The sequence below is a fragment of the Misgurnus anguillicaudatus genome, chromosome 14 (assembly GCF_027580225.2).
Source record: "Misgurnus anguillicaudatus chromosome 14, ASM2758022v2, whole genome shotgun sequence".
NCBI lineage: Eukaryota > Metazoa > Chordata > Actinopteri > Cypriniformes > Cobitidae > Misgurnus > Misgurnus anguillicaudatus.
In genome coordinates, this window is record NC_073350.2 from 17,064,630 (window position 1) to 17,292,775 (window position 228,146).

The following is a 228,146-nucleotide window of genomic DNA, read 5'->3' on the forward strand; positions in this document are numbered from 1 at the left end:
TACTCTCAGGTTCCTGCCTAAAGGCTCATTATGCAGCTCATTATGCGAGTCTTTTGTTGCTCAGCTGTCAATCAATCCTTCTCGCATACGGCCCCTCTAAACAAAAACTGTCTTACAATTTCTAAATCAATATATTGTTTTATGTGAATGAGTAACCAGAATGATTTTCACTTCATTTTAAAGAAAAAAACTCTAGACTACTAGATTCTGTTTAGAAAAGTCTTGTTAAAACATGTTTAGTATGGGTTTTGTGGACTTATATTAGTGACTTAAAAATGTTGCTTTTTTTAAAAACCATGCATAAACATTATTCTCTCAAAAATACAAACATGTACATACATGTAGCTCATAAAATATTGTAGCCCAGTTTGTGCTGAACGCAGTGTTATGAGACACTTGCCATTATTATCTTTTAAAGCAACTGAAAAAAGACCAAATGTAAGAGCATGTCACAACCTCTGACAGTGTCCCAAAATGGTCGGACCCCAGAGGGTTAAAATTCTTAAATAAAGTGCCATTTTTATTTGCAGAAGAACAATGTTATATTAATCACTGTATTATGTATAAATATATTTACATTTAGGCATTTAGGAGATGCTTTTATCTAAAGCGTCTAACAAAAGCGAGTAAAACAGCAAATATATAAATTAATGTAAAAAAAAATATAAATATAAATATTATAGGATATACAAATAAATATTACCCATATGAAATCTATAAATAATAACTTACAAAATCAGTCTTTTTTAAAACCCATCTGATACCCTTCTGGCTTTATGACCAATTGAATTTAATAGTTCTGTGTGCATTGTTTAGTGAGATATGCTTATTGCTTATGACTAAGGGTGTAATGATTTCGGGTTGGCTTAAAATGCTTTTCAAAGTTTCCTGTTTACCTTCAGGTCAGATACAATGAAGCTGAATATGAGCATGTGACTGACCTTGACTCAGCTCTTTATTACCTATTGCTTTAAAAGTGTTTACACATGTTTCAAATAATCTACCTATGAATTGCTTATACGTTGTCTGCAGCATGTCTGCAAAAAATGACACATATCACCTTTGAAAGTCTGTAAGAGGCAAGATGATAGAAACTTCATTAAGACAAATATGTGTGCCCTTGACCTCTCTGATCTGTGAAGACATTTTGAAAGGGAAAATGAATTTCTATCAGACAAGGAAAAAGCCTTTTATAAAGGTCACAATGAGGGCGTACTGAAGATATAGAAAAGAGGATGGTAGTGATTTGCATTAGAAATTAGTTGCATTCTTTTCCGAAGCTTTTACAAACACCTTCATGCCAATATTATTTACCACAAATGAGCCCGGTGTTTTTCGCTGTAAAATGCAAATGGCCTGCTTGATCAAACATATTTTCCGAGAAGATGTTTGTTTTGCTGTAGTTTATCTTTTCTATAAAGGTTAATGCATTTCAGGGGATTTAGCCTGCAGCAGACACACACACCTTCCCTTCTGCTAGACCTTATATTCTTATCTGCATTATCCTGATAAACTTTAAACTATTTTTTGATTATTTTGTTGTTATTTATAAAATGTTTTGAAATGTCATTGGGCTGGCTCATCAACAAGGCAATGCTGGTTTGAATTGTTTAAAGGATTAGTCCATTTTCTTAAAAAAATTCAGAAAATTTACTTACAACCATGTCATCCAAAATGTTGATGTCTTTCTTTGTTCAGTCGAGAAGAAAATATGTTTTTTGAGGAAAACATTCTAGGATTTTTCTCATTTTAATGGAGCCCAACAAATAACAGTTTTAATGCTATTTAATATTGCAGTTTCAACGGACTCTAAACATTCCCAAACGAGCCATAAGGGTCTTAACTAGCGAAACAAATGCCATTTTTGACAAGAAAAATAAAAAATACACAACTTCTTGTCTTTTTCTGGTCCTGTGACGCGCCAGCGCGACCACGTACTACGTCATCATGTCAAGAGGTCACGGATGATGTATGCAAAACTACGCCCCAGTGTTTACAAGTGTGGAGAAAGAGGACCGTTCCGACGTTGTTGTAAGTGGAATGATACTAATTAATGTCTTTGTGTCAGTTTATTGTTTAAAATGATCCGCAAATGTGAGTTTCATATATGTAACACGTGACCTTTCCAAGGCATTACGCAATTATGTGAGGTCGCGCTGGCACGTCACAGGACCGGAGGAAGACAAGAAGTTGTGGTTTAAAAGTGCATATTTTTATTTTTCTGCCAAAAATGACAATCGTTTCGCTAGATAAGACCCTTATGCCTTGTTTGGGATCATTTAGAGTCCTTCGAAACTGCAGTTTTAAACTGCATTAAAACTGTTACGTGTTGAGGTCCATAAAAGTCCATTAAAATGAGAAAAATGTTTTCCTAAAAAAACATAATTTCTTCTCGACTGAACAAAGAAAGACATCAACATTTTGGATGACATGGTGGTGAGTAAATCTGGATTTTTTTAAAGAAAATTGACTAATCATCTAATACTGGTGTACTACTGTTTTTGCCAGAATAGCCATGTGAAACTGAAACAGTGGTTAACCCGAAAGTTTGTTCTTGGTGGAGCTGGTTAAGCATGTCTTATTGCTCGTCAAGTTGTTCTTCTGAATACAAATGAAGATGTTTTAAAAAATGTTAATAACCAAACAGATCTGGGGCACCATTCACTGACATATTATTTTTTCTACTATGGTGCTCCCGATCTGCTTGGTTACAAACATTCTTCAAAATATCTTCTTTTGTAGTCAGAAGAACAGAGAAATTTATATAAGTTTGGAAGTTGGAACAACTTGACATTTTCTGTGAACTATACCTTTAAGAGACACTAGCATCTTATGCTGTGAGTATATCTTATGCTGTAAATCCACAGTTTGCTGCTTTCAACAAATGACCTTCATTTTCTTGTGTTGCCTCTGGACCCTCAAGCATGTAAAGCAACTCTGCTGTAAACCTGCATCCGTAAAGGGTCATCAGGGATCAGGGAGGGGTCAGGGCTTTCTTCTTCTATTTCTGCAAATGGAAAAAGCTAAAATCAATTGATGGGATCTTACCGAAACAGCTGAATCAGCTCAGAGGCATGTCTGTTTGTTTTATACGCAGGACATATTAAAGTCCAATAATCACTTTTCCAATAATTTCATGCATGACTATCATATTAGCAAAGGTCACGCAATAGCCTTGCTTTATTGTATAGACTCTTTGGTTATAGTTTAAAGGACCGATGACAGAAGTTAAGCAGAATCACATCAATAAACCTTCCTGAAAAGCTGATGTTTTTCACAGGTGAAGCCATAATCTAAACGCAAAGAGTCACAAGGGTCACACATAAGCTTTTGGAGTGAGTGAATATCTTTTTTTCAGGGCTGTTAAATATTGAGGAGGAAGGGTTGAGGGCGCTTTGATCAGTGACGTCGTGGTGCATGGCAATTAGGAATGATGAATAGGTGAATCTCTAGACATGAATCTCACATCTTGAATAATTGATTTAAAGAAACATCAGATGTAAGAATCCAGAACTCGGGCCATCAGTGTCATCCTGTGATGTATGGAGACTACGCTAAGAGTCCATTTCCTTCAGGTCCGCTGGGAGGCTGTGAGATGAACAGCTTGGAGAAAAATAAGCAAGGAGTGGACATTGTCTCAGGTTGCCATGTACATTTCTGCTTGGGTATCACTTTAGGGCGAATGGTTTAAAATATAATATTTGTTGTTTCAGTTACAGAACAGAAAATTCTCATGCACTGCACTAATCTTTACAGGTTACACTGGCACAAAAGGAGTTTTTTATTTTATTTTATTTTATTTTAAAGGGATACATTCTTCATCATCATTTATTCAGACTTAATTTTATTCCATGCGCCTTTAATTTTCTTCTTCTATAAAATATACATGCCCTGCGTCCATATACTGTGACAGTAGGGACTGAATTAGATGACTGTTTAAACAGTATAATATAAATATGGATAGTTTAAGTGAATTCGGACGTACTACATATGCCATGTTGATATCATGTGACATATGTCAGCATAAAAACAAGTTAGTTTTTAAGTTAGAATGACGTCAAACAAGTGCAATTTAGCACAAGAGCCTAATCCTTTGGATAATAAAGTGTCCATCAAATGAACACTTTGGGATCTTGGAGGAAGTACACTCTCAGAAATAAAGGTACAAAGATGACACTGGGTAAGTACCCTTTCAAAAAGTTACACCTTTGTACCCAAAGAGTGCATATTAGTAGTTCAAAGGTACACTTTGGTAGTTCAAAGATACGTATTGGTACCTAAAAGACACATATTTGTACCTAAATGGTACATATTACAACCTTTTTAAAGGGTACTGCCGTAGTGACAGCCTTTGTATCTTTATTTTTGACAGTGTAGAGGTCAACACGGAAGACCCAAGATCCCCGTACGGGTCTATATTTTTAATGATTGTCTGGGTCGGGTCCTAATCTATTACTTCGGGTCCCGGGTTTGTTTAACATTGTGTGTAATAGCCTACCCGAGTCTATTGGACTCGTAGAACACACAGCCATTATCAGCCTCATAGTCAGTCAGCACTGTGCGTGTGTTGTTTGAAAAAATTAAATACATAAAAAAAAGAATTTTTGGACCTTTACATCCAGCTACCTTTTTAGTTTCAGTTTCAGACACAGTGATGGAGTTACACATGATGTTTATGATACAGTATGTGCTCCATATAATAAAAATAAAGTGTGACTGGAAACTATCAAAGTCAAAAAATCCTTAAAAAATAATAACAATAGTCCATATAATTTGCCCAACTCTTTCAAAGCCATTTTGTAAGGAACAGACAAGCAATTTCATTACAATTTGTATGTATTTTATGAGTTGGCTAATTTGTATTATTTCATATGACCACATTCATATGCTTTTGTACACCGGGTTCCCATGGGTCCTTGAAAGTTTTTGATTCTGGGAAAAAAATTCAAGTCCCTGGGATGTTTTTGAAAATATACATACATAGATACAGGTCATTGAAAGTGGTTGAATCTATTTTATGCAAGAAGTTTTCTGGAAAAAAATCCATATTATTCCCTGTGTAGTGTAGGATAATCTCATAAAAATTCTAGACTTTTAAGCACACCTGCTAAACTGTTCGCTTTAAATGCTTATATCTTCTGTAGCCGAATGTTGATTTATACCAAAATGCTTTTTTGCACAGTTGTGTTTGACACATGAAAACGTCTCTGGTTACGTATGTAACTGTTGTTCCCTGAGAAGGGAACGAGGCGCTGCCTCTCCCTTGCCATGCTTCCTGTGTCCCTGTAACGCCGTCTTTGGCAATATTTCAGATAGCGATATACTTCCTGGCTCCCGCGTCACCCTGTCTTTGTCGTTAAGCCTCACCATTGGTTGAATTTGATGCACATTCAGACGCACTTACCCCTGGAGGCGTCCCCAAAGTGTCACTGCAGCGCGAGTTCCCTCAAAAGGGAACTGTAAAAATTTATCTTAAAAGGTAACACGATGTAACCTTGCTCTCACTTGAAATGTGTCCCCACATTTAGTCCTTGAGTTTGAGGGAATTGGACCTGGAATGTCCTTGAAAGGTCCTTGAATTTGAAGTTAACTAAGGTGTGGGAACCCTGTGTACAATTTGCTGTCGCCCTTGTGATGTTGGCATCAGGGACAGTTTCATTATTATTTTTTATGATAATCATAGGTTTTTGTACGATTCACTTTCAGGCCGAAGCAGACCAAAATTTCTCTCATCACTGAGAAAGAGTGGCATCAATTTTTCCTTTTGTGTTCAATGAAGGATAAGGGGGTGAGTAAATGATGGCAGAATAAAATTTTTGGGGTGAACTATTTTTAAAACAGTACCTCAGAAATGTATGATTTTAAAGGATTCAGTTTTAATGTAATCTATAATTTCGTTAAATCTGTTATCTGTCGAGTAATGTTATAAGAACTGACATACAAAATGCAGAATACATTGGGAAACATAAAAGAAATTCATTAGGGGTGATGAAAAATTATACTCTGTTCTTTTTACTTTTTGCTGTGTTTTCTTGGCTGCACATAGATAAAAATCACAAGGTCTTTTTACTATCTCAGCTGTTTCTCTACAACAAAGTCTCAGTAACTGCTCAGATTAACCACGATTAATTTTGAACTCTTTGAATTCAATATTTATTACATTCACTATATGCATTTGGCTGATGTGACTTACAGTCCATTCAATCTATACATTCTTTACATTCATCTACTTTCTATATGTGTGACCTCACTTTTATACAAAGCGACTTACAGTGCATTCAGTTTATACTTATATATATTTTTTATTAGTAGGTTTTCCCTGGGATCAAACCCATTTTTAACACAAAGCCCTAACAAGTGAACTATATTTCTCATTAAATCCAAAATCAAATTATCCAACCATGGTATTTTTTAAACAATTGTCACATTTGTATTTTTTTATTCTATTCATGCTTAATTTAAATATAACTAGAACCCAGTTAACCTGAGAGCTTTGCTTTTCTCTACAGTAGCTACAGTATGCCTCTGTATTAACCTGTTCCTAGAAACATCACAGAATATGGGACAAACCTGTTACATAACGGCCAAATAATAGAGGGAAAGAAACTACGCCTGTACTTACAATGTATTCTGTTTTAGCTGACCTTCGTCCTGACACCCAAGCTATAACAGGAGCGCTACTTACACAATGCTTTATCAAAGGAAAGTGGTACAGTATATCACCATTTAGGCTATAATGCATTGTTCCTTCTCAACAAAAGCACAAAATTGTAGTTCTCGTTCACCCTTTACACTCTCTGTTGCTTTCTGATTGACAGGCATCATCAAGTGCCATTTTGTATTATGGCTGCAAAGCCAGAGGTCAGATCCGTTCGTAATCACTTTATGAAACACTAGAGCTGAAATGATGGTCCACTGCGGAAGGTCAGCTATACGGCACAAACAGTACCATCACAACAATCTAAAGCCCATTCATGAGTTACCTTGAAAACAAAATAGTATTGCGGTGGAGTTGGTCAGACAAAAGGATGTAATGAAAAGAGCAACTTGTGCTTACAATGAGGGATATTTTAAATGGGACCTTCTTTTCTCTTTATCCATCAATTAAAAGGCCTTGCACATTTCAGTATTATGAAATCCCACTATTATTATTATATTAGCGTTTGTGCATTTTCACTTTAAACCTAGCTGGATCTAATTTTTAACATTTCCAGATCTAAGTTGCCAACCCATGTCTTCTCTCCATTGACAAAAAGCACCAAGGATTTTAAAAAATAGACACACTGCACTTTACTTTGTCCACCGCATTGTGAAAATGCTTACAGACTGCCGAAACCCTGGGTTTTCTCTTTGAAGCTTTGATCTCAGGGAACTCTTTCTTGCCATGTTATTCTTTATATCTCACAGTGGGTTTTAGACATTTTTTTTATTGGCACACTGACCTCCATATAGATATTGCACAGGTATTGTTGATCGTTTGCAGATATTTTTGCAGATATCACAACTTAAAGGATTAGTAAATTTTCTTTAAAAAAAAAAATCCTGATAATTTACTTACCACCATCATGTCATCCAAAATGTTGATGTCTTTCTTTGTTCAGTCGAGAAGAAATTATGTTTTTTGAGGAAAACATTCAGGATTTTTTTCATTTTAATGGACTTTAATGGACATCAACACGTAACAGTTTTAATGCAGTTTAAAATTGCAGTTTCAACAGAGTTTCAAAGGACTCTAAACGATCCCAAACGAGGCATAAGGGTCTTATCTAGTAAAACAATTGTCATTTTTGACAAGAAAAAATAAAATATGCACTTTAAAACCACAACTTCACGTCTATCTCCGGTCCTGTGACACGTCAGCGCGACCTCACGTAATTGCGTAATGACGTGGAAAGGTCACATGTTACATGAAACGCACATTTGGGGACCATTTTAAACAATAAACTGACACAAAGACATTAATTAGTATCATTTGACATACAACAAAGTTGGAATGGTCCTCTTTCTCAACACTTGTAAACACTGGGGCGTAGTTTCGCATACATTATCCGTGACCTCTTGACGTGATGGCGTATTGCGTGAGGTCACGCTGGCGCGTCACAGGACCGGAGAAATTGTGGTTTTAAGGAACACGCCCAGATTTTGGGAATTTAGCGTATTCACCGTATCCCCCAGAGTTAGATAAGTCCATACATACCTTTCTCATGTCCGTGCGTGCTGTAACTCTGTCTGACGCAGCCCGCGCTAGCTTAGCTTTGCACAAAGTCTGGAAGTGAATGGCTCCAGCTAGCAAACTGCTCCCAATAAGTGACAAAATAACATTTTCCTATTTATGTGCTGTGAATTTTGTATATTCACACCGTGTACAAATAACAAGGTGATATGAGACAAACGATCTTTTAACAGTATACATACTGGGAACTATATTCTCTGAAGACAAAGCACTGGTACTTGGGCGGAGTGATTTGCTCGCAGCACCCTAGAAGCCCCTGGTGTGGAGCAGAGAGTTCGGTCAGAGTTGTGCAAATCACTCCGCCCATGTGTACGAATCACAACATATAAATAGGAAAATGTTTGCGTTATTTTGTCACTTAATGGGAGCAGTTTGCTAGCTGGAGCTATTCACTTCCAGACTTTGTGCTAAGCTAAGCTAGCGGGGGCTGCGTCAGACAGAGTTACAGCACGCACGGAGATGAGAAAGGTATGTAAGGAATTATCTAACTCTGGGGGATACGGTGAATAAGCTAAATTCCCCAAATCTGGACGTGTTCCTTTAAAAGTGCATATTTTTTATTTTTATTTTCAAAAATGACAATCGTTTGCTAGATGGGACCCTTATGCCTCGTTTGGGGTCGTTTGGAGTCATTTGAAACTCCGCTGAAACTGCAACTTTAAACTGCATTAAAACTGTTAAGTGTTGGGGTCCATTAAAGTCCATCAAAATGAGAAAAATCCTGGAATGTTTCCCTCAAAAAACACAATTTCCTCTCGACCGAACAAAGAAAGACACCAACATTTTGGATGACATGGTGGTGAGCAAATTATCTGGAGTTTTTTAAGAAAATGGACTAATCCTTTAATTTACATTTTGTTCAAGTGTTTATACACCTATTAACAGTTGTGGAGAGCGGGGCACAAAGTTACGCTTTTTGACTCATTCAAAAAATATTTAAGTTGGATTAATAATTTTTTTACACAATCAACACACATATCTCTGCTACAAATTAACACTTAAAGTAATTACAGTACATTCAAAGTGACAGGAGTGCAAACGTTACAACTTACCCCATAGGCGGGGTTAATTGTAACAAACAGAGGGTTTGTAATAACACCTGCTAGAAATTTTTGTTTAAACAAATAATTCAATAAAATTCTGTCTATGTACCAGGGAAGGTGGATTTTGTTTATGTATCTGCCTAAATAGATATCCACACATTCATCCATCTATGGTCCTTCATCTAACCATCAATGCATATAAATAGATTTTTTTGAAAGGGCTGCACAATAAAGATAAAAAACAGTACTTGTTAGATTTTTTCCTTAATATTGTATTAACAGTGATGAATTGTGATGAATAGTATTTCCATTGTTTTCATTTCATTATCATTGTATAAAGGACACTTAGTTGTAACACTGTGTTACAACTAACCCTGCTGTGTAAAAATTTTTCAATCCCAGCTATCAGTTACTAGGAGTTGTTGACATGTTTCGAAATGATGTTTTGCTTTAGGTAACAAGACAGTGATTAAAAGAATATTAATAAATTAATAAGGTTGGATTTGTTGACTTGCACACCCAACTGAGAAATCAGAAAAAAAACCAAAAGATCAAGAAATGTACTTCCATATCTCCAAAACACTCTTCGTTCAATATCTTGACTAAAACACATCAAACTTTTTCACAAATTCACATGAGATCATCTTCTGACAGTAAGAGAAAAGGTCCCAAAGCACAGGTTGCTCTGCCCTGTATAAGTATGTAAAGTAGCCATGTTACAATTAACCCTGCATTAGTTTGTGCCCCGCTCACCCCTACTATACAATCTTTATATACTGACTGGCTTTTCCTGTCCAAACGGTTCATCAAAAGTGGTTCTTTGCTCGTAATCATAGAAGAACCGTTTTTAGTGCCATATAGCACCGGTGAAGCACCAGTGAAGCACCTGTGTAGAACCATATAGTGCTATGTAGAACCATATTTGGTGCTATAGTGGTTCTATATGGCACCTATATGGTTCTACACAGGTGCTTCACCGATGCTATATGGCACTAAAATAGGTTCTTCTATGATTACGATCCAAAGCAACAGTTTTGGTTCTATATAGCACCGTTTGTTTTTTTAGAGTGTGCTTTAAATTGCCAAACCAAAATCTGGCTACATGAGACTCTCCTGTGTGACTCTACATTATTTGCCTGTACCGTACAGTGGCGTCTCTCGTGCCATAAATGTTTTCTGTCTGACAGAGCTGAATATGAAGAGCCCTTTATGACCTAGGCAGGCCGGATCTCATTGACAACCTTGTAATTTGGTTGCGTATTGTGTTCTTCCATCGCACCTGCAGAATCTAATAACTCTCCTGTCACATGACAAGTCCTCTACCAATGGCTGGTGACAAAAATACAAGTCATTTACCATATGCTGCTGTCCTTAAGCCGTAGTTCATTTGAGTCACACACTTGTGGGCTTTCTTGAAAGCCAAACACGACCAGCCCTTTCTGATCTTAACAAACACATAACAGGGAGTGAGTCACAAGGGTCTTGGAAAGCATGCCCGTGTACCAGACACTTGTCTGCTCTCATTCAATCACCCCAGCTTCCATCACTGCCATAGGTTGGCTGTTGAGTGATATGTCCTTCCTCAGAATACATCAGACAGTGACTTTGACCCCAATATCCCAATTTAAACATGCAGGCTTCTATTTGAATCAGGTATGGTTTTTAAAAGAGTAGCTTTTGCATACAAGGGTTACCTGTACATATTGTAAGAATTCTAAGATGTTTAAAGATCACCTATTTCATAAATAACAACGTTATTTTGTATATTTGGTATAATACACTGTGGTTTATAGTTAAAAAACACATTATTTTCCACATACCGTACATTTTTGTAGCTCCAGATTTCACCTAAAATGCACAGATTTGAAAAGTGTCCCTGATTGGCCAGCTAATCTCACACAATACGCTGTTGTGATTGGCCTGAATACCTCTGACGTCACCCGGAAACGTGATGCTCCTTACCATGTTTAAAAGATTCGCTCACAATGCAATGCTAACAGGAGTCAACTTACAGGCTGTGAGTCCGAAGCGTGAAGAATTATGATAATGTCAGTCTTGTCTACATCACCAATCCCAGGAAGTAAACTGTTGCCTACAATCTGTGTGTTTGTTGTAGTCCAAGAAAAGAGTTTACGTTGGAGATGATAACTCACATCATCGATTACTTTGGTGTATTTATCTTTTGCATATCATTAACATGTACTAATAAACTGTATTGTTTTTATTTTATAGACGTTTTTATCTACACACACCGTGGGTCTTCTTGAAAGTTGCCGCCATGTTTCTACAATAGCCCAACAGACAAACTGTTTTATAGATCGCGTTTTGTCCCTACATTGTCTCAGACTATGACATGTTTGTCCAGTGGCAGCTACTGTAGCATCTCATTACGTTTCGAAATTGAGGTTGGTTGCAATTCACAATACCGCCACTAGATGCCACAAAAAACACATTACACCTTTAAATTAAGCTATTATATATACATCGATCAGCTTTAACATTATGAACACTGACAGATGAAGTGAATAACACTGATAATCTCGTTATCATGGCACCTGTCAGTGGGTGGGATATATTAGACAGCAAGTAAACATTTTGTCTTCAAAGAACCTGAGCGACTTTGACAAGGGCCAAGTTGTGATGGCTAGATGACTGGGTCAGAGCATCTCCAAAATGGCCTCACTTGTGGGGTTTTCCCAGTCTGCAGTAGTCAGTACCTATCAAAAGTGGTCCAAGGAAGGAAAAGCGGTGGCAACAGGGTCATGAGCGGCCGAGGATCATTATTGCACTTGGGGAGTGTAGGCTGGCCTGTGTGGTCCGATCCAACAGACGAGTTACTGAAGCTCAAACTGTTGAAAAAGTGAATGCTGGTTCTGATAGAAAGGTGTCAGAACATACGGTGCATCAAAGTTTGTTGAGTATTGGGCTACGTAGCTGCAGTCCATTGGCATGTGAACATCAGAACTGGACCACGGTGCAATAGAAGAAGGTGGCCTGGTCTGATGAATCACGTTTTCTTTTACATCATGTGTATGGCCAAGTGTGTGTGCGTTATTTACCTGGAGAACACATGGCACCAGGTTGCACTATGGGAAAAAGGCAAGCCAGCAAAGGCAGTGTGATGCTTTGAGCAATGTTCTGCTGGGAAACCTTGGTTCCTGCCAATCATGTGGATGTTGTTTTGATGCTGCTACCTAAGCATTGTTGCAGACCATGTACACCCTTTCATAGAAACAGTATTCCCTGATGGCATTGACCTCTTTCAACAGGAAAACGCATGCTGCCACAAAGCAAAAATGGTTCAGAAATGGTTTGAGGAACACAACGAGTTCAAGGTGTTGACTTGGCCTCCAAATTCCCCAGATCTCAATCCAATCAAGCATCTGTGGGTTAAAGATTATTGCATTGATGCATGAAAACATAATAATCTATTATTATAAAAGCATTGCTCGCGCACGTCTCTCACTCATGCACGCATCTCTCTTTATCTCTCGCTCGGTCGTGAATCTCTTTTGCGCGTTTCTCTCACTCCCGTCTCTCTTGCACATCTCTCTCCCTTGCTCACGTGTGCCTCTCTCTCTCTCTCTATGAGGTGAGGTATATGAGGTATATTTTTGAACTTGGACCGCTGTTTAAAGTTCGTTAGTATTTAAAGCGTTCAATCGACACGTTAAAGATGCCACATTGCTTCTCAAAGTGTTACAGGCCATATTAATGAAACGCGCATCTCTGGAGCAGAGTTTTAATGCAGGCCTTTGACAATAAAGACGACAAAGAGCCGCAACAGTAAAAGTGCGAGGGAGACAGACTTACCTGTGTAGTAATGTTAAAAATTGAGAACGCAAGCATCCTGATGCATAGCAAATCACCGGATTTCGTATCAAACCATATTGTTGACATAGTAATCATAATCGAATCGAATCGTAAGACTTTTTGCATGTTTGTCACACTTTAAAGTTACAGATGACGAAACAAATTTAAATATTTATAAAAGATAGCATAAGGAAACACAATATGCAGTTTTTAAATGAAAGTTTTTATCAAGGGAAAACAAAATCCAAACACACATGGCCCTGTGTGAAAAAGTGCTTGACCACCACAACCCCCCCTCCCTTTTTTTTACTGACAATGGAACCATGAATACCGCTATCTACAAAAAAATCCTAAAGGACAATGTCCGGCCTGTTCGTGACCTCAAGCTGAAGCGAACTTGTTTTCTGCACCAGGACAATGATCCAAAACACACCAGCAAGTCCACTTCTGAATGGCTGAAGAAAAACAAAATGAAGACTTTGCATTGGCTCGGTCAAAGTCCTTACCGCGATCCTACTGAGATGTTGTGACATGACCTTAAAAAGGCAGTTCATGCTCGAAAACGCTCCAATGTGGCTGAATTACAACAATTCTGCAAAGATGAGTGAGCCAAAATTCCTCCACAGTGCAAGTTATCGCAAATGCTTGATTGTAGTTGTTGCTGCTAAAGGGCTCGTTATAGTCATGCGTAGGTCCTTTGGCGTAGCCACGACGGCGTAGGTTCCGCATCGGTTTTCATTTATACTTTTGCGTCGTCGTCCGCGTCGACGTGCAAACACGCGCGCAGGCCGCTGGTAGGCAGTAACCACGCGTGTAACCACAGTAGCAGCACGAACGCCAAAGAAGAAGAAGCTTTGCAAGTTAAGCCACAAACGAAGAAGAAACAGCAACTTCTTGTGTACAATGTAAATAAACATCCATAAAAGTTAAATCACTCCTCAACTTGGCCATTCTTTGTTTTCCCGTCGCAAACGGAAATACCTATGATGCAGTTTTTTTTACCTGACGGGAGGGGTTCTGGTGGACCAATGACAGCGCTTGCGGTCCGCGTTGAACTGACACGCTGTTAAAAATTTTGCAAGGTGCGCGTCAGGCTACGCAAAGCTACGCACCTGTACGGATAGCCTATGCCGTAGCTACGGCGTAGAACCTACGCACGACTATAAATTGCCCTTAAGGGTGGCCCAACAAGTTATTAGGTTTAGGGGCAAGCACGTTTTTACACAGGGCCATGTGTGTTTGGATTTTGTTTTCCACTCCTAATAAAAACCTTTATTTAAAAACTGCATGTTGTGTTTACTTGTGTTTATCTGAAACATTAAAGTGTGACAAATATGCAAAAAAATCAGGAAGGGGGCCAACACTTTTTCACACCACTGTCACATGATAAAACTGATGACTGCATTTAAAAAAAGAGTTCAGAATTAGTTTTGAGAAGAAGAGTATTAATAATACTTTAAAATATCTGTCCACATATGCAATGGACATCGGTTATGCTTATCTTTGTATGGCTTTTTTTAAAGGCATCTTGAGTTCTTTATTTTATAAAGCAGGTTCAAAAGACCTAAACAAGACATGTGTTCTTTTTTGCAATATGTAGAAGTTTGTTGCGCAAAGCCCCTATTATTTTGTCTCGTGGGGTATGGTAAAGTATAATATGTACATAATTGTTGATAACATACTTGACCTAATTCAAACATAGTGTGAAATGGTAGCAAGAAAACATACAAAGCAAACACACAGGCTACTCTCACTATCGTCTCTAACCGGTAATAGATGGGTTATTCCACAGGGATTGCGAGAAGCCACCAATCTGCTCTGTTTCTTTCACACACAAACACCTCTGAGACAAATAAGTCGTCTCTGTCTCTCTTATCCCACGGATTTCTTCAAACCAGCCTCTTTGAAAAATGCACAAACACCCTGTTTTATATCAGTTTCTGTGCCACGGCACCTGAGGGAGATTTCACACAGTGTCAATTAGAGTACACAGGCTTGCGTGTTGCTTCTGCTTTACCATTAGGGAATAATTAAGACGAGCCTTCAACACATTCAGTCCTTCAATACGCAACGTTCCACATCATTCTACGTCCTCAAGCTATCATAAATATTGACTTGTATTGCAGAAGAACAGCAACATTTCTTTCTCACAAAATGCTGGAGGAGAATGTAGCGACAAGCTTATTTGTGTATTTCTTTAATTTCTTAAACAGTAATTGAGATCTAATGAGCAAACACTGAGATATGCTGTAATTTCGATTTGTGAGGTGATGACTGATTACGCTGTAGGCTCATATGTAACGTGTTTAACTCATGGACACTATATACACAGTTCCTGCATTGAAATTCAAATGAGGAGCCATTTGCAGAGTTTATTTAATCAGGTCAGTACAATGGAAAAACAAATATTGCTAGCAGACAAATACATTTCTCTGGTAAATTGTATCTACTTTTTAAAGGGATCACGTTTTACATAATTTAAAGAGCACCTATTGTCCGATTCACGTTTTTAAATCTCTTTTCTTGGACTACAACAAACACATGGATTGTAGGCAACAGTTTACGTCCTGGGATTGGTGATGCAGACAAGACCGACATTATTATAATTCCTCCCGCTTCGGACTTAACTCCTGTTAGCAACCAAATCTTTCAAACTTGGTAAGGAGCGTCACGTTTCCTGCTGACGTCAGAGGTATTCAAGCCAATCACAACATACAGATTAGCTGGCCAATCAGGGACACAGAGCTTTTCAAATCTGTGCGTTTCAGGAAGAGAGTGAAATCTGGAGCTAAAAAATGTACGATATGTGGAAAATAATGTGTTTTTTAACCATAAATCACATTGTATTATACAAAATACACAAAACAATGTTGTTTTGAGCAATGAAATAGCTGCTCTTTAATTGTTTCCACATACAATTTGTTAGTTAGAACATAATCGAGTTTATCATGACCTTTCCCCCTTCTGACCCTAACCAGATGCTACTTGGTGATACAAAAAGCTTCATGTAAATGTATTATTATTTTTTTTAATCAGGAATCACTGAAAAAATATTAATTCAATTTACTGAATTTTTTAAGGTAAGTGGTTGCAATCAATTTATTTTAAACTAAATTTAAACAAAAGTTGTAATTTTTATTTATTTTTTCAATTTTTTACATTTTTTGTTTAAATGTAGCTTAAATGAATAGTCTACCCTTTTGCCATATTAAACTCTGTTATTACCTCAACCTAGATGAATTAATACATACCTATCTTTTTTCAATGTGTGCACCGTACAGCGCGTTGTGAATGTGTTAGCATTTAGCCTAGCCCCATTCATTCCTATGGTACCAAAAAAAGTTTTATTTTTGGCACCATACTTACTGGTATAAATCCTCATGTAACAATCTTTAAATAGGGAAAACACGGAAGTGTTTGGTGGCTTCCCTGTTTGGTACCAGGAATGAATGGGTCTACGCTAAATGCTAACACATTCACAACGCGCTGTACAGTGCACACATTGAAAAAAGATAGATATGTATTAATTTGTCTAAGTTGAGGTAATAACATAGTTTAATATGGCAAAAGGGTAGACTATTCCTTTAAATAAATTGATTGCAACCACTTACCTTAAAAAATTAATCATTTTTTCAGTGATAGCTGTAACAGTCAACGTATGACATGATGTTTTGTTGGTTGCTTGCTTTTTGTTATGCTACTGTATTTCTGTTAGGGTTTACAGCAGATATGGTCCAAAATCTCAACTAGTGTGGATGATGAGCGTTTTTCACCAAGTTTTCAAATGTATCCAGATTAGTGTAGATGTTGCCTTACCTTGGGTTCACACCAGCCGCGTTTTAGGCGTCAAAATCGCCGTGTACGGCGCCTAGTTTGCCGCTTGAACAGTTTTAGTTTACTCGCTTCATTCACGCGTGAAATTCTAGTCATCAAGACATTCACGCGGAAATTCGCGTCATGGGAAGGGTTTCTGCGACTCCACCCACTTTCTGTAATTACTTCACTATGATAGCAAGTACCTTGTTGGTTAACGCGGCACGTTTTTGGTGTGAACACAGCATTAGACTTTGACATATCCTGCCTTGAGGGTAGAAGTTTCAAATCTGATTTTACATTATCACATTTTTTTTTTTTTCAGGTGAAACCTCTTTTCCTCATCTGATGCTTAATAACTTGTTTACTTGGATTTCAAATAAATGCTGTAATGGAAATTTATTCTTTATGCATTTATATTATTTTTGTATTCTTCATTGTATGATTTATGTCAGTCATGACATTTTAATCTGCGTGGGGTGAAGTCTAGGACAGGAAGTCTAGCTCGATAGAGCTCGGGATAGGAAGTATGGCAAGGTGCAAGTGTGGTTTTTGTTTGTATGATGATGTGCTTAAAGAACATATGTATCGTCTGCCTGGATACAAGTAGAGTAAATATAACCACCCAGAAGTGTCTAAACTACACCTAATAAGGAGTTGTTTTGATCGAATAGCATGTGGGGGGGTGGTACAAACTCAATGTCAGTATATAATGAAGGAAGGATTTGAGATTCTTCACTTCTTCACATATCGTTTCACTGTCGTTATGTGTTGAGTCCTTGTACAAGTAAATAAATCATCTCTGACGGACAGATCCTATGTATTAGTATTATTTTTCCACGACAATTTGGCGACGAGGATGGCATCCCAATAACCCGAGGAAAGGGTCAACGGTTTGATCAACTCACCATAGATAGGAGAGGTGACCCAAACCCCCAGCTGAAGGGACGTGGGCGTTGACTCTGATCCAAAGGTGACGGGATCCAGACGAACCAGTGGAGATAATACGGTAAATAATAATAAAATAAAAAATATGTTATCTAGAAAGGGGTCTGAGTGATATTGTAATCACTGGAAAGCTGGACTTTCCTGAACTTACTGGAGGAATTGTACCCGCCTGTAGATAACGAAAAAAAAAAAAAAGAATTATCTAGAAAGGGGTCTGGGTGAAATTGTAATCACTGGAAAGTGTGTTTTTCCTAAACTTACTGAGGAATTGTACCCGCCTGTAGAGGATACGTAACTCTAGAAAGGGGTCTGTGTGATAGTAATCACTGGAAAACACTTTCCTAAACTTACTGAGAGGAATTGTACCCGCCTGTAGATAATGGAAAACACGGGAAGTAGCGCTCCCCGTCCTAAATGGAACACGGAAAGTGGATTGTCTGTCAGAGATGAAACCGGTTTAATAAGAACTTATGGGAGAGGATGGATAGAAATCATACCTCTGATACAAAAATATGGGGAAATAAGTTTCAGTGTAACTAAAAATAAAGAGCTCAGAGCCAAAATAATACAGAAAGATCATTCTAAGAATAAAGGTAGATTGTTAACAGTAATGGATATGTTCATTAGAGAATCTGAAGAAAGATTGAATAAGCAGTATTTTAAAATAATGCCTTATAGTGATTCTTCTTCTTCTTCCTCCTGTGATGTATGTGACCTGAGTGGACCTGGCAATGTGGGTCGCACTTCCAGTCTCCTGTACACCCAAACCCTCTCCGAAAACAATCAATTACCTCCGAAGCCGGCATCACCCCCATACGATGAACAGCAAAATGGAGCAGTCGGAGGAGCCCCGTGCTACCAACTACACCGATACCCCCTGCCGATCTCTATGTCAACGCTGTGGCTGCACGGGACTCCTACGTGAAAACAACAAGATGGAGAGACCGTGAGTAATTTCCTGGCAAGATTAGAAAAAGACTTTGAGAGACATTCTGGCATAACTGCAAAAATGCCCAATAATGAACCCCACCCGGCGTACAGTATGCACTTACCAATGTACTTCATGAGAAATCTAGATATTGAACTGTCTGAACCTATCAAAGCTACCCTGGACGGGGGGAAAACGGCCACATTGGAGGAAGTGGTGAGACATGCGGAACACCACGAGAAGAGACTTAAACAAGAACGCCTCATAAAGAACAGGAGGCACAAGATATGAATTTCACCATGATGCAATGTACCCTTAACGATCCACAACAACAGGATCGTAACTCCGGTTTTCCAACACTTAACCCGCAGGGGAGAGGTGGCCACAGAGGAAGGGGCAGGGGTAAAGGTAGAGGACGGGGACGAGGGAACGGCCGGTGGAATTAACGCGGATGTTTCAACTGTGATTCAATGGATCGTTGGAAAGATCAATGCCCCGAACTAAAAGTTCAAAAACCTCATGCAGACTGAAATGTGCTAAATAGCGGGGAGGGGGCCGGTGGAGAGGAGACTGAAGTAGGTTCTTTTATGCTCTGTCGCAATGAAGAATGCTTGGCCGGGGTAAGAAGTATTTTTCCTACTTTACTCTGTGATACTAAATAATCTTTTGCAAGAAAACCATTTGAAAGGTTACAATATGTTTTATTGTCTATCTCAGGCAAAAAGATTCTTTTTATTGTAGATTCAGGGGCCCCCACTTCAATATTGCTGATTATATGCCCAAATCTGTACAGATGATAAAAAAAAAAAAAAAATGAAAAATGTTCCCTCAGTGCCACAGGGCATGTTGTTAAAGAAACTTTTTCTTAACCTTTACAATGTATATATGAACATAATCAAACTTCTTTTTTTACCTCTTTTCTAATTAGCAGAACTTGCCCATATAACTTGCTCGGTAGAGACATCATGTGTAAACTGCACATGACGGTATGGTGTGATGAAGTGACTGGGTTGAATGTGACTCTGTGTAAGGAAGTGTGCCTCAGTGTGTTTGTGGGGGAGAGGCCTGAGAGTGATGCTGGTTTGAAAACACACTAATGTACACGCCCATCCTCAGATTTTATGTCACCAGAAGATTTGCACTGCACAGCTCATGTCACCTGGGAAATCGAAGCAGATTACCAAGCGGCGTGGGCACAGCAGTCTGGTGATCAGTTGACCACAAATTGGTTGTACTGGAATGGGGCCTGGGCTGCATTGAGTGTGATGCTTCCTAAATGTGCTTCTAGGTTGTATGATGTTGCAAATGCTGGTCCTTACATATCACTGGCCAAAGCTACTGATATGAAAGGGAGTATGTGGGCCCTATAGTAAGTGCATGCACAAATGCCACAAATTGGCATATGTAAAATGATGACATGTCTTATTTTCCATCCTTAGGTGTGCGGAGAACCGCACACCAGAGCTATTCTCTGCGAAAGCGCAGGGAATAGCAGCGCAGCGACAGTTGGCAGCACACATGGGGTGGATCGGTCCACGATGCCACTCCATCTGTGGGCCACAGATAAGTATAATGTGGGTCTCATTAAATCATGTGCGTCCGTAAAGATCACACCAAAGAGTGATTTTCGCCAGTGAAAACCATAAGATCCTCTCAAAAGAAAAAAAAAAAGAAGCAGAGGACTGTATCAAACCTGTTTTTGATTCGTTGTTCGCAAAAGGAATTATTATTCCATGCTCGTAGTAACCAGAAAATACACCAATATTTCCGGTAAAGAAAATTAGAGGAAAAGTTGAGCCCACTGAGTGGAGATTTGTACAGGATCTACAGGCAGTAAATGCGGCTGTAGAAGCAAGGGCTCCGAACGTGCCCAACCCTTATACCATCCTGTTACAAATACCACTGAACACCGCATTTTACATGACCGTGGACATTTCCAATGTGTTTTATTCAGTGCCAGTACATCTGGACAGCCAGTTTTGGGTTGCGTTTATGTTCGCCAGCCGCAGATTCATGTTCACTCACCTTTGCCGGGGCTATCGTGAGTACTATAATATACCACTAAGCCCTGGCAAAAAGCCCGTCCACCCTAATCCTCCCAGATGGGTTGACTTTGCTACAATATGTTGGTAAAGGTAAAGCTCAGAACACAATCTGTAAAATCAAAAAGTATACCTTACTATGAAAATGCTGTTTACTTATTTTTAATTAAAATGTTGAGTTTGCTTAAAATAGCTACTTGTTGTTTATAAGTTAAAACGTAAAGTTCACACAACTGAACCAATTTAAGTAAAATGACACAAAATATCCAAAATGTTCTATTGAGCATGCGCATTCGAGGGTAATTCCCTTCCTGTTTCTAATTTTTTGATTTCGATGAGCTTTTTCCTGGAGGGCGTGGTACTGTTACAATATGTAGATCATCCTTTCAATTCCATGTTAAAAAAGTGGTTTGGTAAATGGAGTGGGTAGATTTCATCTGTGTTGTTCTTAATAGGTGTAATGATTGCTATTTTGAAGTGGTGTGGATGTTGTTGCATACCATTTATTAAGAGGTCTCATCGAGAAAACAATTGATAAAGGTATGACTAAAATGATGTACCAACGGGTCGAACAGGAGGAAATTGAGAATAAAATTGAGGAGCAAAATGAGGATGATAGTTGTGGGAGGGCTCTGCAAATGAGGAGGTGCTAGTGGAACCTCGCCCCTCACACGACCCTCTACGGCTAAAGCGGGCAGCCTGGGCTGAAGAGGATCTGCATACCTACACAATTTTACACATACACATATACCTGTAGGAATGTACTGTAAGTAACTATGTTTAGCTTACTAGTGAGTTGCATAACCTCGTCACAGTGAGATTTCACAAATGCTGATTCATGATACAGAAATGTTTATACTGGTCAGCCGGTAAGCTTTGGTGTTTCGAGGTTTCATTTTATCTTTAAGGATGTTCTTTAGGAAATCTGTGTTTTTGGATGGGAGGTTTGTCACTTGTATTATTGCATTAATAATGTGTTGAAAACCTAAGGCAAGCTTACAAGGGATGAGTAAATTGCTACATTAAAAATGATGTTTTAAAGTGCATTAACAATCTAATAACAACCAAGGTGATCGCTTTTCATGGTAATTATGACTATAAATTAGAGGAAGAGGATCAAATGGGGAAGGATAATTTTGAACTGGTTGAGTTCCTTAAAGTATTACAATCAATGTTTAAACGAAGGGCTTCTGAGAGCAGCGTAAAAGCCTGCAGGGAAGTCTGGATAAAAATGTCATTTGGACATTGGGGTGGAATTGTAATGGAAATTTATTCTTTATGCATTTATATTATTTTTGTATTCTTCATTGTATGATTTATGTCAGTCATGACATTTTAATCTGCGTGGGGTGAAGTCTAGGACAGGAAGTCTAGCTCGATAGAGCTCGGGATAGGAAGTATGGCAAGGTGCAAGTGTGGTTTTTGTTTGTGTGATGATGTGCTTAAAAAACATATGTATCGTCTGCCTGGATACAAGTAGAGTAAATATAACCACCCAGAAGTGTCTAAACTACACCTAATAAGGAGTTGTTTTGATCGAATAGCATGTGGGGGGGTGGTACAAACTCAATGTCAGTATATAATGAAGGAAGGATTTGAGATTCTTCACTTCTTCACATATCGTTTCACTGTCGTTATGTGTTGAGTCCTTGTACAAGTAAATAAATCATCTCTGACGGACAGATCCTATGTATTAGTATTATTTTTCCACGACAATGCCTATAAAGGACAGCCATTTTCTCTTGTTAGAGACCCAGGGAACTGCATAGATAGACTACTTGCTTTTCTGTTGATCAAACAAAAACTTCTTCAGCTTTTGTAATTCATTTCCAGGCTCTTTTGGCCTTGAGGCACCTCCAAGCAAAGCCAGATTGTTTTATACATGCTTCAGAGTTCAGACACTTACTTCACTAAGTTGATGAATCATTGAGAGAATTCCCCCGCTTGCTTTGGAGACTCGTTCTGAAGACGTCTTGTAAATGACTTACTCCACAAAGCACACCTTAGCAAGACTCACCGCCATCCATGTCTGCATTATCAAGCAGTTGTTCGATTCTGGTCTGGCTGTGATAACCTTGGTCAATGACTTGGGAGATCGAAAAAGTAAGAGAGAGTGTATTGGTGCAGAAGAAAGTATATAGGGGTTTTAGACAGGCCTGTGCTATTGCAACATTTTACAGTTGTGCAAAGAGGCAACATCTGACTGGCTATATTTACCAGTGGTGCTTGGGTGCAAACAACTAGCAATTGAATTGCTCTGGATCTGCTTGGCGTGGACTTTGGTGACAGATGCTTGGAAATATTTGGAGCCCAAGAGATGATGCTTAGAAAGAATAGAGTGAAAGCTACACTGGTTATAAAGTTACTGTTAAATCATCACGTTGTCCCAAAACACAAGCCTTACAATGTGCTAAATAGTTATAAATAGGGAAAGCTGAACCCCAGATGGCAAAACAATGAGATGGAGAACGGCGGTGTCGCCGTAAACATGCATAATCTCCATGAGAAACAGCTAATTGGATGATTTTTCTTTTAAGTCGTCCTTAGAGGCACATAAAGATGTTTCCATAAAGTCTTTGTTTTAAGTTTTCGTGAAGCGCGACATTGACGGAGAACAAATGTGATTTCTGAGCTCCCAAAATAAACATGAGCCATATTCAAAAGCCATACATTTTCATAAGGTCGGCCAGCACAAAAGGACTTTAAAAAACACAGCTAGTCAAATGCTAATGCACTTATTTAAGCTATTTTTACAATCTTTTTTTGCAGTAGCGCCTTAATTCCACCTTCTCCCCTTTTATTGTGCTTTTGTGGCAGTGCATTAGTTACTAATTATCCCCATTTTGTCACATGCGTGCATGCTATTAAGTCATTCTTCTTTGGCTCCTGTATCTTGCTGAGTCACGACCATTACATTATGGCACGAGGACTCTGATGAAAGCAGTGGTCAACATGACGGCTATAATAAAATTCAAGGTCTATACTCAAAGTTCACAGGGACTCATAAACTATTAGTCTCATATTACTCTTGGCTTCCTTTTTTACTCACACTGGCCACAATGCATCAAAACTAAATCACTCCTATTATAATCAATAAATAAAGATGTCCATACTGAAAACACCCACTGCGACATGGCGTGATATATACTTTCATTTGATAGACACCCCTATTTTTTTAATATTTTACTTTAGCCTTATGTATTATGAATATCTTTTTATATAAAAAATTTGATAGGTTAAAGAAATAGTTCACCAAAAATGAAAATATTGACTCACAAATGTATGTTTCACGTCACAAGATATACATTAACCTGTATATTAACCGAATGGATTCATTTTGAGCCCCATATAAGAAGTTAACATTATGGCATTTTATTATAAATTATTTGATTGTGTTCATCTGGGATGGCATGAGGTCAAGAAATGAATGAGAGAATTTCCTTTAAATTCACCTTCCAATGTCATTTTCCCTATAAGTAGAATAATTTGCCAAAATATGTCACTGGGGCAGTACCCTTTCAAAAAAAGTGGGGTTTAATATGTATACATACACTCACCTAAAGGATTCTTAGGAACACCATACTAATACTGTGTTTGACCCCCTTTTGCCTTCAGAACTGCCTAAATTCTATGTAGCATTGATTCAACAAGGTGCTGAAAGCATTCTTTAGATATGTTGGCTCATATTATTATAGGATAGCATCTTGCAGTTAATGGAGATTTGTGAGATGCACATCCAGGGCACGAAGCTCCCATTTTTCCAGTTTTCAACTGTCCAATTTTGGTGAGTTCGTGCACATTGTAGCCTCTTTTTCCTATTTGTAGTGGAGATGAGTGGTACCCGGTGAGGTCTTCTGCTGTTGTAGCCCATCCGCCTCAAGGTTGTGCGTGTTGTGGCTTCACAAATGCTTTGCTGCATACCTCGGTTGTAACGAGTGGTTATTTCAGTCAAAGTTGCTCTTCTATCAGCTTGAATCAGTCGGTCCATTCTCCTCTGACCTCTAGCATCAACAAGGCATTTTCGCCCACAAGACACTGCCGCATACTGGATTTTTTCCCATTTTCACCCCCTTCTTTGTAAACCCTAGAAATGGTTTGCGTGAAAATCCCAGTAACTGAGCAGATTGTGAAATATTCAAACCGGCCTGTCTTGCACCAACAATCATGCCACGCTCAAAATTGCTTAAATCACCTTTCTTTCCCACTCTGACATTCAGTTTGGAGTTCAGGAGTCTTGGCCAGGATCACACCCCTAAATGAATTGAAGCAACTTCCATGTGATTGGTTGATTAGATAATTGCATTAATGAGAAATTGAACAGGCGTTCCTACTAATCTTTTAGGTGAGTGTATGTATAAATTTGGTACCTGTAGTTTGTACCATTGAGATACTTATATGAACTCTTTAGGTACAAAGCTACTTTTAAAATAGTACACTTAACACATGTTTTAAAAACAACACATAGAGTGTATAGCTCCATTAGGGTACATTTACATACAAATAATCCATTTGTAATCGTATTGATGGCTCAATCAGATTGAAAAGCCTTCATGTAAACACCTTACTCGATACAACTGAGGCCGATCGGATGCAAATTTCAATTGTATTGAAAGGGGTGGTGTAGTCTGATCTGTGATCCGATCAGCAGGAGAAAAGTATGCATGTAAATGTGTGAATGTATTAATTTCTCAATCGGATGCAAAAATACACATGCGCAGAAGAATTTAAGTTCATGTATGTCTTATATTTACCTCTTATTTATGTATCACATGATTCTCATCACAGAAACATGCAATAAGAATGCAATGGCAACACGCCTTATTATTAAGGTAATGGGGTCACACGCTGTACATTCTGCAGCGTTCATGTGTACTTTTATAACATTTAGCTACATAAAACAATTCGAAAATTGTGTTTACTTTGCCTATATCAGAAAACTTCTTGAGAACATCTTTCTCCAACTCAACTTTGACTTTGTACATTTATCCAGAGATAACTTGTGAAGTCAATGAGAGATGCTGTGCGCAGCGTTGCCAAGTCCTCTGCTTTTGGGCGGAGTTCAGATTTGGGCTACTTTAAAACGAGTTTCTGCGAGTTAATTTTTTTCTGCGGGTTACAGATGAAAAGATTTCGTTAATTAGTTATTGGTATTTGAGCTGTGAATAATCATTGGGATGCTTTTGGGTGAGTTTTAAATGTCCATTGCTGGTTTTGTTACACAAATCTGGCAACCCTGGCTGTGCACTTGTGCAGACGTTTGGATCAGATTACATAGAATGTAACATGCAAACTGTATTGTATTAACCTGCAATCGGATTAAATGCAGTCAGATTGACACAATTTTGTACATGTAAACATAGTAATTACAGCTGGGGTATTTTGACATTAACAATAGTCCCTTTCACACATGCAGTCTTTACTGGTAATTTACTGGTAAATTGCAGTTAACAGATCATGTGTGAACAGAACCTTTCCGGTAAATCAGTGCTCCCAATTTACCAGTAAGACAGGTTGTAAGATTACCAGTAATTTACCGGTAAGCGCTATGTGTGAAATGAAAAATATAGGATTACCGGCATTTAGAACGGACGACGTCAGATCGCACTGACAGCTTCAGACCAATCATAATGTTTTAATACAGATGACGCGTTTACCCCCACACTGTTTTAAGGACATTTCCACACACACGCTGCTTGAAAGTCGAGCACACCTGAAGTTTACGTCCACATTTCTTCACCAAAGTTGTTTAAAACAGCTTACCACCTACTTGCCGAATTGCCGGCGTCCTTAGCACGCTCTCTGTGAAGCCTAAAGTGCAAACAGTACTGTTGTTTAAAACGCATTTTCGGTTTGACGTCACCTCATGCAATGTTGTTGGGTCATGAGCAACTTCGCGACTGTCAGAGTTTACCACAGACGTAAAAACAACAAAATACGGACCGTGGATATGAACGACGTGGATTGTTTACAAATACAACACTGAGCTCAACGGGCGCCACAGGTACTTCCGCTTTCTCAACGAATTTACCGGTATTTTGATACTGATGTGTGAATGATGTCTTACTGGTAAAAAGACGGAATGTCACTGCATGTGTGAACAGCACATATTTGTATTTACTGGTAAATTCATTCTGGTAAATTAATGGTAATTTCCCAGAATTACTGTGTGAAAGAGGCTAATGTGTATTATTATAGTATTATGTAGCAATACTATAATATAATTGAACATGAGCACTCTTCTAAAATAGCCCATGCCAAGTAAATTTTTATACTGGTGGATTTACCTAAATTCTTTCAAGCAACAGTAAAATGAAAGCGAAATCTGTTACAAATAAAATTATTTATTTGTATTTTATTGTTGCTGACGTCCAGCCTTGAGCGCACAGCTGCTTGCTTCACTTTAGTAAAAATTGAGATGATATACAGCTTTGACGCCTCCAGAGTAAACCATTCTGGTGTGACGTGGCGTGTGCATCACCGGTTGGTCACTTCTAGCGTACACACAGTTGCAGGAAATCATCTTGTTAACAGCTACCCTTACACAGGTTCCAATTACCTCAGCAGGTAACCAGTCACTTGGTCTCTTAACAGCACCCTACTGGGGGAGTAATAAATATTTGCCTCTTTGTTACAATGTATTTTCCCCCTGTACCACAGTTCCCTCCACTCCAGTCAGTCATTCCAGTCTTGGCTGCCTCCGTTACTGCCTGGCGCATGGATACCCCCACAACAATAAGGGGACGAAAAACACCCTTTGGCAAGGCTCACTGTCTGCGCTCAAGTAGAACCGAGCTCCAACCTTCAGAAATAAATCTCAGATTTAAGCGTCAGTTGGGGAAAGTGAAGAGCTTTATCTCTGGTCCTGATCTGCTCATCAACTCTCATACTCGAGCACATCCATTTCCAGTCCTTAGATATTCAGGTGACTGCGGCGCGCAGGTTCTCCGCTCCAGCTGCTTTGAGCAGCATTTGTCAGCTTTACCGCCACTAAAATGTCACAACGTAGTCGGCTGTGTCAAGAAAGGAAGAATTCATCTTGATGCCGCTGACTGTAAAATTCCAAGAGGTTTGTCTACATTTTTATATCCAGGTTGCCCTCCGGTTTCGGCTGTTATAGTAAAATGCGGTTGGGGACAGAAAGATCTATCAATTGTATCTTCAAACTAGCTAACCTACAAAAAATGTCAATTTATAATAAGCCCTGAATTCTACAACGGCATCGAGCGTGCATAAATGGGACAACTGTTTCTCTGTGCCAGCCGTGCCAGCTGCAACTTTATTCTGGCAACACTCAACAACCAGCAAGAGCCGGGCACAACACAAAGAGCCATTTAGATTGTACAAACAGGCAAAGAAACACAGCAGCAATCTTAGGATAATGAGATGATTACAAACGCAGCTGCGGACACACTTATATTAAATGCTCACTGCTCTGAGCATATTTCACTCTCTCTATTTAGACCTTCAATATTATGTAGAATCGAAGAAGCATATTGCAAAACGAACTCCCGTCTTACTTCATTCCAGCCTGCAGACACACACGCACAAAGCACAAGGTTATATCAGCTGTATAGATGCTGTTCTGTCCAGCTACAGTGGGCTGTCTTGCTTTAAGACATGTGATGCCTCTCTTTTTTCTCTCCCACTTGCAAGGCGTACTGTCACACACGCAAACACGCCTGCACTCACATTTGCGCGTGCACACCCGTCAGTGGGAAGAGGAGAGGCTCGTACTGAGGGGCTTCTCAATGGGAGAAAAGAGAGGAGAGAGCACGAGAGAGAGAGAAAGCGTGCCACACTGAAGTGCCGTCGCATGTGTAGGACCAAAAAGTGAAGCTTGTTTTCTTTTAGGAGACGCTTTACCTTCAAGGAGAGAGTGGGAGGCTGAGAATTAGGAAGAATATATTGCTGATTTAAAGCTGTCATGTCAAGCTATTCGTCTCTCAAATCTCAGCTAGTTTCTGACAACGTATCGCAGCTGTGAATAGAGAGAATTTGGTGTGGGAACTTGACTGTTCAGAGGATTGCTGGAAGACTTGCAACGAGAGGGGCTCAGGGCGGGAAAAGGGCTCCTCATCTTCTCAGCGTGACCCGCGGAGCCGAACAGGAACTTTGCTGGGGGAGCTCTGTCCCGAGAGCATGGATGGATATGTGACAATGTTCGTGTGAGGATTTTTATAGGAACGTTTAAAGCAGATTCATTTGGCATTCTCCTGTCAGCATCTCACAGGTAAGACTGATGCGAGCCTTTTATCACATCAGAATGTCAGAAAGTCAGTTTGACTAGAAACTCAGCACATGTGTGCACATTTTGGAGATGGCAAACTTGACTAATTCAATAGGAGATGATACAAAAATTCAGTATACTTTCTTATGTTTAGTACAGACATACAAAGATTTTGTATGTATCTGTTGTATTTTTGTCCTGCTTGCTAATCAATGATGGTGAGACTTCTCAGCAGGTTCAATAAAAAGAGATTAGATATAGATCTAAAAAAAGGATGTTCTGCTATATACTTTCCATATCGTTACATCACGGGTGAACATAAAACATTCAGTATTTTACTCTCAATACGTTGTACTGTATAAAATAACCTGCTACAAAGATGTTGAAACACGGCGCAAATATGTATCAACTACACGTTTTAACTGAGACTGAAACGTGTGAACCCACACAATTGCCTACGTGTTATCATAACTAATATTAGTAGTGTTTATGCGCGTGTCGTGTAACGCATACGTTATCATCGGCGTGAAGAGCTCGCGTGCTGTTCTGCGTTGAGCGCGCGCAGGTGTGTCCGCGCCAGCATTTGGAGAGAGCGCGCGTGCAGCGCGACGGGACGCTGAGGAGGACGCGGAGCAATAAAGTAAATCTATGTGTTATTTATCAAATCAATGCGGATGATTTATTATGTCAGTGTGTTTAATAGATGACATAGCGGAGAGATAGCGCCATTTAACAGCTGCTCTCAATAAACTCAAGCCATTGACAACATCATTTCATCGTGACAAAATATTAACTGCACATAAATAGATGTTTACAGACAGGTGAATAAAATAACGGATTTATAAAGGTCCCCTTAAATTACTGTATACATAGCATATATATTTAAAATATACAGTATGCAGCAGCAACCGCTAAATGTTTATTATTTTATTTTCAAACGAAATGTTTGTAAACATTGTTAAGAAGATTATAATTTTCTTTGCTTTGTTGAGCATGGTAATAAACTTGATTGATTGTAAAATCTCCCGCTGTGTTCAAAACAGATGAAGTTTGCGAAGCAGTTTGTACTCACTGACAGCAGTAGTCAGTACTCCTATGGGAACAGTTCACATTTCCACAAAACTGCAGATTAAGACGGCTTTAGTGGAGGAAAGGAGATTACAGCGTGCTGTTAATAATTATATGCTTAATTTTGAGGTTGATGAATATTCATTGGAAATTTCAATGTCATCCGAGGGTACACTGAGTGATTCTCCTGTCAGCTTGAAGGGTGCGAGAGAACTCCAATGTGTCATCCATTAATTAAACACTGTTTGCCATTTAAAATGATTGGGATGTTAAGACCTTTGCCTATTTTTTAAAATGCTGCTGCTGTGGAGTTATTTAAAAGTGTTAAAGGGATAGTTCACCCAAAAATTTAAATTCTGTCATCATTTACTTCTGTACATTTCTTTGTTCTGATAAACACGAAGGAAGATATTTTGGTGAATGTTTGTAACCAAACCAATCATAAGCCCCATTCACTTTTTATAGTAGGAATGAAGAATACCATGAAAGTGAATGGGGCTCATTGAAGGTTTGGTTACAAACATTCCTCAAAATATCTTTCTTCGTGTTCATCAGAACAAAGACATTTATACAGGTTTGTAACAAAATGAGAGTACTTTATTTTTATGTAAACCCTTTAATGCACATTTTCAGTGCTTTGCTTGCAATATTTAATAGGAAGTTAGGAATAACTTTTCTTTTAACTTAAAGGATTAGTCAATTTAAAAAAAAAAATCCAGATAATTTACTCCCATGTCATCCAAAATGTTGATGTCTTTTTTTGTTCAGTCGAGAAGAAATTATGTTTTTTGAGGAAAACATTCCAAGATTTTTCTCATTTTAATGGACACCAACACGTAACAGTTTTAATGCAGTTTAAAATTGCAGTTTCAAAGGACTCCCAAACGAGGCATAGGGGTCTTTTCTGGCGAGACGGTTGTCATTTTTGACAAGAAAAAAAAATATGCACTTTAAAACCACAACTTTTTGTCTATCTTCGGTCCTGTGACGCACCAGTACGACCATGTAATTGCGCAATGCCATGGAAAGGTTGCGTGTTACATATATGAAACGCACATTTTAAACGATAAACTGAGAAATGAAAGACATTAATTAGTATCATTCCACATACGGTCCTCTTTCTCCACACTTGTAAACACTGGGGCGTAGTTTCGCATACGTCCTCCATGACCTCTTGACACGATGACGTAGTGCGTGAGGTCGCGCTGGCGCCTCACATGACCGGAGATAGACCAGAAGTTGTGGTTTAACAGTGCATATTTTTTATTTTCCCTTTCAAAAATGACAATCGTTTCACTAGATAAGACCCTTATGCCTCGTTTGGGACCATTTAGAATCCTTTGAAACTCTGTTGAAACTGCAATTTTAAACTGCATTAAAACTGTTTCGTGTTGGGGTCCAATAAAGTCCATTAAAATGAGAAAAATCCTGGAATGTTTTCCTCAAAAAACAGAATTTCTTCTCGACTGAACAAAGAAAGACAGCAACATTTTGGATGACATGGTAATAACTAAATTATCTGGATTTTTTTTTTTTTAAGAAAATTGGCTAATCCTTTAACTGTAAGTGGAACCACGCTATTGTTTTGTCAATTGTTGTTAATTGTTTTGCCCATGGATTATTAAAGACATCCTTTAGCCATTGCACTGTAGATCTGTCTTTGTAAATAAATGCATTCATAAGGGAACTCATTTGATTTGTGTTGCTGACTGCAGATGCCTAAAGCGATGTATAATAGCTGCAAATCGATCCAAGGTTATGCACTAGTTATGAGTGAACTAATCATTAACTATTGCAAGTAGTGGTGATTCCTTGGAGATTAATTAGTGTGTTTTAGTAAGTGCTGCTAGTAAGTAACCATTGAACTTCTAGGCAATATAAAATTGTGTTGTATCTCACCTGTTGATTCATTAATGCATTGCCATATTAAAGGGGACATTTCACAAGACTTGTTTAAGATGTCAAATAAATCTTTGGTGTCCCCAGAGTACATATGTGAAGTTCAGGCTCAAAATACCATAAAGATAATTTATAATAACATGTTAAAATTGCCACTTTGTAAGTATGAGCAAAATGTGCTGTTTGGGGTGTGTCCTTTAAAATGCAAATCTCTGCACTAAATGGTAGTGTCATGGTTGGATAGTGCAGATTAAGGGGCGGTATTATTCCCTTCTGACATCACAAGGGGAGCCAAATTTCAATGACCTGTTTTTTCACATGCTTGCAGAAAATGGTTTACCAAGTTACTGAGTTGTTCTTTATCGCATTTTCTATATTGATACAAGCACTGTGGACACAATTATAACACTTAAACATGAAAAAAGTCAGATTTTCATGATATGTCCCCTTTAAAATGAATAAATAAAAGTCATTACATTCAATAATTCTTGTTTGTGAGGGGTGAACTGAGATGTAGGTGTTATGGGTGCCAAATAGAATAAACATTTACTTTCATCTTCTGTCTTTAACTTTTTTTCTAGCTAGTCCTCCTGCCATGTCCTGGTTTCTTGGTCTGTGGATAAGTGTTAGCTGCCTACTGCTCTGCCACGCCACTTTGTACGAGACCATCCAACAGCATCATGTGACCCGTCCGGGACGCAACGCCATACAGATACTGGGTCAGTTTCATGTTTTATGTACTTTCCTGATTTGCTTCTTTATTTGTCTCTTGGTTGGTGTGCTTAATGCAAGTCCTGCTCTGTCTGGGCTTTGTAGATGATGTTGTTTAAGCTCCTTTATGAAAGCCTTTATTTATGTAGACATCTGAGGTGTGATTGTTTCATTTCTGCCAATACTCAAAATTTCACAGAGCTGAATAATACTTATTTGAAATGCTTGCAAACTTTGTGCTACTGTGTACGGCTTCATAATGCGTTTTATCCTCTTTCTCATTGAGCCACATGCAGCTCACTATGGATGAATGTGTACAGTGTAGTTACGAACCCCACCTCAGTCATGTTTTTGAAAGGAGATTTGTGTAAAATTCCCCTTTTTACCAACCCAGAATGCTTTGTTCTTGCTTTTCCACGAGTGACTTTGGGATCATGAGAATCCTTATCCAGACTGCAGTAGTTGAAATGTGCGGTGTCTGTGTGCGTGTATGCGAGACAGGCTTGAGGCTAAATTTCTCCTATCAGTATGCTGTGAATACTAGCAGCTTTGATCACACAAGCTCTGGTGGAAATGACAATTTATGTCTATTGCGCGCTCTATGGAAGTATTCAGCAATTAAGTAGTGTTTCGCTGCGGGGGGCAGAGGGAGGAGAGACAGCAAGGTGGGTCTTCCTTCCACACTAAGTATGCAAATGACAGCGTTGTAGCATACTTTCAACAGTGATACTGAAGCTGAGGAGCTCTAAAGCAATTTAATGTTTGTTTTGGTGCAGAAAAATGTCTGATATATGCGTCTGGGTCCTTAAATAACGCCAAAGGGAAAACAATGTGGAGTATAGTCTATAGCTTTAGCTGATTAGTGGCTGAATTATAGTCAACTTGTACTCATTTATTTCGTTTTTATCGTCTAAAGGATGCACTATGCAAGTCTGAGAGAGAGAGACGAAGAGAGGCTTCGTACCTCACAAAGCACTTCAAACTCATTAATCCAATACAAGCATAGAAAAGTGTGAAGAACACCAGAAAACCCAGATGAATTTTTAACGTCGTCCCTCCAAGTTTTATCCAGCCCAGCAGAGCATGGTGCCAAAAGATATACAAGAAAGAGCTTGCCCCATAGTAAGTGTTTCCTGAATAATTTAAGTGGTTTGCTAAACAACCAAAAGAAGTCAACCTCCACTCAACAGCATATGGAAAGTTAGACATGTTGTGTGAGAGATATCACATCTGCGGTGTTAGGAAAGGTCGGGAAAGGTTTGGTAATGGCTTTTAAACACGCTCTTAAGCACACATGCATGCGTACATACATATTTCAGCTGTCAAGGTCCTTTTCATTTCTTTAGCTGAAGTGCAGACAAACACTTACATGTAAGCCTAGGGTATAGTTTGTTATTTTACGTTTACAGTACGCGAACGCATGTGTGCAATTGAATGCACAGCCTTGAAAGGCATAGTTTATTTGACACGTACATGTACACAGAAGTTCAACGCGTGCACATTGCGACAAAGTGCAGCGCCTTTCCTGGGCTACATACTAAATTTTTCTGTACATGTACTGTGTTGCGTGATCATGCATGCGTACAAAGTATGAGTGTACAGTGCAAGTACTACTTTGATGACGAAATTTGCGTAATGCGCACTGTACACGGACCCTCACGTATGCGTAAAAACATAATTATCTCTTATTTTTTTGGATACTTCTAGAGTATAGCTTTTTTACGTAAACGTATGCGCACGTTCGAATGCATAGCCTTGCAAAGCATAGTTTATTTGACACAGACGTTCAATGCGTGCACATTGTGACAAATTGCAATTGTTCTACAAACTATACTACATTCTCCTGTACGCGTATGTGCAACCGTATACGCGTACAGTGCACGTGTACTATTCTGATGACGAAATTTGCGTAATGCGCACTGTACATGTACCCTGGCTCATGAACTATATTTCCGGCTTTTTGGTGAAAAACTTTAATACGTGCTAATCATTAAATCATAAAGAGTGTCTTTGTAAGCTGTTGTTTTATTTCTCATTGCACTCGATCATAGTTCAACGGGATAGTTCACCCAAAAGTCATCATTCGTTTTTTATTTACTCAAATGAAAAATTTCATTCAAAATATGATGAATGGTATTCACAGCTGAAGACAAAATATTTTCATCTCAGTCTGCCTCTCACACAAAGCTTTCATATGGCATCTGGAGACTTGAAAGATCTGATCACTATCCACTTTCATTGTTTGGAAGAATGCAGCTTGTTTATAAACTGCCTCTTTGTACGGCTATAATGCTGTGGTATAATGCTACACCTATTAGACGAAGCAGACTTTTAATAGAGCCTTTAATACTTATTCCTTCATAATGGCATAGGTGCTAAGGAGTAGAACAAGATAATTGGATGTCACCAAGCTCATTTAGCCTTCCCACAATGCCTCAGTTTTGTTGCTAACTAAGTCAACAAACTTATAAAGCTCTCTGTATTGGCATCATTGTTAATTGGGTTTCTGATCTGGAGACAGCAATGGCCGCCTTTCAGTAATATCTTGTAGTTTCAATTGCAACGTCCATCGCAAGCAACTATGAACTATAAACTATCCTTTTTGCTTTTAAAAACCGTACCTTAAGATATCTTGTTGACACTGATATCACAAAGAGCTTTCATTGCAATAATCACTGGGATGCAAACAATTTTTTGGAAATAAAAAACTGCTAAATACTGAATTAAAATTGATTTTGTAATTTTGAAAGCATCCCTTGTTAGTTTCAGAAGAGCTTTTAATATAAATAGATATTCATTGCCTGGAGAGAAAGCTAACATTTGATTTTTTTCCTTGCCCCCCTTTTTCATGCTGCTATTATCCGGCAATCAAAGCCTATTAAAACAAGTATCCAAGATTAAAAATGAGTCTGGGTTAAGGAAGGCAGACCATGATTCATTTTGAAAAGCTGTCATCATTTATTTAACTGTGAAACACCCCCACCAATGATATTTGACAACAAACACTTTCTATCAATGCCAAAAAACCTTCAAAACACAGATATGAGAAAACAGCACATATTACTTTGTGGTTTCGACGGGATGGTTTCACCGTAACCTGGAGCAATTGTATTTCCATAATCAAGGTGAAGTTTAAGTGTCTGTGCCAAAATCTTTTGTAAAAGGGGAGATGTGAATTGATGTTTTGGCACTAAAAAGATGTTAGAGAAAGACATTTATCTCGCTTCATTCTCTGTAAGTTGTCTGTTATTATTCGAGACAAACTCGAGATTGTAGACAGAAATGTAATTCTTTAGATATTATGCTGATTGTTTTAAATTTTTGCTTTTTATTTTACTTAGAGAGGAAAGGGATGAATAACTTTCTCATTGTTTAATAATAATAATAATAATAATAATGTTTAATTTCTATAGCGCCTTTCTCATCCTCAAAGATGCTTTTTATAATAGAGCAAATAATGACAGTTATAATAGAGCAAATAAGACTTGGTTATAATTTGATGATTTTCACGAAATCTTGGTTTTAATGTGTCAAAACATGATTTTTTTTAAATACATTCATCAAAAATTAAAATTGTAATGATTAAAAACAAGGTCTCATATGTTTATTAAAGGCATTCATTTTAAACCTTTTACTGACTATTCAACACAATTTAGAATTTTAAGTAAGAAAAAGTCCTTACCATAAATCTCATTACCATAACCATTTGAAACGGTCAATACCATAGCAAGTCAAAAAAGACATTATTCCTAAGCAAGTTTTAATTAATTATACATAATTAGACATTAATGAAGTATATTTTAATAGAAAATTGTAAATGTACAAAAATTTAAATGGGAAAGATTCTTGTATCGTAATGAAATTCATGTAATCTGTTAACCTGTTAGCTATTTGAAAGAAACTAACAGATGTATTTTTGGCATTTTTGGCACTATATATGTATATAGAACATCCATTTTTTTCATAATATTTTAAGTTTACGCTGTTTAAAATATAACATATAATGCACTATAATGCAGACATAGCAGGTAGCATTACGGTAATGATATTTTTTCAGCAGAAAAATCAATAAAGTACAAAAAAAATTCTTTCCTATGTTAAAATTATTATTTGTACAAACACAATTATGTTTGTTATAATATTTTTTTGTGTTTCTGAATTATATGTTTTATAATTTAATCTTTACTGTCATATTGTATCAGCGGTTTCATGAGAATGACCCAATTTGTAAAGAAATAATGTTGTTTGCCAAAGCTTCGGCATTGTAGTTTTATGCATTTTCTCCTAAAACGTTAAGGTTGTGGTTCATGTTGTCAGCGATGCACGTTCGAGTCCGAGATGAGATCTTATTCTCTCCTTCCTAAAAAGTAGCAAAAAAGACCAAAACTTGAATAAAGAAGTTTTTTCGTCCACACCATTTGCAGTCAGCTTTAGTTAGCAGTATCATTATATGTCTGTGGATGCTGCATACAGTAATTGTCAGGTCAGAGGTGTTCACTGTACAAGTGTAATCCTCCATGCATTTCAGGCATTTCACAATACAGCTGAAATCGGCTTACCTCCTATAACAGGCCTTGAATACTAAACTGGATTTGGTTGCTTTAAATTCTTTCCCCCACCTCCCATTTTTTGAGAAACGACCAAAAAACCCTTCCTCCGTCACAGCTGAGGCTTATATTGAGTAACGAGTTGAGTCGCTCCACTGCTCCATCACCTGTTCAGGCGCAGTCTCCAAGCCGTCCGCATCCCAGGAGTCCACACGGGATGGGCCCTCGCCCGCGCTCCACTCTCAGCCGAGATTGATGACGGTCCGATTCCGGGCAGCCATTTCTGGTCTCTCAAGAAATTATCCACTACATTGACAGATGAGCAGAATGTGACATGACACTATCCCAGGCTGCTATGCTTCTCCTCCACCTGATTCCTCGCTGAATGAAGGCCTGGACCGATCTGGTCTTGGCCAGGTATGCTGGCTGTCGGCTCTTTTTCCTTGTCTGCCAGAGCTGTAGCCCGGCAACAGAGAGAAACTTGCCGTATCTCTTATTTTTTCATTTATTTGCTTTGCCTTCAGAAAGCTCCCGAGAATGTAATTACCAATGTAATCGAAACACGTTGGGTCGTAGTTTGGTTAACCTTATTCACAGCTGTCTTCTGGTGCAACAAATACCACAATGGATTATAAGTCAGAAATGCTCATGTTTTCCTTGGATCACATTGGCTGGGGTTGAACTAGTGATAATAAATAAAAAACATCTGTTAATAGCCCAAATCAAATCCAACCAGATGTGTGCGCATACATTATGCACACCTACTGTACAGCTCAGTAACTTTTCTCTTCTTACAAATGATGCAGTGCTGTTCATGGTAATAGCGACAAATAATATTCAGATATTATGAATGGTGCTTTAAAAATGTGAGTGAGAATCCCTCAGAAATGCTGAAGGTGGTGACTTCTCAGCCTTGAGAGTGATAAACTTAAATAAATAAATGTTTGCCGTGTTTGAGCATGATTGAAAAAGAAACGGCAAGTGAGCAGATGTTATGAAATGCTAAATACAATTATAAAATATTTTAATTATTGAAATTTAGAGTTAGGGGAGAGTGGGGCACAACCTAATGCTTTTTGGTTTTGGCTCAACCATTCAAAAAATATTTGAGTTTGATCAATTATATTTTTACACAAGCAACACACATATCTCTGCTACAAATGAACATTTGAAGTTTGTTTCTAGTACTTATCATTCTTGGACAATTACACCCAACGTGACAGAAGTGCAAACGTTACAACTTACCCCATAGGTGGGGTTAATTGTAGCAGGCAGGGGGTTAGTTGTAACACTTGCTAAAAATTAAGTTTGCAGGCAAATATTTCAATGCTATTTTGTCTATATACTATTGTTTATATATCTATCTATAATAGACAGGTACCCACACTGTATTAATTCATCCAGCCCTTTTCTAACAATAGTTCAATTATAAATTAATACAAATGTCTAAATATGTGAGAAAAAGCAGCAAAATTATGATTTTTTTTTTATATGTGACCCAGTCTGTAATAACCATACTACAGTTTCAAAATCAAATTCTGAGATAATAAGCATCAAAGTCTGATTTTAGCCATTCATTTCATGATTTTAATCTTTGATGTGACCTTATTCAATCAATATTAAAGATATGAACAAAAATGAATTTGACACACGATTTTTGATAAAACAGCCGCATTTATTTTGTTGGCAGCCATCAATCATTCGTGTGTAGCCTATTTAAAACAACGGCAAGAATTACGCTAACGTTAGCGGTTTTTATATCATTAGTGCTGAGGGGTTAGTTGTAACACAACGTTACAATTAACCCCGCTGGGTCAAAATATTTTCAAGCCCACCAAAAAAGTTGCTAAGAGCTGCAGACACATTTCAAAACGGAGCTATGTTTTAGTCAACAAGACACTGATTAGTATGACATAGCATTGGATTTGGTATCGAACACACCCAACTCAGAAACCGAAAAAAACATCTGATGAAAACATTTACTTACATGCCACCAAAACACTCGTTCATCAATAACTCTCTGGAAAAACATTATACATTTCCAATAATTTACAGGAGATCATCTTTTGGCAGTGTTAAAAAAATATGGAAAAAAACGAATCGCTCAGCCTTGTGCAACAAAGTAAACAGTCCGTGTTACAACTAACCCTGCATTCGTTTTTGCTCCGCGCACCCCTACTATTTGCATGATGGGACACAGTAAGCAAAGTAACCCTTGAGATATGTAAGGTGAAAATTCTACTGAGTGTGGAGAAAAAGGTCATGTTGTTTAAAATAGTTGAAGTTACCATGGGCAAAACATTGCATTCTTTGTCAGAAAACATCATGATATATGTCACATATCTTTGGAAAGCTGAGGTTCTCGTGATTTAAATGATGCAAACCCTTTTAAGATAACCAACCAAGCAACCAACCAACACAGCAGGTACAATTAGTGTCCTAACAGATATACTAAGGGGTTAAAATTTTTAAAACATGCAAAACAACTAAACATTTACTGTATGTAAAATGATTGAACAACATTTATGATTCTGCACTCTTAGGTTATTCTTTAACACGCATATTTGTGATGATATCACATTTTGCTTCACAAGATGCTCAGCATGCTGGAATAACATGAATCATCAGGTTTTGCACAACATAAAACTTTCACCCTTGCTTAAGTGCACCATGTTTTTATTTAGCATTTTCATTAAAGAAAAAAAATATATATAAAAATGCATTTTCTCTGGTCTCTGACTTAAAACCTCATTATTTTTTGTAGCCACAATAATAATGACCGATTGAACAAAGGCTAGCTTTAGAAAATAACCGTGTTGAAGTGTTTGTGCAGCTGTTTTATTGTGAATTAATCTGATTAATTTCACACCCATTTTTAATTGTGGCAACCTAATTAGAAGGGGGAATTGATGACATAAAGGCAAATTCAATTAAATGCGGCTCACTGAAATGCCGTAGTAATCTGATTGCTTAGCAAATTGGATGAAGAAGAGGTTTGATTGGGCCAGCTTGAATGATTTACACATAAACTGTCAAATGTCATCGTATGAATAACACATTCACTCATCATCATACAGTAGCAAAACCCTCTCACGTCAGACTGGTTTGTAGTGTTTCTGTTTACTGCACACAGGTTTGGAGCTGTTAAGCTGTTTGAGTGTTAAAATTGCTAAAAAGATTGTGTGTTCATCTATTTAGCCCCTGAAAAAAATAAAAGCAGTGTTTTTAATAACTATGTTTTGATCAGACCAACAGAAGCAACTTTAATACATTTCTCCTTTCTATATTCTTTCTTTCTTGCTGACGTCTTTCTCTCGTTTTCCCCAATGCCCTCCCTCCTCTTTCTCTGCCTCCTTTTTTCTCTCAATTTCCTCATCTCTATCTGGCCTTCAGACGATTTGTCATGGATCAGATGAGACAATTTGTCATGGATTAGTGCTCTTAACTGTGTGTGTGATAGTGAAGGCAGTCACTGGAAAAGCTGAAGAATCCTATTACAGTTCTTTTTATGGTAGTGTGTACACGTGTGTGCACTTGTACGTGCGTACGTGTGCGTTTGAGCGAGCGGAAGCAGAATTGGCATTATATACGCAACTATTTCTTACTACTGTATACTGCTGCTGAATCATGCAGAACTATATGTGCAGGGATGTTTTATCACTGTATCAGATGTGAGAAACCATTGTTTGGTTGGTGTACATTTTGCACAGAATATGCCACCGTATCAAGGTTTCGCAGATTTCATGAGCAGCTTAACTTTACCCTTGCAAACCATTCTGAAGGTAGATACTGTATGACACAATGCCTGAATGCGTTGTACGGATCTCTGCTTTTTAATAATGGAAATATTCGCAAATATAAAAACTAGTGTGAAGAGATATTCGTAATCTTATTTTCGGGAGCACATGCCGCTCAGCATTGGCGAGATACAGAGATTATTTATATTTACAAAGCAAAACTGTCATTCAGACGATGTAGAGCGGCGCGTGCATTAAAGGATTTTCTTTACCAAGTGCAATGAGACAGAACAGGATTAGAGACCTGTTCTCTTATCTCATCCTCCGTCTGTAAATAAGGTGGGCATTGAAGCTCACACCGTCAACGCGGGCCTTATTTAAACCATTTCGGTATGACTTTGCACATCGCAAGAATGCCCAGCTCTTTCTTTAAAATATGCAAGCTTGTACACATTCTAAGAGATTCTTAATTCATGCCAGAGACTTGATAGCATTTGCATTTTAGCAGTTAGATCTAATTACACGCGCTAATTACGGCTGAATCTGACTCAGATCTTTGTTTGGCCCTGCGGTTTAATTCTCAGAAGTGCTTTCTGATACCCAGTCAATTTTGGAATAAGGACAATTTGGGGGGAAAAGCCAATATTTAAGAAACCAGAGTACGGCCTAACCAGCGGTCAACCTTCAAATTCCTAAATTCAGGCAGGCTAAATTACAGGCAGACAAATTCCAACCCACAAATCATAGCCGCTCTTTTGTGCCCCTCACTCGAGGCATTATGAATTTTTATTCAAGTCTACCACAATCTAAATTCAGTTATTTATGCTGAAGTGTTAGAATCACAAGTACATCTGCTTTGTTGGGTTCTGCCTTGTAAGGCATAGTTGAAATGCATGTGATCTGTGTCTCCATATTGGAGTTTTACATTAGCATATTGCCAACCACATGACATTTTAATAAGCATGCGGTATGCAAACATAGCATACACAAATATTGGATACAATAATCATTGCTAATTACATTTACATTCATATTTATGCATTTAGCAGAAACATTTATGCAGAGCGACTTGCAGTACATTCAAGCTATACATTTTATCAGTATGTGTGTTCGCTGGGATCAAACCCACAACCTTTTGCACTGCTTATTTTTTTATTGATACCAAATATTTTCACAATCGGCTCATCACAATACATTCTGGGATTGTATAACTTAGATGACAACCTTTTGGCTTCATAACTGCACCTATGATGTCTTCAAATGCCGCCTCTATAGACAATGTCAGCAGCAACAACATAAATAGCTTGTATGGACTAAACAAAACATCCGGTAGACTTCCACATAGAATCAATAACCACATTTTACAATAGTTTATTTTTGATAACAGGGGAAATAAATGACAAGTCAATTATTTTTTCAGATATAATACAGGGTTCCCACGGGTCCATGAAATCCTTGAAAGTTTGTGAATCTGGGGAGTAATTCAAGGGAAATTTTTGTAAATATACATACATAGATACAGGTCATTGAAAGTGCTTAAGTATGCAAGAAGTTTTCTGGAAAACGTCTCGGGTTTCGTATAACTGTTGTACCCTGAGAAGGGAACGAGACACTGCGTCTCCCTTGCCATACTCCTGAGTCCCTGTAAAGCAATACTTACTTTGGCAATATTTCGGATAGCAATATACTTTCTGGCTTTCGTGTCACCCTGTCTTTTTGTTAAGCCTCACCATTGGTTGAATTTGATATACACATTCAGACACACCCCTGGAGGCATCCCCAATGTGTCACCGCAGTGACGCAGCGCGAGTTCCCTTGAACGGAAACTGTAACAATGTAAAAAGGTAACATGATGTAACCTTGCTTTCACTTAAAATGTGTCCCCACATTTAGTCCTTGAATTTGAGGGTATTGCACCTGGAAAGTCCTTGAAAGATGCTTGAATTTGATAAATGATAAATAAATACGGACCGGAAGTTTATTACGGTTCAGGCGTGTAATCGCGACAATGCGCGTGTGTCAGATAAAACCATCTATAGGTTTTGGAACAAAACATTCGTGTTTCTCTTACTTGTCTTGGCTCGTACGGATGGCTTGGATCAGTTGCGCCTGAATAACTAATTTGTTCAGTATCTGTCAGAATTGATTATTTTAAATCTGACATTTATGCTGTACAATCTTCGCATCCTCACTGTCACAAGAGATGCGCTCCTCACGTGTAAGTATTGTACAACATTTACACAATAATTGTTAGTGATCGAACCCAAGGTGGAAGAGCAATGTTCGGGGTTATTCTGCACATTTTCTTTCTTTTTATTTATTTCCTTATATTTTTTTGCTCTACTCTACTGTGAACTCCAGCCTTCAGGGCCGTAAGTTTTACTAGAGATACATTTATTGACTTGGTAGTTCAAAGTGGGATTCAGGTCCAGATCAATCCCCACCGTGTTGCCATAGGTCATGTTTTTTCTCTGAAGCAAATATTTTTCTTCATTTCAGCTGTTTTGTTTTCCTTTCTTAAAGAAAACCATAAGCCTGTCTGATTCTCTGAATCATTACTCATGTTCCAGCATACCGCTAGGTTTAATATATATAACCACATTTTGCCAATATATATGCCTGCACTGGAGCAGAACACTCGACGAAAACCATGCACTTCTGTATGCTTGCGTTCAAAACTGCAATTGTTAAAGGGACAGTCATGCATTATTGTGTCACGTCTGTATCAAACTGTCACATGATTCATTTCTGCACATTATTATATTGTATTATTTTAACTGTCAATGAGCACACAAAGTCACCTGTACATGACTGATTTCTAAATTAACCATCATATTTGTGAAACTTACAATACAGAGTTTCCTTGGCGTTATTCCTATTGTTTTAAACCCATGACTTACATGTATTACTGTCTTGTTTTTTGCTCATAAAAACACAGCTTTGAGATTTCAGTGTGTTCATGGTCAATTTAGCAAAGCTCACTGTGGGTATTTAAAAGAAGCATTATTTATTAGAACTCAATGCAGACGGACACAGAGAGGCTTCTGTTGCTTCTCTTTTCTTTTATTTATCACTCTCAATACAGTAGTGACCTTCTCTGTGAATCAGCACGACATCCTTCATTTGAAGTGTGCTTTAAGAATGTGCAATTTTACAATACCCCAACCCAACCAATGCTAAAAACGTATAATAGCTGTTTGTAAGCACAACTAATTGTTGCTTGCTAAGGCAAACATCACTATTACTTTATAGCTTATATTTACTTTATATTTATAAAAGTATATTTATATTTACATATTTTGTGTTATGCATTTTGGCTTGTTGTTCAGAGTGACTTTAAAGTAAATTTAAAGTTAAAGTCAAGGATAGAAAGCTGCAGACATTATGTATTTTTTAAAACCTGTTAGCATAGTTACAGTTGTTAGCATTTTAGCACTTCTTTGGTAGGGTTTTGATTAACTTGATTAAAAGTAGATGTAGATTGGGTTAATACAAGCTCTAGATATTTTCACTTTTTAACATATAACACACCAGTAATAACCCCACCAAGGTTATCTAGCAATAAAACACTCAAAATAAACTTTCCGAAACTTGTATGAGCCCTGAGGAAGTGTAGCCTATTCGGCACAAAAATCCTCCATTATGCGTCCAACAAGTTTTTTTATTTATTTTTTGCACATTTTAGCATCAGAATCCAACTCTTTAATAGTGTACATAAGTCAGAATGTATGAAATAGTAAAAAGTTTTAACATTTTTTAAGGGCATTGGTGACTGAACCAAAATGACTGCTACTGTACCTGTACATGGGACTACATACATTGTTGGGTACTTTAAACGTCATCACTTATACATTTTTTTAAAAACAATGCAAAATGCGCATAATTTCCAAAGATTCATCCTTATCAGGAAACATGTTTGAAAGCATTGGAGTCAAGAAAATGCGGTGTAGTTCGCTTTTTATTTCTAGTAAAATCATTTAGATTTTAAAAATCACGAGTTGTCTTTATTATAATTATCTAAATGCTAAGTCTCTTTGACCTTTTGCCGAGAGAAGCCATGTGAAGCTAACTTTTAGGTTGGCCTACAAAGATATGTCATCCCTGGAGCTCTCGATTATTTAAAGCTGCAATTCGTAACTTTTGCCTCTTTATCGGCATCTCTGTTTAAAACATAAAATTGCAGGTAACTTTCTATGCTTATATTAACGTGCATCAAAACAATAAACATTTCCTGTTAAATTTGCTTCAACATTTTAACTTAATAGGGGACAGGGGCGGATCTAGAAAATTATTTATGGGGTGGCAAGGGGGTGGCATGAGAACTACGAGGGGTGGCAATGAAGTAAGCATCCTTGCATGGTTGTCGTGGATACAAAAAATTATATACTGTATATACTATATGCGGTGTATACACTGGACCTCAAATTTTTATAACATAAAAACAGGCAACAACAAATGTTCCTATAAGTACCCAAGCAGCTACCTTTAGCATCTCTACTGTAGCACCCTTTGTCTTAATACACACATCTTACCAATATCTAAAAACACTGACTGTAACCATGATGAGCAGCAAGGTTGAACATAACGGTATAAAGACTGTTATATAAATAAAATAGGTTTGCCTAGTTTATATTAATGTAAAACATATTTAAAAGGCACACATCTCTTTCTCTCATAACCCTCTTCTTTAATCCTTTCACTCACTTCATGATGGATTTCTGTCTTTTCACTTCTTTTAGCTATTTGCCATCCATATGTTTCATTATTTCATGACTTCATCTACTCCTTTCCCCACAACATATTTTTGTGTTTTATTTGTACCTTCCACTCCCATAGTATTAGATTTTTCTATTATTTTTGGTTAAAAAAATGGATATCAGCCTTCTTTTCATATTATCATTAAGTTTTGTCTTTCAAGCTTTCTAAACATACACAACACTGAATAGTTTTGTCTCCTTAATGAAGACTATATCATAACGAGTGATTTAATATATGCACGTATGGAATATTTTGATTGCTGCAGTAGCTAACAAGACATGACGGGCTAACTAGAAAGAACTGCTTAAAAGATATTTACTGCTTACACAAACCTGCAGTTCAGTTGTTTTTATATATTAATATTAAACAATCAACAGTTTAACTTTTGTATTTTTATCCTGATGCAACATTTATCTGTAAAATATGACCGTATTCAGTACTCTGATTTGCTGATGTGATGCTCAACTTAATCACTTAAAGACACTAAAGAGAAACCACTAATGTTTTGCCAGCATGTGATGATGTGAGGTGCTTTATTAGATCAGAATTACTTGCTAGCTACAGACGTGAAGAGACTCTCTCTTCATGGGCATAAGTTGCACATTCATAAACATTCTTGCCTTTCACTTCAACGATGGAAAAGTAACGTTTGTGCTTTTTATACTTTGTGCTTGCGTCCGCTACCTTTGTTTTGAGCTCGTTGTAATTTCCATCGCTCTGTTGTCGCGGGTTTGTGCGACTCGGATCACGGATGGACTGCAGCGCGAGAACCGGGCTGCATGTGAGTGCCTTGGATGGGGTGATGCATGCTTTCACGGCAGTTTCCAAAAGTTTCCAACCACGCCAGAAAAGATTGCTAGATTAGTCCTAGTCGTTTTTTAATAAAGTCGCTAAAGGGGTCTAAAAAGTTTCTTAATATAGCGACCAAGTTGACAAGACTGCACGGACTTTTTTTACACTGTAAAAGACTTTCTGCTCTGACTGACTGTTCGTGCTTGTATATGAACTCTGCTGCCTCTGGTTGGCTAACGATGGAAATTAAGCCAATCATCTTCAGCTATGTGGTTGTCCCACCCCCTCTAAGACACACACACCAATCATCGTCAGATATGTGTCTCCCACCCCTAAACACACGCAGAGAAAAACTACATTGCCTTTCTGGTTAAAAGAGCCTACTCGGGTATATATTATATATATTACCAGCGCTGGGTGGCATATGGGGTGGCAATGCTTTTATTTAGGGTGGCAACTGCCACCCCGTGCCACCCCGGTATATCCGCCCCTGATAGGGGAGATGGGGCAAAAGTAACGTGGGACGAAAGTAACAAAGCGATTTTCTCCGAGCCCTGATAACATTTACATCCCAGACTATGGCAGCATATTTAGCACACAAACCCTTGACAGACCTGACAAATATTGCGTTTTTTACTTAACCATTTTCCACATATAGATCCAGAAAGGTGTTTTCAACCTTGAAAGTACATTCCTAAAGCGGTCATTTTTTTCTTGTTGTGTTTCATGTGTTACAATTAGTGTTGTAGTCAAGACCACCTAAACCGAGACCAAGTCATGACCAATACCAAGACAGGCCGAGACCAAGACAACGGTTGAGACCAAGACAGGCCGAGACCAAGTCAAGACCAAGACCAGTGCAAGTCACTGCATTAAAACACTTATGATAAAATGTAGAATATGCATATGATTAGGCACTTCTTGTCTGTGTGTGTGCGTGTGTGTGTGTCATCAGAGAAGTTGATAAAATAATCAAAGGCATTGCAGATATGTGGGAATTTATCTTTGTCTATAAGCAAATAAAAGTGAACAAACACTAAAGAGCTGAAATCAACTTAACCCTTTATTCTGAACCGTCTTTCCATGGCTTGCCATTCACTTAACACAATGCAGGTGTTTTTAGTGATTAAATTAGATACTTAGAAACTTAATCAATGCTTAAACAATGCCAATATCATATGCCAAACCTGAATAAACTGCATAAAATTTATGATAAAAAATAAATTTGTGATGTGCCATCAGTTGTCTTAACCCGTCTTGAAATAAAATTCCGAGTCCTCTTTGTCTGAGATCGAGACGAGACTGAGTAAAAATATTTTATTTTCAACAATTTAAGTTTGTACTGTTAGTTGCTTTTGAAACAATTGATAAAAATAAAATTTAAAATGAAAATGTAATTTCATTATTTTTTACAAAGATAAATTACAAAATATATTTGCAGTAACATATTAATGAGGTCATAGTCATGTATATTTAATAAAAACAACTGTAACACAAAAATCTATATTGTTTTGTTGTGTTACTTTTGACTCACCTCTGTGTTACTTTCGTCCCTGCAGTCAGGGTCAAAAGTAACAATGAACTACTTATGTTTAAAGTGAAATTATACTGAAGTCATTTTACATTTTTACAAAATGTCACCTTGTATTTATAGACCACACTTGTGAGTTATTGACCACAGCAAAAATACATCTCTGTCTATAACATAATCCTTTAAAATTACGTTTTTCTGAAAAATTGTACTTTCGCCCCCGCTCTCCCCTAATCATAATTATAAACTTACCATTGTGAATTGTGGTAAGTTAAGGTTACAGTTTTAAACACTGGTTGTTTATTTACTTTGTTAATAACATATTTTTGTTTATTTGTAAACAAATAAAGTTACAGATTGCAGTTTAAAGAGCACCTATTACATTGCTAAAAACACAATATTATGTTGTGTATTTGGTATAATTCAATGTGTTTGCATTCAAAAATGATTAAAAAAACACAATATTTCCACATCCTGTACATTATTGTTGCTCCTCTATGCCCTGCCTCCCTAAAACGCATTGTTTTTGTTTAAGCTCATCGTTCCGAAAAGCGCAGTGCCCTCCGATTGGCCAGCTAACCTGTACATTGTAATTGGCCTGAATACCTCTGACGTCAGCCGGAAATGTGACGCTCCTTACCGTATTTGGAAGATTACTCCCAATGCAATGCTGACATGAGTTAATATCGTCTTTACTACCTTATCAATAGGAGACAAATCTGATCCAGATATAGAGCTATATCACACGACTCCGAGAGCGATATTGCTTTTATACAACAGTTCAACAGCACACGTTTGAAAAAAGAAAACTAGAAAACAACAACGGAGTTATTTTAAAAGCCTCTTTGTTTGAAAAACTACTTCTTCCGCCCCAGATTTGAGGGCAGCCAGAATGACAGGTAACACTTTCGGCTGCTTTGAACCTCATAATAACTCAATGGACGAATAGCCGTTTCTTTATATTACCGTTCCTTGGTTACAAAGTGTAGTTTTAAGATTAGTTCAGTCGAGAATGTATATGTATTATATTTAAATCTACAGTCGATTAGTAAAGATAGCGCCTGTTTGAACGTTTGCTTAATGAGATTCGGTACGTATGAGAACCAAAGCATGAGCGGACGTCAGTGTTCACTCGCCCCGCTGACCACCGCCCTCTCTGGGCTACATCTCTGACAGGGATTCTCTGGCTCTCATGTCAGCCTTGTTTGTTTTTGATGGTCAAAAATTAGATCAAATCAGCAGTATTTGGTGTCATGATCAAACTATTGCTTGTTTTTTATTCATATTTAGTGTCTTTTGTGTTGTTATTGTTTTGGCGCGAGGTAAAAGTTAATAAAACTACTTGTATAACGTTACTATTGCTTTCCCATTTACTCTTAACGCGATACGAGCACTCGATTATTATTAAACTTTGTTCTTGTCAGTACTATATAAAACGTTTTTTTATAAGTGCCAGAGAGATGTTTTTGCATGCTGCTTATGAATATATCAGTGGCGATATCTCATAACATGTTTTAATAGTCACGTCACGATAAAGTAAATGATCAATGTCCACATTTAACAGCTGTGGTGCTTACCTGCAGTTCCACGGTGTTTTCGAGTTCTGATAAGAGATATTGCTCCAGAAAAAAATAGTTTACATTCCTCTTTCCAAGTGTTAATCGTCCACACGATGTGACAAGACATTACTCCCATTAAGATTAACGTAGCATCCAAGAGCGCTGATCTTTGAGGGAATATTAACTTCCGATTGGGATTCACACACTGATTCACGAGCTAGTGAACTAATGAGACACACGGAGAGTGATTCAAAACAGCGCGTTTGTGTGTGTCCGTGTGTGTGGGCAGTCTTTCCATTCAGAGATGAGCCTGTTTAGAGGACCTCCATTCACTAGGTGGCGGAATGATCCGAAAGGTGAAGCGGTTACTGTGCCGTTATCAGTAGAATATTGCACGCCTCTTAGCCAATCAGATTCGAGAACCAGAAAGAACTGTTGTATAATAAAACATAAAACCATGTCTGCATTTGTGATCATAGTTACTACAAACAACAAGCTCTACTCTGCACTGCTCAAAACTTGCGTTTGAATCATGGTTTAGTCAGTAATAAATTATTTAAATATGAAAACATAGACTACTTACATGCTGTGAGTCAGAATTATGATGATGACCATCGTTGCCACGTGAACCGACCAAGGAAGGAAACTGTTGCATACAATTCTTGTGTTCATTCCAAGAAAGAGATAACTTGCGTCATCGTTTACTTTGGGATTTGTACTTTCTGCATATCGTTAACATGTACTAATACACACTTAGATAATCGGTGCTCTTTAACTTTTCAGATAATGCAATGATTGGACCGTCTCAACTTCTACAAAATGCCGACCGCCCTCCTCACAGCGTGTAATATCTCCTCTGCAGATAGAAAGAACGACCCTGCAAAGCATTGATTACAACACCAGGAAAAATACAGACCCTGAACTCTCAGGGCGAAAACTCTCAAATGCGTGTATTGTTGGTATATGGTATATATCATCCCGTTCACCACCTGTCATTTCCGCCGCATTGTTCGTCCATTGTGGAGAAGCGGGGATGAAGCAATTACAGTTTTTACTCTTCACTGGAGAGGGCAAAACAAGATGGCAGTTTGCGATCTCTCCAACTTTTCTCCCCCGCCGTTGAATACATTTGAATTGTCACACCGCATCTAAAACCCACGAAGGCTGGAGAGGGTTCGGGTCTGGCCGTGACAGTCTGTTGTGATGTGTTTATGTGTATGTGTGTGGGTTGTGGAGGAGGCGGGGAGGAGTTCTCATTAAGGTGGTGTGTGTTTGTGTTGCGTGACAGCTCTTTGCCTCTGCCTGACACTGTGACACTTCTAGTGACATGGAGGAAAAAAAGAGAGGAAAAAAGGAGGAGGAAAAAGAGAAATAAAGAAATGGATAGAGAGAGAGAAGGTAGCAGCTGGATGTTAGTAATATGCCTTGGGGTGACGTTCTCAGAATTTTCTGTTACGCACAAAGGTGCCATTTTGACATCAAGCAACATGCTTGAAGATGGATCTGTATGACTCTGCAGCTGTGATTTAAAGACACCTGCAAGTTTTCACACTGTGTGCTGTGACTGCACCTTTTGTTACTTTCCTATTCTTGAATCCTCATACAGTACTGTGCAAAATTCATAGGGCACCATGCTACCATTAGATTTGTTGTTTTTGATATTGTATAGTGATCATATATAATTATTTCTCAGTCTCTTTATTAGAATACAACCAGAAAATACAGAAAATGTGTATGTAGTATTAAAAAACAGTATAAAAGTATAAGCCGAAGTGTCAAGTATTTAGGGTAAACCCCCTTCCACTTGAGCAATAGCAGGCAGCTGCAGGATCTCTTAAACCTAAATAAAATTAAATCCTAATTTCTAATTCTAATCGAATGACTTCAGGACTTCAGTCTTCTCAAAAAAGCTCAAGATGTGTTTCGTGCCAAGAGAGGTCACACTAAAGAATAAATAAATGTTCTGTTTGTATCTTAAAAAAGAGTGAAAAATAAATATGTATGGACATTAAAACTTTGCTAAAACAACAAAGCTGGTGATGGTGGCCTAAGACTTTTGCACAGTACTGTATATTGTGAACTTATTTATCTATGTCACAGCACAGTCAATGTCAATAACTGTATAGTTCAGGGTTTTTAAACTTTCTCAGCACCCATTTACATTTTTATACATGATTATCAGTCATGTGACCTCATATGTCATTCCAGTTGCCTGCCGCCATCTTGAGTACCTACCGAGTAAAGTCTATAGCTAGCTTGTTATAATTTATAGCATATTTTCCGCCACATATCTTATTGTTTTTAGTTTGTATATACTATGCATTAGATTCATATAGCCATAAACATGATGCATTTACATATCATGTCATAGAAAAACGAGCCCATGTGTCTCGTGTCTTAGTCATCTCCACGGTTATTTTTATAATCAAAAACAGCTAACATGAAAAAAAACTGTAAATACATAATGAACATAACAATACAAACTCACGCAGCTCCACAGTCCGGTGCAACTCTGCGATGCGATTTCATTTATACAGTCTGGTATTTTTGCACCTTGATCGTAATAACCTTTTCCAAAACACTTTTAACACAAAAAAGTCATCTGCAGTTGACGATCCACAATAAAGATCATATCTAATGATTATATCTAACTTCTGAGTTTGAAGAGGTTTCTCAGCGGCTGTAAGAGGCTAGCGGGCCTGCTATGCAAAACAAAACTTTTGGGTGCGCAGATTGTGCACGCATATATCTGCATGTGTAAGCGCAGATTTGCGCAAAAGTACATTTTATTGACGTAAGTTAAATCCTTGTAATCGTTTCATGATTGGTTACGACCCCCATCAATCAACTTTAACTTTGCTGGATAGGCAATAGCTGGCTTCATTTAGGCTTCATCTAGTCAAAAGCTAAGGTAGGCAAAATGACACCTCGCTTACCCAATGTGCTCTTGCAGGACATTTGAAGTTCTCAAACCTTATCTGATTGGACAACACAGAAAAATAATGCTGAGTAGTTATCGGAACAGTGTAAACGAAGCAAAAAGACATGCATTTTCAGTGATTGTGCATGATCGTAAGTGCGCATGTAAAAAATGTAGAATCTTGCGGGATTTTTCGCTATTTTCAGTTGTTATGTCAGAAATGATCAGAACCATATGGCAAGATATGTGAGTATCGACATTTATATTAATATGCGGTCCATCTGCACTTCTTAATCCTTTTCACGCCAGTGTATTGATGGCAAAAACAAGCTCAGAACATAAATCTTGAGTTTTTTAGTTTTCAAATAATGCAAAGTTTATGATTGATAATTGAATATTTGATGTTAGATGGGTATTTTGGACATGCTATAACAAATGTTCTGTGGGGAAACCTCAAAGACACATTCTAGGCACACCTGACACTTATATTACATCTTGTATTAAATCAAGCGTTTCCAGACTATAGTATGTATGAACCCTGTATATGGTCTTTCTGTGTCTCTGTCTGTTTTAATTATAGTCACCCAGCCATCTTTGAGACGTTCTCCATTAGACTAAGAAATTCTCAGTCTTGATGCGTTTAATAGGCATGTGATGTCTCTTAGATTCAGATCTTTGCTCTCCACTGCACCCGTGCATAGGTGTGAATTACAGCTCTGCTGGAATTAGCCTGAGCACCACTTCAAGTCCGAATCAATGAACGAGATTTAAATTACACTTAACAGATGAAAGCCCCTTCACCTCTGATAGACACTCAACCCAATGACTGCGTAATGGAAAACGCGCTAAGAAGAGCCACGCCGGTCATGTAAGAGCCAGTTCCTCGGGTAATGTTCACAGATTTTTCCCCTTGCCACTAAACACACTCCCCAACCAATAGCACAGTTAATTTGCATTGCACTGCCTGCATCTTTTTAACACCAGATTTAGTAAAATGATGCAATCTTGTGATTCAGTTTTGGGTCCTAAAGTGAAGAGGTTGCAGCAAATAACCAGGTTTGGATAAATAATACTTTACTAGGATCATGATTGACTCTTTAAAATGGCAAAGGGTGCTTTACGACACTGTGCATCCACATATAAACCAAGTTTAAATGTACTTTCACTCATTTTTTATAAATAACTGGCAGCATAATAACATAAAATGTCTCTTTTAAATGAGATTCAGCTTTCCACCTGCTTTTCGTTAGACAGAAGCGTGACTGTAGTTGCACCAGACAAATAGTAGAGCATTTTGGGAATATGGTACAATGTATAATGAGCCTAATTTACATTGAATGGGGGTGTTTTTGAGCTGAAAGAATGACAGTGACTTCATTTCAGATACTCAAGGCGAGGCGCATATAGCACCTGGTTAAGCAAGATACGGGTGGTTACACAGTAGGATCGTGCAGCTGTTGAATGATTTTCCCCTTATGTCTACATAGAGACATACAGTAAATTGACCACAAATACCCAAAATACTGAGTTTTTGAATCTTATTATTGCAGAAATAGAAGTCATTATTAAAGGATTAGTCAATTTTCTTTAAAAAATCCAGATAATTTACTCACCACCATGTCATCCAAAATGTTGATGTCTTTTTATGTTCGGTTGAGAAGAAATGATGTTTTTTTGAGGAAAACATTCCAGGATTTTTCTCATTTTAATGGACTTTAATGGACCCCAACACTTAACTCAACACTTAACATTTTTTTTTAAATATGCACTTTTAAACTACAACTTCTCGTCTATCTCCGGTCATGTGACGCAACAATGCGACCTCACGCAATACGTCATCACGTCAAGAGGCCACGGATGACGAATGCGAAACTACGCCCAGTGTGGAGAAAGAGGACCATTTCGACATTGTTGTATGTGGAAGATACTAATTAATGTCTTTGTGTCAGTTTATTGTTTAAAATGGTCCGCAACTGTGCGTTTCATATATGTAACACGTGACCTTTCGACGTCATTACGCGATCAGAGGCGATTCTAGGGTCTATGGGTGTTGATTATTTTTCTGTAAACCGCACACCTATCTTTTCAAATGTCTTAAAAATAGACACCAGAGCAATGTTTGTGGTAACCGCTTCGCGTCGTGCCGCATTACCACCTTGGTGTGCATTATTTTCTTATAATTCAATGGCCCGTCGTCAATTATTCCTTACGTAATACGTGACCTTTCGACGTCATTACGCGATTAAGTGAGGTTGCACTGGTTCCTCACACATCCGGAGGAAGAAGAGAAGTTGTGGTTTGAAAGTGCATATTTTTTATTTTTCTTGCCAAAAATGACAATCGTTTCGCAGATAAGACCCTTATGCCTCCCTTGGGATCGTTTTTAGAGTCCTTTGAAAAAACTGTTAAGTGTTGGGTTCCATTAAAGTCCATTAAAATTAGAAAAATCGTGGAATGTTTTCCTCAAAAAACATAATTTCTTCTCGACTGAACAAAGAAAGACATCAACATTTTGGATGACATGGTGGTGAGTAAATTATCTGTTTTTTTCATAAGAAAATGGGCTAGAAAGGAAATTCTGTGTAAAACGGGTCATGAGATGTAAAGCGATACCAAAGAGACAGACTCAGATTAATTGGTTTAAAGGCTGCTATGACGCCCGCATCGTTTAATCCCAAAATGGCCCTGATAAAACAATCCCCTCATCTGTCTAGAATTACATTTAGTGTTCAATTTAGTTGTAGAGGAAACATAAGCTAGCATGAGTTGCAGTTTCGAGGTGAAACGCTAGCCGATATTTATTATTCAGCATTGGGCGCGACAGCCGCGAGTCCTAAGAGAAGAACGCGCAGAGGTTGCAGACGACACCGACCAAGAGATGCACAAGATCAATCCCTGAGAAATGACCAGCATCTATCATTATTTGCAGATGCTGCTTCTGGGAGACGCGGGGTCTCATCATGGAGGGCCGTGCTGTTCAGGCATTTACATCTGTGTGTGTTGGTGTGTAGACAGATGGTCTCTATTTGATCAGGGAGGGTAGTAATGGCAGAGGAGATCTAAACGAGTACCTGTCACCAGGACTCATGAGTTGGCCATCATCTCAGCATCCCCACCATAAATATGTTAACATTGTTAAATGGGCCACAGTCTGCAGCTGCCCAGCTTAGGGTGGCACTGCCAGGCTTATTGGGCACTGCGCCATCAGTTTATTTTAGAGCGGGTGCATGCGCATCGTGATCGTGACACCTGAGAGTTTGTTTAAAAATGATTACTTATGCAAATGATACATCATATAGTTTGTTTGTCAAAGGTAGATGATGGATAATCTTAAACCATTAAATGAGACAAGTCCATCAGTACTTAATTTTCCAAGTAATAGCGCCTGTTATCTGAAGCCAGATGTTCAATGCAGCTTAACTAGGCTGACTTTTAGCTGGTTTTACCTGGTTTATGCTTAAATAGCAAACCACCTCAGGGTTATAAAACAGCATGGGAGCCAAAAATTATTCTGATAATGTGTAAACAAATAGCAATGTCACAAATGTCACTTGTATTATTGCACATTCAGGCATTTCGTGCCTTATCTTGTCACACCGGCAAATCCATTTTTGAAGGTTAGATTTTAAAGGCTAGAACATTTTAGTCTTATCGCCCTTTTCTTGGTCTTATTAGATGTTAGATTACATATTTTACCCTGAGCGATAGACAGAAACTAATCTTTAGCGCTTGTAAGAAACGTGGCCATAAAGGCGTCGTCTCTGACGATCTAAATCATTATATAAGTTCCTTAATGGACAGATATAAAGCGGCATATCAGAGAGCTGCTTCCCAGACCCAGCAACAGGCGGACAGGAACGGGAATGCTTTGGGATCATCATGAGGCACCTCACCCATGCATGACACATTGAAGAAGACCTGTCAGTTTTAGAGCCCTCTGCCATTTTTATCACCGAAGATGAGTCTCGTCTTTGCCTCATAACTGAGACAGTTTCAGGTTAAATAGAGGCTTATTCGTGAACTGCATATTTATCAATACTGTGAAGACAAATGGGCAAGCGGAATTGCTGTCCATGCAGTTATGAAACGGTTCTTCATTAATCTTATAGACTAAGGTTATCTTTTATTCCGGTTTGTGTGTTTCTACATGTGTGTGTGTGTGTGTGTGTGTGTGTGTGTGTGTGTGTGTGTGTGTGTGTGTGTGTGTGTGTGTGTGTGTGTGTGTCACAGAAACCTTTTGTCTTTTGAGCAGCATGAAGAGCAGCACCATTATACTCTATAAATAACTATGCAATTAGCATTTGAATGTACAAAAATGCATTCATTTTCAATGCTTTTGAATTGCACACTGACAAATTAGCAATCATTATATGTCACTGAATCCTAATTGACTGAATACATAACAGTGGTGGGATATTTAAAGGTCCTGTCTCGAAATTCTCTCAGCTTAGAGTGGTTCCCGAATCATGAATTGTATGTTCGGTCTGGTCTAAGACGTGAAGCTTTGTCTTGCCTATATGTAGAGTTCAGATGCAAAAGCCGCTATACACCACCTCTGTCAAAAATAAGATAATGATATTGTCCGAATGCTCTCGGCACGTAATATACACTCACCTAAAGGATTATTAGGAACACCATACTAATACTGTGTTTGAAACCGTTTCACCTTCAGAACTGCCTTAATTCTACATGCCATTGATTCAACAAGGTGCTGAAAGCATTCTTTAGAAATGTTGGCCCATATTGATAGGATAGCATCTTGCAGTTGATGGAGATTTGTGGGATGCACATCCAGGGCACGAAGTTCCCATTCCACCACATCCCAAAGATACTTTATTGGGTTGAGATCTGGTTACTGTGGGGGCCATTTTAGTACAGTGAACATTGTCATGTTCAAGCAACCAATTTGAAATGATTCGAGCTTTGTGACATGGTGCATTATCCTTCTTGAAGTAGCCATCAGAGGATGGGTACATGGTGGTCATAAAGGGATGGACATGGTCGGAAACAATGCTCAGATAGGCCGTGGCATTTAAACAACGCCCAATTAGGCACTAAGGGGCCTAAAGTGTGCCAAGAAAACAACCCCCACACCATTACACCACCATCCTGCACAGTGGTAACAATGGATCCATGTTCTAATTCTGTTTACGCCAAATTCTGACTCTACCATCTGAATGTCTCAGAAATCGAGACTCATCAGACCAGGCAACATTTTTCTAGTTTTAAACTGTCCAATTTCGGTGAGCTTGTGCAAATTGTAGCCTCTTTTTCCTATTTGAAGTGGAGATGAGTGGTACCTGGTGGGGTCTTGTGCTGTTGTAGCCCATCCGCCTCAAGGTTGTGCATGTTGTGGCTTCACAAATGCTTTGCTGCATACCTCGGTTCTAAAGAGTGGTTATTTCAGTAAAAGTTGCTCTTTTATCAGCTTGAATCAGTCGGGCCATTCTCCTCTGACCTCTAGCATCAACAAGGCATTTTCGCCCACAGGACTGCCGCATACTGGATGTTTTTCACTTTTCACACCATTCTTTGTAAACCCCAGAAATGGTTTTGCGTGAAAATCCCAGTAACTGAGCAGATTGTGAAATACTCAGACCGGTCCGTCTGGCAACAACAATCATGCCACGCTCAAAATTGCTTAAATCACCTTTCTTTCCCATTCTGACATTCAGTTTGGAGTTCAGGAGATTGTCTTGACCAGGACCACACCCCTAAATGCATTAAAGCAACTGCCATGCGATTGGTTGATTAGATAATAGCATTAATGAGAAATTTAACAGGTGTTCCTAATAATCCTTTAGGTGAGGGTACATTCATCAAATACTTTCACTTAAAATATGGTTAATCAGGCCATTTAGAAATACCTTTTCGTTTTTTGCAGAATACGTTGCAATTGCTTTTTCAGCAAAGTGCATGGAGAAGAACTGGATAATTGGGCTTTTATGTTTATTATAGTAGCCATATTTGAAGCTCAAACCCTTATCCATAAAAAAAAATTTGGAACACAACACTTTGGAAAAAGATAAGATCAAGCATCAATTCTAGATTAAATCACACTGGATGAAAACGTTTTCATTGTGCATTATCATGAAAAGAAATTGTGTTTGGTCAATTGATTTCCTTTCTTACTTCCTTTTTGACTCACTATCCTGCCATTGCATTGAGTTCTCACTTTACACACAAAACCTCATTCAGTGACAAGGCAGACAGATGCATAATCCACCACCAAACAAAATAAGATCGTATATGCTCCAAACAATGGCTAATTGAGACTCGCTGTCAAACGAGTGATTACTAAACACATTCATGCTGTGTTTATCATTATTCTTTGCTTAAACTATTCAGTTTATTTCTGCTCTTGGCTTGGGTCTGATAAACAAACTCTAAACGCTGTCCAAAACTCAAGAAGGGTTTTCTACACATGCAGTTTTTCTCCCAAAAAGTACAAATCCAGACCCTGTTTCTGTTTATAGGCCTGAGAGATGCTCTGTGTGATAATTGTCTTGCTGTTCGTGCAGCCAGTGTGATGGTTCCTCAGCCAAGAGAACGTGTCAAGCATTGTATTTAGTCGCTCATTCGCGCCGGTCCTCTGGTATAAATCCAATTTATCAGCCGTAATGGACTACAGAAATTGTCTCTTTAAACAGCCGTCTGAAATGCGGTCGGGCTGAAGCATGTATGGTGCTGAATTGTACGGTTCTTATAGAGTAGATGAGAAAGGCTGGGATGCTGGAATCAGGTTAGTCATCTCGTACACAGGTTGTCAGAAAGAGCATCAAGAGTTTTGAGTCTGAAGTGAGCAAGGAGACGATGTGATTTTTACAAGCATCAGTGTCCTTGGATCCGACAACAATACCATCATCTGCTACTTTCCCTGTCCATAAATATAATAGAAATGTTGTTCTGGAAATTACAATGTAAGAACACTATTTGAAAAAATAGGAACAACAGATGCTCAGGAACATTTCCTACTTTTATAAACCATGTTAAAACAAAGCTATAGAGAGAGGGTGAGAAAAGAAAGAAAATCTAAAAATGAGATTGTGAGTTATGAACTCTTTAGACATGTGTTGAGAATGTGTAAGACAGAAAGTCCTCAGATTCAGTGCTCCCTAAAAGGTGTCTGTTTTATGACTCTTTTTATGATGAATAAATTAGAAATGCTTTCTTTGTTTTTGTGAGGTAGACTTTGGTCTTTGGAGGCAAAGAATCACCCGGTGCATGGTAAAACTTCTTCCCTCTAAGAGAAAATGTCAACTTGAAAAAGTGGCACAGTAGTGTAAACCCCAAAAACAGACAACCGAGAAGAAAATACCTGAAAACATATGTAGACAAATTGTCGGAGAGTTAGTGTGTCATACAGAATGCTTTTTTGCAAATCCAGGTACTTATTGGGGCGGTTTTCTCAGACAGGGTTTAGATGAATCCAGGACTAGGCCTTAGTTATTTTAGGACATTTAAAAGGTTTTTACAAACAAACTTTACAATAAACTATACTGGTGTGCATCTTGAGACAAAACAATGGCACTGATATATGTTAATGGGGTGGTTTCCCAGACAGGGATTACCTTAAGCCAGGACTAAGCCTTAGTTTAATTAGGAAATATAACTAGTTTTAATAAACATGCCTTACTAAAAACATTACTTGTGTGCATTTTGAGGCAAAACAAAGGGTACTAATGTATTTAAAGATATGTTAGTGTAAGTTGTTTTCAGTTTGGACAGCTCTTACATTTATTTTAGTCTAAGACTAGTCTAATCAGGAAACTGCCCCAAAATATGTCAGTACAAGGTACATTTTAGTCTGTAAATTCCTGTAAAAGTATAAAGATGTCTCTTATAGCGATGATGATTGTCCTCCATTGCTGTTTTGTTTTTCTGCTTCCTATAATCACATCTGCCAAAGTTTAGAGTTTTTAAACACGCACGGATCACACGTTAATGCTCAATTTGCGCGGAACGCACCATCCGCGCCGCACCATTCGTACTTACCGCACCGCAAGATGCCTATTTGTGTCTTTGCATTTACTTAACATGTAAATCACTCGCGTTTCTTCTGCGTCTGGTGTGAATGCACCATTACAATGAGCCGTTTTTATCTACCTGACCACGTGTCGCCTTACATGAAAGTCGCCGCCATGTTTCTACAGTAGCTCTAAACTGACAAACTGTTCTACAGAGCACGTTTCGTCCCTACGTTGTCTCAGACAATGACATGTTTGTCCTGTCGCAGTTATCGTAGCTTTGCTATGCGTTTCGAAATTAAGGTTGTTCGCAATTCGCAATCTTACCGCTAGACTTCGCCAAAAAACCCACACTGGACCTTTAAATGTCCTAATTTATCTATTTATCTTTACCCTGTGTTAATCTACTCCTGCCCTGTCTGTCAACCAGACCATTGTGTAATAGTCTGGTACTTCATAAACACCACCTTCCTACCATCACCACTCAGAATCGTTGAAAATAGAGACACATTGCAGCTTTTTTTTAGAAAACTCTTGCATACAATATGCTTCAGACGTTCTGTGGAAATCATGCCTGAAGCTGAGAATAGTGGCTTAGTGACCGTGAGGATTCAGGCACAGTTTAACTGAGCAGCGTGCAGGAAAAAAGTCGATCGTTCCTCTTCACACCGCAAGATTTCGCTTTCCTCTGCCAGTATAACCAGAGCTGTTAAGCAGTCTGTGTGAATTTTGTTTGCATAACAGAGATGGTTATTGTCACATACTGAGGATACCTGCAGTCACAGAGGGCAAAGCTGTTCCCGTGTGTGTGCGTGTGTGTGTGTGTGTGTGTCAGATGGAGGGCTGCAGCTGTCAGTTGTCAGAATCTGTTGTGATGAAAAGGGAATGAAAGAGAAGCAGTCTGTCTTTCTCCTCACAGTGTTCAGGTCCAAATGACTTTTTAAGGTTGACTTGCTGGCTTGGATGACTTTTAATCTTTTCATTGTTGTTGTACTAAAGTCGAAAATCTCAAATGGAAAGAAAGAGAGTCTTGCCTTTAAACTTCACTGAAAACATTTTGATTAAGAACTGCCTTTACTTGCTGCAATTATTTATGCTTCAGTTTCTTATAAGACCTTGATGTATTTTTGGCCTTAGAGTGTCCTTTATGTATTAGACTGTGTTGGGCATTAGTTAAAATGAATCTATTGCCCATCTCTGGGATAACGATGGCAGTTTGAACCCTGTGAAGTCAATAGAGATCTGCATAAGAGAGCTGCGTAACTGCAGTCAATGCTAGAATGATGAAACATCTCTGTTCACATGTGAGTGCATATAAATGCTATTCATTGAAATACTGTAGGTGATGTTTGTATTGTGAGTAGAGCCTGTGTGTGTTTGAATTAAATTTTGGTAAATAATCAATATACAGGATATTTATATACACTGTTAGGTTTTAATGTACATTTATGCATTATATTTACATTTATGCATTTGCCAGATGCTTTTATCCAAACTGATAAAGATATACATTTTATCATTGTGTATTGCATGGGGTTGAACCCACAACCTTTTGTGTTGCTAACATATTGCTCTACTAGCTAAGCTACAGGAACACAATGTAGTAATGAACTTGCAAAGCCCGATATATAGTCGATTTATATGCGTAGCTCTGCGTAGCCTGACGTGGACCTTGCAAATTTTTTAACAAAGCGTCAGTTTTACGCAGACCACAAGTGCTGTGATTGGTCCACCAGAACCCCTTCCGTCAGGTAAAAAACTGCGTCATAGGTTTTTCTGTTTGCAACGGTGGGCCATGTTGAGTAGTGATTTAACTCAAACTGCAACAAAAGTCGCTGTTTATTTACTTCCAGTTGCTGTTTCTTCTTCGTTTGTGGGTTAAACTTGCCAAGCTTCTTCTTCATTGACGGTCGCACTGCTACTGTGGTTACACGCATGGATACTGGCTACCAGTGGTCTGCGTATGTGTTTGCACATTGACATGGACGACGGTGCAAAACTATAGTGCTGCCGCGAATAGTCGACATAGTCGACGTAATCGACGATGAAAATTTGTTGACGGCAATTTTTTTAGTCGAGGAGTCGCATATTTATTTTTTTCCGTCTCAAACGGCCCACTGTAATTCTGTCTCATGTCTCAAATGGCTCAATGTAATTCACCTCCACACCAGTCTGTGCGCTGTGCGTGCCCTGCTGGTTAATCTGCTACGCTATCATCTTTCTTCCCTCTCCCCCTGCCTTCACTGCTTTAATTTTGAAAAATTGGCGGTGGCAGGTGAGTCTATGGAATTATGAGTCGCAAAGCTTCCGAAGTATGAAAGTATTTTAAGCCAAGTTGTGATAAAAGAGTGGTCTGTTACACCGTGCCAAACGTCGCTGGCTTATCACGGGAGCACAACGACAATGCACGAGCATCTCAAACGAAAACACTCGGGAGTTATTGACGATACACCCACAGAGAATAGGACAACGTAAGTAACTGTTATATGATTATTAAAGAAACGGCGAGCCAGTCAGTACTGTTTTATTAACTCTTTTGAGAAGTACAATGACTCTGTCTTTGGATGTTAAAGGCTATCAGTGTTTGCTCGTGATTCCGCCACGGAATCAACACTGGACGCAACAAATAGATTTTTCATGATTCCCATTTACATTTTTATTTTACTATTTTAAACGGCTCAATTCATTGTTGCGAGTGTTCAGCGCGTCTCTCTCTCTCTCTCTCTATCACTCATGTTGCTTGCAGCGCCTCGACCGCGCGCGCCTCTCTCTTACGTGACAGTGAAAAGGTGGCAGTGTTTTTAATGTACTTTCTTTTTTTGCGTAAACGTCAACATTCACAGATGTCTCTGACAAAGACGACTGATCGAGTTAACATGACTTGAAGAAAGATTAGCAGTAGTGTGAGTCTGTGTGCGAGCTTTCTCCCTCCCTATGATGCTGTATGCCGTGTTCTGTAGTCTATGTAACAACAACAGTGTATTCTCTTATATTTCTGAATTTGCACCGAATTGTCTGCGCTATATCACTCGCATTTAAAATCAAGAAATGGCTCAAAACACAACAACAATTATGAGAAGAGCAACAGCAGTAAAGCTACAATGTAAATGTATGGTGATTTTTGCATATCTAAATCAGGATTTTAGCAGCAGTTAAAGGAACAGCTGGTTGGATAAGGGTCATGTTTAGTCACTATTTTATAGGCTACAACTGAACAGATAATATGTAAAATAGCATTCAGTTGTGTTAAAATGCAATATAAGATCAAAGAGTAGAAGTGAAACATTTCATATTTCTGTTAAGCATCTACTTTGCACTGGAAGTTTTTATTATTATTTATATTGTTTACATTGTAATTTTTTATTTGGTAACATTTAAGTTATTCATATTGTTTATGTACGGAGCCCGTAAGGGGACACTTTGGTGAATATTTTTAGACCACACTATTGCGTTCCCACGCAATACTTTTGCGTTCCCACGCAATACTTTTGCGTTCCCACGCAATACTTTTGCGTTCCCTCGCAATACTTTTTGCGTTCCCTCGCAATACTTTTGCGTTCCCTCGCAATACTTTTTGCGTTCCCTCGCAAAACTTTTGCGTTCCCCCGAGAAACCTTTTGCGTTTGCTCGCAAAAAGAGAATACTGTTTTCGCGAGAAAGCACCGCGCTTCACAGCGTCACATGAGCAATTCATTAGGCATTGGCATCATTTATGCCCACTGTTTGAAGATATGATATATAACTACTGTTATTAAAGAATTATACAGTATTTCTTTGTATTTGAGTCCAGGTTCGGGTGAACTGTGGCATGTAAGACTAGTCTTGCATATTTAATTCACTCTAAAATGGTCTAGTATTGTCACTTAACTTATGCTGCTTGACTTCTCAGCATAAAGATCATTATTGAATTGATATAAAATATTATTTCGGGTTTAGAAGTGGGCTGCCCCATGCCATCTGGTGGAGAGGTGGGTGCTCCGTGTGTGCCGTGTGCCCAGCACTGCACCGTGTGGCATCGTTGATGTCCGCTGTTGGTAGATGTATGGCTACTGTTATTAAATAATTATATTGTGTTTCTTTGTATTTAAGTCCAAGTTCAAAATAAAACTCTATAAACCTCTCCATTCTGAAATGGTTTATTCATTCATTGCCCCCTCAGATCTGGTTTGTGCATTTTTGTATTCATGGTTAAAATGTTCAACCTTTTGATTTAAATAATAATTTAACCCTATCCCCATATGGGATTTAAAATGTTCAGTGACATTACTGTCAGATTCAAACGTCTTTCGCGCTGAGCCAGACGGACGAGCTCAGCGCTATCATATAGCAACACTATGCACTGTTTTCAACCTCATAATGTTTATTTTAGATATCAGACATTTAAATACACATAAGCACTGGTAAAACAATAGCCTACATTTAGTTTGTAAAATACACACTAATGTTTGTGGAAGCAGCAATACAAATCTATTCAAATAAGATAGTAATTTGCAAATAATAAATAAATATTATTTTCAAATAATAATAATTTGCCGACGTATCAGACAAACACAGTGGAAGTATAAAGTTTGCTTTATGGTTTTAAAGGTTATGGTGATACATGTTTGAAAGACGGGGATGCGCACCTCCCTTGCGAAAAATGGGTGTGCTTAAATCTGTACTTTTATAGAGTGTACTTTTTACATAAATATAACAAACTTGAGTACACTTAAATGTGAATTAAATACAATATTTTCGGCGCACTGAGTGCACATTGAATGTAATTAATTTCAAATATATTAAGTTGAAATAAAATGTAATAAGGTACCTATAGGCCCGGCTGCAGGATGAAATGACTGAGGGGGCATTTGAAATTGTTGGGGGCTTAATTTATACCATCAATGAATAATACACATTGAGATCTCGCTTTGGAACGACATATTTTTTATATGAAGCGCTCCATAAAACACTCCATATGCAACTGCACAGGTAACCAGAAACTCACTAGCAAAATTGAAACAGCGTAATAATCCATATTGTAGACGAGAGTATTCGCGGCAATGGCAATATCCTCACAACATTATTATTGATCAAAACTTTATTTTGTTTTTATTTATATTAAAAAAAAATTCAAAGGAACTGTATTCTTACAGTTATTCAAAGATGCACACATTATTCCGCGATTTGAATAATAGACGAGAGTATTCATATAACGGCAATGAACGTCTCATATGGCAATAAATATCTACATATAACTTAACATAACAGCATGATGAAATTAATAAACGGATAAGGAAGCTTGACATGTAAATTGTATTATTATTATCTTAAACACAGCAATATTACTGAAATAAACTCGTAAATGCGCAAAACACGTTAACCGCATTAACAAGTCTAAGCAATAAAAGTGGAAAAGACATTATTATCTCTTAAAACTTTATATGACAAAAATTATATTTAAAGGAAATGTATTCTTACAATTATTTAAAGATGCACAAATAATTCCATATATTATTTCCTGTTTAAGAGCACGTTCGTCGGCCTCGCTCTGTTATGTAATAGCTGCTTGACAGCACTTGTGAAAAATTAGCGTGCTTAAGTGTATTGAAAGCGTACTTTTGTGTGCTTAAAACAATAAGAGTATACTTTTTGAGAAGTGCACTTGCTGATAATATAATATAATTAAAATTAAAGACCACTTAATGTACTTAAATGGAGTACACTTTAATGACACTATTTATTAACACACTTAAGTGCACTTTTCTTAAGTTTAACTTAAAGAAAGTACACTATCATGACAATATTTCTAAACACATTTAATAAATGATAATTAGACTGAAGTGACCTACCAAAGGATTTGTTAATTTAAAGTTCATGCAGTTCTTTTTTGTTGTCTGTTAAAATGTTAAAAAATAATAACTTTGAGTTTGTTTGTTTTTTCTAAGGGATGCAATTATTCAATATTGATACTTTTTTTTTTATTATTTTAAAATATTAAAATAAGATTTTTTTTTTTATTTTTTTTTTAATTTTTTTGTATTTGTTTGGACATATACAACTCATTATTCATTTATTAAATGTACTTTTGCAAAACAAAAAATTCGATTCATAATTATTTGACTACCAAACTGGGCCGGGTTTCCCAAAAGCATCGTAAGGCTAAGTAGATCGTAAAAACGATCGTACGAATCATCTTAGAATTACGGGCTGTTTCCCAAAAGCTTCGTAACTTAAGTTGCACTTGAAAATCATCGTAGATCTACGAGTGCTCTGGAGTAATCGTTCATTAATAAGTGCATCGTAAGACAACAGAGTTACAATGTCACCTACAGGACAACCAGCAAATTGCACTCCTGCAATGACGATAATGTAATGTTTTAAATGTTTATTTATTTATTGGGTTCTTCTTTGTTTATTTAATATTAAATATATAATATAATATATTTAAAATTCAAATGAGAAATCAAATTTAAATGACTAAACATAAATTAATAAAGAAGGAAAACGTATTTTGTACAAGTTGGTAAAAGTTTTTTGTATTTTGGTAAAAGTTGGTATACCAAATTGATAAATGGTTCATACCGATTGCTGCTATAATTCATCTAAACATTGTTTTGAAGGGAAATTGCATCTAATTAAAGAAACCAAATAAATATTTACGGTACAATGCAATAATCCATAATAATAAATAAACATAGATAATAAACAGCAAATAATATTAATAATCTAAAACGCAGAAGGCATTTCGCAGTGGGACGAGTCCTAACTAAATACGGAAAAGAATATTTAATAAATTATTAAAACATTTAAAAGTCATTGAACAATAATGAAAATATATTATTAAAAATATTAGTGCACATCGGCTGAAGATCATTAGCCTAAACAAACTTCTGCTACGAATTCGAGTCATTCTATTGGTGACATTTCAGCACTTGACAAATGGATAGCGACTCGTAAGTAGCACTTAAAACCCAGCTGCGAGCGATCGTTTCACGTGCATCTTTGGGAAACGCACGTAAATGAACAACGAATGTTTGTTAAGTAGCTCGTAGAAAGCGCTCTTAAGCTCTTAAAACCCAGCCCTGTTTTATTGTCAGTGTAAGCATTGTGGTTTTTGTTTGTTTGTAATGCATTAAACTGAAATGAATACGTAATTAACTAGATTTGTTTTTCAGTATTTTGAGAAGTACATACAAGTAGTTAAAGTACATACTGTAGAAAGATGCATTGAAATCGCTTTACTGCACTGAAATCACAGTTCAACTGATTTAATTTAATTTTATATTTTTGAATTTATTTGGCAAATTTGTATTTGAAACATTACATTTTATTAATAATTAAATGTACTGTTATATACTTTAACTTATTTTTAATTTCACATTAATTGCTTGACAGCAGATTGAATAGTGCACTTTAACTATATTTTAAAAACACTAGAAGCAATTATGAAAGTAAATATAAAGTTGTATTAAAGACCCACATAAGTTGTTGCAAAAAAGCACTCTTAATGGACAACTTATTGGTTTTATTTTCAACTTAATGTGTGATACATTTGAAATTAATTACACTTAATTTGTATTCATTTCGCTGAAAACATCGGATTTAATCCACACCTAAGTTTATTGTTAACCGACATTAAAGTGTATTTTAAGTCACATTAATTTCATGTCATTATATTGTGTAGTGCACTTTAAGTAGCCTATATTGTAAAAACTATAGAAGCAATTATGAAAGTAGATATAAAGTTGTAATAAAGTAACAATTAAGTTAACTCTTAATGGCAACTTATTACAGTTTATTTCAACTTAATATATGATATATTTGAAATTAATTACATTTAATGTGCATTCAGTGCGCCGAAAAGATTGCATTTAATTCACACTTGACTGTATTGAGGTGTGTTATATTTGTGTAATAAGTACACTTTATAAAATTGCATTTGGGCGCGCTTGTTTTTCGCGGGGGAGAGGCGCATCCCCGTCTTTTCATTATAGCCTTTGTAACAATAAAGTAAACTTTATACTTCCACTGTGTTTGTCTGATACGTCGGCAAATTATTATTATTGTTTGAGGATAATATTTATTTGTTATTTGCGGGTTGCTGTCTTGTTTGAGTGGATTTGTGTTGCTGCTTCCACAGACATCAGTGTGTATTTTACAAACTAAATGTAGGCTATTGTTTTACCAGTTCTTATGTGTATTTAAATGTCTGAAATCTAAAATAAACATTATGAGCTTGAAAACACTGCATGTTGCCATATGACAGCGCTGAGCTCGTCCGTCTGGCTCAGCGCGAAAGACGTTTGAATCTGACAGTAATGTCACTGAACATTTTAAATCCCATATGGGCATAAGGTTAAATTATTATTTAAATCAAAAGGTTGAACATTTTAACCATGAATACAAAAATGAAACAGAGGGGGTACAAATCAGATACGAGGGGCAATGCAACGCCGGGCCATATGGCATCATTGATGTACGCTGTTAGATATATAACTTTGTTATTAAATAATTATATTGTATTTTTTGTATTTATGTCCAAGTTCAAAATAAAACTCTATAAACCGCTCCATTGTAAATGTATATAAACCATTTCACAATGGAGAGGTTTATAGAGTTTTATTTTGAACTTGGACTTAAGTACAAAGAAATACAATATAATTATTTAATAACAGTAGTTATATATCTATTAACAGCGGACATCAATGATGCCATATGGTGTAGTGCTGGGTACACGGCACACACGGAGTACCCACTTCTTTATTAGATGGCATGGGGTAGCCTATTTCTAAATTTGAAATATTTAATATGAATTTAATAATGATCTTTATGCTGAGAAGTCAAGCAGCATAAGTTAAGTGACAATACTAGACCATTTTGGAGTGAACTAAATATGCAAGACTAGTCTTACATGCCACTGTTCATTTGAACTTGGACTTAAATACAAAGAAATACTGTATAATTATTTAATAACAGTAGTTATATCATATCTTCAAACAGTGGGCATCAATGATGCCATTGCCTAATGAACTGCCTCAGGTGACGCTGTGAAGCGCTGTGCTTTCTCGAGAAAACAGTATTCTCTTTTTGCGAGCGAACGCAAAAGGTTTCTCGGGGGAACGCAAAAGTATTGCGAGGGAACGCAAAAAGTATTGCGAGGGAACGCAAAAGTATTGCGAGGGAACGCAAAAAGTATTGCGAGGGAACGCAAAAGTCTTGCGTGGGAACGCAAAAGTATTGCGTGGGAACGCAAAAGTATTGCGTGGGAACGCAATAGTGTGGTCTAAAAAAATACACCAAAGTGACCCCTTACGGGCTCCGTATTTATGACACCGGTGGGTTCAAAATAAAATGGACACAATGAAATAACAAACACTTGAGTTTTTTTTAATTAGTTGTTTAGAATAGTCGACTATTCGAAAAATTAGTCGAAAGATTAGTCGTTAGAAAATTAGTCGTTAGTGGCAGCACTACAAAACTATAAATGAAAATTGACGCGGAACCTACATCGTCGCGGCTACGCCGTAGGACTTACAGACAACTATAACGAGCCCTTAAGAAGTCATAGACTTACATTTGTTTTTGTGTGAATGTATTGTAATAGAGTATGTACATGCTTTTACGCTTAAATATAGGCTTCTAAATAAGTTAAACATAATAATAATTTATTTATATGTATATTGCTTTAAGTGCAGAGCATCTTTCTGGCACGAGCTCGTCCACAAAGACACACTGTTTCTCTCTCTTTCTTTCTTTCTTTTTCTCTCTCTCCCTCTCTCTGTCTTTTGCTCCAGGGAATAATGTGCCATTATCTTTTAATCAGGTCCTGTGTCTCAGGACTCTGGCTGATATGAAATGCATTTGGTGGATCAATGTTTTCAGACCTCACATCTTGTTTTAATCAGACTATCATCTCTTCTCAGCCTCTCCAGCAGCCCAAGCCAAAGTGTTTTTCTCGGGTCTACACACACACACACACACACACACACACACACCTGACAATGGATCTTGTTCTCAACCCGTGACTTTGTTGTGAATGAGACTTTTTGGCTCCTTGATTTTGAAGCCATCAGTGGGATAACCAAGAACGTTGTGGTCTTTGTGGCAAAAGGGGCACAATATGTTGTCTGTGTAGGAAAGAAGCATGCCACAAAGGTGTTAAATTTAATAATGTTAAATTCAATACTTAACAGCAGAAATGGTTTTGTCCTTAATTGGAATTATTGCGGCCGGTGACTTTGAGGCCGCTCAATGTGAAGTTCGTTACAACATGTATGTAGCCCGTCATGTGTGTGGTTCGTAATTTCAAAATATGTGTTCTGCATGTCGAGTTAATCTATGTGCATCACGTGTTTTGTCAAAATAAGTACCTGCTGCAGACGCGTCTAAAGGGTTTATGATAAAAGAGACGCTCACGTTTGCCAGATATGTTTGTTTATGTTTGTGTATGTTTTTTGTGAACGTGAGCATCTCTTTTATCATAAACGGTTTTGACACATACAGCAGGCACTTATTTTGACAAAACATGTGATGCACATGATTCACATGACACTCCGAACACATATTTTGAATTTGCGCCACTCGGATGAGCAGTCACCTGCCGCCACTGATGTGCAGTATGTACATTTATATTTTTAATTTTATTATAAAACAATGGCAATTCATTAAAAATGTCCTAATATATATATATTTGGTACAAATGTATATTTTTAAGCTACCGATATCTAACTCTGAAGCACTAATATGAAATCTGTTTAGGTGCAAAGCTGTATGTTTTGAAAGCGTTTTCTGACAGTGTATAACATCTTTTTAATATAACAGCCAATATATCCCCTTAACCAGTGGTTTTCAAACTGGGGGGCGCGAGATGGTGCCAGGGGGGCCCCAGTTTTATGACATTTTATGGCAATTTTATGGCAATCTGTATATCCGCTATTATCCACCAGGTGATGCTTTTACTCAAACAAACCCGGAAGTATTCCCTTAGGGCAAACAATTCAAACTCTGAGTATGTTTTGATCATGAATCTCTATCAAAAGTCATTCACAAAAATGCAATTATCTCAGTTTTTTCTCAAAATTTGCTATTTTTGAAGAAAACCTACCCATATTCAAAGGTGCTCTAAGCGAATCCGCGCGTTTTAGACCATAAAATATTTTTTGTTACATACAGCAAACATATCCTCACTATCTGCTTGCTGCCTGTCCGCTGATCAAACTGTAAAGAAACGTGATCTCTGTAGACAGCCCAGGCTCCACAAACTGCAATAAAAACACAGTGAACAAACCTAGCACCACGAAACAAAACGTGTGTTCAAAAAAAAGTATTCCAGCCAATAAACTACAAGAAGGATTTGGGGGTGGGGGTTAGGCGCGTTCATGAAAGCACGGAAGGGAGGGGGAGGAGGAGGAGTTACCTACACTCAGTTTGTTTGAAAACAGTTCAAACATCAACAAAAAGTGTATCTCACAGATTCGCTTAGAGCGCCTTTAAGAGGTAATAAAAAGAGAACAAATGAAGGTAGGATGAAAGTTTTTTTTTGTTTGAAAGCAGAGGTTCTGCTCTTTCATTTGATATTTATAGATTTAAAGAAGAACATTTTCTGTAAGGCATTCAACTTTTGTGAAAATCATAAAAAATGTTGGCACTGGCTTTAAAAACACTGGTGGGGAAAGTGTTAAGTGTATTTTTTAACAAAGAGATATGGCGGAATACAAAGCACGTTGTTATAACATCCTGGCCCGTATAAGCCAATTGTATTGATCAAGCGAGTACTACTGAACATGTCCTGAGTCCAATGTACAGATGAACTATGGACAGAAAGGTCAGCCGGTCCTCTGCATTATTCACGATGAAGAGCAGGAGAACGCTGAGCCGTGTCTCAAGGGGCTTCACCTCTGCTGCTCTTTTGGCCCACAGACACCCTGCAGTAAGTCTTCTCCGAGCCGAGCGGATCCAACTTCTCTTTTAATAGCAAAGATCACTGCGGCTTGCGGGAATATTGGCAGAACCCTGGCGGACCCCACTTTGCCACATTCAGGGCTTTAACATAACTTTGATCTTAAGTACAATGCCCATGTGAGTTTCCTCTTCTCTCTTTTGATTTGGTTCCAGACTTTAAATGGATGATTTGGAGACAGAAGCCATGGAGGGTTAAAGTAACAGCAGGAACAAAAAACCTGTTAGCAAAGGTCTTATTCTGTGTTTCAATATCAGATTTATTACACAAACGGCTGATGGAGGGAGGGCGTGCGTGTGCAGGTATGTTGGATAAATATTTGTATTGTCCTGGGAACATGCCAGCAGGGGTTGGCACCTACGCCTGTCACCACGCAGGCATTTACAAGCTTTCCAGAAGATATGTGTGCATGTGCTCACATATGCTCCTGCTGACGAGTGTGCGTGAATGTGTTTATAGAATTCTCTGCAGCAATTGTTGGTGTAATAAGACTGATGAAATATTAATGTGGTCCTCGGGTTTAATGACTCATAAATTGCATTCAGATATTCAGCAATCTCGCACTCTCATAACTGGCTCATGCACTTGTGAAATCGACTAATTTAAAGCTCATAGAGGCGGTGAGATTTTGATACAGAAAGTAATACATCTTATAAAAGCTGATCGGTTGATATTTTCGGGACTCTTCTGGAGCCATTGTAGTTGTGCAAAGACAGATGTAAGGGCTGATGATATTGAATTAAATACGAACATTAACGCTTTTAGATTTTTACAAGGAAATCATTTTTAATATTCTTCATTTTGTAATGATGCAGGCTATACAGTAGATCAAAAATGAGTGTTTAAGTATGTGTGTTTAATGCATCTGCATGCAGACTGACCCATCACGACATGGCAAAGGTCTGATTTAATGTAACATTATTATAATGCAGCAGCTATAATGAATTTAATTAGCTGCTAATGTTATGTGGACAAATAATGTGTTTGCTATGTGTGTGTGTGCATGCGTTGTTTTGTGAGTGATTTGGTTAAGCCACTGTAATCTCTCTCATTAGCACTGGTGTGTTTGAGCAGCGTGCCGCTGTGTCTGTAATGGGGATTGAGGACTGCTGCCTAGTGTGAATCAATGACATTGACACACTTGCTTCTTGCAGGATTTACACACATTTTGACTAATACAATTTTTACTTTAGTCACTAGTTATTTGTAACAATGGTAGGAAGGCAGGCAGAGGCACTGGATCCAAATGAACTCAAAATAAACTAAAAAACATAATAATCCTCAAACGATGAATAGCTGAAATAAACATTGGAACCAACACTTAAATCCAACAACAACTCACAAAAGACTACTATCTATCTATCTGTCTGTCTGTCTATCTATCTATCTATCTATCTGTCTGTCTGTCTGTCTGTCCGTCTATTCAACAGGTATCTATCTGTCTATCTGTCTGTCTGTCTGTCTGTCTGTCTGTCTGTCTATCTATCTATTCTACAGGTATCTGTCTATCTATCTGTCTGTCTGTCTGTCTGTCTGTCTGTCTGTCTGTCTATCTATCTATTCTACAGGTATCTGTTTATCTATCTATCTATCTATCTATCTATCTATCTATCTATCTATCTATCTATCTATCTATCTATCTATCTATCTATCTATCTATCTATCTATCTATCTATCTATCTATTCTACAGGTATCTGTCTGTCTGTCTGTCTGTCTGTCTGTCTGTCTATCTATCTATTCTACAGGTATCTATCTACAGTATCTATCCGTCTGTCTGTCTGTCTGTCTATTCTACAGGTATCTATCTATCTATCTATCTATCTGTCTGTCTGTCTGTCTGTCTGTCTGTCTATCTATCTATCTATCTATCTATCTATCTGTCTATTCTACGGTATCTGTCTATCTGTCTGTCTGTCTGTCTGTCTGTCTGTCTGTCTGTCTATCTATTCTACAGGTATCTGTCTATCTATCTGTCTATCTATCTATCTATTCTACAGGTATCTGTCTATCTATCTATCTATCTATCTATCTATCTATCTATCTATCTATCTATCTATCTATCTATCTATCTATCTATCTATCTATCTATCTATCTATCTATCTATCTATCTATCTATCTGTCTGTCCGTCTGTCTGTCTGTCTGTCTGTCTATACTACATCTGTCTGTCTGTCTGTCTGTCTGTCTGTCTGTCTGTCTGTCTGTCTGTCTGTCTGTCTGTCTGTCTATCTATCTATTCTACAGGTATCTATCTACAGTATCTATCCGTCTGTCTGTCTGTCTGTCTATTCTACAGGTATCTATCTATCTATCTATCTATCTATCTATCTATCTATCTATCTATCTATCTATCTATCTATCTATCTATCTATCTATCTATCTATCTATCTATCTATCTATCTATCTATCTATCTATCTATCTATCTATCTATCTATCTATCTATCTATCTATCTATTCTACAGGTATCTATCTACAGTATCTATCTATCTATCTATCGATATCTGTCCATCCGTCCGTCCGTCCGTTGTTCTGTCTATCTATCTATCTATCTATCTATCTATCTATCTATCTATCTATCTATCTATCTATCTATCTATCTATCTATCTATCTATCTATCTATCTATCTATTCTACAGGTATCTATCTACAGTATCTATCTATCTATCTATCGATATCTGTCCATCCGTCCGTCCGTCCGTTGTTCTGTCTATCTCTCTATCTATCTATCTATCTATCTATCTATCTATCTATCTATCTATCTATCTATCTATCTATCTATCTATCTATCTATCTATCTATCTATCTATCTATCTATCTATCTATCTATCTATCTATCTATCTATCTATCTATCTATCGAGTGCACAAAAACAAGTATGTGCTCTCATTGTTCACATGTTTATATAGGCTAAGGGTAGTAATAAAATACACCTACACACACATTACCACACACACAAACTGAAATAGTCAGTGGGCTTTTTTCTATTCCCCACTCCACAAAATTTGTAACAATTGCTAATGGAACACGTTTATTATAAGGATACCGCCTGGTGGTGCCAAATGAGGTACGGTTTTATTGTTGATGTGGTGAAGAAATGGGCGAGATTGAATACAAGACATTCACACTCTCAGTCTGAATAGAAAAAAGTCTGAGAGTGAAATTAAATGAAGTTGAAAAAATGATTTTTTGGGGGGGCTCCTTTGCTGTACCAACACTTGTATTTGAGTAGTAATGTGCAAATACAGTACCTTTACACCCATGTGGCTATTCGTAAACAATCCTGTGGGCACCATTGATTCGGATTGTACAACCAAAAATGAAAGTTCTCACCTCATTTAGTCACCATCATGATGTGTACTGTGTACTTTTTCTGTGAAGCACACACTCTGTTGTTTGCTCTGCCTTGGGTTATATTCAACCAAGCATTGGGTTAAAAAGTGAAAAACCGGGCCGTTGGGTTAAATTAACCCTGAAAATGTTCATATTTGGCCCAACAATGGATTTAAACAACCCAGCATTTCGGGTTGAAACAACCCATAGGTTAAATTGCAACCCCTCATCCCTTTTTGACCCAGCACTGGGTTGAAAAGCAAAGTGCACAGAGAAAACAAATTACAAAAATCTACTTTCATTCTGTCCCCAAACTATACACAGAATGTAATGCAAATGAACGTTAGTATCTGAGATAGGTTGCATACCTCAATGAAAGTCAAACATTCCAGTCATTTACATGCAATAAAGTGCAAAAATACTTTCAGGGAAAAAAGCGTATTAAAGAAAGCATCATTTCTCATTCATATGTATCCTTCAAGCAGCAAACAGTTGCTAGCTTTCCATGATAATGAAGAACGTCACCCCTCATCTTCATTCAAATCTACAACTCCCAGCTTTCATTTGAACAAAAGGTTAGCTGCCTGAACGCACCGTCCCTGGCACTTTAATAGACTTACATAAGCGCCGTCTCCCTCTGGCAACTTGTTTTTTTTTTTTTTGAGACATCTCACATCCATCCCCCATGCCACCTTTATGCACATATAATCATCCAGCCCACCTACTGTCTCAATCTCTATCTGTTGCACTGGGAATGCTGGTTTATGAGGAGAGATGGCACTGCCGGGCCCCCGGGCTCCAACGCATCTGGAGTCTGCCATAAACAGTCCTGCTCCAGCAAACTGACACATCAGCCACCCAGGCCCTCTCTGTAGACAAGTATGGTGTGTTTCTCTGCGTGTTGTTTCTGTCTCACCGCAACACTAAGGTCGTGGAGTTTGTGTACTCATGAATATTTCTCCAGCTCCTAAACCATAAACTTACTTTAAACAAAATAAAGACGGGTTGGATTGAATAAATGGGCCGCCTTTGAAGAAAAACAGAACTTTAGAGTCAGAAAAAGCATAAACAAGAGTATCTTGAGATAAAGAGAGGCGGCTTGTCGAGTTCTGGCTTCTGTATGTCTGACTGGTGGATGTTTGTTTTAGTGAGTCCTAATGGTGCAGAGTGGGCAGTTTGATTGGCGACTCTGAGACACAGTGCTCCATCTCACTTATCCTTTGTTTGCTCAATTTCCACAGAGGAAGACAGCACACCTGGGGTCTCACGTCTATCTCCTTTTCTTATCAAACCAATCGCTCTGTCACATTATCATTCTCTATCTTACTGTCTGTGTGTCTGCGCCTAACGTTTTGTGTCTGCATCTGTCTGTCTATTATGACACTTTTTATGAAACATTCATATTTTATGGTTATAACATTACAGTCTTTGTTTTTTAAGATGTAGATTTTTTTGCATGGTAGGGGTGCGCAGGGCAAAAACTAACATTGGGTTAGTTGTTACACGGACTGTTTACATTGTTGCACAATGTTGAGCGTGTTGTTTTCCAGTATTTTTTCACGCTGCCAAAAGACGATCTCCCGCAAATTATTGGAAATGTATCATGTTTTTCCAGAGAGTTATTGATGAAAGAGTGTTTTGGTGGCATGTAAGTATATTTTTTCATCATGTGTTTTTTTCGGTTTCTAAGTTGGGTGTGTAAGATACCAAAATCAATGCTATGTCATATTAATCAGTGTCTTGTTGACCAAAACATAGCATCATTTTGATATGTCTGCAGCTCTTACCAACATTTTTGGTGGGCTTGAAAATATTTTGACCCAGTGGGGTTAATTGTAATGCTGTGTTACAACTAATCCCTCAGCACTTACGATATGAACGCTAACGTTAATTCTTGCCGCTGTTTTAAATCGGCAACACACGGATGATTGCTGGCTGCCAACAAAATAAATGTGCCAGTCTTATCAAAAATTTTGTTCGATTTCGTTGAAAATAAGAAAAATCGTTGAATAAGGTCATGTCAAAGATTAAAATCATAATGAAATGAATGGCTAAAATCCGACTTTGATGCTCTTTATATCAGAATTTGATTTTGAAACTGTAGTATGGTTATTACAGACTGGGTCACATATATAAAGAATGTTTTGTCATGGTTGTGCTGCTTTTTCTCACATATTTGGACATTTGTGTCCATTTATAATTGAATTGTTGTTATAAAAGGGCTGGATGAATGAATACAGTGTGGATACCTGATTATTATAGACAGATATATAAACAATATCCACTTCAAGTATATAGACAAAATGTATTGAAATATTTGCCTGCAAACTTAATTTTTAGCAACTGTTACAACTAACCCCCTGCCTGTTACAACGAACCCCACCTATGGGGTAAGTTGTAACGTTTTCACTTCTGTCACGTTTGGTGTAATTGTCCAGGAATGATAAGTACTAGAAACAAACCTCAAATGTACATTATTAGCAGAGATGTGTGTGTTGCTTGTGTAAAAATATAATTAATCAAACTCAAATATGTTTTGAATGATTGAGCCAAAACCAAAAAGCGTTAGGTTGTGCCCCGCTCTCCCCAACTAGAATGCTATTATTCGTATAAAGGTCTGCAAATGTATTTGTTACTGCAGGGCTGACATGAATGCAGGCTGAACAAATAAGCATCCACTTAACTGAATTGAGCTGGATTGATAAATTTGCTTTTGAAAGCGCTTTTACTTTCAGAAGTAGTACACCGAAAACAAGAAACAATTTAAATGAAACACACAAAGTACTTAAGCATTGTGAATACAACATATTTCTGTTTGAATGAAGCAGGTCGGCTGTCAAAAAGTATGGAAATGGCCAAAGCAATCTCATGGCAATTCATATTCATTTGTACGACCACACTCGTATGTTTTTTTTTGTGCAATTTGCTTTTGCCCATGTGACATTGGGGTTAGGGATGGGGTTTCATTATTGTTTTCTTATGATAATCGTACGTTGTTCGTACAAATTCATCCAACTTAACCAAATTGTAAAACACGTACAAATTCCTGTGAGATCAGAGTGGCTGGTAAAGGCGTAGTGCATGATCTTGGAAAGCCAATGTTGACATTTGAAATCACCTAAACAAACACGCCCCTACCCCAATAGAATCTGGACCTTCTGTTGATAGACCTGCCCCACACATACGCAACCAGGCAATGATGTTGGTTAGTAGACACGCCCCTTGCTGCTGATTGGTTACAAGTGTGTTTTGGTACTTGGCCCGACTCCTTTTCCAGTGTTTTTCAAAAATCATGCACTCCACCTTTAAAGTATGGAAAAGGTACTGTGAACACATCTATTTCTGCGCGATATTAGAGATAGTGGTGGTTACCAAGTTATACAGTAGTTGTTCTAGCAAGAATTTAAATGAGACTTTATAGACCCCTTTAAGGTTTGTAAACATTGAATGACTATCGGGTGCGTGCGCAGCATGAGGTCAAACTGTTCATACCATTTAGGCTTTCTAGTTTAATTTAACGGGGCTGAAAAATGATGACTTACCTGAAATGAAGTGAGCACTACAAACACAAGCCTCTTTGATCTTTGCATTGTACCAGTCTGCACATTTCAGTGCTTGCAGCTACAGATGTTGTATTTTTTGTTTTTGAGATTCTGCAGGAACCTTAACGGCAGACCTGGTGCGCTTTTCAAAGCCCACGAAGTAGGCATTTTTGACGATACCGAATAATACGCAACTCAATCCGCTGTAATGACTTTTCAGCCCCGACATGCGCAGTGCCTGTGACGTGAACTGTGAAGGGGTCTATTGTGTACTGGTTTAAAAATTCATAGAATCATAGCAGACCTCAGATCAGTAACACTGAATATTTTGTTGATTCGGTTTGATGTGGACAGTATCCATTTTCATCACCACCAGCAATTGTTGTGTTTCGGCAACAGAGAATTTTGGCTTAAGCGTTTGTGTTGACGTCTGCACAGTCATCTCTGCTTCATGGCAGTGGGCTATTTTGGTGTCACGACTTTGACATTGTTTTCACGCTCTCAGCCCGATCTGTGTGTGCGTTTCTGAGTAGCACGAGACTCTGTGTGTCCCCAGGGCTTGGTCTTTTTGGTCAGGCAGGAAAGGAACCAGGGGAATCATTAGGTAAACCGAACCCTTAAACTTGAGCCTAAATCAATGAACAGTGCTGCCTGAGAGGAACAAGATGCACAGACAGCCTGAGGCCGGCGTGAGACTTCCTGATCACGCCACTGCTGACACAACAGCTCGTTTTAATGCCATCAATCTTCAGTGACACAAACAAATGTTGCCTGGAAAGCTAAACATACACAGACCTGTTCTCATTATATTAACCATTTATTATACAGTGCAATGCAAATGTCTGTCTGTTTGCCTGTCTATCTGTCTCTGCCTGTTTGTTTGCCTGCCTGACTATCTATATTTTCTGTCTGTCTGTCTTGTTTCTCTATCCCCCTCTCTCTTTACCTGCCTGTTGGTCTCTCTCTTTATGTTTATCTGTCTGTCTGTCTACCTCCCTCTTTCTTTACCTTTCTGTCTGTCGGTCGGTCTGTCTTTCACTCTCTCTGTTTATCTGTCTATCTCCTTCTCTTTACCTGTCTGTCTGTCGGTCTATCGCTCTTTATGTTTATCTGTCTGTCTATCCATCTCCCTCTCTCTTTACCTGTCTGTCTGTATGTCTATCTCTTTCTATGTTTATCTGTCTGTCTATCTAGCTCCCTCTCACTTTACCTGTCTGTCTATCGGTCTATCTCTCTCTATGTTTATCTGTCTGTCTATCTTCCTCTCTCTTTACCTGTCTGTATGTCTGTCTGTCTCTCTCTATGTTTATCTGTCTGTATATCTTCCTCTCTCTTTACCTGTCTGTCTGTCTGTCTGTCTGTCTGTCTGTCTGTCTGTCTCTCTCTATGTTTATCTGTCGGTCTATCTTCCTCTCTCTTTACCTGTCTGTCTGTCTGTCTGTCTGTCTCTCTCTATGTTTATCTGTCTGTCTATCTTCCTCTCTCTTTACCTGTCTGTCTGTCGGTCTATATATCTCTCTGTTTATGTCTGTCTATCTATCTCCCTCTTTCTTTACCTGTCTGTCTTTCTGTCTGTCTGTCTGTCTCTATGTTTATCTGTCTGTCTGTCTATCTTCCTCTCTCTTTACCTGTCTGTCTGTCGGTCTATATATCTCTCTGTTTATCTGTTTGTCTATTTCCCTCTCTCTTTACCTGTCTGTCTGTCGGTCTATATATCTCTCTGTTTATATGTGGGTCTGTCTGTCTCTTTCTATGTTTATCTGTCTGTCTATCTTCCTCTCCTTTACCTGTCTGTCTGTCGGTCTATATATCTCTCTGTTTATCTGTTTGTCTATTTCCCTCTCTCTTTACCTGTCTGTCTGTCGGTCTATATATCTCTGTTTATATGTCTGTCTATCTATCTTCCTCTCTCTTTACCTGTCTGTCTGTCTGTCTGTCTGTCTGTCTCTATGTTTATCTGTCTGTCTGTCTATCTTCCTCTCTCTTTACCTGTCTGTCTGTCTGTCTCTCTCTATGTTTATCTGTCTGTCTATCTTCCTCTCTCTTTACCTGTCTGTCTGTCAGTCTATCTCTCTGTTTATCTGTTTGTCTATTTCCCTCTCTCTTTACCTGTCTGTCTTTCGGTTTATATATCTCTCTGTTTATATGTCTGTCTATCTATCTCCCTCTTTCTTTACCTGTCTGTCTGTCTGTCTTTCTCTCTCTGTTGATCTGTCTGTCTATCTAGCTCCCTCTCTCTCTTTACCTGTCTGTCTGTCTGTCTGTCTGTCTGTCTATCTCTATGTTTATCTGTCTATCTCCCTCTCTCTTTACCTGTCTGTCTGTTGGTCTTTCTTTCTCTCTGTTAAACTGTCTGTCTGTCTGTCTCTCTCTCTCTCTATGTTTATTTGTCTGTCTTTCTATCTCACTCTCTCTTTTCCTTTCTGTCTGTTTGTCTGTCTACCGGCCAATATCTCTTTCTGTTTATCTGTCTGTCTTTCAATCTCACTCTCTCTTTACCTGTCTGTCTGTCTCTCTCTCTGTTTATCTGTCTGCCTATCTCTGTTTATTTGTCTACCGGCCAATATCTCTTTCTGTTTATCTGTCTATCTGTCTCCTCTCTTTATCTGTCTGTCTATTACACTCTGTTTATATGTCTGTCTGTCTGTCTGTCTGTCTGTCTGTCTGTCTGTCTGTCTGTCTAGCTCCCTCTCTCTTTACCTGTTTGTCAGTCTATCTCTCTCTGTTTATCCATATGTCTGTCTATCTCTCTCTGTTTATCTGTCTGTCTGTCTATCTTCCTCTCTGTTTACCCATCTGTCTGTCTGTCGGTCGGTCTATCTCTCTCTGTATTATCTGTCTGTATTATCTGTCTCCTCTCTTTAGTTGTCTGTCTGTCGATCTCTCTCTCTCTCTCTCTCTCTCTCTGTTTGTCTGTCTGTCTCCTTCTCTCTTTACCTGTATATCTGTCTGTCTATTCTTCTGTCTGTCTGTCTGTCTATCCTCCTCTCGTTCTATCCTCCTCTCTGTTTATCTGTCTGTCTGTTTGTCTGTCTGTTCCCTTCTTTGTCTATCCCTCTCTGAAATTCTGTTTGTAATCCGTCTGTCTTCTTCTCTCTTTTCCTGTCCATCTGCCTGTCTATTCTTCTCTCTGTCTGTCTGTCTATCCTACTCTCTGTTTATCTGTCTGTCTGTTTGTCTGTCTATGTCCCTCCCTGTTTACCTATCTGTCTCTCTCTCATCTGTCCATCTGTCTCTTTATCTGTCTATGTTATTCCCTGTTTATTTGTGCGTCTGTCTATCTGTGTATCTATTTATCGATCTACCTGTTTGTCTCTGTCTGTGTATTTATCTGTCTATCTTCTTTTCTGTCTGCCCATCTATCCATACATCCATTAGTCTACCTGTATGTCTGTCTATTATCTGCTTATCTCATTCTCTGTCTGTCTGTCTGTATCTGTTTGTTTGTTTGTTTGTTTGTTCTTGTCAGTCCATCCATCTTTCTAACTTCTCTTACTTTTTTTCCTTCACGGTTTCTTTATTTCCTTTCCCACACACTAACCTTTTTAATACAAGCACTAATATATTTTGCGCTAATAGCTTGTACATTCTTTAGCATCTCAGCTTTTACCGTAAGTGCTACATCAATGCTAACCGAGTTCATCATCTGCAGACAGAGCATGTTTTATCCTATTATTACACACTGTTGAAAGCATCAGGATTTCCTTTTAAAAGGTGTCGTGAGCTAACTAAACCAACAGCTTCACCCGGGGCTCATATGCATATTTGAAACATAAGATCATGCATTTCAGAAATGTCTGTTGAGTCTTGTAAGATAGTGACTTGTGTGCATTGCAGAGTCTTTGGTTTGATATATCAGCCATTATTATGGATGTACTTGCCTTTGGGGTCCAATACTTCTGTCAGAGAAAAACGCTACATCCTTTTGTGACAGTTCCCCTAATGTAGCTGTGGTTTAATGATTAAGTTGAGTTATCACACCTCTATTAACAGCAGTGTGTATGTAGGCTTTGTGGATCTGCTGGTGGTATCCTTGTGCGTCTGTATATAAAGGTGTCAGTATAAATGTGTGTGTGTTTGAGATTGGTCCTATGGGAGAGATCATTACCAGTGTGAGTCTGAGGTTTGAGTAGCTCACTGAATCAGACATAAAAATCAACTTCTGGAACAGCTGTGCAGAGCATTGTTTACACAGCCCTCATTGTGAACACATTAATCACAGCAGAACATTACCCACAAAACCACCAGCTGCCGTGTGTGTGTGTGTGTGTGTGTGTGTTTGTCACCCGTGTGTGACGAAGGTGCGAGCGATGTCCGAGGAAAGTCACAGCAATGAACTCACACTTTATAAATCACTTCTGTCAGTTTGATCCTCATTATCCTCACTCTGTCTTGCTCTCTCACTCACTCTCTCTCTCTCTTTCTCACTCTCTCTCTCGCTCACTATTTTCCATCCTTCTTTTGCTTAAAGCTAGTGTCACAGACTTTATTTTGCCTTTAGGAACTTGACAAAAACTGACAATTGGCTGTGATGGCAACCTAGTGTCAGCAGACTCTTAACTTCACAGTGTAAGCAACGCAATTAGACGAAGCCTGTGTCACTTCAGGATTCAAAGATGTTTGAAATTTAGATGCTTAATAATTGTTCATTATTCGCTGCATATTTTATATCAAGGTGAGGGGGCTCACATTGCAACTCTTTGTTTCCACACATACACACATGAGACCCTGTTTTAGAAATCCAGAAATAAAGTCTCACAACTTAATATTGAGATTAGGAGCATCAAACTCCATCAAATATCCACTCACTGATTTCACATTGATTTCAATCTTTGACATGACCTTACTCAGTCAATATTAAAGATATCAAGGTTGTATATATTCACAAAATGTTCTGTATATTATGTAGGATGATACATAGTAAATCACAAAAAATTGATTTAAGATGGGTTTTCACAGGCAGGGTCCCATATATGTACAGTACTGTGCAAAATCCATCCATATTTATTTTTCAATCTATTTTATTAAGATACAAACAGAAAATATAAGAAATATGTACAAAATATATTTTACATATTTCTTATATTTTCTTTTCTTATAATTTCATATATATATAATTATACTAAATGTCTTCTTTAGGCATCGTCGATGTTTAGTGTGACCTCTCTTGGCACTAAACACATCTTGAGCAGAATGAATTTCTTAAAAATTTGAAATTAGGATTTAATGTTACCCTAAAAACTTGACACATCAGTTTACATCTTTATACAGTTTTTAATACTATATACACATTTCCTGTATTTTCTGTATGTATTCTATTAAAGAGACTGAGAAACAATTATATATGATCACTATACCATTGCAAAAACAACAAATCTAATTCTGTCATGGTCATCTAAGACTTTTGCACAGTACTGTATGAATACAGATATACTTTGTGTTTGAAAGTGAAAACAGCAGTTGTATTGCTGAAAATATACCTAGTTCAGTGTAAAAACAACAGTAGCCAATAGAAATTAAATTAAGTGAATTCCAGTCTGAGCATGTGCATGTGGCATCGTGTTTTTGACATAAAGCATTGTTTCTCTGAGGTCAAGGCCTGATGTCAGGCTCTTGCGAAATTGTGTAACACTGCATTTCATTATGTAAAGAATAATTGATGACGGGCCGCTGAATTATTTTAATAATGCACATCCAAGGTGGTAATGCGGCATGACGTGAAGCAGAAATATTTGACAGGTTAGGTGTGCTTTTATCGAAAAATAATGCATATACATGCATGGAACATTTATTTACCAATCAGAATAAAGCATTCAACAGCCCGTAATATAAGATGATGTTATGATGTGTTAATAAAGCAAATGCAAGCATTTCACAATTCATGCACTGTAGAAAAACTTTGCTGCCTTAAAAAATTTTGTTAAATCAACTAAGATTTACAAGTCATGTCAACAGAGATGAGTTGTCATAACTTATAAAATATAGTTGAGAAAAATCAACTTCATTTTATAAGTTATAACAACTCACCTGTAGTTATAACAACTAATCTCTAGTCAAGATAAATAATAGTAAGTTGAAATGACTTGTAAATCAGAGACAGAGTTGATTCAACAAAAAAATTTTAAGTCAGCAAAGTATTTTTTTCAGTTTGGGAAATCTTGTAATATATAATACTAGAAGTTGTATCAGTGATGATCTGAAACACAATGTCAGAAAAAATTGTCCCTTGCTGTCACTGGGGTGGTACCCTTTCAGAAAGTACACACCCTGTAAAAATTCTTTGCTACATTAATTTTTTTGTGTTGAATCAACTCAGATTTACAAGTCATTTCAATTTACTATTATTTATCAGGCCTAGAGATGCGTTTTTATAATTACAGATGAGTTGTTATAACTTATAAAATGAAGTTGACTTTTTCAACTAGATTTTATAAGTTGTAGCAACTCATCTCTTGTCAAGATGATAAATAGTAAGTTGACATGACTTGTAAATTTGAGTTGATTCAACAAAAAATGTAAGGCAGCAAAGATTTTTTACAGTCCATTTGCCCCTAAACAGTTCATATTAGCACCTTATTGATGGATGAATTCAAGTCCCACCCTACATTTTTTTTCTCATTTCAGAAGCCGTTTCACTTAGATATACATCACGGTGGGGGAAATAAGACAATCACTACTTATGTTTTATTGTGACTTTAATAAATTATGAGCAGAACTTTGTGAAACAGTAACATCAACATCCGTGTTTTTAACATCCTTATATAAGCCACTTAAATTTATTGCAGGTGTATCATAAATCTTACCAGGTAAGTTTTAATGCATCATAATCTCATAGCACAGTCACTTGAGCCAGAAACTGCATTAAGTCTGCTTACAAAGTTTATGCGCATACACAACACTCATCGAACTCTGCATGTGTACCTCCTATGGTGCGACTTTATTGCCACGTTGGCTCTTGATTCCCACGCGGTGACGTCCTCTCTATCTGCAATCCAGACGAAATTCATTTTCAGCACAGGGCTATATAAATCCAGCGGTGGTTGGAGGTGGTGATTTTTCTCTCAAGCTGACGTTTTAACAGGAGGGGAAAATGGTAGGAGCTCATTTGATAGCGAGGCGATGATATAGCTGGCAGGCCTCAGTGGAGCTGAATGCTGTAGTTTACTGTATAAGTGTGGATGTGGCTGTCACTGCTCGTAAACCAACTTTCCTGTGATTAGGCAGACATGGCCGTGCATTTTACCACATGGGGCGAAGATCAGCTGAAGGAGAAGAGCACAGAAAATGTACGTGTGAGGACAGTCTCAGTTATGGAGGTCACACCCACAGTTTGTACTTGGGAGTATGACAATTATTTCATTTTTATTTGTTTGCCTGGAAACAATTGGTGTTGCAAAATAGAGGTTGATATGAAAAAGGTTGGCATCAAATCCTGCCACTAAGATGGATTGAGAAAAAGCCTCAAATTTTCCTCAGGCCTATGATAAAAACTGTAGAAGTGCAAGACAGATACAGGACAAGGGGAACAAAAAGGGCAAGAGGCATTTAGGCCCATGACAGCACTGGAATTGAAATCTGTTTAGCTGTTATTTGTTAGGAAATTAGAAACAATGTATCTGAGCTGAAAATATTCATCACTTGAGTTGAAATCCTGTCTGAGATAAACAATATAAACTACTATGATATTTATTATATTTATAGCCATGGTAGGAAAATGTCACCTTTTTTCATGGATCATTTAAAGAAAACGTGCAACCTGCTGTTATTGACTTGAACAAGAATTTAAGACTTTAAGAAATTGATCAGATTAGAAGATTCATTATGGTCATTAAGATTCTGTACAGAATTTGGATGAGAAATGAATTTATCACCTTTCAGGCATTTTGCACAGTTCTTTGGGTCTTTAATGCAATAATTGAATTCCTGTTTGATGAATGCTCTTTGATGCCGTGCATTCAAATGCACACAGCTCCCTTTAGGGAAGTCATGCCACTAGGCGGCCATGTCTGCAACGCCTCTGGGCAGTTATTTGAGGCATGCAAAACTGTAAAAAACAACCTATAGAATCTACTTAATAAAATTGTTGTAAAATTTGCACTCACTTTGTTTGGGTAGATTCTATCCTATATATTTGAGTAAGGGGTAGGCTACCTAAATTTAACAACTATGATAAAGTAAAAAAAATGAGATAAGGTCTAATATTTCTCATAACTAAAAATTGAGTAACATTACTGTAACTCTGTTTGTAGTAAACAACAGTTCTACTAAATTATTATTAATAATGACTAGCCATAAGGATAAATAAATACATAAATAAAATAATCAGACACAGGATTGCATAAATTGCTTTATTTATTGACCAAATAACATATTTCGTAAACATTTAAAATGAATTAATTTAAGTTCATAATAACTTTTTACAATACATTTCAAGTAAAATACAACATATCATATTGTTACATAACAGCTTCTTGAACATATTCCCTTCAGAAACACACCAAAGTCTTCATGAGATGTCAAAATATACATTAAAATATACATTCACGTTATCATAAGAAAATCATAGGAGAAACTGATCTCATTTACTGGTATGCTAACGTTATATGGTTACAAACAAACATTTCAACTTCATTTAAAACGAATTAAGTGCAAAAAATAAAACTTCATATTACATATAACTCATAGTACATGTGCATAAAACATTAAACACAAACAAGAATGTACTTACATTAAATTTTAAGTGATTTAATTTCATATACAAGTCACCTTACATATAATATAAACCCTGAAATACTTTAAGCAGACATTAAATTAAAAACGCCCGTGGAAAGGCAAACGTGATCCGTAAGTGATAATAGTAAATTGACCCTTCTAACACAAAACTCAATAAATCAACAGATAAATACAAGAAAACTTTAACAGTAATTATCTAGCATACCACATCGACCGTTTTATGGGTTTTTGTATGCACAACGCCTTCCCGTCTGTAGGCTACATTAACGTTACTCTCTCTCTAGCTCTTTTTTCTCTCCCCCCCCCCCTCTCTCTCTCTTGTCAATTGCTCAAGTTCAACCATTTACGTGCAGGAGCTCCGCTGTTCATGAATTTCAGCCATGTAAAGAATAAAAATGGAAGTTAATATATTTCAATCATAAATATAAATTTTTATTCATATTCGCAGATGCAAGAACTGGACAATGTATTCTGCTTTCAATGCTAACCTGACTGACAAAAAAATTAACCTGTCAATCTGACAACAGCGACAGAAAAGCCATTTTACTGTTAAACAACTTAACATTTCTATTCATGATGATATCAACAAGTTAGATAAAAACTTACTCAACAAAACGCAGTTTGCCCATCGCATGGACAACATTCCGAGTCCCGCCTCAATGTTGACACATGCACACTTTGTGCTGCCAAAGCGAATATTTTGGGTTATATTTTACTGAAAATTTAAGTATTGTGGTTTTTACTGTTAAAAATAGATATTGTAGGTCGATGTACCCATTATTTTCTATTTTCATATATTTAAGTACACTATAAAAAAAAATTCAACCGAAATTTTTGTATTTAACACCCTCGAGTAATTTTTTACAGTGTACTACTTAAATGTGGCAAGACAGATATCTCTATCGTTTTAGCTGCCACACATGTGCACTGGTTGAAAAGTGCATCATGCGACTCTGTATAGAGACCCTCCTCCAGAGAATCATCAGTCTTTATCGATTGTTGATTGGTTCTTTTAACTGAAAGCTGGGATTTCTGTCGCCAGAGTGCCAAATTAGTAATTTGAGTGCTTAATCTTGTTTTATTACACAGGTCGTAGGAATGCCTAATTCGGGCCAGTTGTGACATTTGCAGGTTTGCTATTCCCATATAACAACCTCTCAAAACTAATAACCTGGATGCTGCAAATCATTTTGACAGGTACAATTTAATATGACACAAAAATTTAATATAAACATATATGACATTATATTTACAAATGTTTAAACCAAAGTATGTCTGTCTGTGACATTTGAATCTATTATCTTAAAGAGCCACACAGATTCAAAATCGAAAATGACTTTTGCATTTGTTTTTCATTGTATTGCAGTGTGTCATGTAGCCTTCCATCAATGTAAACAATGTGCAAAGTAGTTGAAACAAAAAGTGCACGATTAATAAAGTTATTCTAAAGTAGGGAGTCGACTCTGAATCGCTGAAACGAGTGGTCATATGGATTGAATCGTCTGCCTGTCTTTATTCACGTAATTCCAACACTTTGCATAATAATCTCCGCCTACAGCCTTGCCCGTGGGAGAAACGAAAACTATGACCTGCCCACAGAGACTTCAGCTAGTTAGTGTGTAAACATCATACCACGCTGTGTTTTCAGTTTGTGTTGTTTTCACTACCAAAGGATGAAGATATATGAAGAATCTGTGGTTAAAATAATTTTTTCAAGGAGAGATATACTAAACGTTTGGCTGTGAAGAATCAGAGGTAAAAATTACTTTTTCACGGAGGGATTTAGATGTTTGGCTGTGCAGAATCAGTGGTTAAAATTACTTTTTCACGGAGGGATTCAGACGTTTGGCTGTGCAGAATCAGTGGTTAAAATTACTTTTTCACGGAGGGATTTACTAAACGTTTGGCAATGAAAGATGGTTCAGTACCCACTTTATTTGGAACAACATCCTAACCACAACCTGTAAGTATGATTATAGCTACATACTTGCTTAAATGAATGTAAAAATGTTAATGTCTGTCGTCGATTTTATAACCCTGACTAATGATGAATGATATGTGTTGATGTTGTTTTTTAAACACTGCACTTACTGTTTGGCTATGACCCGGTTAGCTTACATAAATGCTTAAATGAGTGTAAAATTGGATTAATGATGAATGATGTGTATTGACGTCGATAATGTCTTCTCAGTAAATCATGTTAGCACTAGGTTAATACATGTTGCACTATTGTTGGTCTGTGCCACTGATCTGTGGTCTGTGCGGAGACTGTGTCAGTTGACCAATCAGAGCAGTGTACAGTAGGCTACTGAAAGGTGGGGTTTAGGCAGACTGAGCCATTGAACGGCTTCACACAAATCGTTTGGGGATCTCTGAGAAACGGAGTAATTTCTAATTTATATTTTGAGAAAATTACTGTTATTTTTTGACCTTGCATGCAATTAAACCTGTTGTCCGGGACTTATAAAAAGTGATAGGATGCTTAAAATTGGCAACTTACTGGCTCTTTAAAACCAAAAGTAAACGTGTTTTCCTCACGGAAGGTTTGCATTCGTTAAGAAATTAGCAAATAAAATATTTCAAATCAATATTTAATGTTTCTTACCTTACTTATGAGGTCAATAGCCTTGTAATAAGCAGGATAATGTACTATACATTATCCCTTACATATCCAGTATGTTCAGCGCTGACCTCTCGAATACTCTCAGAAAATCAGCTGTATTATTTACTTACATATTGCATTATTTATTTAAATTGAAAATGGTGTTTAAAGTAAAGAATGCTTCTCTTCTCCACCTTGACAGATGCAGTCACCAAAAGCGCACACAGTGCTAGTTCTGTCTATCAGCTCATACTTTCACACATAACTTTCAGTCGTTCCGACTTCCCCTTTGGGTCTGAAATGCACTAAAACACACAAGTCATTGTCTTCCACTTACAATTACATCATTTATTTATATCAAAAAGAAAGCCAGGGAGAGAAGTCAACTACAGAAAAGAAAACGTAAGGCTTGGGTAAAGAGGAAGGGATGACTTCTGGGTACCATGGTAACAAGTGTCAGTTACGGTCGGTTGTAGCTCACCTTGCTCTTATGCCTGGTTGGATGACGGTAACTTCATGCGACACAGCAAAGGATATTCGAGGCGGGTGAGTACACAGTCAGTCAAACTGTCATAGAGCTTCTCCTTCTCCACATATATACACAACGGCATGAATATGTCCTCTAAGTGCAGAAAGAATGGATTTTCTGTGACCTTTTGATTTCACCTGCAGCCCCCAGTGCTCACATATGCTTTTTGCACAGAGCCAACACGAGGACACGAACACACACATGTTCCCATTGGAACTGCCCAGCATGGCCTTCACTCCCGTTAAAAGCTGTTATACCCGCACATGTGCGTTTGGGCTGAAACGGGCTGCATAATAAAACTGAAATGCATGTGTTCTTTTCGGGCCTGCTGGGTGTTTATAAAGGACTTCATTCCCCCTGTCGCTGTTCTGGCTGATACTCTGAGCTCTGCCAATAGCAATTTTAGGTATAGATTCATATATGCACCACCCACACTCAATTTGATAACTTTATGATGCTTATGGTAGGAAACTGCAAAGACTTTCTTAAGTAAGCGTGTGCTTATCTGACTTGAAAAAGTCTGATGCTTTTACCAGCTTTAAATAGCCAAGAACCACCCACTTGGACAGGAAAGACAGTCTGACAGTCTTGTTAAGTGACGAGACATGTTTATCATTTAATGGCTGTTAATTTCATTTGACAATAAGTTTTGCATACTCCTTGAAATACAAGATGAGTCATTGTTCAGAAAGAAAAAACTGTGCATTTTAAATGTGTGTATTTGCCCATTAAAAAAGAAAAATCACTGATGAGATCTCTCTAATATCTCGATTATTTCTACTAGACATCAAAGATATTAAAAGGAGAGCAAATGGAGAGAAACAAGGTGCATTGTGTAACTTTTTAATCTCTTGACAGAAATGCAATATAGTATACATACCTATATTACTAGTGGTGTACAAAGACTTTACAAAATGAACTGTATTGTTTTTATTACTTTAGAATGAGCTGTTTTATCTACATATACTGCGGGTCCCCTTACACGGAAGTCGCCGCCAGGTTTCTATATAATAAAACTTCCGGTAAACTCTGCTAAGAATAAATAACAACAAAGTCCTTTTAAAGTAGTTTTTATATAACAAGCAAAATAAACAACACCAAGATTACCTAGGACACCAAAACATTTGTTATTTTCAATGAGGTATTTGTTCAAAAGTTCAGTTTAGCAACTAGTCAGACCATTAAAAAACTGAAACCAGAAGTAAAGTTCGGACCAGGCACGTAATGGTGTCACCGCACGTGTATCCGATGAAACCGTTTATAGGAAAGATGTGGCTTCGTTGAGCACAGTATAGAGAAAATGAAGGAGATGGAGAGAGAGAGAAAGAAAATGAGAGATCTTTCAGCTCAATCTTTTCTCCCCGTTGACTGATAGCGGATTCTGTTTGAGCGCTGTGTTGGGGTATTAAGTCATCTGCTTGTTGGAAAGATCAGCAGTGTCTATGATGAAAGCGTAGATAGAGCACTTACCACACACATCCGACCACCTCTACACAGCACACACACACACCAGAGACCAGCTACCACGTTTCTTGGAGGAATGTCATCTCTCGGTTTAGTGTGCAAAACTGAGTGATCATTTCAACCTGCTGCTCTCCCTGGCAGCTATGTACCAATGATTTCTCCCAAAGAATCCGATGCATCCACATCAGGCCTCCTCTGATCTGATCATTTATCATTCGAGTGAAGCTCTCTGTGCTTGAACCCACACCCTTACTAGAGAGAAACATGACACGTTAAAATCCAAAATAAGAGCCGTTTAGAGAAAGCGGGGTAATAGTCACCCATCTGAAGTAGCGAGTTGCAAAGTTAAAGCATTTACTTGGTCAGCCTCACTGTAAATCCATGCCATTGATTCAACTGATGTTGCTGTAAATAACCAAACAAATAAAGCAATGTTTTAAAAGTGCTGAAAGAGTTTACTTTTGTGAATTTCATGGGGCAACCTTCCGATCTCTCTGATGAAGCCAATACGGAAGTGATTTAAAGTGCAATTCATCGACTGGCCGCTAGATGCTGTCTCCAAAATGGAATCAATTCCCATAGACCCTCATGTTAAAATGACCAGCTTTACAGTAGAAATTAATATGTTTACAGCCTGGTGCAAAAATTGTTTTTGTTCCGTATAGCTAATTTTGCCCTTCATGACAACTGTAAGGGGGGTGAATTTTTTTGTAACTCATCCGTTTAAATTATATTAAGCCTTAAACTTCTGCATAATTAAGGGTGTGGCCACTTAAGTGACAGTTGAAGAGCCACTGCTGTCACTAGAGTCGCGTTAGGGGGGCGTGGTTTCAGCAACCATCCACCACAGCTTCACTCACATCCCGCCTTTTTACCCATTTTCGGATATCCGCGAGTCAATATCTAATAATTTACGCGAGAGACTTGTTCTCCCGACAGCATCAAGTTTCTCTCATGCTAACACATTGACCCCAGGGGATCTTATGAAAAACTTTACATTATTTTACTTAAAGTTTTTTGAGTTTTTTGAGCTGATCGCTGTAAAAAATGTTAAGCAACGACGTCAAGTACCGCAGCAATGACAGTGTTCTTAATATGACAAAGTGTGTGTGATTAACGCCATTAATGTTTATTTTTTTAATCAGTGTGTACAACTGCTCAATGAATATAAAATGGCAAAGATGAATGCACATTCATACATTGATTGAATAGATTTAAGAATTTTGAAGAATTTTGAAACGTGTCATGGATTTATTGCATTTTGTGGAAAAAATAATTAGTTTATATAATAAATCTTTGAAAATCAAGTTATGGATTTGAATTTTTAATGTTATTATAACCTAAATATGCTATGTGAAAGTTTGTAACAGAAAATAGTGGTTTTCATCTTGTCACTTTCTTGGTATAGAAAACACGTTTTTACCGAAATTTGATAAAATGGATTTATTGCGTTTTGGAACCAAACTCTCAATTTGTTAAAAAATTTACATTAACTATCAATGAGCAAAATAGTGTCTCGTCATTTATTAATCTTTGTTAAAGTTATTCAGTGCCAGTGCAGTTGTTCATGTTAGTTCAATGTGCATTAAGTAAATGTTAAAATGAACCTTAAGATTAATAAATGCTTCAGAAGTATTGTTTATTTTTAGTTCATTAAAAGGTACATACTTACTCGTTTAACTACTCTTGTAACAGTCTTTAAATAGGGAAAACATGGAAGTGTTTGGTGGCTTCTAAATTCATCCCTGTTTGGAGCAAAATGAATGAATGGGGCTAGGCTAAATGCTAACACATTCACAAGGCCCTGTACAAAGATTAAAAGTGCACAAATTGAAAGAAAGTATGTATTAATTTACCTAAGTTGATACTCATAAAGGTACAAAAATTAACATTTGAGGTTACCACCTCAGCGACAGAAAAGGTACAGTTTTGAACCTTTTTTGTACTTTTTTTCTGACAGTGTATGGTGCCATGCTGTTCATAGACATGTGACGTGGCACATCACTAATTTAAGCATTCCTATTTAAATGCAGTTCTGGTCACAGATCATCAAAATTTAATATGTTGATAATAAATTAGCTTAAAAGATATAGAAACACAAAGTTTTAGTGGGCTGTTGTTTTGGGTTTAGTTTCTAAATGCTTTGCCTGCAAGAGACATTTTGACATTCCAATGCCCTTTTTAGAAATCCCAACATGTTTTTTCCCAAGGGACAACTGTGCTTAAAGAGCCTATGACATTGAAACACAATGTGATGTGATAGCATTCTCTATGGGGGAAATACGACCCCAAACCAAGAAATATGGGGGCAATGTCTGAATGAACTAAACTCATCAGGAAAAAAGAAGGAACAAGTGAAGGATGTGGGTCAGGGGCCAAAGAGTGCCAAGGGAATGGGTTGGTGGTTACAGTAAAAGACAATGTTCTTTATCGATCCACACACTGCATTTCACACACACACATTCACAATGTCCAGAATGCGTCCGAAATTCTTACTTTTTTCTAAAATCACTCTGGATGGCACCCGCTTGACTTCAGTGAACATTTCATTGTTAATCATTTATATTTAAATAACCATGGCTAAATTTACACAATACTACAAGAACTGAATGAATACTGTACATTATAAGTATAGTATAGTATAGCCAAAAAAAACAAGACTGTGCTGATTATGATTCCAGTCTTCGCAGTTATGTGTCGTTTTAATAACTGTGAAGATTTCGGTTGAGATGTTTGTCTTTATTGTGATGTGCTTTACAGGGGTTATCATATTACTGCCAGCTTCAGAGGGGAATCGGATAACTGTTTTTACATCCTATACTGTCCACAAAATAAAAATGCTGGTCTATATTCTCGCACTATTTTGTTACAGTGCTTGCAAGACATCAGCGTATCGACTTTCCTCACACATTCTGGTCAGGGTTTGTTACTAAATATTAAACCTAGGTATTAAACTTGTGCAAATATTTCAGCTCAACTACCCAGCAAAATCAGCAGTATTAAATCAACACTGCTGGTGTTTATATGAGTAACACCAGACCTGGTGGTCCCCATATATACACCAGCAGTGTTGATTTAACACTGGTGATTTTGCTGTGCAATTATACAGAATTTTTCAACTTAAAATATTAGTCTTGGTGTGCTATTTAATGAAATGTAATATTAACAAAAATATAATAAATATAGCTGTAGACAGCGATACGGGGCCAAGCAACAATGGTCCTGCAACACGCAACGAAGCTGAAAGGACATGCAATTGAAGAATGCAATGTAGCAGATATGTATGGGAACTATCAGCACACTGGACTCAGAGATGAGAATGAACATAATGAAAAAATAAAAATTTTGAAGTATATTATTTATTTGCATGCTGAAAGAAGGACCGATTAGTCCAATGCTGACCTAGAAAACAATTGAACCACCAAAGCATCATACATGTTACACATGAGACTTAAACCAAAAGAGCACAAACAAAATAATACCTGTAAAAATAATAAAGTAAAATACAAATAATGAATTGAAGCTTTTTACTCTAAAGTAAGAGACTTCAATTTCTGCCCTAGCCAGGATTTGAACCCATGATCTCCAGGTTTCATGCCTGTCACTCATCTGGTTGAGCTACAGGGGAGACATACATAGAGACAGCTGCTTAAGCTAGATTGCTGTAGTGACAATGTGTATGTTCAAGTTTGGAGAGATTTTTCTCAAGAACAGAATATTTTTTTAAATCCCCTGTAGGTAGTCAAACCTGTTCAAACATTTGAGTCTACATGATATATCATTTGTATGAACCATTTTAATTGCTGCCCTACGCTGGATTTGAACCCGCAACCTCTGGATTTCATGCCCATCACGCATTTGGTTGAGCTACTGGGAAGGCATAGATTACCCCATCAAATATTCTCCGTAGAAGTTTAGTTGATTTAATGGTTTAAAAGTTATTCCTATTGACAAATGTATTACTTTTGAACAAAGATAAATATCAAAATTCTGTTTGGTCATTTCTATGTGGCTCGGTCCAAAGATAATCTGAGCCAAATTGTGTAACAATTCAACAAACACTGCAAAAGTAGTAGCAAAAAAACTGAATACTGTACTTTTCAAAATGGCCGCTACTGCATTTTTGAACCGGTGATGATGCTTGGCCACCAAATTGCAAGCCGCGCAGAACATGGAAAACAGACTGGTTGAGAATAAAAGGTGAGAATAAACTCAAAACAAATATTAATAGAAAAACATAACACATGCATCAGACGGGATTCGAACCCTTAACCTCTGAGTTTTGATGCATGCGATTTAATAGACTGAGCTACACAGGCAGTGTAGCTAGCCAAGGTTTTCAGAGCTGCAAGCATTCAAATGGAGGAAGGAAGGTGCAGACATGACATTGCAGAGCAGAAATAACAGAATTACAATTTATATGAGAATCAGATAGTTTAAGTGAGAAGAGTTAAAGTTTAAGTCAAGAAAAACATGTTGTATAGGAATGCACAACATGTTATAATGCAGTCATAATAATTTAATATGACGAAGAGACAATGTCACAGGGACAGTCAACTTTGGACAGGTATTTCTCGGGAATGGCAGAGAATATAAAAAATGTGTTTGGTCATTTCTGTGCGGATTGCTCCAAAGTTTATGTGAGCAGAGCCTGACATAAAGTAGACTTAATTTGCAAAAGTAGTAGCGAAAAAACTACTTCACATATGCTATGAAATAAGATATGAACAGAATGTTGAAAACTGACAAATGAGATATCGTTGCAATCGACATAAACCAGTGAATAAAAATTCACAAAGAAAATGAATATCAGACAAAGTTTTCAGAAGTTATGGGCTGTTTTATATAGTTTATGAACCCTAGGTGGCGCTGTCTTCAGATTTCCCAAGTACCTTCAGGACATCATACCGGATGCTTCCTACCGATTTTTGTGCCGATACATTATATAGAATAATAGTTATCCCAATTTAAAACAAAATTCAAAATAGTGGACAGGCGGTTTGGTCATTTCCGGCATAATATATATCGACAGATTGGTCATGAGCCAAGGAATCCAAAGACACTAAGATCATAATTTTCTATCAAACATTTCAATAGTTATGGGCAAAAATGGCCATTTTTCATATCTCATGACCCATAGGTGGCGCTGTCCTCAAATTTGGCATGGTACCCCAGTTCATGGTCCTTATGAAGGGTACCAAGTTTCATTTCAATTGATCAAAGAATGACCGAGATAATGACTCAGAACGAATTTTGGGTTGACATCGATAAATGTACGCAATTATTACTTTTGAACAAAGATAAATATCAAAATTCTGTTTGGTCATTTCTATGTGGCTCGGTCCAAAGATAATCTGAGCAAAATTGTGTAACAATTCAACAAACACTGCAAAAGTAGTAGCAAAAAAACTGATTACTGTACTTTTCAAAATGGCCGCTACTGCATTTTTGAACTGGTGATGATGCTTGGCCACCAAATTGCAAGCCGTGCAGAACATGGAAAACAGACTGGTTGAGAATAATAGGTGAGAATAAACTCAAAACAACAAATATTAATAGAAAAACATAACACATGCATCAGACGGGATTCGAACCCTTAACCTCTGAGTTTTGATGCATGCGATTTAATAGACTGAGCTACACAGGCAGTGTAGCTAGCCAAGGTTTTCAGAGCTGCAAGCATTCAAATGGAGGAAGGAAGGTGCAGACATGACATTGCAGAGCAGAAATAACAAAATTACAATTTATATGAGAATCAGATAGTTTAAGTGAGAAGAGTTAACGTTTAAGTCAAGAAAAACATGTTGTATAGGAATGCAAAACATGTTATAACGCAGTCATAATAATTTAATATGACGAAGAGACAATGTCACAGGGACAGTCAACTTTGGACAGGTTTTTCTCGGGAATGGCAGAGAATATAAAAAATGTGTTTGGTCATTTCTGTGCGGATTGCTCCAAAGTTTATGTGAGCAGAGCCTGGCATAAAATAGACTTAATTTGCAAAAGTAGTAGCGAAAAAACTACTTCACATATGCTATGAAATAAGATATGAACAGAATGTTGAAAACTGACAAATGAGATATCGTTGCAATCGACTTAAACCAGTGAATAAAAATTCACAAAGAAAATGAATATCAGACAAAGTTTTCAGAAGTTATGGGCTGTTTTATATAGTTTATGAACCCTAGGTGGCGCTGTCTTCAGATTTCCCAAGTACCTTCAGGACATCATACCGATGCTTCCTACCGATTTTTGTGCCGATACATTATATAGAATAATAGTTATCCCAATTTAAAGCAAAATTCAAAATAGTGGACAGGCGGTTTGGTCATTTCCGGCATAATATATATCGACAGATTGGTCATGAGCCAAGGAATCCATAGACACTAAGATCATAATTTTCTATCAAACATTTCAATAGTTATGGGCAAAAATATCCATTTTTCATATCTCATGACCCATAGGTGGCGCTGTCCTCAAATTTGGCATGGTACCACAGTTCATGGTCCTTATGAAGGGTACCAAGTTTCATTTCAATTGATCAAAGAATGACCGAGATAATGACTCAGAACGAATTTTGGGTCGACATCGATAAATGTACGCAATTATTACTTTTGAACAAAGATAAAAATCAAAATTCTGTTCGGTCATTTCTCTGCGGCTCGGTCCAAAGATTCTCTGTGCCAAATTGCGTAACAATGCAATGAACGCTGCAAAAGTAGTAGCGAAAAAACGAAATACTGTACTTTTCAAAATGGCCGCTACTGTAATGGGTGGAGTCTTAATGTAAGGTGGTCATTGTAATGAGCGTGAGGAGAGGAATCAGATGTAGTAGGTAGAGTTTTTGTTGATCAAATGATTCTACAGTTATAACCATTTGAATATTGAATTTTTGAAGGGTTGGTGGCGCTATAGAGTTAATGCTAGAGACCCCATAGTTGGTCACATGACTATTTAGGACCACCACTACAAGTGTGCCAAATTTGTTTCATTTTCCTATGAACGGTTCATAGGGCTGCCATAGACTCCCATTGGGGAAGAAGAAATATAATAATAATAATAATAATAAATATAGCTGCAAGCAGCAACACGGGGTCAAGCACCTTCGGCGCAATGCACACACAGCACAGCAAGCACACAAAGCACAGCAAGCTCACAAAGCACAGCAAGCACACAAAGCACAGCAAGCTCACAAAGCACAGCAAGCACACAAAGCACAGCAAGCACACAAAGCACAGCAAGCTCACAATGCACAGCAAGCACACAAAGCACAGCAATTACACAAATCACAGCAGGCACACAAAGCACAGCAAGCTCACAAAGCACAGCAAGCACACAAAGCACAGCAAGCACACAAAGCACAACAAGCACACAAAGCATAGCAAGAACACAAAGCACAGCAATTACACAAATCACAGCTGGCACACAAAGCACAGCAAGCTCACAAAGCACAGCAAGCACACAAAGCACAGCAAGCACACAAAGCACAGCAAGCACACAAAGCACAGCAAGCACAGCAATTACACAAATCACAGCAGGCACACAAAGCACAGCAAGCTCACAAAGCACACAAAGCACAGCAAGCACAAAAAGCATAGCAAGCTCACAAAGCGCAGCAAGGACACAAAGCACAGCAAGCTCACAAAGCACAGCAAGAACCACCATAATGCAGAGCAACAACAGCAAACATGGAAAAATAGAACACATGTGAACTACAGACAGGTTGAGAAGAATTGATGAGGAAGAACATAACGTCATGACTCAGGTGGGATTCGAACCCAGGAACTCAGAATCTCAATGCATGTGGTTTAACTAGATGCGCCACTCAGTTGACACAGTTTATGAGGCAGCAGACAAGAGATTAGAGAGCTGAAAGGATTGACATATGTCAATCACCAAAGATGCAGGAAAGACACAGCAGAAGCACCACAATGCAGAGCAACAACAGCACACATGGAAAAATAGAACACATGTGAACTACAGACAGGTTGAGAAGAATTGATGAGGAAGAACAAAACGTCATGACTCAGGTGGGATTCGAACCCAGGAACTCAGAATCTCAATGCATGTGGTTTAACTAGATGCGCCACTCAGTTGACACAGTTCATGAGGCAGCAGACAAGAGATTAGAGAGCTGAAAGGATTAACATGTCAATCACCAAAGATGCAGAATTGACACAGCAGAAGTAGAAATAACAGAAATACAATGTACATTAGTTCAAGTGAAATTGAAGACAAGCAGATCATTATGTATAGTGATGCTATACAATGTAATATACAGTCACATTAATTTATTACTATGACAAATAGACAACGTCACAGGCACGGTAAACTTTAGAGTGGTATTTCTAAGAAAGAGAACAGAATATCAAAAATCTGTTCGGTCACATCTGTGCGGATTGCTCCAAACATTATACGAGCAGAACCTGACATAAAATACACAAAATTTGTAAAAGGAGTAGCGAAAAAATCATTTACCATATGCCTTACAATAACACCTGAACATAATGTTGGAAAATGACAAACAAGGTATCGTTGCGATCGGCATAAAACAGTGAATACAATTTCACAAAGAAAATGTATATCAGACAATGTATTCAGAAGTTATAAGCAGTTCAATAAGAACTGTTATAGTTTATAACCCCTAGGTGGCGCTGTACTCTGACTTCCCATGTACCTTCAGGACATCATGTCGAAGCTCCTTACCATTTTTTGCGCGGATATGTCCAATAGTTCAAAAAATATAACAATTTATTTGAAATTTCAAAATGGCGGACAGGCGGTTTGGTCAAACCCGGCATAATTCACATCTACAGATGCGGCATGAGGTAAGCAATCCATAGACATCAAGATCATAATTTTCTGACAAACAGTTCAGAAGTTATGGGCAATAATAGCCTATTTTTCTATCTCATGACCCATAGGTGGCGCTGTCACCAAATTTGGCATGGACCCCAAGTTCATGGTCCACATGAAGTGTACCAAATTTCATTTCAATTGATGAAAGAATGACTGAGCTACAGCTTCAGAACCATTTTTGCGTCAACCTCGTTAAGTTTGCGCATTTATTACTTTTGAACAAAGATCAATATCAAAATTCTGTTCGGTCATTTCTATGCGGCTCACTCCAAAGATCATCTGTGCCAAATCTCATAAGAATTGAACCGCATTTGAAGGAGGAGTAGCGAAAAAACGAAATCCTGTACATTTCAAAATGGCCGCTACTGTAATGGGTGGAGTCTTACTGTAAAGTATCAAATTCAATAAGCACGATGAGAGCAATCACGTGTACTAAGTAGAATTTTCATAGATCAAATGGTTCACCAATTATAACAGTTTGAACATTGATTTTTTGGACTACTGGTGGCGCTATAGAGTTACTGCTAAAGACCCCATTTTTGGTCACATGACTATTTATGACCACCTCTACATCTGTGCCAAATTTCATCATTTTCCTATGTACGGTTCATAGGGCTGCCATAGACTCCCATTGGGGAAAAATAATAATAATAATAATAATAATAATACTAACAAAAAAACAATAGGTGTCTCAGCACCTTCGGTGCTTGACCCCTAATAATAATAAGAAAACCATCAAACGCAATAGTGGCCTGCCGCCCTGCGGGCTTGGCCCCTAATAACAAAATATAAATATATATAATTTATGTATTAAAAGATTGAAAAAATAGGTACCCACAATTATAGCCTGCAATGTACAGAGGACCTATTTGTAACAGTAGAGTACCCATACATTATGTACTTGAAGGTAAAAGGGAACAATTATCGAAGTTTGGGGAATAAAGGGGTAAGAATTTGAAAAAATATATTATTTATACTATTTGTAAATTTGCTGTAAATTCTGTTTAATTATGCAGCACATTGCGGGCTATAACATTTTCAGTTGGCTTACACAGATCAGCATTCAAAATACCTACAACCAAAAGTGATAATGAAATTTAAATATTTGCATACTGAAATGTGATCTTAGATATCTTAGAATGAGCCGTTTTATCTTCATACACACATACATGATATACATAAGCACATAAACGTAACTAACACACAGTTATGTTATGGAATCCTGTTTTCTTATTCTCAGTAGGCTGTGTAACCTTGAGCTAATGACCTGGGTGTCCATATCAACATTACCTGTAACCAGTGTTGTAATGTAACGAAGTAAAAATACTTCGTTACTGTACTTAAGTAAAAATTTCACGTATCTGTACTTTACTTCGCTATTTAAATTTATGTCAACTTTCACTTTTACTCCACTACATTTTCTAGATAAAATGTATACTTTTACTCCGATATATTTTCACTAAGCATATTCGTTACTCGTTACTACAAAATAAAATCAAGAAATGTGTGTGACCTCAAAAAATGAGGTTTTGGCGAATCAGTGCTTCTAGATTGATTTACGCACGCTCCGCACACTCTATTTCACGCACACTCTATTTTAGCTATTTTAGCGTAGTGCCAAAGGATGAGGAAGCACAACTGTAACTGCAATGAAAGCACCTACTGGAGGACCTCCCGTTATTGTAATCGACCACCCCGACGATGAACAGGGTGAGAAAGCTAACGTTATACATCCGTGGCCGTATTTGTAAGAAATGTTTTTGTACAGTGGAATTTAAGATTCCCGATTACCGAATAAAGTGCCTCTTATGCCTACCGAAAATCACTTACATTTTGTAATTTAAAAACTCCCCGTCCAACCTGAAGAATCACATCAAGGTACTTTAAAATAATAGTCATTAAGTAAAGCCACAATGTCAATGTGATTAAACATTAGTTATCATAAGCCGTATTGGATAATTATCTGTCTAATGTGATGGCCAGGTGCACGTTTAATAAACGCCAACGTTAACGTTGCACCGCTGATTTTCCCATGGATTTATTTAATTCACAGAGAACTCTCAACTGAAACACGCTTAACTGTTTATGGTAACATTATAGCATAACTGCCGGCCGAATATTCCCTCCAGTAGGCTAATGTTAGATTGAGAAATATTTTTTTTAAAACTGCTAGTTAATCAGTGGCAGGTTAGAAAGAAAGTGTTAAAGGCGGAGTCCATGATGTTTGAAAGTCAATGTTGATATTTGAAATCACCTAAACAAACACGCCCCTACCCCAATAGAATCTGGACCTTCTGTTGATAGACCCGCCCCACACATTCGCAACCCGGCATTTGATTTGATTTGATTGGCTATAAGTGTGTTTTGGTAGTCGGCCCGTCTCCTTTTCCAACGCGTTTTTCAAACATCGTGGACTCCGCCTTTAAGGACTGTATTCACATCTTCAAAAGCATCATACGTTTTGTCAAACTTGAGATTTCCTTTTATGTTAATTAACTCAAAACTCAGTGGTTATAGGATAATGTTGTGCTAATGTTATACATTGTGAATGTACGCTTGCATTGTTGATCAAAGTCACAGTGCTTTCATTGCCACACAACGAGTTGGCATTTTTTTCTTAGTACAGCAGACAACTTAAAGGGATACTCCACTTTTTTCAAAAATATGCTCATGTTTTGAAATAAATAAGTTATTATTTATTTTTCATTTTTACCTGTAGTTCATACAAAAGTGAAATTTCTGCTTTTTTATTTGATGTCAGCTCTAAAAATATGCTGTTTGCTCTTTAAACTTAAGAGAATTGTGCCTGAAAAGTCCTGGCAAAGACGGGTTTTTATTTGATGATTGAGATTAAGAAGATAATGGGAACCCTGAATATGCTTTACTATAAGAAAGCCACAATAAAGTTCACAATCAAAGTTCTAACAGCTTGCTTTAAAAAAAAAACTTTTTACTTTTACTTCAAATACTTAAGTACATTAAATATCAGAAAATTACTTTTGATACTTAAGTACAGTATATATCAGATACTTTAAGACTTTTACTTGAGTAATATTTTAAAAGACAACTTTCACTTCTACCAAAGTCTTTTTCTAGTACAATACTTGTACTTTTACTCAAGTATTGCTTTCTAGTACTTTATACAACACTGCCTGTAACTGGTGAATGCCCATGTTGTTTCTGCAGTTGCATTATAGGACTTTGAATCTGTTGCAGTGTTTATCTGCAGTGCAAACAGCAGTCGGTATGCTCAGACAGGGGGTCTGTGGTTATTTTAGCACTGGCTGGAGGTGGGTGAGCAGTAACACACGCTGTTAGTCCACACAGGGATATACCTTAGGCCAGACATGGACATCCCTTACGTCTTACTGTGAGCAACACGATGCCAACTGGAAGCCTGGGTATTAAAAATGCCCCTGGAGTATCAGTGACTCACTTGAATGTATAATATTTTTTATTAAATCACGGGCCTGTTGAATGCTGTATTCTGGTTGGCTGAGAAATGTTCCACGGGTTTTGATCATTTTTCTTTATTCCACGGGTCTGCCGAATGCTGTATTCTGATTGGCTGACAAATGTTCCATGGGTGTTGATTATTTTTCAGTAAACCGCACACCTTATTTGTCAAATGTTTTAAAAATAGGCACCAGCACAATGTTTGTGGTAACCGTGGTATATGCGGAATAATCGACTTTGAATTATTTAAAAATAATGCACACCCGCGGTGTTACTCCGGTCCTTTAATTTATTTGAAAGTAATGCACACCCGTGTAACTCCACTTCGCTCCGTGCCGCATTACCACCTTGGGTGTGCATTATTTTCTTATAATTCAACGGCCCGTCGTCAATTATTCCTTACATATTTTATCAGGGATTTGGTTTGTTTAGTGTTTAGGCAATTTTTTAGTGAGTCAACATATTACAAAATAAATCAAATCGTTCTCATTATTTCATAAGAATGAGCAATGAAACAAAAAAGTTGAGCAGTATTGTCTTAAGAGGTGTGTGTGTGTGTGTGTGTGTGTGTGTGTGTGCATGCGTGTGTGCGCATATTGTTATGAGTTTGTTTTATGTATGTTTCAAAGAGCCTCAAAATAGCAGCTGCACACTTCTGAGTTTCTTTTCATCAGCCCAGGTGTACCTGCCCAGAATAACATTTACCCATCATTCCATTTGGCACAAGGTTTGGACTTTATCATTAAAGCTTTTTTTGTCTGACTGGGAGCTCTTTGGCGAGATGAGGGAAAGAAGGATAAACGTAAAGAAAGACAGCCGTATTGAGGCAGAGAAAAAGAGAGATAGATTGAGGTCATACGAGGAACCAGTATTCATTTTAATCTCCTACGCAAGAGCCGCTGCGGATATTCAGAACAACTCGCTTCACCGAATTACCGTTAGCACGGATGGATGGAGTGACTAATATGAATTGATTATCTGATTATATTTGTACCATGTTGAGCAAATAAAAACCCACATACACAATTATCTAAATGTATAAAATACGTCATAACTATCGGAAATTCAAGACCTTTATAAGAGATAATCAGAACCTTGTTATACTGTATTTTTGTGAAAGTTATTTGCTGTGGTTTATATCATTTCTACAGCCATGAGTTTGGTTTACACTCGCTTAACACTTTTAAAATAGAGTTAAAGATAGAGCGTGATTATTATTCAGCTGTCTTACTGCACCTGGGCTGTCACTGTCATTTAAGCTAATGAGTATGCACACTTAAAGGGACTTAAAACACACTCGCCTCATTCAAAGTCAAAACACTCGTCTTTGTCTTATTTAACTGTCTACTCCAAAATGCAGACACTGGTAGATTTAGCTTCATTATCCATGTATCACCACACTAAAAATGTTTATCCATAGCTCGAAAGTGTCACCAAATTGCAAATCACGGTGGAGACTTGAATCCTGGATTTTTTGAGAGAAACATTTTAGCACTGAGAGTTGCAGCTATTGTATAGGCCTATATGTAGTCGAATGGTACAGTTGCTATAGACCAGTGGTTTTCAAACTGGGGGCCGCGAGAAGGTGCCAGGGGGGCCCCAGTTTTATGACATTTTATGAATACATTCATTTATCATGAATTCTGTGTAATTAAACCTAAAAAAAATAAGGCTACTAACCAAAAGCACTATTTTTTTGTATAATTTAATGTTTTTTTAATTAAAATGTTGAGTTTTAGAAAAAAATTTTGTCACAAATTTTCTTTGGGGGGCCGCAAAGGAATGCACCGTACACAAGGGGGGCCGCACGCTGAAAAAGTTTGGGAACCACTGCTATAGACGGTTTCATCGGATGCACACGCATTGTTATGTGCCTGAACTTCTGGTCTTCACTTCAAAATTACCTTCTTGCAGAATGACCTAAGAAAATAAATCGAGTTTTAGACAAAAATATAACATTTAAGTGAATTTGTGCTTAAAATAAAAATAAAAATCTGCCAAAGGGGCTTCTTGAATTAAGTGTTTAAAAAAGCTCACTTATTTCAAGTTTTTTTTCTCTTACCGCATTGGCAGATTTTTTTATTGTTTTCAGAAAATGCATCTTTATTTTAGATTGTTTTTTATATCTGTGCTGAAGAACAAGACAAAAATACTAAGCAAGAATCTCTGATCTCTGAAACAAATACCTTAAAAAGAAAAAGTTTTGGTTTGTTAAAGACAAAAGGTGAAGACGCGCTTTGAGAAGAGGTTTGGCCGCCAGGCAAGAATTCAAAGACTTGTAGCTAACATTTTATACATTAATTTTACACAGTAAAGTTCAGTGTGTTTATATGCGTTAGATATACGAACAATTAATTTTTTTAGATATATGAACAAGTTATGAGTAATTTACATTTCATTTATTTCTCTTGTTATCAGAAATAAACTACTGTAAAAGAACTCTTGCTGCTAAAACCGTCTTATAAGAGTTAGTTATTTTTTTCTGTAATGCATACGTGCATATTAGCTAGACCAGCGTGAAACAGCATGAGCAATTTCAAAAGTACTATTTACTGTAGTATACCACTGTTGTCAGATTATGTTTGTATATGTCTAACCTAGACCAGCTATTTTTTGAGGTGTCAGTTTTTATTTATTCAAGTCAATAGGAACTGTGTTGTAAAACGGTGAGGGAAAACGCTTTAAGAATATGGCCGACAAGTGGACTGACTTGCCTTGAAGCGAATTGGGTTTAATTTCGTCAGGTCAGAGTAGGCTAGTGATAACTCACTTTGCTGCCCAAGGCAGTAAGATGAAACCTGGAACTAATAACTGCTTCACGTCACATGATTATTTGTTGGATATGCCCTGCTGGACATTGACAATAATGCATCTGCTTGTTTAACAATTTTTAACAGTTTTCCATTCCTGTTGGTGGTTTATGTACTAATGGGAAACTTATCAGATTTTTTATGAATGGCATTGGAACTATATTGGATCTACTGTATATGAACTATAACTATTCAGCTCTAGTACTGTACTGTATTACTGATATACACATAGACAAAATCTCATCTGGAGAGTTATCAATAATGATTTATATTGTCAGGATACATTTTTGAAATGTGTACCCCAGCTGTCACTTATTTTTTTCTGACAGTGTAGGCTGCATAGAGGCTCAGCATATGTGATAATTGTAGTTTATATATATATATATATATATATATATATATATATATATATATATATATATATATATATAAAATGGGGTCCATATATATATATATATATATATATATATATATATATATATAAATTGGTTCTGTCTCATTGGAATTATGATTGAAATGAATGAACTTAATATTGCAGATAATTTACTCACCACCATGTCATCCTTTTTCATCATTTGTTCTGTCGAGAAGAAATTATGTTTTTTGAGGAAAACATTCCAGGATTTTTCTCATTTTATGAAATGGATTTTATTGGACCCCAACACTTAACAGTTTTTATGCAGTTTAAAATTATAGTTTCAAAGGACTCTAAGCGATCTCAAACAAGGCATAAGGGTCTTATCTAGTGAAACGATTGTTATTTTAAGCAAAAAAAATAAAAAATATGCACTTTTAAACCACAACTTCTCGTCTTCCTCTGGTCCTGTGACCTGCCAGCACGACCTCACGTAATACATCATCATGTCAAGAGGTCACGGTTGACGTATGCAAAACTCCGCCCCATTGTTTACAAGTGTGGAGAAAGAGGACCGTTTCGACGTTGTTGTATGAATGATACTAATTAATGTCTTTGTGTCAGTTTATTGTTTAAAATGGTCCACAAATGTGCGTTTCATATATGTAACACGTGACCTCTCTACGTCATTACGCAATTACATGAGGTCGCGCTGGCTCACACAGTCAGAGGAAGAAGAGAAGTTGTGGTTAAAAAGTGTATATTTTTTATTTTTCTTGCCAAAAATTACAATCGTTTCTGTGATAAGACTCTTATGCCTCGTTTGGGATCATTTAGAGTCCTTTGAAACTGCAACTTTAAACTGCATTAAAACTGTTAAGTGTTGGGGTCCATTAAAGTCCATTAAAATTAGAAAAATCCTGGAATGTTTTCTTCAAAAAACATAATTTCTTCTCGACTGAACAAAGAAAGACCTCAACATTTTGGATGTAAATGAGAGTAAATTATCTGGATTTTTCTTTTTTAAGAAAATTGACTAATCCTTTAAGTAGCGTTTTTCTCTCAACAATTTGATGTTAAATAATTTAAACAGAAATTACAAAGAACACAAATAGCTATCATTATCTATTCTAAATACACAATTAAATAATATTCTCACATTCTCACACTTTTGGCATAATTGAACAAAATTGCAGATTTGTATTGCATATCCAATTAAGCTGTAAATAATTTGTTTATTTCTCCTTAATAGCTTAATTGTTGACTGTAGTAGAAATTATGCAATAACTGCGGTGCACTTGTGTAATTTGTCGTTTGGGCAAAAATCTGATATTTTACTTTTAGATTATCATAGATGCGATTAATGTTTTCATGGTGGATTTCCATATTTTAATTTAAAAGTCTGGGACAAAATAAACTGCACATAAAATACATTTGTAGCAAAAGCAGCAAAAATAAATCATAAAGCAAAAGAAAAAGTTTCTGGGACAGTTTTAATGTCACTTTCAGATAACAAAAAGAAAAGTTTCAATTTGTTAGTTTGAATAAAATTCAACCCTTGGGAGATAAAAGTGCCTCCATTAGCAAGAACATTTACTCTTTCATTATGCAGATTGCTTTTTTCACAATTAAAACATTTTGCTCTCATTCAAACGCACATGAAAATTAACATAATCCATGTGGATGTTTATACGCAGCTTGCTTGCTAAAGGATATCCAACTACATAGAGCTTTCGTCTTTTCCCAAGCCTCGCATTAAATCTTTTTTCAAATTGTCATTTCAGCATATTGAAGACTGTACAACTGACAAAATGTCCATGATGTAGGTGGTTTATTTTGAACCCTGACAGGATTAAGTCATCATATCTCAATGTGTATACTCCTGCGTAGCAGCATCTGATTCCATATCACTTCCGTATCTTCTTATCTTATGTTCTGAGCTCGATAAAACACTACAGAACATTAAGTGTCAATATTGTTTATATGCCTTTGTAAGGAAGAAAAGGATGTCGAGTCAAATCTACTTTACATGTCTCAGTTCACTTTCCTATTCATCATTTATCAGCACCTTGAGTGAGTTTTTGCACTACAGCAGAAACGGTTGCTTTTAAAAGACTCGTATGTATGCTGTCCCAAAAGATAGAGTTGATGTGAATTTGTCAGTTCCTCTTAAACTAAGCAGGCCTGGTCAGTATGTGGATGGAAGACCTCCTGATTAAAGAGACTGTAAGTAGGATTTACCCCCATCTAGTGGTGAAATTGTATTTTGCATTCAAACGAACAGTGCTCTCTAGCGCCTCGCCTTTCCAAATGCGTGTTGCAACTACGACACCCGTTATGTAATCACTGATCTTCTTGTCCATTGCAGCTGGTTCACGTGTTCTGAGTAAAAACGCGTTGGTAGGCTAGTGCTTTTTGTCCCTCTTTGCTATTATAGTTTATCAATACGGCGAAACGACATGGAAACCTCCTTTGACTTACATGTTCAATGTAAGTAAAGAGGAGAAATTCTTACTTTCCTTACAAAGAAAAGTCAGATCATTGGCAGAGGTCATTTGACACAAACGAGGACATAATTATGAATAAAAACATTGATTTTGATCAATAAAACACTTAAAACCCTACTTACTGCCCCTTTAAAGCTAATTTATGGCAAATCTGGCCTCATAGTCATCCTCATATAGTATACCTGTACATACCTTGCTAATGTATATGCAGTATATCCCAATCTGATCATCATCCAGTTAGATAGTAAAAAATATCCCTTTAAAATCTCTGTAAAGCTGTATAAATGTTTATTATTATGTTATCATGTTTTTATTGTGTTTTATGTGCTACTTAGCTGTATTTATTTCGTCAGAAGGCTTAAATCAAAACAAACCAACCTGCAGTTTGATTGATATTGTCTCATTTTGGAACTATAACTCTTCATATATACATCTGAAAAGGCCTGTAGCACTCTTCAGTCTTTGTTATGTCTTTGTGGTTGCATACTTGAACAGATTCCACACAAGTGTGGATGATTACTCTACAGTCCATGCTGTAAAGCATAGACTCAGGGGAGGACCGCAAGGGCTAAGGGTTCCATCTGGGACAGGGCCCTACAAACATACACGCAGTAAGCTTTTCGTCCTGGTAGGTTTGCGTCCCTGGAGTCTAGACCTCCAGTCTAGTTCGGCCTGCAATCCATCCAACTGGGGATCAGGGGTCTACCAGAGCTCATGCATTTTCAACACTCGCGCTCGGGAGCGGAGAATCATGCTAATTAGGAATGGAACAAAGGAGCTCCCGCTCTGATCTTCCACTGAAGACTGCTGACTGTCAGCCGTTTTAATACTGTAATTACCTCCACCAATTACAGCCGCAAAAATAACTGATTCAATAATAAATTATTGAACTTCCCTCAACTTTTTTTTCGCAACGTCAGGCATTCGGAATTTGCAAAAAGTAAATTTTAACACAATCAGAGATGTAATGTTTTCTTTAGTCACTTACAGATGTGAATTTTAAGGTCTGCGCCGTGGTATAGTGTAGTACCAGAAAATTACATTTGGGACGTAGTTGTTAATGTTTCACACCTTTAATACTTACAGTATTTAATTAATCCTGGGATGGGAGGAAGGTTGCCATAGCTACAGTTCTTGCTTTATTCATAAAAATAATATTTTCTCATTTTATGACACAAAACTGAAACAGCTATTGTACCAAATGATGTACTGTACACTCTGCACTTAGGCTATATACTGTGTACTTGGCAATTCAAATGCATAATGTGATGCTGCAAGCTTTAACACAGTTAGCCACACTTTTGTTCACTATACAGGGTTTTTATAAGATAACAAGTTTGATTTAATTTCACTATGATTTTAATTTTTCACATGACCTTACTCACTATGTCACTACCAATGATATTAAGATTATATGAAGAGTTTGGTTCCAAAACGCGATAAACGCCATTTTTGGAAAAAAAATGAGTTACTGAGAAAATCAGGTCAGTAAAATAATATATACACACTTCGCTAAACAGTAAGGGGCCGTAATCTTCTAAATATTTAAAATAATAATATTTATTTAAAGGACAAGTTCGGTATTTTACACTTAAAGCCCTGTTTTCAGATTGTTTATGATGAATTAGAATGGTTCTGACTGAAATTTGGACATATGATGATGGCCCGAGAATTTTCGGGTGTTTATTGTATCACCTCTCACCTCTATAATGGGTTTATAGGTGCACAGGAACAATCCTTTCTAAAATGCATTAAACTTTCATTTACAAAGACATGAAAGTCATCGAGTGGTCAGGGGTGTTCACTGATATGCTCACATAAAAATCGCTAAAAATGGAGATTTTATAGAGATTTGAAGTTGCTCAGGATATAGTAAATTCTTCTAATGCATGCATATAAAAGTGCATTGTCCTACAGTATATGTTTTAAGGTATTTCATTTCATTCCCTTACAGTATGTGTGTTTGTGTCTGTAAGTGTTGATTGAAAGACCAGCATGATTTTGAACGATTCAATTCAGAAATGGCCTCTAATTTCACCTTAACTGCCCAATTTAACCCAACGATCAAACCATTATCTCATATTAAGCAAACTGTTCCGATTCACTGAAGTGAAAACAGCCGATTGCCTTCACAATGTTTGGAGATCTTTCAGCATTATATGAATTGGACTTCTTGTCTTAATGTCAATATAGACCAATTAGAGTCAAAGAAAACAGACAAGAACAGTCCTACCATTTTTGTTAGAGAGGCACAGAGGACAGGGCCTTAGATTGATCTCCACTTATAGAAACTGAATTGACTTTAAAAGTGCTTTGTGTGGCACAGAATAAAAAATGAAATTCTCATCCAATTGAAATTCAGTCCGAGGCCATTCAGATCTGAAAAACATCTTCAACCTAATTCTAGTTTTGCATGACTGGAAATGAAGATTAAAATGGAGGCACTGTTCATTCAGAAAGGGCACCGTACAAAACAGTAGCACACTTGATGGTATGGGTTGTGCGTCACATGCTTTAGTTGTCAGCCAAGTGTTTCAACTTGAACTCAATATAGATTTCACTTCTAAACTGCCATATTCATGCTAATTGTGAAATCTCTCTGCATTTTTAGCATCACAAGACACACAATTATTGTTTCGAAACAAGCTACATCGACTTTACATTTATTTGGTGTTTAACGTTGGTGACCCCAAGGATGTACATATATTTTACATGTATTATTTTTTCTAAATTCCACGGCAGCAGGGTGATTACATTTGGGGCATTGGTGATAGGATGAGAAGCCCTTGCTAGCACACTATTTCTAAAGCTAATCCAATTTGCCACAGCCAGACAGAAGCACAAACTTACCACAACATTATCTATGAAAACCAGAACTTCAATTATGCTCTCCCGGTCAGGAAATACATGGAATTCTTTCATCTTGCCCGCAACTGCTTTACTTTATCGAGGACATGGATTATCCCCAGATATTTTCCAAAGAGTATTATGTGGCCCAAATGCAAGTTAGGTTTAACAGCTAACTTCAGGCTCTTCCAGAGGGAGTTTTTTTATATACTGCTGTCTAGGGTGTAGAGCTAAAAGCTGTGGGGGCCGCTACTAAGAAGGATTTTCTTCAGATCTATCTGTGGAGCAAACCTATTACAATAGTAGCTTAAAAACAGCTGCAGCTTTCCAAGAGTGGACCTCTGCATCTGTTAGCTTAAGATCTAGTACACCAGGGTAAGGCCATGCAGAGGTTGCCTGCTTCTTTTCTGAGAGATGCAACTGGTTTATGCACTTCATACCTATGCACAAATGGGCATGTGGCGAAGTGTAAAGAGGCAGCTAATTTCTTAGTCCACATGTAAGCTAATAGAAGCTTGTTGAAGCAGGGAGACGCCACACCCAGTTGCATAATTATTATTTACAGAACGTACTTATTTAAATCTTTTGCAGATGCTTAATGTGTAAGCCTAATCTCACAGGAAGCCAATTATACAGAAACTTACACTGTAAAAAAATCTTGTTGCATTTGCATTTTTAAGTGGAATCAACTTAAATTTACAATTGATTTCAACTTTCTTTGCTTGCTATTATACAAATAAAGTTAAATTAGCAAAAAAAGTGCGTCCATCCTTCACAAATTAAATCCAAACGGCTCCAGGATGATAAACAAAGGTCTTCTGAGGGTAATCCGTGCGGTGTTGTTGTAGAAATATCCATATTTAAAATTGTATTAACGTAATTAACTACCTTCCGGTAGCGCCGCCATCTCAGTCTCATTCGCATTCAGGATGAGCGCTTACGCAGCGTACAGAGGTTTCTCTGCTGCTGCTCTGTCCCCCCGCCCTCCAAATTTGTCATACGTCACTAAGAAAAGTGCGTACACTACGCTAATACTCTCTCCTGAGTCTAAGATGGCGGCGCTACCGGAAGGTAGTTAATTACGTTAATAAAATTTTAAATATGGATATTTCTACAACAACACCGCACGGTCAGAAGACCTTTGTTTATCATCCTGGAGCCGTTTGGATTTAATTTGTGAAGGATGGATGCACTTTTTTTGGACTTGAAGGTCGTGGACTATGGCTTGACCCCGTAACATTACATTTATTCAACTGAAAGATCTAAAATATTTTCTAAAATATCCGAAAATGTGTTTGTCTGAAAAACGATGGACATATGCAACTTGGACAGCTTGGGGGTGAGTAAATCATGGGTTTAATATCGTTTTCGGCCGCACTATCCCTTTAAGTGTTTTGTTTTTTTCTCTCATTTATACACTCAAAAAATTTTTGTTCAGTCAACTTAATTTAATTAAGAAACACATTTTCACATAATTAGTTTAGGTACAACAAGAATAGAATAAGTTAAGTTCATTTAAAAAAATATTTTGTTACACCAACGTAAAGGGGACATTTCACAAGACTTTTTTAAGCTGTCAAATAAATCTTTGGTGTCCCCAGAGTACGTATGTGAAGTTCTAGCTCAAAATATCATATGGATAATTTATAATAGCCTGTTAAAATTGCCACTTTGTAGTTCTGAGCAAAAATGTACCATTTTGGGTGTGTCCTATTAAATGTAAATGAGCTGATCTCTGCACTGAATGACAGTGCTGTGGTTGGATACCAGATGTAGCCATCAAGCCAAATATTGAATTCACACAAAGAAATCAGAACATTTAAGTATACAAGTTGAGTCATAATAAATAAAGTGAAATGACACAGGGACCTCAAATACTTATCCAAAGTGCTTTACAATTTGCAGATGGCAGTGTCACACATGCTTGTTGGGAGCAGCTGGGGTTAGGTGTCCTGCTCAAGGACATTTCAACACTTGGTCAGGTGGAGCGGGTATTGAACCACCAACCTTTCAGTTTGTAGACAACCTACATGAACCACTGAGCCACTGCCATCACATTAACACAGTTAGTGCTCAATGAAAGAAGTAATCCACAACTTAACCACAAGCACCACCCTTCTGCATGATGTAACCAAACAATTCGAAAAAAATATAACACAAACTCTTCTAAATCAATAAGATAAACGAACATTAAACACTATGGGCCCTATCTTGCACCCAGCGCAATTGACTTTGTCAGTGACGCATGTATCAAAAAACAATTGCGCTACTAACAAAAAAAAACTAGTCTAAAGTCAGTGGCGCGTTGCGCGTAGTTCATTATGCTATTTTAAGGGCGCATGCTTGACCATAATGTATAGCGTGCACAACGCGCATTGCTTATCTAATCCACACAGATGCAACAGTTATTTTTCTAAATCATAAATTGTTACAATAAAAAATATTAACACATGAGATAAGGGAAATCATTGTGGTGAGCATTGTGGTGATAGTTTTTATGTATTGTGTGGCTGCGTTAAAAAATTCTCATGCAAATAACGATTAAAATATTGTTTGTTGAGTGGCTGTATTACGTTTATTTTATGTAAATAATAATTAAAACGTTTTCATAAGAAACCTTAATGTATATGAACTTGATTTGTAAGTTTACTTTGGGGTTGGACCTTGCTTGCGTTTCCGATTTCAAAGCCCCCAAACACTTTCAGCGGTGAGGGTGGACGCAGCGATGTCCTTTGCTGGCGTCAGGTCATGTGTAGAGGCAGATCCACCTCCCGTTACACGGCGTGTCCGATTTATGCTGGCAAGCTTGGGATTCCCCCGTCTCCTGACATCATTGTAGCGCTTGGCGCAACGATGGGGAAGCCAGCTGATGAGACAATTGTGGCTATATTTCCTCTCACGCCTGTTTAACCGACGCTGATTTGGGCGGGTTTCTCCTAACCCCATACAAAACAACTTCTCTGTCTTTGACTGCTCTTACAAGAACGTGGGTCTCCTCGGCTGTGAACTGCTCCTGGCGTGCGCCTGGTAAATCCGTCATAATAATAGCAACCCGCCATGTAACTTGCGCCCTTGCGTTTAAAGGGAATGTTGGATAGCATTCTGATTGGTTTATTTGACGTTACGCCCAAACCACACCTATGAATAATGAACCTACTTCAGACCAACCCCTTATTGATTTGCGTCAGGCGCAAGTGTTATTTCTCCCGCCGTGAAAATAGCAACAGCGCCCAAGATCCACCCACAAAGTCACTTGCGTTTTGCGCTTCGCACTTGCGTTTCAGATTGTTAAAATAGGGCCCTATAAAGTATTTCTCTTTTGCTAAAAATGCATAAAATAACACTTCATTTTAAACATTACTCTCCAAAGGCAGTTGCATGCAAAGCATGCTGGGAAATACGGATCCACGGCCCAGTTAGTAATATCAACAAAAATCATTAATGTGGTCCCAACATAAAATAATTACATTTATGTAATTTAAAAAAAAAATTGTGAATTTAACAAGATAAATTAAGTTGAGACAAAAAAACATTAAAATTGTGTAGTTTTAATTTTTTTATTTATGTAAATTGGACAAGACACAAAATTATTAAAGTGTTGGATTGGTTTGCTAGAAGAAAGAACATTGCAAGTCTGTAACACAGTTATAAAGTTAGATTGAGTCCTTTTGTCACTGCTTGATATATCAATTGCAGCCTAATACAATATTACATACACATAAGACAATAATACAATGAGGCATAATACCATCAGAAGAACATCAAGAAGAGCAATGACACAACCACTGGGCACCAACATCAAAGGAAAAATATTGCACCTTTAGTGGGTCTAAAAGTAATCTGTTTTAATGCCTAAACCTTAATGCTTGCTTGTACTACTTGAGTATGTTCTAAGTCTTACAACAGTTGTTATTTTCTAAAGAAATCGGTTTTAAGGACAATAAAGAACAACGTGTATAGACAGTCTATTATTTTCTTCCCTTAATGGACTTAAGCTTCATTATTTTGTTGCTAACGGCTGTTTCCATATGACCCTGGACCTCAACAGTCTTAATGTTAGCTCAGCTGTGAAGTCGGATTTTAGCAGCGCAGTAGAAATAATGTTACAGTTTTTCAAACCTTACAAGCTTAGATCATGAATATTAATTTGGTAATGTAATATTTGCCTAGTAGCACTAACTTGACAGGCAGCCACTATGAGCAACATGCAAAGTAGGATTAGCATTCATTTCTTCTGACTGGTCTTACATTTCACACAATAACTTCGTTTTTCTTTGTTATGCTGCCAAAAAATAAAATCTTTAAATACAACTATTAAGAGTGCATTCAGTCAAAACTGTTTCCTGGGTATCGAAAATCACAATGCCACATGAGCTACAGGATCATTTGCTTGTTGTTAGTGGTTGCCAACAGAAATCAAATCTTTATTTAGGATAAGTTTGTATTTATTGTTATTGTTTTGGGCATCTGAAGACTCCATGCTGACACACACACACAATGCCCAGTTTCAATGGATAAGCTGAGGTACAATAAACAGAGGTTAATGAGTGACAATCCGACTCTGTTAATTAGTTCGGGATGATGTCCTCAGTCTTGATAATTGGATGTATTGTATGTGTGTGTGTGTTTGCAGGGTTGTGGCAAAAGATAATGGAAGTGTATGTTATTACACAAGCAGACACATCAGCACAGACTGTTATAGCCGCTAATACCATCCCTGGTGTGCAGTTTAACACTGTGCATATTAATACTTAGCTCTGTCTCTGTGATTTTTGGTTTTCTCTAAGCAGGCAATTTCAGGATGGATTTCACCTCACGCAGAATTTCTAATAAGCCTCGTATTGTCGGACAAAATCAGCTGATTAGTAGATAGGTTTCGATAAGATCAGTCTGATACCTAAGCCTTGTGCGTTTGCACGTGTGATATCGTATTACTGCCAAGACGCCCGTCTCAAACAAACTTCCCTGAGACGGGCTTCAAAACAAACAAGCAATACCCAGGAGATGAAGCTGTGATGGTTGTGCTAATGAATGTGTTATGAGTGACAGCTAGGCGGTGTGGTGCATCTTCACCTTTCGCTTACGAACAGACAGAATTGTGATAAATTCCTCCGCAGCCAGCGGTGCATCTGCCCAGGGCTGATCCATCAACCGCAGATGGATAAACAACGCAGATCAAAGGTCAATAAGTGCGCAAAGTGCATCACAGGAAACAATGGCCTCTGAATTATTGAGCGCATCCTTTCAGAAGATTCTTATGCCTTGGCCCTAATGGAGGCCTCGCTAAAAGGCCGAATGAAAGAGATGTGAAGGCGTAAATTATTTCTGAGTTAAAGAAGGAAAGAGCCTCCTGTCAACTTTCAAAACAGATTTTGAGCTTGAATTATGTGCGGATGTTTCCCTTGAAGTCAGCACTCGTACACGGACAATAACAGAAACACACAACGAGCAAATAAAAACCCAGAAAACATGGGAACTTTATCGATAGTAAAAGCATCTCAGGGTGAGATTTCAAGAATATGCTTGCAGATTCTAGTTAAAGTATCCACCTTCTTTGAAAATTAAACTATGACATAGTTTAGATTTTTTATACAATTCCCACAGCTACAAGTTTTGATGACTTTACTGCACTCTCAGAAATAAATGTTAAAAAGCTGTCAATGGGACGGTACCCTTTAAAACAGTCCTAATATGTACCATTTATGTACAGATACAGTATGTACCTTTGTGGTACCAATATTTATCTTTGAGGTACTTAGGTACAAAGGTGAACCTTTTGAAAGGGTACCACCCATTTGACAGCTTTTGTACCTTTATTTTAGCCTGACGTTGTCATACTCAATTCTAGTCAGAATTTGAGTCTTATACCGCTCCATTGAGCTAAAATTATGAGGCGTGTCTCAACCGAAAAATGCCTCTGCACTCAATTGGATAGACATACGACCAATCAGAGCAACGGAGTGTGTGATGTTGAAATGGCGTCTTTAGCAGCCTGACCGAACTGCTAGTAATTTCGCTACAATGGTACTAACATCATTGTAATTATACTAAGTCTGAGTTAGCGAAGGTACATCAACACCTACTATGTTTACAACATTTCATTTATATCACAACATTAAGTATTTACTAAGTCATACAGTAATACTATCTCTTACCATTTGTATGTTAGGTGAACTTCATCCACGACGATAGCTACCCATTACGTTGGCTTGAAAAATATCGGAGCCTAGCATGTCCCTCCACTTATTCAGCAGTCACGATTCCAGGCTTCCGAAAAGAAGCTGGCAACGACCGCTAACGTTAATTATATCCATCTCGTCGTGCACGCTGAGTTGCATCGGCATGATACCCATTTCAGTTGCTTCTTTAACTTTGTCCTCCATAGGAAGGACGGCGAAAACATAAACAAATGCCTTGATCGCATTTCTCTGTTCCACTTTTTAAATCAATGCTCGGTCGATATCTTTTAGAACAGACTCAATGTCAGAATCCACACATCTGAATTCACCAGCGGCAGCCATTTCATTGTAAACAGATTGAACACACGCGCTCTTTGGTGACGTGGTTGATTCCTTACTGTTGATCATCTGTCTATCATTGTATAAAGCCCGCCCTCACAATTTGATTCGTCGGCCGGTTTTGGTATTCGCATAGTAGCTCCTCAACGGTGAATCCCCAGACCGATCTTCCCCGTTTTTCAAATTGTGGTGGGCGGGCCTAAGATCGGCTGGCACCCAGGCTACCTTTATTTCTGAGTGTATTATAAAAAGTGGAAAAAATCAACACACACAAAAAATGTATTTATACAACACTATTTCAAACATGTCAATTTAGTTCAAAGTGCTTTACAGGCAAGAAACAACACATTTTTATTAAGACTGGAAACAGAAATTATCAATTCACAACATACACTCACCTAAAGGATTATTAGGAACACCTGTTAAATTTCTCATTAGTGCAATTATCTAATCAACCAATCACATGGCAGTTGCTTCAATGCATTTAGGGGTGTGATCCTGGTCAAGACAATCTCCTGAACTCCAAACTGAATGTCAGAATGGGAAAGAAAGCTGATTTAAGCAATTTTGAGCGTGGCATGTTTGTTGTTGCCAGACGGACCGGTCTGAGTATTTCACAATCTGCTCAGTTACTGGGATTTTCACGCACAACCATTTCTAGGGTTTACAAAGAATGGTGTGAAAAGGGAAAAACATCCAGTCTTGTGGGTGAAATTGCCTTGTTGATGCTAGAGGTCAGAGAAGAATGGGCCGACTGATTCAAGCTGATAGAAGAGCAACTTTGACTGAAATAACCACTCGTTACAACCGAGGTATGCAGCAAAGCATTTGTGAAGCCACAACACGCACAACGTTGATACGAATGAGCTACAACAGCAGAAGACCCCACCGGGTACCACTCATCTCCACTACAAATAGGAAAAAGAGGCTACAATTTGCACGAGCTCACCAAAATTGGACAGTTGAAGACTGGAAAAATGTTGCCTGGGCCGATGAATCTCGATTTCTGTTGAGACATTCAGATGTTAGAATTTGGTGTAAACAGAATGAGAACATGGATCCATCATGCCTTGTTAGCACTGTGCAGGCTGGTGGTGGTGGTGTAATGGTGTGGGGGATGTTTTCTTGGCACACTTTAGGCCCCTCAGTGCCAATGGGGCATCGTTTAAATGCCACGGCCTACATGAGCGTTGTTTCTGACCATGTCCATCCCTTTATGACCACCATGTACCCATCCTCTGATGGCTACTTCCAGCAGGATAATGACCATGTCACACAGCTCGAATCATTTCAAATTGGTTGAACATGACAATGAGTTCACTGTACTAAAATGCCCCCCACAGTCACCAGATCTCAACCCAATAGAGCATTTTTGGGATGTGGTGGAACGGGAGCTTCGTGCCCTGGATGTGCATCCCACAAATCTCATGTCAGATATTGGCCAACATTTCTAAATAATGCTTTGAGCTCCTTGTTGAATCAATGGCACGTAGAACTAAGGAAGTTCTGAAGGCGAAAGGGGGTCAAACACAGTATTAGTATGGTGTTCCTAATAATCCTTTAGGTGAGTGTATAAAAGTGATGTTGGATTTAGATGTGGTGTTGGGGTGAAGCTGCACTCTTGTTTTTTCCACATAATTTGAATTCATATAAAATTCATAAACTTACGTTTTCCCATGAGGTCAGGTTGAATAAGTATTAATTAGCTCACATGATTGGCCAATCTAGAAGAGTTACAGTACATCAGCATGACTTGATGAATATTTATGAGGTAAGCCATCATTGTGTCAAGTCATCGCAAAGAGTCAATCATTGCCCTTCCACTTAGAGACTTGTTTCTGTATCACCGCTCTGCCCTTGACTTGCTGTTTGCATGGTGAACAAGGACTCTTACACCTTACAGTACACAAAACAGACAGGTGCGCCAATCAATCTACTCCCTGTAGTCAGCATACATTCTAGTGCGCACTCTTTCTTTCTTAGTATGTTTCTTTCAAAACCTCTGCTTAAGGCTCCGGTTGGGATTTAATAGATGTCCCACCATGTTGCCATTTATGCTGGTTTTGTGTTGCTTATGTGTTGTTTCTGCTGTGCCAGGTGGCAGTTAGTGGCCTGTCAGGGGTCCTTTAACTAACCGTAGAGCAAAGGTACGATAAACAAGACCTCCAGGAGGTAAATCAATACTCGTGTCACGTCACTCACTCCCGAAAATAAAGCTGCCTTCTCTGGAAGGATTTTTTTTCAGCCGTGAAGTAAATAAATGCAGTGGAATCCGTCACACGTTGAGCTTAAGATGTTAAAGCATGCTTACGATATTATATATTATCTTCTTGTAAAGTCACCTTGACATGGCAATGCAAACTGTTACAGGTGGGGCTTTTCCATTTTTGTAGGCCTTCGAAGATGAAAAAAGGTGATTTGGTATTCTGTGGAGGATAATAGCGAATGTCTAAGTATGTGTTTGGACAAAAATGTCAAGATGACATCAGAAAGCGTAATCCTCTAAGGCATAATATGCAGCATGGATTACAAAAGATGGAATCAGACTGCACCTGAAACTTCTCATTACTGTCAGTTTTGGGGCACAGAAGAGCATCGAGACCTCTTACCTTGCTCACTGGCCTATTTCCTGTCAGCTACACGTCTTTTACCCATAATTCCCTCTGCTTCTGTCTGTGTGGGTAAGGTTGCCATCCTCTGAATCAGAGGGTTTGAGATGCTGGTTGAAATTCAGATAGTAGTTACTGTAACAGTAGCAAAGACATATATGTACAGGATCTATATTATAAATGTTTATTACACAGCTGCTTGGAATGCTTAACTCACGACATTGCAGGATTTTTATTCCCAGATAACAACGGCTCAAAACTAATAACACACGGTAACCTGGATGCTTTAAATAATTTTGAAAGGTACAATTTAATATAACACAAAAATTAAATTTAAATATGTTTTTAATAACATAAATGACACTATATTTACAAATTAATAATAATCTTGGGCCCTATTTTAACGATCTAAGTGCAATGTCTAAAGTGCACGGTCTAAACGTACCTGTTCGAACCAACTTTTGCTAATTTAATGACGGGAAAAATGGTTTATGCGCCAAGCGCACGGTCTAAAAGGGTTGTTCCTATTTTCCTAATGAGTAATGAGTGTGCTTTGGGCGTAACGTGCAATAAATGAGAGTCTCAGCTTTTATCCCCTTTAAAAGCAAGTTGCGCCTGGCGCCATGTCTAATCCCTATTTAGAAAGTGAAATTTGTAAACTGAAAAACTAAGCGGAGGAAGAAGACCACCAGTTTAAGATTAATGTTAAAAAAAATGTTTTTTATTTGTATTGAAATTATTATTTTTTGGGGATTAAAACCTTTAAAAGCCATTCTCTTTCAGTCATGGAAGTAAAAATAGCAGGCTTTTAATTGCTGTAAATGTATTAATATCCTACATAATCATTGTAATCTCATAAAATAATTTGAAAACATGTTACAGGTGAAGCAGCTCTTCACGCCTTCTAACGTTTCGTAATCGGCCCTCATTTATGTCCAAGAGACTCAATAATAATCTTTTACATTTTAATCATTTAATTTTTCATATTTAAAAGCTTTTTTGTGCTGCTGCGCATCCTTGTGTGTGATAAGCAAGCCCGAGTTGTCCTCCCGTTTATAGACGCATATTACTAACGCGCTCATTAAATAACAAAAACACTATTGCACCATACTGCCCTCCAAAAGCTAAGTGCAGTAACTACGCAAACACTGAAACCGAGAAAAAAGCCCTTACACCAGACAGTCACTGCAGTTACTGCAATTTTGGCACACATGTTTCTCTGAAATGGGACCAAATTTAACCAGGAGACTTTGTTACAAGACACATCAGATCTCACAAAGCCCATTTCAACTCAATTTTGACCAAATGCGTTGTTACCGCGCTTTGGCTTTGTAGGGCAGCATAGACTTTAGACCAGGTTTTTGTTGGTCAATGGTGTAGTCTATTTTAGTTGCCTCAAAATAGCAACGCACCAACAGTGCGCCTGAACACACCTCGTTTTCAGACCAGAACACCCATGGGCGCAACATTGGGCGCAAATGCATTTCCTATTTAAACAATGTGGCGCTAAACTTGAAAATGATAATTGCGCCGGGTTGAAACTAGCAAAAGACACTTCCGTCGCGCATTAAGCCGCATTGCGCCAGGTGTATGATAGGGTCCCTTGTCTTAAAACTGAAAGTAAATGGGTTTTCCTCGCGGAAGGTCTGCATTCATTAAAATGAGCAAATAAAATATTTCAAATAAATATTCAACGTTCTTTACCTTACTTATGAGGTAAATAGACGTTTAATAAGCAGGATAATGTACAGGCAGGCAGAAAGTTGTTATCGTCATAAATAAGCCCCTCCGCTTCGTGGTTGTTTCTGTGATAAAATGGATGGTAAAGTAGAAGAGGTGCACAACTCTGCTAAACTATGTCTAAACAAAAAATAAAAAACTATGTCAAGTTAACAACAAATTGAAGCTTCTAAGTTAAAAAGAAAAAAACTTTAAAGACTCCATTAATAAGACAATGGGCAAGGAAATAAATAGAGATCATCATTACCTAAAAGTAAAACCACATACAGAATTGGTGTTACAGTATATACTGTATAGCTTTCCAGATCAAATCTATATTCATCTGCTCCAATACCTTAACGCCTCTTCTCTGAGCTCCTCATCCTGAATCTTGAACTTTAAAGCATAATACCAGAATACCAAATTCAGATGTGCAAAGTCTACCAAAGTCAGACCATACTAATGCCAATACAGGTACATACATATTTGATGTCTTGATCTCCAAGTATGGAAAACACTGGAAATCTCATAGAAATGATTAAGTAAGCCATTTCACTTAACTAATATGGCTTAATTACCTTACATTTGTTTAATTGACAGGTTGGTTTCACATAAATGACTCCATCTGTGATTTAATGTCATTGCATTATATGCTCAACAGTGAATGAAACTGTACCAGACTGCACCGGTTTACAGTACTGTACAAACAAACAGTGCTAAATACCACTAAAAGTGGTTCACTGACTCGTAATCATAGGGGAACCATTTTAAGTGCACCTAGTACCTGTGTATAACCATATCTGGTGCTATAGTGGTGCTATTTCACCCCCAAATGGTTCTTCATATGTGCTTTAGAGGTGCTATATAGCACTAAAAATGGTTCCCCTATGATTACGAGCTTTTAGTGCTATTTAGCATCATCAGAGTGTACAGCAAAGAGTTTTTAATGTCGTGTTTTCCGCTAGTTAAGGGAAACCACGAGAAAGAGCAAAAGAAGTCTGCAGAAACTAACGGATGCATTATTTACACATCACCAAACTGTGAAATTGTGTTTCTTTTAAACATAGCTCCGTAACATTAGTGAGGAATTACACCGCCTGTTGAGTCTGCCAGTATTTCGGTTCCCATTAGCTGGGCTGTGATCCACTGAAGCCCAAATAATTAAGCCACCCATGTGGATAGGCGTCACATTAAATGTTGCGCTGGAAGAAGTTTTTGGGATTATTGCAAAAGTAAGTCGTCTGCATCTTTACAAAACTTCCAACACGTATTATTTGCCCTGTGGAATAATTATGACCTGACAAACGGTCTAAAACAACAGACATTTATCCGAGGGCTGAGCATTTACAAATTCACACATGCACAGCGACACCATATAGTCACAACTCTCATACAGTTTTCTGCACATTTGTGGAACCGACAATGTGTTAAGCATCAACACTTTGTCACATTCTATATTTGGTGACTCTATACTTGCTGTTTCACCCTAAAAATAAGAGAGAGCACAGCTCAAAGTGTAAATCATGCATGTATGCAAAAAGCAAAATCATATCTATCAACGTGTGTATCTCTTTGTGTATAGACAAATTGCTTGTTACTGGAAACTGACTAGCACACGGATTTGAAGTGGAGTGGAGTGCTTTCTTATAGCTACAGGGGTGGCACAGTGGCTCAGTTGCCTCATAGAAAAAGGTCCCCAGCTTAAGCTTTGGCTGTTTTGGGTCTTTCTGAATGAGGTTTGCTTGTTCTTCGAGTTTCAGTGTTGGTTTACTCTGGATATTCTGGTTTCCTCAGTCCAAAAACATGCAGGTTCGGTAAAGTGTACATGTCAAATTGCCTTAAAGCTTCCCTTAAAAAAACATAACCCACACTGTTTTTGCTTATCTCATGTTAATCTTGAGTGCCTATAGAGTAGTATTACATCCTTTATATATCTAAAGAGTTTTTAGTTTTATCAGATTTATAAAAGACTGATCAGCTGTACAGATTATTTCCAAATAAACCCGACCCCCTCGAGGCAAGCAACACACACAAAACATCCCACTATCTCTAGATCACTTATAATTCACTACATGTTTGTGTCGTTTACATTATATGCACTTACACGGCGATTGCCAATAAAACACAGACATTTGATGCAGTTTTACTTACCGTCTGCAACTCATGACCCATTTGGGACCGCCCCATTTCAACGAAATTCAGCATTAAACGAACACATGCACAACTCCACTGCAAAAAACACACTTCTTTGATAATGTTGATTTCGTGTATGCTCTTGGTTGGTGTGTGCATTCACTACTCCGGTTAAAGTGCCCATATAAGGACTTCCACTGTACTTCCTGCACTAAAATTCCCCATAAATAAATAAAGCAAGTTTGTCTTGTATGAATCTATCATGTTAAAAGAAAAAAAATCACGAACCCTGGCGCATTTGGCGTACATTTGGCACAGAAATACTCTGATTACACGTCCAACTGTTTTTTTACTGCAAAAAATTACTCATTTTTTTGTCTTGTTTTCAGTACAAATATCAAAAAATTTTAATTCAAGATGTGTTTTCTTGATAAGCAAAATTACCTTAGAAAATAAGTCTTAAGACCAAAATATAAAATTTAAGTGAATTTGTGCTAGAAACAAGCTAAAATATCTGCCAATGGGGTGAGAAAACATATTTTTGGATTATGTGTTTGAGAAAAAAGTAACCTTATTACAAGATTTTTTTCTTACCCCATTGGCAAATTTTTTGCTTGTTTTAGCACAAATCCTTATTTTTGGTCTAAAAACTAGATTTATTTTCTACATCTTGATTTTAGAATTTTTAGATATTTGTACTAAACACAAGACAAAAATACTACGTTAGAAAGTCATTTATTGCAGTGTTGACACCTTACCTATTTTTAGCATGAAGAATCCAACTCTTAAGCAGTTTTAATAAGTCAGAATGCATGAAATGCCCCCCCCCAAGTGTGTATAGATCATAGTGTGGATTAACTTGTGTATAGATTGCCATGAATATAGCCATAGATGCTGGAATGGTGTTAAGAACAGTGTTGGGGGTAACACATTACAAGTAACGCACATAACGTAATAATATTACTTTTCTGAAGTAACAAGTAAAGTAACACATCGCTTTATAAATGTACACATTAATATTTCAGTTACTTTTTAAAAAAAGTAATGCGAGTTACTTTTCAGTTGAATTAAAAATAAAATAATTTACTGAATTAAACTAAACATATTAACGCAGAATTATGTACTCCATGCGCCTGAGCAGGAACAGTTTGAGTCAGAAACAGAGATGGCAGGCCAGAGCTTGACATTTTTTGCGATCATTAAAAACACCTGCAAGGCCTGAAAGAGATCAAGCCTCAGCCATGTAAGAAAAAGTAACACAAAAGTAACTTAAAAGTAACGTAAGCATTACTTTCCATAAAAAGTAACTAAGTAACGCAATTAGTTAATTTTTTGGGGAGTAACTTAATATTGTAATGCATTACTTTTAAAAGTAACTTTTCCCAACACTGCTTAAGAATAAATAGATAAATGGTCTACAGAGAGCATCTTACATTCTCCAAACAGAAAGATGCTGTCTGTCTGAAAAATTTTGGTGGTAAACCCAAAGGGACAAATACTTCAGTTACAAATTCATTCTTTTTCTCCTTAAGGCAGTAGGCCTAAACTGTAATAGTCAACTGACGCCATTAATATCCACTCGTGTTGATGACCGAAACTTGAGTTTGGGCTGAGCAATAGTGCCGAGTGTAGAAACAGACGTATAAAGGATGTGGGAGGTTCAGCACAGATTTGTAATCTAATAATGTGACCTTTAAATGAGCAAAATAATTGCAGGCGGTTTGATGGCACTTCATGAATACACTACCGCTCACCCAGCTGGAAAAACAGATGCTGCTGTAGAGAGGGAAAGAGAGAGAGACTTTCTCTCATATTCTCTAATCTCATATTTGCATTGGCGAGAGATCGGGGGAGATGACACGGAATCAACTTGGCCAGTGCTAATCTTACAGTAATACCGCTTGCAAGTGAACCACATTCAGTCAATTTTAATGTCATTAGTTGGAGCTACAGAGGATGAGCTTGTCAACGGGAGAGTAATTGCATCCTTGCGCATCTACCGCGCCTGTTCTGGAGATGTGATTAGATTTCAGCATGGTATTAAACACGCTTGGGCTCACAAATAGTTTTGCATGCTCTGACAAATGTATGCTCATCGTCTTGTGTACACATGTAGACATTGTTTCACTGATTGTGAGTCCTTGTATCTCTCTCCTTCTCTCTTTTTTTAAGTGTCAGTGGCCATATACTGTACTGTACACACAGTAGCCAATGGTCGTTTCTCCTTTTCTAAGTGCTTAGCCACGTAGAGAGTGACAACCACATTCTTTAACCAAATTCATTCTTAAAAAAAGATTGAGGTAGTGACAGTCAAGTTTCCATCGAACACACATAGTACAGAACAGAACATAGGAACTAGTTGATGTGAAAGTTGGATTATCTTAAAAGATGACTTTATATTTATAAAATTCTATTCTATTTAGGTTACCAATTTTTTAAAAGTAATCCAACAATCAGTTTTTATGGTGTTATAGTTGGGGCATTATTATAGTAATGTCGTGACATCAACGTAGATGCAATACAAGCAAATGCATGTGTGCAATGGAGTTTATCAATGAAATGGTGTTCTTGATTCTCGGCATGTGGATGTTTTTAACCATTTTACTCTTATTATTCATTTGATTTCCTTATACTTAAAGTTTCTTTGTCAAATGGCACAAATAAAGCCTGCTTTTGATGCCTTTGGATGTACACAGTTAAATATTTATTTTCCCTTTCAGCTTTATTTGTCATAAGGGGTGGGCAAATAAATCTGTACACTCTAAAAATGGCTGGGATATTTTTAACCATAATGGGTAAATATTGGACAGAACACGTGCTGGGTTAATGTGTTAATGGGTCAATGTTGGGTTGTTGTTATGTAACCATAGGTTATAATAACCCAGCAGGTGGGTTAAAACAACCCAGCATAGGGTCAATTTTTACCCAGCGGTGTGTTCTGTCCAATATTTACCCAACATGGCTTTAAAAATAAGTGTAGGTATGATAAACCGGTAGAAATCTGTCAACCGGTAGAGGTTTTGGAATATCGTCTCTATCGAGATTACGCACCCACATCAAGTGTTGTGCACGTGGTCACGAAAACGTAATGTTTAAAAATGTATTTAAGCACCGCAGTTTGTGTTTCACCACAGAAAAAGTGCTACATGCACACGCTGTTTCTGTGTGAGAGCTCATGAGCAGTTTTGCTGCTTTATTGGCCTTAAATACACATATGCCTCAAAATTCACATCTTTGCAAGTATCCTCATAAACATGACCATTTAGGTCTTAAGAGAAAGTAAACAGCTGAAAAAGAAAACAAATGTGTAAGAAGTTACCTAATTTTGCTCCTGTCTGTCACTCATGTTAATCAAACAGCATTAAGAGAAAATCTTTAATATTTTAATCTTTTAATTTCGGTAAAAACGTATTTTCTATACCAAGTGATTAAAAACCACTATTTTCTGTTACAAACTTATAGCATCTTTAGGTTATAGTAAGATTCAAAATTCAAATCCATAAATTGATTTTCAAAGATTTATTATAAAAACTGATACATTTTTTCCTCAAAATGCAATAAATCTATTGAATCAATGTATAAATGTGTATTCATCTGTGCCATGTAATATTCATTTAGTTGACTAGTAGTATACACTGATTAAAAAAATAAACATTAGTGGCATTAATCAAAATACTTACTTTGTCATATAAAGAACACTGTCATTGCTGCTGTCATCATAGTGATGCCGTCACTGAACTTTTTTGACAGCGATCAGCTGTAAAATGTTTTGGTCCTGCTCGATTTTCGTTGACTTCGAGTAAAATAATGGAAAGTTTTTCATAAGATCCACTGAGGTCAGTGTGTTAGCATGACAGAAGCTTGATGCTGTCAAGAGAACAAGCAACAGCCGGCATTTTTCCTTTGCGTGCCTCTCGCGTGTAAAATTAACTATTTACTTTTTAATACTGACTTGATACAAAACTGATTTTGGCGGTTCTTATTTATTATCCTTATTTCATCACTTACTTTTTATATTCAGGTAAGGTTTTTTTTTTTGTTTCATTATGAAAATTCTATGGCATTAAAGATTTTAATAACATAAAAACCAGTCAAACTAAACTTGGGCATGTTGAGCTTTCAGATATAAGTCAATGAAAGATAAGAAATACTGTAGCTAAAAGAGGTCTATTGAACCAGACATGTGCAACTTTTATAAGTGAATGTTTTACTCTCTGCACCAGGTATTTCACCCCCTGTTTGAGTCCTATAGTAGGATAAAGAGAATTATCATATTCACTTACAGTATAACAATGGTGTGCCAGGCAGCACATACTGTACAGATGGACACTATATTTTAGTGTGCAAGTGAATTGAGTTGGTTCTTTTCCTAATTTGTAAAAGCAACCTAGTAGAAGCTGTCAAAATAGTTTATCTCTATTTGAGAAGGCAATGCCTGTCTTTCTTCTTACACTAATTTTTTTTTACATGTATGGTAAAAGGATTAGCAGTGTTTGACTTCAGAATTTATGTTCAAATTCTGTCACCTCCAGAATGACATCTTGTCAAACCTTGTTGCATTGTGTAATGCAGAAATACTCAGAACAAATCTTTTCCGTGTTGATACAGTTGCTCCATATAGTCAGAGAAAAAACAAGACAAGGAAATCAACAAACATCCCCTTTCAGTCTGACAAGACATGTTGTTGCCAACCAAAGGAGGATAAAGTAAAGATGTTTACTTTCCAGAAGCCCAGGAAAAGTACTGCTTTCAGTGCCAAGTGCAAAGGTTTAATTCTTCTTTCTCTTTTTCTCTCTTTCTCTATCTGCGAGGACACGGCACATAATAGACATTAGCACAATGTGTTCTAAACAAACTTTTTAATAATTCTCATCATAACGAATAAGATTTAGATCAGGGTGAAAGGAGGTAGTCATGGATCAGCATCTAGCCCGAAGAGCTAAATGGATAAATAATGAAGGTGAGTGTATGGTTGAAGATAATGCGTAAGGGCCTCAGGCGGCCTGCAGGCCAGTGTCAGGCTGAAGTGTGTGGTTCTTCAAGCCCGCAGACTTTAGACTGCGATCTGCTTCAGTCTGTACACACGCCAGAACTCATTTATAATGCAATGATGTTTAACAAGTAATGAGGGATCCAAGGACAATTTCAAAAGTGCATTTTTGGTGGTTGGAGACCAATTTTAAGTTGCATAGCCAACAGTGGATTACTGCTGGTCGGATCTATGATTATGGTTTTGCTAAGGATGTTTGTCATTGGGAAGGTCGGTTGAGTGTTTTCGCACAGAGTTTTCAATTCCTATTATGTGAGTCTTTCAGACTTTATGATTTAATTCTATGTGAAACTTTGCTCGCAACGACACTCTTCACCAGACCTGCTGTTCTTTTATTGTGCATATCCTTCAGTCTTATCTTTGTGGTTCTTGTCTCTCATACTCATTATTAGTGATGGGTGAAACCATTTGCTTTCTCTTTAATCCTATACCAAGTATTTTCAAGGCCAGTATCACCAATAATGACAGTCACAAATAAAATAAAAAAGAGTTGCGGCTCTCTGGAATACTTCATTCTGATTGGTTTATGACAGCATTCTGTGTTCAGATATTTTTGTATATTGGCCACTAAACTGCGAGATCACATACGCTGTGATAGTTTCAAATCTATTTAGTAGTGCTTTGCAGTCTCTTTCTTCTCACATAATAAAATAATTAAACTCAAATAAATTTTTCATGGCCTTTAATTTATTTATTCAGCAAGCAGCTGTGTAATAAGTGGAATAATGTACAATCGGCCAGATGTTATCGCAGAATAATTTTCTTACTGATGATTAATGATCCCTCCGCTTCATATCATGGTGCTAATCACCTTGTCAAGATTAATGAATAGTATTTACTTTATAATACATTAGCCTGTTTTTAATACTACATTTGAAAGCGCACTTTAAGATAAGCAATTCAATTTATTTTATTTACCTTAAATTCAAATGACCAGACATCTGTTTTGTTTATCTTTTTTAAACAACATGTTACAGAACATGGTCAATCTTTTAACATCTTTATTTTAATGTCATACACCACCCACCACCACAAAAGGGCACACAAATCAATTTAAATAAATGTCACATTTGGCTTCATCATTGTTTAGTGTGAACTACTTTGAGATAATGCAAGCACTTCTCTTTCTGCTTGAAAATGTGTTTGCGTTTGAACTTGAAGTCAGACTGAGATATAAAAAAAAATCTATACTAAATTTTCTTTACTTCAAAGTGTATAATAAACTAAATGCTAAATGAAACATTAAATAAATACAGTATTTACAGTCTTCTTGACCGTACATTTAAAAAATATATTTATATTTTTTTCTTTTCTCCAACATTTTGTCCCCATTTCCCCCCCACCAGTGAGCTGTTTTTCAGTTCACTGCCGTTGCCGATTTGCTAGTAGTTCCTGGAGACATGGTGACACTACAGAGGTACATTGACTTTCGTGTGTGATCAGGGGTCACCGAACAGACTGAAAGAAGGCCTCTGTGCTCTGCTTTTTCTTTTCCACTCCACTTCTAATCCCTCGCTCCTGCTGACCGCACAGAATCAGAGTTTCCATCTCAGCGGAGCTCATGTTTATCCTGTCAGTCACATAGTCGAGTGGAGCAAGCCACCTGCTTTTGCCACTTTTCGATAATGATATTAATTTGCTGTAAATTTGAGTTGGTGTGCTGCGGATGACATGAATTGGCATTGGCGTTGAATTTCACATACAGAGCTACGTGGTTGTGCAGATTTGAAGGAATAGTTCACACAAAAAGAGAAAATCTCGGCCCTTATTTTCCTCATGTTGTTCTTAATCTGTATAGGTTTTTTTATTTTGTTAAAAACAAAAGATATTTTGAGAAATGATGCTAACCACACAGTTGATGGCACCTATTGGCTTCCATTGGGTGCCATCAACTAGTAGAGCTGCACGATTCTGTATAAAATGAGAATCACGATTATTTTGCCTAAAATTAAGATCACGATTCTCAAGAACTTTGTTAATTTTAAAGATGTACAACCCCTGATCATTAGTTTAACATTAGTTTATACAGGTGCAAAGAATTATGCTTCTGAAAGTTTCAGATAAGTGTACATAATCTTTACATTCAATTAATGTTAATTGTAGAGTTACTATGTATTCATTATATTTAAAGAAAAAAATATACATTTTAAGTAGACATGGATTAACATTACTTTATGGTAATGAGCTATGACGCGGTTCGACGCCAACCAACCGCAAGGCGGAAAGGTTCGGCGCCAACCAATCAGAAGGTGGAAACCTCTGCTTAAGAGATTTCCATATAATGCATTTGAGCGTTTTTTAATGTTCTCGCTGGCAGCGTGGACATCCATCGGGTGAATAAATCTACATGCACGCTTAATCTTCACGCCGACTAGAACACTAATACAGGAAAAAGTAATTTAAGCAGTCAAGTGCAAGACAGCAAGTGTGGTTATTTGGACGCAGCCAATGTTTCCCCCTGTGCTAAAACCCCTTTCGGAACAGATAAGATCCAGAATAAGATCCTCTTTTTGGTACTAAAACAACGTCAAGGTTCTTGTTGGACGTACCTGCGCATTGCTCTTTAGTTTCTGTTTCTTTCTGTCTAACTTCTCGGCGAAAGCATCCGCTGTACCAGTGGAGCGAGCACGAGCACATCTGGCTTGCGCAATAATAAACGAGACATCATCGCGGCCGCTGTGATTGCGTTTTGTCGAGAGAACTGACAAAACTGCGTCTTTCCTCCTTAAAAATATAATTACCTGAATCGTCGAAATGCTGAATTAAGATCGTTTGGGGGGTCGAATCAAAATCCTGATCTTTTAGCGATTAATCGTGCAGCTCGGAGTACTTGTTTATCAAAATATGTGGTAATCACGTAATTTGTATTTAAAACACTCAAATACAACTTAATTTTGTAGAAACTACGACAGAAAATGAACACATACTAGATTATTAATGAACTAAATGTTTTACCTCTAACGGGAATAGCTGCGTGATGAAGTTAAACTAAAGGGTTAATAAACACAAACTTAAGCAGATGTTGTAGAACAAATTATTATTTCCCACTATTAATTTCATTATCTTTAATTAGTGTAACTACTGTAGCATGTAAATAATGCACATAAATAGTGTGAGCAAGAGCGCTCAACAATTATATCTAATCAACAGGCATGTGAAACTTAGCTAGCTGGTTGCTCAAACAACAAAATTCACCAGCTAACTTACTTTAAATTTGCAAGAACTATAGACTAATACAATAACAGGCTTAAATAAACCCAAAACATAAGTCCACTTACAGTTCTCACGGACACGTGTTTTATCAACTGGCTATCCAGACATGACGGAACACGTCTTTATCTCATTTCGGCCATGTGGCGCGCATGCACGCTCGCGGTGTGAAGGGCGTCCGTGCTATTTGAGATGCACTTGATGGCCTTTTTTGCTGCGAATTTTTGAACGACCTAGTTAAGGCGGTAAGGTTTCCCAGCTTAGGCGGGCCGCCCGAACTGAAAAGTGCTGCGGGAATCCTTGTACACAGACTCCCCCTACAAATATTCCTCCAGCTCATCTGCATGCATGTTTAGATCTGAAACGTGTAAAAATCATTTTCTGATGGGGGAATTTTAGTTTTCCCAAGATTACTCTTGTTTAGGGGAATTCTTTCTGTGTGAGGCCAAAACGTGGACAAGGCAGAAGAGATTATGGTGCCAAATCACGTCTCAACTGCAGACACTCAGTCAGTCTGCACATTTATAATTGATCTGAAGGTTTTGATTCCTTCATACAGGAACACTCGGGCTGTTGCAATTCATCTCATGCTGCTTGTCACATAGGGAACCAAACTAGACAAGATATTCGGTCATTGCATCATAGAGGCTGCTGTGCTGTTGATGCCTTCAACTGTCAATCGAAATCTCAAGGGCATATATCTTAACATTAACAGGTCAATCCTGTTACTGATGATGACTTGAGCTTTGTTCGCACTGCAAATAATTTCGAATTGTGGAACTGCTTTGTGTAGGATTGCATCCCGAATAGTGATTAAACTACATGAAATCCGGTGTGGTTTCCCTTTATGCCAAATTATTTTGTCCAATGAATACCTTCAAAATTAAGTCTGTTTGGTACCATAAACCTCATATTTTGATGTACAAATTCCCCCCAGTCATCATTTTTGGCCACTATTGTACCATAACTAATTTATATTTTAAAAATGAATGGCACTTTTGTAAGGTCCAGATTATTTAGACACTAAATCGTATTCATTAATTTGCCACAAATTTTACTCAGCGGGTGTCAGTGTATCATTTTAGTGGCTACTTAATTGCAAACTACTTCAAAGGGATTTGCTTTCAATGATTCATCAGTGTCCTTAATAAAAGGTTATGGAAATCATTAGATGAAGCCGGAGGGTATGTTAGACCGTGCAGGTGTTTCTAAAGGCGCTTGAGGTGATATCCTCATGAGCTCGCTATAAGATACAGATAAATATTTCAACAGAGCACTAAAAAAAACGTCCCACAAACGTCCGTGACACATAGAGCTGAGCTTCGTTGTTGAGTTGGACTGAAAAGATGCAGGATGTACACCGCTGATGGCTTTATTATTAATAGACAAAATATTAACATGGATGGGATCTCAAGGTGCTAATGGAGAACAGGTACAGTGTTCTTTCAGTACTCCATCATTTTCTCCCTGTAGATAATGTTTAGCTTTTAACAAGTCAGATGGAGCCTGAGCAGCCATAGATTTAATGGACCCGCTGGTATGCAGTGGAGGTCACACGAAAAGCCAGAGGAATGAATGGACACTAGTGCATTCAGACATTCCCACAGTTGCACATGTGCCTGTATACACACCCACTCACGTATACACAATGAATGAGTCTTATATCATTTATAGTGTTCCCATTGCTTACCATCTTGAATACATTCATTTCTTTTCACTGCTGTTTGATTGATATGGACTCTTATTTATGGATTGGCGTAGTGCATATCACCCTTTCATGTTTTTTCAAATACCTTGAAATATGCATGTTGACTTGCATTTATGCATTTGGCAGATACATTGCTTTTATCCAAAGCTAAATTCTGTACATTTATTTTATCAGTATTAGTATGTAATACTGGCCTTAGTATTGCCAATGCAATGTGCTACAGGAACTTTTCTGTAAAATTGCCTGTAGATTTGGCCGAATACTGTCAGCTTTGTAAATATATTGCTTTTGCAATTTAGTTGTAATAGATGTTTTGTTGGACTTGGCAGGATGTTTGCATTGAACAGTACAAAGAAAAAATCTAAACAAAGGTACGCTTAAGCTCATGCTTTAGGTGGGCCAGAGCCAACCCACTGTGTTGGAATAGGCTGGCATCTCTTCTACCCATCCTGACAGTTGTTTGGCATAGGTTCAGAGGTGAATTAGTGGTCAAATACCTCTGATCCAGTAATTCCAGCAGTCTCACTGATTACCTAGAGGGGTTAGCTCACAGTAAATGTGCGCATGAAACCCCATCTGTGTTCACATGCCCCATAAGTCACTTCCCATGTAAAACGAAACGGTCCGCTTCAACATATGAGATGGACAGTCATCGTGACCAATCATCGACCTTGCTGCAGATACATTGACAGATGTTTGTTTTTTGTGTCTATTTTATTCAAGGTGACCCAGAGTAGAGTACTTACAGTACACCCATTTTCCCGGCAAACTGGCTACACTTGCTGTCAACAGGCTGCACTAGAGCAGGGGATTCTGGGTAATGAAACAGCATGATTGATCAGATGTCTGTCGACTGGCCGACTGCCAGACCTGTGCGCACGCTTATATAATTTCCAATCACTGCCTTCGACAAGCTCGAAATGCAGAAAGAGAGAAAAACTCATGCTGCTGTTCGCCTCAAACCTGACAGATGAAAGATGATTAACCATTTAAATGCACTTTTCGGCTCATTGAAGAAATTGAAAGAGATGACTTGATTCCATAGCACTTATAGTGTATGAGTGATGAAAGTTGTCCTAAAGTTGTCTGCTTTTTACTAGATTAACTTGTCAAATTTTTTTAGTGGTAAGAAAAAATGCTGGGTTATTTTCAACCCAGCGTTGGGTCAAAAAGCGACAAACCTATGGGTTAAATTAACCAAGAATGTAATTTTTATATTTGACCCAAAAAAAAGCATTTTGGGTTGAAACAACCAAACTACTAGCCTGGTTAAAACCAGACCATTCCAGGTAGTAACTGAGTTATGGTCTGGCAAAGCTTCATAGACAAATAATTTCTAAAGGGGCGTCATCAACGGACATCGCTCAAATGCCTCTGGGCGCAATTGGATAGACCTAAAACCAATCAGAGCGATGAAGGAGATGACGTATGCAGAGTAAGACTTTGCTCTTGTTGTTCTTTGCTCAGGTTTTAACGAAAAGGAAAAGTTTAAATCGCTTAAAACAGACGCAATAGATGATTCAAACAAGTGCTGATTTGAACTAGTGATGTTCCACGGCGGCATCCATCTTTGTAATGTACAAAATCTGCTTCACCATTGCTGCATTGTCGTCATTGTGTAAAGTTCGCCTCAACGCTTCTGATTGGTGGCACGATTTCGACGGATTAGAAATTGGCTTGAATGGGCTCTTTGCCAGATTTACTTGCAGAGCAAATCTAAATTTGCCAGAAGTTGTCTAGGTTTTCCCAGGCCAACAACCCAAGGTTCATACGTTTTTGACCCAACGCTGGAAATAAAGGTTTTGCAATTATTTCTTTTGTTTTGTCAAATAATTTTTATAAGTTGTATATATTTAAAATTCACTCATTCACAGTAAAATCTGCCTCAATTTTCGTTGACATACAGCAAGATTTCTAAGTGTCATTTCGAAATAATTGACTTCAACATGCAAAAAGTGTGGCATTTACTGTAAAAATGCTCTTTGCTTTTCTCATATGCATCTTACGCACTCACACATTTCATGATCCATTTCTTATTCCCTCTGTTCCTCTCTTCAAATCAGCTTCCAATTGTCCAAAAGGAGTTTTTTGTTTCTTGGAGCTGTTCCAGCCCTTTTATCGGCACACTGACACCAGAATGCTTTTCCGGGCAATCTTTAGGGTGTGTATAAAAGGTAGTCAGAGTGGCGTCATTTTTGGTTTAGTCACTCACTCTCATGCTGGCTCTTAAAGCCTGATGTGCTGATCTCCAATCAGAAATTCGGGCAGAGTAGTTTGGGTTTGGTGGGATTCTTGTGCATAAAATGTGGACAGTATAGAGAAGCAAGGTGAGCTTGGAAAATAGTCAGTAGGATAGACATTGTAGTGCAGAACAGCTTGGCTACCATTGCTGCTTCTTTTCTCCAGGATTGATGTTTTATTTATAAACCCAAAACCTACTTTGTCATTCTGAAACTGTTTTAAGACATCATAAGGTTTGGTGTGTGCAATTTGACCCTTAACCTGGCGATCAAACACAATTTGGACTATAGCCTCTTTCACACTGTAATTACCATAAATTTACCAGAATGATTATACCAGTATAAAGAATCTGCTATTCACACATGCATGACATAAAATCTTTTTACCAGTAAGATATCATTCACATATACTGTAAGTACCAAAATACCCATAAACTTGAAAGCGGAAGTTTCCCTTTAAAACGCTGGGCGGCGAGGTCTGTGTTGTGTTATAAACAATGGTTGGTTATGATTTTATTTTTGATTTTTCTGTGGCAAATGCTAACAGTCGTGCACGGTTGGTCTAGACCAAACAACATTGTATTAGATAACTTTAAACCGAACTGTAGGTACTCTTATTCTGGCATAATAATCAAGGACTTTGCTGCTGTAACATGGCTGCAGGCGGCGCAATGATATTACGCAGTAGCCGAAAATAGTCCCCTGCTATTGAAAGTTACTAAGGCGCCTGCTGCAGCCATGTTACAGCAGCAAAGTCCTTGATTATTACACCAGAATAAGAGTATAGTTCCTGGCCATATCTGCCTAGACAATCACAATTTTTTATTTTCTGTCTGTCTTAGTACACGATGTAACTACAGAAGAGTCAAGTTTGAAATAGGAAAAATATTAAAACTCTTTGTTTATTTTTGAGCGTGATGCTAAATGGTCTAATCAGATACAATGGATTGTGCCAAGCTATGCCAAAAGTGCCACAGCCAGACCCGGAGATCAGCTGAATGGATTCCAAAACTGTAAAAATCAAACCCTAAACTCTAGGGGAGCTGGAAAATGAGCACATTTTCAAAAAAAGTGGAGTGCCCCTTTAACTGTATTTTAATTTACCAGTAAAAGACTGTAAGTGTGAAAGCAGTTTATGTGTAACGACTTGTTGGCAAGTTTTGGATAAAAAGAACACTTGAAGTAGTTGCTTGCCTAATCTGGTTTCCTAAACTGACCAGCACAAATGCAAAAAAAAAAGAAAAATGTTAAACCAGTAAACCAGCTTAGGCTTGTTGTGGTTTCTTTTAGCAAGGATAAAATAACAACAATAAAAATTATTAGAGACAGCAGAGACTGCCTCAGTGTACATTTTCAATGATAATGAAGATCTACTAGTATTTATTTATGTAATACTAGAGCATATTGCCTGTGATCTCATTAAAACATTTTAAAACATGAACCCACAATATTGCCTTTCGTGCCCTCAATAAACAGTAATATTGAGTCTGGCAGCACAGTAATTTTTTTTAATGCTGTAATTTTGGCTTTTTCTATATATAACCACACTACTACTTTATTAAGCCTTATGAGTGAAATTGAGCAATAGCAGATATTTTTTATTTCTAAATATGCTTTACTGTTAGTTAGAAACTAACTCAAATCAATCTCACCTGGTTATTTAAAGCATCTGTAAGCTGTGAATAGTCAAATATGTGTTTACATATGTGATAACAGTGTGGAGAATAAGGTCCAGTGTCTTGCGGTTTGTTTCATATGAATCCGAAAGGGTCATGACCTCACAAAAGCCTCACTGAGCTTTTCGAGTCCATCATAAAAACCCATCAATAATGTCCATAGTGATATTTGTTCTTCCATCTCCACCCATGAATAGCATCTCTTAAAAATGAGCATCAACAAAGCTCAATTTACTGAGGTCATCTGCAGGGTTTATTTTTCCCTTTCTTTCCTTCCACAATACATCTGTATACTGTTTGTCTCTTCTTTTGGGGGTTAATTGAGTCTTTTGACCCCATTGTCAACAGAGTCTGTTTGTGGTTGAAGGGGAAATTACTTTGTTTCTTTTCTCTCTAAACACAATGGAAAGAATTGAGCTTGATTGGTTATTAGGAAGATGATGTGTCATCCATTTCCCAGAATGGCCTTTCCCTCTTTGTTATTATGACCATATTGGCATGCCAAACCAGAATATAATGAAAAAGACGGGCTTCTTTCTTTCTGCATGTTAATGCACTCAGGTACATAGTAGAAAACAAGGGGCTTTTTGGCAGATAGACTATTACTGTTACAACATTCAGCAGGAAATTCAGGATTAACATTATTTCAGTTGAATAATCTCATATGTATTTTTCTTCCCATCTGTATGTTAGAGCTAGATATCAGAATTTGTGTCACAATAGTGGCAGTCTAGTAAATGCATTGTTATGAGCTTTATGCAACCTGGACAATGTGATTAGTCTGCATGATAAATAAGTCTGTGTGGTTGGAAGCTGAAACTGACTTGTATGATTGTAATGATGTGGATTCGATATAGTTGTTATTTTATACTATAACCATTATTTATTGCTTATATTATCCACATCCAAAGCAACTAACATTGCATTCAAGATGTTTTTTATGTGAGTTTGCTAGGGATCAAACCCATGATCTTTGCGTTGCAGCAGGGTTCCCCAAATCTTACCCTGGAGGGCTGGAGCACTGCAGAGTTTGGCTCCAACTCTGATCAAACACACCTGAGCAAGCTAATCAAGGTCTTCATGATCACTAGAAAATCACAGGTGGGGAAGTTTGATTAGGGTTGGACCTGGACTCTGTAGCGCTCCGACCCTCCAGGGTAAGATTTGGGGAACCCTGCTCTACAGGAACACCTTCTCAGCTGTTAAAAATCATCGAGGTCATACAAGAATTTCATAATTTGTATATACTCTGTTGAGTTGATACAACTTTTAATTCTGTTGGCACGTATTGGGCCCTATTTTAATGACCTGAGCGCATGGTTTAAAGTGCACGGCACACAGTCTAGAAGGGTGTGTCTGAATCTACTTTTGCTAATTTAATTACTGGAAAAATGGTTTGTGCGCCTAGCACACAGTCTAAAAGGGATGTTCCTAATGATTAATGGGTGTGTTTTGGGTGTAACATGCAATAAACAAATGACAGACCCATCTCCCATCCCCTTTAAAATCCAGTTGCGCTGCGCCATGCCGATTCCCTATTTAGATGGCGGAATTTGTAAACTGAAAAACTAAGGGAAGAAAGAAGACCACCAGTTTAAGATTGATATTAAAATTGAATTTTTTTTATTTATTTTGAAATTGTAATTTTTTTGTATTAAAACATTTGATTAAAAGTCGTTTTCTTAGAGTCATGGAAGTAAAAAATAGCAGGCTTTAAATTGCTGTAAATGTATGAATAGCCTAAATGATCAGTGTAAACTCAGACAGTGCCGCGAGTGTTTTGAAAAGCATTACTTAAAAAAAGGTTATATATACAATAAATCCGTAGGGTAGCATTTTAAAAATAAATGTAATTTTTGCATTTGTTTAAAGCAAAGCATTCAATTACTTACCAGGCTACAGGTGAAGCAGCTCTTTATGCCCTCTAATGTCTCGTAATCGGTCCTCATTTATGTCTAAGATACTCAATAATAATTTTTAATTCTTTAATTTTTAAATTTAAAAACATTTGTGTGCTGTCCATGTGTGTAATAAGCAAACACGCGTTGTCGTCCCGTTTATAGGCTAACGCGCTCTTTAAATAACAAAAACAATATTGTGGCATTGACTTTAGACCAGGTTTTAGTTGGTCAATGGCGTAGTCCATTTTAGTTGCCTAAAAATAGCAACGCACCAACAATGCTCCTTAACACACCTCGTTTTCAGACCAGAACGCCCATGGGTGTACAAATGGGCGCAAATGCATTTAAACTGAAACTAGAAATAAACACGCCAGGTGTGTGATAGGGCCAATTATGTTTTCTGGGGTAAGCTACCCTGTTACCCATTTAGGCATTTTTTATTAATCTTTTTTGATGTAAATGTTGAAAATGTTTAAATAGCATTTTTTATAGTTTTATTAGTTGCCCCATTCAAAGTTCCAATAAAAACATCAGTTTTTAAGGTTGTTGTTTATTTAAGGGTGATGAGGAACGTGCATGGCCAGAGGACAGGCACCTGAGTTAATATTATCTATGCAGAACAGTCGGCCCCTCTGGAGGAAGCTGAACTGCTTTACTTTGACATTTTACAAGCATTGCGTTCGCCTTTGAGCATTGGCACACCTGTGGGAGACTCAAGCGGGGGAGTTCAGAGCCTCTGAGTCTATTAACAGCTGTGCAGGTCTTACAGTAGATCTGCATGCTTCTTTTATGTTTGTATGCTATAACCATTATTTCCACAGGCTGTATTCTAACAAGTAACACTCTACCGTGTCAGTCAGTCAACTGTGTCCTTTCCTAGCCTTAGGAGCTTAAGTTTTACCTCTAAATTAATTCCCCAGAGGCAAAGTGAAGACAGTACTAGCCCGAGGAGTGCTCAGCTGATGTTGTACCCCGATTCACAAATGCCGCTGGCTATCTTCTCTCACTGTACACACTTACAGTACATTGAATCACTATAAAACATCTGCTGAATCAAAACGCACCACCCAGTGATTTAGGATTTTTGGACACCTAGAAAAAATATTTTACTATACATGATGCTTTATTTTTTTGTGTGTCTGTTACTCTAAGGATGACACCGTACTGTATGCATCCTATTTGATGCACTGTTACCAATGTACAGCAGAGAGAGACATTTTTACTGTTATTTTATAAACATCCCCAGGGTGCATGTAAAACTTTTATAATGAAGTACAGATGTCTTTAAATATACAGTAGCTTGAAGCATCAATTTGTAATCAAGGCTCATTTCCATTCACTGGAATAGAATTGTTGAATTGTTTACATTAAGAAACCTCAATGTGTGCATGCTCTTTAATGTATATTCTGCATGTTTCCATCAGATTGATAATGCTCAGAATGTATTTTAATACCTCACCAAAGGATAAAATGATCGAAAACTGCTCTGTCCATTTGAACAAAGAGAAATACATTAGAGTTGGACACCGCGGTTCCACCATTTGTTTGTTTCAGGCGAACTGAATCAAAGTCAATTCACAGCAGCTGTTCCAAAGCACAATGTCTATACAGCCGTGGTGACCTTTTGGAACCCCGGCTGCGGGCAAAGAGACCTGCTGAAAAATTGACCCTTGTACTCCAGCAAGCGGTGGCTCGATGGCGCAGCGATTCAGTCGCTAGACTATAACGCAGGTTTTGAAGGTCAGCTAATGAGGTCTGTCAAAGGCACTGAGGACTTTGGTTCACAAAGATTCAATAGGTGCTTTTCATCTAAACCCAACAAGATCTGTAATGTAGTCTGATGTCTGGCATATGCATCTCTTCAAAAATAGTAAGATGATGCAATTATTTCTGAGAAAAGACAGGGAAATGGGAGATGGATGTTGTTGAATATGTATCTGCCATGGTCTCAATCGCAAGTGTGCCTAATCCTCTTTGACACAAAAATGACAATACTGAAGATTTAACACAATGTAAGATGATGGTCATTATTTTTAATACAGTTACAATAAATGGCCACTAAACCTTTGGAGATTTAAAATGGACCAAGAGCAATAAAAGTCATAATGTTATGGAAGTTGTGAGAAGATGACTTAAATACAGACAGAGTAAAAGTCATTATTTACTGATAAAACATTTTGGCAACTCAACATCTTATTTATATTCATTCTCATATTACTTTTCATTTACTTGCATTAAAGTCAATAATACCTAGGACCAGGGTGCGATTTGTGAAAAAAACAGAGGGGGGGATGTTTTCATAGGCGTCGATTTCGGCGACGGTGGGTACCCACCATATTTCGTCATGAGTAATTTTGTACCCACCACTAGTTTTAACTTTTTTGACTGTTTTCAGTGGTTATGAAGAGCAATATGAGAAATTTGGTAATCATTGGCTGACCTAACAAAATTCCATTATAATATTATTATTTTTAATATATATTTCTAATTACAATATTTCTAATATTCAGAAATGCGCCCTCCGCTCACGAGCTCTGATCGGAACAAACCCGAACCTCACTGTCTGCTGAACTTGCGCAGAAACATAAAAATATAACCAGCTTTTCAAAATGGTTTTAAAACTAAACATTTATACTATTTTAGCACAAATTATGAGCTTATTGAACATTTTTTATAATTCTTGACATAATGCGTCTCTGTCCACAACACATTTCAAAACATTTTAATTCATAAAAATAAATCATGAGAACATGAACTCAGTCCTGCATTTGCAGGAATTGTAAAATCTTTTTTCTTATTAACTCATGAAGCAGCCTAACGCAATATTTTTACTCTAATAGCTTATATTTCCCCACACATATGAACTGTGATCATGCACAACCAAAAAACACGCAAGAATTAAATCTTGAATGGCAAAACTATATGGCACAACGTAGTGTCAACTTAAACATAAATATGAACAATGTATTGATTGCAAAGTTAAACCATTACAGTAGAAACAGTTTTAATGCTGCTTTTAAAGTAATAACATTAACTTTACACCGCGATGCTGAGCTACAGTGAAATTATAGAAAAGTCAGATGCATGTGTTAGTCACTTAACTTAGCCTCATTTGCGAAAACTGGACGCGCCCGCGCCTCGCTAAACGCCTCATCGGATTTATCATGTGTAACTTCAGCAATTCTCAGTGGTGTGACTGGGACCCTAACTCCGCTTGTCATCATAAACAGATAATCAGATTGTGATGTTTATTCCCGCTTTATTAATATGCGGCTGAATATGCTGCATTTCATCGTTTCGACACACAGCTCCATAACCATCTCGCAAGTGTTGATAGGCTATTACTCGGGAGGTGTAACCGGGTCTGTAACCAATCAGATAGCGCCGCGGGCGGGACATTGAGCAAGTCTGCAGAGTAGTGAATACAGAGAGGCTGCGCGGCAGCTATATCAGAGCCAGCCAAAGTAGTGCATTTTAAAACAAAATTGACTTTAATCAAACGATCCGTGATAAGTTTTGTGATCCGTCTCGCCACTAGTGTAGTAGCACTGATCACTTTGAGGGGGGGATAAATTTATCCCCACCGGGGATAAAAATAATTAAGCAGAGGCAGGGATACATTGACCAGAAAGGGGGAAATCCCACGCATCCCCCCCGGCAAATCGCACCCTGCCTAGGACCATCAAAACAGGGTTTTGCTGGGAAACCCTACCGCCTTAACAAAAAAAACGCCGCACAAAAGGTGCGTCAAGTACATCTCGGAGAATAGCACGGACGCGCTTCACACCACAAGCGGGCACACGCGCCACATGGCCAAATGAGAGAAAGACGTTGTCCGTCACTGTCTGGAGTAGCCAGTAGCCAGTTGATAAAACATCTCGGAGAATGGCACGTACGCGCTTTACACCGCGAGTGCGCACGCGCGCCACACGGCCGAAATAGTCCATCAACTGTCTGGAGGATAGCCAGTTAATTAAATGCGTGTTCGTGAGAACTGTAAGTGGACTTATGTTTTGGCAGCTATTCCCGTTAGAGGGTTCTAAAACATTTACTTCATTAATAATCAAATATATGTTCATTTTGTCAAGTTCTATTTGAGTGTTTTAAATAAAAATATTTTAATTTTCATCATGACGCGTACGCACGGCCCCTTTGTTTGCCACGCCCCTCGGCCACTCCCACCCTCCCAAACCCTACCACCTTAACTAACAAATTTTCTGCTGGAAACCCTGCATCAAAAGATTAATCATAATTTATCATATACAAAATAAAAGTTTGTGTTTGCATAATATATTTGTGTGTATTGTGTGTTATTATTATGTATATATATATATATATAAATGCACATATACATGTATATATTTAAGAAATATTCATTCTTTATTTATATATATAATATAAAATATATCAAATCTGAATCTATATATACAGTAAAGTCTTAGGCCTCCATTCCAGAATTAGATTTGTTGTTTTTGCAATGTTATAGTGATCATATATAATTGTTTCTCAGTTTCTTTAATAGAAAACTTCCAGAAAATACAGGAAATGTGTATATAGTATTAAAAACTGTATAAAATGTAGGGCTGCATAACGATTAATCACGATTAATCTATTGCAGATTAAAAGTTTTTGTTTACATAATATATTTGTGTGTGGACTGTGTATAATAACTAGATACAGTAAATACACACATGCATGTATATTTAAGAAATGTTTACATGTGTATATTCATTTGTATATTATGTATAATTTATATTATATATAAATACTTCATACATGTTTTTCTTAAAATTATACATGCATGTGTGCATATTTATATATACATAATTATTATTCAAAGTTTATATATGATGTAAACAAAAACTTTTATTTTACCATAGATTAATCGTGATTAATCGTATCATAGTTTTTAGGATAAACTCCCCTTCCACTTGAGGAATAGCAGGAAACTGTACACTGAAAAAATGATTCATTGAATTTAATCAATTTTTTTAAGGTAAGTGGTTGCAATCAATTTATTTTAGCTACAATTAAACAAAAGTTTTATATTTTATTTTACGTTACTAATCTTTTTTGTTTAAATGTAGCTTAAATAAATTGATTTCAACCACTTACCTTAAAAAAATTGATTAAATTCAATTAATCATTTTTTTCAGTGTAGGATCTCTTAAACCTTAATAAAATTAAATCCTAATTTCTAATTTAAAACAAAATTAGTCTTTTTACTTCATTCTACTCAAAAACGCTCAAGATGTGTTCAGTGCCAAGAGAGGTCACACTAAACACCGGAGATGCCTAAAGAAGATATATATATATATATATATATATATATATATATATATATATATATATATATATATATATATATATATATATATATATATATATATATATATATATATATATATATATATATATATATATATATATACAGTACAGGCCAAAAGTTTGGACACACTTGACTAAAATGTTAACTATAATCTTAAAAATCATTTAAGGTGTATGGTTAAATGCTTAAAATTACTTTTGTAGACAAAAATATACTTGTGCCAAACAGATACATTTTTGTTATTAGAAAACTTAAATTTTATTTTAAAATATTAATTTTGAAATAGATGATTACACTGAATATTGAAGAAAAAGCAGTCAATATGAGCCCAGATTAAATATGAACTCTTTCTATACTCTTTAAAATTCTTCCTAAATTGAAAATTTAAGAAGCTTCTTAAAAAAAATGACACGCATTTCGGTTCAACAGATTCTAGGCAAAGGGTGACTGCACTTTAAATAATAAAATATAACAGAGTTTTGGTTTATTTTGGATGCTTTTAGTCACCAACATAATTTCCAAAGTTGCATTTGTGTTATTTGGATGAGTTTATTATTATTATGTTATATGGAATAATGTATTAATAAAGAACGAGTGAGTGTGTCCAAACTTTTGGCCTGTACTATACACACACACACACACACACACACACACACACACACACACACACACACAAAATAATTATACACATATGCATACACATATATTATGCAAAACAAACTTTTATTTTGTATGCGATTAATCCCTTTTGACAGCCCTACAAATACCTCCATGTCACTTCCTTTTATTCATGAAGAACACACACTCGTCAAACAAACAAACACACCCACAACTGCCTAAATATTTCTATTTATATTTCTATTTTCTATATTGGTTACTCGTTGTCATGTGTGCTGTATTAAAGTACTTTATATTATATTTATATAATGTGCATTATCTATCAGTTCATGCAATATACAGTACAGACTGTCTGGTAGTGTGCTTTAAACAAGCCTGGTGCATTTTACATGAGCTTGTTTGTTTTAATGAGAATCACAAGATCCATCTTCTTGTGGCCTTAATTTCCCTGTAGCTTTATTGTAGTGTGAATACATTAAAGTATGACCCGGAGAAAAAAAAATATTTTTGAATCAGATTTTGTTCTTTCAAAGCACAGTAGATGTGTCCTCGTTTTTAAATTTTCACTTTTTCTGTCTAATCTCTTTAACAGCTTTCAAATGTATATTCATACATACAGAAATGTAGATAAGATAGTGACATACTGTAAGCATCCATTTGCTCTTGATTCTGTCTAATTGCTGTCTAGGACAAACAACTGATATTAAAGAGATCATTTGTGTAAACCAAGCCCATTTCAGCCTGAAGCTTTAGAAATATGTGAATTGGACACAAAAAGTGTTAGGCCAGCTATTTTACATCTGAATGCTATCTTACACTCCAGCATGTACAGTCTGCCAGTAGAATTTGACACAAGGGAATAATGGGTGTAAATGTGAATGTTGTCAGTACACTCGTATGGTCTCATCAGAATTATTCTGAACATAGACAAGACTGTATTGTGTAAGGATTTCGCTCAAGCTGACTAGAGGAGCTAAACACTTTAGCTAACTTCACTCTCCAGTTGGGCAGTATCACAGGCGATGTATGTCCCTCATGGCTCTTGTTCAAGTCCATTAAGCAGCCGGTGAAGGACAGTTCCCCTCAATGCATGACGCCTACTGTCTATTACTGAGCTGAAGTTGTGAAGATGTCCTCATATGCTCTCTATATCGTAGTCTTAAAGGGGACATATCATACATTTTTTATTATTTAAATTTTTTCCATATGTTAGAATGTATAATGCTAGAATGAGAAAGTTTGTTTTGTGACAAACACAACTTTAATAACCGTTTTCAGTCTGTTTGACTAGGATGTTTTTTTTCTTTTGCTGTGCCAGTATTACATTGCAAAAAACAACATTATTTGACGTGTTGATTTTGAACAAAACTCATTGTTCTGAAAAGCGTTATGTCCCCGTTTGGCCAGCTAACTTATATGTTGTGATTGGCCGGAATACCTCTGAGGTCAGACGGAAAAGTGATGCTCCTTATCACGTTTTGAAGATTAGCTCACAATTCAATGTGGACAGAAGTTAATTTCGTCTTTACTACCTTATCAATACTAGCCAAATCTGATCCAGAAAATGCAGATGACCAAGCTGATCGATCCACTTTGACCGTCGTGTCCACGTCAACAGGCCATGGAAATAAACAATGCCTACAATCCATGCATTTGTTGTAGTCCAAGAAAAGAGATTTACTTTGGAGACAATAACTCGCTTCATCGTTTATTGGGATTTATACCTTTTGCATATTGTTAACATGTACTAATACACACTTACACACCAAAGAAAATGTAAAATCATGAATCGGATAATTGGTGCTCTTTGAAGGGGTAGTTCAATGTATTTTATGCACTCTGACTTATTAACACAGTTATAGAGTTGTTTCCTTATGCTAAACTTAGGCAAAGTATCAAAAAAGCAGTTGGGCGTATTACAGAGTATTTCTGCACTTCGCCAGGGTTCGTACAAGTTTCGTACAAGTTTCGGAAAGGTTTTTTCGATTACCGGTCCATCTGACGTTTCAGGGGCTTCTATACGTATCACTTCTTTTTATGTGCACTTTTCTCAGAAAACTCCGCCCACCTGTCAATCAGCGGGAGACACAAGAACTAACAAACATCACATCACGCGATAGCTTTTTTTTATATCAAGACTCAACAATGCATACGGTAAGTAAGGGTGTTTTTGGATGTAAGGAGAAGAAAGCCAGCATTATGTAAACAATGGATAGAGTTTGTTTATGTGTGTGCGTGCGTGCGCGTGCGTGCGTGTGTGTTTAATGCTGGATTTCTCAACCGAGTCATGAGTTGCATGCGGTAAGACTTTTGTGTAATGTTGGAAATAGGCACGTGCATATTATTTAAACAACACGAACATGTAGTGAATCATAAGTTAAACAGTGTTGTATAAAGTGTTGCATGACTCGTACTTGCTCCTCCCGCGGTAGTAACTCCTCCTCCTTCATTTTTTTCGTACGTTATCGTAAAGATTCGGTAAAGCTTATCTTTCTTTTATAAATCTGATTAAACTAAAGACTCTTCGGAGATATAAAGGATGTAATACTACTCTATATGTACTCCAGATTAACATCAGAAATGCAGAAACAGCGTGTGTTATGTGAGCTTTAATACTTTGATGTAAACACACTTAACTAATTTAACTCACTTTATTCACAAGCATTAAATCTGTTATTGTCACTTTTTCTTTTTTTATGTACTATAGTTTGTGCTTTGGCATTCTTTACTAAAAGCTTGCATTATTGTGACAGCTTCACAAAACAGTCTGCTATCAAATGTCATGCTGCCAATGTTAAGGATATTTCGTTATTTATAAGTTATTATTCAACGTGACTGGATGGGTTTTTGAATACCAAATAGCTGTTGTTGATGTATAAATGTTGCCAGAGATGTGTTCAAGTGCTCCTAATGTATTCATAAATATAGTTTTTTTGTGCAATTTGTTGCTAGTATTTTTGGAGTAAAGTGGAATTTTTAAACAAGGTGACTCAACTTATTTGAATTCAGGCGATCTGTTGCTCACACACGCTCCATTTTTCTTTATCTTGTCCTGCTGTCCCTTCCTTTCTACTGTTTACAAGTTCAGTGGACACGGGTACTCCAAGTCCATGGCGTGCTGTCCCAGTATTCCCCACTCATCAGACTCGGGCTGTGAGAATTTTCAAGCTTGTCTGCCAACAGCACAGCACATGTTATATTGATAAATCTCTCCTTCTCATGAACAGAAATGAGAGGGGCTGTCGCTGCATCTCAGATACTCCCAGTGTACATGGCATCAATAAGATTGATTTGTTTGGTTTATCCTTTACTTAAAGCTGTTTCCCAAGGAATTTTTGGGAGGAATGGTGGTGGTGAAAGATTAAAATAGAAAGAAATGTAACATAGATGTACCTCTGCTGTTTTCTTAACCGCCTTGACCAGCATCTTGTTCTCAATCCTGGTATCATCTCTTTAAACTTTCCCCACAAACAGAGGTTTAATATAAAATGCACATGTGTCCAATCCCTATTCCAACTGTTGGTAGTTTTCTTTATGAATTTCATATTTAGCTTCTGCACATCTTATGCAACATTTATAACTCAGGTACGTGGTCTTAAAAACAATAAGCACTTGGCTGGGAGAACTTGAAATATTTTGATGTGCACATGGGAGAGCACAGCATTTGTGTTTTAAGATACTGTACCACCTGTGCTTTGCATCATCTGTATGGTGCTACGGACCTTTTACATGGACACTTTGTTCTACAATAAAATGTATTCTCAGGTGCATTTACCTAAAGTGACATACAGTAAATTCAAAGTACACATTTGATCGGCCTTTGTGTTTTCTGGGAATTGGACCCATAACCTTGGCGATGTTAGTACAGTTGATCCAAAGGATAAGTTGAGCTATTTAATGAAAATAGGAACAAAAACAGTAGTCAGCTCTGACCCACTTGAGATGAACAACAGTTGAAGATGAAATGAAATGTTCACCTCCTCTATGGACCGGGGGATAAAATTAGGTGTGATTTGCATAGACGTAATGCTTGAGAAAAGCAGAGAAATGATCAAGCTTACAGTTTTAGATCCATTTTATTTTGTTCATTGATGGTACAATAGAAAATCCTGTACAAGTCCATGTGCTGATGTTTATCTATACTGTATCTTACTTCAGGATTACATGAAAATGTAAGACTGTGCTTAGATGTTTTAGCACTGTTACAGATACATTTAGATTAAAAAGATTAAAAGTGACATGCCAACAAGGCTGGAAACGGCAGAAATTCACTGGGGGACTACAGTTTTGATAGGGGGGATAAATCAGTCATACAGTGGCACTGTGACGGTGAAGTGTCATGTGACAAGATTGATGATGCAATATAAAATAATAGTTGCAATAACTCGTAAAGTTGTTTAAATATAATTCCTTTTCAATTCCATCATTTCAAAAATTAGAACCAGTTGAAATTCACTCCCTGGACACCGCCCACCTTGCGTTCCCCCCAATTCCAGCCCTGCCCCAGTTTTGCCAAATTTAGCATGTTCCTGAATACATCTTTTGTTGGAGCTGGAACTACTCTAAAATAATGTTGTTAAAAAAATGCAAGGACCAATAAGGATATTGCCAAAACAAGTTCACAGTAAGCAATAGTTGTTGTGAACCCTGTTTCAGCTTTGTTATTATGTTATTTGCTTGAAGAGTAAGATGGATGCTCAACAGTAACTTGTCTATTCATTCTGATACTAGATTAGTTTATGTGAGTATATATTGGTATTTAAGTCAAAATTAAATAAAAGTAGCAATTGTCTTAATTTTCCCATCGTGATGTAAGTCCAAGTGAAACGGCTTCTGAAATGAGAAAAAAGTAGGGCGGGACTTGAATTCATACATCGAGAATTGATTGAATTGTTGGAAGTTAGTGCTACCCAGTCTCACAAGGATTCGTGATGTCATGTACATTTTTGATAATTTTTTCATGATATTATTACAAATTTCTGCGTTTTTTTTCATGATCGTATCACGAATTCCTGTTTTCGTGTGATTATCACGTATTGGTTACTCAACTGCTTTTTCCTATTTTCAAGCCATTGTCGCTTCGGTTTAGGGTTAGATTAAGGTGCTTGCATTAGAATGTCACTTTATGTATTGGTTTATCCTTTTTTTTAAATTTATATGTCGCCTGGCGTTAGGGTTAGAGTTGGATTTGGGTAGGAATGTCATTTTATGTACATCTAACCCTAAACCGAAGCAACAATAGTAAGAAAATAGGAAAAAAACGGTGTAACCAATAGGTGATAATCACACGAAAACAGGAATTCGTTATACAATCACGAAAAAGCGCAGAAATTAGTGATACTATCACGAAAAAAGAATGTGACTATATAACGAAATTTCGTGAGACTGTGCTGGTTGGTGAGTCATATTGCTATTTGCTAATCACTGTTTTCTTTTCCCGGGCCCCGCCCCCCCCCCGCCGTTCCTCATGACTGGAATTAAAGATGGATCATTTTGAGGAGGAGATTTGCGTTTTTGGTTAACATTTTTAATTATCATTGTGACTTTAAAGTGGTTTGTTTTGTGGATTGATATCCATGTTCCTGATATTGTATGAGACAACCAGTCCTCAGATAAAGAAGAGTAACACAACAGCTCTTCATCTGAACATCCTTCCAGCGGCCATGTCAGCCAGGAGGTCTCTGAAATATTTACAACACCTACCAGATAGATTCTGCAGTTTCTCAGCAAGGCGATTTCCTTTCCATTACTGCCAGAAGAGAGAAACAGACGAGAAAGTTTTCAATGTGTGTTTAAAATATTGACACTGAATCGACGCCGAAAAATCTAGGATTAATATTCACAGTGATGCTCGGAAATAATAACTGCAAATGCTTGGTGTTAAGCTTTTTGAAACAGCTCCCAAAACAATGAAGCCAGGAAACAGATGGGCAGAAATGAATAGCAATGAAGCAGCGGTCACTTGCCTTAGGGAACGGGTGCAATTTATCTGTGTTCTTTTTTTACATAAACAACATCAAAATCTCAATAAAGAGGCACGTGTAACAGCCTTCATGGGGTCCATATATTACTATATAAACCAGCAAATTAAATGTCAGGTCTAATTCCATATGTAGGCTGAGAGAAATCAGGGTGACGCTGTTAAATCTATGTAAACACAAGACTGATTAATAGCTAAAGTGATGCTGATCTGCGATCTGTAGCATTACTGCACAAGTAAACAAGTCCAGCCTTTAAGATATACCAGTGATAGTTTCAACAGCATTTGGCTTAAAAACATTATAGGGGTGAGGGGATGTTTTGGTTTGACAGATTGAATCTCCAGAATAAGGATTTTTGTGTAAAGTTCATTTTTAAGATATAGGTTTTGGAAACTTTTCATGTAAATCTCATGTACTGTAACCCCGCTTTCACACCAGCCGCAGTAGAGGTGGCAAAACGCGCTATTCGCGCGTAGTTGAATGCTTCAAGATTTTTTGTTTATTCGCTTCATTCGCGTGTGAAATTCGAGTCATTCAAGACTCCGCTCACTCCTTATAATTACATCACTACTAGAGCAAGCTCCTGTTTGGTTAATGCGGTTAGAATATCCGCCATAGTTCAGATTTTTCAACTCGCGCGTTTCCCGCAGCAATGATTAATTCGCGCGACCTGCACTATTTGCGTCTTTGCATTGACTCAAGCTTTGTTTATACTCGCGCTTTGGCCCGCAACGCAAGCCTCCACGGATCGCGCGCGCAAACGGACGAGGCGTTTATAGTTGACGCGCTAGCTGTTGCATTTGAACCACCAGGGGGCGAGGTCAAAAACAAACACAAAGAAGAGAATAGAAGTCGTCGTCCACTGGAACAACCCTGGTGCTTGTAACATCAGAGCTTTATATTTAAATATGAGAACATGAATAAAACAACAATCTCTTAAATAGGTCTTTATTAAACATTATCATTTCATTAACGTTTTTACTAAACAAACAGTACAAACATCTTAAGGTTTGTATGTTATATCTCATCCAGTGGTTCATTCAATACAAATTTAAGCCAAAGATTCTGAATCATGTAAAAGAATTTGTGTTTTGAACTGCAAAGTTTCCATACTTTACTTCCAGATAGTGTCAGATAAATTGTTTCGCTTGGATTGATCAAAGAGATACGTCACAGGCTTGCCTACTCAGACAGAATCGCCTCGAGTTCGGTAATTTTCAGATGCAGAGCCGCGCGCACAGTTACAAAAAATGCTGTGCACACCTCCACGCAAAATGGGGTCTCGCACACCCAATGCGCACAACTCCGCGTTGACGTCATTTTTGCAGCGCGCACCAACGCACCCGTGCAGACGTGGCGAGTATAAACATAGCTTTAAAATGTAAATCACTCACGCTTGCTGCCTCTTCCACTTCTGGTGTAATGCTGCGTACACACCAAATGCGAGGCAGCGCGTTACCTGCTCTAGATTACTCACTGGATTTAACTTCGTGTCTTGCAAATTTTTTTGAAAATATTCAACTCGAGCGAAGATGGTTTGAGGCGAATAGCACGTGTTTGCGCGGCAAACACACCGCAAATATGGTGTCGTTGGCATCGCCCCACGCGAGGACGGGTCTTGTTGCGTCTTTGCGTCGACTTTGTATGTAATCTACTTGCGCAAATCATTGAACTTGCATCTGGTGTGAACCCACAGTAAATGCCACATTAAAACCCATATTAAAACCTGTAGGACTGCGTGTGAAACGTGGTGACGTTGTCTACATTTGGTGAAATCTTCAACATTTCAACACATGTTTTATCTTGTGTTCTCATTGAGTTTTAACAAAATAGTTCCAAAACCACTCATTTTACATATGTGTTTTTGCACATGTTAATTTCATGTGGCTTTTCTGAAGTGGACTTTTTTATAATAATAATAATAATATTGCCAGATACCTCTACCAGTTCCATGAGTTTGGGGCGTGACTTCCTGTTTGTCCCTACAATAGAGGCTGGATGAAGTGCATGTAAAATATATGGAAGCATCATTGATGTGCATAATTCTTACAGTGGCATTGAAATTACATGCATATCTTTAGCAAGGATTGCTTTCAATGTTCCTACTGCTGTGTGACATCACCCAACTGCCTCTCTGGCTCTTCAGGGTCTTTGGTAGGATTGTCATGACAAGCAGCACTGGAGCGACACGCATACGTGTCACTGTGGCACTGATCAGTGTCATATCTTTCACACCAGTGATAGGTCGAGGAGAGCGAGAGAAAGAGAGAGAGAGAGAGAGAGAGAAAGTTCGCTCTCTTTCTCACTTTCTGTCTCTCATTTTTCTTTCTCTTTTGGCAGGTGATTGTGAAGATAAATGAGGCAGGTCTTAAATAAATACAGACACATACAAAGTATAGGTAAAATGAGAGTGTGAAGTGCAAAGTATCTCTCGTCTATCTAATCTTTTTACGACACTTATAGGGGCGGTTTCCCAGACAGGGCTTGTCTTAGTCCCAGATTAAAATTCATGTTTGAGATGCCTTAATTAAAAAACATCTTACCCTGACATATCTTAACGTACATCAGTGCTGTTGTTTTGTCTCAAGATGCACACCAGTATTGTTTGGTTAAAGGTGGGGTGCATGATCTCTGAAAGCCAGTGTTGACATTTGAAATCACCAAAACAAGCACGCCCCTACCCCAAAAGAATCTGGACCTTCTTTTGATAGGCCCGCCCCACACATACGCAACCCAGGCAACGATGTCGGTTAGTAGACACGCCCCTTACTGTTGATTGGTTACAAGTGTGTTTTGGTAGTCAGCCCGACTCCCTTTTTCAAAAATCATGCACCCCGCCTTTAACCTAAAACCTGTCTTGCCCCACAATGTTTTAATTATAAGATCATGTTTTAAGATGTATGAGAAATGTTTTCAATTTGGCAGCTTGTAATTTGTAATACATATACAGTATGTGATGGATTCATACATCTACACAAACTCTTTGGCCAGAATGTGTATTATTGTAATGTATGTAGTATTACTGTTAACTCGATTTAAAAATCTATTTAAAGTTATCATATTGAATAACAGCACATATGTTTGGGCTAGATTTTCACTGAAAAAGTCAAGAAGAGAAAAATTGCATGTGTTCAATATCGAGTTCTGACTGAGGTAACAATGTCTAAATTGTTAGGTGGACAATTTAGAGCCACGTATCCCACGGAGAGGAGGAAATGACTGGGAGTGAATGGAGCGCTCCGAACTGACTTGAACCCAGGAGGTTTTAGAGTGTGTATTAGGGACAAGCAGAGTGAATGAAAGTAAGAGAAATTTAAAGGGTGGTAGTCAGCCCATTTCATGCCCCAGAGGGAGTGAAAGAGTGTCATGCTGCTCCAAACTGCCTGATGGAAAACTGCCCAACAGGCTTCTGGCGTCCCTCTGTGAACATTCATGTGGACAAGAATACACTATTTACATAATTTCATTACATATGCACAAAGTGAATTCAACACCTGGTGTTTGAAGGTCAATGGCTGATTCCTTTTAAAAAGGGTCTGATAGCTTTTGCTATGATTTACATGTTACGTTCATGTGTCGTTCAGGTTTGGCACTTAAGAAATGTTCAACATCATTCAAAGAAAGCAAAACTTTATCTGCGTGTACAATACATGTACAAAGAACATGAAGGTTTGCCTGCTTCACAAATGAGATGCTAACTGGAAGTTTTAAGGGTTTGACGATGGCGTTTTGCATTTATTTTTACACTGTATAAAAAACTGTCAGATTTGCACACAAAAATGTTGCAAGCTCCAGTTGTTTACACCAGTGGTTTTCAAACTGGGAGGTGTGAGATGGTGCTGTCTGTCCACAGTTTTACGAGATTTTACACAATACATTAATTTATCAAAAAGTGTGCATTAGTGGGTGGCAGTGATAACTATGTAGTTTGTTAATAAGCAGTGGCAAATTGTCCATTAGCCATTATAGACCTATTTACAATACTAATAAAGTTTTTTATTTGATTCTGCTTTTGCATTTTTATATGTACAGTACTGTGCACAAGTCTTACTGTGGGTTCAAACCAGATACGAGTTCAACGATTTGCGCGAGTAGATTACATACAAAGTCAATGCAAAGACGCGATAAGACGCATCCTCGCGTGGGATGATGCGAATGATGCGATATGGGCGGCACATTTGCTGTGAAAACACGTGCAATTCGCCTCAAACACGTCTTTACCCAAGTTGAAAATATTCGCATGACACGAAGTTAAATCCTGCGATTAACACAATGCCCCACGTTTGGTGTGTACGTAGCATTTGGCCACCATGCCAGAATTAGATTTGTTGTTTTTGCAATTGTGTAGTGATCATATATTGTTTCTCAGTCTCTTTAATAAAATACATCAGAAAATACAGGAAATGTGTATATAGTATTAAAAACTGCATAAAAATGTAAATTGATGTGTCAAGTTTTTAGGGTAAACTCCCCTTTCACTTGAGCTATAGCAGGAAACTGCAGGATCTCTTAAACCTAAATAAACTTAAATCCTAATTTCTAATTTTAAAGAAATTAGTCTTTTTACTTCATTCTGCTCAAAAACACTCAATATGTGTTTAGTGCCAAGAGAGGTCACAACACAGACGATGCCTAAAGAAGACATTTAGTCCTAAAAATTATTATTATTATTTTTGTACATGTTTCCTGTATTTTCTGTTTGTATCTTAATAAAATAGATTAAAAAATAAATATGGATGGACATTAAAACTTCTAAAACAACAAGTCTGGTGGTGATGGCCAAAGACGTTTGCACAGTACTGTATATACGGTCGCTATTCAGTCCCACAGGTTGGAAAATGTCTAGGCGGATTAAAAAGATAAAAGGTGGTCTGTTCAACTTAATTATCATTCTGCCCATGAAGCAGGTAACAATGTATTTGAAATACGGGAGCAAGAGAGAGTTTTCCACTTTCTCTCAGCAAACCCGTCCTCCTCTCCTGAGATGGGTTCCCCTGTGGCATCATAATTGAAAAATTAAGAATTTTCAGGGCCATTAATAATCGGAGACCTTTGACCCGTGTGAAAGCCAAAGCTGCATATCAACTTATGTAGGGGTCAAGAGAAACGGCTGCGGGAGGATGCACATAAACACACACACCCATTTACAAGTAGACCTGATAATGTAATGCACCCTGACAGCTTTTTAATTATCGCCCTATCCCGGGTCATTAAAGGATGCCTCCAATATCCTGGGCATGTTTCTGCAGCAGTTAAGTCAAAGGGGTATCTCATTTGTTTTTAATTAATTATCAAATGAAGTCATAAGGAGAGGGTGGCAGACTCCACCACGACTCATTTAAACGCTCATTTGTGCACTTTGTTCTTCGTGCAAAAATAATTAAGCGAGTTATTACTCTTGGTTTAATGGGGGAGCACGGAGGGGTCGGAAATAAGAGAATATAATGTGTTTGATACTGGTTTCAGACTGGGAAGAAGATATGGCCAATTAGTCATTACTTTGAATTTTATACCAGGAATACACCAACACGTTATGCTGTTCACACGCAAAAAAACTGATCTCACGCAAAAAAAAAAAACATTTTATGTGGTGGCGTGAATTTATACAATGGTGAATTGTATAAAAACATACAATTATCTGAAAACCGGATGAATTAAAACTCCACATTGAAATCCAAATCTATGTATTGCAGTGAGATAGTGTTGGTTTAAATCATAGGTTTCATATTACAGATTTAACTAAATATCCAACATGATCTCACGGAAATTTGTGTTATAGTCACGAAAAATTTGATTAATTTATTTGTGTCCATGGCACAAAATTCAGCTTTTTTGTGCCTTGAGCATGAATGTGTTTATCGTGTAACTGGCACAAATTTCTATAAATAGTTTTTCGTGTATGTGGCAAAACTTTCTTTTTCGTGTCATTGTATGTATTGTTTTCTCTTTTTATTCTATTTTTAAATCATTGTCCCTTGCGGTTGGATTTGGGGTTTGGGTGTACTTTTATGTATTGGTTTCTACATGTATTTCTTCTTAACTATCATAACCACTTTCATAACTATTTTCGCATGGAGTTGGGGTAAAATAAATTAATATGCATACATCATTATATTAACTGAAAAGGCTGGATGTGGTGTATCACGCTGCGGTGTGCTTCATAACAAACTCTTGTTCAAGTACTCATCATTATCTTTTATATGATTACATAGGTTGACTTCTTTGTATCAAAGAAGGAAATTCCATATGTTAGTATATATCACAAAGGCACTTCTGGGCAGGCTCCCAAGTTATATTTTTCTAGTCTTTTATCAGTACATAAAATAAATAAAACCACTAGATCTTGTATGGGATTAAATTACAAGTTCCAAGAGCACATCCTTTATTTGGTAAATCTTCCTTTTCTTTTTATGTGCCAGGGCTTTGGAATTAATTCCAGGATGTTGTCTATTTGGAAAAAAATCCCTCTTTAATTGTTTTTATAAAATTGGTAAAATGTTGTAAATAACTTAACCACATAGTTGTTTTAAATAGTTCTTTTTTTCTTAAAACAAAATTAGATTTGTAAATGGACAATAATGCTTTGTTTCATTTGTTAAAGGGACATTATACTTTTTTTTAAATATGCAAATTTTCCAGCTCCCCTAGAGTTAAACATTTGATTCTTAGCATTTTGGAATCCATTCAGCTGATCTCCGGGTCTGGCGCTACCACTTTCAGCATAGCTAAGCACAATTCATTGAATCTGATTAGACAATTAGCATCGCGCTTAAAAAAAACGCAAAGAGTTTCAATATTTTTTCTATTTAAAACTTGACTCTTCTGTAGTTGTGTACTAAGACCGACAGAAATTTTAAATGTTGCGATTTTCTAGGCAGATATGGCTAGGAACTATACTCTCATTCTGGCGTAATAATCCGCACTGCCGGAAAATAGTCCGCTGCCATTGAAAGTAACCAAGAGGACTATTTTCGGGCAGTGCGTAATATCATTGTGCCTCCTGCAGTAATGTTACATCAGCAAAGTCCTTGATTATTATGCCAGAATGAGAGTATAGTTCCTAACCATATCTGCCTAGAAAATCGCAGCTTTTAATTTTCTGTCGGTCTTAGTAGACGATGTAACTACAGAAGAGTCAAGTTTAAATATATCGAAACTCTTTAGTTATTTTACATTATGCAAACCGATAACCTTAAAACAACCAAAATTGTAACTGTATGCTCACCCTCCAAACCTAAATGACAGTTTATCTTCGGAATACAGAGATAATTTAATGAATTATCAGTTGGGTGGATTCAATACAATGGCAGTACATTTTGACTCATGTAATTACCTAATAAAGCAACCAAGACTGTCAGGGAAAGTAGATACGGCTCACTGATCATTATTCGCATACTCAGAATGGGTTTAATGAAAAACACTGATATGTAAGCAATTTCACTAAAAGTAGTAATGATCAGCAATTTGCAAGCTAAATGTGGAAGACTGCACATGTAATTCAGAAATAATAAACAGCCTTATGCTGTCTCACACTCTGCATGGCCCGTGTAACACAACTTCATCATTGCATTTTGTTCCTCTGTATCTTGCATTTGTTCTGCCACGCCGGTGCAATTTAAAAATGAGCCACTGGAGTGTGAAGTGTATTACTGTTCTGTTTCACCACACTGTATCACATTTCTGTCCATGATCATTACTTCTTGCATGTGAGCGAAACGGTCCAGGCCTGAGCTTATACCTTCAAATTAAAGGATTCATCATTGTGACAGTAAGCCGTAGCATTATGTTAGCTGTGATTTATCTGTGAGTGTTGATTGATTCATTAGCAGGGACATTATGCTGGTTTTCTTTGGACAGAGCAAAGAGCAGAGTGTAAGAGAGAGCCATAGCCGCTCGCCGCAGCTCATTAGCTGCCAAATGTATTAGCTTGGAGCTAATGCCCTGTGGCTGAGAACATAGAGATCTTAATGAGAACATACATATGCCTGTATCCTGTACGACCCAAATGAATTATGGCAGCGCGCAGTGGGCCACGGTGCCCCCAAAACCTCTGACTAGATACAAAGTGCTCACACGAGCTTTGATTTATGATTGTGTCTATCAGTCTTTAGTGTGTTAGTATACTTATTAAAAATTTATTACTCGAAAACGACCATGGGCTCTTTCAATTCAAGTGTTTTTACCACATCAATATTCTGATAAAAAAGGTACCAGGGATGTTTTTCAAATGTTTATATTCATGAAAACATACTGTAAAAAGTGTTTCTGAGCCTTTTACAAAAATAAAATTAATAAACTGTATTAAAAATATTGAATTCTTGTTTTTTTTATCAAATTATGAGTTAAAATAACATAACATTTTAAATAATTTGAGTAATTAAATTTGAGTAAAGTAAATTCAACTTCACTTTATCATGTATAATCCACTTAAATTTGGAAGAATGAAACTTAAGGAACTTAATAATACTGTGTTGAAACTACATGAATAATTTTAGTAAACATAACTAACTAGGCAGTAGACTCGTAGTTTCTAGCATGCTTTGAACGGGACTGCATTTGGAGAGTAAATTTGAATTTAAACGCTATTTTATGTGTTTTTAACTAAAAAGAAAGACTTTTTAGTGTTTAATGTTCATTTATCTTCAAGATTTAGAAGAGTTTCTATTTCTTCTTTGAGTTTTGTAGATACCATTGTTCAGAAGATTGGTGCATGTGCATAGACTGCATACTCAAGTATGTTGCACTTTACAGCTGCCCAAAACTAAACTGGGGTGTGTTTCCCGAACAACGACCTAACTCGCTGCTGAACCAACATAGTACGATGCATAGTTGGAGAAACTAACTACCTTATAAAGACTGTTTCCCGAAGCATAGTAACTTTGTCAAACATTCATTGTTTGAACCATGTTGGTTTAACAACATAGTTGATGATGTCACGTGGAAGGTGAAGTACTAATTAATCTGTCCAAATCAGTGTTGTTTTTGGCAGCCCTTTTAGTTTTAGTTTTAGTCTTAGTCTTTTGGACGAAAATGCTTTTAGTTTTAGTCACATTTTAGTCACTTATAAACTTAATAGTTTAAGTCAAGTTTTAGTCGACGAAAACACAGAAAGGTTTTAGTCAAGTTTTAGTCAATGAAATCGCAAAAAACTTTAAGTCAAGTTTAAGTCAATTTTAGTAAAAAAAAGTCTTTAACAAATTAATTTAGGTTAAAAAGTGTGGTGTATTTAATACTATTAAAATGTGCATTAAGGTTGTCCCCGAGGGCTTGCCTTTGTAATAGTCGTTGTGCCTTCTGTGCATGTCATAACAAAAAAGTTGAACCTGATATACCCTCATGTTTAGTTTGTGTGTTACTCTGAGACCTCGCTTATAAAGTTGAGAAACACGTGCCTTGCCTTGTTTTTTAAATACACCAAAAAAAGTATTGGAAATGGGCTTAGATTTGACAAGTAGATACACGTAAAACCTTAAGCTTACAATGAAATGTGTCACAAGCCGATTGTCGAGTAAAATTGAATGTATATGATATGTTAACAGCGTGACTTGTTAGTAACCTTTAAAAAAATATTAGCGTGATGAGCCTTCAGGTGCCGCTTGAGGTTGGTGGTATTCTTCCCACCTAGCTTGTGGCCACATTTACCGTCGTCTCCCAATATGCATTCCGTTTTCTTTTCTGATGGATTATACTGAAAGTATGTCCATAAATCATCTCGTCGTTTCGGTTTATTGGCGTCACCGGCACGGTCCTTCAAACTCACCACAGCCGCAGGTGTGTTGTTGTTGTGTGAAATCTGGTGCGCGTGCGCAGCCTGGCGGCAGCCGAGTGGTGGGCATAGCCAAAACAAGGATACTTTTTAGGTAAAAACAGACAGATTTCACGCAAAATAGGCAGAAATGACGTGCATTGTGGACGTCAGACTTATAATCATTTTCGTTTCGTCTCATCTCGTCAACGAAAACTCGAAAGCGTCTCGTCATGTTTTCGTCACCTTAGAGCCATTTTTAGCTAGTCATCGTTGCGTTAGCGGCATAAAAAAAAGGTGCGTCAACTAAATCATTTCGTTATCGTCATCGTTGACGAAAACAACACTGGTGCAAATCGATTTAATGTTAGATTACTGCTGATTAGCCCGCGGCCTAACAGAAATCACCCGTTGGCCAGTACATGCTGGTACTTGGTGACATTTGGAAATGCTGGGCATGGATTAAAACAGAATCATGGCATAACCTAGATGCGCTGTCACTTGTTTTTGCTGGAGCAGAAGCATTAACAGTAATTGTCCATTCCTAGTTTTATTGTTATTTCACAATTGTGTGGCAGCATTTTTACGTATTCCTTATTTTAGGCCACATGAAAGGAAAAGTGTAAATCCAATGTATTTAACCATTTTCGTGTATAATCACCTCAGAGCGCTCAGCTGGAGACGAAACACTATAGGCTACACCTTTTATCTGCTTTCGGATGTGGATTCCTGCTGTTTGAGTTGACAGTCAAGTAAGACAATCCTGTAAAGTAATATTACCGAACCATTGAGATAAAAGTCTTAACCTGTTTATTTCAGAACTTCCAAAACCGCATTTTAGATGCTGTGAGTTCTGTAAGATTGTCAGTCCAGTTATGCCATCTAACGTGCAGCCACATGACTTTTTGATTTTGGTTAAAGTGTTTTCATCGTAGTTCATGCGAATGTTTTTTATCGGATTAGAAATGTATCCGACTCAATTATGCGCATACGTGTTTTTATGTGCATTTTTAGAATTTATACACATCTTCGCGTTTCCATCCAGTGGTTTTTATGCTCAAAAATATGCAGACATATACAGTATATATGCAGATATATCAGATTGTGAAGATAAAATATTAATGTACTGTAGTTGTAAAGAATAAAATAAAATGACATTTTACCAAGGACAGTGAACAAAAGAATCTCTTTGATGTTAACTTAATTAAGAGAATATCCCCAATGGTCCTTTCATGACTTGATGTTTAATTAAGTTTCTCAATAGACAGCAAGATTAACTGCGTCTTCATTATTATTTCATGATATTTCGTATTATTTCATGTTTCAAGATAATTATAATGTATATGCAGATAACACACCAACACTGTCAATTACTTAAGTAAATGTACCTGGTTTTAACCAAGCGTGCCGCAAATGTTTATAAGCCTAAATGTTTCGATCGCCCCCCAGTATAGGTCATAAACCCCACGTCCCCCATGTTATTCAATGGGACTTGAGACCATCTAAACAATTTAATTTTTACTTCAATTTATCTTTTTTTCCGAAGCTAGTTTCTGTCATTTACTGCAGTTTTTATCACGCTGATGTAAATTCAGGTGTTTTTTTTAATAAGCTTGTTTTAGTTATTTAATGCTATAAAAACGATGGTGTGACGTCATGATTGACAGCTGTGATATGCGCATTCTGCGAGAGTGAGGGTGGGGCCTTGACCTTTACTTCCTGCTCACTGCTGCGCAGGACTGGTAACGAAATTGCTACTGCGCAGACTCAAGACCTAAGATGTGTCAGTGCCGTATCGGGACACTGGCGGCTTCACTTTTCACCAAGGGAAGAGAGCGAATGGGCATCGCCCACCTTTTTTTTACAGCCGTTTAAATTATATCAAGCCTTTATATAAAGTACTGCATAATTAAGGCCGTGGCCAATTAATTGACAGGTTAATTACCGCTACTGTCAATGCCTTTGAGCTAGAGAGGCGTGGTTTCAGCATCCAGGCACCTCAGCTCCACCCACGTCCTGCCTCTTTGCCCATTTTTTTAGTTATTCACAAGTGACGCTCTGCCAAGATAGCGACGGCAGGCTTTGTCAATTTGGGCTTCAAAAATGCGTCACAGACACTACGTGCATACTTTTTACAGTCTATGGTTTTCACCGATCATTGTATTTCGATTTTTTCCATGCGTCTAAAATGTACCAGATGTGTTGTAACTAACTTGTGTAAAGTAAAGTTTTTATTAGGCAAAAATGTAGAGAAATAAAAGTTACAGTGACTTATAGCCTATTCAAGAAAGTATTAACTAAGTATAGTACTTTATACCACTGTATTTATATCTAAGATAATCTTAAGATTTTAAATTCTCTTTACAGTATAGTGTAGTTTAAGGCACCCTGCTGTACATCATACTGTCAGATTCCCCACTGCTTCATTTTAGTATCGTTTCAGACTCCCTGCTGTTTCAGTATAGCATCATTTCAGAAAGTGAATGCTAAGTTGCCAATAAAGACAGAATCATTGTGCTGTCAACCTGTTGAGGGCTTTGGCAGAATTCGTTTTTGTTACCATAATTCTGTCTCATTGCTAATGTGGGAATTATCATGTCAGCCATCCAGTAAACAAAAGCATGATACTTGGGTCTGATCTCAACTGTACTGTATGCCCAGTATAAGTACTGACCAAGCCTGTGATGATAGCTTCTGTTGATCGGGTCACTTCAGTCGAAATTACCCCACCATCCCTTCTATAAACATTGCTTTTTACCCAACAATCTCCTCCAGAGAGTCAAGAGCAGCGTGGAAAGGCATGTGCGCTGAGACTGAGAAGTGTGTGGCTATAAAAGTGGGAAATGAAAGCCAAGGCAGGAACACCCAGCGTGAGCACGCTGCGTTTTGAAAGAAAGGACAGGAGGTTGATTAATTAAATTTCTGAAAGGCTCGACATTTGGGCTGGAAAACCTCAGCCGCCCGTTGTTGTGTGAGCAAGGACGACTGTGACAACAACAGCAGTCTGAATCTGACTGATATGAGGCCATTTGCCAGTTTGATTAGACGTTTAAAAACAGGAGTAATTGACTCTAGTGTCTCTAGACACACTACCTTTTTTCTACACTTTTAATGCCCCAGAAAATAAAAGAGCTATGGAAAATGCACACGTTGAAACGTTTAAACTACCCAGAATGCCATCTGTCCCAAATGCGCAAAAAAGTCTAAATGAAATTACACGTCCCTAACAGCTGGCAAGTTAATAACGTTATTATATTTTCTGCTAATTAGTTCATATAGATGTTGACAAATTAATGTAATGGTGAAATTATTAATGTACAAATTGTGCCATAATTAGATCAATTGCCTGATTTTGAGCATCTCTGGAGATGGTGGGGAAAAACAATTATTCTTCTCATAGCCTAATATGAAGTGAATCATAACTACCGATTTATTTCAGATGAATGCTTGTAATGCTTTTGTGAGAAAAAACATTTTTCTGAGTAAGACAGTTCTCATTTCCTCCATTGAAGGCCGTATATCAGTTGCTTTGAAAATATGGTGGCTATATATTATGACGATGTTCAAATGGTTTTCAAAGAAAGTAAATATCCTAACAGCTGTTATTTATTAAGGAGCATAGATTTGTGTATGGATGGAGGGATATAATTTACACCAAAATGAAAATTCTGTCATCATTTACTCACCCCCAAGTTGTTACAAACCCATATAAATTTCTTTGTTCAGCTGAACACAAAGAAATATATTTTGAGCAATGTCTGTAACCAAAACAGTTTTTGAGCACCATTGATTTCCATACTATTTTTTTTCTACTATGGAAGTCAATGGTGCTCCTTCTTCCATCTTGATTACAAATATCTTCCTTTGTGTTAAAGGTGCAGTGTGTAAATTTTAGTGGCATCTAGTGGTGAGGTTGCGAACTGCAACCAACAGCTAAGTACACTGCTCATATATCTCTTTTGAAACACATAGAAAAGCTACGGTAGCCACCACCAGACAAACATGTCATCGTTGGAGACAACTTAGTAAAAAAGTTTGTCCATTAAGGGCTTCTGTATGAACATGGCGACACAAAATGGCGGCTTCCATGTAAGGGGAACCCCCGTGTATGTAGATAAAAACGTCTCATTCTAGTAAACACATAACGGTTCATTATGAAAGGTCTTTATACACCCATGATAATATAGTTTTATATATCATTTTGCATTTCTGTCAAGAGATCCTTCTAAAAATTACACAATGCACCTTTAAGCAAAACAAAGTAATTTATATGGGTTTGTAACAAATTGAGGTTGAGTAAATGATGACACAGTTTTTTGCGGTAAACTATGCCTATAACTCTCTTGAATCTTAATAGACAGAAAACAGAAGCTTTGCATGAATTATAATTAGTGCATGTTTTCGAGTTTCGTTTTATTTATTCATTTATTTTATTTATTCATTTAGCTGACGCTTTTATCCAAAGCGACTTACAATTGCTATATATGTTTTCATTTGTGAAATATTTTTTTCCTTTATAAATTCAGTTAACAGTTACTAGGGACACTAACGCATGATTATGATGCAACCACATGCTTCTTTATGCTTGAAGCAAACCACAGTAGAGATACCAAGAGGTGTGATACTCAGAGCCGGATTAACCCAAAGGCAAACTAGGCACGTGCCTAGGGCCCGATTGGCGGGATGGGGCCCAGACAGAGGGGGAATTTTTTTTTTTTTTACAAATGTCCCATCTACAATTTCGCCGCTGTCGGGCGGGATCCCCGTATGTCCAAAACCATTGTTTTTCAGGAAATTAAAAAAACGCCGTATTTTTTAAGTTATTAAACATTGTTTCATTAAAGACGAGCTTTATGACTCGGGAGCAGAGAGATACGAACTTATGCTCTCATTGATAAAAATGGTACAGACACAGACGTCGCCGCTGCCAGCAGTGTTCAACAAATACTGCGGTCACATTGAGCCTTAAAGACGATGCTTCAATAGTTAACCAAAGCTGACTGTATACATCTTACTAAACTCGATTTTAAGGTTTACGATCTATAAGTGATGCAATACAAAACACGATGAGCGGACTGCTGTCTAATAAGTGGAAATGAATCTGCCGGCAAACTTACCTTCGTGGCTCACGGGCTTCCTTCTGCACAAAAGCATTACAGCTATCGAGTTTTAATAAATGTACTCAAACCTAACTATTTTCACTTGTTAGTGCCTAACAAACAGAAGTATTATATTAATTAAACAGCCATTTTATCTCCAATAAATAAAACATTTACTTGTGTTTAACATTCACAAAATAATTTAATGGTGGTATGCAAAACATTCAATTTAATTCAAAATTGAATTCAATAAAAACATTGCTGCTTGTGTTTTACATGCACAAAATAATTTAATGGTGGTATCCAAAACATTCAATTTAATTAAAGTATTATATTAGATACATTTTAAAACTTCAATGCATGTATGATAAGCCTAGTAATACGTAAATATTTAAAATACATCAATAACTGATATCATAGGTTAACACAGATAAAATCATAGTTAAGTCTTTCTTTATTAAGCCCATTACTGAGTGTATTTGTGTTTGTGAGTTTAAGACTGTTGTTGTCTGAGGTGGTGACTCGGATGGGGACGCCAGTCATCAGAATGGTTGATTTTCAAGTTCATCGTTCCACTCTGTACCTGACAGAGTTCCTTTAAGGACACAGACATGGTTGCTGCAAAAAATAAATAAATAAAGGACAAACGATCATTTCCCTACGTTATAAAAGGCATGTTTGCGTATAATAACGAGGCAAAAAAAAACAGTTCCTTGCATAATAATTCTGCAATGGCAGAACTAGCGGGGTCAAGATTTTTTTTTCTTTAAGCCCCACAAAAATCACGTTAGATACCAAACATGATAACAAAACCAATGGATAGTGGCTTACTAAGTCAACTGCAAGCAATCTGTGTTTTAAATTCACTTCACAAACGTGAATAGCGTAAAGAAAAATCTAGCAGCCTCAGAAACGATACATTAGACTTTAGAACTACCATTACTTCGAGATAAAACTGTTATACATAATATAAAAACTGTTATTATATAATTCATATAACTGAAACATAAATAACCAGTGTTTTGAGGACATTTACCTTAGTGGACGTGTTGCTCGACGAGGATTTCATTGCGATTCTCAATCTTGAAGAGAAATATGCAGCGAAGCTCTCCCGCGGATTACTGACACCTATTGGTTATTTACTGGTACTACTGCCTTAACAATGACACTCCCAATGGATAAGGTGAGGATAATTTAATAGCATTTAATAGAGCCGTGTAATGACGTATAAATAATAAATTTAGCAAAAAATTGTCTGATAGACTGGTTAATATACAACACATGACTTAATTTGGTATACAAACAACTAGGGATGCTCCGATCGATCGGCCGCCGATCGGTATCGGCCGATAATGGCATTAAATGACTCGATCGGTGCTCGCTAAATCTGCCGATCTCATAAACCGATCTTTCTGTTTACTTTTGTCATCAAAAGGATCCTGAATGCGGCTGCAATTAAAGACATTTTTTACATAGCGCGAGCATTTTTACAACCTGTTGCTCATGTGCAGCGTGCAGATTTGTATGTCTCTCTTTGCCTTTACAGAGATATGCGTATTTTCTACGCGCTCCGGTAAACAGCGCGAGGCGTCTTCACATCCCCATCAAACAGCGTATACAACACATATCTATCACGGACAATTGCATCCTCATGCCAAAAGTTTCTTATTTGCATGCGTCTTAAAGTTTTGAGCGTTTAAACTTTTATTTTCCTCACAGCTACTTGTCTGCGTTCAGCCGCCGCCCACACACACATCAGCCTGTCATCAGTGCACGTGAACAGAGCGATCTCTCTCACGTCTTAAAGCTGCAGTAATCTAATTTATCTCTCAATAAAGTCACTCTCTGCTCTTGACTAAAGAATTTTTATACTTCATACGAATGCGTGTATATTTAATTAATACAGTAAAGTCTGTGAAGTGTTTTATTTTCAGTACTTTTAGGAGACATAAGCCTTTTTAAAGCCATATTAAATTTCTCTTTGCAGAATAAATATTTGTTGTGCTTATTTATTTGAGTCTCTATTAAAACAATAATATACCTAATTACTGCAAGTAATATAACAAAGGCAACATCCGTGGTATTATTTTATGTAGAAAGATTGTAACAGTTACAGTCATCAAAGAGCTTACATATCAGCTTTAAAAAAATCGGTATCGGAATCGGTATCGGCCGATCACGAAGATTACAAATCGGTGATCGGTATCGGCTGCAAAAATCCTGATCGGAGCATCCCTACAAACAACCAATTTGTAACCAAAGACTAGGCTATGTAAAATGTGAATTAACTTTTATTAGTAACTTTGGTAAGTTTCAGATTTCAATTCATAAATAACCTCGATGGGGGGGGGGGGGCAAAAAATGCAGCCTGCCTAGTGTAGTCCATTTATTTAATCCGGCTCTGGTGATACTGATACTAACCTCAGCTGATAAAATATTATCTTACCCATGGAGAAACCGACTTTACATTTAAACAGGTATTTAAAGTATTACTTGTTCACTGGTATTAAATCATATGCATTGGGTGGGCACACCTCCACAAACAAATCATTTAAACAATCCATAAACTCACATTAAAATGCAGAATTATTTCAAAGTACAAAATAAATGAGCTGCACCAGAAATATAATAAAATAATCCAACTAATTTGTTTTTTAGATAATTATAATAAGTTATAGTCAACAGATACCTGCATTTATATAAATATTATTTCTAAACAAATATCTCTGATGATCTACACTGTATAGACAAAAACAGCTATCATCTGTGTGATTAATATTTAAATGTCCCTAATGTTCCCAAACCTACAGCTTTCCTTAATTAAATTATTTTAATGCTATCTTCGGTTATCAAGCCAAACACTGAATGCCAGCTCTAAGGCAGCAAGTTTCGGTTCTGTGCCTGTCCTCAGACCAGTGCCAAGGGTGTCTATGGACCCTGACCTTGAGTAATGAGAACCCATCTCTAGAATGATCCGGTCCACTTGGACATGACAGGGTTCAGTTCGGTCACTCATCCCCTGGCCCGCTATCCTCAGCTCTGCCCGCTATAATGAGAAAGAAGAGAGGTTTCCACTAACAAGCGATTTCATCAACGTGAGCAATGAGCTGACAGAGTGGATCTCTCTTTTGACCTACCTAGAAAAAAAGCCAGCAACTATGAGAGAACAGTCAAATGAGGACCTGCTGCAGGAAAATCTTGTACGGTAACACAGACAATCCCAAACCCAAGTAACAATACTCTTCTGCTGTTCCTGAATTAAACCATTCAGAAGCCTATACTATTGACTCAACTAATTGTATACCAGATATACATTTGGACACACCTACCTGTACTTATTGGAAAATTATTGGTTAACATCATTGCAGACTATGAACAGACTACTATAAGACAAGCTAATAAGACTGTCCGTGATTCATTGCATGTTTTGTATACAGAGTAAGAGTTGTTGCCTTCTGGGAGGAGGTTTAGAGTTCCTCACTGCAGATTAAATAGATTTACATTAAATACATTTATTCCTGTATCTATAAAGCTGCTAAACAGTGGCAGTATGGAGTATTAATTTTATCTATTCATATATTTTATTTATTTATTTATTTATTTATTTATGTGTTATCTGTTGTTATTGTTCATTTCTATTATTTGGGTGATGGCCCAAGACAAATTTCCCCAGGTGGGACAATAAAACTTTTTACTGTATATCTTATCGTACCGTATTTTGAATTGTTACAATTTGGCACATTGTAATAAAATAGTAAGCAATTTTCAATGGAAATTTAATGTTTATTTAGTCATAAAAACTTATTTTAGCTGATTCAAAGTTGGCACCTTTTGGTTAGATTACAGCTGTGCACACATTGGCCATTCGCATAACCAACTCACACCTGGGATGTTTTTTTTTTTACAGTATTTGAATAAGTTCCCATGTATTCAGGAAATCTGTTGGCTGCTGTTCCTATATATATATATATTTGTATTTGAATTTCCAAAATTGTCGAAAAACTCTTTTCAAGCAAACCTTCAGATTATTAGAAACATAGTGTCTAGATTATTCGTCAGCCATACTGTACTATACATATTTTTGGAAACTGGGCTTGAATTTGTTCATATTTTGATTATTTGTGTGCTTGTGTGTGTTTTCTTTTACAATTACAGTAATTAATTTTTTTATATCAGATATAATATTTTAATACTTTATTGCATCTCATCTGTCTTGAATTGGTTTGCTTTGCTTTGGAAAATGTGCTTTAAAAAGTCACCTTCCTTAAGACAAAGGACACACACACCTGCTTAACATTAACATGCTGGCCAAATCCAGTCACGCTTTGATGTGTAGCCGCATGATTTCACAGTCTGCATTGATAGCACAAATCAAATTTAAAGGTGTGTTGCCCAGACAGATTAGAAAAGCACAGTTCACATTTAATCTCAACCGAGGCGTCTGTGTTGCCATTAAAATGGCTGAAAATAAAACGCCGCAGGTTGACTATACGGGAATCGGTTATTTGGCAGCATGCTTGTCAACGGTGAACAGTAAACAAAGTTTTATATATATATATTTTCTTTCTTTTTTTTCTTTCTGTACAGACATTTTATTTACATTTCACAATCCTTACATTTAACTTACACAGTATATAGCTGAAATGTTGGACTTGTGCTGATCATATTTTCATACTGTAGCATTGCAACAGTATTTATGTTGCTAAACACACCTAATTTACTTTAATCCCACCTCTTTGTTTTTGGAATGAAATTACCTTTCATCTCCTTCAAAGTCTTTTACATGCCAGATTGTTTAAGGAATAATTCTAGTATGACATTAAAATATTTATAGAAACTGAATCACTTTATTTGTTGTCAAACAGTGTGATGTGTACCCCAGCTGTCACTGGGGCAGTACCCTTTTAAAAGGCCCTAGTATGTAGGGGTGCGCGAAGCAAAAACTAATGCAGGGCTGGTTGTAACATGGACTGTTTACATTGTTGCACAATGTTAAGCGTTTGTTTTTCCGGTATATTTTTCACGATGCCAATAGACGATCTCCCGGAATTTATGGAAATGTATAATGTTTATCCAGAGAGTTATTGATGAACGAGTGTTTTTGTGGCATGTAAGTAACATTTTTTATCATATGTTTTATTCGGTTTCTAATTTTTCTAAGATACCAAATCATTTTGAAATATGTCTGCAACTCTTAGCAACATTTTTGGTGTGCTTGAAAATATTTTGACCCACGGGGTTAATTGTAACGCTGTGTTACAACTAACCCCTCAGTACTTTTGATATGAAAACCGCTAACGTTAGCATAATTCTTGCCGTTGTTTTAAATAGGCTACACACGAATGATTGCTGGCTGCCAACAAAATAAAAAATGTGCCTGTCTTATCAAAAATCGTGTCTCAAATTTATTTTTGTTCATATCTTTAATATTGATTGAATAAGGTCACGTCAAATATTAAAATCATAATGAAATGAATGGCTAAAATCAGTGATGCTCATTATCTCAGAATTTGATTCTGAAACTGTAGTATGGTTATTACAGACTGTGTCACATATAAAAAAATGTTTTGTCATGTTTGTGCTGCTTTTTCTTACATATTTAGACATTTGTATCCATTTATAATTGAACTATTGTTAGAAAAGCGCTGGATGAATGAATACAGTGTGGATACCTGTCTATTATAGACAGATATATAAACAAAATCCACTTCAAGTATATAGACAAAATAGCCTTGAAATATTTGCCTGCAAACTTAATTTTTAGCAAGTGTTAAAACTAATCCCCTGCCTGTTATAATGAACCCCACCTATGGGGTAAGTTGTAACGTTTGCACTTCTGTCACATTTGGTGTAATTGTCCAAGAATGGTAAGTACTAGAAACAAACTTCAAATGTTCATTTGTAGCAGAGATGTGTGTGTTGCTTGAGTAAAAATATAATTAATCAAACTCAAATATTTTTTGAATGATTGAGCCAAAACCAAAAAGAGTTCGGTTGTGCCCCGCTCTCCCCTAACATTATCTTTGAGGTAAACATTGCATACTAATATGCACTTTTTGGTACCAATATGTACCTCTGAGGTACTAAAATGAACTCTTAATGCTCAAAGCTGCACTTTTTTGAAAAAGCTGATTTAGCATAATTTCCATACATTTGTTACATTTGTGTTATTCCATAGTTTTTATTAGTTTACTATTATTGTAAACTGTGAAAAATGTATATAATAAATACGTGTCTCAAAACGTTTAACTGTAGTGTTAGAGCAAGATAATGTACAAAATCCTCATTTATTTTTGTATAATTTAACTTTTTAGGCAAACCCCTATAATGAAATAATACATCGAATAAACTTGCGAAATAAATTGCCCTGCCTCTGGGTCAGTAAAACTAACCTGCACCATATGGAAAACTCTTCCTGAGGGATCTGGGACCTGGACTCATGACAAAAGACTCAATTCTTGAGTTGGACTCTAGGACAAAGGCTTACCACACCTGCCGTTAACAAGCTTTACACAGTCACACTAAAGCAAGACGAATAACACATTGCAACGACTTTCTTTGAAACGCATGCTCTGGGCCTTTTACATCAGCTTATTGAGCTCTAAAAAAATGCCTTGTGTGTACACGCAGTCCCCGCTGTGTCCCGACCAGTCGTAAAAAGTAATGGAAGCGGTAATTACACCAAAATAAATGGCCTCTATCAATCCTTAATGAGTGTCACAAAATAGCTATACACGAGCACGTGACACAGGCCCGCTGTCTAACTGAGCCCCCAGCACCCAAACTTACTATCAATACCAACACTAGCATGAAATTACTTCCGCCTGCTGGGGGTTTCACAACAGGCCTTATTAAGAAAACTGCAGAAAAGGTACAAGAATGATATGGTGTGCCTATAAAGAGAGGGGTGCGCACCGAAACACATATTTACAGCAGTCTGGTGTGAGGTCACATAGAGGTGAGTGGCTGGTGGTGCATTGTGGGATGCCTGTGAATGGATTGGCAATTTTTCAAAGACATGGAGATAAATCTGGAAAGGACATTATAGGCACTGCTGTAATATTTTTCATCCTGTTTCAGAAGACAATTGAGATGGCGCAGTAAACATGAAGTGGGTAGCACGTATAATAAAAATGCTGTTTTTAACCCAAGTTATGGCAAACTATAAATAAACTGAGCTGAAATTTAAGTCATTATTTATTGATATCCATTTCTTCACACAAAGCTGTCATATGCCTTTAGAAGTCTTACACAGATCAGTTAGACTACTTTTTTGTTGTGGTCACTTTGAAGTGTCGCATGGCTGTTTTTTACTTTTGCGTTCGTCAGAAGAAAGCAGCATATATGATCCAAAATGTCCTACAGTTGACTTACTTATAGCTGTCTCTGTATATTAAGATAGGATATTATTTTAACATAAAGCCCAAAAGCAAAAGTTCAAGCTTAAAAAACACAGATATCATCTCGCTTTCTGATAGCTGCTATCTATGTAGATGTTGACTATTTCCTCTAGTGTGTGCAGTATGTACCTATCAGAGCTCTGGCATCACACATGCTGTTCGTTTATTAATGAGCATAATGCTTCTGCTGCCACTTATCTGCTTCAAATTATGCATGCATGCTAAAATCATTGTACGTGTTGAGAGAGCGAACTACACAGAGGGTGAGACAGAGAGAGAGATGCAGTGCTGTGTAAAAAATATCCTTTTCTCCATTACAATGGCACATTGGGGTCGTGCATGAGTTTGCATAACAAACCTCCATTTTCCAGCGACGTCCATAAGCTCCAATTTATTCTGCCGGTTGTTTTTGCATGTCGCTTGTTTTTTAAGCAAATTCGAAGCATTTTAACAAGACTGGCTTCACTCCATAGCCGACACGTCGTGCAGTCTCTTAAGTCAAGTCTTCTGTCTGCCTGCCAGGCATCCATGCTAGTGTCATTACACAGCTATGCATGATAATACTCTTTTGTCATGCTTTGTGGGTAATTGCTTGTGACATCTGTACTTGTCTTCCATAGTGGGGGAGTGGAGGTACTTTGCCAAGCATGGGTTTATCATATTACTAAAACCATATTTATATGGCTTATTTTAACATTTCCCTATTTGCCATGGTGTCTTGTACCCATCACTTTGGATCAATCTACTGTTTGTGCTAGGAAATGCTTGAAAATACATACATTTGAATGATTAAACTGAATCTTTGGATGAACTTTGTTTAAGTAGTGTTAAAGGTAATCTATGCAATATATACAGCGAGGAAAATACTGTAAGTATTTGACACATCAGCATTTTTATCAGTAAGGGGATTTCTTAGTGGGCTATAGACAGAAAATTTCCACCAGATGTAGCCATCAAGCCAAATATTGAATTTATGCAAATAAATCAGAACATTTAAGTATACAAGTTGAGTCATAATAAATAAAGTGAAATGACACAGGGAATTTCAGGTGATCTCCTGGCTTTCTATACCATTTTTCACCTTGTTCTTTTCATGTGTTTAATACTTGTTCCCTGTGTCATTTCACTTTATTTGTTATGACTCAGCTTGTGTAGTTGAATGTTCTGATTTCTTTGTGTGGGTTCGGTATTTGGCCTGATGGCTACATCTGGTGGAAATGTTGTGCCAATAGCCCACTTAGAAATCCCCTTTCTGATACAAATGCTGATGTGTCAAATACTTATTTTCCCCGCTGTAGATTTCTGTTTGTGTTAATATACCTGTATACACTGTATTAGTTGATTTGATAGACCTTTAGTTATATAATCTAATCTAATCTAGTTTATGTCCTGCGTTGAAACTCTCTGGTGAATGCACATTGGATGTTACCGTAAGCTAGTTATTATAGTTTATAAAGTTTAAATATGGATATTTTTCCTACAAAATTGCATTGGTTACCATCGGAAGGCCTTTATTAACACATTAGAGCCCTTTTGGATGGATGCACTTTTTTGGGCTTCAAAATGTCTGGCCCTGTAGTGTTTAAGTAGTGTTAAAGGAAATCTATGAAATATATAAAGTGGGGAAAATAAATATTTTACACATCAGCATTGTCATCAGTAAGGGGATTTCTAAGTGGGCTATTGACACAAAATGTCCATCATATGTAGCCATCAAGCCAAATATCGAATTCATTTAAAGAAACCAGAACATTTAAGTATACAAGTTGAGTCATAATAAATAAAGTGAAATGGCATAGAGAATAAGTATTGTGAACACATGAAGAGAACAAGGTGCAAAATGGCATAGAAAGCCAGGAGATCACCTGAAATTCCCTGTTTCATTTCACTTTATTTATTATGACTCAACTTGTATACTTAAATATTCTGATTTCTTTGTATGAATTCAATATTTTTGATATATACCTGTATATACTGTATAAGTTGATTTGATAGACCTTTAGATACATAATCTAATCTAGTTTATGTCCTGCGTTGATACTCTCTGGTGAATGAACATTGGATGTTACTGTAAGCTAGTTATTATAGTATATAAAGTTTAAATATGGATATTTTTCCTACAAAATTCCATTGGTTACCCTCAGAAGGCCTTTATTAATCCATTAAGGACCTTTTGGATGGATGCACTTTTTTGGGCTTCAAAATGTCTGGCCCTGTTTGCTAACATTACAAAGCTACCCAAGTCAGTGCTGTATAAACTGATAATAAAGTTGAGTTTTAAGAGTCTAAGACATGCAAAAGCCGCTAAACACCACCAAATAATTTCACAGCAAATTTGCTTTATCAGATTTAATTAATTATCAAATAATTTCACAGCAAATTTGCTTTCATCAGGCCATTCAGAAATACCACTTTTTAGTCAGAATCAATTAAGAGTCTGATAAAAATGATAACTTTTCTGGTATTGCATCTGAACACTATAGTTTCCAATCTTTATAAAAGCTGATATTTCAGATTCTAAGCACTCACTGTGTATGAACGTTGCTGGCATTACAGGTCTGGGAAAACTCTGAGAGATCAGTGTAAATACGTGTAAATAAACAGACTGGACTTTTGTTGCTCTGTAACTCCGCCGTGGCGAGGTCACCGGCAACGTCTGAAATATATTCAGGCTTTCTGCATTTTCTTATTCGACTTGCTTCAGGCTATGTTTGTATGTGTGCATGCTGTTTCTCTGATCCGAGTGCCTACTGGTACATGTGTCCACTAGCTTATGTGTATTTACCTGTGTATGTATTTGCTTGGTTTGCCTCTTTGGGGAGGCAGACCTCAGCTGCAGGGGATTGTGGGTATATATAACGAAACAAGTGGAACAGATGAGAGAATTCCTTTATAAGACACCATGAGTGGGTGTATAGTCTAAAAACACACATATGCTTTATAACTGTCAGAAAAATCCAAGAAAGAACTACATGTCATGTTCATTTGCGTGAACTGTTTGTTGCTTCAAGCTATCCATCATGAAAGTGCTATAAGACAGGCGGTAAATCCGCAGCAGACTGTTCTGTTGATACTACGGACTGTATTTAGCCTCAAACAGCCTCTGTAATGCTGTTATCAATGGGCTGTTCATACATGTTTTGTTTTGTTGTGTTGTGAGTCAATTTTGATTCACTCTCATGGCTTTAGGCTCTGTAGACCTAATAGAGATTATCCAGCCTGTGAATTTGGGCAGTGTGACACCATACATCATGTGTATGCCCAAATGGCCAGCAGGCACATTCTAGAAAAGAAGGTACAATTTGGTTTGCAATTACTTTTTAAAGTTTAAGAGGCACAGCATTAAATGCATAAACCATTTGAGAATCATTATATACAGTATGTGAGATAAACTTTTATTAACCTAATATGAAAAGTAGGTCGTTTTATACACAGTGTCGTAAATGTAAATAACCCAACCTTAGTAATAAGCTCTGAATTCCAGTTCTGTTTAAAATGTTTTACATTTTGTATATTAAAGTTTAATTAATGTTATTTAACATGTGCATGACCGAACTCTAAAAAAGCTGGGTTATTTTTAACCCATGCTAGGTAAATTTTGGACAGAACACAATTGACCCAATGCCTAGGTTATTTTAACCCATGGTTGCATACAGTAACAACAACCGAACATTAGGTAATTTTTAACCCAGCATGTGTTCTGTTCAATATCTACCCAGCATGGGTTAAAAATAACTCCGCCATATTTAAAGTGCTGGGTGCAGGGGGGGCACACCATGTGCTTGAACTTGTCAGTAGTGACAGGCTTTTATAGTGAAAGAAAACTGTTATGTGCAAGATAACACACAATAATGCATCATCCATAAAAGGCAACAGTAAATACTCCACATGGCGTAAATAAACGATATGCTGTGGTGTACGTGAAAAAACGTCGAGATCACAGTATGTAGACACAAAAATCCCTCCTAAAAGCCATCAGATTGAATGATCTGTGTTTATCTTCTCCAACGCAAGCTGCGAGATTGCTGCAGACGACCGCACGTTTCGTCTTTGTACCGTTCACGCTTCATTTCCCTGCACATTTTTTCGAAATATGTCATGTGAGCAAAATTAATGTCAGCCCAGAGGGAGCAACATGTCTGGAGTTATCCGATGATTCCACTGAGATCGGAAAAGACTCTTGGTTTCATTTTAAGCCAGGAAGTGGGATCTTCTTTAAACATCAGATGGGCATCCTCCGTGATTTAAACATGAGAAGCTAAATTTTGGTTGCCAGCCCTGAAAGCTGATGCTATTAAACATAAATGCATTTGAACAGCTGCTTCACATTCTGTTTGATGCTGCATGTTTTTGGGAAACAGACGCAGCTGGTTTTATCGCATAAATCCAATTCATGGGCTTGATCTGGGATTTGTGTTGGTTTACAGGTGTAATAGCGGACTCTTTTGAATTTGAAAGTGGCTAAAGAGTCTTCCCACAAGAATCAACCACATTTCTGTATAATTCATACCTGTGATTTATTGAATTAAATTAATGTGGTACTTCTACCAAATATATCCAAATTATTCAATAATTTTCTTACCCTCAAGCGATCTGAGTTAGGTCCATCATCTTTCAGACAAGCACATTTGGAGTAATTTTAGTAAATGTCTTTGCTCTTTCAAGCTTTATAATGGTAGAAAACAGGGAACAACTTAAACTCACTTAAAACAAAAGTGCATTCATCATTCACAGAGGTAATCCACATGGCTCCAATGGGTTAATAAAAGTCTCAGCAGGTAATCGATACGATTTTGTAAGAAAAATATCCATATTTCAAACTTTATATAACTGTAACAACTAGCTTCCGGTAACGGCAGCATCTTGGTCTCGCGATTCACAAGAGAGTTTTAGCGTAGTGAGTGTTGGTTGCCATGTGTACGTTGCACAAGATGGCGTCGTTACTGGACGCTAGTTTTTATAGTTTATAAAGTTTATAATGGGGTGGCACGGTTCACAAAGCCCACGGTTCGGTTCGTATCACGGTTTTAGGGTCACGGTTTTCGGTTCTTTATGGATTTTGTTGTTTTTTCTTATAATCATTAATACTCCAGAAATGTACTTTAGAATATGATATATAGCTTAATTATCCACAATTTAGGATACAGTATTAACAAAATTGTTATATTAAGTAATCATGCACAAACTGAATTTAACTTGACTTTAAGCACATTATTGGGACAATCTCTAAGCGAAGATAGGTGAGATTTTGATACAGCAAGAGAGAAGACATTGATGACATGCTTTTTTTCATTTATTTGACAAAAAAAGGAGAATGTGTATTGCTATATCTACAGGAACGTACAGTATGTGCCTTTTTAGCAAACAAAGAGTGAACTTGAAGCACACAAAGATTAAATTGAAGAATTAACTTGCATTTATCAAACTGCCAACTTCAGTGTAGCTTTAAGCCTTGTTTGTAATCGACGCCAACGCGGAGTGGGCGGTAATGCACGTTGAGTGCGCGAGACCCCACTTCGCTTGCCGGAAATTTTGTTACTCTGCGCGCGGCTCCGCAACCCAAGAAGCAGTTCTGATGTCTCATCACGCCGGCCCCCAGTCTGGGGATCGAGTATAAACACCTCGCCATACCAAATGGATGAGGTGTGTGCACAGTCAGCAGAGGCTCGCATTGTGGAGCCAGACGAAGGTATACAAGGCTTCAGGTGACATACGGGCACGAGGCTACATTGCGCATGCATCGAACCGTGCGAGTGGTGGTCTGGAGTGGTGGTCGGTGACTTCTATTTCCAGGGCGCACGATGCGAAGCTTGATAAAATGTATTTAGCTCGTCATGTGTGTGGCTCGTCAAATCAAAATATTTGTTCGGCGCTATATGCATCATATCAAAATACAAGCCTGCTGCAGACGCTTCGTATGGGTTTATGATAAAAGAGATGCTCGCATTTGCCAGATCTCCTTAATCTCATGTGAAATCAGAGTTTAGTGTTAAGTTATTGTTTTGCATTTTGTAAGCGTCTCTTTTATCAGAAACCCTTTTGACGCAAGTGCAGCAGGCATGTATTTTGACATGATGCACATTGTTCACATGACTCACCAAACACCTATTTTGAAGTCTTGCCCTCGGAAGAGAAGTCACCGGCCGCCACTGTTCGTCTAAAAGATGATGAAGACGATTGCTTGAGGGTGAGTAAATCATGGGCTAATTTTGATATTTAGCTGGAGTATCACTTTAACTTTTTAATGGGTCTTGTGTAATGTTGGATTATTATTCTTTTTTTTCTATACACTTTTTTGTTTGTATAGCGCTGGGGACTTCACAAGTATTGCTTTTCTCTGTGGGGATTAATAATGTTTATTTTCTAATCTTCTTATCTTAATTTCAATAGCTTCCCTTCAATGATCCAGAGATGAATGCGCTGTTATTTACTTTCTGTCCTCTGGATTCAAACTGATGAAATGCTTCCATTTGTCTTGTTCTTGTTGCGTTTGTTTACTTTTGTTCTGGCCCGGGTCCCTCACCAATTAAGTCTGGAAGAAGAGAAAAAGGAACGGAGAGAATTTGTAAAAGATTAAATATTTTGCACATTTAAAAAAAATTAAATTTAAAGCATCAGTTTCCTCCTGGCTCTGGTTTAATTAAGACATGTTTGATGGAAATGTGAATTAGTTTGGTTAACCAGACCGCTGCTGTTTGCCTTTGAGAACATGTATTTTTCAATGCTGGGCTGTCTAATCAGAACATTTTTCATACCTTTCAATTTTTCTAAAAAATAAAACACCACTTCTTACTGTACATTGCAGGTCTCATGTCACGAGGGTCTGTGATTAGTCATGATTGATATGAAAGTTAAGTTTTTGTGAAAAATCACAGGTGCGATTGCATTGGGTTGTCAGGTATGACATTCTGTGTTATTAACACTACAAGGTGAAAACAGAGACAAGAGTCACACATCTCTTCTTGTTATCTAGTTTGTCATGGCTTGTTATCACTAAACCATATCGGCTTACAAATGAGCAATTATTTTAGTAAATGTAAGTATTATTATACACAGAAAATTCAAAACAGGTGAATCTGATGAAATGTCACGAATAGTTGTATGCTTCCATTTTATTTATTTGTTTATTTATTTTTGTCTAAGAAGCCTTTACTAGCTCTTTAATGGCAGACCCTATTAAAGTGTGACATCATGCCCCACAATTGGAGCATGTTTTCACAAAAGGTGTGCTAAATAAAATACAGGCACTTTTGGGTTCCCCTTTATGTGTATATGCAAACATTTCTGAAATAGTGTTTTTAGAAATAAAAAATATATATTTAGTACACTACAAAGCTTGACCCCTAGACCCGGCTCCATTGTTTAATGATTTAGTGAGTTATGATATATATTTACATCTGTACATAGTAATAAAATAGGTAATGTTGTGTATATATTCAGCAAAAACATGCCAAAATGAGCAGTGTTTTATATGCGTGCGAGTTGTTTTAATTACTCTGATCTCTTTACCTTGCTGCTCCACTCCACAGTCCTTCATTACTGTGCTGCTTTTAATTAGCCTTTGACTTTCCAAAAACACTAAAGCATTGATTCCCTTAAAGGCAATCTCTATGTGTATTACTGTAATGACCTCAGGTCTAGAAAAGCCTGATGGGACGAATGACCAGTGTTGCTCTGATTGATGCAGCTCACCTTCAAAATAACCTCTGGGGAAAGAGTAACAAGGTCCAAAATTAACATTGTCTGCCAACGGCAAGTAAACTTGTTCTTATTGACCATGATGCCCGACAGTACTTTGCAATTTTTGTTAAAACAAATCTGATATAGCCATGTAGGTGTATAAGTATAAATGTGTTTATGGGTATATGGGGTGTGTATGCACATATATGTATAATTATGTATGTATATACAGTTTTTTAAATATAAGAGTATATACAGGTATGATATACGTAGGTATATATCATTTGTATACATTATCAAAGTAATTTTATATTATTATTTTTTTTCTCTTATGCTTATATATCCATGTATTTACGCAGTCAATCAGATACTCTTAGTTTTTTTTTTTTTTTTTGAGTAAACTCTGTATGACTTGTACTTATAACATCTACAAATGAGGGGAGAGGTGAGGTTTTGTTTCTGACACTTATATTTTAACATGATTATTGATGTTTCCCTGTTTATGAAAAGCTAAATAAAAAAACCCCGGATATAATCTATTGTTCGTCACTGATTACGAAAGTGTAGTATGTAACTGTTCTTGTATATTTGTGTATTTCCTACCCAGTCTCACAAGGTTTCGTGATATAGTCACGTACATTTTTTATTCTTTTTTTTGTGATATTATCAGGAATTTCCGCATTGTTTTGTGAACATATAACGAATTCCTGTTTTTGTGTGATTATCACGTATTGGTTACTCAACTGCTTTTTCCTATTTTCAAACCATTGTCGCTTCGGTTTAGGGTTAGATTTGGTGATTGCATTAGAATGTCACTATATACATTGGTTTATACTATTTTTTTCTGATTTATTTTTTTTATATGTCGCCTGGCAGTTAGGGTTAGAGTTGGGTTTGGGTAGGGATGTCATTTTATGTAAATCTAACCCTAAACCGAAGCAACAATGGTAAGAAAATAGGACAAAACAGTTGAGTAACCAAAACGTGATATTCACACAAAAACAGGAATTTGTTATACGATCACGAAAAACGCGGAAATTTGTGATAATATCACAAAATAATAATCAAAAATGTACGTGACTGTATAACGGAATTTCGTGAGACTGGGCTGGTATTTCAGCAGTAACAACATAAACGGCTTTCCTGAAACAATCGTAACTTCAGGTAAACTTTTCGCAAAGTATCAGTAACAACAAAGTCCTTTAAAGTAGTTTATTTAAGATAACAAGCAAAATAAACAAGTAGACTACCTTAGTTCTTTAGCTAGAGTATAGACGGTTTCATCGGACGCATGTGCACTGACGCGATACACGTCTGGATCCGAACTTTACTTCCGGTTTTGTTTTTTAATTGTCTGACTAGTTGCTAAATTGATCTCTTGAACAAATGCCTCGTCGAAAATAACAAATGTTTTGGTTTCCAAGGTAATCTATGTGTTGGTTTTTTTGCTTGTTATATAAATAAACTACATTTATAGAACTTTGTTGTTATTTACTCTTAGCGGAGTTTACCGGAAGTTACGTGCGGACCGCAAAAGCCGCTGAAACTATCAAAAACTACACTGAGCTAACGTTGTTACTATATAATGTATACAATGGTAACTACAGATTGAATGCCAATCCTCCCTTCACTTAGCGTTCATCCATGATCGCTGCCTCTCTTCGTCTTTAGGAAACCAAAATATTTGTTATTTTCGACAAGGTATTTCTTCAGTTTAGCCACTAGCCAGAACATTAAACAAACAGAGGAAGTTATGTTCTGTCCAGACGCTTAACCCGCGACAACCCGTTTGCGTCCGTTAAAACCGTCTAAACAAAATTAGCCAATTCAAATTGGAATTTGTGTAATTTTACGACACTGTTAATTCATATAAATTTTTATGACCAAATTTGTACGTTTTTTTTACGATTTACAACTCTTTTAAATGCGTTTTTCCATGCTTTCGCAGATTCTACACTACACTAAATCTGTCGCTCAGACTTTTTGCTACTCAGTGGGTGTAACCGCAGTCACTTCCTCCAATGGTGGCATCATGTGCATACCCTCAATTTTTTTATCAATGTATATCTCACACATTTTTTATATCACTTATATTCATTATTCCACTTCATGTTTTTTTAATGCAATTTACCTAAAACCTCATAATGTTGCACTTTCTAATTAAGTTACGGACCTGAAACTGATTAATTTGCCTACTTAATTAAATTAGCTGTTGCGCTTGGCAAGTGTTAATTTTGGACCTCAAACAAGAAGCAGAGCTTTACTGGTATGGGGCATCCTATTATTGCTTGAAGGAATCTTGCTCGGCACCAAATCACTCAATCATTAAGGCGAACAGATGTACCTGTGCCTACACAGCCACACAGGTAATGGAGCGATGATTACCTGTAGCTAACCGAAACATGGGGCGCATGAGTTTGGCCTCAGCAGCAGGGCTGAAATGGCCATTTGTCCTCTAAGATATTCAGCATTTGACTCTGCTCACAGTCCTGAGGTGTCATTACTTCACACTAATTCTGGGCACAGATGGTGCCAGTGCAGGATGGTTTAACGTCCACCTGTCTGATGGGCGAGCAAGAGCCGCCTCTCTGTCCTCCCTCTTGATCTCTCACCGTCACACACAAACATACACACAGATTAAACCAGCAGCCAGACAAACACGCACACACACGGCTCGCTTATGTTGCCACGAGATGTAAAAGGCATTAAATCCCAATGGCAGAGTTTTTACGGTAGGTAAACCTATTATTAGCTTCCATTAGACTCACCACAAGTCATTACAGTCAAATTCAATGAGATACCATGGAAGGAAATAGACCTTTCTGTTTCACGGTGTCTGTGATTTGAGCCAAGACCTTGCACATAAAACAGATATACCACGGCACTGTGTATTGTTGCCTGCAAATGTGCTTTAGGGCTTTTTTTATTTAAACCAAAATAAATTAAATAAATACAGTGTCATGCAGGTGCATAGTTCGAGCAATTACAACCCCCCACCCCAATACTTATACAATGATTAATGAAAGCATTTGGGTAGTTGACACTTCAACCCCCACCACAAGTGCCCGTCAGGATATGTTGTATGGTATGTGACTATGTGCTGCGTCATACACTTAAAGCAAAAGTATTGGGCTCCACTACTGAGCTACAGGAACACAAAAGCTACAACCAATAGCTCAGATGTTTTTCCTAGATAGCAATGAGATTATAGACAGAGCACATGAAGAAATTAGTTAACGCCATAAAGAGCCTATTCCGCTTGACAAGCCATTCCAATCTTTATTGAAATCCGCTCCCTGCAATAAGGACCGGGATTTAGGACTGCCGTCCTCACTGGGAGAAATAATTCACAGTGACCGAACGAGTGTGTGAATCTTTACCAGTCAGCTTCAGACGACCCTTGAAAGCAGGAAATAGTAAAATAGTCGATAAGGCATTTAAAGCAGTTTAAAGAGGTTAAATATATGGAGCCCTGTGGGATTTGTCATGGCATTTTGTGGGTTTCAGGTTCTGTGAGCACACATGCATCATTGAATCAGCTTACGGAGAGGATAGCAGCGAGCTGTCAGGAGTTTTGTGTAATACTGTCAGTCGTGTGTTGGGGTGAATGTTTTAATGGGTCATCAGAACCGATTGAGGGAATGCATTGGCAGACATGTTCGGACAAATAAATGCATCACGTCCGAATGACAGTTTAGAGACTGCAATCTTGCTCTCCGTTGCTCACTTTTGCATAACGCTGAAGCAGAAGTCTGAAAAAATCGGAATTGAAGTGCAAAGAAAAACTTTTATCTTCACTATCTTCCGCTCTGGCACTCTGAAATTTCACACTCCATCTTTTTTCTTTTGAGGTGCATTTTTGTGTATGAAAATAAATGTGACAGAATTGATAAGAACGGGTACAAAGGTAATGGTAGGTAGTTTTTCAGAATTGCATATCATAAATATGAAATAATAATAGTTTTGCTCACCTCTTCTCTAACTGTTGTTTTTTCACACTTTTGTACGTTGCTTTGGATTAGTTGCTGTCTTCTAAAGTCATTCAGTAACTTTATACAGTTGAAAATTCAAGTCAGGCTCAAAACTGTTGTTAAAGGGGGGGTCCAATGCTATTTCAGGCATTCTGGCTTTTTAACACTGTTAAAGAGTTGGATTCTCATGCTAACTGTGGGTTTACACCAGATGCGAGTTCAAGGATTTGTGCCAGTAGATTACATACAAAGTCAATGCAAAGATGTGATCAGACGCGTTCTCGCGTAGAGCGATGCGAATGACGCGATATGGGCAGCACGTTTACCGCGAAAACATGCGCTACTCACCTCAAACTCGTCTTCGCCCAATTTGAAAATATTGAACTCGAGCGAAAAATTTGCATGACACCAAGTTCCCGAATCCCGCGAGTAATCTAGAGCGAGTAACGCGATGCCCCGGGTTTGGTGTGTACGTAGCATAACATAGGCAAAGTGTCAAAAAAGTGTTTTTCTGTGCCGAATGCCCTTCGCCAGGGTTCATACATAACAATCTTGCTTTATTCCTTATTCCTTAAGCACGCCCACATGTCAACCAGAGAGAAAAAGAGCGAGAACGAGCACGCCCATACGTTTTTCCCGAGTTGCAAAATGGTTTATGTTTGTTTCCGGCATTTCAGTAACGATTGTTTCACAAACACTAACCAATTTGATGCTGGATTTGCCAGTAGTTTATTTGTGGATGATGGAGTGTTGGCTATGATAAAATATCCTGTTCAGGAGTCGGAACCACAGGCGGTAAGTAAATTAGCATCAAATGTCTATGTTTTGTTTGCAACTGGCGCGCAAGTCATATGATGTAAAGACATGAACATGTATTGAATCATAAGTTATCCAGAGATAGTGGGACAATGTTTTGTGAATGTTGAATGCTCGTGACTCGCGTCATCCGTGGAGCTCTGCTTTTTTCGGAAAGTAGCGGTACTGCTGATCTGTCTTTTATAATAAATCGAAAAGACTCTTCGGAAATATGAAGCATGTAATATTATTCTATAGGAACTCAAGATTAGCATGAGATTAGCAGAAACAGTTATGTAGGGCTGTGACAAATAATCATCCAAATGCGCGTTTCTCAATGAATGAATTTTAATAAATTACGGTGACATCGGCCACATCCAAAAGCCAGAGGGCGCTCTTGTGCAGAAACACCATTTGTGCCACAGAAGAAGTACCATTACAAACGCTATTCCAGGAAATGTCTACAGGAATATTTATATGTTCTTCAAATTGTTTCAGGTATTTTCATGATAATAAAGAATATTTTAATGATTGTGTTTGACAAGTGTTGCTTTTTTAAATGCACATTATAAACGACTCAAACTCATAGCGATTTTAGATTGATAAGGACTTCCTACTGATTACAGAGCCGTAGTACATGCACAAGCTGTGCATGAAACACAGAATCGGAGTTTTGAGATTCAGAATCGATTTCAGACAGGTCTTTTAATGGGGAAAACGATATATATATATTCTAATTGCAAATTATGTCATCGAAAAGCTTGCATATTTAGGCTGAAGCTATACTGTATATAGCAAATTTGAAGATTTCTATTCATACACAATAAAGCAGTTTTTGAGAGTTTTTGAGAGATTGGTGGGAAATGGGGCGAACAATCTTTTCTCCTCAAACGTTCTCGCTCCGGTCAGTATGGTGCACTTTTCTCCCTGATGTCCTCGCATGAGTTCTGCTGTAATTGTGGGAAGTGAGAGCGGGCGGGTGGACAGCTGTCAGGGGAAGATAAAGAGGGCTTCCGCGGGTGTTGGGGAAAGGGGACATCTGATGAAGGGCCTATCCACAGCAACCCCACTGGCTGAATTACCTGGATGCTTTATAATTGCGTGAGAGGAGCGCTTACAACAGCTCTGTCATTACTCAACCAGCCCAGGCTGACCCAGCGAGGGAGCTGTCGACCTCCTTCCCTCCTCTCCCTTCCTTTCGTTTCCTCTTCTCCACTTCTGTCCACCTCTTTTTCCTTGATCTTTCATTTCTTGGGGTTGGTGCTGTGTGCTCAGCCCAATCTTCGATGAGAAACCATTACCTATCATCAGCCCCCCATGACTCCCCCCAGTTCTCCTAAGGGGGCTTTCTATTGTTATGGTGACCCACTAGTACCTCTTTGTGCATTCTGATCTTTTTCTTTTTTATATATCTTCTTTTGGTCACAACGGGGTTCATTTTTGCCGCAGTGCATATCACGTAACAATATCCTGTGTGTGTTTTAAAGGGCAGGGAGTGTTGTAATGACCATAAAGACATCATAATTGTACTTTCTTATTATTCAGCTCAATAAAGGAGTCTCACTTACTCAGTCATAAAAATACCATATGTGGCTACATTTGCGAACCAAACGAATCCACGGCAGCTCCCATCATCTCCCGGGGCTCCACATTAAGGCCCTTGCTTACATCCATCCAGGGTAAAAGGCTCGTCATTGAGATAAGATAATCAGCATGCTTCAAGGGCAATTTGCAACGTGGAGGAAAGAAAGAATACATGGTAATTACATGGAAAGTCACGCATTCAGAGTCTGGAAGAGCCTATAATTTTCTCTTTAGAGGCTTTTTACAAGGGCCATTTGCTCTAATGCTGTTTTAAGTGATGACTCTGGAAGTTAATCTAATTAAAGAGCAGACAATTCACATCTGAGATGTCTTTTTTTGATTAGCTTTTTACTTTCTTAGATATAAAGATGTTTACAAGTTTAATGTTTTTGTTTTGTGGCACTGTGTGTTTTAATCTTTTTATTAACTTTTATTAATAATAAATAGTTACTCATCAAGATGTGAAATGCAAGGTTTTCTGTTCACGCAAAAAAATTGTGGGTTATTTTCAACCCAGCGTTGGGTCAAAAAGGGACGAGCCCAGATGTTGGGGTAAATTAACCCAAAAATTTTTTATATTTGACCCAACAATGGGTTAAAATAACCCAGCATTTTTAACAAGTACATACATTTTTATAATATGTATATTCCCTGGATTCAAACCCATGACCTTTTGCAGTGATAACACAATGCTTTACCACTGAGCTATACAGAAACACATAAATTTAGACATAAGTAAAATAACCAGGAAGTCATTCAATAAAATAAGTCTCAAATATCTGCATTTCTTCATTGTGCATAAATAAACTGAACATTACAGTATAGCCGTAAGCCATCATGCTTTAATATACTCACCAATATTACTATCAAACATAAATCACATATTTTTAATGTATTTCTTTATTTGTTTCTGTGTTTTTAGATTGGGGTGGGCTTGACATTATCTCCTCTAATATTCAAATGAAACCGTAGACTTAGTAAGAGTTCTGCCATGCCAAGTCTATGGATATATTTGTGGGTTATTTATATTTTGGATTAAATAAACTGCACTCGGGTTCACTCTACTTCAGTGGATATTGTCAGTGACAACATCTGGCACGTGAATGCTCATCCGAGGGGCGCAAATTTAAAATATGTGTTGGGAGTGTCATGTGTGTTGGGAGTGTTTTCAAAATATGTGTTTGTTGCATCATGTGAACCATGTGCATCACGTGTTTTGTCAAAATAAGTGCCTGTTGCACACGCGTCAAAACCGTTTATGATAAAAGAGACGCTCACGTTCACAAAATACACGCAAGACACTCCCTTAACAGTAAACTCTGATTATGCATGAGATTTTGCGAGTATCTGTCAAACACAAGCGTCTCTTTTATCATAAACCCTTTAGACGCGTCTGCAGCAGGCACTTATTTTGACAAGACACGTGATGCAAAAAGGATCACTCGATGCGCAGAACACATATTTTGAAATTACGAACCCCACACATGACGAGCTACATACATGTTGTGACAAACTTCGCATCGTGCACGCTCAAAAACAGAATTCACCGGCCGCCACTGGATATTGTTACCATGCAAAACTTGTTTTTCTCTCTTGTATGCCATGTGCAGGCTGTTTCCTCTTCAGCACATTCCTGTGCACATCTAATTCTTCTCTTAATGCATTTATAAATGTGTACTTGCCACTGATTTGTGTGCATCACTGAGATCTGATATGTCTGCAAAATGGAATATGTACACCTACATTATATGTCAAAGGTGTTACTTACTTCTACCACTGATTTACGTTCATGTCTGTGTTTCTGCGTTCACAGAGGGAGGAACATGTGAGGTCATCGCAGCACACAGATGTTGCAACAAGAACCGCATTGAAGAACGCTCGCAGACGGTGAAGTGCTCGTGTTTACCGGGAAAAGTGGCCGGGACTACACGAAACAAACCCTCTTGTGTAGACGGTAGGAAACCACAAACCAAATATATCACTTCACCCATAATGTAATGTCACTCATGTGCAAAATCACATTTAGATGTTACTTTAGTTAGAGGCATCGTGTACCTTTTATGGTCTGAAGTGAGATAAGACATGATAGTTGTACTTTGCAAGATGTTTTGGTCCATTGGTGCAATTCATTTTATTGTACAAAAGGGACCCGAGTTCAAATCTTCAAAAAAGCCACAGCCAGGGTTTATAATGCATTTCCGTTGTAAGGAAAAACAGATCTGACATTTTGATAAAGACTGGTTTTATGCTTCATGGGGGGTTTCAAACAACATGAGGTTGAATAGATGAGGGATGACGCTTCTGATGTCTGATCTATAAAGATAAAAACAGTTTACTGTAATAACAAAATCCTTAAGGGGAAATCACTAAAAGTTAATCATACTCACAGATATACAGTAGCACCGTTTATCAGCATATTGTTTGCAATGTCTGGCACTTGATTAATTCAAAGAATAAATTGGGTAATGGACAAAACTTACCTAAACATCCACTGAACAGGGTTCCCACAAATCCTTGAAATACTTGAAAGTTTGTGAATCTGGGGGGGATTCAAGGCCCTGGGAAGTTTTAAAAAATATACATACATAGATACAGGTCATTGAAAGCGCTTGGATCTATTTTATGTAAGAAGTTTTCTGGAAGAAAATCTATATTATTCCCTGTGTAGTGTAGGATAATATCATAAACATTTTAGACTTTTTAAGCACACGTGCTAAACTGTTCGCTTTAAATGCTTATATCTTCTGTATGCTAATGTTTATTCATACCAAAATGCTTTTTTTCATAGTTGTGTTTGACACATGAAAACATCTCGAGTTACGTATGTAACTGTTGTTCCCTGAGAAGGGAACCAGACGCTGTGTCTCCCTTGCCATACTTCCTGAGTCCCTGTAACGCTGTCTTTGGCAATATTTCAGATAGCGATTTACCTCCTGGCTCTCGCGTCACCCTGTCTTTGTCTTTAAGCCTCACTATTGGGTGAATTCGATATACACATTCAGACACACTTACCCCTAGTGGTGTCCCCAAAGTTCTCTCGAAAAGAGAACTGTAACAATATATCTTAAAAGGTAACAGGATGTAACCTTGCTCTCACTTGAAATGTGTCCCCACATTTAGTCCTTGAATTTGAGGGTATTAGACCTGGAAAGTCCTTGAAAGGTCCTTGAATTTGAAGTTAACTAAGGTGTGGGAACCCTGAATGAACCCACTACCTTATCCTGTAGGATCCATCTGGCCTACTTTACTTCAGACACCTTAATCATCTCTTTAAAATGCCAAAAGTGCGCACATCTGAATATTTGGCCACTTTTCCAAGAACACTCTTTTTAATAGTCTATCTACTGTATAGTAAGCCCAATTTACACAGAAAGGAGACGAAAATTACTTATGCCAACAGATCATCCCTGGTTATACTGTATTGAAGGTGGTTACTTAATTAGACAGGTGTTTGCATAAAAAATACTCCTTAGTATGTAAGTCATACAGCTTCTTTGTTTCTTTATCTTTAAGAGCTTATAGGTGTAAACATTGCTTTGACGGAAACCGTTTGTGGGCTAAAGCAAAACCAAATACCCATTATAAACGTGGACAAGGATAATTCAGAACAACAGACCTTTGAACGGTTCCTCAGTTGACATTTCGCTTCAGCTGTCACCTTGATCTGATTTTAGTGGATTTATTCAAATTTGATTCAAATGCCAAAGGCCAAAATGACCTCTCTACTAAATCAAGATAATACACTGTGAACATACAACTAAACAAACATTTTGAAGAAATATATGTGCATACTTCATGTGAGTCAGGATTCAATGTAATCTTTACGCCTGAGGCGCAAAACGTTGAAAGCAACATTTAAGGACACACACATCCCTTTATAAACTTCAGCACATTAGCATTGCATTTGAGTTCCAACCTCGTCCACCAGAATACAGAACAGTTCATATCTGAAAGGTAACTTCTTAATGCAACATTTAACATTTTTTTTCTGTATTCCGTGATTTCACCTGCCCTGGTCCACAACACATCACACTGAATGCCAAACTTTCAAAAGTATGGTACACCGAAGTGAGAACCGTGTGTCTCTTCGCAGCATACTGATGAGATCTGTGTAATAGCATGAAGTAAGTTTCACACTTCATGCTTTAGTGCGCAAGTGTCCTGAAGGGAGGGCAAATCCTGCACATCTGCTAGTGTATCGATCAATCCAGCCAGCTTATTATGCGTGCAGGTGAGATAAAGACTGAAGTTGAAAGGGCAGTGATGTGTGCGGTTGACTGTCTGGATGTGCGTTCTATTTATGTATTGTTTAACATGTTACATAAAAAATTACATTTATGCATTACAGTGCAATACAAGGTTTGTGCACTGCAACCACATCACTTAATATTGTATCGCTTCAGCTTTGTATAAACATACTGTACACACATGCACCTAAATATAACTAAATGTAAACAGCTGCAGGTGTGTTTGCATGAATGTGTTTATTGATTTATAGAGCCGTACAGTTTCTTGCATATTAAGTTAAGATATACTGTAAGATTATAGAGGCGTGGAGGATGTTCCTGCTCATGTGTACTCTGGCCTGGACACACACTCATCTTCTGCTTGATAATAATGCTGTCTCCATGAGTGAAGACTCTGTCAGCTGAGCCTGACTGAGACCTAAGGGGGAACCTGCGGGGAACGGTGTCGAAAACACTGCAACTGTCATACATGAGCACGTTTGTGCACACAATCACACCCCACATACACATAAAGCAGACATGCACTCTATGTCATCAGCTTTCAGTCTAGTGCGCACACACATACACACACTCTCACACAATTTGCGGCGCCCTACTAAAATTTGTCAGTGTGGAAGGGGTCACATCCTCACATGTGTCAAAGTGAAAGGCGGCTAAATTTGGAGAGCCGTCACCCCTCCTGTCGCTGTATTTTTTAGAAAGCGTTTAATGAAGTTATTAGGGCATTCCCAAAAAAACTCTCTCTCTCTCTCTCTACCGGAAGGGTAAACAAATCAAATATATGAAGTTCTCTGTGCCGGAAAGCCTTTAATATACTGAAATTGTCTAATTCAGACAGGCAGAGATGACATAGAATGGATAATTTTGTAGCGTCTGCTTAGAATAGGATTTGAATTACATGTGAAGGTTTTCACAAAACCTTTAAAGGGACACTCCACTTTTTTTGAAAATATGCTCATTTTCCAGCTCCCATAGAGTTAAACATTTGATTCTTACCGTTTTGAAATCCATTTAGCTGATCTCCGGGTCTGGCACTAGCACTTTTAGCATAGCTTAGCACAATCCATTGAATCTGATTAGACCATTAGCATTGCCCTAAAAATATATTACGCACTGCCCGAAAATAGTCCCCTTGGTTACTTTCAATGGCAGTGCGTAATATCACTATGCGTGCTGCAGCCATGTTACATCAGCAAAGTCCTTTATTATTACCCCAGAATGAGAGTATAGTTCCTAGCCATATCGGCCTAAAAAAATCACAATTTAAATTTTTCTGTCTGTCTTAGTACACAATGTATACAGAAGAGTCAAGTTTTAAATATATTTAAAAGAAAATATTGACACTCTTTAGTTATTTCTTTTTTTATATACGAGTGCGAATCATTCTTTATCATTTACCACTCTATTTGCAACAGAGACAAGGTAATTTCACTTAATGACAAAAACAGGATATTAATGCTAAGCATTATTATAATATACATATGCAGTGCCCCCCGAACCACTAGGGGGCCACATTTCTCTTAATTTTATGCGGCGCCGTACAGAACGATTGGCGAGTGAGAGCAATTCGAAAGCATAACAATCAGTCTGATCTCACGGTACTTTGATGTCATATGACAATCGCTCTGTGCAAGCGCTGCATGCAGTTGAACACGCTTATCGACGGTGGGTCTTGATATAATGGGTATGGTTTTCTAACAAAGTTAGTGTCCAGAGCAGAAAAGACAAAAAAGCGCATGCCTGCATGATCATATCACCGTATTTATTTGATGTCATGCGAGCCACAAATTAAAACTTCCAATGAGTAACACTGCCTTATAGTGGATAGTTCAGTCTTTTACAAGTTGGGTAAGAGCACCACCTGGTGAATAATAACGGAGATATGGATTGACATAAAAACTCGTAATTGGCAGGAAAACGTTTTCTCCTAATTGACGAGTTAACTCGTAAATGGCGAGGGAAAGAGTTAATAGCACACAGGGTGAAAAGTCTTGTTATACATACACCAAATTCCAATTTTGCACCAGTCCTTCCCGTTCACTTAATATGGTGCATATTTTTGTGTCGTTTTGTGTATTGGTTTTTGTTTTGGGAGGGTTCTTTTTTACCCTTGTCCCTTGGGTTTAGGGTTATAAGAAATTTTAGTTACATAAAATGACATTCTAAAGGAGATCGTACACCGGCCGCGCAGCTTAGCGTCGCGCCGCATCGAGTCGCGTCTAGAACAACTCGGAGATATCGTAAACCGGAAGTGCACATTAAATAGTGCAAGCTTCGTCAGATAGCGTCTACTTCAAAATGCAAAATATATGTTAGCAGCCAATGTTGATTGTTAATGATTTGGGACAAATATTTAATGTTAAACTATGTGAGTGTGGCTGCAGGGGCGCAATGAACAGTTTCAAGGGGGGTATGCAAGACAGAATTTTGGGCCCCTTCCTTTAGATGATTGTTTGATCTTCAAACCATAATGTGTAGCTATATAAAATTACTCAGTTGAGTGCGTTTATTTAATTTTACAGGTCGCATTTGCAACTAAAAGTAAATCCATGAAGCAAAAAATAAATAAATTTATTCGAAAAACGAATAGCCTACCATTTTAATCTGGAAAAGCAGAAAACATTCACGTAACTGATTTTAAATAGATCACTAAAAGAATAATAATGCATTTCTGAACCTATGGAAATCTAAGGCGCTTTGAAAGTCGCGGCAGTCGAGTTTTCTGCGCAGTTTTAGAAGCGAAATGTGTACAATTAGGTTTAGCCTAAAGTTGTTCATTCTTCAGGGTTCATATTGATGATCTTATAGTCCATTTAAAAATGTTCTTAGGAACTGACTGTATTCGTCAGAAAAACACTATCTTTATTCTCTGTGTGTGTGGTATGTGTTCCGTCCTCCGCTCATGACAGAAAGGGTGGCCGGCAAAAGTATTAAAAAATTAATATTACGTTGATCTTTAGTGTGCGCTTCGCCCGCGCACGCCCTTCACCAGTGACACAGAAATTGCAAAAAGCACAATCGGCTAAAGTTTTAAATATAACGTTGATTTTTAAAAGTCAAAAGCATGCGGCAATCAAATGTGCTGCTGATGAACATGGACATGCAAATTTAATTTCTGTGCACTGAAGGCTGTTTTTTGAAAAGCGATTAAAGTGATATACTTCATAATATGATTTTGCACATCCAACAACAGTTATATCATTACAATGATAATACTGCATGTTTTGGCATTTAGTAGCATATTGCAGTAGTTTATATTTGTTACGTAATGAGATGCATGGTGTTCTTTTTTAGTGTTCTTTTTCTTTAATATTCACAACACTTATCAACAAAACATTAAAATTAAGAGACAAATTATATTAAACGAAATTCATTTTAAGCAAACATTTGAAGCCAACAAAACTTAAAGGCGGAGTCCATGATGTTTGAAAGCCAATGTTGATATTTGAAATCACCTAAACAAACACGCCCCTACCCCAATAGAATCTGGACCTTCTGTTGATAGACCCACCCCACACATACGCAATCCGGCATTTTATTTGATTTGATTGGCTATAAGTGTGTTTTGGTAGAAGGCCCGTCTAATTTTCCAAAGCGTTTTTCAAACATCGTGGACTCCGCCTTTAATTTAAACTCGAAAATTATGTCTTATGACTCACTCCATTTGTACCGTCATATTAGCCTTCAATCCATTACAATATATGGCGTTAAAATTACAGTCTAATCTAATTAAATTGAAACAATTAAGAACATTACAACAATATTTAAGCACAACAATACTCGAACATAAATATAAAACAGACATTCTCTATTAGGATACATGTTAAAAACAATCTGATATAGCGTTTATAATAGCTGCACTAACTTTACTATTTTGGGCAAAACCTCCGTTGCAAACCTGAATAAAAATAAATCACTTTCACTTTGAAAATGATGCGCTGTCACATTAAATCCAGCTCTTAATGATTTAAAATTTAACTCAATGATGGCTTAGACAATTCTCCTATTTCATGTTTATTTAGAAAATAATATTTTTAACTACGCCTATTAAGTTATTGTCCGTCTTAGAAATGCAATAGTTGTTAGCGGTCGCTATGCTAATATTTCCTTAAATAAAACCCTTGCTGTCCTTTTGTATTAACACAAATATTTTTCATTTTTCATAAAACATACAGTTTGAGGATCAGCATGAACGCTTTTTAGTGGCATGTGAGATCTTACCTTGAAATGGCAAACTGTAGGGCTGTCGATTATTTGTGGTAAATTTGCATAGCAAACCCACCAAACTGATCCCAAACCAAAATGTTGCCTACCCACCCAAATCCATACCCGCACAATCAAATTAAAAACCACCAGAACCGCCAAATATGTAATTGCATCTACTAGGTCATGTTTGCGCGCTGTTTTTTAAAAGTGTCTCAATTGTACTTAACACAAAGTCATTTACAGTAGTTTTATATTAATTTACTTTACATTTTACTACAGTGTTAATAACTAAACATGTACAATTAAAAAAAAAACGGAAAAGTGCTGACGGTGGGGCCCCCTAGGGTACTTATGGGCCCATATGCCTGGCATACTCTGAACCCCCCCTAACGGCGCCCCTGTGTGGCTGTGTGGCGCGACAGGGATTTAAGCAACTTCCTGAGTCAAAGCTGGGCGGCGCGGACAGGCACCACCTGGAGGAGCCGGTGTGCGTATACTCATAGAAAACAATGTGTTACATTTTTTTAGGTGTGACCCCCTTAAGCACAACTCTTAAGCAACCTATGTTTAAAAATAGACAAAAACATTGAGAACCCTATATATTAAATAACACCTTAAGCAAATCCCAAATCTAACCCCAAACCCAGGCGACAATGGTTTAAAAAACAGTAAAAAATTGAGAAACCAATACAAAAAAAATACAAAAAGATGTGCTGTAAATAAATGGGATACTGGCTAATCATATGCACAAAAAAATGGAATTTGGCGTATGCATTGCTCGATTTTTCACACTTCGTGCTACAGTATTTATACGCACTTCATGACAATGGGTTTGTTTCATTTGTTGGCATGCAAGGGGACCTGGGTAAAAATCCAGACCTAAAATGTGATTCGGCAAATCTAGTCTAGTGAACATGTGACAAACACTCTTTTTTACCAACAGTATTTAAATGAAGATACAAATTTGCATTAAAAATCCACTTGGGTACATTCGCCCCTTAGTTTGACTAAGCATGAGACATCTGTACCCCCTCTTTCCACCTGAAGGGTAAACAACCAAAAATATGAATTCTCTTCCCTTAAGCTTGTTGTAAATGTGTAAAGTATCTAGTTCAAACAGGCAGCAAGAACAAAGATTAACAATTTTTTTATAAGATAGGAAAATGATTGGTTTGGGATATGAGAGTAGGTGTGTGTGTGTGTTTACACAGTCGCTGTTAGTGAATCTCTGCTGTCAGATTATCACAGCAGGTGAATTGATTATTAGCTTTAGAGAACTCTGTCCCAGTTATGTCAGAGCCAACACGATTCTTAGTAAAAAAGCATCCCTTTAAAAATGTCAAATGTGGATTTAATTCACCACACAGAGAGAGATAGAAATAGCTCTGTTTTAAACTCACTTTAGTGCAGAACGGGTCAAACATACAATAAAATGTTTAATTTTTACATACACAAGCAAACAAGTATTTTAAGCTTTGTATACAAGCACTCAGATAGATCTTGTAGCTCATCTGGTAGAGCATTTTTGTTAGCAATGCAAAGTCATGGGTTCCCATAGGATATCTATAAATCGAATGCACTGTACAATAAGTCACTTTGGATAAATGGTCGGTCAAATGCATAAATGTAAATACACGAAAATTATTTTCAAACACTGCTAATGCTAAAAAGAAGCCTTGTGTTTGAATGCAAAGCATGAAATGATAGAAGCTGAATTTCATTAAAGCCCACTAAGATGCACAACAACAATTTAAAATAATTTCTTTAACTGATCAACACGCTCACAAACACAATGCATTCAAGATTACATATGTACTTTAGGTCTTCATAAGCGTGTTGTATTTGATTGTAGAAATCAGGAGAGGTGACACACAGTGCTATGTAAAACCAGCAAGGGCAGTGTGGGATGCGAGCTTTTTAATTACCGTTTTGTGTAACTTCATAATCACAACTGCAACACTCACATGTCTCCTTATTTGCATACTCTGTTTGTTTGTTTATTTGCAATTAAACTTTGCCCTGGTTTTGAAGATTAATTTGAAGACTTGTGGTGTCATTCGTTTCTCACCTTAATAATGATGTTTTTACACAGTTCTGGGCTCTGAGCAGTACTGCGGCTGCTAGCCAATGAAAGTCTGTAATAATGAACATCATTGGCGTCCTGCATAGACAGAAATGTCAGAATCCATGAGCTCATATTCCTCAGAGCACCTGCATGGGCAACAGAGGACAGAAACGGCTCTACCTGTGAGGCAGGGGCCCGCAGAGAGGACGGGTCAAGATTAGGGCAACTCTGCACCAATAATGTCTTCTCCATTGTCACTTTTACACTAGCTTTCACTGTATCTGTCACTCTCCATCTCATATATTGTAGCACTCTCTGTCTGATATATAGCTGTGTCATAGCTATCTGCAAGAGAGAACTGTAAAAATTATTTATTTTCTTCATTATCATCATCATCATCATATTTTTCCTCGTCTTTCTCTACACAGATTTTGCATTAATTTAGCCTATGATGTTCAAACATACATCCAGTACACATGTGCGAAATCTGTTTTATAGACAAATTCAGTCTAATAAGGAAGTCATTCTACACTTGTTTTATCAAATTACTGTAACTTTCAAATGTAAGCTTATGTGAAGGAGTTTCACATTTCCCATTTTATACAATACAGCTTTAAAGGAGCAAAAACAACAATAGTGCAAGCACTGAATCCATGATGTGTGGATAAAACCCAATGTTTTGGTTATCCTAAAGCCCGGAGTATAGTTTATTTTTTACATGTACACAAACGTACACGCCAAGCCAGGTGTCAAGGGGAGGCTTGGGGGGCTTAGCCCACTCTGTGATGGTCTCAAGCCCCCCATCCAGCCAAGCAGCAGGCTTCGGCTTCACCCAGTCTTTGGTACATTCATACGAGGTGTAAGCGTTACCTAGTGCAAAGCAAGCCAGTTAAGTTCATGCAAGACCAGAGGAGCATGTGTTGCGGCCACTGTGTTTGGCTGTTGACCATGCTTCAGACACGCCTTCCGTCAAGCGTTAACGCTTACGCCCCGTGTGAATGTACCGTCTGCATTTTAGGACCTTTTTAAGTTCATTCAAAATATTTCGCAGCCAAGGCACAGAGAGCACAGCAAACATCAAAGGTGAGTACATGAACTGATAGATGACATCTGCATCTATGTAGTTCATTATTTTAAAAACAGTTTACATACTGTGATGCGGGAGCAATAAAAGACGCTTTCCTATCCACTGTAAAAAAAATATATTTTTTCCAGTTCTTAACAACCATTGAAGACATACTTTAAAACCATTTATACTACGGTCCGTTGAATGCTTGAATCTGATTGGCTGATGAACGCTCTGAGGTGTGCAATTATTTTCTGGGAAACGCACGGCGAACGTAGTTCCAGGTAGCTCTCTTGACCGCATTACAGTTCCATATTACTTCGCATAGTTAACTGTAATAAAGGACTAACAAAAACAACATGACAGACAGTTTTCCGAGGCAATAACAGTGTTGTTTAGAGATGCACAGAGGTAGCACAATAGCGATTTAAGTACAAAAACCGGAATTATATCATGTGATCGATGTCTTGAGGTGTGTTAACCGTAGCATAAGCAGAATAATTGACTTCGGGCCGTTGAAATTTTGAAAAATAATGCACACCTGAGGACTCCGCTTCGCGTCGTGGCCGCATCACCATCTCGGGTGTGCATTATTTTTCTTATAATTCAATGGCCCGTTGTCAAATATTCTTTACATGATGTTTGGTCATATTATGTTCATTTAAAGCAACACCAAAGAGGTTTTTTTTACCTTAAAATAACGTTTCCAAAAAAGTTTCAGTGGTTCATCCACACAAAACTCTAGCGGCCAAAACCGCACTAAAGAAGTTTCCAACCGTCGGGTAGTGGTCCTGTAGTTCGAGTGAAAACTACAAAAACTTGCTTTACGGCAGACCTACAATCCAATCAGAGCCAGCTATGCTGCAGTATTTACGAGAGTGGTAATGAACAATTACGCTTCTAACCTGTAGGGGGAGCAAAGAGCCAGAGTTCTTTAGTGTTGCTTTAATGCAGGGGTGGGGAACCCTGGGGAACCCAAGTCTTCTGTGACAGCAGTTTACCCTCTGTCCCATCTAGGCACAGTGGGGCAAGCCATTTATCTATCTGCATTAAATACAAATTCACAGTGGAACATTTCAGACAGTTTAATTCAAATATAAAGTGTGCATTAAAATGTCTGTTTCCAATCTTTTTTATACTCTAACGTGCCTATACAACCACACAAGCTCAAAAACTATACACGAGAATTAGGAAACAGCATATTGGGTCTGACACCAGACAAAAATCGTTTAACTTAAATAGATTACCAGCATATAAATATTCAAAGATTGTGTAATGTGTTGGTGAGAGCCAGTGGACACTTTGTCAGCACATTCGGCCAAACAATGCGGTTGTCATCACATCCGACTGACTCAAGTGTTTCATTGAAAGCACACACACACACACACACACACACACACAAAGAGAGAGAGAAAAAGAGAGAGTTAAGATCCTTGCAACCAAAGTCTGAGGACTTTAAAGTCCATTCATTAAGAGTAAAGAGCTTTGACAAAGTCGTGATTGAAAGACTTCCCGTCTCTCTTTAAATATCTAATGAAACCACACATCTTCCCCTGTGGAAAAACACAGACTTAAAACTCTATCTTTTCAGAGGTCTTCCCGCTCTGATCCCAGTTCCCTGTTAATTACACCCCAGGTTCATTAGAGCTCCTCGGCTCGCCCTCTGACCTTATCCGACTTTATTGCTACCATTACCTGTGCCTGCTAGAAAACAGTCGATCCTTCCACACCAAAAGCCAAAGCCCTTATTTAATCAATCAGGTCATTAACGGAGCGTTTCTGTGTGAGTGCCTGTTTGAGTAAAGGCAGAGACAAAACCGAGATAAGAAACTGGAGTGGATTTAAAGAGCGAGTTCATTCCTCATTTTGATGACGTGCAGGACAGGAGGAGGAGGGGTCAGAGGGGATCATCATTATCTGCTGTGATGTATCGATTTAAACCCCGGCGCTGTGAATTAACACCTGCGAGGAAAGCATGCGAATTTAAAGTGTAATTGCTTAACGCTCTTAATCTCTGCTGGGTGTGATCGATTGAGTGGCGTTGCGAAAAACGTGGTGTGCTTTAGAATCTATTAAGGATTCCCTTGTGTTATGTAAAATTCAAATCTTGATAGGTGCTTGAATATCTTTGCAGAAGCGTGGCTTTCAGGTGCTGTATTTGCAGTGCCTGTCAGGCAGCAATTTACATCAAACGCTTTGGTTAAGAGTTTGTAATTTCCAAACCTTAGTATGTAAGTTTTGCAATTATGTTTGAAAAGCTGACTTTTTTATATTTTAAACATTGCGTCTGTTTCTTTTTATTCTCGTTGTATTGCTTCCTTATGAAGAATCGCTTTGTCTTTGTCACTACACCTCATTCCCTACGTCATACCCTGGAAAATCCCTTTCTCAAAAATGCTTTATTAACCCCCTGGAGCCATGTTTATAGGATGCATGCAAAATCAGACCAACCTTAACTACCATTATAAAGTTTGGAAGAGACTGCACATTTTTTATTTTGTGTAGATTATGTTTGTCTAAAAGAAGATTAAAGGGATAGTTTAGCCAAAAATTAAAATTCTGTCATTTATATAGTGGAAAAACAAATACTATAGAAGTCAATGGGTACCATCATCATTTAAAAATATAATTTTATTAGTTATTTCTAAATGTAAATTTGAATTCGTATTTTTTTGTATTATTTGTAATAAACATGCTGAAAACAGTTCTGTTTTCTAAATAATCTTTGACAAATAATGTAAAAATGTATGTTATTTATATTTTTATTTTAAAAAATACAAGTTACACCAATTGACACAGACTGGTTACACCACACTGACATTTTTGCAATTATCCCCCAAATATTTTTTCAAAAAGAAATAAAACCAGAAATTTTAGACTTGGTGCTCTAAGTAATCTGCAAATTTATTTTGAAATTTTAACCCTTTTACATTTATTTGAACCATATGGACACAAAATAATCAACGTCACGGCATTGACCCAAAAACTACGGAGCCCCTAAGGGGACATTGGGCAAAAATTAAATAAAGTTTAATTTCGCATGCGCACATGGAACTATCGCGTTTAGTTTCGCGTGTGCACGAGGAACTTTCGCTTGTTCATGTGAAACTTTTGCGTGCGCACAAGAAACTTTCACATGCGCACGTGAAACTATAGATAGATTCATAGCTTCATGTGCGCACACGATAGTTTCACGTGAGCACGCAAAACTAAATTTAAAAAAAATTCTGCACATGAACGTTTCACGTGAGCACATGAAACTAAACTTTAGATTTTTTTTACTCCAGTGTCACCTTAGGGACTCGGTAAAAAACAATTAAATATGCGGCTTAATATTGAAATATTATTCAATCAAATGTTGGTAAACTTTTTTCACAAGCTTCATGTTTTTAACAAAAAATATATTTTTATTTCACAACCCTCCATTGAAGCCATGTGACTGTTTTCTCTCCCTCAAGCACAGACAACTGACACATTATTTGTCATTCCTGTTTTTTTTTCATGACCCATGTGCTTGTAAGGGTCACATCTGTATCATCCTCAGTGACAGACAACATAGAGAAATGTTAATGAAGAACAGCTTGATATCTGTAAAGGCCAGCATTGTGTGACACCTGACAGGACTGCCAACCTGCATGCTGCTCATGGTCAGAGATCTACAAGCATGACACACCTGCTCCCATATAAACTTAAGATAGAGAAGTAGTGGTTTATTTTATATAGTCCTCTTCCACAAGCTCAAGGTCACTTTCAAAAAGATTGTACAATTTCGTCGTACATAGACAAAACAGTAAAATTTTTGGAAATACATTTCAACTGTGTCTTAAAAAAGGATAACGGAAGTGAAGGAGCTTATACTGATGGTCCTTCTCCACACTTCAGACTCAACACAAACCATTAAAATACTCTTGTGTATGGCAGTGGATCTGTATGAAGACTGATGACCATAGAAGTAAGGGTGTGGGCCTGTGGGGTCCTGCGGTGCTCTGATAATCCACTTTTTAGTGCACTCTCCTGGGACGAAGCACTACCCGGCTTAGGCTAGGATGGCAAAAAAAGTTGCTGATTTTGTGACTTTATGATGGCTGGGAGGATCCAGCAGAAGAGATCCGGTGGCCAGAGGGACCGCAGGAGGAGGATGACCCAAAGGGAAAGGCTGTCTTCAGGCTGGGAAGGTCACCTGAACAGGGTCTGGCTTGGATCCAGACAGATAAAAGTCTCGGAGCATAAGCTCTGACCCCGTGTCCTCTCTCGTGAGCTCTCTCCCGCTCGCCAAGTTTGAGATGGAAAGAGAGAGCAGCCCATCTGTCAGATGGGTCAAACGCTGCTGAGGCACACGTCTCATCATTTGTCTCACTTTGCAGTATTCACACATTCAGTGACTGCCAATAAATGCTGAAAGTGAAATCAGTTTGTGTTTAATTTAATCAAAGTAAAAAAAACTTGGTTTACATAAATTATAAATGTATGCCTTAATAAAAAAGTAATATTATAAATGGAACAGTTAACCATATGATTCAAGTAAATAAATGTGCATAGATTGCAAAATCAAAAAAACAAAAATAATTTTACATTCATGCATTTGTCAGACACTTTTATTTGAAGCCACCGACAAGATATACACTTTTTATCAGTATGTGTTGGGTTCAAACTCATGACCTTTGCGCTGCTAACGCAACGCTGTACCCCTGAGCCACAGGAGCACAATTGTATAATTTTATAATTTGCTTTCAATTAAATCATGTCAAAATGATGCATATTTTTGTCTTATACTTTAAATATATTTAAATATATTTATTTATTTTTTATTTATTAGATTTTTTGGTCAACAAAAAAAATCAATTTGCATCATTTTGCACATGAAAACGTAAAAACGTATAAGTACATACATACAGTTATGCATATACACATACAAAATCATTCAAAAAGAAAAAAAAGAATATTAATAAAAATAAAAAAATAAAAATTTTCCATTACACTTTTATTGACCAAAAGGTGTAGGCTGAAGCAAAAGCCCACCCTTAACTCCATACAAGCAGCAGTAATTTTCATTATTTAATATGGCGAAATAAAATATTTTCATTATATATTTAGAAGTACATGCATTATTGTTATTATTGTTATTATTTTCACTATTAATTTTATCATCGCTATTCAATATATCTTTTCAATACCAATCCTTTATAAAGTATTTTAAATTGTATTAATGACCTGGCCTTTTTTAACTCATCCGGGAAGCTATTCCAAAGCTGAACACCTTTATTTGATGGACAGTTTCTTCTTAAATTTGTTCTACAATATGGTATATTAAACATATAAGCCCCTCTTAGATCATAAATACTGTCTCTCAAGCTAAACATAGCTTGCAAGGACTGAGAGAGAGTATGTTGTCTCGCCTTATACACAAGTTTAGCTGTATACAAACTACCAAATCATAGAATTTTAATGTTTTTAACTGAATAAACAAAGGATTCGTTGGAGTATTATATGAAGAATGTGTAATTATTCTGATAACCTTTTTTTGTAGTAGAAAAACTAGAGTAGTTCTAACTTTATAAGTATTCCCCCAGATTTCTATTCCATATGTTAAACTGTTTATCATTGACAAAATCAAAGACCTGATCATCAATTATTATTTTTATCCAAACAACTTTCATGCACATGAATCTAGCTCCACTCCACTGCGAGGGAATACAATTCGTTTTCTGTGCAAAATTCAAACCACACATTTCATAGTCCCTGTTGGAGTTTTAATCTGGGCCTCTGTGTTTCAATCAACCCTCCGTACTATGGAATCGATTTTTTTTTGTCTTTTTCGGGGGAATTACCTCACTTTTTTCAATTTCGAATGGCTTCAAGATTTAAAGTGTCTGAATATAAATCCTTCCCAGAATGATAATGAAACAGGGGCTAGTTGGTTCCTTTCACTCTTTGGGCTTAAGAACAGGAAATTTGACAACCAGCACCACACAAATCATTTGTCCAAATCACATCATTCGGCATTTCCAATTTTGCCAAATGATACATTTTGACCATTCGGGTGGTCAGTTCAGTTTTTTTTTCTATGAAATATGCTCGCATTTTAACTAACATCTGATTTCTACTTTAAATTAATATCACTTTCAGGCCACTAGCAACATTGTTAGGGACTAACTTTGGGTGCTGCTCTCCAACTTATATACACTCTAAAAATAAACAGTGCTAAATAGCACTAAAAGGGGTTCTTGGCTTGTAATCATAAGGAACCATTTTAAGTGCCATATAGCATCGATGAAGTACCTGTGTAGCACTGGTATGGTTCTCCATAGGTGCTATATAGCACTAAATATGGTTCCTCTATGATTACGAGCCAAGAACCACTTTTAGTGCTATTTAGCACCTTTTGTTTTTAGAAGGTACGAGCGCAGTATCTTAAATCTAGAAATGGTGTGGACACATCGCCACCAACTCCCGCTAACCGCTAATTGCTTTGTGATTAAGAAGGTACACCGTAAAACTGAGCTGTACAGAAGTGACATGTAAAGGAAAAGAAAGAGCTTGAGATAATCATTCCCCGTCCAGTCCAGACTAGAGGGAGTTTAGTGTTTAATGAACCTTGGGCTAGTGTGTGCACTGCACATGAGAGAGAGGAATTATGGGCCGGCTAGCACTGCCGTGTCGGCGTCTCTGCTGTGACTTTTAGGCCAGTATCTATGCAGTGCTGTGTTTGTGGAAAGGCAGTGTGAGTGCGTGTTTTCTGGTTGTGTGAAAAAAGTTGAATTAGGAATGAGGATTTCACAAAGTGTGAATATTTGCTGTTAAAATTGGGAATGGTGTAAGCAATAAGCTCTGGCTGTGTTTGTAAGAAGTTTGATAGGGATTTAGAGGAAGATGGTGAGCGAAGATTTTTCTTTTTTATTATTGATTAAATTTGACCTTTTCACCTTAGGGACAGAGCACACAAAGATAGTGTACAGAATAATTAAATCTAGATTGGACTTTTAACCTTCAAATCCCAAAAAAGAGAAATTTAATGGATAGTTCACCCAAAAAAATGAAACTTCTGTCATTGTTTACTCACTCTTATGTTGTTTTAAACCTGTATGAGTTTCTATCTTCTGTTTAACACAACAAGTTGATGAGTACAATAAGCGTACAGTTGACGGTACTCATTGACATCCATAGTAGGAACAAATACTAATAATATAGAAGTCAATGGGTACCATCAACTGTATACATACAGTTTGCTTACACTCATTTATCAAAACATTTTTAACAAAATAAAGAAACTCATAAACTGTCAGAAAAAAGCTACAAATCATTGACTGAGGTGGTTCTTTAAGTTTCCATTTTGTACCTTAACAGGTATACTAAACATAATACAATGTTGTACCTTTTGGGGTACATTACTATAGCTTAAGGATCTATTGTGCGCATTTAAAGGTACAGTTGACTGCTTTGTAGCCATAAAATTTACCTGGTACAAAATTGTTTCTCAACTCATTCCCCACAAACCTTTGCTTAAAAGCATTTTTTGTAGTTTTCAAAACATTTCATCCTATCTTCATTTGTTTTCTTTTTATAACCTCTTAAATAAGGGTAGGTTTCTTAAAAAATACCATATTTTGAGCAAAAGGCTGTAATAATTGCATTTTTGAAAAGGAATTTTGTTAGAGATCAAATTCAGTACGATTATCAAAACATAAACGAAGTTTAAAATTAATTAAAGTAATTTTTGCTTCAGTTTTTTATAAACTGGGTAAGAGCGCCATCTAGTTGATAATAGCGGAATTACAGATTCCCATAAAAACTCGTCAGGAAAGCGTCATTGGCAGGGAAATGTTTTCTCTTAATTGACGAGATAACTTGTCAATGGTGGGGAAAGAGTTAAGGGACACAGTAGGTCTTGAGGGTACAATATTGTACCCCAAAATTTACAACATTTCAATGTGTTGTACCCATAAAGTTACAAAAAAATAAACCTTTGAAGGTACAGTATTTTCTGACAATGTACAGATTTAGTGTAACATGAGTGTCAGTAAATTATGACAGGATTTTTAAGGTGAAAATTGAAGAGTTGTTGGGTGACCGATTTTATTTCAGTTATACTATTTCTAAATATATATCCATTCGTGCATCCATTCATTATTGGAAATATGTATTTTATTATTCCATATCAGGATCTTATAGACCCCTTCAAGGTTTGTAAACATTGAATGACTATCGGGTGCGCGTGCAGCATGGGGTCAAACTGTTCATACCATCCAGGCTTTATAATTGAATCTAACAGGGCTGAAAAATTATGACTTACCTCAAATGAAGTGAGCACTACAAACAAGCCTCTTTGATATTTGCATTGTTCCAGTCTGCACGTTAATTGCTTGCAGCCGCAGATGTTGTATTTTTTTGTTTTTGAGATTCTGCATGAATCGCGAAAACTTAACGGAAGACCTGGTGCGATTTTCACAGCCCACGATGTAAGTAGGCATTTTTGACGATATTGAATAATACGCAACTCAATCTGCTGTAATGGCTTTTCTGACCACGACATGCGCAGTGGGAACCGACTGTGACGTGAACCATGAAGGGGTCTGTGACTACACTGGGCTATTTTCAACCCAGCATTGGGTCAAAAGGTACGAGCCCAGCAGCTGAGTGGAAATTAAACCAGAAAATGTTTATATTTGACCCAACAAAGTGTTAAAACAACCCAGTATTTTGGGTTGAAACAACACAGCATGGGTTAAATTACAACTCAGCAGGCTTGGCTAGCGAGTGTAGAGGATGCGCATTGCCATGAGAATTGCAATTCTCCGATTTCTTCAACATGCTCTGAAGCAGAAGCAACCCTTTGAAATTCTAGGCTTTGAAAACTCACGTTTCATACCTTTATATTGCATTTTATTTCAAAAACACAGTCATTTAAAAGGCGATGTCCTGCTGTGACATCACTGTATTTGTTTGAAATGCAAGCCACTTTGCAGCTAAGGGGAATATTTTGCAGAGCGCACCCTGCGTCAAGGGAAAACACGCTGACTAAAGGCAGCCTCCATGTTTCCTCCTCTGTTTCTCCTCCCTCGGTAGTGTGTAGTAGTGAATACACCCTGACAATAAGACACACAAAACACACTCAAATCCTGTGCTGATTAGAAGTGCGTCTTGCTTGTTTTGTTTAGCCTGAGAGGAAATACTCTGCGAATGTTATATTGTAAATATTTGTAAACACAAAAATTGACCCTAGTTACTTTATTAACACATTTCAATGAATTATTCATTGATGCATGTTACATTGCTCTACCTCTGAAATTACTTTTCCACTGACATCACTTTCAGTGTTAGTCAATAGCATTCAGGTTTGCCTTCATTGTTTGTGTTGTTTGAATTATTTTGTCCATGTTTCTGAAACACACTGTTGTGTGTTTGTGTATTCTGCAGCTTCTATCGTGATTGGGAAATGGTGGTGTGAGATGGAGCCGTGTTTGGAGGGGGAGGAGTGTAAGACTCTACCTGATAACTCCGGCTGGATGTGTTCCTCTGGGAACAAGATCAAGACCACAAGGGTGAGGGCTCACAACATCACAAACATCATGTTCCCTTTGATTAGTGAGAAAGAGAGTGAGATGGTGAATCAAATGTAAATTCAACCTTTAACATCGTAAAGGTTTTTAAGACTCGTAAATGGCTATATGACTCAGAGGCGAGAGAGACACTTGGACCTCACTAACCTGTTTATTCCTTATGAATAGAAGCTCATGCTCGGATGATACATTTAGCCGTTTTAAAATAAAGAGCTGTAACAAGTCAACAAATTTGTGACCTTATCTGTGAAATCCAGGTTAAAGTCTCATAATCTTAAATATTGATCTTAGTCAATTTGAAAGATATCAAGGTCAAAAAGTAAAACCACAAAAATTACTTCAGCTGGGTTTCAAAGACTGGGTCACATACAATAAGGGTAATGTGACAGAACACCGACAATTGTGACCCTGGACCACAAAACCAGTCAAAAGGGTAATTTTTTCCCATTGATGTATTGTCTGTTATGCTGCGTTTACACCAGCCGTGGTGGAGGCGTGAAGCGTGAGTGATAGAGGTGTCAGGCGCGAGTGATTTAAATGTTAAGTCGATGTCTGGAGGTCTCGCGACGTGGATGGGGCGTTTGGCGTGGCGCGGTGGGCGCGGTTCCGCCTCATTTGCGCGTCTTGAGCGTATGGCGCGGTATGCGCGGTACACGCGAATGGTGCTTTTTGTGCATTTTGCGTTTGACGCAAATTTGTGGCTGACGCCCGAGTTGAGAAATGTGAACTTTGGCTGATTTTTGCGCCGGGTTAACCAATTAGGAGCCTGCTTGCTGCTGTGGCGGTAGCCCCGCCCGGAGTCACTCATTTAGCATAAAGGCTTGATATTGTCCGTGAGCAGTCACCCGGAGCTATACAACACAAGTTCTTATTTTTATAGAGACAGGAATAAAAAGGACCTCGCTTGGAAGAGTGTCAGTGAGGACACTGGGCTACCTGGTAAGTTGTAATACACAATTCACTTTTGAGTCACGTGACGTTTATCGACCCGCGCCGTTTATTTTCCCCCTATAGTAAGGTGACTAAATACAAACCAGTAACTCTCTCGATAAATGCACAATCAACATCAGCCATCCTGCAAACAGACAACCGCATAGCACTTGCCCCTCCCACAAGAGGCGGATTTTGCCTCTGACATGTGTCAAGTGCTTGCTTTTTCCGTGCGTCTACTTCGCTTAGATGCACAAATGCATTTAAACTGTTCAAGTGGCAAACTGGCTGCGGTGGATGCAATTTTGACGCCTAAAATGCGGTTGGTGTAAACACAGCATTAGGAGTGGACAATATTTGGCTGTGATACAGCTATTTGAAAATCTGAGGCTGCAAAAAAACTAAATATTGAGAAAATTGCCCTTACTGTGGGTTCACACCAGCCACATTTGAGGCGTCAAATTCGCGTCTACCACCGCTCGTTTCCTGTAATCTAGAGCAAGCTCCTGATTGCTTAACACGGCACGTTTTCCGCCAAAGTTCAAATTTTTCAACTCGCGTGCTTGCTGGCAACGCTCAATTCGCGCCATTTGCATCAACGCGTCTTTACATTGACTTAACATTGAAATCACTCGCACTTGACGCATTTACCGCGGCTGGTCTGAACGCTGCATTAAAGTTGTCCAAATGAAGTCCTTAGCATTGTATCCGCTTACAAAAGTAATGTAATATGAATATAATATAATAATAATAATTTAAACATAAGTTGTGTTATTTTTATGGTAGGAAATATCTTGATGGATCACAATCTTTACATAATAAACTAATGATTTTTGGCATAAAATAAAAAAATTATAATTTTGACCCATACAGTGAATGTATTGTTGACTCGTGCGACTTAAGGCTATTTTTGTGATCCAGGTTCACATTTGAGAAGTCAAAGAACATAAGTCACTTATAGTAGAGCCTGCTTATATTGAGAGATAGTGCCCAAGCATAAAACCTTTGTCCCAGGCCTGTGATTTTTTTTAGCGATGGCTTTTTATGACAGTGAATACAAGTAGAGATGTGTAAGGGAGAGGAGATAGCATTGAAGGGGGTTAGGTCCCTTCTTGGAATGCCTTCTTGGCATCGTCACGCCTCCCTCCTCTGTTTAAACTATTTCAAGCCCTGCTTAAGGGAATCTGATGGTGCCTGGATGAATTTCGAGATTTCTAAGGTAAGACCACGCATACAAATCCAATGAATCAAAGCAAGTATCTCTTGCATTAAAAGTGTGAAACTATTAAATAGAGACAATAAAAGCCTGTGGACACTGATGTTATGTTAAACTCACTAAAATTAATCAAAAGAAACTGTCCCATATTTCCTATCTAATGTGGAAAGCATCAGTTATCCTCATTTTCCACCAATAGAGTGCTGGTGCCCAATATAGAACACCACATGTTTCCACCACAGAAATAGCGATTGTGAACTGGAAAAAAGTCCTGCTGGTCTCAAAGTAGGAGCTGCTGACATCAGAGGCCAGGGGTCAAAACAATATCTGCACCATTTCCCTTTTAAAAGCAACTTTTTGCACTAAAAGCAATTTTGTTACTCCAAAAAGACACTGAAACTACTTCTGATGTTAAAATGTGTTCTTAAAACTAAGATAAAGTCTAAAATAAACTAAGATTATGTATCTTAGTACACTGTTAGAAATAAATGGTCAAAATATGATGTACCCCATTCTGTCACTGGGGCAGTACCCTTTATAAAGGTCCTAATATGTACTGTATCATATGTAGGGGAGAACCGTGGCAAAAGTAACGCGGGACGAAATTAGCAAAGCGATTTTCTCCGAGCCCTGATAACATTTGCATCCCAAACTATGACAGCATCTTAGGCACACAACCCCTGACAGAGCTGACAAATATCGCGTTATTTAGTCACCGTTTTCCGCGTGTAGATCCAGAAAGGTGTTTTCAACCATGATAAGTAAATTCCTAAAGCATAATTTTTTTCTTATAACGCTTCGTGTTTCTCGTTTCATGTGTTAAAGTACTGATCAATCTACAGGTTATTTAGTGCTCTAACACATCCTGAAGTTTGACCTCTCCAAGTTTTTCAAAATAAAAGTAAATCGTGTTTAAATGTGAGGAGATCCTGTCGGGTCAGAAGTAACACAAGTTACTTTTGTCCCGCTGCTAATACTTTTGTATATGTTGAACATTTATATTATTCTAATTTGATTTGATTTCATTTTCATATTGTTTAACAAAAATCTCAAAAATTTTAGTTTGAAACATTTGATAAAACAGAAATTTAAAATTAAATTGTAGCTTCATTATTTTTTACAAAGATAAATTACAAAATATGTTTGCAGTTATATATTAACAAGGTCATAGTCATGTATATTTAATAAAAACAAGTGTAACACAAAAATCTATCTTGTTTTGTGGTGTTACTTTCGTCCCTGCAGGTGGGGTCGAAAGTAACAATTCACTACTTATGTTTAAAGTGAAATTATACTGAAGTTGTTTTACATTTTTACAAAATTCCACTTGATATTGATAGACCACACTTGTGAGTTATTGACCACAGCAAAAAATATATCTCTGTCTATAAAATTATCTTTTAAAATTATGTTTTTCTGAAAAATTTTACTTTCGCCCCCGCTTTCCCCAATACATTTGGTACGACTATAAATCTTTAAGGTACCGCCCCAGTGGAGTACAGCTGGGGTACCTATTTTGACAATTTTTTCTGACAGTGTAGCATTATCAGAAGTTGCGTTACCATTATAGATTTCCGCAAAACTTAAGCCTTATTTTTTAAATATTGACAAAAAAAAATGAAATTGCGAAATTTACATTAAAAACCATGGCGAGGGGTGTGTCCGACTTCATACGGCACCGCGCAGACATGCAGTATGTTATCTTGCGGTATTTTGATGTCATGCACTTGACGGTTCTTGTAAAGCCAACTAAAGTCGAACACACCTCTTTTGTCTTGTCCTCCAACCAGGGGCGTAGCTAGAATTTTATTTTTGGGGGGTCCCACCTTAAAATTAGGGGGCAATTCTCTCTCTCTCTTAACACTTATAAATAAAACAGCTTAACACCTTTACACATTTAAAACAGTATATTTACTTCACCGTTTCAGCAGAACATGAAGTAGACTCAGATGATATAGATGGCACATTTTCTTCTTCTCGCTCATCTTTCCGTGCTTTTTTTGAAAAAGCGTAATATTGTACTTTCCGCACCAGCTGCCATTGTCACCAAATATCAATGAACTCGCATGCACAGATGACAGCATAAGTTACGCACAACAACAAGTGACATGTGCTAATTCAATTAAGTTTGAAAACAGCTGTCAATCAGACTAAGAAATCAACATTTTCTTATTTTATTTGTTTTATTTTAAGCAATTGGAAATCTGAGGGGGCGGACATGTAAATGAGGGGGCCAAGGCCCACCCAGGCCCCCTCGTGGCTAAGCCCCTGCCTCCAACAAAACATACCAATGCATATTTAAATAATGATCATATGACTTTTACCCACGTCAGGTGATGTGTATTACCAACACTTTTTGGTGGAAAAAATATTTGAGTACAGGTAAAAGTGAAAAAAAAAAAACTTAATTCTGCTGATAAATGTCTTTTTTCGTATCTTCCTCACCAGAACACGCAGCCATATTCAACATTTTAGCTCCGAGGGGCTCAGCAGAAGCTCAGCGGCGTCCTTCTACTCCTTCAGGTTGGTGTTCCTTTTTTTTAGCCATATGATTAGGCTTGCACATTTTAATCACCGCTCATCAACACCATTACACACTGAAACGTAATTATTGCTGAGTGTGTGTTTGCCAATGTGTTTATATGCTGTGCATGATTAAGAAGCCACAAATATATTCCTCCTCCAATGTGTATTCTACTGTCAGCGTAATTTATAAATGGGCACGCACACACAAACATAATGAAAAATGTGAACTCGGCACGGTAATTACCGAGTACGGACCAATGCAGTTACGAAGTAACAGATGCACGAGCAAACCATCTTTGTCGCGTGCAGTCGCACACTCGGAAACATACTGCGCTATTGTACTAATGCAGCATAATTGCAAATACGGAGCCACACACACCTCAAATTAATGAGCACACTAACCATACGCACACTCATGCGTGACCATGTAGTCGTAATAAGTGTACAATGCTAGAATTTGTGGTTTTTCTCTGTATTAGCCTACATTGTTTTGTAAGCTCCTGGGCATGAAAAAGATTTGATTATCGTGTGTGTTTGTGGTTTCCTCGACCTTATCCCATTATATTTAAGTTGTGCAGGTTTTGTTTGTGCAAAACTGTGCATTTCCTCTTTGTGCCTGGGTTGATGTATGGCACTAGAGAATAAGATACGCCTGCGCTGGCTTTCTATAAAGACCTTTGTCCATCTTACTGGTTTCATCCAACCCCACACCCCCTCCCTGATGCTGTCCAGGCAATCCGTCCCGTGTTGGCCCATGATCAGAGCAAACAAAAACAAATGCTAAATCCTTCATTAGCAGTATTTTTTGCTCTAAAAAGGCGTACACTCATAAACGCTGCTCAGGCATCCATCCGTTTTTCCGTTTTTTTCAAATTGGCATGTTAGTAAGAGAAAGCCAAAGCGTGTGCCTGACACCCTTGTTTCTTCTCTTTTTTCCTTTATGTTTTACAGAGAGGGACCCCTCCTTGCCTGTAGCTCCAGACAAGGCAGGCCTCTTTTGAGGAAGGCACACAATGCAAGAGGCTGAGAGAGACCCTCACACTCGCCCTGCATAGACCTTTACCTCTTCCTAATGGCTATATCATTCAGTTCCTTTATATTAAATCAATGCATTATAAAGAAGACACGGTGCACAGCTTTCCCTAATTCGTATACCTTGATCTGCCTCGTGTGAGAGGAGACATGGACTTTAGCTGATGCTGTGATGGGTCTTATTTTCTAACCGTCTCCAACATATACGCAACATGCACTTATTGCATGCAATTATTAGTTAATGAGACCCACTGAAAGGGAATTCAAATGTTACGGTTGCAGATCAACTGGAGATTTTTTACCCAAAGGCTTTTTAAAATAATAAATCGTCCTATCTGTGTTCTGTTGCATGCATTTTTCACACAAATAAACATGGAAACCACCTGTCGAGTTCTCCAAATGGTCTGCGGATATTTAATGGCCTCCCCGAGTCTGTTTTAAACAGAAGGACTTTACCAGATACATGTGTGAAATATCCATCAGGATGGTTGTTCAGCGCAACGTAATATGCAAAGTGATAAACACGAAATAGCTCAAGATTAAATTGCATGATTATGACCGTTGACCCCGGTGCCTTGAGTGTATCTGTATCTCTTTGCCGCTGTCATATTAAAATAATTTGAACACATTCATGCTGTCTGGAGTCTTGATGTATCCTCCTTCAACAACTGAAATTACATTTTATTTTAATGCATTGGGAAATTATAATGCAAAACAAATTTAAATGTCATTCGTGAATCATGCACGTGACAACATCATAGCGATGTGGAACCAGCCAATAGCTGAAGCAGTAAGGACAGCAGAGGGCACCTGAGCGGAGATGGACAGAAATATGACAACATTTGCATACAGCCTCAATCCGCAGCAACAACCCGCATAGGGAGAGACAGAGTCGTGCATGCTGTCAGACAGCTGAAGACAAATTGCATCAGGGTTACTGTACTATTTTTTGTGCAGGGTGGAAGATGTGAAATACTGTAGCACGCAGAGTATGCAAAGCTTTTATTTAGAGAGTAAACACATGGTTGGCTTAGTGCAAACTAAGCGCATAGCGCAGACAAAGATGATAAAATGGATTTCTGGGACAGAAATACGGATTTATGTCCAGCGACATGGATTACTAAAACAAAAAGATTATTGCGTCTTTGTCAAACAAACATCAGTCTTTCCTTTTTGTCTCTTGTTAATTTCCGTCTGTTTATTAGTCAAACAGTGGTAAAGCTAAAGCTGAATGATTCCCAGATCCTTTACGGAAGCTGGAATGATTGACACGAACTGTTTCCTCTCCAGAGAATCCAATATGATGGACAGCTCCTCTGCCCCTACCAGGCCATGCCTGTAATGATGAGAGCACGTGGGGCGTAACTCTGCCGCATGACAGCTGTCTGTTGGGTTACGAGGGCCCTCATGGGGTGTTTCTAATTTTTGTCCTCAATCTTTCTCTCTCTCTCTCTCTCTCTCTCTCTCAATCTGTAGCTCATACCTGGCTTCCTTTCGCCTAGTTTGGGAAATGTCAGCATATGCTTTATGCGCTGGGGGCGAAGCCACAGGCTTGAGCTTTTAATTAGCTCTATGACATCACGACTTGATAAAAACCGCACAACGAACACACCTGACTGCAGGGCTTTGAACCAGAATTTTTCCCAATTGGTTCAAATAGTATTTTCAGAAATAGTATTTTAACGTTTACGGTTTTCAGTTCAACCCTAAAATTGACGGTCCTGAACCAGTTAGAACAAAAAAATTAAGTTCCCGAACCGGTTAATAACGTTCCATGTCAGCTGTGGGACATACAAATAAGTAGGCTGATCATTAAGACATTAAACTTAAATTATCAGTCTACATAATTTTCCTTAAAGGCGGAGTCCACGATGTTTGAAAGCCAATGTTGATATTTGAAATCACCTAAACAAACACGCCCCTACCCCAATAGAATCTGGACCTTCTGTTGATAGGCCCGCCCCACACATACGCAACCCGGCAAGGATGTCGGTTAGTAGACACGCTCCTTATTGCTGATTGGCTATAAGTGTGTTTTGGTAGTCGGCCCGTCTCCTTTTCCAAAGCGTTTTTCAAACATTGTGGACTCCGCCTTTAAGTCTCTTTAAGTCTGTTGTCATCGAACATTAAAAAAGGCTACATTATGTAAGCGGCATAACTGTAATTCTGACATGCCTACATTTGTTGAGTGCACTTAAACACACGCACACACACAGACGGAGGACGATTTCCAAACGGCGCTTCAGGAAGAAGATGCAGCATAAACAGTCGCTCCACATAAAGTGAAAATGACATTTTTCATTGCTTTATTCGCCAAATGTATTTTAATGGACTACAGTATGAGACACAGTAGCGCAACTTTATCTCTCAAGTTTATACATCAAGAGTTCTGATCTTTGAAGGGCATAGCGATGATCACGTTTAATTGGACACATTTAACCGCATGTGCATCTGTGCGTAAAGAAAATTGCTGATTTTAGCGCCTTTTTGTTGTTAAATTGTTAAAAATCACTTAAGTGTTAACATTTGCAAGCCTTTGAAACACGTGCAAATGATCAACTTTCACCCTATTTAAATTTGCGTATTAATCCGCAAATCGCAAGCGAGCCGAACCGTGGCCTGTGATCTGTACAGATCACGGATCAACTGCGATCCGTTATACCACTAATTAGTATTAAAGGAACAGTATGTAAGAAATTGATATCAATTAATCATAAAATGTCCCTGATATGTCACTAGACATTAAGAAATCATTTTCATTTCAAATACTTATAACACTGTCAACAGGTGGTCTGGCCAGGATATTGTCATTTAAAAATTGGAGTTGCAGCCCTCAACTGATGTTTATGTTGTCATTTTGTGTATTGGCCACCAGTTGTGTGATTGCAGTACCAGTTTTAGCCACAAGTTTTGTGATTGCAATACCAGTTTTGGCCACAATCCTACATACTGTTCCTTTAAAAAACAAACATCTTGAGAAACTTGGTAGCCTACAATATTTCCCTCTTATGATTGAGCATTAGAGGCTTGAGTAGGCTACTTGCTGGTGACAAGCTTCTAATTTCTCCGATGAGTCATCGACGACCGGAAGTGAACTTCACCGAGTCATATTAAACAGAAATCTTGTCAAAGAACGGAAAAAATAACAGTATTAACCGGTTACCATTATTTTAAATAAACGTTTCTTTTCCGGAACATTTTTTTTAAGTTTCTGGTTTCGTTTCTGTTCCTTGCAAAACATCAAACGTTTCTGGTTTTCGTTTTCGTTCCGTGAACCGTTTCAAAGCCTTGCACCTGAGAGACAGAAAGAGAGACTGGGTGTATCAGCAGCCATATCATAATGTATGGGAAGTGCCTGATATTGATATTAAACATTCATTGTAGATGTTTGCTCAGTGATAAGCTTTCTGGGAAGCAGATCAAAAGACGATTTGCGCTGACGTACAGTATGTTGGCTAATCGTAAGTGACTGTGGCTGTTATCGTGCATTTCCTCCGGTCTGATCAGGGAGACGATGGATCATTAATAACAGCACAACATTGAAGCTAGATGCAGTCACCAGACGGACTAAATAGAGGTCCCTGAAGTCACAGAGAGAGAGAGATAGATGGAAAGAGAAACAGAGAGGAAAAATCTTATTTCCCTCTTGGCATTGTTGCTGAGGTCTTTTCACTGCACTGTATAAAAAGAGAAAATGCTGAGATGCGATTGGCCGCAAGAAAACACGACTGATACACATCCACACATATAACTCATTTAACAGCATGGTGGCAGTCAGATCAATCTGACATTCAATGTACCTGTATATGCTGTAAGTGACAAATAAAAGTCTTCCATACACAATTACTGGGTTAGGAGCTGTCTTTGTTAATCATTAAATCATTCCCTTGCTATTCACAAGCATTTTATATCTTTTTTTCTAAGCATGCATGTCTGTTTTCCCTCCCCTTTTTCTGTTTTTAGATTCACCCCCGGACCTAACAAAGAGCTCCTTCACAGGCAGTGAATGCGGATCCTCCGTCGAAATGGAAGAAACCATTACATCAAATGGGTATTTGACTGGATTGCCTGTGACTACACAATAAATAAGGACATTTCATGGAGATAAAGACAGGATTTGCTCATTCGGTGCCAAGGAATATCAAAAAGCATATAAATAAAGCAGTCTAATCTGTGTTTTCGATCGATGAGCCCCGCGTCTTGGACACCGGCAGCCGTGCGTCTGCTTTTCTCTTGACCGATTTCCTCTGGTCCTAAAATCAGACAGCTTAGTGGGACCGTTTACCGGATTTAAAATTATATTTGAAGACTTTACCACACCTTAGGTAAACCGGACAATCCCGACATCAGCTGTGAACGACTGTCTGGAGGATTACAGTGGATAAGGTCTGAGAAAACGAGGTGGAAATCAATAGGAGATATCGTCATCCCTCTGTCATTTTGTCTTTTCGCCATCCACGCTGGCTTTGGTAATAGACTAGGAGCTTGTGAAATCCCCGCCACCTCACTCCGTTTCTGAGTTTACTGCTTGCCACTGAGTCCACACACTACTGTTCGTTTGGGATACCCCGGGGGAAAGGTCACATTGTCTACACCTACTTCGGCAAGATGTCGTTTTATTTGTCGGCATGCTCTGTGTATTCTGTGGGAGCATTGTTTTAAAAGTAACTGTATATATTTCTGTATATATACTTATAGATGCATATTAAAAGATGTCATACGAAGACCTTACATGCCCTTAAAACCTGTTCAGTGGGTTAAAACAATGTAATTCCTGACTGTATTCATGGTTTTGGTTTTTAAAACGAGATAAACAATTAATTCCCAGTTAAAAATATGTATTCTCTTGTCGTAATGGACATTATGCATTTTTTGCTTGAAATGAGAGTTTAAGGAAATAACAATTTAATGGACACAATGGCTAAACACAGTCCACAGTTACATATCTATAGGCAGATAACTAAATTCACCCCATATTTCAATCTGTTTCATGCTGTTTTGAGAATAGATAGGCATCATAATGCTTGTGTGAGTTTCATCAATTCAACACAATCAAAGACGTCCGGCTTGTTAAAGACATGATAATACATTGGATCTGTGTTGGTGATTCAGTTCAGATAAAAGAAGCCCTTTTCACATACCGTCTAGTTTTTTTATATATATATTTTAAGTTGGTAGGGTGTATAGGGAAGCAGAGTTTTGTTTTAAAGTGAAATAACATCAATCACATCTTGATAATGCTTGGCAGCTTGTGAGTTGTCTACCTCCATACAGTATTAATTCAGAAGGATATTACCACATGTTAAGCACTGTAATTGACATTTAAAGTGTTCTGCTTTGCCGTATAATGTGTTTGTCAAGTATTGACAGGTGATGGGCTTCATTTCTCTTTACTGGAATCAGTCTAGACATGCAATTGCCGAAACCCTGGACCCTTATAGATTAACGTGCAGCCTTATCAGACGCAAATCAATATTAAAAGGTTTTCTATACACGCTGTCTACCTTTGATGTATCTGTGAGCAATATTGTTTTCAACAAAGTTACAATCTTTGCATCCTTACATTTAGGGAACAGTAATGTCCTTTTGTGTTCAGATTGCTAAAAGGTTCATATATGTAAGGAAAACAGATGGGAAAGCAGGACATATTCTCGGGTAAGTCCATACTTCTAAAGAGAATTTTGACCCATGTCAGATCTTTAACTCACCTGCTATTCTATACATACTAGAACAACAATTTGTGTCGAGTGTACGATATGGTTTCCCAGACAGGGTTTAGATTAAAGAGTAACTAAACCCCTGGTCAGAGCCTGACTCCACCCACTGGCAATATTTGGAAAATGCAAGAAAAGTGGGCAGACCTCAACAGAGATAGAGGGGACGAACTGAGCTTGTACCAAGGGGTTAGATTGTAACAAGGGCGTGGTGAGCTTGAACCTGCTTACATAGGATCGTACTGCTTATATCATGCAGTACCGCAACATCCAACAGGAAAATTCAACTGCAGTAGCCACCATTCAACCTGAAGAGGGCAGCACTCAGACGTTTTTACACCATATATTGTAGCATTGAAACACTTTATACCCAAATGTCAAAAAACTTACTCAAATCAATGAACAGCACTAATAAAGCCCCATTCTTACAGATCATTAACTAAAAAAGTTGGTTTAGGGTTTAGTAGCTTTTTGAAGGTGCAGTGTGTAATTTTTAGAAGGATCTCTTGACAGAAATGCAAAATAATATAGAAAACTATATTATTAGGGGTGTTTAATGACCTTTCATAATGAACCGTTATGTGTTTATTACCTTAGAATGAGACGTTTTTATCTACATACACCGAGGGTCCCCTTACATGGAAGTCGCCATTTTGTGCCGGCATGTTTCTACAGAAGCCCTTAATGGACAAAGTGTTTTTACTAAGTTGGTCTCAGACGATGGCATGTTTGTCCAGTGGCAGCTACCGTAGCTTCTCTATGTGTTTCAAAAGTGAGGGGTGAGCAGTGGGCTGAGCCGTTGGCTGCAATTCGCAACCTCACCACTAGATGCCGCTAAAATGTACACACTGCACCTTTAATCCAGGACTCGGTCTAAGTTATTAGGACATTTAAGTAGGGGAGAGCAGGGGCGATAGTACCATTTTTCAGAAAAACTTAATTGTACAAAAATTATGTAATAGATAGATATTTTTGCTGTGGTCAATTAATGCAAAGATTAAAGCAAGATTGATTTTTGTGTTACACGTTTTTTTTTTTAAATATACATGACTATGATGTCGTAACTGCAAACATATTTTGTAATTTATCTTTGTAAAAGATAATGAAATTACGTTTTCATTTAAATTTCAGTTTTAGCAAATGTTTCAAAATCAACCAACAGTACAAACTTAAATAAATTGTTGAGAATAAAACATTTTTTCAACAGTTTGAACAATATGAAAATGAATTTAAATCAAAAATAATCTACATGCATAAAACGATGAGTAAATAATGCAATATTTGCCAGCTCTGTCAGGGGTTGTGTGCCTAAGATGCTTTCGTAGTTTGGGATGCAAATGTTATCAGGGCTCGGAGAAAATCACTTGTTACTTTTGTACTGCGTTACTTTTGCCCCGGTTCTCCCCTACTTTTTACAAACATACCTTGAAAACATTACTGTTGTGCAATTTGAGATGAAACAATGACGCTGATAGCTGTATATGTAAAGATGTGTCAGTGCAAGATGTATTTAAATAAGGGCAGCTCAAACATGCCTTTTAGTTTGTGACTAGGACAAGCCCTGTCAGGAAAACCGTCCCTAAGTGTTTTGACTACCAAGCAATTTTTTATTTATGAAAGATTAATATGCCTTCTAAGATTTATAAATTCACTATACCTACAGGGCAATGTATGCATTCTGTATATACAGACATCCATAACTGAATCTTTGAATTAAACAATTCCCCGTGGCACACTGCATTTATCAGCATCGCCCGTTTGGTTAACTTATTCAATTAGGATACAAATTTTCAGTTCCACACTGAGAATATTCCCATCTGACGCTCGTAATGAATCTTCCGGCCTGCCATATTTCTTCGGGTTTGTTTCCTCTCCTCAACAAATACCATATTGTTAATCATGCGATATGAAAAAATCTGTTCTATTTAGTTTCATGTAATTTTTTATCAGCTCAGACACAGTGAATCCCAGATTGACAGCTACATCGATCTCCCAGCAGTTTTCCCAGAATGCTAGGCAGGGAATTGCAAACAAAAAGCTGTGTTTTCTCTCCTTCAATGAGGCGTTCCCTCATTTTATTGTTGTTTTTCTATCTAAAAGAATACAGAGCCGGTACGTTCGGTGTGTTGAAAGAATCGGGGCTCCAGCAGCAGACCTTTAACATCATGCCGTGGCTGAGACAGATTATCTTGAAGAAAAGTATGTAAATCAGGGGATTTTTCAGGGTTTAATGTGGATCGGCCATAAAAGGTGCTTTGGGGCGGATGCTTAAGGAAGAGCTTTAAATTCTCTTTAATGCATCTGTTTCCTAAGTAAGAATGATGGTGCCTTGCTGTGGTTCATTTTATATGTGCATAAAGAACCGGATGCCTTTACCACCCCTGCCATTTGTGCTATTTTGCTAAACTCCAGTTGAGTTTTTAGATGCACGCCTAGCAGACGTTTGCTCTCGGGGGTTACTTCATATTTATTTATAAGCACCCACTCGATGATCATTTAAAAATGGAAACGTTCTTGTGCTATCACGGGTCATTTTTACAGTAGCTGCAAAATTCTGACTACTGACAAATATAAATAAGCTGAAATCAAAGCATTTTTGGATCAAGTTATATTCAAAATAATTCGTAATTGAATTATGATGTGGAGAATCCATGTGTTAGTGAAGTTTGTTGAAAAATGGTCTTCACAGTCAAAAGACCAAAGTTCAGGACTGTCAAATACCATATTCACAATAACACATCTCCTATCTCACCTGTGTACCCTTAGAACAAACTAAATTTGAAATTCACAGGCATGAGACAGACCAAACTGAGAAATCCATCATGTTCTTGCTGAATGGGTCTGTGTTATACATGACATCTTCTGTCTCTTGTGGGGCACACAGAAAATTGCTGCCGCTGTCTCTAGATTTCAACCTTCTTCCATCCTATTAAGCCCCGAGGTCCACAGGTTTCACATCGAATCATTGACATGTCATTTGAAAGATTTGAAATTGTACAGCATTCATCAGATATGGTTAGGCAAACCTCCAGTCAGCTTGCTGCTTGGACCATTTACAGGAATTCATATGTATTTTAAGAGTTGGCTAATTCGTAGGAATTTGTACAATAGTCAACAATTTGTACAATAAAAAACAATAATGAAACCCTAACCCTAATGTCACAGGGCCGTACAAATTGCCATGAGATTGTGTTGTATGACAACTATTTTAAAGGTGCTGTGTGTAGATTTTAAAGGCATCTAGTGGTAAGACTGCGAATTGCAACCAACGACAAATTCCATGTAAGGGGACCACGGTTTATGTAGATAAATACGGCTCATTCTAAGGTTTTAAAAAAAATACAGTTCATTATGTAAGGTCTTTATACACTACTGATAGTATAGGTATGTATATTATATTGCATTTCTGTTAAGAAATCCTCCTAAAAGTTGCACAGTGCACCTTTAAGCTGTAAAGCCTCCATTAATAAACAGGTTGTCTTCTAATTACATTTTTGTTTAACTTTCTAAATTTTGTTTACCTTGCCCTTGTATGTTTTTTTTATTTTGGCATGCTTTAATAGCATTTGATAGCTTTTAGCTATTAATAAGATTAAGTATTGTACTTTCAGTTCACACCACATTTGTTTAAATCCAGCCCAATCTCACGAGAAATCGTAAATTTTTTACGAGTTGGCTAATTCGTATCAATTCATACGAAGTTAATCGTGCAAAATCATACAATTCTCATGAGAAAAAAAAAACACAACAAAACCGAACCCCTAACTTCGCGTCTAACCCCAACGCCACAGGGGTCAAGGCAAATCATATAAAAAATTATGAATGTGGTCGTATGAATTGATACGCAGTGCCGCTGCTAGTCATTTTGGTGCCCTAAGCATAATTCCTTTATAATGCCCCCCACCCCGACCCTGAGGAAAAAAAACTTGTGTTTTTGGAAGTTTAATTTTTAATTACCAAACATATAACTTAATAGCAGAAAGTAAAATCTTCACAGCTTTATCCAACTACACATTTGAAAGTGCAAACTTAGAATAGCAAAATAGAAAAAATTACCAAACTTAAATAGAATAGCAAAATAGAAAAAATTATCAAAATAATCCAGACATGTTTTCCCAAGTGATACGAATTAGCCAACTCGTAAAATATGTACGAATTCTCGTTAGATAGCGTTCTTTAAATCCCTTTAGATTTTTATTCAAAATCAGTGTTTAAAATGAATTCACAGGCTTGACATATCAGGAACTGTGACAAATACTGCAGTCTTGATATCGCTGCTTATTGTTTTGACAAGTAAAATATGTTTTCATGAGTTTTATTGAAGTATTTTTAATTAAAAGCCTCACCAATGGGAAACAGTTAAAGGATTTCATTACTATATTCTTTTTATGTTACTTGATAACATGACTTTGTTCAGCCATGATTTATTCTCATGCTCTCTAGAACTTTCATCATCAGATCCTTTGAAGATTTTGTAGGTAAAAATGTTTGTTCTAGCGCTTGACAGATTTTACACAAAAAAACTTTATTTTCTTCTTTTCATTCGACTTATTTATTCATTCACTTGTTTTGTTTATTTATTTGACATTGGCTAAACATTACTTTTATATGAAGAATTCAATTGGAATATTTTATGTGGAACCTCAAGCATATACAACTGAATGTCAAATAAACAGCAACACAAGATTTTTATGTGCTGAAATAACAGATCACTAGTTAAACAAAACTAGACCAATATCTTAAATGGAAAAATTTTCCAGATGGACGCGCATAGGTGCTTTAAATGAGGATATATGAAGCAGTAAACAAACAAATAAGATATATCCTTCAATATTTTAGGCTGAATATAAATCAACATTTTCTTATTTCACCAGAGAGCAATGAAAACGTCCAAAACCCTGCACACACCATGTGTGGTTGTCATTTTACAATCCAGCGATAGATCGATAAAATTCAGGTCAACACTGTACAGTAGTACTGCTGGCTCATCAGATTCACTCTTGACAGCGGGCCAAACACTTTCATTGGCCCTTTCTAACACTCACTTTATTCAGCTATTCAACTCAGAAGTAGAAAATGTTTGTGCTCTAGGCAAAGGCAATTGATTCCC

General features: G+C 37.5%; 1 protein-coding gene across 5 annotated transcripts; it reads left to right on the plus strand.

Annotated features, from left to right (window-relative positions):
• Positions 1–4,123: 4,123 nt before the first annotated feature.
• tafa1b (TAFA chemokine like family member 1b) lies at positions 4,124–222,887 on the plus strand. Of its 5 annotated transcripts, none has more exons than XM_055185176.2 (6): positions 4,156–4,180; positions 32,596–32,733; positions 192,291–192,431; positions 211,476–211,600; positions 216,213–216,287; positions 221,286–222,883. In XM_055185176.2, exons 1-5 carry the CDS (start codon positions 4,171–4,173, stop codon positions 216,237–216,239), a joined length of 441 nt encoding a protein of 146 aa, XP_055041151.2. In that variant the 5' UTR covers positions 4,156–4,170; the 3' UTR covers positions 216,240–216,287; positions 221,286–222,883. The 5 variants fall into 5 exon arrangements, with proteins under 5 accessions (XP_055041153.2, XP_055041151.2, XP_055041152.2 ...); XM_055185177.2 differs by lacking the exon at positions 221,286–222,883 and adding an exon at positions 217,242–217,950; XM_055185180.2 differs by lacking the exon at positions 4,156–4,180 and adding an exon at positions 28,442–29,050 and having other exon boundaries at positions 221,286–222,868.
• Positions 222,888–228,146: the final 5,259 nt, after the last annotated feature.

Coding starts and splice junctions, on each gene's coding strand:
- tafa1b (XM_055185176.2), top strand. Junction 32,734..192,290: donor CAACGCCATACAGATACTGG/GTCAGTTTCATG, acceptor CTGCGTTCACAG/AGGGAGGAACATGTGAGGTC. Junction 192,432..211,475: donor CAAACCCTCTTGTGTAGACG/GTAGGAAACCAC, acceptor TGTATTCTGCAG/CTTCTATCGTGATTGGGAAA.